The sequence below is a fragment of the Lissotriton helveticus genome, chromosome 11 (genome assembly GCF_964261635.1).
Source record: "Lissotriton helveticus chromosome 11, aLisHel1.1, whole genome shotgun sequence".
Classification (NCBI taxonomy): domain Eukaryota; kingdom Metazoa; phylum Chordata; class Amphibia; order Caudata; family Salamandridae; genus Lissotriton; species Lissotriton helveticus.
Genome location: NC_136072.1, coordinates 844,581,990 through 844,870,347, shown reverse-complemented (window position 1 = coordinate 844,870,347; position 288,358 = coordinate 844,581,990). Strand labels below are relative to the sequence as shown.

Below are 288,358 nucleotides of genomic sequence, written 5' to 3'. Positions count from 1 at the left end.
TGCTCACTTTGCCACTGGATTCAAGCACGCCGGGCTGAAGACGGCTGGAATGCCAGAAACCGGTCCTCGGAAGCTTGTTTCCGGTCCAGGGAAGGCATTGCTTGGCAGTTCGGGCTGGACTGTTCCCATGAGGCACAGGGTCAGACTGATTTGCATATAGCCATGTCTGAACTGGGGTGGCAGAGTGGGCTAAAGAACGGTGATGTATCAAACCCAGATCTTTTCACTGGGTGTGAGTGTTTGATTGGTTCTGATGCTCCGTCCATCACCACCCCCTTTTGTCCCGCTTTTGGCCGCCATAAGTGTGGCAGGGTATGCTCAGACGTGAGTCCCTTGCTCACTTTGCCACTGGATTCAAGCAAGCCGGGCTGAAGACGGCTGGAATGCCAGAAACCGGTCCTTGGAAGCTTGTTTCCGGTCCAGGGAAGGCATGGCTTGGCAGTTCGGGCTGGACTGTTCCCATGAGGCACAGGGTCAGACTGATTTGCATATAGCCATGTCTAAACTGGGGTGGCAGAGTGGGCTAAAGAACGGTGATGGATCAAACCCAGATCTTTTGACTGGGTGTGAGTGTTTGATTGGTTCTGATGTTCCGTCCATCACCACCCCCTTTTGCACCGCTTTTGTGCTGCCATAAGTGTGGCAGGGTATGCTCAGACGTGAGTCCCTTGCTCACTTTGCCACTGGATTCAAGCAAGCTGGGCTGAAGATGGCTGGAATGCCAGAAACCGGTCCTCGGAATCTTGTTTCCGGTCCAGGGACGGCATGGCTTGGCAGTTCGGGCTGGACTGTTCCCATGAGGCACAGGGTCAGACTGATTTGCATATAGCCATGTCTGAACTGGGGTGGCAGAGTGGGCTAAAGAACGGTGATGGATCAAACCCAGATCTTTTGACTGGGTGTGAGTGTTTGATTGGTTCTGATGCTCCGTCCATCACCACCCCCTTTTGTACCGCTTTTGGCCGCCATAAGTGTGGCAGGGTATGCTCAGACGTGAGTCCCTTGCTCACTTTGCCACTGGATTCAAGCAAGCCGGGCTGAAGACGGCTGGAATGCCAGAAACCGGTCCTCGGAATCTTGTTTCCGGTCCAGGGAAGGCATGGCTTGGCAGTTCGGGCTGGACTGTTCCCATGAGGCACAGGGTCAGACTGATTTGCATATAGCCTTGTCTGAACTGGGGTGGCAGAGTGGGCTAAAGAACGGTGATGGAAAAAACCCAGATCTTTTGACTGGGTGTGGGTGTTTGATTGGTTCTGATGCTCCGTCCATCACCACCCCCTTTTGTACCGCTTTTGGCCGCCATAAGTGTGGCAGGGTATGCTCAGACGTGAGTCCCTTGCTCACTTTGCCCCTGGATTCAAGCAAGCCGGGCTGAAGACGGCTGGAATGCCAGAAACCGGTCCTCGGAAGCTTGTTTCCGATCCAGGGAAGGCATGGGTTGGCAGTTCGGGCTGGACTCTTCCCATGAGGCACAGGGTCAGACTGATTTGCATATAGCCATGTCTGAACTGGGTTGGCAGAGTGGGCTAAAGAACGGTGATGGATCAAACCCAGATCCTTTGACTAGGTGTGAGTGTTTGATTGGTTCTGATGCTCCGTCCATCACCACCCCTTTTTGTACCGCTTTTGGCCGCATAAGTGTGGCAGGGTATGCTCAGACGTGAGTCCCTTGCTCACTTTGCCACAAGATTCAAGCAAGCTGGGCTGAAGACGGCTGGAATGCCAGAAACCGGTCCTCGGAATCTCGTTTCCGGTCCAGGGAAGGCATGGCTTGGCAGTTCGGGCTGGACTGTTCCCATGAGGCACAGGGTCAGACTGATTTGCATATAGCCATGTCTGAACTGGGGTGGCAGAGTGGGCTAAAGAACGGTGAGGGATCATACCCAGATGTTTTGACTGGGTGTGAGTGTTTGATTGGTTCTGATGCTCCGTCTATCACCACCCTCTTTTGTACCGCTTTTGGCCGCCATAAGTATGGCAGGGTATTCTCAGACGTGAGTCCCTTGCTCACTTTGCCACTGGATTCAAGCATGCCGGGCTGAAGACGGCTTGAATGCCAGAAACCGGTCCTCGGAAGCTTGTTTCCGGTCCAGGGAAGGCATGGCTTGGCAGTTCGGGCTGGACTGTTCCCATGAGGCACAGGGTCAGACTGATTTGCATATAGCCATGTCTGAACTGGGGTGGCAGAGTGGGCTAAAGAACGGTGATGTATCAAACCCAGATCTTTTGACTGGGTGTGAGTGTTTGATTGGTTCTGATGCTCCGTCCATCACCACCCCCTTTTGTACCGCTTTTGGCCTCCATAAGTGTGGCAGGGTATGCTCAGACGTGAGTCCCTTGCTCACTTTGCCACTGGATTCAAGCAAGCCGGGCTGAAGACGGCTGGAATGCCAGAAACCGGTCCTCGGAATCTTGTTTCCGGTCCAGGGAAGGCATGGCTTGGCAGTTCGGGCTGGACTGTTCCCATGAGGCACAGGGTCAGACTGATTTGCATATAGCCATGTCTGAACTGGGGTGGCAGAGTGGGCTAAAGAACGGTGATGGAACAAACCCAGATCTTTTGACTGGGTGTGGGTGATTGATTGGTTCTGATGCTCCGTCCATCACCACCCCCTTTTGTACCGCTTTTGGCCGGCATAAGTGTGGCAGGGTATGCTCAGACGTGAGTCCCTTGCTCACTTTGCCACTGGATTCAAGCAAGCCGGGCTGAAGACGGCTGGAATGCCAGAAACCGGTCCTCGGAAGCTTGTTTCCGGTCCAGGGAAGGCATGGCTTGGCAGTTCGGGCTGGACTGTTCCCATGAGGCACAGGGTCAGACTGATTTGCATATATCCATGTCTGAACTGGGGTGGCAGAGTGGGCTAAAGAACGGTGATGGATCAAACCCAGATGTTTTGACTGGGTGTGAGTGTTTGATTGGTTCTGATGCTCCGTCCATCACCACCCCCTTTTGTACCGCTTTTGGCCGCCATAAGTGTGGCAGGGTATGCTCAGACGTGAGTCCCTTGCTCACTTTGCCCCTGGATTCAAGCAAGCCGGGCTGAAGACGGCTGGAATGCCAGAAACCAGTCCTCGGAAGCTTGTTTCCGATCCAGGGAAGGCATGGGTTGGCAGTTCGGGCTGGACTCTTCCCATGAGGCACAGGGTCAGACTGATTTGCATATAGCCATGTCTGAACTGGGTTGGCAGAGTGGGCTAAAGAACGGTGATGGATCAAACCCAGATCTTTAAACTAGGTGTGAGTGTTTGATTGGTTCTGATGCTCCGTCCATCACCACCCCTTTTTGTACCGCTTTTGGCCGCATAAGTGTGGCAGGGTATGCTCAGACGTGAGTCCCTTGCTCACTTTGCCACAGGATTCGAGCAAGCTGGGCTGAAGACGGCTGGAATGCCAGAAACCGGTCCTCGGAAGATTGTTTCCGGTCCAGGGAAGGCATGGCTTGGCAGTTCGGGCTGGACTGTTCCCATGAGGAACAGGGCCAGACTGATTTGCATATAGCCGTGTCTGAACTGGGGTGGCAGAGTGGGCTAAAGAACGGTGATGTATCAAACCCAGATCTTTTGACTGGGTGTGTTTTTTTGATTGGTTATGATGCTCCGTCCATCACCACCCCCTTTTGTACCACTTTTGGCCGCCATAAGTGTGGCAGGGTATGCTCAGATGTGAGTCCCTTGCTCACTTTGCCACTGGATTCAAGCAAGCCGGGCTGAAGACGGCTGGCATGCCAGAAACCGGTCCTCGGAAGCTTGTTTCCGGTCCAGGGACGGCATGGCTTGGCAGTTCGGGCTGGACTGTTCCCATGAGGCACAGGGTCAGACTGATTTGCATATAGCCATGTCTGAACTGGGGTGGCAGAGTGGGCTAAAGAACGGTGATGGATCAAACCCAGATCTTTTGACTGGGTGTGAGTGTTTGATTGGTTCTGATGTTCCGTCCATCACCACCCCCTTTTGCACCGCTTTTGTGCTGCCATAAGTGTGGCAGGGTATGCTCAGACGTGAGTCCCTTGCTCACTTTGCCACTGGATTCAAGCAAGCTGGGCTGAAGATGGCTGGAATGCCAGAAACCGGTCCTCGGAATCTTGTTTCCGGTCCAGGGACGGCATGGCTTGGCAGTTCGGGCTGGACTGTTCCCATGAGGCACAGGGTCAGACTGATTTGCATATAGCCATGTCTGAACTGGGGTGGCAGAGTGGGCTAAAGAACGGTGATGGATCAAACCCAGATCTTTTGACTGGGTGTGAGTGTTTGATTGGTTCTGATGCTCCGTCCATCACCACCCCCTTTTGTACCGCTTTTGGCCGCCATAAGTGTGGCAGGGTATGCTCAGACGTGAGTCCCTTGCTCACTTTGCCACTGGATTCAAGCAAGCCGGGCTGAAGACGGCTGGAATGCCAGAAACCGGTCCTCGGAATCTTGTTTCCGGTCCAGGGAAGGCATGGCTTGGCAGTTCGGGTTGGACTGTTCCCATGAGGCACAGGGTCAGACTGATTTGCATATAGCCTTGTCTGAACTGGGGTGGCAGAGTGGGCTAAAGAACGGTGATGGAAAAAACCCAGATCTTTTGACTGGGTGTGGGTGTTTGATTGGTTCTGATGCTCCGTCCATCACCACCCCCTTTTGTACCGCTTTTGGCCGCCATAAGTGTGGCAGGGTATGCTCAGACGTGAGTCCCTTGCTCACTTTGCCCCTGGATTCAAGCAAGCCGGGCTGAAGACGGCTGGAATGCCAGAAACCGGTCCTCGGAAGCTTGTTTCCGATCCAGGGAAGGCATGGGTTGGCAGTTCGGGCTGGACTCTTCCCATGAGGCACAGGGTCAGACTGATTTGCATATAGCCATGTCTGAACTGGGTTGGCAGAGTGGGCTAAAGAACGGTGATGGATCAAACCCAGATCCTTTGACTAGGTGTGAGTGTTTGATTGGTTCTGATGCTCCGTCCATCACCACCCCTTTTTGTACCGCTTTTGGCCGCATAAGTGTGGCAGGGTATGCTCAGACGTGAGTCCCTTGCTCACTTTGCCACAAGATTCAAGCAAGCTGGGCTGAAGACGGCTGGAATGCCAGAAACCGGTCCTCGGAATCTCGTTTCCGGTCCAGGGAAGGCATGGCTTGGCAGTTCGGGCTGGACTGTTCCCATGAGGCACAGGGTCAGACTGATTTGCATATAGCCATGTCTGAACTGGGGTGGCAGAGTGGGCTAAAGAACGGTGAGGGATCATACCCAGATGTTTTGACTGGGTGTGAGTGTTTGATTGGTTCTGATGCTCCGTCTATCACCACCCTCTTTTGTACCGCTTTTGGCCGCCATAAGTATGGCAGGGTATTCTCAGACGTCAGTCCCTTGCTCACTTTGCCACTGGATTCAAGCATGCCGGGCTGAAGACGGCTTGAATGCCAGAAACCGGTCCTCGGAAGCTTGTTTCCGGTCCAGGGAAGGCATGGCTTGGCAGTTCGGGCTGGACTGTTCCCATGAGGCACAGGGTCAGACTGATTTGCATATAGCCATGTCTGAACTGGGGTGGCAGAGTGGGCTAAAGAACGGTGATGTATCAAACCCAGATCTTTTGACTGGGTGTGAGTGTTTGATTGGTTCTGATGCTCCGTCCATCACCACCCCCTTTTGTACCGCTTTTGGCCTCCATAAGTGTGGCAGGGTATGCTCAGACGTGAGTCCCTTGCTCACTTTGCCACTGGATTCAAGCAAGCCGGGCTGAAGACGGCTGGAATGCCAGAAACCGGTCCTCGGAATCTTGTTTCCGGTCCAGGGAAGGCATGGCTTGGCAGTTCGGGCTGGACTGTTCCCATGAGGCACAGGGTCAGACTGATTTGCATATAGCCATGTCTGAACTGGGGTGGCAGAGTGGGCTAAAGAACGGTGATGGAACAAACCCAGATCTTTTGACTGGGTGTGGGTGATTGATTGGTTCTGATGCTCCGTCCATCACCACCCCCTTTTGTACCGCTTTTGGCCGGCATAAGTGTGGCAGGGTATGCTCAGACGTGAGTCCCTTGCTCACTTTGCCACTGGATTCAAGCAAGCCGGGCTGAAGACGGCTGGAATGCCAGAAACCGGTCCTCGGAAGCTTGTTTCCGGTCCAGGGAAGGCATGGCTTGGCAGTTCGGGCTGGACTGTTCCCATGAGGCACAGGGTCAGACTGATTTGCATATATCCATGTCTGAACTGGGGTGGCAGAGTGGGCTAAAGAACGGTGATGGATCAAACCCAGATGTTTTGACTGGGTGTGAGTGTTTGATTGGTTCTGATGCTCCGTCCATCACCACCCCCTTTTGTACCGCTTTTGGCCGCCATAAGTGTGGCAGGGTATGCTCAGACGTGAGTCCCTTGCTCACTTTGCCCCTGGATTCAAGCAAGCCGGGCTGAAGACGGCTGGAATGCCAGAAACCAGTCCTCGGAAGCTTGTTTCCGATCCAGGGAAGGCATGGGTTGGCAGTTCGGGCTGGACTCTTCCCATGAGGCACAGGGTCAGACTGATTTGCATATAGCCATGTCTGAACTGGGTTGGCAGAGTGGGCTAAAGAACGGTGATGGATCAAACCCAGATCTTTAAACTAGGTGTGAGTGTTTGATTGGTTCTGATGCTCCGTCCATCAGCACCCCTTTTTGTACCGCTTTTGGCCGCATAAGTGTGGCAAGGTATGCTCAGACGTGAGTCCCTTGCTCACTTTGCCACAGGATTCGAGCAAGCTGGGCTGAAGACGGCTGGAATGCCAGAAACCGGTCCTCGGAAGATTGTTTCCGGTCCAGGGAAGGCATGGCTTGGCAGTTCGGGCTGGACTGTTCCCATGAGGAACAGGGCCAGACTGATTTGCATATAGCCGTGTCTGAACTGGGGTGGCAGAGTGGGCTAAAGAACGGTGATGTATCAAACCCAGATCTTTTGACTGGGTGTGTTTTTTTGATTGGTTATGATGCTCCGTCCATCACCACCCCCTTTTGTACCACTTTTGGCCGCCATAAGTGTGGCAGGGTATGCTCAGACGTGAGTCCCTTGCTCACTTTGCCACTGGATTCAAGCAAGCCGGGCTGAAGACGGCTGGCATGCCAGAAACCGGTCCTCGGAAGCTTGTTTCCGGTCCAGGGAAGGCATGGCTTGGCAGTTCGGGCTGGACTGTTCCCATGAGGGACAGGGTCAGACTGATTTGCATATAGCCATGTCTGAACTGGGGTGGCAGAGTGGGCTAAAGAACGGTGATGGATCAAACCCAGATCTTTTGACTGGGTGTGAGTGTTTGATTGGTTCTGATGCTCCGTTCATCACCTCCCCCTTTTGTACCGCTTTTGGCCGCCATAAGTGTGGCAGGGTATGCTCAGAAGGTGAGTCCCTTGCTCACTTTGCCACTGGATTCAAGCAAGCCGGGCTGAAGACGGCTGGAATGCCAGAAACCGGTCCTCGGAAGCTTGTTTCCGATCCAGGGAAGGCATGGGTTGGCAGTTCGGGCTGGACTCTTCCCATGAGGCACAGGGTCAGACTGATTTGCATATAGCCATGTCTGAACTGGGTTGGCAGAGTGGGCTAAAGAACGGTGATGGATCAAACCCAGATCTTTTGACTAGGTGTGAGTGTTTGATTGGTTCTGATACTCCGTCCATCACCACCCCTTTTTGTACCGCTTTTGGCCGCATAAGTGTGGCAGGGTATGCTCAGACGTGAGTCCCTTGCTCACTTTGCCACAGGATTCGAGCAAGCTGGGCTGAAGACGGCTGGAATGCCAGAAACCGGTCCTTGGAAGATTGTTTCCGGTCCAGGGAAGGCATGGCTTGGCAGTTCGGGCTGGACTGTTCCCATGAGGCACAGGGCCAGACTGATTTGCATATAGCCATGTCTGAACTGGGGTGGCAGAGTGGGCTAAAGAACGGTGATGTATCAAACCCAGATCTTTTGACTGGGTGTGTTTTTTTGATTGGTTCTGATGCTCCGTCCATCACCACCCCCTTTTGTACCGCTTTTGGCCGCCATAAGTGTGGCAGGGTATGCTCAGACGTGAGTCCCTTGCTCACTTTGCCACTGGATTCAAGCAAGCCGGGCTGAAGACGGCTGGAATGCCAGAAACCGGTCCTCGGAAGCTTGTTTCCGGTCCAGGGAAGGCATAACTTAGCAGTTCGGGCTGGACTGTTCCCATGAGGCACAGGGTCAGACTGATTTGCATATAGCCATGTCTGAACTGGGGTGGCAGAGTGGGCTAAAGAACGGTGATGGATCAAACCCAGATCTTTTGACTGGGTGTGAGTGTTTGATTGGTTCTGATGCTCCGTCCATCACCACCCCCTTTTGTACCGCTTTTGGCCGCCATAAGTGTGGCAGGGTATGCTCAGACGTGAGTCCCTTGCTCACTTTGCCACTGGATTCAAGCAAGCCGGGCCGAAGACGGCTGGAATGCCAGAAACCGGTCCTCGGAAGTTTGTTTCCGGTCCAGGGAAGGCATGGCTTGGCAGTTCGGGCTGGACTGTTCCCATGAGGCACAGGGTCAGACTGATTTGCATATAGCCATGTCTGAACTGGGGTGGCAGAGTGGGCTAAAGAACGGTGATGTATCAAACCCAGATCTTTTGACTGGGTGTGAGTGTTTGATTGGTTCTGATGCTCCGTTCATCACCTCCCCCTTTCGTACCACTTTTGGCCGCCATAGGTGTGGCAGGGTATGCTCAGAAGGTGAGTCCCTTGCTCACTTTGCCACTGGATTCAAGCAAGCCGGGCTGAAGAAGGCTGGAATGCCAGAAACCGGTCCTCGGAAGCTTGTTTCCGGTCCCGGGAAGGCATAGCTTGGCAGGTCGGGCTGGACTGTTCCCATGAGGCACAGGGTCAGACTGATTTGCATATAGCCATGTCTGAACTGGGGTGGCAGAGTGGGCTAAAGAACGGTGATGGATCAAACCCAGATCTTTTGACTGGGTGTGAGTGTTTGATTGGTTCTGATGCTCCGTTCATCACCTCCCCCTTTTGTACCGCTTTTGGCCGCCATAAGTGTGGCAGGGTATGCTCAGAAGGTGAGTCCCTTGCTCACTTTGCCACTGGATTCAAGCAAGCCGGGCTGAAGACGGCTGGAATGCCAGAAACCGGTCCTCGGAAGCTTGTTTCCGATCCAGGGAAGGCATGGGTTGGCAGTTCGGGCTGGACTCTTCCCATGAGGCACAGGGTCAGACTGATTTGCATATAGCCATGTCTGAACTGGGTTGGCAGAGTGGGCTAAAGAACGGTGATGGATCAAACCCAGATCTTTTGACTAGGTGTGAGTGTTTGATTGGTTCTGATACTCCGTCCATCACCACCCCTTTTTGTACCGCTTTTGGCCGCATAAGTGTGGCAGGGTATGCTCAGACGTGAGTCCCTTGCTCACTTTGCCACAGGATTCGAGCAAGCTGGGCTGAAGACGGCTGGAATGCCAGAAACCGGTCCTTGGAAGATTGTTTCCGGTCCAGGGAAGGCATGGCTTGGCAGTTCGGGCTGGACTGTTCCCATGAGGCACAGGGCCAGACTGATTTGCATATAGCCATGTCTGAACTGGGGTGGCAGAGTGGGCTAAAGAACGGTGATGTATCAAACCCAGATCTTTTGACTGGGTGTGTTTTTTTGATTGGTTCTGATGCTCCGTCCATCACCAACCCCTTTTGTACCGCTTTTGGCCGCCATAAGTGTGGCAGGGTATGCTCAGACGTGAGTCCCTTGCTCACTTTGCCACTGGATTCAAGCAAGCCGGGCTGAAGATGGCTGGAATGCCAGAAACCGGTCCTCGGAAGCTTGTTTCCGGTCCAGGGAAGGCATGGCTTGGCAGTTCGGGCTGGACTGTTCCCATGAGGCACAGGGTCAGACTGATTTGCATATATCCATGTCTGAACTGGGGTGGCAGAGTGGGCTAAAGAACGGTTATGGATCAAACCCAGATGTTTTGACTGGGTTTGAGTGTTTGATTGGTTCTGATGCTCCATCCATCACCACCCCCTTTTGTACCGCTTTTGGCCGCCATAAGTGTGGCAGGGTATGCTCAGACGTGAGTCCCTTGCTCACTTTGCCCCTGGATTCAAGCAAGCCGGGCTGAAGACGGCTGGAATGCCAGAAACCGGTCCTCGGAAGCTTGTTTCCGATCCAGGGAAGGCATGGGTTGGCAGTTCGGGCTGGACTCTTCCCATGAGGCACAGGGTCAGACTGATTTGCATATAGCCATGTCTGAACTGGGTTGGCAGAGTGGGCTAAAGAATGGTGATGGATCAAACCCAGATCCTTTGACTAGGTGTGAGTGTTTGATTGGTTCTGATGCTCCGTCCATCACGACCCCTTTTTGTACCGCTTTTGGCCGCATAAGTGTGGCAGGGTATGCTCAGACGTGAGTCCCTTGCTCACTTTGCCACTGGATTCAAGCAAGCCGGGCTGAAGACGGCTGGAATGCCAGAAACCGGTCCTCGGAATCTTGTTTCCGGTCCAGGGAAGGCATGGCTTGGCAGTTCGGGCTGGACTGTTCCCATGAGGCACAGGGTCAGACTGATTTGCATATAGCCTTGTCTGAACTGGGGTGGCAGAGTGGGCTAAAGAACGGTGATGGAACAAACCCAGATCTTTTGACTGGGTGTGGGTGTTTGATTGGTTCTGATGCTCCGTCCATCACCACCCCCTTTTGTACCGCTTTTGGCCGCCATAAGTGTGGCAGGGTATGCTCAGACGTGAGTCCCTTGCTCACTTTGCCACTGGATTCAAGCAAGCCGGGCTGAAGATGGCTGGAATGCCAGAAACCGGTCCTCGGAAGCTTGTTTCCGGTCCAGGGAAGGCATGGCTTGGCAGTTCGGGCTGGACTGTTCCCATGAGGCACAGGGTCAGACTGATTTGCATATATCCATGTCTGAACTGGGGTGGCAGAGTGGGCTAAAGAACGGTTATGGATCAAACCCAGATGTTTTGACTGGGTTTGAGTGTTTGATTGGTTCTGATGCTCCATCCATCACCACCCCCTTTTGTACCGCTTTTGGCCGCCATAAGTGTGGCAGGGTATGCTCAGACGTGAGTCCCTTGCTCACTTTGCCCCTGGATTCAAGCAAGCCGGGCTGAAGACGGCTGGAATGCCAGAAACCGGTCCTCGGAAGCTTGTTTCCGATCCAGGGAAGGCATGGGTTGGCAGTTCGGGCTGGACTCTTCCCATGAGGCACAGGGTCAGACTGATTTGCATATAGCCATGTCTGAACTGGGTTGGCAGAGTGGGCTAAAGAACGGTGATGGATCAAACCCAGATCCTTTGACTAGGTGTGAGTGTTTGATTGGTTCTGATGCTCCGTCCATCACCACACCTTTTTGTACCGCTTTTGGCCGCATAAGTGTGGCAGGGTATGCTCAGACGTGAGTCCCATGCTCACTTTGCCACAGGATTCGAGCAAGCTGGGCTGAAGACGGCTGGAATGCCAGAAACCGGTCCTCGGAAGATTGTTTCCGGTCCAGGGAAGGCATGGCTTGGCAGTTCGGGCTGGACTGTTCCCATGAGGCACAGGGCCAGACTGATTTGCATATAGCCATGTCTGAACTGGGGTGGCAGAGTGGGCTAAAGAACGGTGATGTATCAAACCCAGATCTTTTGACTGGGTGTGTTTTTTTGATTGGTTCTGATGCTCCGTCCATCACCACCCCCTTTTGTACCGCTTTTGGCCGCCATAAGTGTGGCAGGGTATGCTCAGACGTGAGTCCCTTGCTCACTTTGCCACTGGATTCAAGCAAGCCGGGCTGAAGATGGCTGGAATGCCAGAAACCGGTCCTCGGAAGCTTGTTTCCGGTCCAGGGAAGGCATGGCTTGGCAGTGCGGGCTGGACTGTTCCCATGAGGCACAGGGTCAGACTGATTTGCATATATCCATGTCTGAACTGGGGTGGCAGAGTGGGCTAAAGAACGGTTATGGATCAAACCCAGATGTTTTGACTGGGTTTGAGTGTTTGATTGGTTCTGATGCTCCATCCATCACCACCCCCTTTTGTACCGCTTTTGGCCGCCATAAGTGTGGCAGGGTATGCTCAGACGTGAGTCCCTTGCTCACTTTGCCCCTGGATTCAAGCAAGCCGGGCGGAAGACGGCTGGAATGCCAGAAACCGGTCCTCGGAAGCTTGTTTCCGATCCAGGGAAGGCATGGGTTGGCAGTTCGGGCTGGACTCTTCCCATGAGGCACAGGGTCAGACTGATTTTCATATAGCCATGTCTGAACTGGGTTGGCAGAGTGGGCTAAAGAATGGTGATGGATCAAACCCAGATCCTTTGACTAGGTGTGAGTGTTTGATTGGTTCTGATGCTCCGTCCATCACCACCCCTTTTTGTACCGCTTTTGGCCGCATAAGTGTGGCAGGGTATGCTCAGACGTGAGTCCCTTGCTCACTTTGCCACTGGATTCAAGCAAGCCGGGCTGAAGACGGCTGGAATGCCAGAAACCGGTCCTCGGAAGCTTGTTTCCGGTCCAGGGAAGGCATGGCTTGGCAGTTCGGGCTGGACTGTTCCCATGAGGCACAGGGTCAGACTGATTTGCATATATCCATGTCTGAACTGGGGTGGCAGAGTGGGCTAAAGAACGGTTATGGATCAAACCCAGATGTTTTGACTGGGTTTGAGTGTTTGATTGGTTCTGATGCTCCATCCATCACCACCCCCTTTTGTACCGCTTTTGGCCGCCATAAGTGTGGCAGGGTATGCTCAGACGTGAGTCCCTTGCTCACTTTGCCCCTGGATTCAAGCAAGCCGGGCTGAAGACGGCTGGAATGCCAGAAACCGGTCCTCGGAAGCTTGTTTCCGATCCAGGGAAGGCATGGGTTGGCAGTTCGGGCTGGACTCTTCCCATGAGGCACAGGGTCAGACTGATTTGCATATAGCCATGTCTGAACTGGGTTGGCAGAGTGGGCTAAAGAATGGTGATGGATCAAACCCAGATCCTTTGACTAGGTGTGAGTGTTTGATTGGTTCTGATGCTCCGTCCATCACCACCCCTTTTTGTACCGCTTTTGGCCGCATAAGTGTGGCAGGGTATGCTCAGACGTGAGTCCCTTGCTCACTTTGCCACTGGATTCAAGCAAGCCGGGCTGAAGACGGCTGGAATGCCAGAAACCGGTCCTCGGAATCTTGTTTCCGGTCCAGGGAAGGCATGGCTTGGCAGTTCGGGCTGGACTGTTCCCATGAGGCACAGGGTCAGACTGATTTGCATATAGCCTTGTCTGAACTGGGGTGGCAGAGTGGGCTAAAGAACGGTGATGGAACAAACCCAGATCTTTTGACTGGGTGTGGGTGTTTGATTGGTTCTGATGCTCCGTCCATCACCACCCCCTTTTGTACCGCTTTTGGCCGCCATAAGTGTGGCAGGGTATGCTCAGACGTGAGTCCCTTGCTCACTTTGCCACTGGATTCAAGCAAGCCGGGCTGTAGATGGCTGGAATGCCAGAAACCGGTCCTCGGAAGCTTGTTTCCGGTCCAGGGAAGGCATGGCTTGGCAGTTCGGGCTGGACTGTTCCCATGAGGCACAGGGTCAGACTGATTTTCATATAGCCATGTCTGAACTGGGTTGGCAGAGTGGGCTAAAGAATGGTGATGGATCAAACCCAGATCCTTTGACTAGGTGTGAGTGTTTGATTGGTTCTGATGCTCCGTCCATCACCACCCCTTTTTGTACCGCTTTTGGCCGCATAAGTGTGGCAGGGTATGCTCAGACGTGAGTCCCTTGCTCACTTTGCCACTGGATTCAAGCAAGCCGGGCTGAAGACGGCTGGAATGCCAGAAACCGGTCCTCGGAAGCTTGTTTCCGGTCCAGGGAAGGCATGGCTTGGCAGTTCGGGCTGGACTGTTCCCATGAGGCACAGGGTCAGACTGATTTGCATATATCCATGTCTGAACTGGGGTGGCAGAGTGGGCTAAAGAACGGTTATGGATCAAACCCAGATGTTTTGACTGGGTTTGAGTGTTTGATTGGTTCTGATGCTCCATCCATCACCACCCCCTTTTGTACCGCTTTTGGCCGCCATAAGTGTGGCAGGGTATGCTCAGACGTGAGTCCCTTGCTCACTTTGCCCCTGGATTCAAGCAAGCCGGGCTGAAGACGGCTGGAATGCCAGAAACCGGTCCTCGGAAGCTTGTTTCCGATCCAGGGAAGGCATGGGTTGGCAGTTCGGGCTGGACTCTTCCCATGAGGCACAGGGTCAGACTGATTTGCATATAGCCATGTCTGAACTGGGTTGGCAGAGTGGGCTAAAGAATGGTGATGGATCAAACCCAGATCCTTTGACTAGGTGTGAGTGTTTGATTGGTTCTGATGCTCCGTCCATCACCACCCCTTTTTGTACCGCTTTTGGCCGCATAAGTGTGGCAGGGTATGCTCAGACGTGAGTCCCTTGCTCACTTTGCCACTGGATTCAAGCAAGCCGGGCTGAAGACGGCTGGAATGCCAGAAACCGGTCCTCGGAATCTTGTTTCCGGTCCAGGGAAGGCATGGCTTGGCAGTTCGGGCTGGACTGTTCCCATGAGGCACAGGGTCAGACTGATTTGCATATAGCCTTGTCTGAACTGGGGTGGCAGAGTGGGCTAAAGAACGGTGATGGAACAAACCCAGATCTTTTGACTGGGTGTGGGTGTTTGATTGGTTCTGATGCTCCGTCCATCACCACCCCCTTTTGTACCGCTTTTGGCCGCCATAAGTGTGGCAGGGTATGCTCAGACGTGAGTCCCTTGCTCACTTTGCCACTGGATTCAAGCAAGCCGGGCTGTAGATGGCTGGAATGCCAGAAACCGGTCCTCGGAAGCTTGTTTCCGGTCCAGGGAAGGCATGGCTTGGCAGTTCGGGCTGGACTGTTCCCATGAGGCACAGGGTCAGACTGATTTGCATATATCCATGTCTGAACTGGGGTGGCAGAGTGGGCTAAAGAACGGTTATGGATCAAACCCAGATGTTTTGACTGGGTTTGAGTGTTTGATTGGTTCTGATGCTCCATCCATCACCACCCCCTTTTGTACCGCTTTTGGCCGCCATAAGTGTGGCAGGGTATGCTCAGACGTGAGTCCCTTGCTCACTTTGCCCCTGGATTCAAGCAAGCCGGGCTGAAGACGGCTGGAATGCCAGAAACCGGTCCTCGGAAGCTTGTTTCCGATCCAGGGAAGGCATGGGTTGGCAGTTCGGGCTGGACTCTTCCCATGAGGCACAGGGTCAGACTGATTTGCATATAGCCATGTCTGAACTGGGTTGGCAGAGTGGGCTAAAGAACGGTGATGGATCAAACCCAGATCCTTTGACTAGGTGTGAGTGTTTGATTGGTTCTGATGCTCCGTCCATCACCACACCTTTTTGTACCGCTTTTGGCCGCATAAGTGTGGCAGGGTATGCTCAGACGTGAGTCCCTTGCTCACTTTGCCACAGGATTCGAGCAAGCTGGGCTGAAGACGGCTGGAATGCCAGAAACCGGTCATCGGAAGATTGTTTCCGGTCCAGGGAAGGCATGGCTTGGCAGTTCGGGCTGGACTGTTCCCATGAGGCACAGGGCCAGACTGATTTGCATATAGCCATGTCTGAACTGGGGTGGCAGAGTGGGCTAAAGAACGGTGATGTATCAAACCCAGATCTTTTGACTGGGTGTGTTTTTTTGATTGGTTCTGATGCTCCGTCCATCACCACCCCCTTTTGTACCGCTTTTGGCCGCCATAAGTGTGGCAGGGTATGCTCAGACGTGAGTCCCTTGCTCACTTTGCCACTGGATTCAAGCAAGCCGGGCTGAAGATGGCTGGAATGCCAGAAACCGGTCCTCGGAAGCTTGTTTCCGGTCCAGGGAAGGCATGGCTTGGCAGTGCGGGCTGGACTGTTCCCATGAGGCACAGGGTCAGACTGATTTGCATATATCCATGTCTGAACTGGGGTGGCAGAGTGGGCTAAAGAACGGTTATGGATCAAACCCAGATGTTTTGACTGGGTTTGAGTGTTTGATTGGTTCTGATGCTCCATCCATCACCACCCCCTTTTGTACCGCTTTTGGCCGCCATAAGTGTGGCAGGGTATGCTCAGACGTGAGTCCCTTGCTCACTTTGCCCCTGGATTCAAGCAAGCCGGGCGGAAGACGGCTGGAATGCCACAAACCGGTCCTCGGAAGCTTGTTTCCGATCCAGGGAAGGCATGGGTTGGCAGTTCGGGCTGGACTCTTCCCATGAGGCACAGGGTCAGACTGATTTGCATATAGCCATGTCTGAACTGGGTTGGCAGAGTGGGCTAAAAAATGGTGATGGATCAAACCCAGATCCTTTGACTAGGTGTGAGTGTTTGATTGGTTCTGATGCTCCGTCCATCACCACCCCCTTTTGTAACGCTTTTGGCCGCCATAAGTGTGGCAGGGTAGGCGCAGACGTGAGTCCCTTGCTCACTTTGCCACTGGATTCAAGCAAGCCGGGCGGAAGACAGCTGGAATGCCAGAAACCAGTCCCCTGAAGCTTGTTTCCGGTCCAGGGAAGGCATGGCTTGGCAGTTCGGGCTGGACTGTTCCCATGAGGCACAGGGTCAGACTGATTTGCATATAGCCATGTCTGAACTGGGGTGGCAGAGTGGGCTAAAGAACGGTGATGGATCAAACCCAGATCTTTTGACTGGGTGTGGGTGTTTGATTGGTTCTGATGCTCCGTCCATCACCACCCCCTTTTGTACCGCTTTTGGCCGCCATAAGTGTGGCAGGCTATGCTCAGATGTGAGTCCCTTGCTCACTTTGCCACTGGATTCAAGCACGCCGGGCTGAAGACGGCTGGAATGCCAGAAACCGGTCCTCGGAAGCTTGTTTCCGGTCCAGGGAAGGCATTGCTTGGCAGTTCGGGCTGGACTGTTCCCATGAGGCACAGGGTCAGACTGATTTGCATATAGCCATGTCTGAACTGGGGTGGCAGAGTGGGCTAAAGAACGGTGATGTATCAAACCCAGATCTTTTCACTGGGTGTGAGTGTTTGATTGGTTCTGATGCTCCGTTCATCACCTCCCCCTTTCGTACCACTTTTGGCCGCCATAGGTGTGGCAGGGTATGCTCAGAAGGTGAGTCCCTTGCTCACTTTGCCACTGGATTCAAGCAAGCCGGGCTGAAGAAGGCTGGAATGCCAGAAACCGGTCCTCGGAAGCTTGTTTCCGGTCCAGGGAAGGCATGGCTTGGCAGGTCGGGATGGACTGTTCCCATGAGGCACAGGGTCAGACTGATTTGCATATAGCCATGTCTGAACTGGGGTGGCAGAGTGGGCTAAAGAACGGTGATGGATCAAACCCAGATCTTTTGACTGGGTGTGAGTGTTTGATTGGTTCTGATGCTCCGTCCATCACCACCCCCTTTTGTCCCGCTTTTGGCCGCCATAAGTGTGGCAGGGTAGGCGCAGACGTGAGTCCCTTGCTCACTTTGCCACTGGATTCAAGCAAGCCGGGCGGAAGACAGCTGGAATGCCAGAAACCAGTCCCCTGAAGCTTGTTTCCGGTCCAGGGAAGGCATGGCTTGGCAGTTCGGGCTGGACTGTTCCCATGAGGCACAGGGTCAGACTGATTTGCATATAGCCATGTCTGAACTGGGGTGGCAGAGTGGGCTAAAGAACGGTGATGGATCAAACCCAGATCTTTTGACTGGGTGTGGGTGTTTGATTGGTTCTGATGCTCCGTCCATCACCACCCCCTTTTGTACCGCTTTTGGCCGCCATAAGTGTGGCAGGCTATGCTCAGATGTGAGTCCCTTGCTCACTTTGCCACTGGATTCAAGCACGCCGGGCTGAAGACGGCTGGAATGCCAGAAACCGGTCCTCGGAAGCTTGTTTCCGGTCCAGGGAAGGCATGGCTTGGCAGTTCGGGCTGGACTGTTCCCATGAGGCACAGGGTCAGACTGATTTGCATATAGCCATGTCTGAACTGGGGTGGCAGAGTGGGCTAAAGAACGGTGATGTATCAAACCCAGATCTTTTCACTGGGTGTGAGTGTTTGATTGGTTCTGATGCTCCGTTCATCACCTCCCCCTTTCGTACCACTTTTGGCCGCCATAGGTGTGGCAGGGTATGCTCAGAAGGTGAGTCCCTTGCTCACTTTGCCACTGGATTCAAGCAAGCCGGGCTGAAGAAGGCTGGAATGCCAGAAACCGGTCCTCGGAAGCTTGTTTCCGGTCCAGGGAAGGCATGGCTTGGCAGGTCGGGATGGACTGTTCCCATGAGGCACAGGGTCAGACTGATTTGCATATAGCCATGTCTGAACTGGGGTGGCAGAGTGGGCTAAAGAACGGTGATGGATCAAACCCAGATCTTTTGACTGGGTGTGAGTGTTTGATTGGTTCTGATGCTCCGTCCATCACCACCCCCTTTTGTCCCGCTTTTGGCCGCCATAAGTGTGGCAGGGTATGCTCAGACGTGAGTCCCTTGCTCACTTTGCCACTGGATTCAAGCATGCCGGGCTGAAGACGGCTTGAATGCCAGAAACCGGTCCTCGGAAGCTTGTTTCCGGTCCAGGGAAGGCATGGCTTGGCAGTTCGGGCTGGACTGTTCCCATGAGGCACAGGGTCAGACTGATTTGCATATAGCCATGTCTGAACTGGGGTGGCAGAGTGGGCTAAAGAACAGTGATGTATCAAACCCAGATCTTTTGACTGGGTGTGAGTGTTTGATTGGTTCTGATACTCCGTCCATCACCACCCCCTTTTGTACCGCTTTTGGCCGCCATAAGTGTGGCAGGGTATGCTCAGACGTGAGTCCCTTGCTCACTTTGCCACTGGATTCAAGCAAGCCGGGCTGAAGACGGCTGGAATGCCAGAAACCGGTCCTCGGAATCTTGTTTCCGGTCCAGGGAAGGCATGGCTTGGCAGTTCGGGCTGGACTGTTCCCATGAGGCACAGGGTCAGACTGATTTGCATATAGCCATGTCTGAACTGGGGTGGCAGAGTGGGCTAAAGAACGGTGATGGAACAAACCCAGATCTTTTGACTGGGTGTGGGTGATTGATTGGTTCTGATGCTCTGTCCATCACCACCCCCTTTTGTACCGCTTTTGGCCGGCATAAGTGTGGCAGGGTATGCTCAGACGTGAGTCCCTTGCTCACTTTGCCACTGGATTCAAGCAAGCCGGGCTGAAGACGGCTGGAATGCCAGAAACCAGTCCTCGGAAGCTTGTTTCCGATCCAGGGAAGGCATGGGTTGGCAGTTCAGGCTGGACTCTTCCCATGAGGCACAGGGTCAGACTGATTTGCATATAGCCATGTCTGAACTGGGGTGGCAGAGTGGGCTAAAGAACGGTGATGGATCAAACCCAGATCTTTTGACTAGGTGTGAGTGTTTGATTGGTTCTGATGCTCCGTCCATCACCACCCCTTTTTGTACCGCTTTTGGCCGCATAAGTGTGGCAGGGTATGCTCAGACGTGAGTCCCTTGCTCACTTTGCCACAGGATTCGAGCAAGCTGGGCTGAAGACGGCTGGAATGCCAGAAACCGGTCCTCGGAAGATTGTTTCCGGTCCAGGGAAGGCATGGCTTGGCAGTTCGGGCTGGACTGTTCCCATGAGGAACAGGGCCAGACTGATTTGCATATAGCCGTGTCTGAACTGGGGTGGCAGAGTGGGCTAAAGAAATGTGATGTATCAAACCCAGATCTTTTGACTGGGTGTGTTTTTTTGATTGGTTCTGATGCTCCGTCCATCACTACCCCCTTTTGTACCACTTTTGGCCGCCACAAGTGTGGCAGGGTATGCTCAGACGTGAGTCCCTTGCTCACTTTGCCACTGGATTCAAGCAAGCCGGGCTGAAGACGGCTGGCATGCCAGAAACCGGTCCTCGGAAGCTTGTTTCCGGTCCAGGGAAGGCATGGCTTGGCAGTTCGGGCTGGACTGTTCCCATGAGGGACAGGGTCAGACTGATTTGCATATAGCCATGTCTGAACTGGGGTGGCAGAGTGGGCTAAAGAACGGTGATGGATCAAACCCAGATCTTTTGACTGGGTGTGAGTGTTTGATTGGTTCTGATGCTCCGTTCATCACCTCCCCCTTTTGTACCGCTTTTGGCCGCCATAAGTGTGGCAGGGTATGCTCAGAAGGTGAGTCCCTTGCTCACTTTGCCACTGGATTCAAGCAAGCCGGGCTGAAGACGGCTGGAATGCCAGAAACCGGTCCTCGGAAGCTTGTTTTCGATCCAGGGAAGGCATGGGTTGGCAGTTCGGGCTGGACTCTTCCCATGAGGCACAGGGTCAGACTGATTTGCATATAGCCATGTCCGAACTGGGTTGGCAGAGTGGGCTAAAGAACGGTGATGGATCAAACCCAGATCTTTTGACTAGGTGTGAGTGTTTGATTGGTTCTGATACTCCGTCCATCACCACCCCTTTTTGTACCGCTTTTGGCCGCATAAGTGTGGCAGGGTATGCTCAGACGTGAGTCCCTTGCTCACTTTGCCACTGGATTCAAGCAAGCTGGGCTGAAGACGGCTGGAATGCCAGAAACCGGTCCTCGGAATCTCGTTTCCGGTCCAGGGAAGGCATGGCTTGGCAGTTCGGGCTGGACTGTTCCCATGAGGCACAGGGTCAGACTGATTTGCATATAGCCATGTCTGAACTGGGGTGGCAGAGTGGGCTAAAGAACGGTGAGGGATCATACCCAGATGTTTTGACTGGGTGTGAGTGTTTGATTGGTTCTGATGCTCCGTCTATCACCACCCTCTTTTGTACCGCTTTTGGCCGCCATAAGTATGGCAGGGTATTCTCAGACGTGAGTCCCTTGCTCACTTTGCCACTGGATTCAAGCATGCCGGGCTGAAGACGGCTTGAATGCCAGAAACCGGTCCTCGGAAGCTTGTTTCCGGTCCAGGGAAGGCATGGCTTGGCAGTTCGGGCTGGACTGTTCCCATGAGGCACAGGGTCAGACTGATTTGCATATAGCCATGTCTGAACTGGGGTGGCAGAGTGGGCTAAAGAACGGTGATGTATCAAACCCAGATCTTTTGACTGGGTGTGAGTGTTTGATTGGTTCTGATGCTCCGTCCATCACCACCCCCTTTTGTACCGCTTTTGGCCGCCATAAGTGTGGCAGGGTATGCTCAGACGTGAGTCCCTTGCTCACTTTGCCACTGGATTCAAGCAAGCCGGGCTGAAGACGGCTGGAATGCCAGAAACCGGTCCTCGGAATCTTGTTTCCGGTCCAGGGAAGGCATGGCTTGGCAGTTCGGGCTGGACTGTTCCCATGAGGCACAGGGTCAGACTGATTTGCATATAGCCATGTCTGAACTGGGGTGGCAGAGTGGGCTAAAGAACGGTGATGGAACAAACCCAGATCTTTTGACTGGGTGTGGGTGATTGATTGGTTCTGATGCTCCGTCCATCACCACCCCCTTTTGTACCGCTTTTGGCCGGCATAAGTGTGGCAGGGTATGCTCAGACGTGAGTCCCTTGCTCACTTTGCCACTGGATTCAAGCAAGCCGGGCTGAAGACGGCTGGAATGCCAGAAACCGGTCCTCGGAAGCTTGTTTCCGGTCCAGGGAAGGCATGGCTTGGCAGTTCGGGCTGGACTGTTCCCATGAGGCACAGGGTCAGACTGATTTGCATATATCCATGTCTGAACTGGGGTGGCAGAGTGGGCTAAAGAACGGTGATGGATCAAACCCAGATGTTTTGACTGGGTGTGAGTGTTTGATTGGTTCTGATGCTCCGTCCATCACCACCCCCTTTTGTACCGCTTTTGGCCGCCATAAGTGTGGCAGGGTATGCTCAGATGTGAGTCCCTTGCTCACTTTGCCCCTGGATTCAAGCAAGCCGGGCTGAAGACGGCTGGAATGCCAGAAACCAGTCCTCGGAAGCTTGTTTCCGATCCAGGGAAGGCATGGGTTGGCAGTTCAGGCTGGACTCTTCCCATGAGGCACAGGGTAAGACTGATTTGCATATAGCCATGTCTGAACTGGGTTGGCAGAGTGGGCTAAAGAACGGTGATGGATCAAACCCAGATCTTTTGACTAGGTGTGAGTGTTTGATTGGTTCTGATGCTCCGTCCATCACCACCCCTTTTTGTACCGCTTTTGGCCGCATAAGTGTGGCAGGGTATGCTCAGACGTGAGTCCGTTGCTCACTTTGCCACAGGATTCGAGCAAGCTGGGCTGAAGACGGCTGGAATGCCAGAAACCGGTCCTTGGAAGATTGTTTCCGGTCCAGGGAAGGCATGGCTTGGCAGTTCGGGCTGGACTGTTCCCATGAGGAACAGGGCCAGACTGATTTGCATATAGCCGTGTCTGAACTGGGGTGGCAGAGTGGGCTAAAGAACGGTGATGTATCAAACCCAGATCTTTTGACTGGGTCTGTTTTTTTGATTGGTTCTGATGCTCCGTCCATCACCACCCCCTTTTGTACCACTTTTGGCCGCCATAAGTGTGGCAGGGTATGCTCAGACGTGAGTCCCTTGCTCACTTTGCCACTGGATTCAAGCAAGCCGGGCTGAAGACGGCTGGCATGCCAGAAACCGGTCCTCGGAAGCTTGTTTCCGGTCCAGGGAAGGCATGGCTTGGCAGTTCGGGCTGGACTGTTCCCATGAGGGACAGGGTCAGACTGATTTGCATATAGCCATGTCTGAACTGGGGTGGCAGAGTGGGCTAAAGAACGGTGATGGATCAAACCCAGATCTTTTGACTGGGTGTGAGTGTTTGATTGGTTCTGATGCTCCGTTCATCACCTCCCCCTTTTGTACCGCTTTTGGCCGCCATAAGTGTGGCAGGGTATGCTCAGACGTGAGTCCCTTGCTCACTTTGCCCCTGGATTCAAGCAAGCCGGGCGGAAGACGGCTGGAATGCCAGAAACCGGTCCTCGGAAGCTTGTTTCCGATCCAGGGAAGGCATGGGTTGGCAGTTCGGGCTGGACTCTTCCCATGAGGCACAGGGTCAGACTGATTTGCATATAGCCATGTCTGAACTGGGTTGGCAGAGTGGGCTAAAAAATGGTGATGGATCAAACCCAGATCCTTTGACTAGGTGTGAGTGTTTGATTGGTTCTGATGCTCCGTCCATCACCACCCCCTTTTGTAACGCTTTTGGCCGCCATAAGTGTGGCAGGGTAGGCGCAGACGTGAGTCCCTTGCTCACTTTGCCACTGGATTCAAGCAAGCCGGGCGGAAGACAGCTGGAATGCCAGAAACCAGTCCCCTGAAGCTTGTTTCCGGTCCAGGGAAGGCATGGCTTGGCAGTTCGGGCTGGACTGTTCCCATGAGGCACAGGGTCAGACTGATTTGCATATAGCCATGTCTGAACTGGGGTGGCAGAGTGGGCTAAAGAACGGTGATGGATCAAACCCAGATCTTTTGACTGGGTGTGGGTGTTTGATTGGTTCTGATGCTCCGTCCATCACCACCCCCTTTTGTACCGCTTTTGGCCGCCATAAGTGTGGCAGGCTATGCTCAGATGTGAGTCCCTTGCTCACTTTGCCACTGGATTCAAGCACGCCGGGCTGAAGACGGCTGGAATGCCAGAAACCGGTCCTCGGAAGCTTGTTTCCGGTCCAGGGAAGGCATTGCTTGGCAGTTCGGGCTGGACTGTTCCCATGAGGAACAGGGTCAGACTGATTTGCATATAGCCATGTCTGAACTGGGGTGGCAGAGTGGGCTAAAGAACGGTGATGTATCAAACCCAGATCTTTTCACTGGGTGTGAGTGTTTGATTGGTTCTGATGCTCCGTTCATCACCTCCCCCTTTCGTACCACTTTTGGCCGCCATAGGTGTGGCAGGGTATGCTCAGAAGGTGAGTCCCTTGCTCACTTTGCCACTGGATTCAAGCAAGCCGGGCTGAAGAAGGCTGGAATGCCAGAAACCGGTCCTCGGAAGCTTGTTTCCGGTCCAGGGAAGGCATGGCTTGGCAGGTCGGGATGGACTGTTCCCATGAGGCACAGGGTCAGACTGATTTGCATATAGCCATGTCTGAACTGGGGTGGCAGAGTGGGCTAAAGAACGGTGATGGATCAAACCCAGATCTTTTGACTGGGTGTGAGTGTTTGATTGGTTCTGATGCTCCGTCCATCACCACCCCCTTTTGTCCCGCTTTTGGCCGCCATAAGTGTGGCAGGGTAGGCGCAGACGTGAGTCCCTTGCTCACTTTGCCACTGGATTCAAGCAAGCCGGGCGGAAGACAGCTGGAATGCCAGAAACCAGTCCCCTGAAGCTTGTTTCCGGTCCAGGGAAGGCATGGCTTGGCAGTTCGGGCTGGACTGTTCCCATGAGGCACAGGGTCAGACTGATTTGCATATAGCCATGTCTGAACTGGGGTGGCAGAGTGGGCTAAAGAACGGTGATGGATCAAACCCAGATCTTTTGACTGGGTGTGGGTGTTTGATTGGTTCTGATGCTCCGTCCATCACCACCCCCTTTTGTACCGCTTTTGGCCGCCATAAGTGTGGCAGGCTATGCTCAGATGTGAGTCCCTTGCTCACTTTGCCACTGGATTCAAGCACGCCGGGCTGAAGACGGCTGGAATGCCAGAAACCGGTCCTCGGAAGCTTGTTTCCGGTCCAGGGAAGGCATTGCTTGGCAGTTCGGGCTGGACTGTTCCCATGAGGCACAGGGTCAGACTGATTTGCATATAGCCATGTCTGAACTGGGGTGGCAGAGTGGGCTAAAGAACGGTGATGTATCAAACCCAGATCTTTTCACTGGGTGTGAGTGTTTGATTGGTTCTGATGCTCCGTTCATCACCTCCCCCTTTCGTACCACTTTTGGCCGCCATAGGTGTGGCAGGGTATGCTCAGAAGGTGAGTCCCTTGCTCACTTTGCCACTGGATTCAAGCAAGCCGGGCTGAAGAAGGCTGGAATGCCAGAAACCGGTCCTCGGAAGCTTGTTTCCGGTCCAGGGAAGGCATGGCTTGGCAGGTCGGGATGGACTGTTCCCATGAGGCACAGGGTCAGACTGATTTGCATATAGCCATGTCTGAACTGGGGTGGCAGAGTGGGCTAAAGAACGGTGATGGATCAAACCCAGATCTTTTGACTGGGTGTGAGTGTTTGATTGGTTCTGATGCTCCGTCCATCACCACCCCCTTTTGTCCCGCTTTTGGCCGCCATAAGTGTGGCAGGGTATGCTCAGACGTGAGTCCCTTGCTCACTTTGCCACTGGATTCAAGCATGCCGGGCTGAAGACGGCTTGAATGCCAGAAACCGGTCCTCGGAAGCTTGTTTCCGGTCCAGGGAAGGCATGGCTTGGCAGTTCGGGCTGGACTGTTCCCATGAGGCACAGGGTCAGACTGATTTGCATATAGCCATGTCTGAACTGGGGTGGCAGAGTGGGCTAAAGAACAGTGATGTATCAAACCCAGATCTTTTGACTGGGTGTGAGTGTTTGATTGGTTCTGATACTCCGTCCATCACCACCCCCTTTTGTACCGCTTTTGGCCGCCATAAGTGTGGCAGGGTATGCTCAGACGTGAGTCCCTTGCTCACTTTGCCACTGGATTCAAGCAAGCCGGGCTGAAGACGGCTGGAATGCCAGAAACCGGTCCTCGGAATCTTGTTTCCGGTCCAGGGAAGGCATGGCTTGGCAGTTCGGGCTGGACTGTTCCCATGAGGCACAGGGTCAGACTGATTTGCATATAGCCATGTCTGAACTGGGGTGGCAGAGTGGGCTAAAGAACGGTGATGGAACAAACCCAGATCTTTTGACTGGGTGTGGGTGATTGATTGGTTCTGATGCTCTGTCCATCACCACCCCCTTTTGTACCGCTTTTGGCCGGCATAAGTGTGGCAGGGTATGCTCAGACGTGAGTCCCTTGCTCACTTTGCCACTGGATTCAAGCAAGCCGGGCTGAAGACGGCTGGAATGCCAGAAACCAGTCCTCGGAAGCTTGTTTCCGATCCAGGGAAGGCATGGGTTGGCAGTTCAGGCTGGACTCTTCCCATGAGGCACAGGGTCAGACTGATTTGCATATAGCCATGTCTGAACTGGGGTGGCAGAGTGGGCTAAAGAACGGTGATGGATCAAACCCAGATCTTTTGACTAGGTGTGAGTGTTTGATTGGTTCTGATGCTCCGTCCATCACCACCCCTTTTTGTACCGCTTTTGGCCGCATAAGTGTGGCAGGGTATGCTCAGACGTGAGTCCCTTGCTCACTTTGCCACAGGATTCGAGCAAGCTGGGCTGAAGACGGCTGGAATGCCAGAAACCGGTCCTCGGAAGATTGTTTCCGGTCCAGGGAAGGCATGGCTTGGCAGTTCGGGCTGGACTGTTCCCATGAGGAACAGGGCCAGACTGATTTGCATATAGCCGTGTCTGAACTGGGGTGGCAGAGTGGGCTAAAGAACGGTGATGTATCAAACCCAGATCTTTTGACTGGGTGTGTTTTTTTGATTGGTTCTGATGCTCCGTCCATCACTACCCCCTTTTGTACCACTTTTGGCCGCCACAAGTGTGGCAGGGTATGCTCAGACGTGAGTCCCTTGCTCACTTTGCCACTGGATTCAAGCAAGCCGGGCTGAAGACGGCTGGCATGCCAGAAACCGGTCCTCGGAAGCTTGTTTCCGGTCCAGGGAAGGCATGGCTTGGCAGTTCGGGCTGGACTGTTCCCATGAGGGACAGGGTCAGACTGATTTGCATATAGTCATGTCTGAACTGGGGTGGCAGAGTGGGCTAAAGAACGGTGATGGATCAAACCCAGATCTTTTGACTGGGTGTGAGTGTTTGATTGGTTCTGATGCTCCGTTCATCACCTCCCCCTTTTGTACCGCTTTTGGCCGCCATAAGTGTGGCAGGGTATGCTCAGAAGGTGAGTCCCTTGCTCACTTTGCCACTGGATTCAAGCAAGCCGGGCTGAAGACGGCTGGAATGCCAGAAACCGGTCCTCGGAAGCTTGTTTTCGATCCAGGGAAGGCATGGGTTGGCAGTTCGGGCTGGACTCTTCCCATGAGGCACAGGGTCAGACTGATTTGCATATAGCCATGTCTGAACTGGGTTGGCAGAGTGGGCTAAAGAACGGTGATGGATCAAACCCAGATCTTTTGACTAGGTGTGAGTGTTTGATTGGTTCTGATACTCCGTCCATCACCACCCCTTTTTGTACCGCTTTTGGCCGCATAAGTGTGGCAGGGTATGCTCAGACGTGAGTCCCTTGCTCACTTTGCCACTGGATTCAAGCAAGCTGGGCTGAAGACGGCTGGAATGCCAGAAACCGGTCCTCGGAATCTCGTTTCCGGTCCAGGGAAGGCATGGCTTGGCAGTTCGGGCTGGACTGTTCCCATGAGGCACAGGGTCAGACTGATTTGCATATAGCCATGTCTGAACTGGGGTGGCAGAGTGGGCTAAAGAACGGTGAGGGATCATACCCAGATGTTTTGACTGGGTGTGAGTGTTTGATTGGTTCTGATGCTCCGTCTATCACCACCCTCTTTTGTACCGCTTTTGGCCGCCATAAGTATGGCAGGGTATTCTCAGACGTGAGTCCCTTGCTCACTTTGCCACTGGATTCAAGCATGCCGGGCTGAAGACGGCTTGAATGCCAGAAACCGGTCCTCGGAAGCTTGTTTCCGGTCCAGGGAAGGCATGGCTTGGCAGTTCGGGCTGGACTGTTCCCATGAGGCACAGGGTCAGACTGATTTGCATATAGCCATGTCTGAACTGGGGTGGCAGAGTGGGCTAAAGAACGGTGATGTATCAAACCCAGATCTTTTGACTGGGTGTGAGTGTTTGATTGGTTCTGATGCTCCGTCCATCACCACCCCCTTTTGTACCGCTTTTGGCCGCCATAAGTGTGGCAGGGTATGCTCAGACGTGAGTCCCTTGCTCACTTTGCCACTGGATTCAAGCAAGCCGGGCTGAAGACGGCTGGAATGCCAGAAACCGGTCCTCGGAATCTTGTTTCCGGTCCAGGGAAGGCATGGCTTGGCAGTTCGGGCTGGACTGTTCCCATGAGGCACAGGGTCAGACTGATTTGCATATAGCCATGTCTGAACTGGGGTGGCAGAGTGGGCTAAAGAACGGTGATGGAACAAACCCAGATCTTTTGACTGGGTGTGGGTGATTGATTGGTTCTGATGCTCCGTCCATCACCACCCCCTTTTGTACCGCTTTTGGCCGGCATAAGTGTGGCAGGGTATGCTCAGACGTGAGTCCCTTGCTCACTTTGCCACTGGATTCAAGCAAGCCGGGCTGAAGACGGCTGGAATGCCAGAAACCGGTCCTCGGAAGCTTGTTTCCGGTCCAGGGAAGGCATGGCTTGGCAGTTCGGGCTGGACTGTTCCCATGAGGCACAGGGTCAGACTGATTTGCATATATCCATGTCTGAACTGGGGTGGCAGAGTGGGCTAAAGAACGGTGATGGATCAAACCCAGATGTTTTGACTGGGTGTGAGTGTTTGATTGGTTCTGATGCTCCGTCCATCACCACCCCCTTTTGTACCGCTTTTGGCCGCCATAAGTGTGGCAGGGTATGCTCAGATGTGAGTCCCTTGCTCACTTTGCCCCTGGATTCAAGCAAGCCGGGCTGAAGACGGCTGGAATGCCAGAAACCAGTCCTCGGAAGCTTGTTTCCGATCCAGGGAAGGCATGGGTTGGCAGTTCAGGCTGGACTCTTCCCATGAGGCACAGGGTAAGACTGATTTGCATATAGCCATGTCTGAACTGGGTTGGCAGAGTGGGCTAAAGAACGGTGATGGATCAAACCCAGATCTTTTGACTAGGTGTGAGTGTTTGATTGGTTCTGATGCTCCGTCCATCACCACCCCTTTTTGTACCGCTTTTGGCCGCATAAGTGTGGCAGGGTATGCTCAGACGTGAGTCCCTTGCTCACTTTGCCACAGGATTCGAGCAAGCTGGGCTGAAGACGGCTGGAATGCCAGAAACCGGTCCTCGGAAGATTGTTTCCGGTCCAGGGAAGGCATGGCTTGGCAGTTCGGGCTGGACTGTTCCCATGAGGAACAGGGCCAGACTGATTTGCATATAGCCGTGTCTGAACTGGGGTGGCAGAGTGGGCTAAAGAACGGTGATGTATCAAACCCAGATCTTTTGACTGGGTCTGTTTTTTTGATTGGTTCTGATGCTCCGTCCATCACCACCCCCTTTTGTACCACTTTTGGCCGCCATAAGTGTGGCAGGGTATGCTCAGACGTGAGTCCCTTGCTCACTTTGCCACTGGATTCAAGCAAGCCGGGCTGAAGACGGCTGGCATGCCAGAAACCGGTCCTCGGAAGCTTGTTTCCGGTCCAGGGAAGGCATGGCTTGGCAGTTCGGGCTGGACTGTTCCCATGAGGGACAGGGTCAGACTGATTTGCATATAGCCATGTCTGAACTGGGGTGGCAGAGTGGGCTAAAGAACGGTGATGGATCAAACCCAGATCTTTTGACTGGGTGTGAGTGTTTGATTGGTTCTGATGCTCCGTTCATCACCTCCCCCTTTTGTACCGCTTTTGGCCGCCATAAGTGTGGCAGGGTATGCTCAGAAGGTGAGTCCCTTGCTCACTTTGACACTGGATTCAAGCAAGCCGGGCTGAAGACGGCTGGAATGCCAGAAACCGGTCCTCGGAAGCTTGTTTTCGATCCAGGGAAGGCATGGGTTGGCAGTTCGGGCTGGACTCTTCCCATGAGGCACAGGGTCAGACTGATTTGCATATAGCCATGTCTGAACTGGGTTGGCAGAGTGGGCTAAAGAACGTTGATGGATCAAACCCAGATCTTTTGACTAGGTGTGAGTGTTTGATTGGTTCTGATACTCCGTCCATCACCACCCCTTTTTGTACCGCTTTTGGCCGCATAAGTGTGGCAGGGTATGCTCAGACGTGAGTCCCTTGCTCACTTTGCCACAGGATTCGAGCAAGCTGGGCTGAAGACGGCTGGAATGCCAGAAACCGGTCCTCGGAAGATTGTTTCGGGTCCAGGGAAGGCATGGCTTGGCAGTTCGGGCTGGACTGTTCCCATGAGGCACAGGGCCAGACTGATTTGCATATAGCCATGTCTGAACTGGGGTGGCAGAGTGGGCTAAAGAACGGTGATGGATCAAACCCAGATCTTTTGACTGGGTGTGTTTTTTTGATTGGTTCTGATGCTCCGTCCATCACCACCCCCTTTTGTACCGCTTTTGGCCGCCATAAGTGTGGCAGGGTATGCTCAGACGTGAGTCCCTTGCTCACTTTGCCACTGGATTCAAGCAAGCCGGGCTGAAGACGGCTGGAATGCCAGAAACCGGTCCTCGGAAGCTTGTTTCCGGTCCAGGGAAGGCATAACTTAGCAGTTCGGGCTGGACTGTTCCCATGAGGCACAGGGTCAGACTGATTTGCATATAGCCATGTCTGAACTGGGGTTGCAGAGTTGGCTAAAGAACGGTGATGGATCAAACCCAGATCTTTTGACTGGGTGTGAGTGTTTGATTGGTTCTGATGCTCCGTCCATCACCACCCCCTTTTGTACCGCTTTTGGCCGCCATAAGTGTGGCAGGGTATGCTCAGACGTGAGTCCCTTGCTCACTTTGCCACTGGATTCAAGCAAGCCGGGCCGAAGACGGCTGGAATGCCAGAAACCGGTCCTCGGAAATTTGTTTCCGGTCCAGGGAAGGCATGGCTTGGCAGTTCGGGCTGGACTGTTCCCATGAGGCACAGGGTCAGACTGATTTGCATATAGCCATGTCTGAACTGGGGTGGCAGAGTGGGCTAAAGAACGGTGATGTATCAAACCCAGATCTTTTGACTGGGTGTGAGTGTTTGATTGGTTCTGATGCTCCGTTCATCACCTCCCCCTTTCGTACCACTTTTGGCCGCCATAGGTGTGGCAGGGTATGCTCAGAAGGTGAGTCCCTTGCTCACTTTGCCACTGGATTCAAGCAGCCGGGCTGAAGACGGCTGGAATGCCAGAAACCGGTCCTTGGAAGCTTGTTTCCGGTCCAGGGAAGGCATGGCTTGGCAGTTCGGGCTGGACTGTTCCCATGAGGCACAGGGTCAGACTGATTTGCATATAGCCATGTCTAAACTGGGGTGGCAGAGTGGGCTAAAGAACGGTGATGGATCAATCCCAGATCTTTTGACTGGGTGTGAGTGTTAGATTGGTTCTGATGTTCCGTCCATCACCACCCCCTTTTGCACCGCTTTTGTGCTGCCATAAGTGTGGCAGGGTATGCTCAGACGTGAGTCCCTTGCTCACTTTGCCACTGGATTCAAGCAAGCTGGGCTGAAGATGGCTGGAATGCCAGAAACCGGTCCTCGGAATCTTGTTTCCGGTCCAGGGAAGGCATGGCTTGGCAGTTCGGGCTGGACTGTTCCCATGAGGCACAGGGTCAGACTGATTTGCATATAGCCATGTCTGAACTGGGGTGGCAGAGTGGGCTAAAGAACGGTGATGGATCAAACCCAGATCTTTTGACTGGGTGTGAGTGTTTGATTGGTTCTGATGCTCCGTCCATGACCACCCCCTTTTGTACCGCTTTTGGCCGCCATAAGTGTGGCAGGGTATGCTCAGACGTGAGTCCCTTGCTCACTTTGCCACTGGATTCAAGCAAGCCGGGCTGAAGACGGCTGGAATGCCAGAAACCGGTCCTCGGAATCTTGTTTCCGGTCCAGGGAAGGCATGGCTTGGCAGTTCGGGCTGGACTGTTCCCATGAGGCACAGGGTCAGACTGATTTGCATATAGCCTTGTCTGAACTGGGGTGGCAGAGTGGGCTAAAGAACGGTGATGGAACAAACCCAGATCTTTTGACTGGGTGTGGGTGTTTGATTGGTTCTGATGCTCCGTCCATCACCACCCCCTTTTGTACCGCTTTTGGCCGCCATAAGTGTGGCAGGGTATGCTCAGACGTGAGTCCCTTGCTCACTTTGCCACTGGATTCAAGCAAGCCGGGCTGAAGATGGCTGGAATGCCAGAAACCGGTCCTCGGAAGCTTGTTTCCGGTCCAGGGAAGGCATGGCTTGGCAGTTCGGGCTGGACTGTTCCCATGAGGCACAGGGTCAGACTGATTTGCATATATCCATGTCTGAACTGGGGTGGCAGAGTGGGCTAAAGAACGGTTATGGATCAAACCCAGATGTTTTGACTGGGTTTGAGTGTTTGATTGGTTCTGATGCTCCATCCATCACCACCTTTTTTGTACCGCTTTTGGCCGCCATAGTGTGGCAGGGTATGCTCAGACGTGAGTCCCTTGCTCACTTTGCCCCTGGATTCAAGCAAGCCGGGCTGAAGACGGCTGGAATGCCAGAAACCGGTCCTCGGAAGCTTTTTTCCGATCCAGGGAAGGCATGGGTTGGCAGTTCGGGCTGGACTCTTCCCATGAGGCACAGGGTCAGACTGATTTGCATATAGCCATGTCTGAACTGGGTTGGCAGAGTGGGCTAAAGAACGGTGATGGATCAAACCCAGATCCTTTGACTAGGTGTGAGTGTTTGATTGGTTCTGATGCTCCGTCCATCACCACCCCTTTTTGTACCGCTTTTGGCCGCATAAGTGTGGCAGGGTATGCTCAGACGTGAGTCCCTTGCTCACTTTGCCACAGGATTCGAGCAAGCTGGGCTGAAGACGGCTGGAATGCCAGAAACCGGTCCTCGGAAGATTGTTTCCGGTCCAGGGAAGGCATGGCTTGGCAGTTCGGGCTGGACTGTTCCCATGAGGCACAGGGTCAGACTGATTTGCATATAGCCATGTCTGAACTGGGGTGGCAGAGTGGGCTAAAGAACGGTGATGGATCAAACCCAGATCTTTTGACTGGGTGTGAGTGTTTGATTGGTTCTGATGCTCCGTTCATCACCTCCCCCTTTTGTACCGCTTTTGGCCGCCATAAGTGTGGCAGGGTATGCTTAGAAGGTGAGTCCCTTGCTCACTTTGCCACTGGATTCAAGCAAGCCGGGCTGAAGACTGCTGGAATGCCAGAAACCGGTCCTCGGAAGCTTGTTTCCGGTCCAGGGAAGGCATAACTTAGCAGTTGGGGCTGGACTATTCCCATGAGGCATTGGGTCAGACTGATTTGCATATAGCCATATCTGAACTGGGGTGGCAGAGTGGGCTAAAGAACGGTGATGGATCAAACCCAGATCTTTTGACTGGGTGTGAGTGTTTGATTGGTTCTGATGCTCCGTTCATCACCTCCCCCTTTTGTACCGCTTTTGGCCGCCATAAGTGTGGCAGGGTATGCTCAGAAGGTGAGTCCCTTGCTCACTTTGCCACTGGATTCAAGCAAGCCGGGCTGAAGACGGCTGGAATGCCAGAAACCGGTCCTCGGAAGCTTGTTTCCGGTCCAGGGAAGGCATGGCTTGGCAGTTCGGGCTGGACTGTTCCCATGAGGCACAGGGTCAGACTGATTTGCATATAGCCATGTCTGAACTGGGGTGGCAGAGTGGGCTAAAGAACGGTGATGTATCAAACCCAGATCTTTTGACTGGGTGTGAGTGTTTGATTGGTTCTGATGCTCCGTTCATCACCTCCCCCTTTCGTACCACTTTTGGCCGCCATAGGTGTGGCAGGGTATGCTCAGAAGGTGAGACCCTTGCTCACTTTGCCACTGGATTCAAGCAAGCCGGGCTGAAGAAGGCTGGAATGCCAGAAACCGGTCCTCGGAAGCTTGTTTCCGGTCCCGGGAAGGCATGGCTTGGCAGGTCGGGCTGGACTGTTCCCATGAGGCACAGGGTCAGACTGATTTGCATATAGCCATGTCTAAACTGGGGTGGCAGAGTGGGCTAAAGAACGGTGATGGATCAAACCCAGATCTTTTGACTGGGTGTGAGTGTTTGATTGGTTCTGATGTTCCGTCCATCACCACCCCCTTTTGCACCGCTTTTGTGCTGCCATAAGTGTGGCAGGGTATGCTCAGACGTGAGTCCCTTGCTCACTTTGCCACTGGATTCAAGCAAGCTGGGCTGAAGATGGCTGGAATGCCAGAAACCGGTCCTCGGAATCTTGTTTCCGGTCCAGGGAAGGCATGGCTTGGCAGTTCGGGCTGGACTGTTCCCATGAGGCACAGGGTCAGACTGATTTGCATATAGCCATGTCTGAACTGGGGTGGCAGAGTGGGCTAAAGAACGGTGATGGATCAAACCAGATCTTTTGACTGGGTGTGAGTGTTTGATTGGTTCTGATGCTCCGTCCATCACCACCCCCTTTTGTACCGCTTTTGGCCGCCATAAGTGTGGCAGGGTATGCTCAGACGTGAGTCCTGAGGTTCCGTGACGATTTTACCCGTGTTTGTAACATTGTCGCAAATGCATAATTTTGGTATCAGTGAACCGCAAATGATCCATTTAGTATATCCTGGTGTTTTCGCTATGCTACGAGCAAGAGCACTCCTGTTACAAACACATTTCTGTTCTACCCGTGGCATCCATCTTAGAACAAGGAAGCCATTTTGTATTCCTTGCCCGCACATAGTCAATGGACACGCAATGACCTCTTTTCATTTAAGGACACGTAGGCTTTAGCCGGCAATTCACCTTGCTAGTGACACGTGCACCTTAGGCCAGCAACGCTGTGGCAGCATGACTCGGCAAGAGCTGCCTCCCCAGCCTGAGGCCAGTCCTGCTATACTGGTTCTCGTGTTCGTTGGTCTGATCATGATTAGGCGGCCGAAGCTGGTAACCGTGCCCATTTACGACCCACAAACATCTCTTATCCTACTTTTCTATCTTCTGCACCTGGCTCTGCTCCTTTCCTTCTGGGCCTTTATTAGGGGGAGGTAACGAAATTTACGATGAGGCGGTCCGGGTCTTGAATGGAAAGTTGACATGGGATTATGATGGAATAGTGGGAACCCCTCGTTCGTAATGTTTTGACATCAGATATTGTTGACGATTCCTGTGCAACGCCAAATATTTATTGTTTAAGATACAAAGGTTTCGGAATGTGCTAACATGTAAAGAAATTTGCCTGAAGCCCAATATTCAGTATATAAGGAGCAACCCTCTTTGTACAAATTGAACAGGCTCCTAGATACTGCCCATGTGTAGTTTCTGTGACTTCTGTGTCCCTGCAGTAATAAACCTTTGGTCTTTGACGCCACCATCGAGAAGCCCGTGTTTCTGTTTGTTTGTGCACCGAGGCAGGTTGAACTCCGGGGTCTTCGGGTGTTATCCCTGACACCTCTGGACGGAACCAAAAAGTCCAGAACTCCAGTCCCTTGCTCACTTTGCCACTGGATTCAAGCAAGCCGGGATGAAGACGGCTGGAATGCCAGAAACCGGTCCTCGGAATCTTGTTTCCGGTCCAGGGAAGGCATGGCTTGGCAGTTCGGGCTGGACTGTTCCCATGAGGCACAGGGTCAGACTGATTTGCACATAGCCTTGTCTGAACTGGGGTGGCAGAGTGGGCTAAAGAACGGTGATGGAACAAACCCAGATCTTTTGACTGGGTGTGGGTGTTTGATTGGTTCTGATGCTCCGTCCATCACCACCCCCTTTTGTACCGCTTTTGGCCGCCATAAGTGTGGCAGGGTATGCTCAGACGTGAGTCCCTTGCTCACTTTGCCACTGGATTCAAGCAAGCCGGGCTGAAGATGGCTGGAATGCCAGAAACCGGTCCTCGGAAGCTTGTTTCCGGTCCAGGGAAGGCATGGCTTGGCAGCTCGGGCTGGACTGTTCCCATGAGGCACAGGGTCAGACTGATTTGCATATAGCCATGTCTGAACTGGGGTGGCAGAGTGGGCTAAAGAACGGTGATGGATCAAACCCAGATCTTTTGACTGGGTGTGAGTGTTTGATTGGTTCTGATGCTCCGTTCATCACCTCCCCCTTTTGTACCGCTTTTTGCCGCCATAAGTGTGGCAGGGTATGCTTAGAAGGTGAGTCCCTTGCTCACTTTGCCACTGGATTCAAGCAAGCCGGGCTGAAGACGGCTGGAATGCCAGAAACCGGTCCTCGGAAGCTTGTTTCCGGTCCAGGGAAGGCATAACTTAGCAGTTCGGGCTGGACTATTCCCATGAGGCATTGGGTCAGACTGATTTGCATATAGCCATATCTGAACTGGGGTGGCAGAGTGGGCTAAAGAACGGTGATGGATCAAACCCAGATCTTTTGACTGGGTGTGAGTGTTTGATTGGTTCTGATGCTCCGTCCATCACCACCCCCTTTTGTACCGCTTTTGGCCGCCATAAGTGTGGCAGGGTATGCTCAGACGTGAGTCCCTTGCTCACTTTGCCACTGGATTCAAGCAAGCCGGGCCGAAGACGGCTGGAATGCCTGAAACCGGTCCTCGGAAGTTTGTTTCCGGTCCAGGGAAGGCATGGCTTGGCAGTTCGGGCTGGACTGTTCCCATGAGGCACAGGGTCAGACTGATTTGCATATAGCCATGTCTGAACTGGGGTGGCAAAGTGGGCTAAAGAACGGTGATGGATCAAACCCAGATCTTTTGACTGGGTGTGAGTGTTTGATTGGTTCTGATGCTCCGTCCATCACCACCCCCTTTTGTACCGCTTTTGGCCGCCATAAGTGTGGCAGGGTATGCTCAGACGTGAGTCCCTTGCTCACTTTGCCACTGGATTCAAGCAAGCCGGGCTGAAGACGGCTGGAATGCCAGAAACCAGTCCCCGGAAGCTTGTTTCCGGTCCAGGTAAGGCATGGCTTGGCAGTTTGGGCTGGACTGTTCCCATGAGGCACAGAGTCAGACTGATTTGCATATAGCCATGTCTGAACTGGGGTGGTAGAGTGGGCTAAAGAACGGTGATGGATCAAACCCAGATCTTTTGACTGGGTGTGAGTGTTTGATTGGTTCTGATGCTCCGTCCATCACCACCCCCTTTTGTACCGCTTTTGGCCGCCATAAGTGTGGCAGGGTATGCTCAGATGCGAGTCCCTTGCTCACTTTGCCACTGGATTCAAGCAAGCCGGGCTGAAGACGGCTGGAATGCCAGAAACCGGTCCTCGGAAGCTTGTTTCCGGTCCAGGGAAGGCATGGCTTACAGTTCGGGCTGGAATGTTCCCATGAGGCACAGGGTCAGACTGATTTGCATATAGCCATGTCTGAACTGGGGTGGCAGAGTGGGCTAAAGAACGGTGATGGATCAAACCCAGATCTTTTGACTGGGTGTGAGTGTTTGATTCGTTCTGATGCTCCGTCCATCACCACCCCCTTTTGTACCGCTTTTGGCCTCCATAAGCGTGGCAGGGTATGCTCAGACGTGAGTCCCTTGCTCACTTTGCCACTGGATTCAAGCAAGCCGGGCCGAAGACGGCTGGAATGCCAGAAACCGGTCCTCGGAAGCTTGTTTCCGGTCCAGGGAAGGCATGGCTTGGCAGTTCGGGCTGGACTGTTCCCATGAGGCACAGGGTCAGACTGATTTGCATATAACCAAGTCTGAACTGGGGTGGCAGAGTGGGCTAAAGAACGGTGATGGATCAAACCCAGATCTTTTGACTGGGTGTGAGTGTTTGATTGGTTCTGATGCTCCATCCATCACCACCCCCTTTTGTACCGCTTTTGGCCGCCATAAGTGTGGCAGGGTATGCTCAAATGTGAGTCCCTTGCTCACTTTGCCACTGAATTCAAGCAAGGCGGGCTGAAGACGGCTGGAATGCCAGAAACCGGTCCTCGGAAGCTTGTTTCCGGTCCAGGGAAGGCATGGCTTGGCAGTTCGGGCTGGACTGTTCCCATGAGGCACAGGGTCAGACTGATTTGCATATAGCCATGTCTGAACTGGGGTGGCAGAGTGGGCTAAAGAATGGTGATGGATCAAACCCAGATCTTTTGACAGGGTGTGAGTGTTTGATTGGTTCTGATGCTCCGTCCATCACCACCCCCTTTTGTACCGCATTTGGCCGCCATAAGTGTGGCATGGTATGCTCAGACGTGAGTCCCTTGCTCACTTTGCCACTGGATTCAAGCAATCCGGCCTGAAGACGGCTGGAATGCCAGAAACCGGTCCTCGGAAGTTTGTTTCCGGTCCAGGGAAGGCATGGCTTGGCAGTTCGGGCTGGACTGTTCCCATGAGGCACAGGGTCAGACTGATTTGCATATAGCCATGTCTGAACTGGGGTTGCAGAGTGGGCTAAAGAACGGTGATGGATCAAACCCAGATCTTTTGACAGGGTGTGAGTGTTTGATTGGTTCTGATGCTCCGTCCATCACCACCCCCTTTTGTACCGCTTTTGGCCGCCATAAGTGTGGCACGGTATGCTCAGACGTGAGTCCCTTGCTCTCTTTGCCACTGGATTCAAGCAATCCGGCCTGAAGACGGCTGGAATGCCAGAAACCGGTCCTCGGAAGTTTGTTTCCGGTCCAGGGAAGGCATGGCTTGGCAGTTCGGGCTGGACTGTTCCCATGAGGCACAGGGTCAGACTGATTTGCATATAGCCATGTCTGAGCTGGGGTGGCAGAGTGGGCTAAAGAACGGTGATGGATCAAACCCAAATCTTTTGACTGGGTGTGAGTGTTTGATTGGTTCTGATGCTCCGTCCATCACCACCCCTTTTTGTACCGCTTTTGGCCGCCATAAGTGTGGCAGGGTATGCTCAGACGTGAGTCCCTTGCTCACTTTGCCACTGGATTCAAGCAAGCCGGGCTGTAGACGACTGGAATGCCAGAAACCAGTCCTCGGAAGCTTGTTTCCGGTCCAGGGAAGGCATGGCTTGGCAGTTCGTGCTGGACTGTTCCCATGAGGCACAGGGTCAGACTGATTTGCATATAGCCATGTCTGAACTGGGGTGGCAGAGTGGGCTAAAGAACAGTGATGGATCAAACCCAGATCTTTTGAGTGGGTGTGAGTGTTTGATTGGTTCTGATGCTCCGTCCATCACCACCCCCTTTTGTACCGCTTTTGGCCGCCATAAGTGTGGCAGGGTATGCTCAGACGTGAGTCCCTTGCTCACTTTGCCGCTGGATTCAAGCAAGCCGGGCTGAAGACGGCTGGAATGCCAGAAACCGGTCCTGGGAAGCTTGTTTCCGGTCCAGGGAAGGTATGGCTTGGCAGTTCGGGCTGGACTGTTCCCATGAGGCACAGGGTCAGACTGATTTGCATATAGCCATGTCTGAGCTGGGGTGGCAGAGTGGGCTAAAGAACAGTGATGGATCAATCCCAGATCTTTTGACTGGGTGTGAGTGTTTGATTGGTTCTGATGCTCCGTCCATCACCACCCTCTTTTGTACCGCTTTTGGCCACCAGAAGTGTGGCAGGGTATGCACAGACGTGAGTCCCTTGCTCACTTTGCCACTGGATTCAAGCAAGCTGGGCTGAAGACGGCTTGAATGCCAGAAACCGGTCCTCGGAAGCTTGTTTCCGGTCCAGGGAAGGCATGGCTTGGCAGTTCGGGCTGGACTGTTCCCATGAGGCACAGGGTCAGACTGATTTGCATATAGCCAAGTCTGAACTGGGGTGGCAGAGTGGGCTAAAAAACGGTGATGTATCAAACCCAGATCTTTTGACTGGGTGTGAGTGTTTGATTGGTTCTGATGCTCCGTCCATCACAACCCCCTTTTGTACCGCTTTTGGCCGCCATAAGTGTGGCAGGGTATGCTCAGACGTGAGTCCCTTGCTCACTTTTCCCCTGGATTCAAGCAAGCCGGGCTGAAGACGGCTGGAATGCCAGAAACCGGTCCTCGGAAGCTTGTTTCCGATCCAGGGAAGGCATGGCTTGGCAGTTCGGGCTGGACTATTCCCATGAGGCACAGGGTCAGACTGATTTGCATATAGTCATGTCTGAACTGGGTTGGCAGAGTGGGCTAAAGAACGGTGATGGATCAAACCCAGATCTTTTGACTAGGTGTGAGTGTTTGATTGGTTCTGATGCTCCGTCCATCACCACCCCCTTTTGTATCGCTTTTGGCCGCCATAAGTGTGGCAGGGTATGCTCAGACGTGAGTCCCTTGCTCACTTTGCCACTGGATTCAAGCAAGCTGGGCTGAAGATGGCTGGAATGCCAGAAACCGGTCCTCGGAAGCTTGTTTCCGGTCCAGGGAAGGCATGGCTTGGCAGTTCGGGCTGGACTGTTCCCATGAGGCACAGGGTCAGACTGATTTGCTTATAGCCATGTCTGAACTGGGGTGGCAGAGTGGGCTAAAGAACGGTGATGTATCAAACCCAGATCTTTTGACTGGGTGTGAGTGTGTGATTGGTTCTGATGCTCCGTCCATCACCACCCCCTTTTGTACCGCTTTTGGCCGCCATAAGTGTGGCAGGGTATGCTCAGACGTTAGTCCCTTTCTCACTTTGCCCTTGGATTCAAGCAAGCCGGGCTGAAGATGGCTGGAATGCCAGAAACCGGTCCTCGGAAGCTTGTTTCCGGTCCAGGGAAGGCATGACTTGGCAGTTCGGGCTGGACTGTTCCCATGAGGCACAGGGTCAGACTGATTTGCATATAGCCATGTCTGAACTGGGGTGGCAGAGTGGGCTAAAGAACGGTGATGTATCAAACCCAGATCTTTTGACTGGGTGTGAGTGTTTGATTGGTTCTGATGTTCCGTTCATCACCTCCCCCTTTTGTACTGCTTTTGGCCGCCATAAGTGTGGCAGGGTATGCTCAGAAGGTGAGTCCCTTGCTCACTTTGCCACTGGATTCAAGGAAGCCGGGCTGAAGATGGCTGGAATGCCAGAAACCGGTCCTCGGAAGCTTGTTTCCGGTCCAGGGAAGGCATGACTTGGCAGTTCGGGCTGGACTGTTCCCATGAGGCACAGGGTCAGACTGATTTGCATATAGCCATGTCTGAACTGGGGTGGCAGAGTGGGCTAAAGAACGGTGATGGATCAAAGCCAGATTTTTTGACTGGGTGTGAGTGTTTGATTGGTTCTGATGCTCCGTCCATCACCACCCCCTTTTGTACCGCTTTTGGCCGCCATATGCGTGGCAGGGTATGCTCAGACGTGAGTCCCTTGCTCACTTTGCCACTGGATTCAAGCAAGCCGGGCCGAAGACGGCTGGAATGCCAGAAACCGGTCCCCGGAAGCTTGTTTCCGGTCCAGGGAAGGCATGGCTTGGCAGTTCGGGCTGGACTGTTCCCATGAGGCATAGGGTCAGACTGATTTGCATATAACCCTGTCTGAACTGGGGTGGCAGAGTGGGCTAAAGTACGCTGATGGATCAAACCCAGATCTTTTGACAGGGTGTGAGTGTTTGATTGGTTCTGATGCTCCGTCCATCACCACCCCCTTTTGTACCGCTTTTGGCTGCCATAAGTGTGGCAGGGTATGCTCAGACGTGAGTCCCTTGCTCACTTTGTCACTGGATTCAAGCAAGCCGGGCTGAAGACGGCTGGAATGCCAAAAACCAGTCCCCGGAAGCTTGTTTCCGGTCCAGGTAAGGCATGGCTTGGCAGTCCGTCCTGAGTCCCTTGCTCACTTTGCCACTGGATTCAAGCAAGCCGGGCTGAAGACGGCTGGAATGCCAGAAACCGGTCCTCGGAAGCTTGTTTCCGGTCCAGGGAAGGCATGGCTTGGCAGTTCGGGCTGGACTGTTCCCATGAGGCACAGGGTCAGACTGATTTGAATATAGCCATGTCTGAACTGGGGTGGCAGAGTGGGCTAAAGAACGGTGATGGATCAAACCCAGATCTTTTGACTGGGTGTGAGTGTTTGATTGGTTCTGATGCTCCGTTCATCACCTCCCCCACAGGATTCGAGCAAGCTGGGCTGAAGACGGCTGGAATGCCAGAAACCGGTCCTCGGAAGCTTGTTTCCGGTCCAGGGACGGCATGGCTTGGCAGTTCGGGCTGGACTGTTCCCATGAGGCACAGGGTCAGACTGATTTGCATATAGCCATGTCTGAACTGGGGTGGCAGAGTGGGCTAAAGAACGGTGATGGATCAAACCCAGATCTTTTGACTGGGTGTGAGTGTTTGATTGGTTCTGATGCTCCGTTCATCACCTCCCCCTTTTGTACCGCTTTTGGCCGCCATAAGTGTGGCAGGGTATGCTCAGAAGGTGAGTCCCTTGCTCACTTTGCCACTGGATTCAAGCAAGCCGGGCTGAAGACTGCTGGAATGCCAGAAACCGGTCCTCGGAAGCTTGTTTCCGGTCCAGGGAAGGCATGGCTTGGCAGTTCGGGCTGGACTGTTCCCATGAGGCACAGGGTCAGACTGATTTGCATATAGCCATGTCTGAGCTTGGGTGGCAGAGTGGGCTAAAGAACGGTGATGGATCAATCCCAGATCATTTGACTGGGTGTGAGTGTTTGATTGGTTCTGATGCTCCCTCCATCACCACCCTCTTTTGTACCGCTTTTGGCCACCATAAGTGTGGCAGGGTATGCACAGACGTGAGTCCCTTGCTCACTTTGCCACTGGATTCAAGCAAGCCGGGCTGAAGACGGCTTGAATGCCAGAAACCGGTCCTCGGAAGCTTGTTTCCGGTCCAGGGAAGGCATGGCTTGGCAGTTCGGGCTGGACTGTTCCCATGAGGCACAGGTTCAGACTGATTTGCATATAGCCAAGTCTGAACTGGGGTGGCAGAGTGGGCTAAAGAACGGTGATGTATCAAACCCAGATCTTTTGACTGGGTGTGAGTGTTTGATTGGTTCTGATGCTCCGTCCATCACCACCCCCTTTTGTACCGCTTTTGGCCGCCATAAGTGTGGCAGGGTATGCTCAGACGTGAGTCCCTTGCTCACTTTGCCCCTGGATTCAAGCAAGCCGGGCTGAAGATGGCTGGAATGCCAGAAACCGGTCCTCGGAAGCTTGTTTCCGATCCAGGGAAGGCATGGCTTGGCAGTCCGTCCTGAGTCCCTTGCTCACTTTGCCACTGGATTCAAGCAAGCCGGGCTGAAGACGGCTGGAATGCCAAAAACCAGTCCCCGGAAGCTTGTTTCCGGTCCAGGTAAGGCATGGCTTGGCAGTCCGTCCTGAGTCCCTTGCTCACTTTGCCACTGGATTCAAGCAAGCCGGGCTGAAGACGGCTGGAATGCCAGAAACCGGTCCTCGGAAGCTTGTTTCCGGTCCAGGGAAGGCATGGCTTGGCAGTTCGGGCTGGACTGTTCCCATGAGGCACAGGGTCAGACTGATTTGAATATAGCCATGTCTGAACTGGGGTGGCAGAGTGGGCTAAAGAACGGTGATGGATCAAACCCAGATCTTTTGACTGGGTGTGAGTGTTTGATTGGTTCTGATGCTCCGTTCATCACCTCCCCCACAGGATTCGAGCAAGCTGGGCTGAAGACGGCTGGAATGCCAGAAACCGGTCCTCGGAAGCTTGTTTCCGGTCCAGGGACGGCATGGCTTGGCAGTTCGGGCTGGACTGTTCCCATGAGGCACAGGGTCAGACTGATTTGCATATAGCCATGTCTGAACTGGGGTGGCAGAGTGGGCTAAAGAACGGTGATGGATCAAACCCAGATCTTTTGACTGGGTGTGAGTGTTTGATTGGTTCTGATGCTCCGTTCATCACCTCCCCCTTTTGTACCGCTTTTGGCCGCCATAAGTGTGGCAGGGTATGCTCAGAAGGTGAGTCCCTTGCTCACTTTGCCACTGGATTCAAGCAAGCCGGGCTGAAGACTGCTGGAATGCCAGAAACCGGTCCTCGGAAGCTTGTTTCCGGTCCAGGGAAGGCATGGCTTGGCAGTTCGGGCTGGACTGTTCCCATGAGGCACAGGGTCAGACTGATTTGCATATAGCCATGTCTGAGCTTGGGTGGCAGAGTGGGCTAAAGAACGGTGATGGATCAATCCCAGATCATTTGACTGGGTGTGAGTGTTTGATTGGTTCTGATGCTCCCTCCATCACCACCCTCTTTTGTACCGCTTTTGGCCACCATAAGTGTGGCAGGGTATGCACAGACGTGAGTCCCTTGCTCACTTTGCCACTGGATTCAAGCAAGCCGGGCTGAAGACGGCTTGAATGCCAGAAACCGGTCCTCGGAAGCTTGTTTCCGGTCCAGGGAAGGCATGGCTTGGCAGTTCGGGCTGGACTGTTCCCATGAGGCACAGGTTCAGACTGATTTGCATATAGCCAAGTCTGAACTGGGGTGGCAGAGTGGGCTAAAGAACGGTGATGTATCAAACCCAGATCTTTTGACTGGGTGTGAGTGTTTGATTGGTTCTGATGCTCCGTCCATCACCACCCCCTTTTGTACCGCTTTTGGCCGCCATAAGTGTGGCAGGGTATGCTCAGACGTGAGTCCCTTGCTCACTTTGCCCCTGGATTCAAGCAAGCCGGGCTGAAGATGGCTGGAATGCCAGAAACCGGTCCTCGGAAGCTTGTTTCCGATCCAGGGAAGGCATGGCTTGGCAGTTCGGGCTGGACTGTTCCCATGAGGCACAGGGTCAGACTGATTTGCATATAGCCATGTCTGAACTGGGTTGGCAGAGTGGGCTAAAGAACGGTGATGGATCAAACCCAGATCTTTTGACTGGGTGTGAGTGTTTGATTGGTTCTGATGCTCCGTCCATCACCACCCCCTTTTGTACCGCTTTTGGCCGCCATATGCGTGGCAGGGTATGCTCAGACGTGAGTCCCTTGCTCACTTTGCCACTGGATTCAAGCAAGCCGGGCCGAAGACGGCTGGAATGCCAGAAACCGGTCCCCGGAAGCTTGTTTCCGGTCCAGGGAAGGCATGGCTTGGCAGTTCGGGCTGGACTGTTCCCATGAGGCATAGGGTCAGACTGATTTGCATATAGCCCTGTCTGAACTGGGGTGGCAGAGTGGGCTAAAGTACGCTGATGGATCAAACCCAGATCTTTTGACAGGGTGTGAGTGTTTGATTGGTTCTGATGCTCCGTCCATCACCACCCCCTTTTGTACCGCTTTTGGCTGCCATAAGTGTGGCAGGGTATGCTCAGACGTGAGTCCCTTGCTCACTTTGTCACTGGATTCAAGCAAGCCGGGCTGAAGACGGCTGGAATGCCAAAAACCAGTCCCCGGAAGCTTGTTTCCGGTCCAGGTAAGGCATGGCTTGGCAGTCCGTCCTGAGTCCCTTGCTCACTTTGCCACTGGATTCAAGCAAGCCGGGCTGAAGACGGCTGGAATGCCAGAAACCGGTCCTCGGAAGCTTGTTTCCGGTCCAGGGAAGGCATGGCTTGGCAGTTCGGGCTGGACTGTTCCCATGAGGCACAGGGTCAGACTGATTTGAATATAGCCATGTCTGAACTGGGGTGGCAGAGTGGGCTAAAGAACGGTGATGGATCAAACCCAGATCTTTTGACTGGGTGTGAGTGTTTGATTGGTTCTGATGCTCCGTTCATCACCTCCCCCACAGGATTCGAGCAAGCTGGGCTGAAGACGGCTGGAATGCCAGAAACCGGTCCTCGGAAGCTTGTTTCCGGTCCAGGGACGGCATGGCTTGGCAGTTCGGGCTGGACTGTTCCCATGAGGCACAGGGTCAGACTGATTTGCATATAGCCATGTCTGAACTGGGGTGGCAGAGTGGGCTAAAGAACGGTGATGGATCAAACCCAGATCTTTTGACTGGGTGTGAGTGTTTGATTGGTTCTGATGCTCCGTTCATCACCTCCCCCTTTTGTACCGCTTTTGGCCGCCATAAGTGTGGCAGGGTATGCTCAGAAGGTGAGTCCCTTGCTCACTTTGCCACTGGATTCAAGCAAGCCGGGCTGAAGACTGCTGGAATGCCAGAAACCAGTCCTCGGAAGCTTGTTTCCGGTCCAGGGAAGGCATGGCTTGGCAGTTCGTGCTGGACTGTTCCCATGAGGCACAGGGTCAGACTGATTTGCATATAGCCATGTCTGAACTGGGGTGGCAGAGTGGGCTAAAGAACAGTGATGGATCAAACCCAGATCTTTTGAGTGGGTGTGAGTGTTTGATTGGTTCTGATGCTCCGTCCATCACCACCCCCTTTTGTACCGCTTTTGGCCGCCATAAGTGTGGCAGGGTATGCTCAGACGTGAGTCCCTTGCTCACTTTGCCGCTGGATTCAAGCAAGCCGGGCTGAAGACGGCTGGAATGCCAGAAACCGGTCCTGGGAAGCTTGTTTCCGGTCCAGGGAAGGTATGGCTTGGCAGTTCGGGCTGGACTGTTCCCATGAGGCACAGGGTCAGACTGATTTGCATATAGCCATGTCTGAGCTGGGGTGGCAGAGTGGGCTAAAGAACAGTGATGGATCAATCCCAGATCTTTTGACTGGGTGTGAGTGTTTGATTGGTTCTGATGCTCCGTCCATCACCACCCTCTTTTGTACCGCTTTTGGCCACCAGAAGTGTGGCAGGGTATGCACAGACGTGAGTCCCTTGCTCACTTTGCCACTGGATTCAAGCAAGCTGGGCTGAAGACGGCTTGAATGCCAGAAACCGGTCCTCGGAAGCTTGTTTCCGGTCCAGGGAAGGCATGGCTTGGCAGTTCGGGCTGGACTGTTCCCATGAGGCACAGGGTCAGACTGATTTGCATATAGCCAAGTCTGAACTGGGGTGGCAGAGTGGGCTAAAGAACGGTGATGTATCAAACCCAGATCTTTTGACTGGGTGTGAGTGTTTGATTGGTTCTGATGCTCCGTCCATCACAACCCCCTTTTGTACCGCTTTTGGCCGCCATAAGTGTGGCAGGGTATGCTCAGACGTGAGTCCCTTGCTCACTTTTCCCCTGGATTCAAGCAAGCCGGGCTGAAGACGGCTGGAATGCCAGAAACCGGTCCTCGGAAGCTTGTTTCCGATCCAGGGAAGGCATGGCTTGGCAGTTCGGGCTGGACTATTCCCATGAGGCACAGGGTCAGACTGATTTGCATATAGCCATGTCTGAACTGGGTTGGCAGAGTGGGCTAAAGAACGGTGATGGATCAAACCCAGATCTTTTGACTAGGTGTGAGTGTTTGATTGGTTCTGATGCTCCGTCCATCACCACCCCCTTTTGTATCGCTTTTGGCCGCCATAAGTGTGGCAGGGTATGCTCAGACGTGAGTCCCTTGCTCACTTTGCCACTGGATTCAAGCAAGCTGGGCTGAAGATGGCTGGAATGCCAGAAACCGGTCCTCGGAAGCTTGTTTCCGGTCCAGGGAAGGCATGGCTTGGCAGTTCGGGCTGGACTGTTCCCATGAGGCACAGGGTCAGACTGATTTGCTTATAGCCATGTCTGAACTGGGGTGGCAGAGTGGGCTAAAGAACGGTGATGTATCAAACCCAGATCTTTTGACTGGGTGTGAGTGTTTGATTGGTTCTGATGCTCCGTCCATCACCACCCCCTTTTGTACCGCTTTTGGCCGCCATAAGTGTGGCAGGGTATGCTCAGACGTTAGTCCCTTTCTCACTTTGCCCTTGGATTCAAGCAAGCCGGGCTGAAGATGGCTGGAATGCCAGAAACCGGTCCTCGGAAGCTTGTTTCCGGTCCAGGGAAGGCATGACTTGGCAGTTCGGGCTGGACTGTTCCCATGAGGCACAGGGTCAGACTGATTTGCATATAGCCATGTCTGAACTGGGGTGGCAGAGTGGGCTAAAGAACGGTGATGTATCAAACCCAGATCTTTTGACTGGGTGTGAGTGTTTGATTGGTTCTGATGTTCCGTTCATCACCTCCCCCTTTTGTACTGCTTTTGGCCGCCATAAGTGTGGCAGGGTATGCTCAGAAGGTGAGTCCCTTGCTCACTTTGCCACTGGATTCAAGGAAGCCGGGCTGAAGATGGCTGGAATGCCAGAAACCGGTCCTCGGAAGCTTGTTTCCGGTCCAGGGAAGGCATGACTTGCCAGTTCGGGCTGGACTGTTCCCATGAGGCACAGGGTCAGACTGATTTGCATATAGCCATGTCTGAACTGGGGTGGCAGAGTGGGCTAAAGAACGGTGATGGATCAAAGCCAGATTTTTTGACTGGGTGTGAGTGTTTGATTGGTTCTGATGCTCCGTCCATCACCACCCCCTTTTGTACCGCTTTTGGCCGCCATATGCGTGGCAGGGTATGCTCAGACGTGAGTCCCTTGCTCACTTTGCCACTGGATTCAAGCAAGCCGGGCCGAAGACGGCTGGAATGCCAGAAACCGGTCCCCGGAAGCTTGTTTCCGGTCCAGGGAAGGCATGGCTTGGCAGTTCGGGCTGGACTGTTCCCATGAGGCATAGGGTCAGACTGATTTGCATATAGCCCTGTCTGAACTGGGGTGGCAGAGTGGGCTAAAGTACGCTGATGGATCAAACCCAGATCTTTTGACAGGGTGTGAGTGTTTGATTGGTTCTGATGCTCCGTCCATCACCACCCCCTTTTGTACCGCTTTTGGCTGCCATAAGTGTGGCAGGGTATGCTCAGACGTGAGTCCCTTGCTCACTTTGTCACTGGATTCAAGCAAGCCGGGCTGAAGACGGCTGGAATGCCAAAAACCAGTCCCCGGAAGCTTGTTTCCGGTCCAGGTAAGGCATGGCTTGGCAGTCCGTCCTGAGTCCCTTGCTCACTTTGCCACTGGATTCAAGCAAGCCGGGCTGAAGACGGCTGGAATGCCAGAAACCGGTCCTCGGAAGCTTGTTTCCGGTCCAGGGAAGGCATGGCTTGGCAGTTCGGGCTGGACTGTTCCCATGAGGCACAGGGTCAGACTGATTTGAATATAGCCATGTCTGAACTGGGGTGGCAGAGTGGGCTAAAGAACGGTGATGGATCAAACCCAGATCTTTTGACTGGGTGTGAGTGTTTGATTGGTTCTGATGCTCCGTTCATCACCTCCCCCACAGGATTCGAGCAAGCTGGGCTGAAGACGGCTGGAATGCCAGAAACCGGTCCTCGGAAGCTTGTTTCCGGTCCAGGGACGGCATGGCTTGGCAGTTCGGGCTGGACTGTTCCCATGAGGCACAGGGTCAGACTGATTTGCATATAGCCATGTCTGAACTGGGGTGGCAGAGTGGGCTAAAGAACGGTGATGGATCAAACCCAGATCTTTTGACTGGGTGTGAGTGTTTGATTGGTTCTGATGCTCCGTTCATCACCTCCCCCTTTTGTACCGCTTTTGGCCGCCATAAGTGTGGCAGGGTATGCTCAGAAGGTGAGTCCCTTGCTCACTTTGCCACTGGATTCAAGCAAGCCGGGCTGAAGACTGCTGGAATGCCAGAAACCGGTCCTCGGAAGATTGTTTCCGGTCCAGGGAAGGCATGGCTTGGCAGTTCGGGCTGGACTGTTCCCATGAGGCACAGGGTCAGACTGATTTGCATATAGCCATGTCTGAGCTTGGGTGGCAGAGTGGGCTAAAGAACGGTGATGGATCAATCCCAGATCATTTGACTGGGTGTGAGTGTTTGATTGGTTCTGATGCTCCCTCCATCACCACCCTCTTTTGTACCGCTTTTGGCCACCATAAGTGTGGCAGGGTATGCACAGACGTGAGTCCCTTGCTCACTTTGCCACTGGATTCAAGCAAGCCGGGCTGAAGACGGCTTGAATGCCAGAAACCGGTCCTCGGAAGCTTGTTTCCGGTCCAGGGAAGGCATGGCTTGGCAGTTCGGGCTGGACTGTTCCCATGAGGCACAGGTTCAGACTGATTTGCATATAGCCAAGTCTGAACTGGGGTGGCAGAGTGGGCTAAAGAACGGTGATGTATCAAACCCAGATCTTTTGACTGGGTGTGAGTGTTTGATTGGTTCTGATGCTCCGTCCAACACCACCCCCTTTTGTACCGCTTTTGGCCGCCATAAGTGTGGCAGGGTATGCTCAGACGTGAGTCCCTTGCTCACTTTGCCCCTGGATTCAAGCAAGCCGGGCTGAAGATGGCTGGAATGCCAGAAACCGGTCCTCGGAAGCTTGTTTCCGATCCAGGGAAGGCATGGCTTGGCAGTCCGTCCTGAGTCCCTTGCTCACTTTGCCACTGGATTCAAGCAAGCCGGGCTGAAGACGGCTGGAATGCCAAAAACCAGTCCCCGGAAGCTTGTTTCCGGTCCAGGTAAGGCATGGCTTGGCAGTCCGTCCTGAGTCCCTTGCTCACTTTGCCACTGGATTCAAGCAAGCCGGGCTGAAGACGGCTGGAATGCCAGAAACCGGTCCTCGGAAGCTTGTTTCCGGTCCAGGGAAGGCATGGCTTGGCAGTTCGGGCTGGACTGTTCCCATGAGGCACAGGGTCAGACTGATTTGAATATAGCCATGTCTGAACTGGGGTGGCAGAGTGGGCTAAAGAACGGTGATGGATCAAACCCAGATCTTTTGACTGGGTGTGAGTGTTTGATTGGTTCTGATGCTCCGTTCATCACCTCCCCCACAGGATTCGAGCAAGCTGGGCTGAAGACGGCTGGAATGCCAGAAACCGGTCCTCGGAAGCTTGTTTCCGGTCCAGGGACGGCATGGCTTGGCAGTTCGGGCTGGACTGTTCCCATGAGGCACAGGGTCAGACTGATTTGCATATAGCCATGTCTGAACTGGGGTGGCAGAGTGGGCTAAAGAACGGTGATGGATCAAACCCAGATCTTTTGACTGGGTGTGAGTGTTTGATTGGTTCTGATGCTCCGTTCATCACCTCCCCCTTTTGTACCGCTTTTGGCCGCCATAAGTGTGGCAGGGTATGCTCAGAAGGTGAGTCCCTTGCTCACTTTGCCACTAGATTCAAGCAAGCCGGGCTGAAGACTGCTGGAATGCCAGAAACCGGTCCTCGGAAGCTTGTTTCCGGTCCAGGGAAGGCATGGCTTGGCAGTTCGGGCTGGACTGTTCCCATGAGGCACAGGGTCAGACTGATTTGCATATAGCCATGTCTGAGCTTGGGTGGCAGAGTGGGCTAAAGAACGGTGATGGATCAATCCCAGATCATTTGACTGGGTGTGAGTGTTTGATTGGTTCTGATGCTCCCTCCATCACCACCCTCTTTTGTACCGCTTTTGGCCACCATAAGTGTGGCAGGGTATGCACAGACGTGAGTCCCTTGCTCACTTTGCCACTGGATTCAAGCAAGCCGGGCTGAAGACGGCTTGAATGCCAGAAACCGGTCCTCGGAAGCTTGTTTCCGGTCCAGGGAAGGCATGGCTTGGCAGTTCGGGCTGGACTGTTCCCATGAGGCACAGGTTCAGACTGATTTGCATATAGCCAAGTCTGAACTGGGGTGGCAGAGTGGGCTAAAGAACGGTGATGTATCAAACCCAGATCTTTTGACTGGGTGTGAGTGTTTGATTGGTTCTGATGCTCCGTCCATCACCACCCCCTTTTGTACCGCTTTTGGCCGCCATAAGTGTGGCAGGGTATGCTCAGACGTGAGTCCCTTGCTCACTTTGCCCCTGGATTCAAGCAAGCTGGGCTGAAGATGGCTGGAATGCCAGAAACCGGTCCTCGGAAGCTTGTTTCCGATCCAGGGAAGGCATGGCTTGGCAGTTCGGGCTGGACTGTTCCCATGAGGCACAGGGTCAGACTGATTTGCATATAGCCATGTCTGAACTGGGTTGGCAGAGTGGGCTAAAGAACGGTGATGGATCAAACCCAGATCTTTTGACTGGGTGTGAGTGTTTGATTGGTTCTGATGCTCCGTCCATCACCACCCCCTTTTGTACCGCTTTTGGCCGCCATATGCGTGGCAGGGTATGCTCAGACGTGAGTCCCTTGCTCACTTTGCCACTGGATTCAAGCAAGCCGGGCCGAAGACGGCTGGAATGCCAGAAACCGGTCCCCGGAAGCTTGTTTCCGGTCCAGGGAAGGCATGGCTTGGCAGTTCGGGCTGGACTGTTCCCATGAGGCATAGGGTCAGACTGATTTGCATATAGCCCTGTCTGAACTGGGGTGGCAGAGTGGGCTAAAGTACGCTGATGGATCAAACCCAGATCTTTTGACAGGGTGTGAGTGTTTGATTGGTTCTGATGCTCCGTCCATCACCACCCCCTTTTGTACCGCTTTTGGCTGCCATAAGTGTGGCAGGGTATGCTCAGACGTGAGTCCCTTGCTCACTTTGTCACTGGATTCAAGCAAGCCGGGCTGAAGACGGCTGGAATGCCAAAAACCAGTCCCCGGAAGCTTGTTTCCGGTCCAGGTAAGGCATGGCTTGGCAGTCCGTCCTGAGTCCCTTGCTCACTTTGCCACTGGATTCAAGCAAGCCGGGCTGAAGACGGCTGGAATGCCAGAAACCGGTCCTCGGAAGCTTGTTTCCGGTCCAGGGAAGGCATGGCTTGGCAGTTCGGGCTGGACTGTTCCCATGAGGCACAGGGTCAGACTGATTTGAATATAGCCATGTCTGAACTGGGGTGGCAGAGTGGGCTAAAGAACGGTGATGGATCAAACCCAGATCTTTTGACTGGGTGTGAGTGTTTGATTGGTTCTGATGCTCCGTTCATCACCTCCCCCACAGGATTCGAGCAAGCTGGGCTGAAGACGGCTGGAATGCCAGAAACCGGTCCTCGGAAGCTTGTTTCCGGTCCAGGGACGGCATGGCTTGGCAGTTCGGGCTGGACTGTTCCCATGAGGCACAGGGTCAGACTGATTTGCATATAGCCATGTCTGAACTGGGGTGGCAGAGTGGGCTAAAGAACGGTGATGGATCAAACCCAGATCTTTTGACTGGGTGTGAGTGTTTGATTGGTTCTGATGCTCCGTTCATCACCTCCCCCTTTTGTACCGCTTTTGGCCGCCATAAGTGTGGCAGGGTATGCTCAGAAGGTGAGTCCCTTGCTCACTTTGCCACTGGATTCAAGCAAGCCGGGCTGAAGACTGCTGGAATGCCAGAAACCGGTCCTCGGAAGCTTGTTTCCGGTCCAGGGAAGGCATGGCTTGGCAGTTCGGGCTGGACTGTTCCCATGAGGCACAGGGTCAGACTGATTTGCATATAGCCATGTCTGAGCTTGGGTGGCAGAGTGGGCTAAAGAACGGTGATGGATCAATCCCAGATCATTTGACTGGGTGTGAGTGTTTGATTGGTTCTGATGCTCCCTCCATCACCACCCTCTTTTGTACCGCTTTTGGCCACCATAAGTGTGGCAGGGTATGCACAGACGTGAGTCCCTTGCTCACTTTGCCACTGGATTCAAGCAAGCCGGGCTGAAGACGGCTTGAATGCCAGAAACCGGTCCTCGGAAGCTTGTTTCCGGTCCAGGGAAGGCATGGCTTGGCAGTTCGGGCTGGACTGTTCCCATGAGGCACAGGTTCAGACTGATTTGCATATAGCCAAGTCTGAACTGGGGTGGCAGAGTGGGCTAAAGAACGGTGATGTATCAAACCCAGATCTTTTGACTGGGTGTGAGTGTTTGATTGGTTCTGATGCTCCGTCCATCACCACCCCCTTTTGTACCGCTTTTGGCCGCCATAAGTGTGGCAGGGTATGCTCAGACGTGAGTCCCTTGCTCACTTTGCCCCTGGATTCAAGCAAGCCGGGCTGAAGATGGCTGGAATGCCAGAAACCGGTCCTCGGAAGCTTGTTTCCGATCCAGGGAAGGCATGGCTTGGCAGTCCGTCCTGAGTCCCTTGCTCACTTTGCCACTGGATTCAAGCAAGCCGGGCTGAAGACGGCTGGAATGCCAAAAACCAGTCCCCGGAAGCTTGTTTCCGGTCCAGGTAAGGCATGGCTTGGCAGTCCGTCCTGAGTCCCTTGCTCACTTTGCCACTGGATTCAAGCAAGCCGGGCTGAAGACGGCTGGAATGCCAGAAACCGGTCCTCGGAAGCTTGTTTCCGGTCCAGGGAAGGCATGGCTTGGCAGTTCGGGCTGGACTGTTCCCATGAGGCACAGGGTCAGACTGATTTGAATATAGCCATGTCTGAACTGGGGTGGCAGAGTGGGCTAAAGAACGGTGATGGATCAAACCCAGATCTTTTGACTGGGTGTGAGTGTTTGATTGGTTCTGATGCTCCGTTCATCACCTCCCCCACAGGATTCGAGCAAGCTGGGCTGAAGACGGCTGGAATGCCAGAAACCGGTCCTCGGAAGCTTGTTTCCGGTCCAGGGACGGCATGGCTTGGCAGTTCGGGCTGGACTGTTCCCATGAGGCACAGGGTCAGACTGATTTGCATATAGCCATGTCTGAACTGGGGTGGCAGAGTGGGCTAAAGAACGGTGATGGATCAAACCCAGATCTTTTGACTGGGTGTGAGTGTTTGATTGGTTCTGATGCTCCGTTCATCACCTCCCCCTTTTGTACCGCTTTTGGCCGCCATAAGTGTGGCAGGGTATGCTCAGAAGGTGAGTCCCTTGCTCACTTTGCCACTGGATTCAAGCAAGCCGGGCTGAAGACTGCTGGAATGCCAGAAACCGGTCCTCGGAAGCTTGTTTCCGGTCCAGGGAAGGCATGGCTTGGCAGTTCGGGCTGGACTGTTCCCATGAGGCACAGGGTCAGACTGATTTGCATATAGCCATGTCTGAGCTTGGGTGGCAGAGTGGGCTAAAGAACGGTGATGGATCAATCCCAGATCATTTGACTGGGTGTGAGTGTTTGATTGGTTCTGATGCTCCCTCCATCACCACCCTCTTTTGTACCGCTTTTGGCCACCATAAGTGTGGCAGGGTATGCACAGACGTGAGTCCCTTGCTCACTTTGCCACTGGATTCAAGCAAGCCGGGCTGAAGACGGCTTGAATGCCAGAAACCGGTCCTCGGAAGCTTGTTTCCGGTCCAGGGAAGGCATGGCTTGGCAGTTCGGGCTGGACTGTTCCCATGAGGCACAGGTTCAGACTGATTTGCATATAGCCAAGTCTGAACTGGGGTGGCAGAGTGGGCTAAAGAACGGTGATGTATCAAACCCAGATCTTTTGACTGGGTGTGAGTGTTTGATTGGTTCTGATGCTCCGTCCATCACCACCCCCTTTTGTACCGCTTTTGGCCGCCATAAGTGTGGCAGGGTATGCTCAGACGTGAGTCCCTTGCTCACTTTGCCCCTGGATTCAAGCAAGCCGGGCTGAAGATGGCTGGAATGCCAGAAACCGGTCCTCGGAAGCTTGTTTCCGATCCAGGGAAGGCATGGCTTGGCAGTTCGGGCTGGACTGTTCCCATGAGGCACAGGGTCAGACTGATTTGCATATAGCCATGTCTGAACTGGGTTGGCAGAGTGGGCTAAAGAACGGTGATGGATCAAACCCAGATCTTTTGACTAGGTGTGAGTGTTTGATTGGTTCTGATGCTCCGTCCATCACCACCCCCTTTTGTATCGCTTTTGGCCGCCATAAGTGTGGCAGGGTATGCTCAGACGTGAGTCCCTTGCTCACTTTGCCACTGGATTCAAGCAAGCTGGGCTGAAGATGGCTGGAATGCCAGAAACCGGTCCTCGGAAGTTTGTTTCCGGTCCAGGAAAGGCATGGCTTGGCAGTTCGGGCTGGACTGTTCCCATGAGGCACAGGGTCAGACTGATTTGCATATAGCCATGTCTGAACTGGGGTGGCAGAGTGTGCTAAAGAACGGTGATGTATCAAACCCAGATCTTTTGACTGGGTGTGAGTGTTTGATTGGTTCTGATGCTCCGTCCATCACCACCCCCTTTTGTACCGCTTTTGGCCGCCATAAGTGTGGCAGGGTATGCTCAGACGTGAGTCCCTTGCTCACTTTGCCCTTGGATTCAAGCAAGCCGGGCTGAAGACGGCTGGAATGCCAGAAACCGGTCCTCGGAAGCTTGTTTCCGATCCAGGGAAGGCATGGCTTGGCAGTTCGGGCTGGACTGTTCCCATGAGGCACAGGGTCAGACTGATTTGCATATAGCCATGTCTGAACTGGGGTGGCAGAGTGGGCTAAAGAACGGTGATGGATCAAACCCAGATCTTTTGACTGGGTGTGAGTGTTTGATTGGTTCTGATGTTCCGTTCATCACCTCCCCCTTTTGTACCGCTTTTGGCCGCCATAAGTGTGGCAGGGTATGCTCAGAAGGTGAGTCCCTTGCTCACTTTGCCACTGGATTCAAGCAAGCCGGGCTGAAGATGGCTGGAATGCCAGAAACCGGTCCTCGGAAGCTTGTTTCCGGTCCAGGGAAGGCATGACTTGGCAGTTCGGGCTGGACTGTTCCCATGAGGCAAAGGGTCAGACTGATTTGCATATAGCCATGTCTGAACTGGGGTGGCAGAGTGGGCTAAAGAACGGTGATGGATCAAAGCCAGATCTTTTCACTGGGTGTGAGTGTTTGATTGGTTCTGATGCTCCGTCCATCACCACCCCCTTTTGTACAGCTTTTGGCCGCCATAAGCGTGGCAGGGTATGCTCAGACGTGAGTCCCTTGCTCACTTTGCCACTGGATTCAAGCAAGCCGGGCCGAAGACGGCTGGAATGCCAGAAACCGGTCCGCGGAAGCTTGTTTCCGGTCCAGGGAAGGCATGGCTTGGCAGTTCGGGCTGGACTGTTCCCATGAGGCACAGGGTCAGACTGATTTGCATATAGCCATGTCTGAACTGGGGTGGCAGAGTGGGCTAAAGAACGGTGATGGATCAAACCCAGATGTTTTGACTGGGTGTGAGTGTTTGATTGGTTCTGATGCTCCGTCCATCACCACCCCCTTTTGTACCGCTTTTGGCCACCATAAGTGTGGCAGGGTATGCTCAGACGTGAGTCCCTTGCTCACTTTGCCACTGGATTCAAGCAAGCCGGGCTGAAGATGGCTGGAATGCCAGAAACCTGTCCTCGGAAGCTTGTTTCCGGTCCAGGGAAGGCATGGCTTGGCAGTTCGGGCTGGACTGTTCCCATGAGGCACAGGGTCAGACTGATTTGCATATAGCCATGTCTGAACTGGGGTGGCAGAGTGGGCTAAAGAACGGTGATGGATCAAACCCAGATCTTTTGACAGGGTGTGAGTGTTTGATTGGTTCTGATGCTCCGTCTATCACCACCCCCTTTTGTACCGCCTATGCTTTTCCAGCACAGCCCACCTCTTCAGTTTGGAGTGATGGCGGTGTGTGAAACTAAGTTGTAGCTTCAACGGGGTAGGGTGGCCCGTCAAATCATCCACTGAATCTAGGTAGGCCACAGCCACTCCTGGAAGGAAAAGTCTACGCCTGCTGCCTAATGAAATAGATACATTTCTGTTCCTGATGTGACCCTGCCAGCTTGCAGGGTCCAGCCTAGCAGCAGCAGCTGCAAATTGTTTTATATATTAACTTTGTAATACATAATACAGGATGAGAAGGGCCCCTCTAGGTGACCTATCCCCTTCCCCCCACCCCGCAATGCGTGGCTGTGGAGTCTTATGTTAAGCCCCTGCATCCAAAAGATGCTTACGTAACGGAGCAATGCTTTCTTCTCTTCCCCACCAGCTCGGGCCAAATATGCACAGTGTTTAAGTCGTAGATCTTCCTTTTCCCTCTCAGTCGCACTGCAAGTTACCACTCAGCTTCCGCTTCCATACCCAGGCGGAGACATTACTGTGGGATGCAGAGATAGAAAAAGGACCGTGATAACATACAGTTAGGACCAAGTTTCCAAAGGAAGAGCATTTTTTTCTTTTGCTTATAACTTTAGCGTCATTTGATGAATCTTCATGAAATTTTCAAAACTAATTCTTTGTTCATATCAGCTCCTATGTTAAAAGCTTGAGGGTGATTCGTCAAGGGGGGGCTGAGAAAAAAGGGGGGTCCCAAAACGTGTTTTCTCCATGTTAATTTTCATAGGAAACTTTAGACAAGGCTACAGGCCGAACGGGTGAACAGAATTACCCCAAATTTGGCTGAGGCGTTGCGAGCACGAGTTTGCTGCATATTGGCTGCGAGTGGTGCGAGCGGTTGCAACTAGGAAGTGTTGGCAGCTATTTTGTGATTCCGTTAAAGCGAGTAAGAGGAAAAAAGGGCAAAAAGAGTAGGAAAGAGGAAGGTAGGAGCACTGTGAGCTCTGTAGGATGGTTAGGGTGTGCTATAGAGAGAGTGTGAAGCAAAGTATTTACCCATACCGGTGTGAAAGTGGTGTTTTGCCCAGAGTGAGATGGTGGTGAGGTGGGGTGCCGGTAAACTCTGGGATGAAAGCGTGCACCTAAACCGTGAGCTGAGTGCTGTAAACTGATGTGCTCTGAGTGCTGTAGCATACTGGCCGAAGCAAAGTATTTACCCGTACCGGTGTGAAAGTGCTGTTTTGCCTAGAGGGAGATGGTGCTGAGGTGAAGTACCGGTAAACTCGGGGATGAAACCGTGCGCCTAAACTGTGATCTGAGTGCTGTAAAGTGATGTGCTATGGGCGCTGTGGGATACTGGCAGCTGTAGCATACCTGTTAAAATAGTGTTAGTATGCGTTTATACTATACAGGGAGTGGGAAGCGAACTACTCACCCCTACCGGTCTGAAAACTCGAATGCAGTGTTTTAGCTGTCAGGAATAAAGAAATAATCGTGAAGAATATAATGCAGAATGTTGAAATGCCACAGAAGACAAATGGTGAAATGAGGTGTGTCTAAGAAAGTAGCTGTGTGTAATAAAGCAATGGAGTTTGAAAGTTATATAGAAAGTGTCTTTATTTAAGAGCCATAAATGGACCCACTGGTGCAAGAGCTAGGGCATCCAGCTGATGCAAACTTGAACCGCTTCTGCTGTATTCAAACCGAAGCTCCTGCAGCAGTGAATTCCACATTACATGTTACAGTTCTATGTGACATAAACAATAGCTATTAGACAAGAATGACTAAATCTATACTAATATAATAAAGAGAGAGCCCAAACCTTTGAGGCGGGTAATCTCAGGAACCACAGCACCAATCACAACACCCAATACAGCATTGGAAAGGACAGTTGCAGCAGAAGGACATAGGCTATGCAGATGCCCACCATATACATTTAAAAGGTAAAAGAACCAAGCCAGCAAAGTAGTCCCCTGTGGGTGTGTCTGCGTTGTGCTGTGGGCGTGTGCTGGGGGGCGTGACAAATGCTGGGGGCGTGTGGTACGTTCCGCCCTTCATGCCATGTCTCATATCGTGTGCTAATCCCACCCTGCTCCCTTTAAATACCCCTGCACCCCATAATCATAACCCACCATTACTCCTTAAAATACCCCAACACCCTTAAACAGTAACCCATCTTAACCCTATAAATATACCCTGTACCCCAAAACCCAAAACTATCCCTAAACCCTAAAATACCCCTGTACCCCAAAACCCAAACCTACCCTGAACACTATAAATACCCCTGTACCTCAAAACCCAAACCTACCCCTGAACCCTAAAAATACTCCTGTACCCCAAAACCCAAACCTAGCCCTGAACCCTAAAAATACCACTGTACCCCAAAACCCAAACCTACCCATGAACCCTAAATACCCCTGTACCCCAAAACCCAAACCCAGCCCTGAACCCTTCAAATACCCCTGTACCCCAAAACCCAAACCTATCCCTGAACCATAAAAATACCCCTGTACCCCAAAACCCAAAACTATATCTGAACCCTTAAAATACCCAAACATCCCAAAACATATACCTCAGTACCCCAAAACATATACCCCTATACCCATACTTACCTTATCCAAACATTAAAAAACATGCTTTTTTTCCATTCATGCATTTACAACGAATTTCGTTGTAAATGTATGCGTAGTAAAAGCATATAAAATGTAATGCCAAGCGTTATGATGGTATGCGGAAAGAAAGTTGCGGAATAATGGGTGTTTACCCTCCCCAGGTAAGTACATTGATGGCACGGCAGCCCACATCTCCAGCAACATACTCATATTTTTTCACCACCCATTTGAAAAATGCACAGGTCTCTCTCATTGATGGCCAGCACCGACATACACTTTTAGACACACCTCCCGCCACAAGTTCTAGAATTGCGAACTTTAGAGCTGGGGAGCTACGTTCGAATCTCGGCATCTACCCTGAACACTATAAATACCCCTGTACCTCAAAACCCAAACCTACCCCTGAACTCTAAAAATACCCCTATACCCCAAAACCCAAACCTAGCCCTGAACCCTAAAAATACCACTATACCCCAAAACCCAAACCTACCCATGAACCCTAAAATACCCCTGTACCCCAAACCCAAACCTAGCCCTGAACCCTTAAAATACCCCTGCACCCCAAAACCCAAACCTACCCCTGAATCATAAAAATACCCCTGTACCCCAAAACCCAAACCTAGCCCTGAACCCTAAAAATAACCCTGTACCCCAAAACCCAAACCTACCCCTGAACCCTAAAATACCCCTGTACCCCAAAACCCAAACCTAGCCCTGAACCCTAAAAATATACCTGTACCCCAAAACCCAAACCTAGCCCTGAACCCTTAAAATACCCCTGTTCCCCAAAACCCAAACCTACCCCATAACCCTAAAAATACCCCAATACCCCAAAACTCAAACCTAGCCCTGAACCCTAAAAATACCCCTATACCCCAAAACCCATACCTATCCCTAAACCCTAAAATTACCCCTGTACCCCATGAACCCAAAACTATATCTGAACCCTTAAAATACCCAAACATCCCAAAACATATACCTCAGTACCCCAAAACATGTTCCCCTATACCCATACTTACCTTATCCAAACATTAAAAAACATGCTTTTACCATTCATGCATTTACAACGAATTTCGTTGTAAATGTATGCGTAGTAAAAGCATATAAAATGTAATGCCAAGCGTTATGATGGTATGCGGAAAGAAAATTGCGGAATAATGGGTGTTTACCCTCCCCTGGTAAGTACATTGGTGGCAAGGCAGCCCACATCTCCAGCAACATACTCATATTTTTTCACCACCCATTTGAAAAATGCACAGGTCTCTCTCATTGATGGCCAGCACCGACATACACTTTTAGACACACCTCCCGCCACAAGTTCTAGAATTGCGAACTTTAGAGCTGGGGAGCTACGTTCGAATCTCGGCATCAGCTCAACATCCTGTGATTCCAGGCAAATCGCTTTGTCTCCCCCGTGCCTACCACAAATTAATGTGTTCTTCTATAATGTAAATTGTGCTCATGCCATGTTGTCGAGTTTGCGCTATATAATATTGCAAGGAAAAATAAAGTAGGGAAACTCGAGTTCACACACTACTGAACGCGCACTCTTAAGTGCATCAGCAGTGCACTGTCAATCGGAGCGTTTCACAGGCCTGTCACAGATAAGAAACGCTATCAAAACGAAATCGTACAAAACAATATACTACTGGCCGGCAGCAATTCATACCCGGACAATGTCGGGACGGGCTGCTAGTCTATACTGATATAATAAAGAGAGAGCCCAAACCTTTGAGGCGGGTAATCTCAGGAACCACAGCACCAATCACAACACCCAATACAGCGTTGGAAAGGGCAGTTGCAGCAGTAGGACATAGGCTATGCAGACGCCCACCATATACATTTAAAAGGTAAAAGAACCAAGCCAGCAAAGTAGTCCCCTGTGGGTGTGTCTGCGTTGTGCTGTGGGCGTGTGCTGGGGGCGTGACAAATGCTGGGGGCATGTGGTACGTTCCGCCCTTCATGCCATGTCTCATATCGTGTGCTAATCCCACCCTGCTCCCTTTAAATACCCCTGCACCCCACAATCATAACCCACCCTTACTCCTTAAAATACCCCAACACCCTTAAACAGTAACCCATCTTAACCCTATAAATAAACCCTGTACCCCAAAACCCAAACCTATCCCTAAACCCTAAAAATACCCTGCACCCCAAAACCCACACCTACCCTGAACACTATAAATACCCCTGTACCTCAAAACCCAAACCTACCCCTGAACCCTAAAAATACCCCTGTACCCCAAAACCGAAACCTAGCCCTGAACCCTAAAAATACCACTATACCCCAAAACCCAAACCTACCCATGAACCCTAAAATACCCCTGTACCCCAAAACCCAAACCTAGCCCTGAACCCTTAAAATATCCCTGACCCCAAAACCCAAACCTACCCCTGAACCATAAAAATACCCCTGTACCCCAAAACCCAAACCTAGCCCTGAACCCTAAAAATAACCCTGTACCCCAAAACCCAAACCTACCCCTGAACCCTAAAATACCCCTGTACCCCAAAACCCAAACCTAGCCCTGAAACCTAAAAATACCCCTGTACCCCAAAACCCAAACCTAGCCCTGAACCCTTAAAATACCCCAATACCCCAAAACCCAAACCTACCCCTGAACCCTAAAAATACCCCAATACCCCAAAACCCAAACCTAGCCCTGAACCCTAAAAATACCCCTGTACCCCAAAACCCATACCTATCCCTAAACCCTAAAACTACCGCTGTACCCCATAACCCAAAACTATATCTGAATCCTTAAAATACCCAAACATCCCAAAACATATACCTCAGTACCCCAAAACATATACCCCTATACCCATACTTACCTTATCCAAACATTAAAAAACATGCTTTTACCATTCATGCATTTACAACGAATTTCGTTGTAAATGTATGCGTAGTAAAAGCATATAAAATGTAATGCCAAGCGTTATGATGGTATGCGGAAAGAAAGTTGCGGAATAATGGCTGTTTACCCTCCCCCGGTAAGTACATTGGTGGCACGGCAGCCCACATCTCCAGCAACATACTCATATTTTTTCACCACCCATTTGAAAAATGCACAGGTCTCTCTCATTGATGGCCAGCACCGACATACACTTTTAGACACACCTTCCGCCACAAGTTCTAGAATTGCGAACTTTAGAGCGGGGGAGCTACGTTCGAATATCAGCATCAGCTCAACATTCTGTGATTCCAGGCAAATCGCTTTGTCTCCCCGTGCCTACCACAAATGAATGTGTTCTTCTATAATGTAAATTGTGCTCATGCCAGGTTGTCGAGTTCGCGCTATATAATATTGCAAGGAAAAATAAAGTAGGGAAACTCGAGTTCACACATTACTGAACGCGCACTCTTAAGTGCATCAGCAGTGCACTGTGAATCGGAGCGTTTCACAGGCCTGTCACAGATAAGAAACGCTATCAAAACGAAATCCTACAAAACAATATACTACTGGCCGGCAGCAATTCATACCCGGACAACGTCGGGACGGGCTGCTAGTCTATACTGATATAATAAAGAGAGAGCCCAAACCTTTGAGGCGGGTAATCTCAGGAACCACAGCAAGAAATCACAACACCCAATACAGCGTTGGAAACGGCAGTTGCAGCAGAAGGACATAGGCTATGCAGACGCCCACCATATACATTTAAAAGGTAAAAGAACCAAGCCAGCAAAGTAGTCCCCTGTGGGTGTGTCTGCGTTGTGCTGTAGGCGTGTGCTGGGGGGTGTGACAAATGCTGGGGGCGTGTGGTACGTTCCGCCCTTCATGCCATGTCTCATATCGTGTGCTAATCCCACCCTGCTCCCTTTAAATACCCCTGCACCCCACAATCATAACCCACCCTTACTCCTTAAAATACCCCAACACCCATAAACAGTAACCCATCTTAACCCTATAAATATACCCTGTACCCCAAAACCCAAACCTATCCCTAAACCCTAAAAATACCCCTGTACCCCAAAACCCAAACCTACCCTGAACACTATAAATACCCCTGTACCTCAAAACCCAAACCTACCCCTGAACCCTAAAAATACTCCTGTACCCCAAAACCCAAACCTAGCCCTGAACCCTAAAAATACCACTGTACCCCAAAACCCAAACCTACCCATGAACCCTAAATTACCCCTGTACCCCAAAACCCAAACCCAGCCCTGAACCCTTAAAATACCCCTGTACCCCAAAACCCAAACCTACCCCTGAACCATAAAAATACCCCTGTACCCCAAAACCCAAACCTAGCCCTGAACCCTAAAAATAACCCTGTACCCCAAAACCCAAACCTACCCCTGAACCCTAAAATACCCCTGTACCCCAAAACCCAAACCTAGCCCTGAAACCTAAAAATACCCCTGTACCCCAAAACCCAAACCTAGCCCTGAACCCTAAAAATACCACTGTTCCCCAAAACCCAAACCTACCCCATAACCCTAAAAATACCCCAATACCCCAAAACTCAAACCTAGCCCTGAACCCTAAAAATACCCCTGTACCCCAAAACCCATACCTATCCCTAAACCCTAAAACTACCCCTGTACCCCATGAACCCAAAACTATATCTGAACCCTTAAAATACCCAAACATCCCAAAACATATACCTCAGTACCCCAAAACATATACCCCTATACCCATACTTACCTTATCCAAACATTAAAAAACATGCTTTTACCATTCATGCATTTACAACGAATTTCGTTGTAAATGTATGCGTAGTAAAAGCATATAAAATGTAATGCCAAGCGTTATGATGGTATGCGGAAAGAAAGTTGCGGAATAATGGGTGTTTACCCTCCCCTGGTAAGTACATTGGTGGCAAGGCAGCCCACATCTCCAGCAACATACTCATATTTTTTCACCACCCATTTGAAAAATGCACAGGTCTCTCTCATTAATGGCCAGCACCGACATACACTTTTAGACACACCTCCCGCCACAAGTTCTAGAATTGCGAACTTTAGAGCTGGGGAGCTACGTTCGAATCTCGGCATCAGCTCAACATCCTGTGATTCCAGGCAAATCGCTTTGTCTCCCCGTGCCTACCACAAATGAATGTGTTCTTCTATAATGTAAATTGTGCTCATGCCATGTTGTCGAGTTTGCGCTATATAATATTGCAAGGAAAAATAAAGTAGGGAAACTCGAGTTCACACACTTCTGAACGCGCACTCTTAAGTGCATCAGCAGTGCACTGTGAATCGGAGCGTTTCACAGGCCTGTCACAGATAAGAAACGCTATCAAAACGAAATCCTACAAAACAATATACTACTGGCCGGCAGCAATTCATACCCAGACAACGTCGGGACGGGCTGCTAGTCTATACTAATATAATAAAGAGAGAGCCCAAACCTTTGAGGCGGGTAATCTCAGGAACCACAGCACCAAACACAACACCCAATACAGCGTTGGAAAGGGCAGTTGCAGCAGTAGGACATAGGCTATGCAGACGCCCACCATATACATTTAAAAGGTAAAAGAACCAAGCCAGCAAAGTAGTCCCCTGTGGGTGTGTCTGAGTTGTGCTGTAGGCGTGTGCTGGGGGGCGTGACAAATGCTGGGGGCGTGTGGTACGTTCCGCCCTTCATGCCATGTCTCATATCGTGTGCTAATCCCACCCTGATCCCTTTAAATACCCCTGCACCCCATAATCATAACCCACCCTTACTCCTTAAAATACCCCAACACCCATAAACAGTAACCCATCTTAACCCTATAAATATACCCTGTACCCCAAAACCCAAACCTATCCCTAAACCCTAAAAATACCCCTGTACCCCAAAACCCAAACCTACCCTGAACACTATAAATACCCCTGTACCTCAAAACCCAAACCTACCCCTGAACCCTAAAAATACTCCTGTACCCCAAAACCCAAACCTAGCCCTGAACCCTAAAAATACCACTGTACCCCAAAACCCAAACCTACCCATGAACCCTCAAGTACCCCTGTACCCCAAAACCCAAACCCAGCCCTGAACCCTTAAAATACCCCTGTACCCCAAAACCCAAACCTACCCCTGAACCATAAAAATACCCCTGTACCCCAAAACCCAAACCTAGCCCTGAACCCTAAAAATAACCCTGTACCCCAAAACCCAAACCTACCCCTGAACCCTAAAATACCCCTGTACCCCAAAACCCAAACCTAGCCCTGAAACCTAAAAATACCCCTGTACCCCAAAACCCAAACCTAGCCCTGAACCCTTAAAATACCCCTGTACCCCAAAACCCAAACCTACCCCTGAACCCTAAAAATACCCCAATACCCCAAAACCCAAACCTAGCCCTGAACCCTAAAAATACCCCTGTACCCCAAAACCCATACCTATCCCTAAACCCTAAAACTACCGCTGTACCCCATAACCCAAAACTATATCTGAATCCTTAAAATACCCAAACATCCCAAAACATATACCTCAGTACCCCAAAACATATACCCCTATACCCATACTTACCTTATCCAAACATTAAAAAACATGCTTTTACCATTCATGCATTTACAACGAATTTCGTTGTAAATGTATGCGTAGTAAAAGCATATAAAATGTAATGCCAAGCGTTATGATGGTATGCGGAAAGAAAGTTGCGGAATAATGGCTGTTTACCCTCCCCCGGTAAGTACATTGGTGGCACGGCAGCCCACATCTCCAGCAACACTCATATTTTTTCACCACCCATTTGAAAAATGCACAGGTCTCTCTCATTGATGGCCAGCACCGACATACACTTTTAGACACACCTTCCGCCACAAGTTCTAGAATTGCGAACTTTAGAGCGGGGGAGCTACGTTCGAATATCAGCATCAGCTCAACATTCTGTGATTCCAGGCAAATCGCTTTGTCTCCCCGTGCCTACCACAAATGAATGTGTTCTTCTATAATGTAAATTGTGCTCATGCCAGGTTGTCGAGTTCGCGCTATATAATATTGCAAGGAAAAATAAAGTAGGGAAACTCGAGTTCACACACTACTGAACGCGCACTCTTAAGTGCATCAGCAGTGCACTGTGAATCGGAGCGTTTCACAGGCCTGTCACAGATAAGAAACGCTATCAAAACGAAATCCTACAAAACAATATACTACTGGCCGGCAGCAATTCATACCCGGACAACGTCGGGACGGGCTGCTAGTCTATACTGATATAATAAAGAGAGAGCCCAAACCTTTGAGGCGGGTAATCTCAGGAACCACAGCAAGAAATCACAACACCCAATACAGCGTTGGAAACGGCAGTTGCAGCAGAAGGACATAGGCTATGCAGACGCCCACCATATACATTTAAAAGGTAAAAGAACCAAGCCAGCAAAGTAGTCCCCTGTGGGTGTGTCTGCGTTGTGCTGTAGGCGTGTGCTGGGGGGTGTGACAAATGCTGGGGGCGTGTGGTACGTTCCGCCCTTCATGCCATGTCTCATATCGTGTGCTAATCCCACCCTGCTCCCTTTAAATACCCCTGCACCCCATAATCATAACCCACCCTTACTCCTTAAAATACCCCAACACCCATAAACAGTAACCCATCTTAACCCTATAAATATACCCTGTACCCCAAAACCCAAACCTATCCCTAAACCCTAAAAATACCCCTGTACCCCAAAACCCAAACCTACCCTGAACACTATAAATACCCCTGTACCTCAAAACCCAAACCTACCCCTGAACCCTAAAAATACTCCTGTACCCCAAAACCCAAACCTAGCCCTGAACCCTAAAAATACCACTGTACCCCAAAACCCAAACCTACCCATGAACCCTAAATTACCCCTGTACCCCAAAACCCAAACCCAGCCCTGAACCCTTAAAATACCCCTGTACCCCAAAACCCAAACCTACCCCTGAACCATAAAAATACCCCTGTACCCCAAAACCCAAACCTAGCCCTGAACCCTAAAAATAACCCTGTACCCCAAAACCCAAACCTACCCCTGAACCCTAAAATACCCCTGTACCCCAAAACCCAAACCTAGCCCTGAAACCTAAAAATACCCCTGTACCCCAAAACCCAAACCTAGCCCTGAACCCTAAAATACCCCTGTACCCCAAAACCCAAACCTACCCTGAACACTATAAATACCCCTGTACCTCAAAACCCAAACCTACCCCTGAACCCTAAAAATACTCCTGTACCCCAAAACCCAAACCTAGCCCTGAACCCTAAAAATACCACTGTACCCCAAAACCCAAACCTACCCATGAACCCTAAATTACCCCTGTACCCCAAAACCCAAACCCAGCCCTGAACCCTTAAAATACCCCTGTACCCCAAAACCCAAACCTACCCCTGAACCATAAAAATACCCCTGTACCCCAAAACCCAAACCTAGCCCTGAACCCTAAAAATAACCCTGTACCCCAAAACCCAAACCTACCCCTGAACCCTAAAATACCCCTGTACCCCAAAACCCAAACCTAGCCCTGAAACCTAAAAATACCCCTGTACCCCAAAACCCAAACCTAGCCCTGAACCCTAAAAATACCACTGTACCCCAAAACCCAAACCTACCCATGAACCCTAAATTACCCCTGTACCCCAAAACCCAAACCCAGCCCTGAACCCTTAAAATACCCCTGTACCCCAAAACCCAAACCTACCCCTGAACCCTAAAAATACCCCAATACCCCAAAACCCAAACCTAGCCCTGAACCCTAAAAATACCACTGTACCCCAAAACCCATACCTATCCCTAAACCCTAAACCTACCCCTGTACCCCATAACCCAAAACTATATCTGAATCCTTAAAATACCCAAACATCCCAAAACATATACCTCAGTACCCCAAAACATATACCCCTATACCCATACTTACCTTATCCAAACATTAAAAAACATGCTTTTACCATTCATGCATTTACAACGAATTTCGTTGTAAATGTATGCGTAGTAAAAGCATATAAAATGTAATGCCAAGTGTTATGATGGTATGCGGAAAGAAAGTTGCGGAATAATGGCTGTTTACCCTCCCCCGGTAAGTACATTGGTGGCACGGCAGCCCACATCTCCAGCAACATACTCATATTTTTTCACCACCCATTTGAAAAATGCACAGGTCTCTCTCATTGATGGCCAGCACCGACATACACTTTTAGACACACCTTCCGCCACAAGTTCTAGAATTGCGAACTTTAGAGCTGGGGAGCTACGTTCGAATATCAGCATCAGCTCAACATCCTGTGATTCCAGGCAAATCGCTTTGTCTCCCCGTGCCTACCACAAATGAATGTGTTCTTCTATAATGTAAATTGTGCTCATGCCATGTTGTCGAGTTCGCGCTATATAATATTGCAAGGAAAAATAAAGTAGGGAAACTCGAGTTTACACACTACTGAACGCGCACTCTTAAGTGCATCAGCAGTGCACTGTGAATCGGAGCGTTTCACAGGCCTGTCACAGATAAGAAACGCTATCAAAACTAAATCCTACAAAACAATATACTACTGGCCGGCAGCAATTCATACCCGGACAACGTCGGGACGGGCTGCTAGTCTATACTGATATAATAAAGAGAGAGCCCAAACCTTTGAGGCGGGTAATCTCAGGAACCACAGCACCAATCACAACACCCAATACAGCGTTGGAAACGGCAGTTGCAGCAGAAGGACATAGGCTATGCAGACGCCCACCATATACATTTAAAAGGTAAAAGAACCAAGCCAGCAAAGTAGTCCCCTGTGGGTGTGTCTGCGTTGTGCTGTGGGCGTGTGTTCGGGGCGTGACAAATGCTGGGGGCGTGTGGTACGTTCCGCCCTTCATGCCATGTCTCATATCGTGTGCTAATCCCACACTGCTCCCTTTAAATACCCCTGCACCCCACAATCATAACCCACCCTTACTCCTTAAAATACCCCAACACCCTTAAACAGTAACCCATCTTAACACTATCAATAAACCCTGTACCCCAAAACCCAAACCTATCCCTAAACCCTAAAAATACCCCTGTACCCCAAAACCCAAACCTACCCTGAACACTATAAATACCCCTGTACCTCAAAACCCAAACCTACAATTGAACTCTAAAAATATCCCTGTACCCCAAAACCCAAACCTAGCCCTGAACCCTAAAAATACCACTATACCCCAAAACCCAAACCTACCCATGAACCCTAAAATACCCCTGTACCCCAAACCCAAACCTAGCCCTGAACCCTTAAAATACCCCTGTAACCCAAAACCCAAACCTACCCCTGAATCATAAAAATACCCCTGTACCCCAAAACCCAAACCTAGCCCTGAACCCTAAAAATAACCCTGTACCCCAAAACCCAAACCTACCCCTGAACCCTAAAATACCCCTGTACCCCAAAACCCAAACCTAGCCCTGAACCCTAAAAATATACCTGTACCCCAAAACCCAAACCTAGCCCTGAACCCTTAAAATACCCCTGTTCCCCAAAACCCAAACCTACCCCATAACCCTAAAAATACCCCAATACCCCAAAACTCAAACCTACCCCTGAACCCTAAAAATACCCCTGTACCCCAAAACCCATACCTATCCCTAAACCCTAAAACTACCCCTGTACCCCATGAACCCAAAACTATATCTGAACCCTTAAAATACCCAAACATCCCAAAACATATACCTCAGTACCCCAAAACATATACCCCTATACCCATACTTACCTTATCCAAACATTAAAAAACATGCTTTTACCATTCATGCATTTACAACGAATTTCGTTGTAAATGTATGCGTAGTAAAAGCATATAAAATGTAATGCCAAGCGTTATGATGGTATGCGGAAAGAAAGTTGCGGAATAATGGGTGTTTACCCTCCCCTGGTAAGTACATTGGTGGCAAGGCAGCCCACATCTCCAGCAACATACTCATATTTTTTCACCACCCATTTGAAAAATGCACAGGTCTCTCTCATTAATGGCCAGCACCGACATACACTTTTAGACACACCTCCCGCCACAAGTTCTAGAATTGCGAACTTTAGAGCTGGGGAGCTACGTTCGAATCTCGGCATCAGCTCAACATCCAGTGATTCCAGGCAAATCGCTTTGTCTCCCCGTGCCTACCACAAATGAATGTGTTCTTCTGTAATGTAAATTGTGCTCATGCAATGTTGTCGAGTTTGCGCTATATAATATTGCAAGGAAAAATAAAGTAGGGAAACTCGAGTTCACACACTACTGAACGCGCACTCTTAAGTGCATCAGCAGTGCACTGTGAATCGGAGCGTTTCACAGGCCTGTCACAGATAAGAAACGCTATCAAAACGAAATCCTACAAAACAATATACTACTGGCCGGCAGCAATTCATACCCAGACAACGTCGGGACGGGCTGCTAGTCTATACTAATATAATAAAGAGAGAGCCCAAACCTTTGAGGCGGGTAATCTCAGGAACCACAGCACCAATCACAACACCCAATACAGCGTTGGAAACGGCAGTTGCAGCAGAAGGACATAGGCTATGCAGACGCCCACCATATACATTTAAAAGGTAAAAGAACCAAGCCAGCAAAGTAGTCCCCTGTGGGTGTGTCTGCGTTGTGCTGTGGGCGTGTGCTCGGGGCGTGACAAATGCTGGGGGCGTGTGGTACGTTCCGCCCTTCATGCCATGTCTCATATCGTGTGCTAATCCCACCCTGCTCCCTTTAAATACCCCTGCACCCCACAATCATAACCCACCCTTACTCCTTAAAATACCCCAACACCCTTAAACAGTAACCCATCTTAACCCTATCAATAAACCCTGTACCCCAAAACCCAAACCTATCCCTAAACCCTAAAAATACCCCTGTACCCCAAAACCCAAACCTACCCTGAACACTATAAATACCCCTGTACCTCAAAACCCAAACCTACCCCTGAACTCTAAAAATACCCCTGTACCCCAAAACCCAAACCTAGCCCTGAACCCTAAAAATACCACTATACCCCAAAACCCAAACCTACCCATGAACCCTAAAATACCCCTGTACCCCAAACCCAAACCTAGCCCTGAACTCTTAAAATACCCCTGTACCCCAAAACCCAAACCTACCCCTGAATCATAAAAATACCCCTGTACCCCAAAACCCAAACCTAGCCCTGAACCCTAAAAATAACCCTGTACCCCAAAACCCAAACCTACCCCTGAACCCTAAAATACCCCTGTACCCCAAAACCCAAACCTAGCCCTGAACCCTAAAAATATACCTGTACCCCAAAACCCAAACCTAGCCCTGAACCCTTAAAATACCCCTGTTCCCCAAAACCCAAACCTACCCCATAACCCTAAAAATACCCCAATACCCCAAAACTCAAACCTAGCCCTGAACCCTAAAAATACCCCTGTACCCCAAAACCCATACCTATCCCTAAACCCTAAAACTACCCCTGTACCCCATGAACCCAAAACTATATCTGAACCCTTAAAATACCCAAACATCCCAAAACATATACCTCAGTACCCCAAAACATATACCCCTATACCCATACTTACCTTATCCAAACATTAAAAAACATGCTTTTACCATTCATGCATTTACAACGAATTTCGTTGTAAATGTATGCGTAGTAAAAGCATATAAAATGTAATGCCAAGCGTTATGATGGTATGCGGAAAGAAAGTTGCGGAATAATGGGTGTTTACCCTCCCCTGGTAAGTACATTGGTGGCAAGGCAGCCCACATCTCCAGCAACATACTCATATTTTTTCACCACCCATTTGAAAAATGCACAGGTCTCTCTCATTAATGGCCAGCACCGACATACACTTTTAGACACACCTCCCGCCACAAGTTCTAGAATTGCGAACTTTAGAGTTGGGGAGCTACGTTCGAATCTCGGCATCAGCTCAACATCCTGTGATTCCAGGCAAATCGCTTTGTCTCCCCGTGCCTACCACAAATGAATGTGTTCTTCTATAATGTAAATTGTGCTCATGCCATGTTGTCGAGTTTGCGCTATATAATATTGCAAGGAAAAATAAAGTAGGGAAACTCGAGTTCACACACTTCTGAACGCGCACTCTTAAGTGCATCAGCAGTGCACTGTGAATCGGAGCCTTTCACAGGCCTGTCACAGATAAGAAACGCTATCAAAACGAAATCCTACAAAACAATATACTACTGGCCGGCAGCAATTCATACCCAGACAACGTCGGGACGGGCTGCTAGTCTATACTAATATAATAAAGAGAGAGCCCAAACCTTTGAGGCGGGTAATCTCAGGAACCACAGCACCAAACACAACACCCAATACAGCGTTGGAAAGGGCAGTTGCAGCAGTAGGACATAGGCTATGCAGACGCCCACCATATACATTTAAAAGGTAAAAGAACCAAGCCAGCAAAGTAGTCCCCTGTGGGTGTGTCTGAGTTGTGCTGTAGGCGTGTGCTGGGGGGCGTGACAAATGCTGGGGGCGTGTGGTACGTTCCGCCCTTCATGCCATGTCTCATATCGTGTGCTAATCCCACCCTGATCCCTTTAAATACCCCTGCACCCCATAATCATAACCCACCCGTACTCCTTAAAATACCCCAACACCCATAAACAGTAACCCATCTTAACCCTATAAATATACCCTGTACCCCAAAACCCAAACCTATCCCTAAACCCTAAAAATACCCCTGTACCCCAAAACCCAAACCTACCCTGAACACTATAAATACCCCTGTACCTCAAACCCAAACCTACCCCTGAACCCTAAAAATACTCCTGTACCCCAAAACCCAAACCTAGCCCTGAACCCTAAAAATACCACTGTACCCCAAAACCCAAACCTACCCATGAACCCTAAAGTACCCCTGTACCCCAAAACCCAAACCCAGCCCTGAACCCTTAAAATACCCCTGTACCCCAAAACCCAAACCTACCCCTGAACCATAAAAATACCCCTGTACCCCAAAACCCAAACCTAGCCCTGAACCCTAAAAATAACCCTGTACCCCAAAACCCAAACCTACCCCTGAACCCTAAAATACCCCTGTACCCCAAAACCCAAACCTAGCCCTGAAACCTAAAAATACCCCTGTACCCCAAAACCCAAACCTAGCCCTGAACCCTTAAAATACCCCTGTACCCCAAAACCCAAACCTACCCCTGAACCCTAAAAATACCCCAATACCCCAAAACCCAAACCTAGCCCTGAACCCTAAAAATACCCCTGTACCCCAAAACCCATACCTATCCCTAAACCCTAAAACTACCCCTGTACCCCATAACCCAAAACTATATCTGAATCCTTAAAATACCCAAACATCCCAAAACATATACCTCAGTACCCCAAAACATATACCCCTATACCCATACTTACCTTATCCAAACATTAAAAAACATGCTTTTACCATTCATGCATTTACAACGAATTTCGTTGTAAATGTATGCGTAGTAAAAGCATATAAAATGTAATGCCAAGCGTTATGATGGTATGCGGAAAGAAAGTTGCGGAATAATGGGTGTTTACCCTCCCCCGGTAAGTACATTGGTGGCACGGCAGCCCACATCTCCAGCAACATACTCATATTTTTTCAACACCCATTTGAAAAATGCACAGGTCTCTCTCATTGATGGCCAGCACCGACATACACTTTTAGACACACCTCCCGCCACAAGTTCTAGAATTGCGAACGTTAGAGCTGGGAAGCTACGTTCGAATATCGGCATCAGCTCAACATCCTGTGATTCCAGGCAAATCGCTTTGTCTCCCCGTGCCTACCACAAATGAATGTGTTCTTCTATAATGTAAATTGTGCTCATACCATGTTGTCGAGTTCGCGCTATATAATATTGCAAGGAAAAATAAAGTAGGGAAACTCGAGTTCACACACTACTGAACGCGCACTCTTAAGTGCATCAGCAGTGCACTGTGAATCGGAGCGTTTCACAGGCCTGTCACAGATAAGAAACGCTATCAAAACGAAATCCTACAAAACAATATACTACTGGCCGGCAGCAATTCATACCCGGACAATGTCGGGACGGGCTGCTAGTCTATACTGATATAATAAAGAGAGAGCCCAAACCTTTGAGGCGGGTAATCTCAGGAACCACAGCACCAATCACAACACCCAATACAGCGTTGGAAAGGGCAGTTGCAGCAGAAGGACATAGGCTATGCAGACGCCCACCATATACATTTAAAAGGTAAAAGAACCAAGCCAGCAAAGTAGTCCCCTGTGGGTGTGTCTGCGTTGTGCTGTGGGCATGTGCTGGGGGCGTGACAAATGCTGGGGGCGTGTGGTACGTTCCGCCCTTCATGCCATGTCTCATATCGTGTGCTAATCCCACCCTGCTCCCTTTAAATACCCCTGCACCCCACAATCATAACCCACCCTTACTCCTTAAAATACCCCAACACCCTTAAACAGTAACCCATCTTAACCCTATAAATAAACCCTGTACCCCAAAACCCAAACCTATCCCTAAACCCTAAAAATACCCCTGTACCCCAAAACCCACACCTACCCTGAACACTATAAATACCCCTGTACCTCAAAACCCAAACCTACCCCTGAACCCTAAAAATACCCCTGTACCCCAAAACCCAAACCTAGCCCTGAACCCTAAAAATACCACTATACCCCAAAACCCAAACCTACCCATGAACCCTAAAATACCCCTGTACCCCAAAACCCAAACCTAGCCCTGAACCCTTAAAATACCCCTGTACCCCAAAACCCAAACCTACCCCTGAATCATACAAATACCCCTGTACCCCAAAACCCAAACCTAGCCCTGAACCCTAAAAATAACCCTGTACCCCAAAACCCAAACCTACCCCTGAACCCTAAAATACCCCTGTACCCCAAAACCCAAACCTAGCCCTGAACCCTAAAAATATACCTGTACCCCAAAACCCAAACCTAGCCCTGAACCCTTAAAATACCCCTGTACCCCAAAACCCAAACCTACCCCATAACCCTAAAAATACCCCAATACCACAAAACCCAAACCTAGCCCTGAACCCTAAATATACCCCTGTACCCCAAAACCCATACCTATCCCTAACCCTAAAACTACCCCTGTACCCCATAACCCAAAACTATATCTGAACCCTTAAAATACCCAAACATCCCAAAACATATAGCTCAGTACCCCAAAACATATACCCCTATACCCATACTTACCTTATCCAAACATTAAACATGCTTTTACCATTCATGCATTTACAACGAATTTCGTTGTAAATGTATGCGTAGTAAAAGCATATAAAATGTAATGCCAAGCATTATGATGGTATGCGGAAAGAAAGTTGCGGAATAATGGGTGTTTACCCTCCCCTGGTAAGTACATTGGTGGCAAGGCAGCCCACATCTCCAGCAACATACTCATATTTTTTCACCACCCATTTGAAAAATGCACAGGTCTCTCTCATTGATGACCAGCACCGACATACACTTTTAGACACACCTCCCGCCACAAGTTCTAGAATTGCGAACATTAGAGCTGGGGAGCTACGTTCGAATCTCGGCATCAGCTCAACATCCTGTGATTCCAGGCAAATCGCTTTGTCTCCCCGTGCCTACCACAAATGAATGTGTTCTTCTATAATGTAAATTGTGCTCATGCCATGTTGTCGAGTTCGCACTATATAATATTGCAAGGAAAAATAAAGTAGGGAAACTCGAGTTCACACACTACTGAACGCGCACTCTTAAGTGCATCAGCAGTGCACTGTGAATCGGAGCGTTTCACAGGCCTGTCACAGATAAGAAACGCTATCAAAACGAAATCCTACAAAACAATATACTACTGGCCGGCAGCAATTCATACCCGGACAACGTCGGGACGGGCTGCTAGTTGTATAATGAAAATAAAGGTAGGATACGATTACCACACTGTGCCAACCAGTTCCTAAAAAATGTGGTATTTTTTCATTTTGATCGCCAGGTTGTGAGCAGAGCCTGAGGATGAGTAAATTTGTGTGAAAGGGCTTCGTGGATAAGAGGCAGGCAGAGAGATGTGTGCACAAAGAATATACGTGGTTTCTAAATGGGTGTCAGGTTTAGGCTACTTTAGCTAATAAATTGCGTATTTGCATAGGCCATACATCACCGATCCCTGGTTAGAGTGGAGATGTAAGGGGCAGTAATGAAGACAGAGTTCAAATGTCTGAGTATACTTACAAAGCTATTATATCGAAGTAGTACAGTTGAAGTTTATTAAAAAAAATTAAAGGAAAAATCAATCCAAGAATAACGTGAATTTCTTACAAGTCTTGGAGATTCCAGTCTAGAAGTTCTTCAGCGGCTTGAGATGCGTAATGTTCCAAAAGGCTATTGTTGCCATTGTGTGAGAAAAGCTAAGCGATCCAATTCATATCCTCCAAGGGACAGTAATGTTCCTCGAATGTTAGAGCGGCAATTTGAATTGGCAGGCAATCTGCGATGTTGTGAAAGGTTGCAAGTTGCAGGAGATCTTTCGCAGCTGCGCAGAGATCCCACTCCGCCACGATACCTTTTTGCATTGCATTCGCCATTGCTCCACTGCCTGAACAATCAAGTTCATGGTTTTCAAGATACTGCATTATCTGCTGGATAAAAAGATGGTGGTACGCAGATTGCATATGTGTAAATAAATGTTATGTTATAGCTGTCTCCGATAATATATAGTGGCAGGCAGCCGAAAAGTTTTCCATTTTTTTACAGTATTGATGTAGCTTCACGTAGAGGGGGATTCTGTCGGACATGGTTGTTACCACAGAGAGCGCAGCCATTTTTTTACAAGCAAAATTAGTAGTAAGATGGCCACAAAGAGAGTGAGAATTATGGGCACTGTTCCTGTTATTACAGAGATGATCGAATGAATGAAGTCTGGTATTAAAAGAAAACCAGTTTGAAATTGTGTGAGAAGCCCGGAGGAGACCGTGTTAAAAAAGTGTGCATGACCTTGAGTGTGAGATGTGTTGAAAATTGTGTAACAATTCACAAAGTGTAATGGGAGGTTCGTATTTAAAAGGGAGTGTATTTTACTTGAAGTTTGTGGTATCTGCAGTCGATACATTTCTTTTGCAGAAGTGAGGGACACTTCTGTTGTGAACAAAAGCGCTTTCAGTTTGGTTTGTTTAATGAAATCTGTTTTCAAAGTAGGGATTGAAGGCCAAGTTGAAGTTTTAGAGTTAGTTTGTGTGGGCGGGAATAGACATTGCCACAGAAAGTTACTCGGTTTGAAACATTAAGGACATACGGTATGCCAGCTCACACTCCATAGGAGTGCATGCTGTTGAGAAGCAGATAACTGCCTTTTAAGAAAGGACTCAAGATTGGGGGCTGTAAGCTTAGAAGCGCTGTGTAGTTGGACATTCTTGGATAGTAAAGAATGACTGCCATTGTAGTCGCACTTTTCACCTGTGACAAAAACTTCTGTATGCTCTTTAAAACAGTGATATGTAAATGGGAGAAACCACTGCTCGTGAATAAACACGCTACTTTATATAATCACATACAACATGACAAACAACATGTACACCTAGCAGACACAACAACACTACGTAGTGTGGGAACCGTGGCTAGCCATGTATACAAAACACACATAGCATGGTAGCTCTGCCACACAATGAAGAATGCGGGGAGAGATGGGAGCAAAGAATGTGCAAAGGTGGCAAGTAATTGATTGAGGATGTCAGAAGTTAAAGTCTGTGATGATTTCTGTGTACCCCCTCCGATCAGGTGCAACCAACTCTAGGTCCCAACAGTGGAACGGTGTCTTGATCCCACAATGGACGATGTTAGAACTGCATCTGAGAGTGGAGATAAAGGTACTCCCTTCGACCAGATGCAACCAACTCTAGGTTCCAACAGTGGAACGGTGTCTTGATCCCACAATGGACGATGTTAGAACTCCATCTGAGAGTGGAGATGAAGGTACTCCCTTCGAACAGGTGCAACTAACTCTAGGTCCCAAAAGTGGAACGGTGTCTTGATCCCACAATGGACGATGTTAGAACTGCATCTGAGAGTGGAGATGAAGGTACTTCCTTCCTCCAGGTGCAACCAACTCTATGTCCCAACAGTGGAAAGGTGTCTTGATCCCACAATGGAAGATGTCCGATATTACCTTCTGCTTGGTTTTCACAGAACTCCCTCCGTTGAGGTGCATCAGACTCTGTGCTTGCGTAGCTAACTGCTGCATGTGATTATTGTGTTTGGTTGGCACCAGTCAGTGGAGTACACCACGGTACAGCACATCCGAACAGTGAAACAGGGTCTTGATTGTATGATTGAGGATGTCAGAAGTTAAAGTCTGTGTTGATTTCTGTGTACCCCTCCGATCAGGTGCAACCAAGTCCGTGCTTTCGAATCCAACGGTATGTGGCTGTGAGGCATTAATGACCACTGCTTCTGGCCTACACTGCAGCTAGCAGGGTTCACAATGTAGATCGAGTGGTGATTGTTTAATTTCAGAATCCAGTAGTCAAGTAACTACAACCTCTATTGAAATATACACAATATTGTTTTAGTATACTTGCTTGACTTTTTTAGATGAGTTATAGGTTTAGTAAAGTGACCAAATTAATCTTGTAAGTCAAAAGTAACAGTGAATATTGTAGACTGTGGACAGATGAAATCGCAATTCGAATTGTTTTGATTTATTCATTGCAGAGTTTTCTCTAATTTATGTTGTTGTATTTGGTGAAGCGGCAGTGAGAAAAAGTATTCATGGTCGCGTGTGTGAGTACTGCCTTCAATTAACACTGCAGATAGCAGTGTTCACAATTCAGATTGAGTTGCTATTGTAGATGACGCAGTTCTGTAGGAAAAGACATTGCTCTAGTGCGCTGTGTCTGCACCACACCACTCATTGCAAGTGCCGCAAATGGTCTTTGTGGCTTCGCGGATTATTGTGAAGCTGTGTTGGCCCGCCTGTCTTCCAGTACTGTAAGGGAAGTTTAGTTGGTAGAGAATATATATATTCACTGATATTCACCAGTTATAGTTAGCATAGCTAACTATAACTTGCACTCCCGCCATGCACTGCTTATGACTTCACTAATCACCTCACTCATTACATATTCTATGGCCATTTATGACATCAATGATGCCATCTGCTAACTGTAAGTGGTGCACTTTTTGTGTTTTTTTTGGTTTTGTTTTTTAAATTCAAAACATTGTTTTAATGTCACTGACAAATTCACCTAACTATAACATTACTTTACCCTTTGGCTTTTCCAGTGAAATTCTAAGGTTTTGTTTTAAAGAAAAACATTTTTTTTGTCATGCTTATCTATAACAGCGCTTTAACCTTTGTTTTTTTATCAGTGAATTTCTAGTTTTTTTTTTATTAACGTAACGTGATATTTTATTACCATGCATAAAACCAACCCACAAGGCCGTGCACAGCAGGGGGCTGGGTTAGGAGTTTTTGAGAAATTAAGGTTAAAAAAGAATTCTATATAATCTGGACGGTTCGGTCCGCGAGAGTTTCAAGATACTCTCTCTGGAGCTGCAGGTTAAAAATAGATATTCTGATTCCTTTGGGCCATCTCCCTCCCACGTGATTCATACTACAGCGAGATCGAGCAGTCAGATTAGCAGTCAGCAACATGCCATTACAGGACTCGAAACATATATATAAGGGGGCAGGGTAGGGATACCCGACCCCTAACCCCTTGGGGGGACCCAGAGGGACCACCCTGGGCTAAAAACAAACACCCTCAAACAATAACTTGCGCCCTTGCCATGCACTGCTAATTATCCCACATATTACATCACTTATGACGTCTTCTATGACATTATTAATAATATCAGTGCAACATTTGTTGTAAAATTATTGATGAGATAACTGTGCATGGCTTTTTCAGTGAATATATTAATAAGTAGAACTCACATTAATATAGCACATATTATTGATGAAGTTTGAGAAATGTACAATGTTTAGGATTGTGCCTATTACATACCACCCCAAAACATAGTATACATTATTTAGATGTTACACAATGCTGAAACAGCTCTGGGCCTTTCAATGTAATCTCTTAGTCAAATTGTTAAAGATGTTTCCCAATTGGTGACATGGAACTTTGTTGGTTGACCAGAAGCATTTCAGCAATTTATATTGTTTAATATTAATAATATTAATGAACATTTCGAATTAATTAAACATTTTTATAGCACTGTTATGTTTTTTCAGCACCTTATCTGATGTATTTCAGTACATTTGTGATATGTTTTATGGTCAATAGTGTGCACTTATTGTACACTTAACTCATGTTGAAATATTTGTATTTAAATGAGTGGCTAAACAGAGCTATGTAGCGCACAGTGTGGTGTTGTGTAGTCTGAGCATATCTGCTTTCTATGTTTGTTTAGTCTAGTAGCTCAATGGGTGTTGCGTGTCTGAGTATATGTAATATATGAACTGAGTTTAATGACTGGACATTTGCCTTAATGAAAGTACATTCTGAAAAACTATCATGTATTTATTATAGACAATCTGTTTGCATACAATGTATGTGGACCCTAACAATGTACAATTGCCAGAGCTATACCGGCCTTTCTGCCAAGCTGGAATTTTCCCAGTAGGCTGCAGGATTGAAGACTGCTTACAAAGTGGAATGAAATGACTCAAGCATGCACTTATGGCTTAACTAGCAGCCCGTCCCGACGTTGTCCGTGTATGAATTGCTGCCGGCCAGTAGTATATTGTTTTGTAGGATTTCGTTTTGATAGCGTTTCTTATCTGTGACAGGCCTGTGAAATGCTCCGATTCACAGTGCACTGCTGATGCACTTAAGAGTGGGCGTTCAGTAGTGTGTGAACTCGAGTTTCCCTACTTTATTTTTCCTTGCAATATTATACAGCGCGAACTCGACAACATGGCATGAGCACAATTTACATTATAGAAGAACACATTCATTTGTGGTAGGCACGGGGAGACAAAGCGATTTGCCTGGAATCACAGGATGTTGAGCTGATGCCGAGATTCGAATGTAGCTCCCCAGCTCTAAAGTTCGCAATTCTAGAACTTGTGGCGGGAGGTGTGTCTAAAAGTGTATGTCGGTGCTGGCCATCAATGAGAGAGACCTGTGCATTTTTCAAATGGGCGGTGAAAAAATATGAGTATGTTGCTGGAGATGTGGGCTGCCGTGCCACCAATGTACTTACCGGGGGAGGGTAAACACCCATTATTCCGCAACTTTCTTTCCACATACCATCATAACAATTGGCATTACATTTTAAATGCTTTTACTACGCATACATTTACAACGAAATTCATTGTAAATGCATGAATGGTAAAAGCATGTTTTTTAATGTTTGGATAAGGTAAGTATGGGTATAGGGGTATATGTTTTGGGGTACTGAGGTATATGTTTTGGGATGTTTGGGTATTTTAAGGGTTCAGATATAGTTTTGGGTTAATGGGGTATAGGGGTAGTTTTAGGGTTTAGGGATAGGTATGGGTTTTGGGGTACAGGGGTATTTTTAGGGTTCAGGGCTAGGTTTGGGTTTTGGGGTATTGGGGTATTTTTAGGGTTCAGGGGTAGGTTTGGGTTTTGGAGTAAAGGGGTATTTTAAGGGTTTAGGGCTAGGTTTGGGTTTTGGGGTACAGGGGTATTTTTAGGGTTCAGGGCTAGGTTTGGGTTTTGGGGTACAGGGGTATTTTAGGGTTCAGGGGTAGGTTTGGGTTTTGGGGTACAGGGTTATTTTTAGGGTTAAGGGCTAGGTTTGGGTTTTGGGGTACAGGGGTATTTTTATGGTTCAGGGGTAGGTTTGGGTTTTGGGGTACAGGGGTATTTTAAGGGTTCAGGGCTGGGTTTGGGTTTTGGGGTACAGGGATATTTTTAGGGTTCAGGGTAGGTTTGGGTTTTGGGGTACAGGGGTATTTTTAGGGTTTAGGGATAGGTTTGGGTTTTGGGGTACAGGGTATATTTATTGGGTTAAGATGGGTAAGTGTTTAAGGGTGTTGGGGTATTTTAAGGAGTAAGGGTGGGTTATGATTATGAGGTGCAGGGGTATTTAAAGGGAGCAGGGTGGGATTAGCACACGATATGAGACATGGCATGAAGGGCCGAATGTACCACACGCCCCCAGCATTTGTCACGCCCCCAGCACACGCCCACAGCACAACGCAGACACACCCACAGGGGACTACTTTGCTGGCTTGGTTCTTTTACCTTTTAAATGTATATGGTGGGCGTCTGCATAGCCTATATCCTTCTGCTGCAACTGCCCTTTCCAACGCTGTATTGGGTGTTGTGATTGGTGCTGTGGTTCCTGAGATTACCCGCCTCAAAGGTTTGGGCTCTCTCTTTATTATATTAGTATAGATTGTTGTTGCAGCCTCCTGCAGGCTATCACTGGTTTGATCATGTTTACCACTGTTTGTTTTCAAATCTGGCTCTGACAATAGCAATAAATAATGCACATTAAGACTTGGTTTGTACATTTACAGAAATAATTGTACGTCTATGCAATGCCCACACACCATATTTAAACAAGCATTTGCAATGCAATGGGTCTCACATTCATGCAAGTTTGAGCTATTGGCATTGTATATGAGAATGTTTTTTATTTATGTTTGGGGTTTGAAAACATAAATAAAAGGCATTGTCATTTAACAATACTAATAGCTTAAACTCTCGCAAATGCAAGACCTATTGCATTGCAATAAAGGGCCTTCTCAATCGCTTGTTAGATTGTAAATTTCAGACGAAGAGACCGGCCTGCCACGTCTTCAAGTAGTGATAAATAGTGCAGTGAAGAAGATGTGTAAGCGTTGTAAATTACACAGACACTTAGGGGCCGATTAGGATGGCGGTTTTTCCGCATCCTCCGGGCCGGCGGAAGTGTCCGCCGGCCTGGAGGATGCGGAAAAACTGTGGCGGAGACTCCAAAGACCCACCGCCAAATTAGGATGGCTGGTGGGTCTGGAATTCCGTCCGCCGCTTTTCCGCCGCGGTCGGCTTCCGACCGCGGCGGAAAAGCTATAACATGGCAGGCGGTGTCTATGAGACACCGTCCGCCATATTATGATGTTGGTGTAAATATGCTTTTCCACGGCGGCTTTTACGCCATGGAAAAGCATACGGACATTCACTTTGGGGGCCCGTTGCGGGCCCCCTGGGTGAATGGGGGGTGGGGGGTGCACATGGGGGGTACCTATGGTACCCCCCTGCATTTGCGTACACAAAGCAGCAGGCACCGTGCGGTGCCTGCCGCTTTGTGCATGTAAATGCAACACATGCATTTTTAACATTGCGGCGGGTGCAGCTTGAAGCTGCACCCGCCGCAATGTTAAAAATAGAGGATGTGACCGCCACCCTGGCGGTCACATCCTAATTGCCATGGAGGGACCGCCACTGCCCATGCGGACGGTCCCTCCTACTCAGGGGTGGCGGACGGACGCCATCCTAATCGGCCCCAAAGTGTGAAGTGAGAGTTACATATTATCCGAGCTATAAACACTAACAAAGCGCTCCAACACATTTCGTTCTGTGATTACACTGTCGTGGCTCAGGAGGAAGAGCAGGAGGGGGGGGCTATTTCCTGCCCTCTCCATAATTTGAGTGTGCAGTGTCGCATTGCGTAATGTCATTACTATCTGTTGCCTAATAAAAACACTCCAGCTGTAGTAGGGCCCTGGCTTCACCTCCTGGTGCACGGCGGGCTGTGCTTTATGGTAGGCATGGAGATAGTGAGGGATGGACTCGGCTGCAGCTCCAGACTCATACAGTGCCCCTGCTATTACTAATGAGTGAGAGGCGCATTGGTGGTGGTATTTGTGGTGGTGGTGGCGGCATTGGTGGTGTCGGTGGTGGTGGCATCGGTGGTGGTGGTATCGGTGGTAGTGGTATTGTTGGTGGTAGTGGTATTGGTGGTGATATTGGTGGGGGTATTGGTGGTCGTATTGATATTGGTGGCAGTATTGGTATTGGTGGTGGTGGCATTGGTGGTGGTATTGGTATTGGTGATGGTATTGGTGATGGTATTGCTGGTGGTATTGCTGGTGGTGGTGGTAGTATTAGTGGTGGTGGTATTGGTGGTGGTATTATTGGCAGTGGTGGTATTGGTATTGGTGGTGGTGGTATTGGTGGTGGTATTGGTATTGGTGGTGGTGTTGGTATTGGTGGGGGTACTTGTAGTAGTGGTATTGGTGGTGGTGGTGTTATTGGTGGTGTTGGTATTGGTTGTGGTGGTATTGTTGTGGTGGTATTGTTGTGGTGGTATTGTTGTGGTGGTGGTATTGGTGGTGGTGGTGTTGGTTGGGGTATTAGTGGTGGTGGTATTGGTATCAATGGTGGTGGTACTGGTATTGGTGGTGGTATTACTGCTGCTATTACTAGTGAGTGAGAGGCGCTGAAGTGGTGGTATTGGTGGTGCTGGTGGCATGGGTGGTGGCAGCATTGGTATTGGTGGTGGTGGTATTGGTTGTGGTGGTATGGGTATTAGTGGTGGTATTTGTGGTGGTGGTGATGGTTGTATTGGTGGTGGTATTGGTATAGGTGGTGGTATTGATATTGGTGGTGATATTGGTAGTGGGGGTATTGGTGGTGGTGGTGGTGGTATTGGCGGTGGTGGCATTAGTGGTATTGGTGGAGGTTGTATTGGTGGAGGTGGTATTGGTGGTGGTGATATTGGTGGTGGTTGTATTGAAGGTAGTGGCATTGGTTGTATTGGTGCTGTAATTTGGTGGCAGTGTTGGTATTGGTGGTGGCAGTATTGATATTGGTGGTGGTGGTACTGGTATTAGATGTGGCAGTGGTGGTGGTATTGGTGGTGGTATTGGTGGTGGTGGTATTGGTGGTGGTATTGTTGGTGGTAGTGGTATTGGGGGTGGTATTAGTAGTGGTGGTATTGGTATTGGTAGTGGTATTGGTGGTATTGATGATGTGGTATTGGTGGTGGTGGCATTGGTTGTATTGGTGTTATTGGTGGCGGTAGTGGTATTAGTGGTGGTATTGGTGGTGGTAGTATTGATATTGGTGGTGGTATTGGTATTGGTGGTGGTGGTGATGGTATTGGTGGTGGTACTGGTACTGGTATTGGTGTTGTTGGTATTGGTGGAGGATGTATTGGTGGTGGTTTTGGTGGTGGTAGTATTGGTGGTGGTGGTGGTATTGGTGATGGTATTGGTGATGGTATTGGTGGTGGTATTGGTGGTGGTGGTGGTATTGGTGGTGGTGGTGGTGGTGGTACTTGTATTGGTGGTGGTACTGGTATTGGTGGTACTGGTATTGGTGGTGGTATTGGTGGTGGTGGTCAGGGCCGGACTGGCCGTAGAGGTCATCAGGCATTTTCCTGGTGGCTTGCCAGGGTGGGGGCCAGTTTTGGGCCCCTGGGGGCTGTTTTGTTACAGTGCCTCTGTCGATGCTGGTTATAGCTTTTTAAATTCCATACGTGCACAGAGAAACCTAGTCGTACAGCTCTTCACTGAAGACTTTCAGGGTTCACAAATTTGGATTTTAATTGTGTGGAGTGATATCAAGCCATATGGCTTCTGGTTCATTAAAAAGATATCACACTGGGAATAGCCATGAAACTGAGGAGCTTGTCTTCTTGGATGCCCTGAAGAAGCTCAGATATGAGCGAAACTCGTTGGCTGTATTCAAACTCTCCAAGGAATATGAAATAAAGGATCTAATATTCAAAGATAATCTCTCGTTTCATCGGTTTATGCCTGGCAATTTTGCCGTTATCTTAGTGTATGTTGGTATGGTTGCCTCTCAGATCTTTGTGATTTAAGCTGTAAAATATGTTTGTATATAGGGTCCGAACAACTATGAGTGCCTGAAGGACATGCAGTAATAAAATAGAGCCTATTGTTTAACATTTCCAAATTTAGGTTGTTTTGAAAAAAGAAAAAAAGGCCAAATTTTTCCCAGCACACAATGAGCCAAATGTTTATGTGTCCTGACTGGGAGACGCAACATCACTGTTGCTTGCCAACACAGACGATGATCCCTGCAATACCTCACATATCAGGTCAATCAAGCACAGATGATCTTCTACAGTGCTCACAGCCGATGCTGGGGAATCCTGTTTAGTCTTCTTAACTGGTGTGCCTATAGAGGAGCCGTTCTCCGTTCCAACAGGAGCTGAAGCGTCCTGTGGTGGCTCTAAGAATGCCGGCATCAACATCGGAATGCGTTGAGGACACCGCAATACGTTGGCCGTTAACGGGTCCAGTAAAGCATCAATTTCCGGTGGCGCAGCCGATGAAACTGTTGGACAGAGGTCCAACACGCATTCTTGTCTGCAGAATTTGCAGCGGAGAACATGCAGAACACAGTCAATCCAGACTGGTTGAAATGATAGGATCCAAGACTCGCTTAGTTCCCAAAGGTGAGGTGTGCCCGGATGGAGGACCATGCGATCAAAGTATTGGCGCTCCAAGAGCGTTTTTTCCATCTCGTTGGTGACTGGGACATCCATTGCGCAACAGAAAAAGTACAATCAGGATACCTGCTATTAGGAAAAGGTTCAGCGTAAGCCCTCCAAAAATGCTTCTAAGCAATGAGTGTATGAAGTTGGGAATAACTCTGTGGATGGTCTGAAAGGTGCTTAACAGTCCAGAACATATGGTCTAAAATAGGTGGACTATACCTGTTGTATCAGACATGTTAAAGATAAGTTGTACCATTTCTGTGAAATGGAAAGGGCAGTTTGTTCATACCAGTGCCTGTATCTCAGCCGAGGACCTTGCAACCTGGAGCTCATACGTTTCCCGGGCGGAGGTTAAGGGCACATTTGCTGTAAAAGCATGGCTTTCATTCAGCTCTGAGTATCAAACCGTATAAAGGAAACATTCAACGAAGGCCATAACGGTGCCTCCCTGATTGTATGTGTCAGTGGAAACAATACTTGCATACAGCAAGCAATGATTGCAGCGTCCAATCCTTTGAACTCCAAACTGATTTTGTGTCTATTGTGTCCTTCCATGAGTCAAAATCATGTTCAGAAAGTTGGGAAATAAAGAATGCAGAATAGATCTGTTTGGTGTTAGTCAGCATGTTCTTTCGTGCAGGTGTAGGTGCAACCTTATAGTAAAAAGAGGCCGGTTCTGAAGTGTTAAACCCTGAAAAATATGAAAATTTCTGTGCAAAAGTTTTTGAGGTAACTTTCAGCAGTATTGGGCAATGTTCCCACTGGTGGTATGTGAAAACATTTCTTGGGATACTGGATTTGTGGAAAAAGTGATGACCATAATGTTGGTAAAAGTACATGCTATTAAAGTCAGATGTGTCCTCTAACATTTCATTGTTTGAAAATGCAGTAGATTGTTCCAAATCAGACAACATATTATTTACAATTTCAAAATCCCAATCATCAGAAAATGTACTGGAGTTAATGATATCATTTAGAGAAATGTTAAACAAAAGTGGAATTTCGAAAAGTTCAGTAAGGCCAAATACATCATAATCTGTCTTGTCCCAAACAATACCATCAGGAATTAGAACAGCTGTAATGTTCACGGAAAACAAGTCTCTTTGTTCACAATGAGATGATGTATGAGGTTTCAGGACAAAGTTCACATTGGCTACTGCAGAGCTTTCTGGGAGATATTTTCCGTTTATGAGTAAGCAAAACCCAGTTACTAGGCCAATCCAGAACAGAAAAAACAATATTCCAGTTATGATCTAGAGTTGGAGCCATGGTGACACTAAGGAAGTCTTGTTCAGAAAAGTGTAGAATTCACAAATGTTTTGTTTAAAGGGCAACTGGAGCTGGCGTTGTCTCAGGTTCACTGGGATCAAGAGAAAAGGTATCAAAATCGATAAAGTAGCTGGATGCAGTTCGATCTATCTTTGGTAGCTCAGAAGGTTTTGTTGAATGGGCACACGTCTCTTGTAGAGGCATATTGACGTAGACATCAGTTGTAGACCAAATTGATATTTGTCTTTCATTTGTGTTGTTATGTTCTGTTTCAAGAGGAATGAGTTCCATTTCAATGGTGACTCTTCAAATGTTATGAATCTTTCAGTCTGAACTTCCTGTATAGTAGCGAGAGGAGAGCGTCAGCTACCCAGGAGTCTATGAGGCCTACTATTCAGTATCGGCCACATAGTGTGATTTGATCAGATCAATGGAGACAAATCTCTCATTTTTGCTGGCAAGAGGCTGAAGAACTATTGTTCTTTTTCCTTCAACAGCCAGGACAGGCATTCTGTATGATGGCTCAAATTCTTTCTTGTCCAATGATCTTTTCTCTGACCAGATCCCAGATTTTAGGGGTCCAGACAAGTCTTGCCATGACTGATTTGACTTCCCCAGTGGTGGTGCGTTTTACTTGCACGTTGCTTAGTAGTGCCCGGGATTTATTGAGAGCCTGTAAAACAGCCAAACATTTTTTGATGTCAAATGGTTTTTCATCTGCCACTGTGCTTTCACAATCTAGTTCAGGTACCAACATTTACATCCCAAATATGACCTCGTAAGGAGTGACCCCCATAGAGAACTTCTTGGCGTATTATTAAGGCCTCGTTGTACCCCATATAAGTGATTGACCAAACTACCATCCGAACCTAATACTCTTGCTGTTAAAGATTGCTTTATGTCTCTGTTTTTCCTCTACACAGTTGAATTTCCCTCGGGATGGTATGGAGAGGAGTACCACAATGCTGTACCCAGACTTACCATGGCTTCCTTGTAAGCCCTAGAGCTAAACGTGGGGCCACAGTCAGAATGTAATGTGCCAACTGCGTATGTCCCTATAAAGACTCACAAGTCTTTTATAACAGTTTGAGCGTCAGCCAAGCGCTGAGGACATACCCAAAGGAATCTAAAGCATGAATCCACTGCCCTATCTGAGTGTAAGGGGCAGCAGTGGTCCAAATAGACACAAGAGAGTGGTGTGTCTGATATTAGTAAAGGTGTCTGCGCTGGACGGGCTACGTGGAACCCTTCATCTGCTGGCAGATGTCGCAATTTAGGACAAAATTCTTTGCCTGTTTAGTTAACCCTGGCCACCAATATCGCTGTTTTAATAATGAAACTGTCGTGGTAATCCATGTGTGTGCAGAACCTGTACCCTCGTGTGCAGCTAGTATTTAACCTAATCTGTGATCCATGTTTGATATTACTCTATTCCCCACTCCTGGAATTAGAGCGTACAGAATGTTATTTGCATCTAACTTGTAGGAGTACTTGAGTGGAAAACTTTTCGGTAAGGCTGTGCTGTTTTTGCATGAAGCAATGACAGCTACCATTATCTGTCCGTCTATTTTCGTTTTTGAACCAGTGATTGCAGCTATGGCAGCAGTACGTACTACCCCCTTCGCAGTTTCATCAGCCAATGAATTCCCTTTAACGTGCACGTCATCAAGTTGATGACTCAGCATGTGTATCCTGTGAGCTCTTGGTAGTTCGTTTTTCAACTCAGCTACCTATTCCCATAGCATTTTATGCTTGATTGTGCCACCTTTTGAGTCTTTAAACCCATTCTGACCCCAGTAGTGAAGATATTTGTTGTATGACTGGACAAAATAAAAAGAATTGCATACAATGAATGTGGGGAATTCTCGTTCCGTTTTTATTAGTGCCACTAACAGGGCTTTTAGTTCTGCCAGCTGTGCCGTGCAGTTGCCTAGAGACTGTGTCTTCATACTGCTGGGATGGAACTTGCCATTCTGAATACAACCTTTTACAATCGCACAAGGGGCGCTGTATTGTTGTTTACTTCCTATGGCTGGCTGAGCAGATCTGTCAGTGTAAATAATGTATTCATACTGATATAGAGGCATTATGTCATTTGGTAGAGGATATTCTTGTTCATTATACAGTAATGCTTGTGTTTGTAGACTTGGGTCATATCTGTATTCTACATCTGTTGCAGTGAGAGAATTAGCCCATTGTATCTTTCCTGGATGTACGGCTTTAGCATTTGGAATTCTTGCATTTGTAGCAGCCTCTAAGGCTGGTACTGGAGCTACGACAATTATTTGTTTCCCCTGCGCTAGTGCTCTTTCTCTTACCACAGCGGGCTGTAATGCTGTCAGGATTTTTTCTGTAGAAACAAAGCATTTTTCAGTGTTTGTGTACAAATGTGATTTGTATGCTAGGGGTACTGTTTTTCCTTCATTGAGGGTTAGGTAAGTGTAACCAGAATGACCCGTTATAACACGGATCACCAGGTTGCGGACATTTACGCGTGTCTGCAAGTGTTTTGAAGCTATCATGTCAGCTTGTAGGGAACAAAAGATATCTGTGTTCCTGTGTTCAATTCCTAACTGAAAAATCAGGTCTGATTAAGTTGTAGAAAGGTTTTACTTTCCATAAGTAATATAAAATGTAAATTGTGCCAAAATTTAAAAATCCCCATATGGATTGGAATTTTTTCAGTGATTTAGGAGGTTAGAGTAGCACACACTTTTCTAAAAAGTTAGCTACCAGGCTTTTCCTTTGATTTGATAACTCGTATCCTAAAGATAAGACACGAGGTGGGCTATTTTCTTTTATTTTTTTGTATTAAATTTGTAGCCCTCAGAGGCGATCCCCAAAATGATGTTGCTCACCCTGGTCAAGTGATCCCTTAAATCATCATCCGTCAGATAAATATCATCTACATAGGACAATGCCTCTTCATCCAAATTCTGAAGTAATTCTGTTACCCTCGCAGAGAACAACCCAGGGCTGTTCTTGTACTCTTGGGGGAGTCGACAAAATTGATTCTGGGAACCTAGCACTGAAAATGCTGTCAAATATCTCCTTTCAAGCGCTATATTTTGGCAGAAAAATCCATTTGAGATATCTAGTGTTGTTTTGTATTTTTTTCCGCATAATGTTATTCATTGATGCAGCACTGTGTGCATTCTGTACTGCAAATGTTTTAGGGAATGTGTTCAGATGATGGTAGTCTGTCTAAAACTAGACGGTATGAATTATTGGGTTTCATTACCGTAAATAAAGGATTATTAATTGAGGAGGTGCAAGTTTCTATTATACCCTGGTATTTAAGTTGATCTAAGATCTCCCTGACAACCTGTTGTTTCACTTCTTGTTTTATTGGGTACTGTCTCTGTGGAGTTGGAATAGTTTTTACTGGGATTGGATGGTGAGATGGCTCAGCATCCCACCCAACATGGTTGCAATAAAGTGCTGGAGCAAGGGCTACCGCCCACTTCTGTGCATATGTGTGTTTTAAGTATATTGAAACAAGGTCAGAAAAGACCAGTATAATAACCATTTCTCCCTTCGGGCAATCCATAACAATTTCAGGCAGCCAACCTTTTTAAGTTAAAAGGATGTCATAGCCATAAGTCAGGTACTCCCAAAAGAGGCCTTTAACTTTCCTGGGATTGTCCCCTTCCATTTGGAGTGTTATTTCATGTAACCTATGTGGGACACTTACCCTAGTCTCGTTTGACTCTGCTGTCACCAGAAATTCCATCAGGTTCTGGCGAGCTATTCTTACTTCTGCTGCGCTGTCTAGCATCGTCAGAGACCATTCTCCGTTCAGAAGTTGAGTCCTCGGAATTCTGGGCATGTCTAACTTTGAGACCTCCAACTTTCTTCTTTTTTAAATTGGAGTGTGGATTTTGGCTTGTCCTCTTTTTTGGAAGTATAGCTTGAAGAGCGTTGAGTGTCTCTGGAATTAGTACGCTCTTCTTGTCTGTGTTCTGACCGTCCTTCTATCTCTTCCAGAGTTTCTTGGTGAACCCTGAAAGGAACGAGAGGAACGTGTATCAGTATCCTGATACCTGTCAGGTTTTTTTAATGTTAGCTCTATTCCTAAGGTTATACCTCCTTTCGGAGGGCTCCTGTTGAGGAGACCCACCCGTGGATTGAGATCTATTTTCTCTAGTCTTTTTTTTTATTTTTTATTATCCCATTTCTTCTTGGAAGAATCAGGCGCTTGCTTGGTGTTATTCTTTTCAGGACTGCCCTAGCTCCCAAACTATCTCTACCTAATTTAGCATTGGTGTCTACAATAATTTTAGGTAATTCACGTTCCTATTGTAAAGGAATAAAATCCCTTAGGCAATGGTGTATTGCCACTGCTGCTGCATCCCCTTAAATGCTAGCTAATATAATAGCTGATACCTGGGCAAAATTTCCTAATAATTTCATCCCTAAGTTCAGAGCTAGTTCAGTTCCATACTCATTCTGTATTTGTCTTAATACATTTGGTATAACTGCTAAGGACGGAATACCATGAACTCTGGTATATATGGCAGTGAAAACTGTACTCCAAGTGGTACAATCCTCTGTCTGGGGAGCTAACCCCATTGGCAGTTACAAAAAATGGGTATGACCCAGAAGTGTCAATAAGACCCAGGTAAATAGCGGTACAGGAGAGATTGGTCCTACTGGAACACGATTTAAAACAAACAATGATTTGTGGTAGTGTCCTTTAAATTACTCATAAACAATTCATATTCAACATTATTTAATCTTATTTTAGCATGTTCACAACACAGCATGTTTTTTAAAAAATACATTATGCAGTCGTGCCCCAAGAAAAGTAAGAGGGGTTGGTGCCGCAAAGTGCTGAAGTGAGGGTTTAGTGAAAAAAAAGATGTTTTGTCCCAGTGAAAGTGTAGGGTGACAGGTGGACATCAGTGCCCCCACAGTCCTGATGAAGACCCTACTGGGTTGAAACGTGACAGCTCTATATTTTACACCAATGTGGACAACAGTGCTTTTTTCGCTGTGCCAAACCTAACATAATGGCTTTGTAAATGTATTTGCAGACCTGTGTCAGGCTGGACAGGCTTCATATATAATCTTTGATGAAAATATTGTCACTGCCCTCCTTTTTTCACTAAACCCTCACTTCAGCACTTTGCTGCACCAACCCCTCTTTTACTTTTCTTGGCGCACCACTGCATAATTCTTTTTCAACATGCTGGTGTGTGGAAATACTGCCTCTAGCTGTGGTATTTTCTGAGCTATCCAGAATGGCATCTGCGCATGTTTAGTGTGCATTTTACCCATAACAGTGTGTAGCGTTTGTGGTATAATTTTAGTTGTAGAAACCTGATTTGGTCCTGTCTGTGTAGCTCTTGTTGGCTGAAGTGTGAGTGTTCTCATCACGAACTAAGTCAGGTTTCAGTAAAGTTTTATTTTTTTCTTTATGAAGTGGACATACGTCTGCTACTGGAATTGAGTCAATCTCTGGATGCGCTGTGTAAGCAGCTAGGACTGACCAAGTGGCTCTGTGTCTTCTTAACGGACCTAGTCTTTTGTGTGGGGGAGGGCGCCTTTAAACCATTTTATGTGCTCGTGGTAGGTGAGTGGAACTTCAATGTCCTCATCCGGACAGTATTCATCTGGTGTTTCATCTTCAGTGTAAGAATGAAATGTCTTTGATAGTGCATCTGCTAGTGGGAATTTAACCCAGGAATAGAATACCTCTATTCTATATGATTTGTGAGCCTCAATCACGAATACGACTGTCCCACCCCTAGCTGAGACTCTATAGTCTGCTAGTTTTATGGTAAGTGCAGTTCTAACATTTTCTGAAATGTTAATTTCCCCTTCTGATTCTTCCTCAACTACCGCACGTTGTGCTCGCACATCAGCATCTTCTTCAGTCATTCTTGAAAAACTTTCAAGGAAGAGTTTCAAGGAAACTGAGAAAAGGTTTTATGCACAATAGGAACTGTTTGTCCTTCAAGCTGGATAAACCTCCAGTCAATACATAGGATATGCCTACTCAGCTGTGGTGGATTGTTCCCTTCCCACTCCAGACGGCTCTGGGGAAATGTGAGCAGGGGTTTCTGAGAAAAACAGAACTGAAATACTCAGATTTGACTGTTAAATAAGTATCAAACCAACGTTGGCGGCGCCATGTCATGTAGTTCCTATAAACCAATATAGGATCTGTGCGTTTAGACAACATGCACTGTAGGACTGGTGTCCAGACTGATTCTAGACACCCCCACTGGGTATGTTAGCCTGTATACCAGCTAGCTCACAGTGCCACTAGAAACCCCTCTTACCAAGGAGAGAATAGTTTTTAGCAACTATCGAACATGACAACCCTGATCCCGCAGGATTGTGGAAATAGTGCAATACTTTTCTCTCAGTCACTCGTGCTCACTTTGTCTCAGAGAGATACACAGAATAAACAGTGGGGATTTTTCTCAATAAGCATTTATTGAACCAGCGTCATTCTAATGTAAAATAGGTGAGCTGAAACAACCATTAGACAGTAACAGATATAAATGATAATAAGCACTAACAGAGTAAAAGGGTGGTAGATGTCTACCATTGTGCTAAAACAATTAATACAGGCAAGTATATAAAATACATGCCAGTAATAAATGCGTACTCCTACGATGCAACCCTAACTAGATGTACCTATGTGCCCCTAGCATGTATGTATGTATGTGGGTGTAGCCGCCAAGAATCCCTCTAGGATGGGGCAGTTGGGGGTGGGGGTGGGCAAGGGAAGCAAAGGATAGGAGGTGAATGGGAAGGGGAGGAAAGTGAGCAGAGGGGGAAAGAGAACACGGTGGAATAGGAGTAAAAAAAAAGGAAGAGAAGGCAGGGCAGAGTGAAGGGAGGAGGGGAAAGGAAAGGAAAAGGAAAGGCACAGATAAATAGATGAAGTTGGTGATAGAAGGGGAAAGGATAGAAGAAGTAGGGAAGAAAGTAATGGAAGAAAAGGGAAATGGAAAGAAAGGGGGAGAAGAGATAGGAACTTAAAGAAGAGAAGAAAAAAACGGATAGGAAAACAAGAGGGAAGTGAATAGAAAAGAAGAGGGAAGGGAAAGGGCAGTAAATTAAGGGAAGAGGAGGAAAGGGAAAGGGGGAGGGCAGGGAGGAGAGGGGAGGCAGGGAAGTTAATCATAAGGAAATGGAAGGGAATTGAAGTTTCAATCCAGTTTCAAGTTAGTTTTAAGTTAGTTTTCAGTTTGGTTTCAAGTTCGATTTTCAGTTCACTTTTCATTTGGTTTACTCACCTTCTGTCCCTACAGCCACCCCCGCCTTTTTAGTGACTGATAGGCTCCCTGCAACTTCGTACTCTCACTGGCCTCAGCTTCAACCGCCAGCAGTGGTCCTCCCCGTCTGGTGTCCATGCGTGCAATGCTGCAGCTGCCTAGGTACCGGCCTTATATACCATGGACACGTCACAATGGAGACTCTCAACGTGTCATCGTCATATGTCATCGGATTATGGGTGATTACATTGGTTTCTGTTAAATGAGGGGTGCAGGCAAGGCACTGGTTTAATTAAAATTCCTGTAAACAATCAACTATTTAATCACAAAAATGATCCCTCGATTAACCTAAAAGACGATTCAGCCTACCGGACATTCTTCACCATGAAGGGCCTCTCCTTTTCTCTCTGCTGCGGCGTAACTCTCTTCACCCCTACCCTGCACGTGCTCTGGCCCTTGTGACATCATATTGGAGGGCTTGGCAATGTCATGTTCTAGATGTTCATTTCACAGGATTCTGCTTATGGTGCTGCTGCTGGGAAGGCGCAGATCTTTTATTTTAATTTAAAATGTGGCTTTTTCTCAGTCTTCGTTTAAAATTAATTATATTTTCAACATTTGACTCTGGGAAGATCAAAAGGGGGATGCAAACCAGGAGATGGCACAGAGAAAATATGAAGCTAGGTCAGCAAAGTAAGCAAAAGAGAGAAAGGTGAACAAAAGAAAGAGACAAACTAGAAGAGAGAGTTGGGCACTAATGGAGGGACAACCGGGAAAGAATGGGAAGTGGTGGATACAATGAAAGAAGCACAAAGATTGGGGGTGAACACACAAAACAGGAAGGGTGCCAAGAGACGGGTGTACAAAGTGAGATGGGCGCTGCAGAAGGAGTTCAGTTAAACAGGCATAGAGAAGGGCGAGTGTCAGTGCGGAGGGACGCAGTCAAAAGGGTACTGAGGTAGATGTGGACTAATCGACAGACTGGGATATAGAAAAAACAAACAGAAAAACGAAATCTGGAGAATATCTCATAATGAGAACTGAATCTGGAAAGTTGGACACAGGCGCATATATATTATTGGAGAGACATGGGCAGCTAAAGGCATGAGAAAGGGGAAGATGGAAGCAGGCATGGAGGGAAAAGAACTAGATGAACATAAAGATGGAGACTGGGCAAGATAGACACATCCAGAGGGAGAAACACATGTGGGAGATGTGCACAGAGGTGTGGCTCAATGGTTAGAGCGGTAGACCCTGATGGGAGAAGTGTGGCTCAATGGTTAGAGCGTCAGACCCTGAGGCAGAGGTCTAGCCCGGGTTCAATTCCCCACCTCGGCGGGTCTTGGGTTAAAAATTCCACGGACCTGATAATTCTCGCCTCAGTGCCTATTCCAATCATGGAGTCCCACTCTGCAACTCTGGGCAATAGCTTGCTTAATCTCCACAACGGCCCCCACAACGCTAAGGATGCCTGGCCTCCACCTTGGGGGTGCCCAGGAGTGGACACCTCACAGGGAAAGCCAGGATGGGTTCCACAGCAGTATTCGTACAAGCGCCTTGAGACCCTTGCGGATGAGTAGTGCGCTATACAAGTATCAATTTACATTTACATTACAGATGGGCGGGGCAGAGACAGAGGCACAGAAAATAGGTGAGTGGGCATTTACACTTGGAAGAATTTGGCAGAAATTGAGATTCTGATAAATGGAGATAACCTGGTAATTCAGCAAAGGGGTAGAGCCAAACCTCGACAGAGAGTCGGGAATGGGTAGTTGCTGGGGAGACAAGCGTGGCCAGACCTCGGCAGAGAGTCAAGGCGTGAGTGGAGGCTGAGGGGGTCAGGTGAAGGGAGACTTCAGCAGTGAGTCTGGAATGGGCACAGGCTGGGGAGCCAGATGATGGGAGTCCTCGTCAGAGTCAGGAATGGGTGAAGGCTGGGGAGTCAGATGGAGGGAGACCTCAGCATAGAGTGGGGAATGGGTGAAGCTGAGGAGTCAGATGAAACGATACCTCGGCGGAGAGTCAAAAGGATGGGTAGAGGCTGAGGAGTCAGATGTGGCTAGATCTTGGCCCAGAGTCAAAGGGGTTGGTAGAGGCTAGGGAGTCAGATGATGGGAGACCTCAGCGGAGAGTCAGGAATTGGTGGAGGCTGGGGAGTCAAACGAAGCAAGACCTCAGCAGAGAGTCAAGGGGATGGGTAGCCGCTGGGGAGTCAGATGAAGGAGTTGTGGGTATAGGGAGAGAGTCCTGGCAGGCCTTGTTAGTGAGAGTGGAAGAGAAAGGCAGTTTGGGACTCATGGGACCACAAGAGGCTGTAGTGTCAAGCAAAGGATGAGCTGCTATGGTGAAGATGTGGTCACGGGTAGAGGCTGGGGTAGAGGGATAGCTTTGGGGGAGATGAGATGCAGTGCTTAGTTTGTAAAATAATAATTGCCAGGGCCCTGACCAGGAGGCCACTGCAGCTTGCACCACCCATTGCCCCGTCATTGCTGCCAATGACGGTACCAAAACAACTACTAACCATCTCTCTCACCTGCAAGTGCGACAGTTCAGATTATTCCAGGTCCCCAAAGCTAAAGGTATGGCTGGGAAGGCAGGTATTAGTATTTTTTAATGTATATTATATTCACAAACAACCATTATTCTGCTCATCTCTAATTTAGATGAGCAGCGACACCATGTGGCAGACTGTCATAAGTGTGGTGATGACAATTAAGTGTCGGTGCCGAGCACCAGAAACCAATTAATTGCCGGTGCGGAGCCCCGTAAACCAACCGGCTCTAATTAAGTACTGGATGAGAGAGGCAATAAAGTCATAAGATGTGATCAGTTTGGTGAGTGTGAAGGAAATAGAGGCTGTGGTGCAGGGGGAGAATAATTGGAGGCTGGAGTAGAGGGCCATGGAACCAGGAGAGGCAGTTGCCAAGGGAGGCACAGACTGGCTTTTTCACTCAATGCTAGATTAACAGGCCAGCTTGGGTCATTTCTAACTGGCTGCATTGACAGCAGTGCTGGCTGTCACATTTGGGTCTGTCGTACATGAAGGAGAAACTCAGTGGGGCAACCAGGTTCAAGCCCCCAAAACACAAGTACGAACACATCCAGTGGGTGGGCTCACTTAGGAAAAAGCTTTCCCATTGTGTTGCATAGAAGAAAGCTAATTTTCTCAACCCTTTTCCTGCCAACCAGCCCGTGCAGATAAGTGCAGTGGTGCCGGATGAGGGGGGATTTCGACAGACGAACATAAGGAGAAATTAATTATTTATTTCATTTTCCCTCATGGTTGTCTGTCAAATCTCCCCCCAAACCTGCCCCACCACAAACCGCCCACCGCTCTTACCTGCACGGGCCGCTCCTGCTGCCAGCCTCTGTCTGCCCACCACATATCTAGCTACACATCTGCTAATGCCCCAGCATCTCGGTATGGGATGCATTTATCTGCCTGCACACCCCTGGCTGTGTCTATGTGTCAGGAAACACACTGGTTAGTGGCTAGGTAGGTGGCTTGCCAGAGACTGTGCTTTTGTACTATGTTTCCCTGATTTTGTGCACCTGCCTGTGTTTTACTGTGTACCTGTTTGCAGGTGTTTGCTCAATGAAATTGCCTAAGCCTCTGTATATGTGTGCATGTCTGTTACACATGCACTTAAACAATGTGTCAATGAATTGTGGTACATTGTGGTAGTAGTAGGTAAGCTTTATTCGATTGTTCAGGTAAAATCATAAAAGCACTACAAAAACATTTATATATATACAACAATTAAAAGTATCATGTACATGATTGGTATAACGAAGGAGCTTACTTTATCATAGTTTTATGAAAAAAGTTTTATATATCAAATTTCATTTCATGGGGTACAGTTTTGTTAAAAAAACAATAATGAATAATCAGCAATGTACAAGTGGATAAGACATTTATAAATTGTTCTTTCAAGTCCACTTGCGTTGTAGTCCACTCTTGTTATAAATTATCACACAACGAAACAATGTCAAAGTAACCAAAGATAACGTTGTATAGAACTTAATCCAACATAAAACAAGAAGAAGAAAAGATGTGGACTGATGTCAGCCTCTGTATATGTGTGCATGTCTGTTCACATGCACTTAAACAATGTGTCAATGAATTGTGGTACATTGTGGTAAATATGTACATTATTGTGGCCTTGTGAAAACAGGGTTAATGAGTACATTATTATTGGATTATGGAAACTGGACATATATTTGCAATGCCGAGTTATAAGTGTATGCCATGGGGCATTAGAATGAGCAGTAAACGGTAAGTGTGTGGGTATTATGTTTTCTAACATGATGTTATGTTGTCATGTTATCTGTTCTGTATAGGCTTGTACCATTATGGCAGTGTAGTGCTTTCATAATATGTGTGCCCTTTCATAGATTAAGAAAATTCTATCAATCATTTGTATATGGTTGTTTGGTTTGTGTTTGGTAGTGATGGTTAGTAGTGAGTTCTTAAAGGTCTTGTATAGAAGTGTTATTGTTAGTTAACATGAAACTGAAATGAGCTGATTCTACTACAATCATTTCTAGTGATCATCAAGCAGATTATTGGTTCCTTACAGGCCCTTTTGTTGGTGTCCCACACTTGGGGGTGGGGGAGTACTTGGAGACAAATACCAGGTTTCCGTACGGGAGCATGTTGGGGCTTTAACAGGGGATTTTGTAATAAAAATCCATGCAAATATAAACATGAACGCTCCAAATGTGGGGGAATCAGTGGTGGTGACTGATGTCAGTCCACATCTTTTCTTCTTCTTGTTTTATGTTGGATTAAGTTCTATACAACGTTATCTTTGGTTACTTTGACATTGTTTCGTTGTGTGATAATTTATAACAAGAGTGGACTACAACGCAAGTGGACTTGAAAGAACAATTTATAAATGTCTTATCCACTTGTACATTGCTGATTATTCATTATTGCTTTTTTAACAACACTGTACCCCATGAAATGAAATTTGATATATAAAACTTTTTTCATAAAACTACTCCCCGTGTAGCATTTTCTATAGTGAGTTGTTACTCCTTTGTCAAAGTAACGAATGTGGAATCAGATTAAAAACAGGTTCTTTAATTAATTTAAGTTGATCATAAAATCAAAGTCAGTCAAGCTTGATCAATTTCCTGTTAATAATGTTAAGCAGCATGAGAGAAGCACCAGGATAGGTAAGAGTGGACTGGTTTGACGCTCCCTCAGGTACAGGGAGCCTGTGCCTGCTCTCGACCCAGCTTTCTAAGACAGCTCAGGTTGGGGAGGTTTGAACTATGCATGTTCAAGCCTCCCAAGTGTGAGCCGTGTGTGAAGGTGGCCAATAGGTCAATGGGCCATTGCTGGTGATTGGGAGGGAGGAGTGGTGGCAACTCCAGTTTGAATTGCCCATATTGGTTTGACCTAGCTGGCTGTTGCAAGACAGTCGGTCATACCCATTGACCCTTTGGCCCGCCCTCACACTTTGCTCGGGCTGAAGGGTGAAATATAAAATTGCAACAAAATAATGGTATTGGCATTTTATTTTTCACTCTTTCTGCGCTTGCCGCTGTGGCGGGGACGCTCCTCGCCCTTATGGGGGAACACACGCTGGGGGGAAAGTATACCATTATGCAGTGTAGTGGCTAGGTAGACATATGGGGTGGGGGCAATGGATACAAGGGAGTAGTAAGGGGCACCATCAGCAGAAGCAATCTGGTAAAAACATGTTCTACTCTAAATAAGGATAACAATTTGGTGGGGCAAAACAGAAAAATGTGGTAGTTACGCGTAAGTTAATGAAGGATGCAGCAGAAGGCACGAGGGCTGGCCCCTTCCATTACTGCCCACTACAGGATTTGATCATTTCACCATTGAGAGTTGTGCCAAAGAAAATAGCAGTGGAATTCAGAATGATTCACCATTTATCATGGTCAGAGGGTTCTTCTGTGAACAGGGCCGGACTGGGAACCGAAACCGGCCCTGGCAAAGTGCTCGGCCGGCCCCCCCCTCTCCCAGGGAGGGTTGGGGGTGCGACCGCGCTCTCTGCCAGGGCCGGTTTTCGGCCGTTTTAGTTACAGGGCCGTATGCTGCAAAAAACGGCGCTGTACCAAAAACGGCCCCCTGGGGCCCAAAACCGGCCCCCACCCATGCAGCCGACCGGGGGATTGCCCGGTGCCCGCAACGGCCAGTCCGGGCCTGTCTGTGAATGATTTCACGGTAAAGGAGATTGGTTCAATTTGTGTCAATGGGTGTTGCTGTCGGTTTGGCAAAGGCTTGCAGGACAGGACCAGAACTCAAAAAACGTGACATCAAATCAGTCTTTAGATTGTTACCGGCCCACCAACTAGATATGAAGGATATGTTTTTGTGAACAAGGTTCTACCAATGGTTTGTGCTGCTTCAAGAAGTTGTTTGAGATGTTCAGCGCTCTAAAAGCGGTGTGGACTATATCATTAAGGGTTTGGTTTAAACACTGAAACTTTATTTTCTCTGATGCCCTATAGTGTACCCCTCTATTGGCATTTTGGTGCAAAGGTAAAACACGTGAAATACAAACAGGCACCAAATAATACCTGATAAGGATTACCTTCACGTTTTTTTACATTCATTGTTCAGAAATCGGTCCGTTTTATTTGACAGTAAAATTCAGGACATGAATTTGGGCACACGTTTCAATGTAAGCTTTGAATTACTAAGGGTACCAGACCCGAAGAGACCCGGCCCACTTAAAGCCCTCCTTTCACCAGCTCCCCCGACTGAAACCTGTGCCTTTTCAGCCAATTCATTTGAAAACCGCTGCAAAGTCCACCTTTCACTCTTCTTGAACCGGAATGATTTTTTCTGGGTGAGCTAAGGGTGGGTAGTAAATCACATCTCTCCTAACGTCCGCACTCACCTCATACGCGCCTCCTCCCTGGTCGCCACGATCGGCAGCGCGTACCCTTTAAACTGCGGTCCTAAAGAAATGCTGACTAAAGTGGGCGGGGCTTGATGGTAATGAGGAAAGTCACGTGCACAAAGCAGAAGACACCAAAACAAAGTCCGACTTTCCGTTCGTTCTCCAGATACCGGCGGGTAAAGCTTACTGCTCCGAGGGCGGGTGTGCAATTACAGGTAAGGAGTAGGCGGGAGGGCAGTTCGGGGGGCTTTAGCAGGGATATTGTTTAATGCCTAGGTCTTCTGCCTAAATGTAAATTAAAAATACAAAAAAGATAGAACTGCGTCCACAGCAGCCATGCTCGCACAGGGTTCAGATAGTTCTTAAAGTTAAGGCCCGCGGGTGTCTTGAGTGAAAGTGTGTATGTGTTTTCTTCCCACGTTTGGGACGTGAATTTGTGAGGTAGCCCCCTGGCAAAATGTAATCATGATAAATGTTTAAATCCTGACTTTCGCATGACTTTTTTATGCACTGTGTGTGTAGCATTGTTTTGTTTAGGTTAAAATTAGATTAATGTATGTAATGTCGTCCTCATACGGTGGGGGTCATGCTCTTTTTGCTGCAACCCACAACCTCATAGAAAGCAACGTGCTCCACAGAATTCATGAGGTCACCTTTGCGAACCTGCAGCACCCTTTTTTCCAATGAATTGAATGGGATCCCCCTCTGAATCATATGGTCTCGCCCTCAATCGAGAGCCATTTGATGACAGGTATGGACGTAACATGCCTGATAACAATGATTTGTGGGTTCAGAGTCCACAGCGGAATCACGGTCCTTGCTCAGGTGGAGAGAAGTGCCCTCTGCCGGCTTCTGTAACTGGTCGAAAGCAAGTCTCTTATGACTAGTCAAAGGTGTGAGATGAGTCCTCGGTGACTGAGATAGTGTACCCTAGGTTAGGGATATCTGATTACTTGGTGACACGAGGATACCTTGTTGATAGTTTAGGATTTTATAACAAACAAACAACATCACACACACAAATGGGTTAATTCTGGGAGCTGTATTCTTGATTCACCTCAGATGGACACATTTAAAACTCCATAAGGCTATGGTTTTTTTTTTTTACAAATAGTTTTTATTTAAATGTTTTGAAAAATGTAAACCAAAAGGCAAGAAGATAATGACCATAAGGAACATAAGTACCAAACATAAAATAAGTGAAATAAGCTGTAAGAAAAGCAGGTGGGTATTGGCGAAGATTTTTGTCGTTCTTGTAGGATTGTGACATCAAGATGCATGTTAAACATTCCTGTTTCAATAAAGAGAAAAATAAAGAGAATAATAAAGACAATAATATGTTGAATGGCATGAATTTCAACACAGGGTTTCGCCTTCCAGGATAGGAGTTTCTCAGATCAATCTGCTTAATGGAAGGTCTGTTACACAAGCTATGTTATTTACAGGCTTTGTTTTTTTACAGAGAATATTCAGAGTTAAGCAGTACCAGCAAATCCAGAGATTTAAGTCACGGAAGCCAATTTTAATTTTGACTGTCTAATTTAGTGTTAGGGCTAATAGAAAATGTGCAAACATACAGACAGATACCATGTCCCATGTTTTATGTTGTGACTGCCCTATTAATTGTGTCCCAGAATGAGTGACGTGCTGTTTGGTGGAGACACCTACTGCTGTCCTAACAGTGAGGATGGCTCCAGACAGTGGAACAGCCCCCACGCTAGTGTGACTGAACTGGCTCTATTTTTGGAAAATCGCCATTAAAATGGCAGCTGGTTTTCAAGGAAATTAGTCTCGAGCACGCTAGGTGTGAACAACCCTGAGAAAGCATGTACAAGTGAGCAAGTCACCTGCATGGTCCCTCCGACGGCCCTGCCATGTTGTGCCATTTATTACTGCTTTGCGACTCCTGTCCTCCCAAAGGGACACAGGTTGACCTGCTGGAATGTGAACACTGACATAAGGTCTACTGTCCCGTGCGGCCCTCCGTCCCTGCATTCACTTTTTTGTGCACAAAGACGTGCACAGTTGAGTCATGCCTCTTTGATATTTGAGGCAACCCAGAGCTGCAAGGAAGCGAACACTGGGCTTGCAATGCTGTGCATTGGTAAATTAGCGCTGCGAGGCCTACGGGGAGCACTCGCAACCCTTTAATGTAGGACCATTAAGTCTGATTATCACTAAGACCCCACTCATTCTGAGGGGCTTGCGAAACCTGCAGTTTATCTTATGATACATATGAAACTAACTGATGTCTGACGAATAATAAAAGAAGATAATATGCTAAGCCATAAATTGCTTCCATTTTGCACTTTCCAGCTCCTTAGCCTCTGCATGATGCTCATTCATGCATCTTCACCCATCTCTTCTCTTTGACCTCATTAGAGGTGTCGCCCTCATCTGCCCTATTTTGTAGATCCCTGCTGCCCCCGGAGAGGTCGGCCTTGGTGGGTTAGGTCTGGCTAACGAAGCGATTTCTTATTCTGCTTACGTGGTTTCCCTTTTACTCCCTCGGCTGCTTGCCCTGCTGATTCGGCACATGAGACGAGCAGGGATTGCAACACTTGTTTATGAGTTCACAGTGAGGTCCCTTTAACTGCTGAGTGATACTGTCAGGAGTTACCTTTGAACCCAGATCTTTGAATGGTCCAACCGGACCATTGCTGACCTTTGGCCTGTAGAGCATGCGTCTTCTGTCCGTTTTGCTGCTCCTATATGTGCTTACAAGACCTACAAATAACAAGTCACACAAAATACCTTCAGCTGTAGCACGAATAAATAGTCATCTTAATTTTATTATATATGAATTATTAGTCACGATAGCGCGGAAGGTAAAGTTAATGAGTTTTTTAAGCCATCAATTCTGTGTCTCTAACTGTTGCCCTGGGGTAGCACTGTTGCTTAAAAAACCACTGCAGCAGTAGGCATGCCCCGAATATTGTGATAATGTGGTGTGCTCAACTTGTATGACTTAATTAAACAAGCATTTACAATGCAACGGTTTCGCCTTTGCAAAAGTTAGAGCTATTGGCATTGTAAATGAAAACATTTGTATTTATGTGTTGGTTTTGAAAACAGATAAATAAATGGCATAGCACTCTGCACTCCCTAGCCCTCCCTAGTCACTCTGCACTCCCTAGCACTCTGCACTCCCTAGCCACTCTGCACTCCTAGCCACTCTGCACCCCCTAGCCACTCTGCACTCCCTAGCCACTCTGCACTCCCTAGCCACTCTGCACTCCCTAGCACTCCCTAGTCACTCTGCACTCCCTAGCACTCCCTTGCACTCCCTCGCACTCCCTTGCACTCCCTAGTCACTCTGCACTCCCTAGTCACTCTGCACTCCCTAGCACTCCCTGACATTCTGCAGTCACTCTGGACTCCCTAGCACTCCCTAGCACTCCTAGCACTCTGCAGTCACTCTCCACTCCCTAGTCACTCTGCACTCCCTAGACACTATGCACTCCCTAGTCACTATGAACTCCCTTGCACTCCCTAGCACTCTGCAGTCACTCTGCACTCCCTAGCACTCTGCAGTCACTCTGCACTATTTCTCACGACAGAGTATTCCCGAGACCGCTTTGGTAAATTCAACCAAGAACATAACCTAACACTAGTTGACTTAGGTTTTCAATTCTGTATGCGTTTCTACACAAACACTAAATTACTGAATCCAATAGTATTTTCTTCGCATGAAAAGTGCAATTCCATAGTAGTAATTTGTCCCCAAATCTCACAATTTTTGGGAGCAGCTTGATAACATAAGGAAATCTAAAATAATTCCCAAAACATTGTCCAATACTGTGCACATCACGCTACAAGTGACACTTGGTAAGAACTTACACAAGAGCAGTGCAACATGATTTATGCTGTGCAAACCAAGTTTACAATAAGTAAGAAAGGTTTGCTAGTCATGTATGGATTAATTACAATACAAATTGATATTACCAACCACTGCTTATGAGTATTTTTGTGGGACTTCTATTTTTTTTACTTGCCTCTACATACCCTACGTCATTCTGCTATATGTGATAACACGGTTTTAAACCCTTTTCCTCCACTGTCCACGCTATCAACCTCAGAAGGATGAAAGGCGGAATGCACCCGCTGGGAGCTCTAACACGTAACCATAAGTGCAAACACAGGGTCTTACAGTGGGAGCATTAGCACACAAAGCCACCAGAACCGGTATTACGTCGCCGCTCACCAAAACACCAACATGCACACCAAAAATAGACAAAGCAACCAGCAGGTAAGAACTGCAACAAAAGCAGTACGCAGAAGCCCAACAAACAGAAAGCATAAACACGCAATCCGCCAGGACCGAAAACAATAGGGCAAAATGGGGGAAATCAACCAATGAAAGCTGCCAGGCAAATACCAGAGCAACAGGTGCCTGAAACCCCACCAGGAATGGAAATATGTACAGAAACATAACACTCACCCAGAGCACGCAGGTCCCGTGGGACAGCACGACGAGATGGCAGAGTCGAAAAAGTGACAGGCAGCAGAAGAGCAGAGATCACCAAACACACACACAGCTGTAAAGCACTTTGTGTTGTAGCGTGAGATAGAATGGAGCGCGCATGCGTGCAAGACACCGCCAACAAACAAACACGGCCAGAAAGCGATGTGTGGAAAAGTGACTACAACCCACGTTGACCAGAAATTAGACAAAGAATCCCACAAGGACATGAGCCACTCAATGGACACAAATAGTGTACAGACCGAGCACCCCCGAACTGAGGAACGGCCGAGCGTGCAGCAACACTGGGACCGGGAACATTAACAAACTTGAAAACCTTGACCTGAAAAAGAAAACCACGGACTTCAATGCGGTGGTAGCTAGAATAGCAGGGTGTCATCCAATTCTTCCTGCACTACTGCTTGCCTAGGACTGCCTTGAAACCGAAGCCGCATCTGTGTACAAATCTGTTAAACTTTTGTTCCTGCAGGTTTTTCCTTAGACAATTTCATAAACTGTGTGGACACAAGTCCCTCAATTTTTGTCGGCTGAGTACCAGGAAGCTGGCACAAAACCCTATATATCAACCCTGTTCTTTTTTGCCCATCAAGAATTCCCTGTGTGTTCACTGAGCGGTGGACATTGGCTACAGTAACAGCATCGCAAACAGTCAGTCTCTGCTCTTTGCATCCAGTGAATACGGTAAAACCGTTTGTTTTTCAGACGGGATTGTGTATTTCAGCGAGGGACCAATCAGCTTGCGAGATGTGGTGGAAATCCTCGCAGCGCTACAATTGTAAACACAAAGCGCCTAGTCAGCACTTTAGCCCCGCCGGCTGTTATCACACGGCACGCCGTGTGTAGAGAGGCAAACACCGGCCTTGGCCTCCGGGCTCTGCTGCGCGCAGCACTATCCGGCGCTGCTTGAAGGAGGGGGAAATCCTCGCAGCGCTAATAAACTCCAGATGTCACTGACAGAGCGGATATGTCCGTCAACCTAAAAATTAGCTTCTGACCGAGGGGCCATATGAGCCCCGGACAGCGAACAGCTTCAGTGAGTTGCAAACATAATGAAGCCTGCAGATGGCGCACCATGGGTTACTCAACAGGAGGCGCTGTTTTCAACATGGCTCCCTGACAGAAGGAAATCCCAGCGCCGATAAGCTTGGGCGGGCTTGAAACGCACCCGGCAAGGCCGTGTGACCAAGAGGACAGGACTCGGTGGACCCGGAAGAGAAAGCGCCTGCACAGCGGGCGCCCCGCAGCGCTACAACTGTAAAGACAAAGCGCCTCGCCAGCACTTGAGCCCCGCCGGCTGTTATCACACGGCACGCAGTGTGTAGAAAGGCAAACACCGACCCTGACGTCCGAGCTCTGCTGCCGCAGCACTATCCGGCGCTGCTTGAAGGAGGGGGAAACCCTCGCAGCGCTAATAAACTCCAGATGTCACTGACAGAGCGGATATGTCCGTAGCATATGAGAAGTCAAACACACACATTCTGTTAAAGAAACCACTCTGAGCTGCTAGTCTGGAGTGCTGCGTTGATAGGCTATTGCCGATGTTTCTCTCGATCAGAAGACAAAGACACATGATAATAAGCAGTTAAAAATTGCCGCTCTCAACTGCTGACCTAGAGGGCTGTGTACGAGGTAAACGTTCCACAATGGCTACATGGGGACCAAAGTTCTGTACTCACGATTCCAAGGTCCTGAAACCGCCGTAAACCTACTTGGTCCCAAACGGCCTGGCTCGCCAAACTAAACAAGTCAGGTCCCGGGCCGCGCTGTGATTGGCTGCCGGCCCGACGTCACGGGGGTGTCCCGGGCCGGCAGCCAATCACAGCGCGGCCCGGGAATGACGTCACGGGGGTGTCCCGGGCCGGCAGCCAATGGCAGCGCGGCCCGGGACAAAGGGGCGGGGCTTAAAAAAAGCACCAGAAACGCCCCCGAATCGCGTTTTCGAGAGAAAACGCGATTGACAGCCTCTGCCTCCCAATGGCTAGCCTCCATTTATGGAGCTAGCCAATTGGAAACAGAGGCTGTCCTAACCTCACTATTAGAAACAACAGATTTCGATCTGGGAGTGGCTTCGCCCCTCGCCAGGTTACGGAACCTAAAAAGTATGGGCAAAGCCAATAGGGTTGGCTTGCATTTTGAGTCCGGGCTACAACATCTTAAAAAAAAATTCTTCAGTGCAAATACGGAAGGAATTGCTTTCTAAATATTGTGCATTTTTGCGATAAAAATGTGATATGTCATGATTGAGAGTACTTCTGAGATGTAAAATAGTTCCTGGTGCATTGGAATGCAAGCGTTTCCTAGCAGGCGGTGTGGTATACTACTAAACAGCCAAAGGCAAGTTGTGAGAGAACACCTCCTGGGTAGAGCCAAAGCCCACTCCATGTACAGGTTAAAGAATTGGTAACAATAGTTCTTGCACACTGCTGGCAGGGAAAGGTAACCCATCAGTGATAGGAAATTTCTTGCTCCTCTCTCGTTTACAACCAAGGAAAGGATTTTCTGAGGTGGAAAGTTGAGATAACCCTTCCCATCACAAGGTTATCACACTGACCAAACCAGAGAGGGGGGTCTTTTTGCTCCTCAGCTGCCGCTTCAATGGTGGTAGCTTGTAGGCTCACTAAAATTCAAAACTAGCTCACCAAATGCGGATCCCGTAAAGACTCCTATTGGTTATTTATCCCATGCCACCCTCCCTTGCCTTCCTCATGCAACAGGTTGGATTCATTTTGGTCCACTGTAGATGCAACTGGTAAAGTCGTCTACCAGTGGCCTCCATACTCTGCTTCAACATAGGCGACACTGTCGGCAAAGTACTGCTGAAACAATGTCAGACTTCCAAAATCACCTGTCCGTCACTGGTAGGCAAAAGACCTGCAGCCAGTGACCAGCCAAACGTCCTTCAGCTCCTGTTCCTCTCCATCAAATACTGGGCAGGTGTAGACTCCTGTCGCTGCCAACTTTGCATCAAGGTAAGCTCTGCACCACAACAGGTGGGCCTAGTACAGGATTTCTGGTACCAGTCCTAACATCACAAACAGTTGACTGCTCCAGAGACAGGCCTGGCTGGATCAGTACTGTTGCAGAAGGACCATGCTCCCCTAGCTCCAAGTCAGACCCCAATTCATGTGAGGTCTGGTGAAGACTGTCAGCACTGTCTGTAGTTTGGTGCAGTGAGCATTGGCTTTCCCAACTGCTAGGGTGACCAACCGTCCGTAAATTTCACGGACAGTCCGTAATTTTGGCCATCTGTCCGTTGTCCGTGAAGGATTCTTTAACGGACGCCATTTGTCCGTCATTTTAGCCGGGCCCTGGTCGCCCCACCCTAAAGCCGGCACAGCTTGCCCACACCTCCCTTCTTGACTCCCATGCAGTAGCAAAGCTCAGATACCCAGCAGCATTGGAGAGGCACAGCGGGATGGCAGCCCTGACACCTCCAGCCCTTGATGAGCTGTTAAGAGGTGCTCGAAGGTGACTGAGAGGAGGGGCTGCAACTTCAGGAGCAGGGGCATCTATTCAGATGCAAACAGCCCTGAATGACTCATGTCTCTGCAATTTAGAGGGGCTTTACACATTCCATTTTTACCCAGAGTCCCAAACATCCTAGACTCCGCTCAGCCAGATTACACGGAGGCAGCACGTGGTTCTCTTCACAGAGCTTAATTACTGTCACTAAATTGTAAGCAAACCTCGGTTCTTTGAACATGCAGTCTATAATGTAATACAATAAAGAAAAGGCACAATCGCACCCACACTGATTAACAAAGTATAGAGGACAATCAGTTCAATCAGTTCTCTTAGAGTATCTCCTGTAAGTACTGTACATCACAGTGGGGGTTGGCATTTTGGACAGAGAGCCTCTTGTGCAGGAGGGGGCGAGGAGCCCAAGATGATACTAAAATACCGCATGCCCACCCCTGTGCCCACCCTTGTGGATCCTGTTCCCCCTCCTGTGATGGCTCTTGTCCCCCCTGTGGTGGATCATGTCTCTGCCCTGGGTGGCTTCTGTCCCAGTCGTGAAGTTCTTGATGGGCCTCTTCTCAAAAGGGCTCGGCTCAAAATTAATATGGAAAGGTGGGCGAGTAAGTAAGTGAAGGGATGGGTGGATGGCTGGATGAATTAGTGAAAGGGTAAATGGATGAATGAAAGAGTGAATAAATGGATAATGAGAGAGGATGGATGGATTGATGAATGAGGGGAAGGATGGATGAGAGAAAATGTAAATAGCTGGATGTATCGGTGGAAGGGTAGCTCGGTGATGGATGAGGGGAAAGATGGATGATGGGAAGGATAAATGGATGGGAAGGATGGATGGATGAGGGGAAGGATGGATGATGGATGAAAGGAAGGATGGATGGGGGAAGGATGGATGGATGAGGGGAAGGAAGGATGGATGGATGAGGGGATGGATGGATGAGGGGATGGATGGAGGGGAAGGATGGATGGATGGATGAGTGGGTGAAAGGATGGATGGATGATGAGGGGAAGGATGGATGGGAAGGATGGATGGATGGATGGAGGGGAAGGATGGATGGATGGAGGGGAAGGATGGATGGATGGAGGGGAAGGATGGATGGATGGATGGAGGGGAAGGATGGATGGATGACGGGATGGATGGAGGGGAAGGATGGGTGGATGATGAGGGGAAGGATGTATGGATGGAGGGGAAGGATGGATGGATGAGGGGAAGGATAAATGGATGGGAAGGATGGATGGATGAGGGGAAGGATGGATGGATGAGGGGAAGGATGGATGGATGAGGGGAAGGAAGGATGGATGGATTGATAATGAGTGGGTGGGTGGAAGGATGGATGGATGATGAGGGAAAGGATGGATGGATGATGAGGGGAAGGATGTTTGGATGGATGATGAGGGGAAGGATGGATGGATGATGAGGGGAAGGATGGATGGATGATGAGTGGGTGGGTGAAAGGATGGATGGATGGGTGAGGGGAAGGATAGATGGATGAGGGGAAGGATGGATGGATGAGGGGAAGGATGGATGAAGGGATGGATGAGTGAAATGATAGATGGAAGGATACATGATGGATAGGTTTGCAAATGGTTGAATATGTTTGGAAATGGCTGGGCTTACTTATATACTATTGCGCGACCTCTGAGGTGTCTGTAAAACGTACCTATTGTCCTGAATTTTGACCTCCTGTCCTGAATTTGTGTCCTGAATTTTGACCCTTTGTCCTGAATTTTTACACTCACCATCCTGAATTTGCACCAATGCCAGTTGGTCACCCTAAACTGCACCTGAGTAGAGAGCAGCAGTGAGCAGAGAGCTGCAATCGCCACAAGCCACAGACCGCCGACCACTGGTCACGAGTAGCCGAGCAGCAGATAGGTGGTGGTTTGGCTCCGGAGGCTTTGGAGCCTAAGCGCCGTAACCGTACCCGGGCTTGTGCGGGAGTGTGGAAGCCTCCTGAAAACCAGCTCCAAGCATCGCGGGTGGTAGCCACGACATCGGCTCCCCCGAGTACGGGGTGAAAGCAGCGGCCCTGGTGACCCGAGCACCTGTGAAAAGCAGGGATCAACCTGTGCTACGGGGGTGCAACTGCAACTGCCGAGCCGTGCCGCTTGTGGGACTCTCGACGGTCGCAGGCCCAGCAGGAGCCTAAACCAGAGCTGAATCAGCTGATCCGGAGAATCTGCCGCAGGAAGTAACGGCGCGGAGTAGAGCTCGGAAGCAGAGCTCGGAGTAGGAGTGGCGGTGGAGCGGAGCAGAGGTGCCAGCAGCATTGGCGAGGCGTGGGAAGGTGAGCCGCCGTGACCCCTGCCGCGACCCCTGACTCGCGAGTAGTGAGACTCGTGACTCGTGTCCCTGGAGCAGCAGAGAGCCACTAGACCCACCAGAGTGACACTAAAATGCCGGCCACTAGCGGTAAAGCATAGGCTCGTGGAGCGAGGGTCGCTCCCTGCCCCTCACCACATTACTGCCCTCCTATCTGCTCAACAGTCAGCATTTAACAACCACAACAGCTATAACAGCTACATTGGACATCAAATCAAATCAAACCAAATAGTGGATCCAGCCAGCCTGCCGTACTAGTCAGCAAGCTCAGCTCAGTTAGCTTGTTTGTAGCCCCGCGGGGAGCGGAGAGACTGCGGTAAGGGTGTGGTGGCACTACGAAGGAAGGGGAGTGGAAGTGGAAGTGGAGAAGGAAGAGAGGAAAAGGCAAAAGGATTGACAGGAATAGGAGCACCACAAACACTGTGACCTTTTCATTCTCTCTGTGAACGGTGCGTGAGCACCCTCATTAACCCTGTCAAAATCAACCCAAAAGTTTTGCAGCCGCTGTTCCAACTGAGCTGATCAGAGTAGAGCGGAGCAGAGCGGATCGGAAGATCTGAAGAGAGAGGGCCAGTGGCCCTGAGGCTTGAGGGCAGTGGGGGGAGGTGATACCTAGAGACTGGTGCATTGCGAGAGTGCGTCCCTTCCCCTGCACCTCGCCCCCGCGATACCCCACTGAATATGCCTTTTGGAGCAAAGCCTGCACAGCCAAGCGCGTTTCCCAATTTACTGGCTTAACCTATTGGCTAATTCCAACATGTGATCAGGTAAGAAAAGGGTCCACCTCGAGAACAAGCCTAAAACAAAGGCAAAGGCAAAGCAGAATGCCGCAGTAATCGCCAACAAAAAGGAAAATGTAAACGAAGCCAGCGGGAGCTGGGATTCATCTCTAGGAGAAACCGGAGCATCTAGCGATCAAGCCCCACTAGCTGTGATCTCTCGCCCCAACCTTCGACAACCAAAAATCACTTCACAATTCAACTTTCTGAAGGATCCACTCTCCACAATCTTTTCGTCCAGCGGAAAAATCCTGGGCCTCCAGGACTCACTTCTTCCACTATCCCCTTGTGAACTGCAAAAAGACCAATCCTTGGGTCAAGAAAGCGGTATCATGAACCGCTCTTCCACAGCAGACACCCTACCTGCAGCGTGTCCACCTGCAGAGGAGAAAACAGGGCCCGCGGGTGAAGGTGAGCTTACAAACACGGCTATTTGTGGCCCACCAGCCCTGCGGTCAGGCGACAGGGGTGTTACGTCTGTCCCACACTTATCTTCCTCTCTCATGCACACCAACTACCCACCGGCTCCAACTACTTTACCTTCACTTGATACCAGTCAGAAACAAAAGCATTCCTCACACAACCTCATTACCTGCAGTGGCAAGGACTTCTCTCAATGGCAAGAAGCACTAAGCAGCGATGACCTAGACAATCCAAACTACTCGCTGATCACGGATAAAAGCCTTCTGGACCAACTGGATAGCTTAAAATCTCACCTACAGCCAACTGAAGAAACAGCAAAAGACCAGAGCTCCGATGATCATCGGAAGGAGGACGTGGTAAACATGCCAAATCTTGGGAGCGACGGCCCTGCCAACTTAACCTACTTGGGTTCACAGGAGTGGGCCGAACTAGTTGCTTCATACATTCCGACCACACTGGCTAAACCATCTTCGCCTATAGAGGAAACAATCAACAAAACCCAGCCTACCATAAGGGGCACTGACCGGGAGGGCATCTTCTCAAATTCAACCACGTTACCGAATTCTTCTGTCGTCAACACCCAACAAATTGACATCACAAAAAAGGTCCCTACCCAGGTCTCAAGCATCAGACGTGTCAAACACGCGGGACATCCTTTTAAACACCATGCAACGAACTGTAGACACTCTCCACTTCCAATCTGACAAAATGGACCTACAGCTGACTCTACTTGAAACCTTGGCTGTCTTTGTTGGGCAGATAGATGAGAAACTTGGCCAATTAAACTCTCTAATTAGAAGAGCCCAGGAAGAGGTAAAGCTGGTATGCAGCTGCGGTCCAATCGTCGACAAACTGGCAGCACTTCCAGAAATAGTATCCTCTCTGATAGAAGGGTTCCCAAAAGGGCTCAACGCAAGGACCCAGCACATCAATCTAGGCGAAACAGCCTTCCTTGTACCACAAACAGGAGGGCCTATCACAACCAGCACCGCAGACAGGGCTGCATTGGTGCCGCCATCGGGTTGTCAGGTGCCGCCATTGGGCCATCTGACAACATGCTCCTCTCCACCTCCAAAGGTTATCACGCCGCCCCTGAACGCGAAAGGGCGACGGCAGCAAAGGAGGAAAGGCCGCAAAAAACTAACAACTATAAGCACGCCAGAAGTTTACCCACTTTTTAAGCCAGGAAAAAGACAGGAGCAGTTAGACCTGGGCCCAATTACAGTAAACAACGCCAGCGGAGAATCAATCTCTACAGGGCTTAGATCTTCCTCTAATGGAGTACACGCAGAAGCTACCATAGGGGCACCCACGCAGGAGGATAGGAGGGCTCCGCCTGGCAGCGACACCGTAAACCAAAACACGACGGAAAGCCGTGGCCCTGATAAAGAGAACAATGCTAGCCCCGTCAAACTACTATCAACATTCGAACCAAGGGGGGTACAGCCACAGCATAGTACGGACACGGCACAAGAAGTTTCCATCATCACCCACTGTGAAAGATTCCAAGCTCAAGAACAGAGGGGAATAGGGCTCCCGTGCCCCCAAACTCAGCGATATTCCACCATAGTGAGTGTCCCTACAGTTCCCTCTGCCCTGCTTCCAAAAACCTTTCTTCCAGGGACACTCTCATAGGAATGTTACCTCATTCAGACAACAGCGTCCTAAGGTCCCAAGCCTTTACCAACTTGCCAACAGCTCAGTTGAATGATCCAAATAGGAACTCTACTATTATCCTCTTCACTCCAGAGTACAAATCAAAGGGCCGATTCGATATCCTGAACAGAGGCAACTTACTACGGCTACTTAGCTCCATACCAGCGTTAAAAGACTTATCCTCAGCCAACCTTCTTTCTATAGAATTCATAAAAACTGATAGGACATACGGCAACGAAGCAACAAAAGCAACATGGATTTCGTCCGAAATTGCAAATAAAATCTTAGAAGAGCAAAATCTCCTTAAAACATGGGGGGATCAAATCCGCCTTACACCACAATATAGGATACCCGCTGCCCTTGCTCGAGAGATCTAAGCAGCGACTACCTACAACAAAGACATGGTCGGTGCTGAGGGGCGCACTGGGTCGATCACCCACAATCGCTCAGGAGACACAGATTAAAAACAGCCCAATTCGTACAGCGCCGTCGAACACCGGCTCTTCAGAATAAGCAACATACCAAGCAATCCTCAATGACAAGGAAATCAAACGGAGTCTGGCCTGCGCTCGGCCGCACCACACCTGGAACTATGTTTGTGGGACTTAAATGGGCTTAACAACAAAGCAGCAGACATTGATTTCCTACAATATGTGAAATCATTTGACATCATCCTCCTCCAGGAAACATGGCTGGAGGAGCCGGTTCACATAGAGGGCTACACCTGCTACCACTCCCCAGCCACAAGGAAAAGCAAGTTCGGACGGCTGGCAGGCAGCCTAGCAACCTACATCAAAATCTCAACCGTTGGGAAAGTGCAGGCACTCACCACCAACTCCCCGGCTATAAACACAGTTGGGTTTCATTAAACTTTGGGGGAAAGAAGAAAGAGGTTCAGCTGATTAACACCTACATAAATCCAAAAAAGAAGAAACAAGGTGAAACTCCTAAAGGACCACCTATATTATATTATGTCATGTCTACGCGGACCTCATCCAATTTAATTCTTTCCGGAGACTTCAATCAATGTATCTTAGGGTCATCCTTAAACAGTGACATTCAGGCCCAGTCTTACCACTGGAATATTCCAATCCAATCATTCAGCAGCCATGGTAAAATCCCAAAGCTTGCAAAGGAGCTGCTGGAAGATTTGGAACACATGGGCCTGAGGGTTCTAAACGGAAGATTTCCTGAAGATTCCCCATCTGTGGCCTCGTTCAACTCAGGCAACGCAACCTCTACAATAGACTTTACGTTAGTCTCTCTTCCACTCTTTCATCACGTACTGGGCTTCAACCTAGGGTACCAGGGTGATGGTGACCACCTCCCCCAAGAAGTCTCTATTTGTGCCCTTCCGGACCTAATCATCTCAAACCCAACAGGACCGCACGCCAGTTACACCATAAACCTTAAGCGAATCAAAACCTCAGTCGCAAACACGGTGGAAGTACTTCAAGCAGCAAAATTTCAATTAAACAGCTTAAACTATCTTTCGGGCAACCCAGTAGCAGGATGGCAAAAATTCACGGCCGATTTGCAAACAAATACTCAACAACTGTACAGCATTTTCCATTTTCCGGCTCTGGTGTCGCAAGGAAGACCTCAAGCACCCAGAAACTAGCCTTAAAAATCCACAAAAAAGCGATCAATAAATCCTTAAGACTGTTGAGAAAAAGCCCGGGGATGGTGTTCTTCTTGCACAGCTTCACAAGCACCGGGCGGACCTTAAAAAACTGAAATGGGCAGTCAAAAGATCCAATGATGATGACCTCTGGGCCAAACTTCATTACGATTCAAAGGGAAACAACAGCGCCCAGTTCTGGTCCACAATAAACAAAATGTTAAATCCGAAAAACAGCGGAATAACATCCCACAATAAACAAAATGTTAAATCCGAAAAACAGCGGAATAACATCCCACACAACCAAATCTTCATGGGAATCTTTCTTAGACACACACTTTAACCAACAGGTCGCTAAAACAAGTAAGCCCCAGGTTGCTCTAGAGGGCCAACCCCCTCAAATAACAACACCACGGGAAGAAGTTAATTTTGGAACTACTGCGACTTTACTCAGGAAACTAATCTCCAAAGGAAGAAAAGACGGCGCAGCAGGGCCAAACGGAATTCCCCCGGCCCTCTTTAAACTTGATCCGGAATACTGGGCAGAAACGCTGACCCCCCCTCTACATGTCTGTTAGCCACTCCGGGAGCCTTCCTGCCTCATGGAGAGGCTCAATCTTTTCACCAATATATAAGGCGGGGGACAGATCATTACCAAAAAACTACCGTCTGATAGCACTTTTGGATGTCGAGGCTAAGTACTTCCCGGGGCTCTTACGGATCCAGCTGCGCGAATGGGCAACAAACCGCAATTTAATTCCATCTAGCCAAACGGGATTCTGCAGAGACACGGGAACAACAACAAATCTGCTGGCAATTTCGCTACTTATCAACAAGGCAAGGGTAAATAAACAGGCTCTCCACCTTTGCTTTGTGGACTTCAAGGCGGCTTTTGACAATGTCAACAGGGGCAATCTTTGGAGGAAATTGGCCTCTTGGGGGATCCCCGCGCCGCTACTAAACCTTTTGATCGAATTGCACACCAACACCTGGGTTCAGGTAAAGCATGGGAATGGCACACACCTCTCTAGGCGCATTTTGACCACAAAAGGCCTAAAGCAAGGGTGCGTTTTAGCGCCCACCCTTTTGAATTTATTTACAGCCGATCTGCCACCTGCTCTAGAGGCTTGCAACTCGCATACACCCCGTTTGGGGGGCAAAACGCTGCCTAGCATATCCTATGCAGACAATGTGGTCCTGGTTAGCCACACGAAAATAGGTCTCCAGAATCTTATCAACACGCTGCACGGATATGCCGAAGAAAATCTACTAGAAGTAAACATCGACAAGACAAAAGTTTTGTCTATAACTGGGAATAAAAAGCTGCACACTTGGTTCCTCGGAACAAAGGTACTCGCAAACTCCTCGGAATACAAATATCTTGGAATCTTGGTCGACAAAGGAGGGCGCTATTCAAACCAACTAGATGCCATCAAGAGGAAAGGTATGCTGATAGCTATGACACTTAAACAACTAAAGTCAAACTTGAATGGTCCCACTCTTCTGCCACTGCTCCGCGTGGCTCAAGTCAAAATAGAAAAAAAAAAAAACAACAAAGGTGGTGATGGACGGAGCGTTGACAATACAAACACTCACCCCCAGTCAACTGATCTGGGTTTAATCCATCACCGTTCTTTAGCTCACTCCGCCACCCCAGTTCAGACATGGATATATGCAAATCAGTCTGACCCTGTGCCTCGTGGGAACAGTCCAGCCCGAACTGCCAAGCCATGTCTTCCCTGGACTGGAATCAAGCTTCCCAGGACCGGTTTCTGGCATTACAGCCGTCTTCAGCCGGGCTTGCTTGACTCTAGTGGCAAAGTGAGCAAGGGACTCACGTCTGAGCATACCCTGCCAACTTAGGGCGAACAAAGAAAAACCAAAGGTGGTGATGGACGGAGCGTTGACAATACAAACACTCACCCCCAGTCAACTGATCTGGGTTTAATCCATCACCGTTCTTTAGCTCACTCCGCCACCCCAGTTCAGACATGGCCATATGCAAATCAGTCTGACCCTGTGCCTCATGGGAACAGTCCAGCCCGAACTGCCAAGCCATGTCTTCCCTGGACCGGAATCACTTGGGTTGGAATGGGGTGGACTGGACGGGGTGGATTAGATTGGGTTGAGGTGGATTGGAGTGGGGTTATTGGAGTGGGTAGATTGAGTAGGGTGGATTGAGTTGGGTAGAGTGGGGTGGATTGGATTGGCATGAGGTGGGGTGGGGTGTATTGGAGCGAAGTAGATTGGATTGCAATGGGGTGAATTGGATTGAATTTAGGTGAACTGGATTGGGGTAGGGTGGAGTGGATTCGGTTGAGGTGGATTGGATTCAGGTGGATTGGATTGGGGTGGGGTAGATTGAATTTGGCTGGATTGGATTGTGTCAGGGGATTTGGACTGGGGTGAGGTTGATTGAACTGGGGTGAGGTGGATTGGATTTGAACGAGATGGATTGGACTGGGGTGCAGCGGATTGGAGTAAGGCGGATTGTTTTTGATTGGAATTGGGAAGATTGTTTTGGGCTGGAGTGGGGCGGATTGTTTTGGGCTGGAGTGGGGCGGATTGTTTTGGCCTGGAGTGGGGCGGATTGTTTTGGACTGGAGTGGGGCGGATTGTTTTGGACTGGAGTGGGGCGGATTGTTTTGGACTGGAGTGGGGCGGATTGTTTTGGACTGGAGTGGGGCGGATTGTTTTGGACTGGACTGGAGTGGGGCGAATTGTTTTGGACTGGAGTGGGGCGGATTGTTTTGGACTGGAGTGTCTCACAAGCGAGACGTATGCGCTAGCGCATGCTCTCGCAGGCTCGCCCCTTAAAACATAGGGGAACAAAAGAGGGATTTTGTGTTGGGGCAGTAACTTACCTCATCAAATATTCTCTTGCAGATGCGTTTCAGGTATTGAGCCAGGGTCTTAAACTGCTTCATACAACCGCGTTCATGTAGTTGACTTCAGTCCAGCCAGGAGCGATTCAATTGCTTCCACACTCAAAACCATGCAGGTCTTATTGTTGTGCCATGCTCTCTCTTGTTGAGGATCACACAGCAGCCCATCCATCTCAGAAAGACCATTACGGATCACTTGGCGATGCTATCTCTTTTATAATGTCAGTGTAGTGGGGTCAGGGAAGAGAAAAACACGTCTAAGAACGTCCCTGATGGAAACCGCCGTCCGTTGGAAGCATCTCTGAGGCTGCATGGGCGTAGTTAGGTACCCACTATACTAGCTTAAACTGGGTGCTACTTGGGCAGATTAAATTGTTTTATGGCCCTTTTTTAATTTCACCTCTGGCACGCAGGCTATTGCAAGTCAGAAGCAGAAATGGATAGATATTGTATAAATAAACTACAATAACAGTGCTGTGAGGTGGGGTTCAAAAGGTGCCAGAAAGTATAAAACGCTGACGAAAAGAAAGAAAAGTTATTAAAACGGCAAAAAACAAGTTGGAGGTAAATGGAGTGAAAAGCGTAAAGGAAAGAAAGTAGATTGAAAATAATGAATAAAAGATAAAATGAAGCAGGATAGAAAGAAAATACAAAAGAAGAATGGGAATTTGGAACGAAAGCTGTAAAGTAAGTAAAGAAGAAATATTGAAAAGAGAGAATAAACTGTGGAAAGAAGAAACTATGGAACTAATAAAGAAATACAAAAAGAACAGTGAAAGGCAAGAAAGAAAACACGTGTAGGAGTACAGATCATATAGGTGCCAAAGAATCAAGAAGATGTTGACTACATATAAAGACAAACAAACTAAATTTTATATGCATACCTTAGTATGCATATATTATTTTGTTTGTATTTTGCGCTGTTATTTTACTTAACTGGGAGTATAAAAAAACCAGACCAAAGCAGCTTACCTGACAAAAAACAAACAGTAATGAAAGTGTTGATGTGCTTGCCCAGGAGGCCAGATCAGAATCAGACAGTGGTGCTATTTCCCTCATTTGAATTGTCACTTATCTTCACAAACTGTGAAAGATGTGATCATGTGTGACTTCTGTTCCCAGTGTCACCCATCTTTTCAGAATACCTCACTGTACACTCACTCTCTAGTTTCACTTTGTATTCTTTGTAGAGATGGGCTACGTTTCCATCACTCCTGCGAAATAAATAATCCTCTCGTGGGGCTGATACAAAAGGTGCAAAATTCTAGAGAACCGCAATGGCTGAAGGGCGCTGAACCACAGGACGCTCCCTCTGTTTGTGTGTGTGTTGAGGCTACAAGCTCCATTTACTGTAAGACACCAGCTCCGCAAGCCGGCTAAACAAGTCTAAAACCAACATGAAACCATTGGAGGCACTTTGTTACCTGGAAAGAGCGGGACATTGTGATTGTACAGGACATTGTGATTGAACAAGTAATAGGTCTTTCTGATTAACATGCGCCATGAAAGAGATGCATGCATCAAAGATAGTATTACAGATTAGTAAGATTTGGAGCTCGGTGTAAGAACGTGAAGAGGCCCATAATCCCACATTAGTGCTAAAGATAATGGTAAATGGAGGAGAGAATCACATACACCACCCTAGGATCACCCATGAATCTGCTTAAGCACCAGTAGCTCAATGAGTTGACACATAGCCAATAGGGCTAGCTAACTTGCATATCTAGGCCTTAGTATAGAAAAATGCAACTTGCATGACATATGCAGTACATGGTAATATTGTAATAAGACACCCAAAATGTTTTGTTACACCTTTATTTAATTGCTCTTTGTAATTCAACATAAAGGAAAAGTAGCCTGTTGCATTTATGAAACCTAGTTTAATTGTGTAACACAAAACGTGTATATTGCTAGGGGGAAGTTTTAAGTTGTTTGTGGTAGTATTTATGTGCAAGTCAGTGGAAAGTGCATTTGTTAAGTTAAAGTGAAATGAATATGTTGACATAGATATTGAAAGGGGACTTGAAGCTTTTGAAGGGTGAGGTAGCACAAGTGTAGCAGCAGCCAATATTTATTTCTCACACTTCGGAAATATTTCACTATTGCTGCATGTTTTGTGTGTAAGTCTTTTCTTCTGCCGGCTGGCCTGTGACAGTTCGTGGTGTTAAGGAAGTTGCTGTCCTTGTAGTTTTTGATAATGAAAACATTTGGAGCCCCAGTTACATAAAAAAAGTCAAAATGATTCGATTGGTGCATTGAAAGGTTAGAGGGGAGTCTGCTGGTGAAGATTTCATTGGGGTATAAACTCCCTTAATACACACACAACAGGTACAGCACAGTCAGAAGAAGTGTTCTCTCTCTCTCTCTCTCACTCTCACTCTCACTCTCACTCTCACTCTCTCTCTCTCTCTCTCACACTCTCTCTCACTCTCACTCTCACACTCACTCTCACTCTCACTCTCTCTCGCTCTCTTTTTCTCGTTCGCACGCCTCATCTCTCTCACTTTCTCCCCTCACCTTTTGCTCTCACCACCTTTCTCTCTCGCTCCTCACCTTTCTCTGTCTCGCTCCTCACCTTTCTCTTTTCCTAGTACTGCACATACCATTACCATTGCCTTGTTTTCTGTTACATTGGGCATCATCAACTCATTTAAGGGACAATTGCATTTTATATTATTTATTTTGGCATTTAACGTTTGCGTAGGTATAGCCTAACGGGTCGCGTTTAACTTTATTTAATTAGTATTCATTATTTCACATTTGTGAATGTCAAGCAAGTTCACCAGGGCATGCGTGACGGAGGCAATTAGGTAGTATCTCTGAGAAGTTTGCAGGTTGACTTGGAAAGGTACAACTCTGAGCTCACTAATTTTCTAAGTATCTCTTCTTTAACGTTTGACTTTGTTTGTAGTGAAAAGGAACTGTCTATATTTAGTCTTGTAGGGTGGTGTGGGTCAGAATGTCTAGTTTGCTCAAAATGTGTTGCAATAAAAGCAATGCCATTCTTTTGAAAGGTAAAATACTCTTATTATGGTATTGTAATATTTATTTAGCGTTGTAATATTTATTTAGTGTTTACTACCTCTGTGTGGTGTGCTGAAGCACTTGCCTACAGTGCTATCAGGCTGAACCGTATATGGTGTGTGGCTGGAAGCAGTGCTCACTTTGTAAACAAAAAAATACGCTCCAGAGCCTTCTCGGGAGACCACTGCAGCATCCTCCACCCATTTCCCCTTTCAGGGCTGCCAAGGTCAGTACAAACACAACTATGAATCATCATACTCCTAAAAGTGTGATAATTCAGACTTTTCCAGGCCACCCAAAGCTATAATAATGACACTAGCGGCAGGTTTTATTGTTTTTGAATGAGTATTGACTTATTAAACACTGTTGTTGTGCTCATCCCAAATTGGGCAGATAGCACCACCCTGTGGTTGACTACCACTAGAGCCAGTGCTAACAGTTAAGTGCCGGTGCCAAGCATGTGAAGCCACTGGCTTAAATTAAGCACTGCTGTCTTGTTTTAATTCTGTGTGAGAAGTGTTTTCGAGTCATGCTTGAAGACCACAGCAGTGCAGTTATCATGTTATGGGATGGGTCGCATAGCAGTGTGATGGATGAAGAACAGTAAGATAGGCGCGCAGCTTATGGTTTTCAGAAAGCTGGCAGTTTTGAGCGGCTCTGCAGGTCCCTTTATGATGTTTGTTATGTTCATAGTTCATAGTTCAAGGAGTTGTCCATTCTGAGATATTTTGTTTAAGCTTACAAGCTTAGTATCTTTCGGTTCTATAGAATTATCAATTCATTCAATTCAATTCAAAGAACTTTATTCGGTTAAAAACAGGTAACCATAAAAGTAACAGACATAAAAAAACAGGTTACAGTGATTACAACTCTCAATGGGTGTTCAGTGAGGGAATTCAATAGACAGTTATTCAGTAGGAAAAAGGTTTATACCATTTCCAATACTGTTTCTTTCCGTAATTTAGAAACACTTTTTAAAAATTTTAAAACCACAGTTACAGTTAAAACCGTATCCATTCTCTGGATCTCTGAGAAAGCTGGGCGGCATCTGGTTAAGTTCATATTTTTTAAAAAAGGGACGATAGTTTCACGACGAGAGGCACTGTAAAATCTGCAAAAGAAGAGGATGTGGATATCTGATTGTTGTGAACTGCCATCACATGGGCAAGTGGGCAATATACGTTTCCATGAATTCATACTGGGAAAGGACACCAATCTAAAAAATATACAAAATCTAAAACGAGTTAAAAGAAAGCGGTCATAGTTTGTCATGGGCAGAGATAGGTATGGCTGTACAGACTTAGTCTCACATAGAGTAAGGAGATGTGAGTGGACTGAATGTTTCAGGGTTTCAACTCTCCTCCTCTTATCCTCCAGGTGGTCCAGGCAGAGGGCTTTCAATGTGCTCCTTGAGATGCTGTCCATTGTCGGTGGATCCGAAAAATAGGAATAGCACCCAATGTCAGTCAGGAAGCACTTAACGTATCCCAGCCACTGTGATCTCTCCACGTGGTCCAGGCTGAGGGTATCTTGTAAAATGGCCCGGTTCATGACACATTCATTTGTGTTCCATACCCTGTGCCACAGCAGGATAGGTTGAATTTTAATAGTGTCTGTTATGTGAGATTGGGCAAGTTCAGCGTGACAGTTATATGTGGCAACACACTGTGGTACTGCAAGGACTTCCCTCATAAATTTATTTTCCACCACCTGGATTGGATCGACATTTGCATACCCCCACAAGCCTGAGCCATACATAGCCACAGATAAGCATGTTGCTTTATAGATGGTTAACATTTCTTTTATCGGCTTTCTGCCCAATTTTCTAACAAAGTTCTTTAAGGCCATGATCGTTTTCATAAATAAAAGAGTTCTGGCCTTAATTGCACTTGTCCAGGAACCTGACTCATGGAATAAAATGCCCAAATAAGAAAAGGTTGAGGTGTTGTCTAAAGGGACAATATTTAGAAACATCAGTTTCATCGGTTTACCTGATTTAGGACCACAGTTCATTGTAAAAGTTTTACTACAATTTACTTGCAAATCTAGATTCAGCATGAAGTTCTCAAAACTTACTACTAGTTTTTGCAGAGCTTGAGGTGTACGTGCCATAAGCACAGCATCATCCGCATACATGAGCGCAGGGATTGCCCTCCTCCCCACCCTGGGCATATCCCTGCAATCATGCAGCAGATGGTGCTCAAGCCCATTAATGTAGAGGAGGAAGAGAAAAGGTGCTAAAACACAACCTTGACGCACTCCACGACCCACACTAAATTGTCTGGAGCATTCACCCCTTCTACCGTAGCGAACAGAAGCTGTGGCTCCGCTATAAAGTTCCCTCAGGAAAGAGATGATGGTGTTGTCCACTCCCAAACTTTTCATTACTGCCCACAATTTGGCGTGTGACACGCAGTCGAACGCAGATGAAAGATCCACAAAGGTAAAATACAAGCGTTCCGACTTAATCCTTGTGTATTTATGTTGTAATAGCATCAGATTTAGGCCTTGCTCGATTGTGCCAATCCCTTTTTGAAAACCATATTGCAAGTCGCTCATAACTTCGTTTTCCTCCGCCCAGCTTTGGAGTCTTGCCAGCACTATTCGACCCAGGATTTTTATTGAGGAATCAAGAAGGGAGATTGGCCTATAACAGGCACAGCTGTTTCTGTCCCCCTTCTTGTAGATAGGGACAATGACAGAGGTGAACCAAGAATCTGTTAAACCCCTCAATAGCGCCAACAACTCAACTGAAAGTAGTAGTGGACGATGTGGCCTTCCTCCCTGAGCTGTGTACTTTGGAACTGGGGAACCACGTTCCAGTCCTGGCGTCGGCTCAACATCATGTGATTCTGGGGAAATCACTTATTCTCCCAATGCCTTTATAAATGAATCTGACCTTGTTTAATGAACTGGTGCACATGTAAATCACTCCATTGCCCGTTGGCCTGACCGAGTTCGTGCTATATAGAACTGCAAAAAAGAATAATCTGAAAGTAGTATCTGTGTTACACTGCAACTTCTCTCCTGCATGCATGGTGCTGTGGAGATATATTAGTAGACCGAATTCCTTTTTGAGAGCCAAGTACAAGGATCTACAAGCGTTCTTACTGGCACAGTTCCATACCTATTTTCAGTTCCTCCATATCATGCCCAGCATAGCTGCACAGGGGTTGATTGCAAAGCCTGGGCTGCTCGACCCGTCCTCATCAGCAGAGGTCACGTAGTCTGGGGCTCCTGGCTGCTCTGAGAAGGCTCATTAGCCTGAGAGTAGAGTAGAAGTTTGTGGGCAGAAGCCGCACACGAACTGGTGTGCCCAGTGACCACTCAACAGGTTTTATAGTGGGGATTTCACGGCTGGCTTTAGCGCTGGTGGCACCCAGTGCGAAAACAATTTTTGGCGCCTGCACACCCAAGACCGCCTCCTCGGATTCTCTCACTACCACCAGTCAAAAGTACCCCTCATCTCCCCAGTAATAAGTTATTGCTAAACACAGCGCCCCCACATGAGGTCAGCGCCCCTCTACAGGTCAGCATCCTGTGCGGCTGCACCAGTCGCACTGCCCTAAAGCCGGCCCTGGTGGGGACACAGGTGGTGCGGCACACCGGCCTCACATGAACATTAACGTTTTCTGAAGAAAAGATGTAGGCACACAGGCCTCATGCAGTCATCATGCAATACAATGCAATAGAATCGATAAAGCGCACGGCTGCCTCCGAAGAGTCGTCCTGGCGCTAGCAATTGTAACGTGCACTAAACGAATAAGCCAACAATACAGGGAGCCTAATTATCAAACAGATTGATATGTTTTCAGTAGTCTACGAAAAACGGATTCACAGGGCACCAGACGGAGGATTTGAGGCAGCTAGTTCCAAAGTTTGGCAGTTAAATAAGAGGAAGAGCGCCTGCCTCTTCTGGCCTTACTAATCCTCAGGACACTTAATAGTTTCTGCCCATTGGATCGAAGCATTCTTGCCTGATTGTAGGGGAGCAATCTTTTCCTCCGGTAACCAGTGCCTTTATGCTCGCCAACTCTATAGGCGAGTATTAAGGCTTTGAATTGTATACGACCAGCCGTAGGTAGCCAGTGAAAACTGCACAGGTGGGCGAAACTGGGACGCAAGCAGGTAACTTCAAAATCAGCTGAGCTGCTAAACTTTGAAAGATCTGCAAGTGGTGCAGCAGGGAGGATGGTAAACCAAAGTACAAGAAGCTATTTGCATAGACCAGGTATGAAGTTATCAGAGCATGGATGACCGATTTACGTCACTCCTCTGGGATCTGGTGTATTAGTAGTTACATAGTGGCCAACATGATCATTAACACCTAACTGTCTAAGATGCACCGAAATGGAGGGTAAAAACACAAGGGCCTTTTGTGATCATCAGCACATTTGTCTTGGGTCTAACACATAGACTACAGAGGGAAGCTCACAGCTTTGATGGCTCTTAGGGTCAGTTTCGACAGCAGTTGCAAGTTTACGGGTTTAAGCGGCTCGACTTCACTGATTTCCAATTTCCTCACAGTAAGGAACTGAACTTGTGCTCTTGCTGACCAGCGCAGATTTCCTGCATGTAGGGCACGCCTCCTCCTTGAATCCTTCAGGAGAAACAGCAGTGTTTCTTCCTTAGCTAAGGATATATTCATTACCCCTAGAAAGGAGCCCGCCAAACCAAAAATATGGTCTCTGATTATCAACTTCCTCTTCGGAGGTGGGCAGCGCCCAATGAATGAAATGTGAATGCTGGATATTCTGCGAGAATCAACATATTTCCAGTTCTCATGCAGTTGGCTTAACCAATCAGGTCAAATTCAAAGTAAGCCCCAAAGATTTGATGGAAACTATTAGCCTGAGGTCCTTTTCTTTTCAATGCACCACATCTCCTTGGCAATCCGTTTCAGGCGCTTCTCACACTTTGTGACTTGCTCTCAAAGAGCTCCCATCCAGCATCCCAGAGTACGGGCTCAATGGTCATTTATGCCAGTGGTTACCAGTAGGCAAAACTAGCACTTATTTTTGATGACACAGACTCATGTTTGTCACTCACATGGGTGATGGCCATGGGCCAATGAGTTGAAACCATTCAGGGCTGGGTGAATTCTGTGTATTCTTCAAAGTCTAAGAATTCAGAGGGTGCTTATTGTGCCATGGCAGCATGACGCACAGTTGTGGTATCAAGTTTTCGATGCATCCAATCCAATCCCTTGAAAAGATATTCTGGTGCAACCACATGTCCTAAACCTTACTCACCTTTGTCTGCGTCCCATTGGTTAACTTCTATTGGGGTAGCTCTGCTGGAGTCTGTACAGACTGTGCTGTGGGCCAGGTTCAGTACGGCCTTCAGTACTATATGTGCCTAGCAGACGATGTGCCGTGCTGTGACACCCAGAAATTGTACTCCACATTGGCAATCTTTTCTACCCACATTTTTTAATGCCTGGCAGGGTCCACCACCAGCACCCAGCTGCAGCCTCCGCCTGTCTCTGATAACCGAGATTGAGAGCCTAGACCTTGGTGTTAAATTGGTACTAATGAGGTGCACCCAAGGCTCGGACTGGTACAGCAGGCTGTCACGGCCTCTTCTAGTGGGGTTCTCCCATCGACAGTAGGGTCTATCCTACTGCCTTATGATCTGACCGAGTACAGGGCACTCAAGCTGAATGCAGTACGGGGTGAGAGACTCCTAGGCTGGTTCACTGAGTCCCTCTTTGACTGCTCTCATCGCTCCCCTTCCTACTGCTAATACTAACTTGTCCCTCTGTGTATGAGCATGCACCTACTGTACCCGTCTGTATGTGAACATGCACCAGTCCTCCCCTGTTTGTAAGGCTGCACCAGTTCCAGTATCTCTATATGTGAGCATCTGTGAGTGACAGACATCTCTCTGAGAGCCTCCTTAGAAGACGCATCCTGATGGTATGATAATCCTGCAGGCCAGTGTCCTGCATCAACTGCCTTGTCCACTCAATGTTCAACTCTTGATGGCACTGAAGACATACGGCATGTGCCAAAATACAGAAAGTGTGACCCCACCTCAAATCACTGATGCTGCCTTTGTCAGAAAGGCACCTTCCTAGAAGAAAACATAGTCACAAATACATATGTAGGGGGGCTACTGGTCCCTCATTTACTTAAGTTTATTTGTATTGCAGTTACCTAAAACCATTGCAATAAATATCAGCAGCGATAAAAACAGTTTAAAAATAGTATGTAGTCCAGTTAAATTTTTCATTTGAAAGGTCCAATAAAATATCCTTAAAGGAGTTTTGAGTTTGTTGTACTAAAATAAAAGGGAAAGAAAAATGTTTCGAAAGTTAAGTGCCGTGTGCAAAGGCAAGACTGAGGAGCAGGGGTGATCTGGTTTACAGACAGCTATAAAAAATATAAGAACCAGGAACCCTTTCCTGGTTATGATCCAGGACCCATGTGCAACAGGAGCAAGAGATTACAAAAGTGCTGTGTGCAGAAGAGCCACAGACAATTTGATACCCATGAGGAGGAAGTGCGGGAGAAAAGGAGGAGATAAATGCAGAAAGCCAGTTCTTAGTCTTTAGACAGTGCTGCCACACCTGGAATGGAGGGTATCATACCCATGACCACGATTCCGGCTCCGAGTAGGAAAGCTTGGAGTCTCTTCTTTTGGTTATGTCTTTTGGCAGCATCCTGTGTACCTGTGCGATGTCCTTCGGCAGCTTCCTGTGTACCTGTGCGAGGAATTTTACCTGTCTACAGTTCAGCTGTGGATCGTCGGGAGCAAAGCCGGCCATCTTGGTCTGTCTTCGTGAGCGAATCCCTCGTTGGCTGAACGGTGCTTTCAGCAAACGTCTTCTTTTCCCCAGCAGCTCTTCACATGGTTTTGGGTCATGCGATATGTAAATGAGAGAAATCATTTTGCCCATGTATTACGTATGCACGGCCACAAGCTTGAAGGCCCTTGAGGAACAATGAACAACTGTCATCGAGAGGGGGCAGACATTGATTCTCTACTCCCTGCCCCAATAGGGTGGGACCACTGCTCCCGTTTTTGGACCTGCGTTTTTGTTTTGTGTTCAAGCACTCCTTATTTTTCAGGTACTTTAACATATGTTGCTTCTTTAACTTCCTGCCCATGTCCATTACTTCAACTGGGGGTGAATGTAGATTAGTTCAGCATTCCGTTCATCATCTATTCTTTTTCGTTTGTCACCCTAAGTGGGAAGGTATGCTCAGACGTGGTCCTGTGCTTGCTACACCACCAGATTCAAGCTAGCCTGGCTGAAGAGGTGAAATTCCGAAACTGGTCCCAGGGTGCTGGTTTCTGTTCCAGGGAGGACCTGACCTTGCAGTTCGGGCTGGACTGTTGCCATGATGAACAGGGGCAAGACTGATTTGCAATTGGGTGGTTCTAAACTGGAGTGGCGTGGCGTGCAAACAAACAGTGGATTTAATCCAGATCTGTGACTGGGGGTGAATGTTTGATTGGTTCAGCATGCCGTCCATCATCTGTTCTTTTTGCATTTGTCACCCTAAGGGGGAAGTGTTTGCCCAGATGTGAGTCCGTGCTCGCTAAGCCACCAGATTCAAACTAGCCTGGCTGATGAGGGGTGAAACCCCAAAATTGGTCTCAGGATGCTTGTTTTCTGGTCCAGGAAGGACCTGGCCTGACAGTTCAGGCTGAACTGTTCCCATGGGGAACAGGTTCAAGACTGATTTGCAATTGGCTGGGTCTCAACTGGAATGGTGTGTCATGCAAAAAAAAGGGATTTAACCCAGATCTGTGACTGGGGGTGAACGTATGATTGGTTCAGCATTCCGTCCATCATCTGTTCTGTTTGCATTACTTGAAGTCCCTCACCTGTCCATTCCTGTTTCATCTTGCTCCTCACTTGCCCGTTTAATCTCCCTTCTCCCACCCTCATGTCTGTTTCTTCTCTCCCCCACCCAGCCAAGGCCTAAACATATCAGGTGTCACTCACTTCTGAATACAGTGTAAGATATGTGCATTTCTGTGCAAAGTTTTTTTTTAAATATATTTTTATTTTGCATCAACTGTAAACATTGACATAACTGCAACAACACATTGCACTTATACCTTATACAATCACTTAGTATTTCCCAATTCTGGTAACCCTCTGTGTGATACAAAATAAAGTACAGGCATAATTACATTCATGACCCCGGTATATATTATGGTTAGGCAGTATCAACCTAGTCACTCCCGACCCGCCTCTCCTGGATTCAGCAGATTTCTTTTGAACCGCTATCCCAGTTGTAGTGGTTTGGCTATAAACAGCACTCAGGCTTAGGCCTTAATATCTCATCCAACTACCCCAGATTTTCTTGAACTTTTTGGGGCATCCTCTGCTTATGTATGTCACCCTCTCTGCTGCCATATCCAAATCCATTCTTGAAGTCCCAGTGACATGCAATGCCTTGCTTGGCCACCACCAGGCCCAGTCCACTAAAAAGAAGTTAGGTCTGGGGAACATCTACATCACCTGGGATGCCCAGGAGGATGAATTTAGGGTCTAGTGGAAGGGAGATTCCCTGAATTGTGTTCAGTTCAGTAATTATCGTCTGCCAGTAGGCCCCTATATGTGGACTCTCCCAGAACATGTGGAGAAAACTGCCTAGACCTGCCCGACAACGCAGACACTGAGGAGACTCCGTGTGACCCATTTTGTGCAACTTGTCACAGAATTTTGAATTGGATAAGGCGGAGCCTGCTTTTATCGCAACATCTCTGGGGTGCATCAGGGCCTCCCAGTCTTTGTCCTCCACTTCCCTTAGATCTGTCTCCCATGCCCCCCTCAATTTGCCCACAGTGTCAGGTATATTATTGTTTATAATTTTGTAAGTGAAGGAGACTGCCTTCATCCTCAGTTCTTCCCGGAGTATTCTCCCTTCAAGTGGTGCAAACTCAGGGAATTCAGAGGCCTCTATCCCTTCTGCACCCCAAGCATGACGCTGCTGGGCATATTTAAAAAGTTGGAAGGTGTGAAGTTGTAATTCTGCCTGAAGGGCGGAAAAGGGTTTGAGTGTGCCTCTGGCCGTGATATCTCCCACTGTGGAGATCCCAAGCAGGTCCCATGCTTTGAATCCCTGGAGCTTATTCAATTGTTTAAACCAGGTTCCCTTCCACAGAGGGGTGGACCTGGGTATTTTGTGTGCTCACCCCAACAGCCTGTTGGCTCTAGTCCAACCCTCTATGGCGACTCTAGTTGCAGGAAGTAATATGTAGATTCCCTTCCCTCCATATAGTGTATGAATGTTTTATGAGTGAGTGTTTCCTTTTCAGTCTGTAGGTGGGTTGGTCCCCAGGTGCATGTATCCAGTCATTTATGGGAGTACGGTGGGCTGCCCAGTAGTATGCCTCTATGTCTGGAAGTACTAGTCCCCCATTATACGCATTACGTTGTAGAGACTTTACTGCAATTCTTGGGTGGCCTTTCAACCAGAGGAGTGCATGGAGTTCAGAATCAACTTCCCCGAATATCAATCGAGGGAGGGCTTGACATGTATTCTGTAGAGAAATTGGGGTAGTGAGATAATTTTGTACATGGCTGCCCAGCCCATTGTGATGAGTGGTAGTTCCCTCCATCTATCCACATCCTGCTTGAAGTTTGAGAGAACCTGGTGTATGTTATGCGTGCAGCATGTCATAGGGTTGGGGGTGAGAAAGATCCCAAGGTACTGAGATCCCTCCGTGGCAATACATAGTTCTCCAGGTATCGGTGGCCAGTCCATATCTTACATTGGGCTGTATAGTATGGATTTCTGGTAATTGATTTTATATCCCGAGAACCTGCCATACTCCCCAAGGATCAAAAACACAGTGGGGATCGTACTTGCAATGTTTGTGATAAACAGAAGGATGTCATCCGGAATATAGCAAGATTCTTTCATCTTCCTGGTCGTCCGGTGTAGTCCGGAAACCCTCTACCTTCGAGTGGAGTCTGAATATGCAGGCTAGGGGTTCTGTCACCATTGCAAATCGCAGTGGGGTTAGGGCTCATCCCTGTCTAGTCCTGCAAGAGATTGGGAATGTGGGTGAAAGCCTACAATTGACCCTCACTGCTGCTCTTGGTTCCGTGTACAAAAGTACAACCCACTTCCTAAATTTCGTCCCGAAGCTGAACTTAACTAGGACGTCCTCCAGGAAAGGACAGTGCACCGCACTGAAGGCCTTCTCTGCGTCCAATGCCATAAAGGCATGCGGGGTAGTGCGGTTCCTGATGGCCTTCGGAGGTTCCACCTAGTCACCCGGCCTGGCATAAAACCAGATTGGCCGCAGTGAATGAGGGTCGTTACGACTTTCAGTAGCCACGTGACTAGTATTGTCGCAAGGATTTTGGCCTCCATATTCAAGAGGGATATTGGACGGTATGAATCGCATTTGTCCCTAGGTTTGCCCTTCTTGTGGATGACCACTATTGTGGCAGTGCGGAGATCAGCTGGGAGAATCCCCTCTGTGTAGGTGTCCCAATATAAAGCTAAGAGATGGGGGCCGAGGAGATTAATGCATTAAAAAAATATTCAGCGGGGAGTCCGTTCGGGCCAGGAGTTTTACCAGGTCTTAGGCTATTTATCTTGAAATCATCTTCATCTAGCCTAGGGTGTTGGTACTTGTAAGGTAGTTGTTTATTTTGTCAGGTGGTACCAAGCGTTTTCCAGTCATAAAAGTCTGCATGGTGTTGGGCAAATGCAGACAGTATCTGTACGTCTGTGTTTTGAGTCACCCCCGATCATCCACAATGAAATCAACCCCTCTGGCATCAGTTTCTTTTTTTATGAGCCAGGCCAATAATTTTCTGGCCGTGCCCCCCACCTCAGTAGTGTCGCTATCCTCTGCTTCCGTGCTTCTTCTTGAGCCCCTTCACAATACTCAACCCTTAAAGCTTCTATTTGTCAGGCAATCAGTAGGTACGGCCTATCTAAAACCTTTCTCTCTAGGGTAAGTAGTTGACATTCTATCTGTTCTTTATGCTCTTGTTCTTTCTTCTTCTCCCATGATATCCAGTTTTGGGCCCTGTCCCGCAATACCGTTTTGTATGCCTAACAGAGCATAGCCCCGGAGTCTACAGTGCCCTGGTTTTCCTGAAAGAAAATTTCTGTATCGGTCCGAAGCCCTTTTAAAATTACTTCCTTTTGTAAATCCCACGTGTTGAGTTTCCAGGTGGGATTAGAGGTTCGGGTCCTCTACCCTAACAAAACCAGTAGTGGCGATTGGTCTGACACACCCCTAGCAAGATAATTTGTCCGACCAACTACCCCCAACTCCTGACTGGGGACGAAGATGTGGTCCAGTCTGGAGTATACACCATGGGCCCCAGAGAAGTAGGAGTATTGTTGGATGTTCAGATGTTGGGACTTCCATATGTTGGTAAGCCCCAGGGTGCCTGCAAAGCGGGACATGGGTGTGGTGTCAATATTCCTATCTGACTTTCCGGACCGGTCCCTCTTAATACTAATGACATCATTAAAATCCCCCATAAGATGTGGAAGGACATGGGAGTCTTTTGAAAGATATCGACTATCTTGAGGAGCACAGGGGATTGCAATCGAGGAGGTGAGTAGGCACTGACAATGGTGATATTGTGTCTGCCCCATATTCTCGTTGCCCCTACGAACCTGCCATCCGGGTCTATCCACTCGCGTGTTATTTCGAAGGGGGGTGATTTCCTAATCAAAATAGCGATACCCCTTGAGTCAGATGTAAACCCGGCATGTGCCACAACCGTATATTGTGTCCTCCTAAGGAACTTGCATTGGTAGCCCATTAAGTGTGTTTCTTGTAGTAGAACTACATTTGGGCGTAGACATTTGATATATTGAGTGACCAGCCCTCGTTAAATCCTGTCCCCTAGGCCATTAACATTCCAGGTTAGGACCGAAACGGTTTGATCTTTGATGTTTGGGAACATGGATGTCACAGTGTCGGAGGGGCAGCCCCATATATATGTGTCCTTATCCGGGTATAGGTCCCCCAGGGTAGACAAGTGACAGTTCTCGGTCCAGTACAAACAATATAAACACATGTATTAACAATCCCTTCCTCCCTCCCAGCCCCCCACCCGACACCCCTTCCCCTTTCAACTACACTCAAAGCCATAGCAAAACAACAACTTCATGTAGGAAAAGACAAACCGGTTTGTCGCCCACCCCACAAAAATGAGGAAACAGTACCCTACAACCACCCACTATACTAGACTTTTGTGAAAAAAAGCCCTTGGCAGGCCCTGCTTCAGCTCTGCTCTACTACCAGGCTGGGTGGGCTACGGGTCGCAGCGTCTTACTGTTGGGGCTTGCTAGCCCCGACCAGTGATCAAGTCAGATTGAAACATTTAGGCGAGTAGGATCTGGAGAGTCATTTCTCTCCTGTTGGCGAAGGTTGGCCTCCCTCCGCTCCACCCTCCAGGCCTATCTCTGCCTCTATACTCTCGTCTCCTGAGGAGTCGCTCTGGTCCTCCGAGTCCACCTGTGTGTCTCGTTGGCTGGACCTCCCCGTTTCTCCACCATCTGTGACCTCAATGCGTGCCGGCTCATCCGCCTGTTCTTCAGTTTTTTTGTTGGGTCTCCTGAGTGCTTATGGCATATGGAGTATGCTTGTTTCCGGTTCAGGGAAGACTTGGCTTGATAGCTGCACAGTTCCCATGAGGCACAGGGGCAAGAGTGATTTGCGTATAGCCGGGTTTTCACTGATGTGGTGAAGTGAGCTGAAGAATGATGATGGATTCAACCCGGATCTGTGACTGGGGGTGAGTGTCTGAAAGGTTTCAGCACTCCGCCCATCATCTCCTTGTGTTCGCTTTTTTCACTGGCACACTCTCTTTGAGCCGAATTTACTTCTCCTGGTCCTACGCTGTTTATTTATTGATCCGAAATCCCTAGGTCGACCATCTCCCCTAGTCTGCATCACCGGAGGGCTGAGAATCGGCCTTTCCTCGATCCATATCCACACCTCCTCCGGGGTCTGGAAGAACTGCACCTTGCCCTTGTATATAACCTTAGTTTTGCAGGGAATAACAGCATGTATTGAATTTGCATTGACCTTAGTTTGGCCTTGGTGGAATCGAAAGTCTTTCTCTGCCTATGTACACCTCTGCTGTAGTCTGGGAAAATCATTATCTTAAAGTTCTCATATCGGATTCCCCACATCCTGCATGCCTCACGCAGGATCATGCCCCGATGCATGAAATTGAGGATTTTTGCAATGATAGGCCTTGGGGGAGCACCAGGAGGCGGCTTGGCATTCAGAGCGCTGTGTGCCCGTTCGAGCACAAAGCAGGTAGAGAAGTGTTCAGGTAGAACAATGTTTTTCAGCCCGGTGGTCAAAAACGGAGGCAGGTCCGATCCCTCCACCCCCTCCAGAAACTCCACAAAGCGGAGACTATTTCTGTGTACCATGTTTTCTGCGTAATTGACACACCACTGCAGGTCACCGTTTGAGCTTCGGAGCTCCACCACTGCTTTTTTCAAGTCTTTGACCTCGTCCTCCACCTCCGAGACCGGGGACTCTGTCTCCGTAACTCGCTCCAAGACGTTCCGGAGGTCCTGCCTCAGTAATGTGACCTCTGTGCGCACCTCGCTAATTTTGTTTTCAAGTGCTTCCCTAGATAACTGTGTAGCGTGGAGTATGATGGCGGCCTCTGATATGGGCTGGGTAGCATCGTGTGGGATGACAACCCGGGTGTATTTATCCATTTCCCTCTGTCTGGGGGGCTTTAGGTCCTTCTCCTTAGTCATCATGGGCAAGAAAGGGGAGCGCCACGCACTGTCGCAAGCAGTATCTAATGGTGTAGGCAGATCTCATCAGACTCCAGGGTGCAATCCATCCCCAGCCCTTCCGACCAGGTGTGGGAAGGGGGCGGGGGAAGCAGCATACACCCAGTGTCTCTCAGAAGCCACTTTAGTCTCAGACCCTCAGCATAGGGGGTCTCCGTCCTGTAGGGTGCACTCAACAACTCGCTGAATTCCCTCTGGTTTGGCATGGGGCATGCACAGGGACTCCACCACAGCGCCACAGACGCTGCTATTCAAGGCCAGGTCCCCATCTCATTCCATTCGGGGCCCAGCAAGAACATAGGCAGTGGAAATGGGGGAAGGTGTACAAACAGCAGGGCAGCACCTCCACCTATGTGAGACCTATTGGCTATGCAAATACTTACATTTACTCTACAACATATTTGGAATGAATAGAGCAAATGAGATTCTGTGCCTGTAATGGCTTAGTTTTAAAAAAAAAAATTTTTTTTATTTATTTTTGATTATCAAGTACAAAGTGAAAACAGTGGTACAGTTACAGCAAGGCACAGTCTGGCATATTAAACCGATTCAAAGTCTGAGTTTGTCGCAAATTTCAGTAGCACTTCAAAGTACACAACCATTTAGCCAACATCCCGAGTCAGGCAGGCGGCGTACAGCACCATAATGTAGAATAGTATAATTGGATCTGACCCCTGGCATATACCGCAGTCTCTAACCATGGAGCTCGTGAGGGCGTCTTAGCCTATCCCAGTCCGGTCTGCCCTGCTTCCTTCCCTCGTGTCTGCAGTTTCCCCAGCCCTCTGCCCAACATCACCTTGCGCTCTTCGTGTTTATGTGGTGTACAATTCCCAAAAGTTCTTAGGCCTGCTTCTGGGAGGTAGCAGCTCACTATAGAGTTCCGACTGAGTGGAGCAGTATAGCATGTCCCTGGACCACTGCTGCAGAGACGGGACCGGACCCCTCATCCAACTCATGGCTACCCTCCTCCTAGCCATCAGGAGCCCCATGTCAACCAGTCTGCGAATCGACTTTGGTAGCTTTTTGGTATAACCTAGTAGAGCCATGAGTGGGTCCGGGGCCATTGGTACCTCTACAATCCTACTTAACTCTTCGAAAATCTCCTCCCAAAAAGCGCTCACCCCCGGGCACAGCCACGCCAGGTGAATAAAGTCCGCCACTTCCATTCTGCATCTCTCACATTCCGTGCTCTCGCATAGGCCATATCTGCACAACCGTTCCGGGTGTAGTACACTCTATTTAGAAATTTAAAATGTGTGAGCCGGTGTCTACCATGTAGGGAGACCTTTTTGGTATTAAGGCAACAATAGGACCATACCGCGTCATCAATCTGAATTTCCAAATCGCGTTGCCACGCCAACCTAGCCGTGGTATACTTGTGTGCCCTATGTGACATTGCAATCTTATATAGAGCAGTGACCATCTTACAAGGTGCCTCTGCCTTTATCACATGTGTAAGTTTGCGCACCTCCGGAGGCTCCAACATGTCCTCTCCTAGCTGCGCTCATAGTGCCTATTCTGACTCTATCAAAAGTGGAATCTGTTTATTTGTTTATCACTTTCCGGCGCTCCTTGCAGCTGCGCGCAATACCCTCATGAAAGAGGTCACCCGCAACTTCTATTTTCATCGTTTTCAGTGCCAGCACACCCCCCCCTTTCCGTGCAAGGTCCCGGCCATCTCATCCATTCTATTGGGAATATAGCAAAGCCCCCCCTTGGTTGTGCAGGAGCATGTCTTGTCATATTTAGGGAGTCTAGGATACCAGTCCTACGATCCACTCGCTCCATTACGACAGCCGGCAGAGCCACTGGGGCTGCGAACAGGCATTCCATCCGAAGGTGGGGAACCCCCTCCCCTCCGTGAATCCAAGAGTGTAGGTGCGCTCCCTGAGATACCCTGTAATAGAGTTCAAAATCTGGCGCAGCCAGGCCCCCTAGGTGATATGGCAGCGTGAGCACTCCCCACTGAACCCTGGCCTCTTTTCCAGCCCAAGCAAGTTTAATCATCAATTGCCTCAAGCGTTGGAAGAAGGTGCATGGCAGGACCAGTGGAATATTAAAAAAAGAAAAAGGAATCGGGGCAACACTACCATCTTCATTATTGATATACGCCCCATCAAAGACAACGGAAGCCGAATCCATAACTCCACTTCGTCCTCAAGCTTAGAAATGGCCGTGCTATAATTTTCCCTGAATACAATATCTGTATCCGTATGTAGCCGGATGCCCAGAATCCTAACCGAGTCCTCTGTCCATCGAAGAGGGTAATTCATTGTAAATTCAACAGTGGCCGGGGTGAGCGGGAACACCAAGGAGTTCTCCCAGTTAACTTTGAGACCGGACAATGCGCCAAATCTAACAACTTCTCTAAGCACTGCCGTCAAGTTCGTCTCAGGTTCTCTTACATAAAGCAACGTGTCGTCTGGGTATGTGGACACTACAATCCGATAAAGGGGGAATCCGATCCCTTCATTTCCGTGATACTCCCGTAAAGCGCATGCTAGTGGTTCTGCCACCAGTGCATAAAGCAGCGGCGATAGTGGACAGCCTTGTCTTGTGCCCCTGGTGATATTGAACGAAGCTGTGACCAAATCGCTAATGCGTACTCGTGCCGTCGGTTCATAGTACAAGATACCTAGCATATGTAGAAACGCCCCTCCAAGGCGCATTCGTGCAGTACTTGTCTCAGGAACCCCCATACCACAGAATCAAAAGCTTTATCCATGTCCAGGAATATCGCCACCGCTTTATTGTCTTGTTTGACATGCTGCATGGTGCCAAATACTGTCCTTATATTATATGTTATATTTCTGGTGGGAACGAAGCCCGCCTGTTCGGGCGCCACAAGAATATGTGCCATTAGTGCTAGTCTAGTGGCAAGGATTTTCGCGAACAGCTTTACATCCACATTGAGTAAAGATAGCGGACGGTAAGAACCGCATTCTTGCGACGGTCTGCCTGGCTTGGGTATGGCGACCAAGATCGCCTCCCCCATGGACGGGGCATTGTACCCGTTTCTAGCATATCATCAAACAGGGCAGCAAGGTGTGGAAGCAGTTGCTCTGAGAAAGCTTTGTAGAAAGTTACTGTTAAGCCATCGGACCCCGGGGCACTCCCTGCTTTCATGCCACTCAGAGCCTCTATCATTTCGTCTTTCTCTATCGGGTGTCTCAGCAGCTCTCTATGTGCCTCCGGCAGAAACGGTATTTGTATATATTCCAAGTATTCCCTGATTTGGTCATCCATCTCACCTGATCTTGTTCCGTACAAGTCAGCATAGTATTGTCGAAAGCGCTCAGCAACTTCGCTCTCCTCAGACAGGAGGTCTCCGTTGTCAGCCCTGATCTCGGTCACTTGCGTCTTACCTCGCCTGGCCTTCATGAGCCTAGCTAGAACTGACCCTGGCCTCACCCCCTCCCCGTAGACCCACGCCGTGGCATACTTGCCCTAGTGTTTGACCTCCCGATCCGCCTCTTCTTGGTATTCCGCCAGGAGCACCTTTATGTCCTCTTCCACTCTCACCCCTCTACCCGCAACCGCATCTTGTTCTAATGTGCGCAAGTTCCTTTCTATTGCAGTTAGCCTTTCCCGTATGGCACGCAGCACCCTGGAGTGTTTTGTCATCGCCATGCCCCTAATGTACACTTTAAAAGTTTCCCAGATTGTCTGGAAGCTATCTACTGAGCCTACATTAGTGTCAAAGAAGACGTCTATCGCTTCAGCCAGCTTTGCTTTAAATAGTGGCTCCAACAGCGAATATGGGGGAAACCTCCAGGTAAACGGTGGAATCGCTCTCTGGGGAGGTTTGAGATGAAGTAGTAAAGGAGAGTGGTCTGAGAGGGTGCCGGCAACACAATACAATGTCTAATCTGGTTGAGCAGCGAGGAAGATGCAAACCAATAGTCAATTCTTGTGTGTACGTTGTGATATGCTGAATAGTGCGTATACCCTCCCCTTTCCACATTACGCATTCGCCACACATCACACACATCCAGACTCAGCATTATGTCCTCCAACTTCTTGGCAGCCGCTGCAGGTTGCCTGGGTGGGCCCCCCGAGCGATCTAATTCCGAGTTTCTAATCACGTTAAGGTCCCCACCCCACAGTATCCGAGTATCTGCATACTGTGAGAGCAGTCTAGCGAGAGCTCCCAAAAACTCTGGATTATCATAATTGGGCCCATAGACATTCACCAGTAAGTAGTCCACTCCCCGACCACTACATTTAGATATGACAAAGCGTCCTTCCAGATCCTCTTGGAGTAATGTCAGAGACAGAGACGATCTAGGGTTAGCCCAACTCAACACTCCTCGTGCGTGTGTAGTGAACCCTGCCACATTAATATTGCCTTCTAGTGCCCTCAGTTTAAGCATAGGACTGGTGGTGGGAAGGTGTGTTTCTTGTAAGATAGCCAGGTCAATCTTGTGCCTGTAGAGGTAGTTAAGCACCTTACGCATTTTTCGATAATCATTCAGCCCCCTGACATTCCATGAAAGTACTCGCAACCCGCCCTCGCTATTCATTGAGTCTTGCGATTCACGTGACATTAGCCATGGCTAGAAAACTATTGCAACATATCAATCTGATACTGCCCACTGTACCCATCGCAACTGCACATCTATTGTACCCCTTCAGAAACATCCCCCCTTGCAAGGACCACCCCCCCTCCCCCCCCCCACCTCCCACAGCAGACCGCCCCCAACATGGCCGCATGTGAACCCCTAACAACCCCACTACCCCTCATCCCCTTAGTTACCTCCCACAAACGTATAACGACTTCAGTGCACAAACATTTTCTATTTCAAAATGTGTAAACTCCCCTACGCCAGCCCCCCCCCCCCAGCAACCGCATCCAGGTATGCCAACTAGCGCCGTGGTTGCAGCGTTCCCGACCTGCTTCTCCATTGGTTTCCACGTCCCTGGCACAAAGACAGTGAACCCCGCCACAACTAATCATGATTTATGGGCCTATGACTCAGTAAAGCTGATCACAACTCTGTTTCCAACCCCTCAGACTCCAGTCTCCACAAAGTCTTCATCCTGTCTGTACTTTAGATCTGTAGCACAAGGATTACCTTCTCACCCCTCCACCTCAAGTGCTTGCATACCCCACCCTGCCATAGCTACCAACACGGAGTATTCAGTCCTGCTCTTTCAGCGCCGACCCTTCCAGTGTCTCCTGGTGCTGCTGTTCCGGCCTCTGCACTCGTTCCTTCGACCAGGTCTTTATAGTTTTCTGCAGTGCGATGGGGTCGACAAAAATATGGGATCTACCCTGTCTATTGACCCGAAGTTTCGCCGGGTACATCGCATAATCCACTCCCATATCTCTCAGTTGCCGCTTGAGTGGAACGAAGTGCCTGCTTGCTTAGTGAACTTTTGCTGTAAAGTCTGGGTACAAAGCCAGTTCCGAGCCCTCGTATTTTAGCACCTTCTTCTCTCGGGCCACTCTCAATGCTGCGTCACGGTCTCTATAGTTCAGTAATTTTGCAATGATCGGACGCGCCGTCAAGCTTACCGGAGGCCGAGGTCCCAACGCCCTGTGTGCTCTCTCCACAACAAACATAGGTGAGAATACCTGGTCACCCAGCAATGTCACCAGCAGCTTTTCCATGAATTGTTCCATATTGCCTGTGGCCGTCGTCTCTGGCAGGCCAACTAGGCGCAGGTTACAGCGCCAAGAGCGTGCTTCCAGATCCTCTGTCTTGTCTTGGAGCACCTTAAGGACCTTCCCCAACTGTTTGTTGTCTGCATCCAAAGTAGTGTGCGCTTCCTCCACCTCCGTCAAGCGTCTTTCTGACATGTCCAAGCACTCCGCGTGCTTGTCCAGGCGCTCACCCATCCTGTCCATACGATATGACAGAGCGTCCATTTTCGCGCCTAGCGCCGTGATGCCGCATTGCAAGGATTTCTCCATAGCTCTGAGCATGCTTCTGATATCAGGTTCCTCTTCGTCCGGAGCATGCAACGGCTCTCTATAGTCTCTATCCTGTTTGGGCTCTTGCGTTTTAGCCTTTTTTTGTTCAAAGGTCAGCTTGGGCTGTGTTCTGTCCCCCTTGCCCATGATGATGGACCTAGGCCTGAGCTGCAACTGCTCGGCCTGACCACAGGGCCCCGGTCTGTGACGTGACTGTATTGTTTGTCCCTTGTTAGGGATAGTAATCCAGTCGTGGACTTCGCAAGTGGTGTACTGCTTGCGGATAGGTGTAGTCACGCCACTCGACTGGCCTCTCCAGATGCTGCAGGCTACCTCGAGGGATTTCTGTGCCTCTCCCGTCTATGGGCCCCCGTGGCTGCAACATTCTAGACCCCCGTCGCTGCCAGCAGCAGAGGACTCAGGGCCTGGGTTCATGACTTAGGAGCCTTTCTGATGCCCGTGTGCCTCGCCAGCAAGTGTATGGCCACCTATCCAGGAATTGCGCACTTCTCGACAAACCACCGATCATGGCCCTCGCCTCTTCCTCAGACTGTGTCCCCCGGCCCCCTGGCGTGTCTCTGTCGGTCCGTGCAATCTTCCGTTGGTTCAGGCGTTAGACTGCTTCGTTCTCCCCTCGCGCTACTTCCGATCGGCTCATCCGCAGCCCGCCAGTCCACACGCAGAGTGACGCCGCACTGCTTCCCATGCCACTCCAGGCCGTGGATCTGCGGCCTGGTCACCGCGCCACTCGCAACCGTCGGGTCTACTTCCAATCGGTCACCAGACCCCCGCAATCTGTACCGCTAATGCAGATCTCACATAGGCGTCACTTTGTTGGGGAAACCACAGCGTTGTCAGCAAGATAATTTTAATATATTGCGATTACTGGGGAGAGCCCCGCGCTCAGGCAGCCATATCGTATCCGAGCAAGCTCCGCCCCCCCCCTGTAATGGCTTAGTTAACTGGTTTCTCTCAACAGCTGTCTGTTGAAGAGGACACTCTGGGATCTCTTGCTTCATAAATAGGGCCTACTATTTCCCCTGTTATTTGACTATCTTATATTGCAGTGGTTCTTAACCTTTTGACTTAAGCACACCCCTTCGAATCGCATCTGGAAGCCGAAGATCTTCACACTATTTCAAAGATTTGTACCTCAACATTAATAATAGCAGCGGCTCCTCCATTAAGGTGGGGGAGCGTTTCCCCACTGTTCTGTGAGCAGTGCAAAAAGGAAAAATAAAATGATAATGGCAGAATGTTATTATAATTTTATTTTTCAGTGCTGAGCCATGGCGGGGCTTTGCTAGCCTGACGGACAACAGCAGCCAGCAGGTAGGAGGAGTGGTGGGCACCATAAGTGCGTATGACGGTTGGGAGACATACCCGTAGATATTAGGGGGCGATTGTAATGCGGTCACGGATGTCGCTATGGATTGATCGCATCCCCCCTTGAGGGACACAGTAGCTAGTAAAAAGGTAGAAGCTCTCTGTGAGTGGGTGATGGGATGATCACTATGTGACACATGGAGGCTTAGGAACCCGCTACACAAAGAATACTCTTTCTTCTCCCCAGTACATCAACTACATACCAGGATAGATAGGATTTTATGCTCCGACTCCATAGCAGGTCAAGTCACCCACACCACTTACCTAGCAAAGACATTCTCTGACCACAATACCCTAGAGACTGTCTTGAGTTTGGGAAGAATACCCACCCCGGTCCCCATATGGAGGTTATGACCCCAATCATTGTTTTGTTGCACACTCTCCACGACACTCCAGAATTATTTCACAGAAACCGCAACACTGTCTCCACAGTATTGGTCGAGTGGGATGCAGTGAAGGCTGTTATAGGGGGGACAGCCATTAATGCCACAGTCGGAGCCAGACAAGAGACCCATAGGAGCCTGAAAGACATCGTGAACAAAATGTCAAAACTAGAGCAGGAGGCAGCGCGACCCCAAGAAGCAGGCATCGCTGCAGGAAGAGCAAATTCAACATGCAGAGTTTCTCAAAGCTCTAAGATTAATAGACTATAGGTCCTATACTCAAATGCACCACTCCAACGCGGATAAATCGGGCACTCTTTTAGCAAAGCTAATAAGAAATGATCCTCCTACCACAGTTATTAGCCACATTAATCTCCCTGGGGGAGGCACTGCGACCACACAATATGACATCAATGACGCTTTTAATATATATTACGAGGGACTGTACAGTGCACACCCGTCTTGGAAGAATCCCATATAGATGAGTTCTTAACAAATCTACCATATCCACAAACCCCAGAAGGTATGCGGGAGGCCCTGGCGGGACCCATCACCAAGGCAGAGATCAAGGCAGCCATAGGTCGGCTCCCGCGTAATAAGACACCGGGCCCAAACGGACTGCTGGTGAAAATCTTTGATACATACTCTGAAATATTAATGCCACAACTGGAAGAGTTATGTAATAGGTCACTCGAGCTAGGACATCGTCCGTTTACTACTGTCCAAGTGTTGGTAGCATCATTGCCCAAACCATGCAGGGACTTGTCAGATATGTCGGGTTATCGTCCTATCCACTGTATATAAAATCCTGAGCAAAGTGTTGGCAAATAGAATTCAACCATACCTTAATAAATCAATACACACAGATCAATGTGGATTTAAACCAGCTAGAAGTAAATCACTAAACATGCACAGATTACACCAGATCATGTCCACAGATCTTACACAATACCAACATGCCGGCTGCATTTCACCGGACATGAAACAGGCATTCTACACATTGTCATGGGAATACATGTTTAAAGTTATCGCATTCTTTGGTTTACCTCCTGAGTATCTTAAATGGATAAAACTGTTGTACACCGCGCCCATGGCAAGAGTTCGAACTGGGAAACGTATTTCTAGAGAATACTGTGTCCATAGGGGCACACGACAAGGTTGTCCCCTTTCCCCGATATTATTTGTCCTGGCGTTAGAGCCATTGCCAATTCATCTGCGATAAGAAGCTACACACTGCGGTATACCCATGGGCACAATGACACACCTGGTGTCGGCATATGTAGACGATCTAATTGTATATATGGCAGACATATTGGAGGGACAGGGCTCAATTCGTCGTAACTTCGCCGATTTTGAGTTAGTATCAGGAGTGTCCATTAACTAATCCAAGTCAAATGCTTTTTTCTTCCATGACCAAATACACCCAGCTAGCATTGTTTTTGGGAGACTCAAGTTACCAACGGCCCCACACACCTTAAGGCCATTGGCAGTATACGATCTCAGGTGGCTTTCTGGATCACGCTACCCTTATCGGTTATAGGCCCCGTGGCTCTATCTAAGATGGTAGTGCTTCCTCGTCTCTTATAATATTTTACGAACCTGCCATTGCTGATACCCACCACCATTTTTATTACGCTGGATACTATCCTGATATATCTAATCTGGGGTACAGGCCGGCGTAGGATAAGCCTTAAGAAACTACAGATAGGTACACCGGGGCAGCCTAGGAGCGCCTGATTTTAGAGCTTTTTATTATGCATGCCAATTACAGTGGCTATCCTACTGGACGGCAGGACCCAATTTGCAAGAGATCGACTATAATACCAGACACATTGAGCAGGGAATACTCCACGCTCTGTCATTACCGCATGGCAAACCACCCCCAACGCTACCACCCCTCCTATACACTGTGCTGCAACGTTGGAAAAAATCCCTGAAATACACCTCTAGCAGTGGACCTTACGCTGCTACTATCCGACTAGTGGAAATACCACTGACAAGTGGTAGATGGATGCAACAAGCACTTGGACCCTGGATGGAAGCGGGTGTGGAGACTATTGGGGCACTTTTTGGGGATGGAACACTTATGAATCATGACACCTTCAGACATACTACGGGAGCACCTAACACGCTATATATGACACATGTAGCTGTACTGCACTACATTAAAAGACAGTGGTCTCCACAGTGAGGGTAACCCCAATCGAACTTGTTAAATCCCTTTATTATATGGGACAGGGCGGCCACCTCATCAAATGGTTATACATTAGTATCTGTACACATGCCACAATGCCCCTAGACACCACTAGAGCAAAGTCGGCAATAGATGTGGGACGGGACTTAACAGACTGGTAATGGATGGATGTATTGGAATACCCAAGGAAAATACCACGCAATGCCAAGTCCAGGTTTATTCAATGTATGATTATACACAGAGCTTACCTGACCCCATATAGGTTACAGAGAATGTACCCGGCTGCGGCCCATCAATGCCCCTTATGTAAATGACCAGAAGCAGATTTACTTCATATGTTGTGGGCGTGCCCATGCCTTGATGAGTTCTGGGGAGGGGTTAAGACACTCATGGAAGATACCACTCACTTCTCCATGGGGGGCACGGCACTGGAGTACTTATTAGGTATTCATAGACTGAAGAAAACACACCAAGTCCAGTTACTCTGTTTAGACTTGGCGCTCAAAGTTGCTAGGAGGTCAATCACTATGTGCTGGAAATCAACCAGAGCCCCTACTTTACGCATGTGGCATAGCGAACGAACCAGATGGGCAGGGGCTGAAATGCGGGGCTGCGTAGGGAGGAGGCCCGTGGATTACGGAAAAATCCAATCTCCCTAAATTTGGATGCAATAGTAGAAGCCTATAAAAATACCAACCCGGATGATACCTCTGACGTTCCATGTACTCAATAGCGGATGTAGCACTGCTGGTTATGAACGGAGCAGTGCGACAAGAGATTAGAATCAAGGAAACGTATTTGATCAAAATGTAGAGGTCATTTCATATCGAAAGGGGTCATTTCATATGGAAAGGGGTTACGAACAGCGGCATAAATTATGCACCCCTATCCAATATAGATGATTAATTATGCTAATCAGTGCTGCTCTACTTGAGTTGATAAAAATATCTGAACTGCTTGAAGCTCCACGCATGTTGCTAAAAAGGGGCACTTGGATACATCTTTTTCTGTTCCATCACTGTTGGATATTTTGTTTTTCATTCACCCTGGTTTTTAGGTCTCGGCATCGAGACCTATTGTCGCCGAGTTCGCTCTCAAGGGAGACAGAGCGGTGCACGAGCCTACCAGGGTCTGTGAACGCGCTTACGCAGGCCGGCCGAAGGCACGCACACACACACATACACACACAGACAGACGTGCAAACAGACACACACACACACACACACACATAGACACACACACACACACACACACAGTCACACAGACACGCAGACACACATACACACACCCCCATGACTAAGCCCCACTTACTGCATCAGCGGCCTCAGCCGCCACTCCTGACTTCTGCTGCCACCGCTCTTCTGGGCCGGCCATCCACTCCGTGGGCGCATAAGACGGAAGTCCCGCCCCAAGACAGCCGTGAGCGTGCACATCCCGACACCGGAAGTTCAGGAGAGTGCACGCTCACAGCTTGTTTTAGAGTGAGAGCCGCTTACCTGTGATCACTTGAAAGTGAACAATTGCCATGAGATGAATGGCCTTGGGGCAGAGAGAGAGAATAATCCACGGGGGTCGCACCACGGGGGCGCTGAGAGGGAAGACCCCTTTGAAGATTGGACACAATGACTTTCAGCTACACCCCCCCCACACACACACACACACACCTTCCTGTGGAGCTCGGAGGGGGTGCAGTGTGTAAATACTGAAGAGGCCGAAGGGTGGAAGCACTGTGACCAGACGCACCCGATGCTGCCCTTAGTCGCGAGGGTCTTCCTACATGAATTTCACCTTGAGCGGCAGAGTGCACAGACCACTGACGGGCCCGGACAGTCCTTAACTAGAGACCCCATCCTGGCGAGGAGACCGCGCGGCCGAGGAGTACTGGGGCCGTCCGTTCCTGAGGCAGGACCGCCGAGCACAGTCCCCTCTCCACGGTGACTTGTCTCCCGGACCGCCCTTCTCCGACCGTGGGGCTCTCCACAACTCCTCGGGGTGGGGAGTGAGGGACGCAGGTGGGTGCTGTGGTCGTTGAGCGTTTTAGAAACACAGTTGACATTTTGTGTCTACACTTCCCATATTCCAGTGGTTTACAGGAGCCCCAGAGGTCAAAACGCCACCTTGACAGCTGGATTGTTGAAATGCTCTTACACCCAGGGAGAACTCACACCGTCACTCGTCGAACATTGGGTTCCTATCAAGTCCCGATGCATTTTGCTGCTGATAGTTTCTCCTTACGAAGGGGTGACATCCAAACTACAGGTGCCAGAATGCAAAGAGAAACTCCTGCGGCAATCATTTTTAAAAAAGCGACTATTCGTTTTCGAGAATACTAGTACTCACCAGACCTCCATAAAGGGATAGCAGCGTCGCGTTTTCCTTACATTAGACCATGTTATTACCAATATCGGTTTTCTCAAGCAGATTCTATAGGCTTTCCTTGTACATCGACATCCCAGGGAAGCATCTGAGTCTGTCAGAAGAGGGCCCCCCAGAGGGCGACGACAGGTTTCCAAGAGACGCAGGGAGTCTCCCAGTTTGCTAACAATGGTGGGGGCTGGAGACACTTTAAGGCCCAGGCGCTCGAGTGGGGTACACCGAGGAGGCTTTGCCCCAGAACGCTATCCCACCTAGGTTGTCCCGTGCCGGAGAGCTGGGCTTCCTGTGGGCAGTGGGTCTTTTGCCCCAGTGGGGACGGTTGCCCTGCCTCTTTCTCTTGAGGCGAAAGGGGGCGAAGTTAAGTTACTGCCCAATGTTCCCAGACTGCTCTGGTAGGTCACGGAGATATTATTTAGAATCGCCTTGCCTTAGGCCACAACTAAAAGAATGCAGCACCACGGAATACCAGCGTTGTAACAGAAAAGGACATCTAAGAAACAAATCTGTTAATGCCAGTTACCTCAGTGGAAGACGTGCGGCCGTACTAGGCGCCATGACCTGAGCAGTGTGGGGGTCCGTGAAGGGACAGTGCGACTCATACATGCTCCCTCCTTATGCTTTTTTTGGTGAGGGAATGGTGAGAGTCGCGAAAATACTTTTAAAATGTAGCCTGCGGAAGGGGTCGGGGTGGGTGACCGTGCCTGGGCACACATCCTAATCAAATTCCAAACTTTCCCTTCTTTTAAAGCCTCCCCTCCCCTACGTTTGTCAGTCTGTCTGAGACACCTGTAATGCCTGCTGCTTCTGATAGTAGTGTTTGTGTGGGAGGTCACCCCTGTGATTGCCCTGATGCCTCGGGTATCTGCTCTGGAGACACCCCCTCAACATAGGAAGCCTGTGAACGCGTGTTGCGCACTTAGTTATTTCGGTCTCATCAGGTATATAGATTTCTTTCGCTCTTTCCTATTCCAGATCCCCTTTAAACGTTCTGATTCTAGTTATGAAATGCCTTGCACCATTACAAAACGCACAGCTGCCCAGAGACGTTTTGTTTTACCTTCACTCATTCTGGCCATAATGTATCTAAACTTTTTAAACTATGAGGCTCGGAGCAGTGAGAATTCACTTCATCACGTGAAAACATCTGTCACATTATGGAAAGCTTCAAGCTTACTATTTCCTTCCCGGAAATTCAAGATTGGGGGCGGGGGTGGGTGGTCAAGAGAGCCCCTCCCCATTATTTGTCTGAGTCTAGGTGTAGGGGAGGATGGATTAGGAACCTGCATTTCACATTTATGGGGTACGTTACACTTCTTAATATTGTTGGCAAAAAAAAAAAGGTTATAAGTCTGCTTTCAAATCTTCCCTTTCCACATAAATGTCTCAGCGCTCTATGTACAGGAATGCACTGTTTAATCAAGCAGTTTCTGCACTAGTAGATACAAATGCTGTAAATTGTACATAACTTGGCATGTAGACTTTTCTTTGAACTTCCACTTATTTATTCACACATACATGCTGGTACAGTAGCATGCATGCAGTTCTCCAATACATTGTGATATTGAATATCATATGTCTGTGACGGCAATATATTATTCTTATGGACGTAATGTGTATATACACGTGTTTACATTTTGTGTGTGTATGTATACATGTATAAATACACACACGCAATCACAAAAAACAATTATTTGATGTCAGCAGTCATTCGTGCAATCTTGTCATGCGAGATCAAATCAGACGCTATGCTGATGAAAACGCTTGCATATGGTGGGTGGATTAAGGGCCAAAGACTCCTTTTTGTCATGGAAATGTTTTTGTTTACTTCATCTCATAGCATTTCTCACACGTGGCTAGTTTTGTGTCGCCTCTCAATGGCTACACGATCAAATGAATGGATTTATTTTTGCCGAATGAGGGGGGCAGCCCTCCCCTCAAAGACGCGACTCTGCGTCCCCGCGAGGAATGTTAACGCGGGTTTTATTGTGGGGCGCTGAATGGGGAGCACCTTTCACGGCATAGCACCCCGAAATGCAACAATTGAAATAAATGCTGGGACCCCAGAAGGCCACGGTCAACACGGGTCGCATTCCTGGTCCGTGAAAACACACTTAGTTGATAGTTATGTAAAACGTATACCAAGACAGTAATTTAGTGTGAAGACATAAGTTTTATTTTGTAACACTTTTTTTGTCGGGCATGGAATGCAAGAAATTGCAGTGGTGCAAACTCTATGTAAAGCCGCAAATAAAATACTTGTTGTTTCTAGGGTCACATGGCTTAGCTGTTTTAGGGGGCGGGATTTCGCGCAAGATTTTATTCGGACAGTACGGTGCGCTCTCGCCTTGTGTGCAGAAGAAGATCGGTAAAATGTCGCACCAGCAATTTGTCAAGGAGGGCATTACTTCGAAGGGCAGCGCACAGATCGTGGCCGAATTCTTCTGTGAGTAGGGCCTCGTCCCCCTCACGGGGGCAGTACCCCACACGCTGCTTCATCTAGTACCGCTGTCCTTCAGAGCTGTTCTAGATTTCAAGTTGCTGTGCTCCTTTCCACTGCAGTTGGTATGAAAGGTGATCATTCAGGTCTTTCCCAGTTGGGGGACAGGCAACAGCACCCTAGCTCTCAAGACAAGGGGCGGCGTTCTTTTAGGCATGTGCTTGATGCTGCATTGTTTTTAAACGTCATTTAAAGCTCTAGGTACAGGCCTTCCAAACTGCCTATCTCACCCCCAACTCCCTGCATGTGCGGGCCTGTGTGATGTAAGTTACAACTGCTTGCTTCCTCAGCTTGAGGCGTTTTTAGGTCTAGGCTAGCGAAGGGGGTGACAGCAGCACCGGCGTTGCACGCTATATGACTCCGCGAGCGCCTCCTGCCTCTCTTGAGACCCCCCCCCTCTCTCGCTCGCTCTCTCTTTTGGACCCTTACCCACCCACTCACTCTTCTCATACTCGCTCGCCCTCCTTCCCTCGCCCCGCTCTGTCACCCCATATCATATGACTTTGCATCTCGAGTCATCGATCGAGCACTCCAAAAAGAAAAAACAATTCTTAGATAATAAGAGAGTCTACATCATCAATGAAGTCAGTGGTTGTGCATACACATACTTTGAGCAGTTTCTCTGGATTAAGAACCTACCCAATATTAGTAAAAGCTGTGCTACACTATCTAACAACAGTGCAGAGAAAAGGAAAGTCAGGGTTTAAATGATGTGTGAAGACAAACACTGTGTTTGATCGAAGTGTGGGTTAAAGTACCAGTGTCTTCACTCCTTGCTGCTACAAATCAGTGCTTAAGTGGGACACTGTTATTATAGTTGTGTGTCAGTCACATGCAAATCACGAAAAAACAATTCTGTTGATGCTGACGTTTTTCACTGAATGTAATTGAACATCAGTTATGTCAATACAACATTTTAAAATAGTCCAACGTGTTTGAAGTAGCTATAACAGGTTTATTGGCTTTGAAGTTGCTGTGTGTGTGTGGCTCTGTGTGTGTGTGTGGCTGTATGCGTGTGTGTGTGTGTGTGGCTCTGTGTGTGTGTGTGGCTCTGTGTGTGTGTGTGGCTCTGTGTGTGTGTGTGTGGCTGTGTGTGTGTGTGTGGCTCTGTGTGTGTGTGTGTGGCTCTGTGTGTGTGTGTGTGGCTCTGTGTGTGTGTGTGTGGCTCTGTGTGTGTGTGTGTGGCTCTGTGTGTGTGTGTGTGTGTGGCTCTGTGTGTGTGTGTGGCTCTGTGTGTGGGTGGCTCTGTGTGTGGGTGGCTCTGTGTGTGGGTGGCTCTGTGTGTGGGTGGCTCTGTGTGTGGGTGGCTCTGTGTGTGGGTGGCTTTGTGTGGGTGGCTCTCTGTGTGGGTGGCTCTCTGTGTGGGTGGCTCTGTGTGTGGGTGCAAATGCAATATATCTCGCATTTGCGAGAGATTAAGCTATTAGCATTGTAAATGACAATGCCATTTATTTATATGTTTTAAAAACATAAATAAAAATAATGTCATGAGCAATGCCAATAGCTCTAACTTTAACAATGCCGAGACCATTGCATTGTAAATGCTTGTTATTCACTATGTTGTCTTTGTTTCTTCTTGAATCTGCAGTATGGCGTCATGGATGCTGTTTGCACTGTTCTTCTTGGTTCCGGTAGAGCTTTGTGGTGAGTTCGGTACTTATGTGTTTTTTTTCCAGTGACACGGACGCCGCTGATGCGTGGCAAACATTAGCCCCGGCTCGTAGATTTTACGTGACTCTTGGTTCATGTAGACATCCTTTGCCCCCACGGAGCTAGTAATAACGGGTGTCACTGACAACACATGGGCTATCTCACACTTAAGGGCCGATTTGTAGTTCAGTTGCGAGGCGACATCAAGTGTCCCAAAGACTTCCAGGATCCACGAAAAGGGAGAAGGAGATTGCTGCTGGGGTCTTCGACCCCCTCCCCCCCCCGCCCCCCCGCCAGTCCCCTCCGCGGTGTGGGCAATCTGAAGACTTCATCTACAGGTGTTTCTTCCCTCTTAAAAATCAGGAGTTTTTGTGGTGTGGTGAGCATACCCACCTCTCCATGTCTGTGTGCTGCTCACTCTCCCAAAGCCTGGATTGGATTACCATCCATAAAAGGGACAATTATGATTAAACGATTATCCTTGTTTAATGAAAATGTGTTATGATGTCCAATAAATGTAACCGACAGGCTTCCCTGTAATAGCTATGATATATGTATGAGGTCCTTTTCCTCTTTTCGTTTTCTAAGAGAAATTTTACACACAAGCATTTTCTTTCAGCACCTTCTTTCTCTTATCTCTTTATCTGGAGCGACCATATGTAAATAATGTAAATTACACTGTCAAGTTGCATATATATATATATACAAAAAAATCAAATGCATTGACTTCTTTGTGTGTGATAAGTACTGATATCATTTAATTTTCTCTTCCATATTGTTGAAAGTAATACCTTACACCCTAGCTCTAGGTTGAGTAGTCTGGTTTGGACATATACAATTCAGGATAAGTTCATTTGTTTAATCTTGTCTTCCCGTTGGCCTCTCCGCTAGGACCATTGTTGTTGCCCTTATTATGAGTGGCACAGAAATTGGTGTTATATTTATTGCCTAAAACTACTCGGTGCCTGTCCCTATACAGTCTGGGGGTGAAAACCCCGATTCTTTCGATACATCAGTATAGTTAAACAAAGGGTACACTACAACCTTATGTCTACTGGTGCTACTATTAGTGACTAATAGTAGCACCAGTAGACATAAGGTTGTAGTGTAACCTTTGTTTAACTATACTGATGTATCGAAAGAATCGGGGTTTTCACCCCCAGACTGTATAGGGACAGGCACCGAGTAGTTTTAGGTGTAGTGAGTGGGGGGCTGCCTGTATAAATCCCTGTCCTATCCCCCTGAGGCCCCTTATTGTTTGGAGTTATATTTATTGCACCTGATAAAATCCGACTTCTCCGAGTTTGAATTTATCCGGTTGGGTGTGCCGGTTTCCACATTCTGATGCATAACCTAGTGCTTTGTATCTGATCTACAGTAAGTCATCTGGTGGGCACAGTTTTTGTCAAATATAAATGCCTTTGATCAGCCATTTGCAAACGACAAAGGAGTACACTTTTAACACCTTTCCATAATGCTTTTCTAGTGATGTGATATAATAGACCAACCTCATGACCTCTTTGTCTGATCCTTATTAGAATTGTCTTTGCTGATGGACATGATGTCTTCACAGAAAAGCCAAGAAAGGTGTATGCTTTCTCTCCATATCCACAGTATCGGTGGATCTTTTCACCCTCGCTCGTCCTCGACGATGATTTTCAGGGGCTAGGTCATAAATTGGGTTCCTTTAAAAGACGCAGGGTGCCCATATCTGTTAGTAAATAGGAGGAACAAAATACTCCCAAATCTTAAACTAATACATTTACTTATTAGAACCACTTGGGGTATGGCCAGGGACTGCCGGAGGACCCCCCCCCCTTCCGTTAACCAACTTATAACCAACATTATTAACAAGGACATGAGAGGGATTTCTTTGGAGGCGGGGGTCGTACAACCCCCGGCCGTATTTATTAAAACGTACAAATAAATCAAAAATTGAAATAAACAATATTTACACAATTACGCAGAAAGCGTTCCATGACTTTTGATTACAATTGATATATAGATGGCTAACCTTAACATAATTCTAGTACAAGGTATTTCTTATCCGAATCTAACGTATCCATCTTACAATACTTAATTTTCTGCTTATCCTATTTGGGCCTACGGCAAGGTCACTAACTGGTGTCAGAGCCTTATCACTCAAACCACCCCCTCCTGTCGGAGAGCGCATGCGTTGAGGGCCCGTTTACCGAGAGGGCTCCCCCCCAGTTACCCCCGTGTGCCCTATTAACCACGCCCTTCCGTCAAAGTGCGCATGGCAGAGGGCCAGTTTCCCATGAGGGTACTCCCTCCCCCCCCCCCCCGGTTACCCCCGTACACTCCATTAACTCCATTTAAGGGGGCCCTTGCATCTCTGCGCCGTTTACTGGCGTCATTGTGCACGTGTGGGGTGGCCAACCAGCCTAGACAAAGCGTGACTCCCCTGCACCGAGGTAGCCAACAGGCTGTACCTGCCCCTGGAGTTCTAGGAGAGACCACTTGTCCCTCTCCTTGGGTGACCCCATTCAAGAATGGCGCCTCCCTCTAAGGACCTTAAATTTACTGCTCACCAATCATGACCTTACCACCACAGGCCAGCGTAGTTGACCGACTATCTGCCCCCCCCTACCCTCCTACTGCACAAGAAAGAGTCCACCCAAACGAATTAAAGATTGGCCCACAAGGAATCCACTAATTTAAATGCACCACATAGAGCTCACCAATAGGTGACAGGCCACAGGGTAAATAACACTTGAATTGTTAAAAATACAAAATCTTTATTTTCATTTTCATATTTTCTTTGCACACCTTACTGGCGTACCGTCAGTTGGGGTCCTGCCACATCGATCTAGACTCTCTGGCATCTTGCCAAGAAGACTCCGCAGGATCCTATTCATGTGCCACTCTGGGGATTACGTTGAGGAATTTGTAGATAGTGTCTGATGTTGAAATGGATGTTTGTGTGTGACTGGATGAGAAGATGGAAGTTGTATGATGAGAGGTTGATGTGGGGTCGTTATATTATATGTATTTATTGATCTATGTTTTATGAACCGATGAATCTATGTATGGTGTTGTTAATTATCTTGGATTCAATGTGTGCAAAGAAAATATGAAAATGAAAATAAAGATTTTGTATTTTTAACAATTCAAGTGTTATTTACCCTGTGGCCTGTTCGTCGCCTATTGGTGAGCTCTATGTGGTGCATTTAAATTAGTGGACCCACCCTTCTACCCAGGCGTACCCAGTCCTTCCAGAACCACTCCTAAGTGCGGGAGAGATATGCTAGGGCTGTCTGACTCAGGGAAAGTAACCCGCCGCCATGGGGCCACTAGATGGGCTCAACTGATGGCATCACGCTGTGCCCGATAAGCTACGGCACCCCAGACACTGTGTTGGTGCAATTGGAAGGCTACCCAGGAAACCACAGGCACCAAGAACTCCTACGAGCATATCATGAAGTCTGTGAACCACCTACACTGACCACTATGTTCTGGGACATGCTCTGTGTAATCCTACCCCCTTACTCTGGAATATCCCCCCTACGTAGTGTTTGCTACAATGGCATCTGGGAGCACAGGGGCCATAAAGGCAGAGTACTGTTTCCCGCAAGGGGTGCTGAAGTGTTGCATACACCCATGACTCCTGGGTTTGGCCAAGCTGGCACGGCACACACCTGTGTAGCAGCGTACTGCTACCGTACTATGGCTGGCACAACCAATTAGTAACATACTATACACAACCAATATAGTGCTGGTACCTCCTGATCTCTCTCATAAGCGGATCATGTACACCGTGCACTATCAACCCCTGATCATTATTTTTATGGGATAAGCTCCGTGCTAGCCTATCCTCCTACCACGTAGCATCTCCAACACAGTAGTGTCCGCTACGACAGGCGCCCGCGAGCACAGGTGCTTGGAATGGCAGATCGCCGTTCCACGACAAGGGTGTTGATGTGTCGCATCCGCCCGCAATACCTGTGTTCTGGTCGAGCTAGCAAGGTGTACACCTACAAGGCAGTGTATTGCCAACTTACCACAAATCGTGAACCCCAATGGTTGACACACTTATACACATCAACTATAATGCATGGGCCACACCCTATCATGCTGGCACCGCTTGAGCCTTTAAATTGATCACCCATCACACTTGATGCCGTCGCTGGCCACTCACGTTCCGGGTCTACCGGTCCCCATGGATATCCACCTTTTTGCAACCATAGCGATGTGGAGCCGTTGTGGATCTACTGGTCCCCTTGGTTGTCCATCTCTTGCGGCCTGGCGGTGAGGAGCACTCCTCAGGCAACAGGCGTGGATCCAGACACACATAAATGAAAGTAAAAACATCAATGATTAGTGCCTTTTTTGCATTTAGATGACCAAACACAATTCGCAAAGTTAGCGCTACTAGATGAGACTGCACCCCTCCCCCCCCTTTTTACACCCACCCAGCTTAGGGTGCTTAGATACTGTCCGCACTCAATAGTTCACAGGTACCATCTGACATAAGCAACCAAATGCCCCAGATCCAGCCCCAGGGGGAGTTGGTCCCGTGTGACAACACAGGAATAGCTTGACAGGCACCAGGGTGCTGAGATACCGCATGACCAACCCTAAGCTTCTCATGCCACCCTGTACACCCACAGGGGTGTCCCGGTACTGTGTAACGTCACACGGGTGCATCAATACTGCGTGATGCTACGCCTGAATCCAGTCTGTTCTGACAACATAGGCACCCAAATGTGCCGCAAGCCCCAGGAGGAGTTGGTCCCATGCGACACAACACAGGAATAACCTGCTTAATCGTACAGGCCCGAGGATGTCAGTAATGTGTGACCCCACATGTACATCACATTATGTAGGTGTACAGGCACAAGAGTGCCGAGATACAGCGTGACAAACCCCCCGGCAACTAATGCCCTATTGTACATGCACAGGGGGTGCGATGCCACAAGGACATTGATGGTACAAGTGCACAGGCACCTGGGTGCTGTGGTACTGTGCGATACAATACATATTATGCACCATGCGCAGGGATTTCCTTGAGGTTGAGACAACAAGGCCTGAGGTGTTCTGTTTGACGCCATAAGTGTTGAAAGGATACTTGAGGGACCCTCCCCGATGCCAGTGCCAAGTAGGCCTGACCTCAAAACCCTGCAAATAACTTGCTGTAATATGCTAAGCATAACTCCCTCAGTAAGTAATTTCACCCAATGTGGAATCCTGTAGCCTACCTTGGAGGTAACATATGTAAAGAAAAGAAGGCTTGGGCCAACATGGCAATTTACCAATTGTGTGCACAGACCCTACAGACAGTGATAGGTCTGACATATTTTCCTGGCTACCCCAGCGGTGGCACAACCGGTGATGCCAGCCCACTAGCAGCATTTAGCTTACAGGCCATGACACACACCCATGTAGTTACAAGAGATTTACCAGTAAATTAGCTAAGTGAATTATAAAACACTTAGTCACCCCCACAATTTCTACAGAAGGCATACGCATTAATGCAACTGATCAATTGCAGCGAAGTGCCCAAAACCTATAACCAACCGAGACCAGGTCAGCAAATTATGAGTCAAAAGCAATCGCTTCAAAATCATCCTCACCCAGGTTCTGTTTTCTGGCTAGTCCGCATCACTTTAAACATTTGCCACAACGTAGGCCCGTCACACTCTGAACAGACCCTTAACATAAACCACCCATAGGAGCAACGCAACAGTTGTACTGCATGAGGAACATTTTTCATCAGACTTTCCATTGTAATAGCCTATCATAGCACTAATTACCAGGTTGTTTCTTTCTTGTAGGGATGCTCTGCCTGACACCCCAGAAACAAAGACTATAGGATTCCATGTAGTGGGCGCAATGCACTCACTATCAGCATCACTCTGGGTGATTTCAATCTCCGTCTACCTGGAGCCGTAAAACACAGTGGCAAATAACTTCCATTCAGGACCATATCTTAAGGGAATGGCTTCTGTTAAGCAGCTACCTGGAGTCCTAAATGCAGTGTGTGTAATGCAAGCTTGCTATCTGACTGGAAAGCCAGTTGCTGTGCCCTCTGAAGTTGACTCCACAACCTCCCTTGTCCGCTGCCGCTCGTTCTGACAAAACAAAAAACACCCATTTGTTCTCTCGCTGCTACCTGGATATGATACCGGTCAGGAAAAATCCCTATAAACCTATTTGCCGTGAAATGTTTACAGGAAGTAACCCCATACAGCATGAAGCACTAACAAGCTCTAAAAGCCATAAAACAGTCATTATTGCTATAAAATAGAAGTGGCACTGTTCAAAATGAAGATGATTGCTCACAACTGCCAACATCAACCTACATGTGTGTTTCCTTCTTCCTACCGCCCCTTTCATTAAACCTTAAAAAGGTTTTCTCCCATTGCTGAATGTACCTGAGTCAATTAAACAGCGGGGTGACATATATGGGCAATAAATGTACATAAACCGCTGTGGTAGAAAGATATGACCTACAAAACCAATGAATGGATGTACGCCCTGAAGTGAAAGGATGGTAAATCCCTACAAGTGACATTTCCTCTGAATCGTAAGACTGGCCTCCAACCCCTATGTGTGGGTTCAGAAGAGACAGTGCCGGTTCCCAACTTGAAACGGAAAGGCTTCCCATGAATAGAAAGAAGATTTTGATTCGTATGGTTAAAGGTATTCCACTATACAGCGCTTGGGCTGGTCAATCCTTGCGCTTAGGGCTTCAATTAAGCATCCTACGATGTAGAACCAGGATTAGTTTTCATTTTTCGTTGGTTAATAAATGCACCAACAAGAGCATGAGAAGAGTGTTAACAATCCCCCCCCCCGATAATATTTCAAAAGAATCTACTGGGTATCATTCAAAAAGCAATTCTAATTCTACTCTTTCCAGGCAGGCCCTCCGCCTTCCCCATGGACAGAGTGGCCGGGGAGACACACATCCAACCTGACACTCCAGTGTCCGTGCGCAGGTGGCCGACATGGTTGAAGAACCTGCCTGTGTGGCACTATGTAAACTCTAGCATGGCCCAGAATTCGAGCTAAGAGGGCAGTCGAAGCAAGCAAATGTCTTGTACCTGTTTATTCAGGGAAAAAACCTTGTACGGCCTTTCGCTAAAAATAATACTATGCCCATTTTCTCAGGCCCTTCGGGGCAGAGCCGAAAGAGAGACAACCACAAAGAATCAGTGACTGTATTACTCCCCGCGAGCATGGAGTTCTCAAGATAAACAAATTACCACTGCAGTTCCTTCGAGCAAAATTATACAAACATGTGCTAGCCATCTACCCTAGACATACTCACAACATAGCTGGAACTTGTTTCCCCCTTTATCTATTAACAATCAACAACATCCGCTTAAAGGGAAAGCTTTCGCTTGCGTCTCGGATCCTTTAAAAGGAATACAGCACAGCACCTGCTTCCCCTCCCACCCTTTCCGAAAGGGAAAACTCCCACCTTTCCGTCAAATTATCAATACACCGACAGCATTGAGGAGGCGGGTAAAATGGGACCGGAATCGATCAGAACAAGGGGAATGTCGGGGAGAAACCAAACAGGGTATAAAAAATGGCACCTTCCCATCATGAAACATGACGACATATGCAATAAATGCGCTCTATTTGTCCAATACAAGTAAGGAATAATAAACCCCATAATAAAAGGTAACGGAGGCGCAATGTATATCCAAGTTTAGGATTCCTGTCTATGCTAATCTCACATTTAGCAGCCGGTGTATGCCCCCCAAGTTAGCCTTTAGATTATTCGCACACTGCTAGAAAAGTGCTTGACACCCTTAGTTAAGATCAAACTGGTGAATTCAAACAATGCCCTGGCCTCCGCACAGTGCCCCGACCCCCTCTTACCGTTGGCGGGTTTAAAAATTCCAACCTGGCGAAAATTCAAAACAATGCACAAGCTTCCGCAGAAAGTGCAGACCCGCTCTTACAATTAGTGGGTTTACTAAATGCCTCCGCTATTTTCACAACTGGTCAATGACAGCTCGTTCTACTCCCACAGCCCACCAATGCCACTGGGATACATAAATTAGTTATTAACTCTTGGCCTCTCAGTAAGATTTCCCAAAGTGCTCCCCCAACCAGGCCTCGCCCCTATGCTAATGCCCCCACACACTCACGCGTCTCCACAGGATACCGTATACACACGCGCTGTCCGCCAGGTTGACTCAGCGTGAAGCTGTCTCTGTCCTACGGCTCCCGGGCCCATACCTACGCTGCTCCGCGCTGGGTTCGCTCGACACTGCAGCCACTCGTTTACCGCTCCTCCGCCCTGACAAAGAGAATGTCCACCGGTGCTGCTACCCGCTTTCAGACGCCAAAAAGATCCCACACCGTCAACAGCTGCACCTGTAAAACAAAACAGAGAAAGAGTTACGGGCCGCTGGTGGCCCGGGTGCGTTCTGCAGGGGAGCGAAGGAACAAGAGGAAAAATAATTACAGCCTCCTAGAGGCTGGAAGGGCAGGTGTGGAGCGCGGAGTCTAAGAGGAAAAATAATTACAGCCTCCTAGAGGCTGGAAGGGCAGGTGTGGAGCGCGGAGCCAAAGAGGCAGACTCCCGCGCTCCCCGGCCTTTTAACCCCTCACTGGCCAGGCCGGATCTAACCGGCCTGGCCTTCGTTCCACAGTGACCCGGAAGTGATTGAATCACTTCCGGGTCACTATGAGACCCGGGGTCCAATCGATATGGAGGCGCACCTACCGCGTCATGGTGACGCGATGGGCGCGAGCCCCACCACCGAGAGCGGGTGGGGCCGGTGCGCCCGCCATACTTGCGGCGGGGGCAGATGCCGGCCCCGCCTTTCTCAAACTACTGCATCAGTGAGAAATTGGACAGATAGTGACCAAATGCTTCCAGACTTTTCCCAACAGCTGAGAGTACATCCATTTGCATTGCTTTGCTTCATACAATAGTGTACAGTGGTGCAAGCTTGGCACACCAATCCTTTTTTATGCAAAATAAGGATTCACAAATGGTTCACCGAAGAAGCAAACATTCAGGTAGTGTTTGTAAATACATTTCACCTTATCTTTGTTTCACAAGGTATTGATAAAGATCAATTTACAATGGTCAGGCGATTACAGTAGTTGTTTCCTAAGTTGAATTTGCCCGGCGTAAAACGCCTCTAATACCATACGAAATTACTCAATAAAGAGGCAGGCGCTGGAGACTGGAAGACAGGAAACAAGTTTTATTCCGACGGAGTGGAACACATCAGATCGGACAACAAGGTATCGTCTCGAGGTGCTCTCTCAACTTCTCTGAGAGCTGGTCTTTTATACACTGGTTTTAGACATGTGAACGTCCTTTATTACAACAGGGACATTGTAGAGCATGAGAATGACATCAGAACGATATCCCTGTCACCCCCCAGTTCCGGCCCATTCCAACACATGACAACAGTAGAGACCCTTTCCCCTCATATGATTGGGAGGGGCTATCACGCAGCTGAGTGTTCTGCCGATCTCTCTGGAATGTGTGCGCCTGATCGAATCTCTGGGGGTGGAGGGTCGTGATCAATAGTGGCCTCTTTCAGGAGAGGCGAGTGCATACAGTAGGGGGCAATAAACTGTAACCTCGGGCTAAAGGATGACCAGCGATCAGTGCTGACGTCAGGCTCAGAGGAAGGGTCATCAAAGGAGGGGTATTCATGGACGGAAAGGAGGTGTTGGTCAGGCGCGGGGTGCGATTCTCTGGGACAGAATCATGCGGGAGGGGAGGGCTCCTGACTTGTGCATGAGAGAGCGGGGGCAGTCAGGGTGCATGGGGGATGCTCGCAGGGTCAGGGAAGTGTGCTGATGAGCGATCGTGAACAGGGAGACCATGGTACCTAAAATGGCTGTCGTGTATGCTCGTACGTGAGTCTGCAAGATGGCGTAGATAATGTTCAGTACACGAACTAAATTTCCACAGTCCTCCCTTTAACATGTCTCGCCAGCTTGTCAGTTCGGATCAATCCCCATGAGACCACGCACCTCTATTTCGTATAGGGGACTCATGTGCTCTGGTTTAAGGTTCAAAGTCTTAGAGCACATACAGTTGGAAATAAGTGCACATAAAGGTGGTAAACATTGAATACCTAAACAACATCCACATAGTATCGTGATCGGTATCAATAAAAACGTGAACAGTCTCCATCCCCAGTTCTTTAAAGTGTCCCAGAACCAGCCTCCAAGCGACCATCCTTCCTGTTCCTGGTGAACCTCCGAGGACAGTCTGTGGAGGTGTTCGATTGCTTTATAGACTGAAGGTGAGTTATCTGGCACGTAGGTGCAACAGCTGGAGCCGATGACACGGCATGCACCTCCACGGTCGGCCAGAATCACATCTAAAACAAGACGGTTTTGAAGAGCCACCAGGCGGACTGCCTGAAGCTCAGCCGTGTTGTTGGCGAGGACGCCAGCGGTGATGTTGATGGTTGTTTCTAATGCCTGAGTTAGATGTCGGATTGCGCGGCTATTGGCCATTGGTCCCCACAGAGGAACTAGTCCCTTTGCTGCATCCAGGAACTGTGCTCCGGTGGAGTCGGCTTGTTCAACATCTCCAGCGCGCTTTTGCCGGTGGTGGTTGGCTGGGGCCACATACGTGGGAGGAAGAATGAAGGCGATGTAGCACGTACCCTTCCAGCCTTTTGGGAGCCACGTGTAAGCTTTGGTGCCACAAACAAAGTACATATTCGGGGAAGCAACAAAGGAAGGGGGGTCAGCTGAGGCCAATGGTTTGGTGATGCGGCAAGAACTGTGACCCACCAGCTGTGTTCCTTGCCCTTCGAGGCATACGAGTCCTGTGACATTTTATTTTATTTTATTTTGGATTTTATAGAGCGCACGGCTACCCCCGAGGGGGTGTCCCGGCGCTAACAACTAATGAGCCCAGGGAAAAGAAGAGTAAAGACAGAGAATTAAGAGGGGAACAACCAGGTCTTAAGTTTGCGGCGAAAAATGGATTCAGTGGGGACAAATCTTAGCTCCAAGGGGAGATTGTTCCACAGTCTGGCTGCTGATACTCCAAATGCTCTACCGCCTACTCTAGAGAGGCGGAAGCGTGGGACAACCAGGAGACGAAGACTATTAGATCGTAAGGATCTAACGGATTGTGATAAAACAAGCCGTTTTTTCAGATAGCCTGGGCCGAGGTTGTTCAAGGCTCGAAAGGCAAGTATCAGAATCTTAAAATGGATACGTTTTGTGATAGGAAGCCAGTGCAATTTTTTGCGATAGGATGCTACAGATTGTCGATAAGGAATATTACCAATCAGTCTAGCCGCAGCATTCTGCACGATTTGTAGACGTTCAATCTGATACAAAGGGGCACCTGCGTAGAGACTGTTGGCATAGTCTAAGTGTGACGTGATTAATGACTGGACCACAGTTCTACGAGCATTTAATGGAAGGTATGGAAGAATCTTTTTGATCATACACAATTTCGCAAAACAAGCAGAGGTTGTTTTGTTAATGTGAGGCGCGCAGGAGAGGGTGTTATCAAACTGGAAACCCAGATTGCGAACTGTGAGAGCTGGCATAGGGGGAGGGTCAAGAACCGTTGGCCACCACAGGCTAGAGGGAATAGTCGTTTTCTGGTTAAAAAACATTACCTCCGTTTTATCAGTATTAAGCCTGAGGTGGTTGGTGGTCATCCAGTTACAAATGTTATTCAAACACTGGCGAAAGTTGGTAAAGGAGGAGTCAGAGTGATCCCTAAAAGAAAACACCAGCTGGGTATCATCAGCATAGGAGATCACTCTGACTCCCCAAGATTCTACCACCTTGGCCAGTGGGGCAAGGTACACATTAAATAACAGAGGACTCAAGGCCGAGCCCTGGGGGACACCACAGAGGAGGGGTTTCCCAGCAGATTTAAAAGGCCTCAGAAAAACCCTCTGAGAACGATGTTTCAGAAAGGAGCTGATCCAGGTCAACACAGTACCTCCTATGCCCACCTGGCTCAAGCGATCCAATAAGATCGTATGGGAAACTGTATCAAAGGCGGCGGATAGGTCGAGGAGGACCAACATGGCCTCCTCGCCCCTATCCACACACTCTCTGATAGTCTCGGAGACTTCAAGAAGTGCCGTCTCCGTACTGAAGCCTGCTCTAAATCCCGACTGGGAATCGTGTAGGAGCATATTAGTCTCCAAAAATTCAGCCAATTGCAGTTGAACTGCTTTCTCCAAGATCTTAGCTGACTGAGGGAGAAGGGAGATGGGCCGATAGTTTGAAAATTGGCCAGGGTCTGAATTCGCCTTTTTCAGGATAGGGACTAACATAGCCTCCTTCCAGATGGAGGGGAACTGGCCTAAGCCAAGAGAGCAGTTCCAAATAGAAAGGAGGGGCTCAATCAGTATAGGGACTAGAATACCCATCATTTTAGCCGGAATCAGGTCGAGAGGGGAACCAGATTTACATTGGGTGATTAATCTCTGAGAGGACTCAATAGTCATCTCTTTGAAGGACTCAAGGAAGGGACTGTCCCCGTCTATCTCACTAGGGGCCGGTAAAATTCCCTCCACGGGGAAGGAAGATCTGATGGTCACGATCTTCTCCTGAAGGTATTCAGATAGACCATTACATAATGCCTGGCTAGCCAGTATCTGGGAAGATAAAGCAACAGGATGCGAAAAGTCCTTTACAATTTTATTGATGACGGACAGGGCCGTAGTCAGGGTGGCAGCTGTTTGTTTCCGCAGGTGAGAGAAGGTGGATCTGGCTGGATTGTGGAGCACTTGCATTTCGACCCTTTCTTTGGCAGGGATGTTCGTAAGGAAGGTTGAACCTGAAATTGCAGGACAAAAGGGCTTTCCTGTATTGTTCAACAAAAACCCATAGTAGAAGTGCGACACTGTCTGACCAGAAGCAGCATTGTCCTTGTGGCTTTCTTGCATGAGGATCAACCAGGCGAGGCAAGAGCCGTGAACTGAGAAAGGTGAAGGAATAAAGGGGATGGAGTGTCCGGTAGCATGTGGGAGCAACCCACAGATCCAACAGTTTGTGGCATTTGTAGCAAGGTTGTGCTGGTGCAACAGTTGTACAAAGGAATTGTTCCAGAATTCCCTACGCCTTTCTCGAAGCTGAGGTGAAAGGGTGATCAGGTGGTGCTCTTTCACGGTGGTCGGCTGGACAGTGGTCGGCAACATTTGGTGAGCGGGCGTGCTTTCCTCCAGGATCCAGAAGGAAGTCATGAGGAGGAGGCAGAACAGGGAGATAACGAAGAAAGCGATTGTCTTTGAGCTGTGCAATTTGTCAGTTTTTGGATTCCTATAGTGGGTATTTCCTGTTGCTTTCGATGTCTTCTTATCTGGCGCTTCCATCATCTTCTTATCTGGCGCTTCCATCATCTTCATCTTCAAGGTGCTCGGTAGTGGGCAGAACCCCAGACTTAGTTTAGCTTCTCTCCAGGTAGCCCTTGATTGCTTTGGGTCACCGTTCTGAGACTTTTAACTTAGTCAGTGGTCTACTTAGCCGAAGCTCCCTCCTTTCGACGTAGGAAATACCCTTCTCGAGATGGCACAGTGGGATCAGAGTGTTTTGAAAGTTCAAGTGCCTCCGTATCAGGATAACAGTTCAGTGATGGTCGGTCTTTGTTCAGGAGCTCTTCTTGGGTGTTGACGTTGTCTGTCGTGGCCAGGGTTGAGGAGACCCTTTTGCAGTGATGGGCGTGCAGCCAGTGCTTCTTCCCCTCCACTCGAAGAGCCGTCCGAGTGGTGATCAGTACTTGCCAGGGGCCCGTCCACCGGGGTTCCAGACTCTTCGCTCGTTGGAAATTCCGGATCAAGACGTAGTCACCCGGTTGGATATCGTGACCGGGACCCCTGGAAGTATCGGGGATGGCCTGCTGCACCTGTTGATGAATGACAGACAATGTCTTAGTTAACTTGTACAAATAATCTGACAGCAGGACGTCGGGGACGTCATGAATGGAGGTTGGTTTGGGGGCAGTCCAGAGGTTCATAGGCCGCCCAAACACAACTTCGTAGGGGGTCAAGTGATGCTTAGTGGGGGTGGAGCGCATTGATAGTAGTGCCAGTGGAAGGGCATCTCGCCACTTAAGCCCTGTGGTGGCCACTATTTTTGACAGTTTCAGTTTCAGTGTAGCGTTGTGTCGCTCAACCAGGCCAGCGGATTGGGGGTGGAAGACCGCATGGAACCTTTGTTTGACCCCCAACCCCTTCAGGATAAGTTGGATAACTTCAGCTATGAAGTGGGGGCCATTGTCGCTCTATAAAATTTGACAAAGGCCGTAGCGAGGGAAAAACTCCTTCAGTAGTACTTTGGCAGTAGTCATGGCAGTGTTATCACGGGTCGGATAGGCTTCCACCCATTTGCTGAAGGCACATACAATGACTAATACGTACTTCAAGCCTTGGCACCTCTCTAGCTGGATGTAATCCATCTGGAGGACCTCAAAGGGGTGGTCGGGGATCCCAAACCCTCCCCGGGGTACCACAGTTCCTTTCCCGGGGTTGTGTTGTAAGCAGATAAGGCACTGTTGGACTAGGCGTTTGGCTGAGTCGGGGATCTTGCCGTTGTGCCAGACTTTGGAAATGAGTTCGATCATGGGGGCAGAACCTATGTGTGCAGGGGAGTGTGCCATTGTCAGTATGGGGATCAAGTATGCATCAGGCAGCAACCATTTGTTTGTGTCCTTTGTCCGCCAGCAGCCTTTATCGTCCCTTAGACCCATCCGTGCCCACTCAGTCAGTTCGTGTGGTGTGCTGGTCGATTGGATATCCCTGATCGTTTCCCTAGCGTCGGTCCATTGTTCTGCCTGTGACCTGGTCACATATATGCGCGTCGTGGCCCTATTCTCAGCTGTGGTTCGGGCAGTGATGTCGGCTAGTGCGTTTCCCTGTCCAACTAAATCTGTCACCTTCTTGTGTGCCTGACATTTGATCACTGCTAATCGTGTGGGGAGAAGGACTGCTTCAATCAGGGCGGAGACTAGATCTCCGTGAAGGATGGGTGTACCATGGGACGTCAGGAATCCCCTTTCCCTCCACAGGATCCCAAAATGATGAACTACTCCGAAGGCGTACTGGCTGTCCGTGTAAATGTTCGCCGTGGTTCCTTCTGCTATGATACATGCTCGTGTGAGGGCAATTAGTTCTGCTGCCTGTGCTGATCGTTGTATGATGCAAGCTGTTTCAACTACTGTTCGAGCAGTCGTTACCGCATAGGCAGCAGAAGTGGTGCCGTCTGGGAGTTTGATGCAAGAGCCATCTACCCATAGTTCTCCGTCAGGGTCTGTGAGAGCAACGTCTCGGAGGTCAATTCTACTCCTAGTCTGTTCGTCTGTGAGAGTCACGCAGTCGTGTATAGGGGGCACATCGGGGTCATTTTCGGGCAAGGGTAGCAGTGTAGCAGGGTTCAATGTCGTGCATCTCTTCAGAGTGATGTGGGGCGCAAGCAAAGTCAATTCGTATCCTGTCAGTCGTGCACTAGTCAGATGTTGAGTCTTTGTCTGGTTCAAAAGTGTGTCAACTGCATGGGGTACTAGTACTGTGAGAGGGTTAGAAAGTACAATTCCCTCACTCTGTCGGATAGAGACAGCAGCAGCGGCTACTGCTCGAAGACAGGCTGGTAGAGCTCTGGCGACTGGATCAAGAGCGGCAGAGAAGTAGGCACAAGGGCGCTGTTTGGCGCCGATGGACTGGGTCAGAACGGACAATGCGCATCCCTCCCTTTCGTGAGTGTAGAGGGAGAAGGGCTTGGAGTAATCTGGTGTTCCTAGAACGGGTGCCGAGCAAAGGGCATCTCGCAACTCCTTAAAGGATGCTTGGCATTCGGGAGTCCACAGGAGTGGGAACAGAACATCTTTGGCCAACAGGAAAAGTAGGGGTTTTATAATGAGACTGAAATTTGGTAGCCATTGTCGGCAGAAAGAAGTAAGGCCTACTAATGAACGGACTTGCTTCTGTGTTTTTGGAATATGGGTGTCTAGGATGGTTTGGATTCGGTCGGGTGTAAGTTTTCTCCCTTCTTTGGACAGGAGATGACCTAGGTATGTTACTTGGGACTGACAGAACTGCAGTTTCTTTTTGGAGACTTTGTGGCCATTCTCCGCAAGAAAGTGCAAGAGTTGGATAGTGGCTGTGATTGCAAGTGGAGTGGTGTCGGCCGCCAAAAGGATATCGTCGACATATTGGATCAACACCACTCCATCTGGTAGCTGGACAGCGTCCAGCTGCCTTTTCAGGGCTTGGCTGTAAATGCTGGGACTTTCAGTATAGCCCTGGGGAGCTCTACAAAATCGGTATGAACGGTTTTTTAAAGTGAAGCCGAAGAGATAACGGCTGTCTGGATGGATGGGGATAGAGAAAAATGCATTTTTAAGATCAATAACGGTGAAGGTGGTGGCAGTGGACGGGATGAGAGTCAGAATGGCGGCGATGTCTGAGACTACAGGGTACTGTGGCACCACCACTTTGTTGACTTCTCGTAGATCGATGATGAAGCGATACGCTTTCTCATCCCCCTCACCTTGCTTCTTAACAATGGGTAGGATAGGACTATTGCAGACATTACTAACCACTTCCTCTACCACTCCTGCATCTACCAAGGACTGAATAATCGCCACCAATGCCTTCTCGCCTTCGGGCGATATCCGGTACTGTGGGAGTTTCGGGAGTATTGCATCTGGTCGAACAGTTATGTGTACAGGATCGATCATCATTCGTCCCACATCTGAGTCGTTTCTGGCCCATAGGTGCGGGGGTAGCGAATCGAGCAAGGATAGGTCAGCATCTGTCAAAATGTACATGTGTCGTGCGGGGTAGGGTCCGGACATGTTCGGGTTGTCGTACAGGATGACTCGGACTCCTTCCGGGGAACACCTAATAGTAGTTCGGAAATGTTTCAGTAAATCAATACCCATAATAGCATCAGGGGAGTTGGAGGAGAGTAGAAACGTCGTGTCAGTGGGATTGTTTCCTAGGTCAAAGGAGATAGGTACAGACAGGGGGTTAGTGGAGGGCGTCCCATCGAAACCTATCGAGGTAATGTGTGAGCCAGACAAGGGTGCCCTTGGAATCAGTCGTTTTGATAATACACTACGTGTCGCTCCGGTGTCTACCAAAAATGGAGTCTTTGTACCCAGGACCTTAGCGGTGACATAAGGACCTTGCTGGTCTACACAGAGCTCGACTGGATCCCTCCCTTGCCCCTGGCAGTCCTATGCAGAGTCGTGATCATTGTAGCCATCGGACTGTTGGCACTGATTCTGTCGGGGGCGGTCAAATGTGTTTGGTCTACCAGATCGGTCATTGGTGGTGTCGTGGGTCTGTCCTCGTCCCTGCCCTCCAGTTTTGGGGCCATTTGCCATGTCCCTCGTCTCTTTATTTCTAATCAGTTCCCGAAGGGCTGGGCACTGAGACTTCCAATGTCCAAATTCTTTACAGAATGCACATTGATTCTCATCAAGGTCGGTTCGTGGAGCGCCAGGGGCGGGGTTGCGGTCTCTAGGGGTCGAATTCCTAGGGGCATTCGACTGGTAGTTCCCCCTATACCGTTCCCTCCCTGTGGTCACTCCCTGTAGTTGTGCAATCATTACTCGTTCCTTTAGGTCCTTTTTCTTTTTCTCAGTTGCCCTTTCGTTCTCATTCTTTTGGTGTTCGTAATACTGAGCCATCTGAAGGATAGCTGCAGGTTTGGAGGCTCCCCAACTACTTTCGCTAGTCTGTAACTTTTGGGAGACCTCTTGCGATAGCCCCTTTACGTAGTTCTGCACGAATAGGTGTTGTCCGGTTGCGGTGGTCATGTCTTGGCCACTGTAGTCGGAGAACACTGTTTCAAATCGTGAGAAGTATTCTGATACGTCCTCCTGAGGTTTCTGGCGGCAGGCCGTGACTATCGACCAGTCTACCTTCTTTTCTGGGATCAACGTTTTTAGCTTCTGCACTATTTTGTCGGGGAGTTCCAATATGTCTTTTAAAGGTTTCTTTCCGGGCTCTCGCTGCCTATCTAGTTCATCGAGTTTTGTCCAGGTGTGTCCGAACAGCTCCGTGTGGTCAGTTCTCCGGATTTGCTTCCACACATCAGCCGGCAGACACAACCCGAAAAATAAATCCATGTCCGCTAAAGTCATTATAGTTGAGCCCAAAGCTGTGCCTAATTTGGTATAGAACGCTGTAGGGTTTTTTCTTAAATCGGGCAGGGTTTGTCTAAAAGTTAAAATATCTTGCCGATCCCATGGTTGGTAAACCCAGTTGTACACAACCCTCCCTTTGGCGTCTGCATGGTTGATATCATCGTTTGTTCCCTGACCTCTCGGGGGAACCCAATAGGGGGCGGCTTCTCTGATAGGCATCATAGTGTTGGCTGCTCCTAGTGAGGGTTCAATCGTCTCAGGGACTGTGAGTTTGACCTCTGGTTTCTGCTCCGCGAGGTGGCGGAAGACCTCAAGCATTTGCATGAAGAGATCCGTCATATCGCTTTCAGCCCCATCTCCGACATCAACCTTTCTATATAGGGCCGTCAATTTAGCAGGACCCTTAGTCTGGTACCTATCCTCATACGCGTTCAGGGTGTGGTAGCTGAACCGTAAAATAAAATGCCGTCTGTGACTACCGGCATGCGAGTTGTGCATATTCATCGTATATTCTTCACTCTCCCTCCGTTCTACCAGGGTTTTTGCTATTTGGTCGATTCCATCCCGCTCATCTTTGCTCAACCTATTTGGTCTGGCTGTTAATTGTTTGCCAGTCTCAAGTTCATCTGGTGTTGTTACCGATGCGGCTGGTGCGAAGACCGTAAGAGTCGGGGCACTAGCGCTAGGGTTACCCTCGACTGCACTCTGGACTGGTGAGTGTTGTGCTAGAGGCTGGCAGGGAGCATAAGGAGGGGCATGTAGATCATTGGAGGACCGAGCAGTAACTCGTCATTTGCCCGTTGTTTGGAGGGTACCTCCGGGTAGAGCGTAGGAGTGGTCCTGACAGGGCATTGACCTGTCAGTCCTGATTCTTGTGATTGTTTAACTTCCTCTCTTCTTCTTATTTCTTCATCTAGTTCTTTTGCGGCCAGATGGGCTGCTTTTCGTAATTCTTTCACTGTTTTTGCTTCCTCTTTTTTCCTGCGATGCTCTGCTTCTCGGCGCCACATGCCGATACTATCGAGCATAGTGGATGTTACCTTATTTATTTTTACAGCTGCTTCTAGTGTTTTTATTTTATTTTCATCAAAAGAACCTATCAGTGGCCACTGGTTTTTAGGATCCCTTTTTGTATATTTATGCCATAACTTACTATAAGCTATAGCGACTAGTCCTTGCTTAGTAAACATGTCCTTATTAGGGGTGCCCTCCAGTGGAGCTGGATGGTTCATCTCTAATAAGCGGTCCGGGTTGACCCAACTATGAACCAATGGGGAGAAGATAGGCATGACGAATTACCATAGGGGGCAAAAGCCTGCACTACCTATCTTTTCACTGTTTGCAAAGGCTGGACAGAATATTCTATTTTACACTATTTGCAAACAGAGAATACCTCCCGAAAGACCCAATTTCCAAACAGTCAATGTTTGGTCAAACAATCAATCAATGAGGAACGTAATAGGTACGATGTGTTAAAGGTTTGCGTTACCTACCCTTCACTTTCTGCAAAGGGAGAGAGAATATTCCTATTCTTCCCCGTTTGCAGGCAGAGAAGATCCCTAAGAGAACCAACTTCGAACAATTCAATGCTCGATTCAATCAATCAATCAATGGGGAGAAAAAAAGAATAAGCACGACGTGTTAAAGTTTTGCGTTGCCTACTCTCCCCTATCTGCAAAGACTAAACAGAGTATGGCGATTCTGTGTTTGTTTGCAAATAGAGAATTTCTCAGAGACAAATAAGTAATACTAGTATTATCAAACAATCAACCAATCAATTTTGCAATTTTGTCGTGTGTCACGACCTTACCCGGACCGCATGGACAGTTTCTCGTCTTCCGCTTCCAGCGCCCGATCGTCCTCTACTCTCTGTTGCTATCGCGGCACTCCTGGTGGTTCCCAGTCAGGACCGTAGATCACTCGGGAGAGGTCTGCTCGGAATCAGTGAAGTTCAGATGATCGGCTGTCAGACGAGGGTCTATCGGACAGGAGCTCTTCCGATTGTTGCAGTCGTTCACTCTGTCGTCGGGACCTCTCCCACTGGATCCACGTGTCGCTGATGGGCCCCGCGTTTGGGACGCCAATTGATAAAGTTCAATTTACAATGGTCAGGCGATTACAGTAGTTGTTTCCTAAGTTGAATTTGCCCGGCGTAAAACGCCTCTAATACCATACGAAATTACTCAATAAAGAGGCAGGCGCTGGAGACTGGAAGACAGGAAACAAGTTTTATTCCGACGGAGTGGAACACATCAGATTGGACAACAAGGTATCGTCTCGAGGTGCTCTCTCAACTTCTCTGAAAGCTGGTCTTTTATACACTGGTTTTAGACATGTGAACGTCCTTTATTACAACAGGGACATTGTAGAGCATGAGAATGACATCAGAACGATATCCCTGTCACCCCCCAGTTCCGGCCCATTCCAACACATGACAACAGTAGAGACCCTTTCCCCTCATATGATTGGGAGGGGCTATCACGCAGCTGAGTGTTCTGCCGATCTCTCTGGAATGTGTGGGGGTGGAGGGTCGTGATCAATAGTGGCCTCTTTCAGGAGAGGCGAGTGCATACAGTAGGGGGCAATAAACTGTAACCTCGGGCTAAAGGATGACCAGCGGTCAGTGCTGACGTTAGGCTCAGAGGAAGGGTCATCAAAGGAGGGGTATTCATGGACGGAAAGGAGGTGTTGGTCAGGCGCGGGGTGCGATTCTCTGGGACAGAATCATGCGGGAGGGGAGGGCTCCTGACTTGTGCATGAGAGAGCGGGGGCAGTCAGGGTGCATGGGGGATGCTCGCAGGGTCAGGGAAGTGTGCTGATGAGCGATCGTGAACAGGGAGACCATGGTACCTAAAATGGCTGCCGTGTATGCTCGTACGTGAGTCTGCAAGATGGCGTAGATAATGTTCAGTACACAAACTAAATTTCCACAGTATAGTGATGAAAGCTGAGCTGACCTCTCCCCCTCTGGTAAAGTGTAAAGGTGTGTAATTAGCACTCTTCCATTATCTGGCGCAGAGTGAAATAATTGGTGTAGTGTTCCAACTCTACTGTAGGTAAAGTATTCAGAATAATAATTTTCTCCAATCTAATAATGTGTAGTGCATTCTAAAGTAACATCGGACAGTAATACAGTGGATGGTAAAGTAATCTGAGTGTGCAATATAATGCTGGGTGAAGATATTAAAATACTTTTCTGTTATGAGGCCGGGAAAGATAAACGGAATGATCTAATTCTGTAGTCCAGTGCGGAGTAAAGAAATCAGGAAAACTTCTGTAAACTAGCAACAAGAAACACAATCAGAATAATCTGTTCATAATACATGGGAGCCTGCAACCACAGTATAAAAGCCTGTTTCTAATTTTCTTCTTGTAGTCTAGTTGTGAGGTCTTAGCTACTTGTAATAAGACCAAGCATTGAAAAAGCCAACAGATCTCGCCTATGGCTTTGGCAATGTGTCTTAGCCATGTTGTACACCAGTGTGACTTCTGGTCAGCATGGCTAGAAGTTATTAGGACGGGGTGGAGTGGGGTAGTCTTCGAGTGGGGTAGATTTGGAGTGTACATTGGGGTAGAGTGGAGTGGGGTACATTTGAGTGGGGTACATTGGGTAGAGTGAAGTTGGGTACATTGGGGTAGAGTGGAGTGAAAAACATTTGTTTATAGTGAAGTAGTTTGGAGTAGGGTGGAGTGGGGTAGATTGAAGTGGAGTGGGATGGAGTGAGATGGGGTGGAGTACAGTGCAGTATACTAGGGTGGAGTAGGGTAGATTGGGGTGAGTGGAGTTGGGTCAATTGGGCTAGATTGGAATATAGTGGATTGGAGTGGCGTAGATTGGAGTGGAGTGGGGGAGAGTGAACTTTAGTATATTGGGGTAGATTGGAGGGGATTGGGGTAGAATGGGGTTGATTAAGGTAGTTGGAAGTGGAGTGGGGCAGATTGGACTACAGTGGAATAGATTGGAGTAGATTGGTTTGGAGCTTGTTACAGCTAGCCAGTACAACATCCAGTTGGGAAATCACAGAAAAGTATTAAAAAAAATAGGTCAAATCACTCGGATGACCCCATCGCTTGCCTTAAACAAAGGCAGACAGCTGGAAAGCAGTTAATAGCATATACAGTTAACATGAATAAGAACTGCTTTAAAAAGCCTCTACCAAGCAAGGTTAGTACAGGTGCCTATTTACTCTCCAAGCGCCATATAAGTATGACGAGACTTTATTAATAATTTGGTCAGGAATCTGTGCGTTTACACAATGTCATTGCATCCTTACAATTTCTCGTGGCATAGGTAATAAAAAGCAGGCGGAGATGCTCTCTTCTGGATTTCAACGTAAAAGTACAACCCAACATAAAGTGCATTACAGACTATATTTCCCCAAATTCAATCCACAATTAGATGGGTTACTCCTGTCCTATTTCCATAAGCTTGTGTACTGCTTCACCGGTAAAGTACATCGTCTAAAATTAATATACAATGATCTTTTTAAAGTTGGGCTTGAGCAGAGGCCCACTCCTTGGCTTATGTATGTTTTACTGATTCTGAAAGGAGGTCGGAAAAAGCTGGTAATATTACTGTTTCTCCTATAGGGCAATCTCTAACAAATTCAGGTGGCCAATCTTTTTCAGCCAAGAGAATGTTGTTACCGAATGACAATTTATCCCAGAAGAGAATATAAATGGTACACAGTATATCTCCCTCCATCTGGAGTTGTAATTCATATAATTGACTGGGGACTAAGTCTCTGGTGTGATGTTTCCCCCTAGACATTCATTTGTTGCTTCTGCTGCCAGGCACTCCATAAGATTCTGGCAAACTATCGTGACTTCTGCTGCATTGTCAGCATGTTCAGAGTCCACACCCCATTCAGAAGCAGAGTCCTCAATATTCGCGACATGCTTTACTTTAATTTCAACCACTCTCTTTTCTTAAATTAAGGTTTTTGCTGTGGAAGTTTTTCTTTCTTTCTTATTTTGAAGTCTTGAAGCGAGTTGTGAGCTCTTCGGTTGCACATACTCCTCTGATCTGTGCTCTGTTTGCCCTCCTCGCTCCCAACATTTTTCGGGTGATTCCTGAATGGAACAAGAAGTATGTGTATCTGTATCATGATACAATTAAACAGTCTGCTAGGTATCATGGTTGCACAAGTTATAGTATTTTTCAGAGGACTCTTTTTGTGGAGATCCACCCTGTGTTTTAGTCTTTTCTCATCATCCCACCATTTTTTAGAAGACTGGGGTGCCTGTTTTGAGTTTTCCTTTTCAGAATTACCCTTAAGATGTAGTTTATTAAGTCAGGCTCCCAAATTATTTCTACCTATGGATGCATAGGTTTCTGAAATAATGTTTGGTAGTTTGCGCCCTTGATTTGCCGGAGCAACCTGCGCGAACAGCTGGCGCACTGCCAATGCTGCAGTTTCCCCTTTCATATTACTTAGTATGAATGAGGATACTGTAGCAAAGTTGCCCATTAGTTTCATCCCCAACTCCAGGGCAGGGGATTCCCCATATAACATTTTGGATCTGTTTAGGCACTTCTGGTAAAACAGATAATGATGGTGTATCATGTGTTCTGGTATCTACTGCAGCAAAGACTGTGTCCCAAGTAGTGCACCCTTCGACTGAGGGAGCCATCCCCATTTTCAGGCATATTGTGAGAATTCTATGTTTTTCTTGGGGTCCCATATGTGGAAACACTCCTTTAAGCTGGTTTGTTTTTTGTGCAATCCCGGCAGCAATCTGATTACGCCTGATGAGAACCTTACCCATTATTAATGGTCCTAGACTAATTCGAGGCAAAGCCAGTTGTGGTTGTGCAGCTTAAACAGCCCTTTGTGGGATTGCCGTCGTGGTTCACATACCAAATTGAACTAGATGTGTATAGAGCGCAACTAGATCTGTGTATAGTGTTCGTAGCTCTACATCTGTAATATTTGCTATGTCTGGATAAGATGTATACCCAGCTAAGACTGTCCATTACGCTCCGTCAATACTGAGGGGACCTACTCTGATGTTTCCTAGGTGCACTCCCTCATGCAGTAGAAAACAATTCATGTGTTCCTGATACGTCAATGGAATTTCGAAATCCACATATGCTCTGTGTTGGTTTAGTACTGCTCCTTCAGTGTATGTGTGAAAGTGTCTTGTGTTTGTATTTGCTGCCAGGAATGTGACCAATGAATAAAATACCTCTTTTATGTTCGCTTCGTGGGGCTCTACCATGAAGGTAATTTCCCCACATGTCTGAGTTGCCCATATTGCAACAACATTTGTTTTAATGTATGTTTGATATTAAGTGGTAAAACCACTTGTGCTGGATTCACCATTGAAGTATTGGGAATTTAGGGAGAGTACTGCTGTGGGGTTATCCTTTTTAAAGGTTCAATCTTGAACAACCTACAGCCAGAAAAAGGGGTTCCATGTTTAACTGAGAAGGGTTTTTCCCTAACACCATGGATGTCTCCGGTTAATTGGTGAGCAGGGTATTTGGGCACACAAAAGTAAACTACTCTGGAGACCCATTACATAAGTACCCAAACTAAAACGTTGGTGGTGTAATGCCGTATAGTTCATACTTTATCTGTGCGTTTGGACAACATAAACCTCACAACTGTGCGAGACTGACTCCACACACACGCACACCATCAGGATATGTTGGCTTTACTCCTAGGTAGCTCACAGTGCACCTTCTGGATCTCTAAACCTACAAGGTACCGGAAGGCATATGCTACCTCAGAACATGACAACTGTGACTCCCAAGAAAATTGTGGAAACAGACGAGTCCTTTATTGAAGCATTATTATTCTTGTGTAAAATGGGTGTGCTGCATTGATCAATAGAAGGAAATAGAACATCGTAATCAGCATTACTAGAATCGTAAAGAAGATGAACAATTGAACCATTGTACTGTTTCATTGATTATAAGGATACATGTATAATCGTATCTGCACTCCTACCTAGCTTTTCCTAACCTAGTGTGCCTAGGGTTGGTTCATCTGCCAGAATCCCTTGGGGTGATCTAACTCCCCAGTTATCTGTGAGTATGCTTCATCGGAGGGCCTGTCTTGGTGTAGGGCTGGGCACCATCTTTTTCAGGAGGTGAACAGGATGGAGCTGGGCGGGATTTCTGGCAAGGAGGGACCTCAACGGTGTCAACGAAATGCTCCTCTGTCTAAACAAAGGAGTGATGTTGTTAATATAATAAACTTTACCCATGTTACCGTGCCGAAGCCCCAGTCAGGCGACCATTATTGATTCTATTTTTACAGAGCTGTCGCCGCGCAGACAATAACAAACATCAACATTTTGTATAGTGAACTTAGCCCTCATACAGAATGTTCATGGCTCTCATAATATGCCTACGAAGAAATGTAAATGTAAGCAAAGCCACTTCAAAGAATGTTATTATCCGATACAGGAATGCAAACCTATGTGAGTCAAGAGTCAGCGTTCAAGAAATATGTCAACTTTAGACTTGAACATGTAAAATGTTGGTTTTCTTGCCCAGGCCTACATGACTACATAACAAGTTCATGCCTCAATACATCCATTGAGGTCTCAGGACCTAGCAGAAGTAGGAGACCAACGATTTAGTTCTGTGCTGTAGCCAAACCTTTAGCATTTGTATAGCTCCTTAACTCTGCCCCATATAGTCCTGTAGAACGGGCTTGTGCTCTGTAGGCTTCAAGAGCAGGGCCAATCAGTCTGTTCCCCTGACTTTTAGCAAAGGTGAGTACCCTGCAAGCATATTGACTCGTGTCGCCTCTCCTTTGAGATAGGGGTAGATTGGAGGATAGTGGGATAGATTGAAGTGGAGTAGATTGAAGTGAAGTAGGGTAGATCGGTGTAGATTGGAATGGAGATTGGAATGGAGAAGAGTGGAGTGGGATAAGTGTTGTAGAGTAGGAGGGTGTATGGTGGAGGGGTGTAGAGTATAGTGGAGTGATGTGTCATAGAGTGCCTTGGAATGGAACGACGCACAGCGGTGGTTCTCTGATGATCTAAAGACTAAGAAGTTGGGGCTGAGACAAGCAGAACGCAGATGGCGACTTCAACTCAACTACCAACTCAGACACCTCCAGCTAGTCCAGAATCAGGCTGCTAAACTGATCTTTTCCCAACCTAAATGGCATCACGTCAGACCACTGATGAAAAGCCTCCATTGGCTCCCAGTTGCTATGCGTTGTGTATTTAAGTTGGGATGCAGTATTTTCAAAGCTCTTCACGGTAACAGTCCAGCCTTCATCTCTTCCAAGATTCTACGCTATGTTCCCACTCGTAACCTATGATCCTCCTATCTGAATCTGTCAGTCACCCCCACTTTTAAACGCAAGAAATATGGTGGCTCTCGAGTTGCAGTCTTAGGCCCTCAGTTCTGGAACTCGCTTCCTGTAGAGCTGAGGTCGGTCACCTCCTGTGCACTAATCAGAAAACAGCTGAAGACCTGGTTGTTTTCCCAGGCATATGACAACTAGGCTCTTTCCTCTGCTGCTGCCTAACTTCCACTCCAGCGCCAAGAAACCGTCCGGTGAACATGCGCTTGAAAAATATCTTTAACATAACAGGTGCATGAAGTGGTGTGAATTGGAGTGCCGTAGAGTGGAGTAGCATAGAGTGGAGGGGCAGAGAGTGAAATAGAGTGTTGTAGAGTATGCATGATGTGGTAGCGCACTGCCTTTACAGAGAACACATTTTCAATCGAAATGACCATTATATTTGCACAGACATACAGTTTCACAGAGTGCAAATGATAATATGTGGAACTGTCATCACAGAGTGTATAGATGTGTTTTGATCATATTCAAATATTTGTTTCCAGTACACTTTCGAATTACAAAAAAGTGCTTCATTTGTACTTTCTTAAATCCTGATATATTCTGAAATATCAACACAGTTCATTTACAGACATTTAAATGTTGTGTGCTAGAAAAAAGCCTTTTTTCACACCAGGATTGTCACCTAAATTCTCTCACTTTGAAGTCAGAGGAGGAAATGAAACACCTACTTTCCTCTAACGACAGAGCCTGACATTTGACCTATGTTTTTGAATACGCAGCAAATGTGACCAGATGAGAACACAATTTAAGGTCTGTTTACAGAAATGGAATTTGTGGAAGAATACAGTAAACAGGGTCTGGGCCAGGGAGGGGTGAACTCAAATAAAGCCACCAAATAGAATGCAATCAACTGTGAGTTACAAACTACAAAGCCAATAGCGACCAATGGGCAGAATTCCCACAGGACGTTGTTGGCAAACTAGCCCGCTGTGCTGTCTGTTAGGCTTTGACCTAAATATGTGTAGAGCTCAACTTCAGTAGCTTATTGCAATTTAGTTGTGACATCATAATGTAAAGTTTATCTGCTTCTTACTAACCTTTCTGGGCTACAGTCTTTTTTTTAATCTGACGTACATTAAGCTGAATCTAATTTGTTTTACACCATATTACCAGCTGGTTTTTGGTATTTTTAATTTAAGACTATAGATTTGCGTACTTATTCTTCATGCTTGCAACAATACTGTCTTCTAATATGAAAGAGCAAGACCTCAAGTATTTAAGCCTCTGCCTGCTGTATGATCACAAAACTGCTTGGTGACTTGCAGAATCCTTATAGCTTATGGCAGAGGGCACTTTATCCCACATATAGATAATGGAATACAAGGAAAAGTGAATGAAGTAATTTCCTTCCTTAATGATATCACTCTCCAATATTCAAACACATGCAGAAAAAAACGGATAAAGTTAATGCGTGTAAAAATAATCAGAATAGCCTACTTTTAAAATTACATGCAAAGTAAAGCAGTTAAAGTAATTCTTTTTAATCCAGTAAAGTGGAAAGTAAAACTTTCTTTCTGTAACTGAATGAATAGTAATCAGAGTAGTTCCCTTCAGTATTCTGCTTCTGGGTAAAGAAATAATTAACCTGCTGTTATTCAGTGACGGGTAAATTAATCTTCTATAATCTCATACAGGTTGGAGTAAAGAGTGGCATTTATAATATAATGCAGAGTAAAGTAATCTGAGAAATATATGTTCGAGGCATATGAGCTGCAGATTGTACATTTAGCATTAGATCGCCACCTGGTGTTGGGCTCGGATGATTGCAGGTTGCTGTTGTCTTCTTGGAAGAAGTCTTTGTAGTCACGAGATAGGTGACTCCTCCCTTGGACAATACTGCACATGGTCATTGACTCCATCCTCAGATTGTTTTTTTCCGCCACTGTGTTCGGATGAAAGTTTTCCGCTCCAGCTAGAAAAGACTCTTTTCGGCATTTTCGAAGCGTGAAACTTTAGACAAACAACTTTCGACATCGAAGACACTTTTCGACATCACCAGCTACATCCTGGTGCGTCGACACGGGCCGTTGGGCCTATCGGCGCCGTACGGCCTACGCCTCATGGACAGAACTCTATTCAAGAGATGCCCGATATGTCGAGCAAAATTCCCTCATAGCGACCATCACGAGGTTTGCAACCTCTGTCTCTCGCCAGAACACGACGAGTCGACCTGCACAGCCTGTGCCTCCTTCCGATCGAAAAAGCCAATTCGGGATCGGAGGGCCCGTCGACACGAGATGAGGAGATCAGCACCAGCACTGGAGGCCATCTTTGAGGAGGAGATCGTCGAAGAAGACGTCTCCGAGGACGAGAACCCACTCGAAGATATCTCCGAGGACGAGGCTCCACTCGTCGCCGAGGAAGACTCGCCTGATCTCCAGATCATATCGGGAGCAGAGGACTCGGACGATTCGATTCCATCTCGACAACCCGTGAGTACCTCTGCCCCTGCACAACAGACACTGCCCAAACCAAAGGCAACGGTCAGCACTCCGCCCATGGGGCCCAGTCGAGACCGAAATTTACCCTCCAACGCCCCGCCTTCGGGCTCGGCTCCGAGGAAAAAGACTACGCCTTCCGGTGCCTCGGCACCGAAAAAAACACATGTGCCAATTCCACCTCCTACATTGGCACGGAAAAATCCTTCGACACCGAAGGACTCTTCGGCACCGAAGCTAACACACCCTTCGGCGCCCAAAGATTCTTCGGCACCCAAACCTAAACAAGCATCGGTGCCGAAACCAAAAACAGCAACGGAACCGAAAGCTTCGACTCCGAAACAATCCGGCTCCAAAAACAAAGACGGGAAGATAGACTCCGGCGCAACAGGCCAAACAAAACCTGTCTCCACGCCGAAATCTTCGATAACGGTACCAAAGACCACAAGGCCTGATACACACAAGCCTAAAACACCTTCGGCACCGAAGAAATTGCCACAGGACTCAATAACTCCTCCTAAAAAAAACAATAAAGAACCACTATCGACACCGAAGAAATCGGCGCCGAAGAGGATTATACAAGAGGAAGAACTATTTAGACCAGATCCAAAGCAGAAAAAGGTCTTTATCAATCCAAAAACTGGACATGTGGAAGCAATTCCACACAAAAAGAGACCAGCAGACACACCACTTCCAACTGTGGTTCCTGCCAAAAAGGATTGTGCAACATCTCCAATGCACCCTTCCTCTCCTTCACCTTCTTCCTCTCCTATCACTCCATATATCGAGCCTATAACTCCTCCTGCTCAATCTCCTGCATCATCACACCACACTGACGAAGAGTATGACTTAGGTGGGGGGATGATGTACCAGAGACACATACATACCCCTTAGATGAGGATGAAGATGTCAATCCAGAATATACCAAGGAAGATGATGCATATAATTTCCAACCAAATAATGCACCAGACATCCCTGAGCCTCAGTACAACCCAACAAAACCTTCCCCTCCAGAAGATAGTATTGGGTTCAATCATCTACTAAACAGAGCTGCACTTTATCACGGAGTTCCAATGCACTCTGATGCCATTGAGGAGGATTTCCTATTAGACACTTTTGAGCAGTCCACAAAGATCTACTCAAATACTACCTATGATCAAAGGGGTCATTAAACATGCTCCAGAGATTTTTAAAGATCCAGTAAGGTGTAGGGTACTAAATCCAAGAATAGAGAAAAAGTATAGACCAGCACCAGCAGATCCTATCTACATTAAGGGACATCTACCATTGGACTTTTTAGTAGTGTCAAACGCACGTAAAAGAGCCAATTCCCAGACTTCTGGTGACACCCCCCCGCCTGACAAAGAATCAAAATTCATTGATGCGTCAGGGAAATGGATTTCTGCACAAGCAACAAACATATGGCGCATAGCAAACACACAAGCCTTACTCTCACGCTACAATAGGGCTCACTACGACCAACTACAAAAGTTAATGGAACATCTACCAGATCAATACAAAGATCAGGCAGCAGAGCTCTTACAGGAAGGCAAACTAATATCTAATGCCTCCATTAAATGCGCACTAGATGTAGCTGACGCAGCATCTAGGGCAGTTAACACCAGTGTTATCCTCAGACGTCATGTATGGTTACGCATTTCCAGTTTCAAACCAGAGGTACAAACTACCATCCTCAACCAGCCCTTCAATCAGAACCAGTTGTTCGGGCCAGAGGTTGATAATACACTAGAAAAAATGAAAAAGGACACAGACACTGCTAAGTCTATGGGTGCATTACAATCTACCCAGACTAGAGGTGCTTTTCGTCGCTCCTCTTATAGAGGAGGCTCCAAGCAGACCGGCGCAGATAACACGTCATCTTTTAAAACCCATACACAAACCCCCTCTAATAAGGGTTATTTTAGAGGAGGGTACAGAGGCAACAACAATAAGGGAAGAGGTAGAGGTAACAACAACAACCGCTCCTCTTCCACTCCCAAACAGTGACTTCCCTCTGCCTCCCCTACAACATTCCACCCCTGTAGGGGGGAGATTATCACAGTTCCTACCTGTCTGGGATTCCATCACAACAGACAGGTGGGTAAGACAAATTATCCAACATGGCTACTGCCTAGAACTCACAGCAACCCCCCCAAACATACCACCCAGGCAGCGTCCTATGTCCACAGAACACATAACACTGCTTCAACAGGAAGTTCTAGCACTTCTACAAAAAGACGCTATTCAAGAGGTCCCCTTACAGGAACAAGGAACAGGAGTCTACTCCGTGTATTTCCTAATACCCAAAAAGGATGGGACATTAAGACCGATCCTTGACCTCAGGCCCCTAAACCACTACATTCAATCAGATCATTTTCACATGATCACTTTACAACAAGTACTCCCATTACTACAGCAGGGAGACTTTCTGACAACACTAGAACTAAAGGACGCCTATTTTCATATTCCTATACATCCTGCGCACAGGAAGTATCTAAGATTTGTCATACAAGGACAACATTATCAGTTCAAAGTCCTTCCATTCGGAGTCACAACAGCACCACGAGTGTTTACAAAGTGCTTAGCAGTAGTAGCAGCACATCTCAGAAGACAACAGATACATGTCTTCCCTTACCTCGACGACTGGCTCATAAAAGCAAGATCGTTCAACCAGTGTGTACAACACACAAAACAAACGATTCAAACATTACACGACTTAGGGTTTACAATAAACTACACCAAGTCGCACCTAGAGCCTTCGCACGTTCACCAATATCTAGGAGCTACCATAGACACATCATCAGCTCCAGCCTATCCCAGTCAAGCCAGGATTCAAAGCATTCAGAGCTTGGTCTCCCTTTTTCAATGCCAACACTCTCTTCAAGCCAGAGTGTTCATGAAACTAATAGGCATGATGGCGTCTTGCATCTTCATAGTTCCTCACGCAAGACTGCAAATGCGCCCACTACAAGAATGTCTAGCACAACAGTGGAATCCGGCTCAAGGTCAGCTCACAGACCTGGTGTTGGTAGACAGCCATACCTATCGCTCTCTGCAAAGGTGGAACACCAAAAACTTGACAAAGGGACGGCCGTTCCTAGAACCTATTCCACAAATAGTGCTGACAACAGATGCATCCCTCACAGGATGGGGAGCCCATCTCCTGCACTATACCACTCAAGGCCAATGGAACAGCCAACAAATACTGCTCCACATCAATCATTTAGAGCTGCTAGCGTTTTACCTAGCACTCAAGACTTTTCAAGTACAAGTACTAAACAAAGCTGTTCTAATCCGGACGGACAATATGACAGGTATGTATTACATACAAAAATAGGGAGGGGGGGGCACTCTCTGCAACTTTCCCAGCTTGCCCAGAACATTTGGAGATGGGCCATCCCTCAAAACATACACCTGACTGTAGAACACCTTCCAGGAATTCACAATCAGATAGCAGATGTGTTGAGTCGTCAATCACAACAGATTCACGAATGGGAGTTGCACCCACAGGTTCTACAACCATTCTTCCAAATGTGGGGGCACCCACAGATAGATCTGTTTGCCACCCACCAAAACGCAAAATGCCCAACCTTCGCCTCCAGGATTCCACACCCGCGGTCGGAGGGGAATGCAATATGGATGAATTGGTCAGGCAGATTTGCGTACGCTTTTCCGCCTCTCCCACTCATTCCACTAGTAGTACGCAAGCTCAGACAACAGTCTCTCAAACTAATACTAGTGGCCCCCACATGGGCACGCCAGCCAGGGTCCACCACACTACTAGACCTCTCACTGGTTCCACATCAGAAATTACGGCTCCCGCCATCCCTGTTAACACAGAACCATGGAGGAATAAGGCACCCAGAACCAAGCCAACTGAATTTGGTGATCTGGCTCCTGAGGTCTTAGAGTTTGGCTACTTAAATTTACCACCAGAATGTATGAATATAATTAAAGAAGCTAGAAGACCCACCACTAGAGCATGTTATGCTGCTAAGTGGAAAAGATTTGCAATATACTGTAACAACAATCACATTGATCCATTGGATGTTTCCATCCAAAATATTATTTGTTCCCTTCTACACCTACAAAGGTCCAACTTGGCTTATTCTTCCATACGACTGCATCTAGCAGCAATTGCAGCCTATTTATAAAATAGACAGCACCTATCTCTTTTTAGAGTACCTGCGATAAAAGCATTTATGGAAGGATTAAAACGAATAATCCCACCTAGGTTACCACCTGCACCAGTATGGAACCTGAACATTGTCCTTACAAGACTCATGGGACCCCCTTTTGAGCCTTTACACAAGTGTGAATTGCAATTCCTAACATGGAAGACTGCCTTCCTTGTTGCCATCACCTCTCTCAGAAGAGTCAGTGAAATACAAGCATTCACAATAGAAGAACAATTTTTTCAGATACACCCTAACAAAGTGGTTCTTAGACCTAATCCAAAATTCCTGCCAAAAGTGATTACTCCTTTTCACCTTAACCAATCAGTAGAGTTACCAGTGTTTTTCCAAAAACCAGACTCTGTTGCGGAAAGGGCTTTACACACCCTAGATGTTAGAAGAGCTCTTTTATATTACACAGACAGGACTAAATCCTTCAGCAAGACAAAACAACTATTTGTATCTTTCTCTTCCCCACACAAAGGCAATCCCATATCTAAAGGAGGAATTGCCAGATGGTTTGTAAAGTGTATTCAAATATTCTATCAAAAAGCTAAACGTACACTAACAGTTCCTCCTAGAGCGCACTCCACTCGCAAACTAGGAGCCTCTATGGCTTTCTTAGGAAACATACCACTAGAGGACATATGTATGGCAGCAACATGGTCTACCATACACACCTTCACTAAACACTATTGTGTTGACGTGCAAGCCAAGCAGCAAGCTGCAGTAGGCCAAGCTGTCCTTAAAACACTATTTCAGTATGCTGCAACGGATACAAGTGACCACCGCTAGGGGAGACACTGCTGCACAATCGTTGCTAAATGTACAATCTGCAGCTCATATGCCTCGAACGGAATATGCTACTTACCAGTATGCATCTGTTCTTGGCATGTAGACCTGCAGAGTTGTACATGCCCTCCAGTTGTACATGCCCTCCCGCCTCCCCTGGACTTGTATCCGTTCCAGTACTCATCTTACTTAGATGCACACGCATGGACATCCTTTCTCTTTACTTCTACTAACTCCATCATTTCCCATCATGGCGAAAAACAATCTGAGGATGGAGTCGATGACCATGCGCAGTATTGTCCAAGGGAGGAATCACCTATCTTGTGACTACAAAGACTTCTTCCAAGAAGACAACAACAACCTGCAATCATCCGAGCCCAACACCAGGTGGCGATCTATTGCTAAATGTACAACTCTGCAGCTCTACATGCCAAAAACAGATGCATACTGGTAAGTAGCATATTCCTTTTGTAATGAAGTAAAGGATAACAGTTATTTTGAAAATCTATTTCCTCAATAGTGAGTAAGGTGATTAAAGTATTGTGGCCATCAATTAAAAAACCTGGGCTGTTTTACCTTATTTGCTTTTTCTTGCTTGCCATGTGTTGTGCCTCTAGGGACAATCTACAAGTACATTGGTGGTGCTTCACGTTTTACTGTCCTGTCCATTAGCACAACTAGGCACTGCTAATATGGAGTTAACTCCAGTGAATACTCCACTTTATTGAGCGTGGTTACTGCTACCGTCATAGTCTAAATTTCTTAGGGTTGCGTCGACTGAATTATTTTCAATGTTAAATGACTTTTTACAATTGGGGAGACTCCCTACAGCTCTCCCTGGTAAAGGTCTACTTAGGTACCCATAACAGTAGTCCCATCCCAGTTTTCACATGTGACTGATCTGTGTCTGTTTTACTGTAATTGTGTGAATGGTGGTTTCTATTTGGTTGCAAACGATGGTGGTTATCCTCTAGGGTGCCTTTGTCCACAATGAACATGGTGGCTTGCAAGTCCATCTGCTCGAAACACCCACCTGCCAAAACTCTCTTCCTATTGAGTGTGGGAAGATGACACCCATGTACTTTCTTTGGTGTGGGGTAACCATGATACAGTAAAGTATATATTTTATGTTGCTGGGATAGCGATGATGGCCGTATGCTGGGCTGGGACAGGAGAAAATCCACATTGGCAACTTGACCAGTTCTAACTGGACAGACCTTGGCTGTCTTTCTCCTGAAGGCCATGAATACAGGAGACAAAGGAGTTGGATGCTATCCTCCCTAATTGAAAGAAGAACTTCAGTTTTGAAAAAGGCAGCATTTTCGTTGGCCGTGGCTTCATTTGTTTATCCAAAGTCTCATAAATTAAACATTTGCAAACTATAGTGGAGTATAACTTCGTACCCCATTGATGACAGAATGATGTAGATCAATTGGACATCAAGGAGAACCAACACATCAGTTGTTCTGATTATCAGGAGAAGAACCTTGGTGTTTCTTCCTCCAAGATTGTCTAACAACTTGTACAGAGGGCCTGCACAGTTGTTTTTACGAAAATATTTAAACTATTGTTATTAACAAGGCATAGTGCTGTAGCCTTTATATAGAGCCCCATACCACCTTTTGCTGTGCCAAAAGGACCTGATTAACAAAGTTGATTTGGAGAAAGTCCACTCTGGATACAAATCAAGTCTTACCTGGTCTGACCTGGTGTACACCTGAGGATTTCATTTTGGAATGGTTATTTACCTCTTTTGGCTGCATATTTACATATTTTCATTCTTAAATTCCGGACTTTGTTTCAATGTATAAAACATTTGGTAAAATAAGCAAATATTCAGAATAGATTGTATAACGAAAATGTATAGGCAGAAAGTTTTGGGGAAGTCGCTCTTTTTGAATTTCAAGTTAACCTTGCCATTCCATCTAGGAATATGGACATTTGAGCATCGTTTTTTTTTTATTCACCAACACCCCCTCCCGCCCCCCCAGTGCCCATACAAAATGTCTTCCTTTTCTTACGTTTAGTTTTTTTCACTTTGAGACATAAGCTTACTCATACTTTTTTTAGCAGTATCTTGTTTGCTTGTTTTCTGTCTCTTAACTACTTTCTCACGCATTTGTATCCTGAATATATAAATGCAAACTAAACAGTTAACCCAGAAGCACCCAACATTATTTCTTCCATACTTTCCCAAATGCGGTGTACCTTGATTTATGATGGCTTGTAGTATTATTTATTCTTTCTCTTTTCTCTTCCTTCTTTCGCTTGAAGAAATCCCAGCAATACATAACCGTTTGATCAAGTCGCTGAACTTAAAGCTACTGAGGGCAACTGAAGATGTTTCCAAAAGTCCAAATCCAAGTGTCCATGTTGGTCTGCGCCTGTCTAAGGAGCACAACCTGGAGAAAGAGAGCCAGTACTTGGAAAGGCTCAAGTTGGCCTTCCACCCCAGTGAAAGCAGGTATGGTGCCAAACTATACTCAAAAATATTTGTGCAGGGTGTATATTTCAGAGATTTCCTTGTCGTAGTTGTTGCATACACAGATACACAATTGGCATTCGTAGAGAAAGTTGCACCGTAGATAGGACATTTCTAATACATTCACCAATAGGGGTAGTAGCTGATGAGGCACCTCACACCTTGTTTCACCATAGCCCTCTCTAGTGGTACCTTCCCTTTCCCAAATGCCTTGAAGTACATCACGTATAGTGAATATGTCTCACGAAGTCAGTTAGCCAAGATCATTGGAGACAGCTGTGAAGTTAGCTCCTAAGACAGAAAGGCTTTAGATCACTACTGATTTGGATCAGGTTTAATCCTTTGAAAAGAGAGTGATAAAAGTCTTAGCTTTAAGATGCTCAGTTAAATTTAATGAAGTGCATTTTGTAGAACTGTAAATGTGTGTACTGGACATTTATGGTTACATTACGTTTTCTATATTTTTTATGATCTTCTCTTTAAATCAGATATGTTGCATCAGTTAGGAGTGTCACCATGCCCTTCCTTCACTGATATAGCAGAGAAACAATATAATGGAGATTTCTAGACAGCATGTATGTTGCTAAACATTGTCACTCATGTTGAAGGTTTGTCTGTTTTTTCCTCTGCTTACAGCAGAGACATGGAGCCCAAGACAGAAGCCAGTACAGGCCAGCTTGCCCTCTATCTCCTTGCTCTCAGAGCCTCTTGCGAGGACCTCAAAACCGAGGAAGCAAGAAAACTGATCACCCGTCTGAAGCACCAGCTGCATGAGGAAAAGAAGCAAATAGGTATAGTGTTTGAGGTGAAAACAGTACAGAAAGGGATGTGTGCTTGGTAAAGCTGAATAAGTTTAATGCTAGATGAAAGGTGTGCAATGTGTAGTGAATGAAGGCAGTGCATAATGTGCACATTGTACAGGGAAAAAGTACTGTCGGAATCTTTTTCAGAGGCCCTCGGGGCACACAGGGGCTATTGGGCCCAGCTGTGGCAGTCAAGGCCTTTTACTCCTGATGTCCCGAGGCTAGACCTGCTATGGATCCTGAGCAACTGCTCCAAGTACCCCCTCTTCACTTAACTCTCTGTGGTAGCTGTAGTCAAGCCATCAAGGCTACCGCAGGAGGAGGGTGTTCGGGGTGGGGGCTATAGATACAGGTTAGTGAACATGACACGTAAATCAAAATACAAACAGTATGAGCAATAAAATCAATATCTAGGCAAAAACTTGGTTTTGTATGAAAAAATAAGTCTTTTATTTCTAAAACAATGCATGCAAAATATACGACATTCAAAACCAACACCACAATTCCCCTTGAGGTCAGGGCTCTAATTATTGTCAGGATAATCACTGTTCCACCCTACATGTAACATGTTCGGTGTTATTCCACATCCAAGGAATGCATATTATTAGCCTGTACTCAAGAGTTCCTCTTTGACTCTTCAGAATGTAGTCAAAAGTGTCTCTGGTCCTGCAGCACAATTAGCAACGAGTTCCCCAGGGTCCAACTGTCCCAGTTCATCTCTTACCCACTCTCTCAGCTTGGAGGAGTTCAGCAGTACAGTGGGTGTCCTCTTTGTGGGCACCCTCGAGTCCTGCTCTGCTCTGTCAGAATTTCTGAGTTTAAGGTTTAGCTTTGCCCAGTGGGGGGAGGAAATACATTCTTCCGCTCCCGGCTGGAGCTCGGTGAGGGTGCGACGTCATCCTTGGCAATCCTCAATCAGTCAGCTGCTGTTCTCTTGCATTGCAGATCTAACCCGCCGCATGTAACCTCAATCTCTCCCTTGGGCGGCCGCCTGAATCCCTCTGCAGCATTGATACTGGCAGTCCCCCCTGACGTATATGGTTTGCTGCAGTACTGGATATCATGGGCGCAGTCTCTGTAGATGCAAGTGCACTCACCAAGACCGTTATGAGTCTTGGCGCTTCTCACAGTAGCAACTTTACCGTTTACCCAACCCCTGGCATACAGGGTCAGAGCTGCGTGACGGTATGGATTCATTCAGGTCCGCCTGGCACTTCACTCACGGCAGCCCTCTCGTGGCATCCGGAGTTGCTGAACTGACACTCCTGCACATGGGCAGTGACTCAATCGGTGAACAGCCATTCCCTCACTCCTCACTCAGGGAATCCTCTTGCATGCTCCCACTGGTCCGCGCTCCCTCCGACACTCTCCTCTCTTCCTCACAGGGCACACTGATTCTGGCAAGATGGCAGGTGCAGTTGTTTCAGGGCTGGTGATATTAGTATCCTGTACCTGTGGAAAACTCAAAAGAATGAATGCTGTGGTGCTCTCCTGCAAGAAGGACAGCTGCTCTGCTGCCCAGCTGCCTGAGTGGAAAGGACTTGACTTGCATCTTTCATGGTCAGCGGGAGTGCACATTGGACTGGTATCCTGACAACGTCTATCTGGGAATTCCTGATTTATGAAAAACATTGTAATTATTTTCTGCTGTCCATCTTTGGACTTTACAGCCCCCACGGCTCAAGGGTGATTCGCCTGAATTCCTGTTTTTCATTGCTAGAGTGAGCCTTAACATTTAAATACAGTAGTGAACAGTTATGCACAATCACCTTATACATCGGGTGCAAGCTGAAATATAATTATTTAAAGACTGTAGTTCCACTTATTCATGCCACCAATTCAGTGCTTTCCTTGACGAAAAGACTGTATCTATGTTATGGCCTCTTCGCTTTCCTCCCTCCTTTCTTAGTTTTTAATGGCTACTTATTTATAAACCATCAGTGTGTGCCCTGAAGAATGTGGGTGGTCGGCTGATCACCGGCACTGAAACTCATGTCTGCACCAGTGCTAGAGCCATTGGCACACCACTCAAAAATGACAGTTTGTATAAGATTTACCATATATGCCAAATAAGAAAAATAGACACTATGTCTTATATGTAATAAGATACTAGAATAGATGGGATTTTGATATTCCTTTGAAATTGTTTATTTTTGTTAACAGGTCTCTTTGACCACTGTTGGATAGGTTGGAAAGGATGTTCTCTGCTATGGCACTACACACGATTTGCGTTTATCATTTGAATGATAGATTGCATTGTCTTGGTACGCATGGCATGTGGGATATGTGATTGTTTATGATATTCATATTTTGAAGGGTGGGAGGTTCAAGACTGTCTGGAAAAATGTATGCTTTTTTCTATGTATGTTTATTGAGTATCTTTGTGATATACATGGTAAAAGAAAAAAAAAGAAGAAAATTTAAATGTAAATAAAACATATTTGAGAATTTTCTAATACTTTGAAATGTTTTGTGTGCTGAAATATATATTGCTGACTCTATCTTGGAGCGTGCCTAGGAGGTGGGTTTCTTTTTTGTGTGTTTTGGCCTGCATCTTGAACCCAGGGCCACCAATGTGACTCCAAGGGCTTGTTGGCTGGCCTCCTGATCAGTACTCAAGGACAGAAAAGGCTCCATCCCTCTAGAACTCTGCATCTAGACTGCACCTGACGTGAGTCTTGCTCCCCAAGTGATATCATCAGAGTCCTGGACCCTTGTAAGTGGCCTAAAGGTGCTCTGCCAGGACCGAGACAGCGTGACACATCTCCTCACAGCCCTGCATCAGAACTGCTGCTGCACGAAGCACCAGAGGGGAGTCTCTTAAGTCGCATCAGTGTTAAGTGATGCTTCGCCAGCAAAAGTGATAGCCCCACAAACTGTGTCTACATTACTGGTAAATTCATGATACTGTCTTAGGGTCACGGGGCACAAGGACTTCCGTCATGGGACACTCAACGTAAGACCTTAGACCAAAAAGATCCCAATATGGATTAGACCTTGTGAAAAAAAAATGTCTCTGGTGCACAGTAGTGTGCACACTGAGAAGTGCTCTTTTAAGAGATCTTTATATGATGAGAGGGGTAAGGTGTCATAATGCATTAATGGATTATTTGAAATCTAGTGTTAATGGGAACATTGTTAAAATGATAGCTTATGGTGATCTCTATGGATCAGACAATAGTTTACACTTCAAATACCATGTCTAATTAAATTTAGCTGTTAAAGGGGTACAGTCCCCTAAATTCTGACAACACAGCAGTTAACGAGTGGGATTAAACATCCGCCATCAACAAGTAATGCAGGAGAGGATCAGTTGGTGGCTCTTGCGGAGTCATGTCTCAAAGAGCCTTCAGTTGAGTCGCGCATCTAAGTGCCTGTCGAAACACCCATGGCCTGATCCAATTTCTACTTTGACCTAAAAAACTCTTTTACAAATCCCTCACAGTGGAAACAATACCCCAGGCAATTTCTCCACAGCTAGTAGGGTCACTAGCTCTTGTAATGTGGATAAAAGATGCAATGAGTACTGCGTGGTACAGGTGATGGACAGCGCAGTTATGCTTTCAGACAAAATAATACGATGGCTTATGCTATAAGGTTCGCACATCAAATACATGGACAAAGTAAGCGGATACGAAGGCCTGTAATGGTAAAGACGGTCCCTATGATGGTACTCTCTTGGTACCATTCACCCTGCCACTAAGGGTGAAGAATCTGTCCTGGAGCAAGGTCCCAGCCTGGTGAGCTTTAGAAAGAAAGGATACCGAAGCACACCCCAGTCACAAATCATTTATTCCATCGTTTTTCTGCTCACAATGCCACCCCGGTTTGGACTCTAGCCATATTCAAATCAGTCTTGTTCCTGCTTATGGGAACAGTCTATCCCGAAATGCCAAGCCAGGTCCTTCCTGGTCCGGAAACAAGCACCAATGTGTCCTGTGGTCACTGTGCCACTGGATTCAAGCTTGCTTGGCTGATGAGGGGTGATATGCCGAAACGGTCCCAGGATGCTTGTTTCTGGTCCAGGGACGACCCAGCCTAGCAATTCGGGCTGGAATGTTCCCATGAGGAGCAGGGTCAAGACTTATTTGCATATAGCTGGGTCCAAACTGGGGTTACGTGGTTGGCAAAGAAACAATGGATTAAACCCAGATCTTTGTGACTGGGGGTGAATGTTTGCATTATTCAGTATTCTGTCCATCATCTGTTCTTTTTGCATGCTTTAATGGCAGCAGCACTGCTATCTCTATCTGATCCAATCCCTACCAACCATATGTCATTCACATGATAAATGCATACATCAAACACAATGATATATTTGATCATCAACATAATTGCAGCATCTATTTTAGTTATGGCTTGACAAGAGTTTGCCTTTGGTATTAGTCAGTTGTGCAGACCGTGCTTGACTTCCCTAGGCATGAAGCAGAAGAAAGAATGCGCTTTGCGCATGATTTAAGGGTGTACAGGTTTTAAAGATAGAACGTGGCACAGATTTTCTGGTAGGGTCAAGGTATTTCCTAATGATGCCAATAAGGCTTAGCTGATTCCCTATTAAATTGTCTTTACTTTACACAGTTTATTGGCATGTGACATGTAAAGTAGTTGTCTCTGGCGAAGATGGCCACCCATGAAAATTATGATTGGTAGTGGTACTTTATTATTTTCAAAAGGAGGGGGTGTGCGCATAGTTTAACACAGACCAAAAAAACAAGTTTGTAACTCTAGGAAGGCATTCTCCAGCAGTTTGGCAATGGTATTCTGGTTGTTAATCTCTTACCCCATTCTATAATACCAGACCATATTTAGTTTTATACTAAAGCTCTCAGTTGTATCTCTAGGTTTTATGTCTTCATCTTAAACAAGAAGCTAGAGAGTCAGATTTAGTGGTCACATAGCACACTCTAGTCTCCTCCAGTTGACTCTGATGTTTCTGAAGCTCAGTCTCACACTTAAAGATATATGCCAGGTTGCGAGCATGTAGACCAGCTGAAAACACCTAGTGTCCTTGAGTAAGTACACCAGTAAGCAGAAATTATTGGACTGCCGATGATGGTAATCTGGGAAGAGACCGTGAAAGGGAGAAAGAGAAACACTGAACTGGAGCTCACTCCCAGATACATTTCTTTCAGTCAAGGTACAGCACAATGTAACCCTGATGTTACAAAAATAGTTTACTCTCATCGGTTGTAAAACAGAGGAGGATAGAAGAGCATATTGAACCAGCCGGAGAAAATATGTAATTCCATAAAAAGATGGAAACCTACCAGTTGCAGAGGTTGCTGTGTTGAGCATCAGGACAACTAGGAATCCAACCGTAAGCCCAGGATGCGGCCACAAATACACTGGGCAGTATAGCATTACAAGAGGCAAGCACATCAACAAATGTTGAGAGGAAAAAGAAAATAAAGAACCAAGAAAAAACTGTGACCAGGGGAACTGAAAACGGAAAAAAAACAAACGTGAGGGACAGATGCGAGTGTGAACTGGTACATAAAAGGAGAGAGCATGCAATCAGTGACACATTACCAGGCGACAACTCTGAGCCTTGAATGATCCTAAATAAGAGTCTACCATTGTTTATCTGGACTTGACCTTAACACCAGGAAGTGAGTATGGGAATTTGTATACAGTTAACATTTTAGTGTTACCGATTTAATGAGTTCCACTGATGTTTCTTCCGCTGTTTCCAGCATGCAAGCATGCTACGTTGTCTGTGCTTGCCTCAAATTTTCACAGTACATCAGAATTCTGAACCTCAACTCAATCTATCTTTTGATGTAGATAGATGATCCTCAACATTGCAAATGTTGTTCATCTATCTTTGCATGACTAATTTGCTAGTAGACACCTGGAACTACAGTTGAGATTGAATTTTAGAAATGCACTTGATGCTGCTCTCCATACCAGAGTTAAGCAGTTACTGGCAAGCCCGAATACTTTACTTTGAGATACTTTGTGAAGAAGCTATATTAGCAGAAGCAGGCTCTGCATTGGATATTAGTTGTACATCACATTCTGCCATGGTGACTCTTTTAACCATGGATGCCTGTCCTCCAGATGAACAAGAGGTCAGCTGTGTCTACTTAAAAGCTTTAGCAAACTGTTAGGTTGTGTCTCTCTCTTCAGGAGTGGCTGATTAACTGATTTTTCTTAAACAGTCTGATAATAGGGTCAAAATGTGATCCCTGAAGCAATGAAGTATGTTTGTCAGCCAAAGTAAGACTGATAATCTGATCTTTGAAATTCTGAGGATAATCTAGTGTCAGGAGCCTCAAGATTTGTTCCAGATAATCTGATTTGGAAGGTTACGCATCACCCAGAAAAGAAAATGTCAGCTGAAAGTGGTAGCTTCTCTCGCCTTCTGCTTCTGTGCCTTATGTCAACCCTCTAATGCTTCGTACAACATGCCATATGTATTGCCTGCATCACAGAGGTCTGGTCTCTGACCCATCTCCATTCCTTTCCAACACCTTGAGAGTCAAGCTTAGTTTAGTCATAATATTAAACTGTATACAGGACCAGCTACTTCCAACTCTGTGATGCAGCCGATGTATGAACATCTCATCAGAGGCAACTTCTTACGGGAGACTATGACAGCAGTACCACATCATATGCTCATAACCATTAACAATGGAGCAGACCCATATCTGGGTATGTAGAAAAAAGCAGAACTGCTGAAGAGTCTGAGGTGAAAATGAACCAGTCAAAATCCTGAGAGCCCTATTTAGAGTTTGGCGGATGGGATACCACTTCATAAATGTGACTCATATCACATCTGCCATATTACAAATGTCATAGGCTATAATGCTCTTGTTATGTAGAGAATAGGCCATTTGCCATGTTTGTAACAGAGTATCCATCCTACAAAATAAAGCCATGAAACAGAAGTTTCTGCCTAGTCTTCTGGCACTAAGTGATTTCCACCTACTGTTTAAGTTACTTCAAGGAAGCATTGCAAATGTTTGTTATATTGCTAGATTTCTTCTTTGAATCAACTTCTCCAAGATTATGATGGGTTTCCAGCAATCTATCTCCTTGAATTTATTCACATTCATCTGCAGCCAGTTGCTTTGTATCTGCTTATAAATGACCGTTAAACAATACTTAATTTTTTTAATTCACATATTTTTTTGCATGTGAAATATTCAAATGTAACCGAGTAATTGGCTTCACACTCCAGATATTGTATACGGAGTACAATTCTTTCTCTAAATCCAGCAGTAGGGATCTCATTTAACCTTATCGCATGTGTCATTTTGCAGTTGAAATGGACTCCCCCATAACCAGCTACTTCCAGTATAGCCTGGGGATCTTGGCACTGTGTGTGAACCACAAAGCAGTTGACGTTCATGTAATACAGAAGCTTCTCCGTGCTGAAGAGCAGAAGAAATTCCTTCTTGAAGGCGAGCACTCAGTAGGTGAGTGAAGTTTATTAGCAGGCTGCCGGCGGTGGGAAATACATAGGGAGCAAAACAGTGTTGGGGCATCTGAAAATCTGCTGGGACAAGACCAGTGGCAACCGGCACTGATCGGGGGGTGAGTCGGGTTGGAGATGGGGGAGGCAGGGGAATGTAAAAAACAAAGCAAAAAAACGACTTATCTTATTGCCGCGTCCTGCATCTCTGCTTCGTCTCTCCTTCATTGGACACAGACTGAACAGCAACCAGGTAGCACACCCAGACTCCCCTGATCTCAAGCGCCTTGAGACCCTCTGGGTATGTAGTGCGCTATATAAATTATCTGACTTGACTTGACCAATCACAACACTGCAATGCAGTGTTGTGATTGGTCTGAGTGCCGCGGTTCGGTGCTCAGATGGAGACTTGGGGCCTGGGCATGTTCTCCACGCCGACTGTAATTCAGCCTGCACGGAGAATATGCAAAGGGTGCATGAATGTTTGGCCGGCCCCGGAGGGCATGGCAAGCATTTATGCGCACTTGGAGTGCACAAACCACTTCTCCCCTGCCCTGCTCTAAGAGTAGAGCAGCCTGGAAAGAATAAAACGATAATAAAAACAAGTTATTATCATTTTATTTTTCCTTTTGCCACACTGCTTGGGGCGACACTCCCCCGCCTTAGCAGAGGAGCTGCCCCTAATCAAGATATGGAAACGATATATGGCTCTCTGCATTAAATGTCTGGTACACACCTGAGAATTTGTTGGTTTGTGTCAGAGCACAAGTGGTTAAGGTACCATTTTGGCTCTGTAGTGATGTTTTTCTTAAGATTACCACCACTTCTTCACACAAAGATTCTGTTACAATGGATTTCCAGATTACATTTTGTTGTATCATTTTGAATATCAAAAGGAGTGACAAATTGTATTCTTGAATTAATCTCTACCACTGGTAATTATTCGCATTCTAGTACATCTGGTTTAAATTTTTTTTTTTTTTTTTTTTTTTTTTTTACACCTCTTACAGGAACCTGCCATTTACAAATCAGTCTTGGTCCTACACCAGAGCTGCCAGTCCACACTGGCAACCACTGTCAGGTTTCAGCCTTTTTGGGCCATGCCAGTAGAGTGCAGCGCGAGTACTAAGACTAAGTGAACAGAGGACTGACATCTATTTGTACCCATCACACGTAGGGCTTCACATTAAGTAAATTAAAAAAGTGGGTGGGTGGAAAGCATGAATTAATCTCAGCCATCACCTTGTTGTTTGTTGAAGTAGACATACTAACTGCATTGAGTTACAGGGGTTCTGTGCTCACTGTGCCACAGGTCTCAAGCTATAGCTCACTGATATTAATGAAGTAGATTGAAATCAATCTGGGGTTGGTTGTGTTCCCATCTGAAGAGGATCTGGCCTAGTAGTTTGGAATGGACTGGTCCTCTCGAACACTGATTTGGATATTACAGGTCTTTTTTTTTTAGAGTGACATGGTGGTTGGAAAACAGGGGTCTGAAATGTGGCCTCACGTGATCGCCATTGGCAAAGATTAATTCAAGCATTCCTTCCATCACCTTGTTTGTCACACAGTGAAATGCACACTGGCTGCTGCAAACAGGTAATGCGCACGTCTCCGTGCAGGCACAGGTTTAGATCTACACTGGGAACAGCACATATATTGTTATAGAGTGCACTCCTCTGGTCTAAGCCCATCATGCACAGTTGAGGTACCCAGTGGCACAGACCAGGACCATTCAACCTGTCTGTAATATGGCCCTATATGTCACCAAGTCTGTAATATGACCCCATATGCGTAGCACACACGTGTGGTCCAGTTGACTCCAGCACTCACCAATCCATTTTTTTAAAAATATACAACCGGCAGCCTTCATGTATGTCTGAACCATTTAATTGAAAAGGATTTGTGTCATGGTTCCTAAACAAATATGTTATGGGTAGAGATGATAAACAACCACCCCATAGTGGATACAGCTAAAAAGTTAATTGCCCATAACTAGAATCTTGCTGCCACCACAGTTGGGGACCATGTAGCTTGGGTTGAGATGGTGGTAGCAGCTCTTACTTTAAATAGGGTACACTTTGGGTATCTCTCAGACATCAAAGCTCAACTCAAGTGTTGACCAGTGTTCCCTCGAACCTGCGCGCCTGCGCACCTCTTTGACCCCCAGCGTGCATTGTCCTATGTGAAGCGCGCACATAGCCGATCCCTCGAACAGCTTGCAGCAGGGGGCTGACTCACTCAACTCGATCTGGGCTGTCAACAAACTTAAACATTCACTCTGCGACATCCCGGCGTGGCACATTCAAATTCACTAGCACCGACGTGACAGTCAATTAAGCAGCATAATATGATGGCCAGACAGGTTTGTTCATGGGGCGTGCAAATGCGTGCACATTCAGCCCTTCAATGCCCCCTCAAATACAGATGTCTGTGCGACAGGTAGGCCGTAAGAAAACAGGGTAGCCTGGACTGCGCGAAATGCCCTCAAAACTCCCGCCCCCCACCACCTCCCCCATCGTGTGTGTCAACCTAGGCTGAGAGCTTCCCCGGGCACACACAGACAGTTTTTCATCTGCCAGCTGCACCGAGTACTTTACGAGTCTTTAAAGCCCATTGACTTGTTAACAAGGCTTTTTCTCACCCCTTTTAGTGCCCCTACATCTCCACTCTGCATATTATTACTGGAAGAATTACCCCCCCCCCCCACACACTCACACCCCAGAATTGTAATCGCCTCCCCCTCCCTGAAATTTGGCTCTAGTTGCACCTCTGCCTGTCACATTACAGTGTAATGCAGGGTACTCGCGCTGCAGTGAAGCACACAACAGAAAGTGAGCACAGCCTCTGTCATGCCATAACAAAAGAGAAGGACTCCTTTAATGTCCTTGACAACAGCATTTGAAATGTGGTTCTAGTTTGAACTTTAAATTGAAGTATTTACTGGGATGAATGAGAACTTTGCATCTCTGCCCCAGAGGTCTGTTTGACTTTCGTGAGTCAAAAGTGCAAATAGCTCCTCTGTGTATCCCGCAGACTGTAGGTTTCAATCCTAACATTATACCCTGGTGTGTTTTATGCTGCAGAGAGAAGTGTACGTTTATATTCAGTGATGGACAGGGTAAGTGCTGCAAATAATGGTGATTCTCTGTCAGATATTCTTGTCAACTTGTAGGATCTAAGTGCCTGAAACATGCCTCCTGCAACAACTAGGCATTGGTTAGCAACCGAGAAACAAGGCTACTTAGGCTTATTCTTGGCCAAACCACATTCTAATTGCTCTTGGCAGCCAGTACACCTCGCTTTGCAAAAGCTCAGGAAGGAGGGAATTGAAGTGACTGAATCTTAAACAACGTGTGCATTATTTGGCTCTCGATTTGCTAACATGAGCCCAAAGTAGGACACATTTTGCCATCTTGAGTCAGTAACATGCATTTTGTCTGGAGTTCAAGAATCTGTGATGTGCAGCATGGCTTTGCAACCCACCTTAGAGTAAAAGGAATATATTGTGTATGGGTGTGACGCCCTGACCAGGATGGACAAAGAGGAAAGGCCTTGAGAAGGTAATTTTCAAGAAATTAGCCACCAAGACCTTGCAGTCCAGTTGCGACAACCAAACTGGAGGACATCCCTTTAACCAAAGTGCCAAGGACCTACAAAGAGCATTTCATGACGAGTGTCGTGAACCTGCATCATCTCCAATCATCCTCATACCCTCTCTGTGTGATCCAATACTTTTCAAGTTGAGCAACATCAAGGTTTTTTCTGTTTCGCCATAGGCTGTAGGATACTATCCTCTTGACTGCCGCCAGTTTATCTGATTCTGAAATTGTTACCTGCTGGACTTTACTGTGCTAGAGGTATTTGTTTTTGAAGGTTTGGTTCAACTCTAATCCTAGTTTGTCGGTTCTATGTGGTTGGTCCAACATTTGTCTAATGAAAATCTTTACCATGTGTAGTCAGGTCAAATAAGGGCTTTTTAGTCTTTAGTTCCTTGGGGTCATGCTGCGGGCGCTAGCTTAATATCAGAATCAGTAGTCCTGCTACATTCTTTTTTTATATCCCGTTTTACCCCTCACACACCTCGCCCTGAACTATTAACCTTTTCCTGCACACTGTGTCAGATGCCCATTATTCCACTGGCTGTCACTGAGACACTGTAGTGTAGTTCCTATATTCCCAATAGGCTCTGCGCATTGGAATAATATATACTGCAGTTTAGACGTAGGACTAAGGTCAACTAGGTCTCTGCCGAATATATTACACTTAATTATGTGTGTACCAGCTAGCTCAGAGGTCACTAGAAACTTTCTCGAAAATACAAGAAGGGATTAGTTTCTGACAACCATATAACATGACAACTTTGTTTCCCAAGAATAAGAAATCAATCTTCAGAGTCGTGGAAACAATAGATAACTATTTTACTCAGTCAATCGTGTATACTTAGTTTCACCAGAGTTGCTGAGAAATTAGAGAGACGGGCGTTTTCAATAAAAGGTATTTATTGAACAGTCCTCTATCTCAAGCATGAGAAATGTACTGCTACAATAGTAATGCTGGTTATAAAGTACAAGGCATATAATACAAACAGTATTATAAAGTAGTACTGTAAAAGCATGATATGGTTTCTAAGCCATAAGTTGCTTTAAATGGATAAAATGCATAAAATACATACAATGATAAAAGAGATGGCTAAAAGTACTCAACTGGTGCTTCTAAAATACGCCTACCCCGATGTACCTGACCTAAGCCTAGCACAAGGGAAGAAATAAGTTTAGGAGTAGTTTTAAGTTTAGTATTCTTTTCCTAGAATCTGCCAAGAGTCTAATCAAGAATTCTCTAAGGGTCTAATCAGCTCCGTACCTTGGTTTAGAATGAAGGAGGTCTTGTATCTCTCCCTCAGGACTCGATCTCCCAGATACCCGCAAGGGTAAGCTGGAAACACTGGAGCTGGATTTCTCGGCAAGAGAAGAAACAGCGTCTCTCAGTGCGTCTGCTGGAGGGTCGGCTTCCTTCGGCACTTGCTGCTGCAGGGCGTCGGGCAAGTAGTTAGTCGATCTGCTCCAAGAACCACCGTGTGTTAGTTTGGGCAAATGTAGGCATATTTATACCATGAAGGTGCCGAGTTTGATGCATGATTGGACTTAATAACGTCACTCAAAGGTTCAATTCCTAGAAAACTCCAGGATTTCTTGGATAACTTAATATTCAAGCAGAGGGAAGATCCTAGCTGCTGAAGGCGGGTTTCTCCAAGAAATCGTTGTGAATTCTCTGAACTTAGTGGAAGTAGCCTTGCCGTATTTGGGCTGTAAGGCTCAGGCCAAATATGGTAATGATTTCTATGCCTATATAAGGATAGGGTAAAGTATACCTATATAAGGGCATGAATCGGGAAAAGTTTCACTAGGGTCCTAGATTCGTTTACAACACCCACTCCACGATCTTAAGTTCAATAAGACTAGACCTATAAGCACTGATCAAATCTAAAGTAAAGTAAGGCTTGTTTACATGAAAAACCAAAAGTGAAAGCACACTGTATGAGCTAATAAGAAAGCATACCTTCAAATATTTACAAAGCAAAACGAAAATATACATTCATGAAATGTCTCTTAAGTCTGTACAGAAAAGAAAAATGAAATCGAGACCATTCCATAGCATAATATTTGAAACCATCGTGTTATGACGGCTTGGCCAAAATATTGTCAGTAGGAAGTTCTATAAAGAAATCTTGTTCTCTATGAATAGTTCTACTTTAAGCAAAATACTCTGTGCCCAAAAAAATAAATTCAAATTTTTGGAAAAAGTTCAAAAGTTGCATTTGTAGAAAAGTTTGTAAGCCGGAGGGTTTGTTTTGAAAAATGAAGGACGAATTTTCAGAGTTCAGGGAACGCCGTGTCAATATTATCAAAAGTTATTCTCAGAGTCAGGAGAAAACATCAGATCATCGAGGCTGGCAAAGAAGCCGTCTACCATAGTAGGCGAACGTGGAACTACTTGATCAAGCAGATCAAATGCGCATAGGTGTTGATCATTGCCGTCAGCGTTGGAAGCATTAGCAATGTCAGCAGTCGATGTTACCTATATGCCTGTAGTTTCTCATACCTCACCCGCAGTTAAACTTGCCGGTGAGACCTCAATGAATGCCGTCATCAGAATTGGCAGCCGTTGGGGGCAACACGATGCATGAGCCGTTACAGGACCTAGCAAAGCGTCAACATCCGATGGCAGTACTGATGGAAGTGTAAGACAGATGTCTAACACGCATTCTTCTCCGCAAAGCAGGCATCGCAGAACAGGTAAGATGCAATCTTGCCAGATTGGTCTGAACGAAAGAAACCAAGTGGTGTTCAGGTCTCTTAAACGAGCCAAGCCGAGAATCTGTGTTATCCGCTCACGATACCTCATTGCACAGAGGGCTTCTTCCATGGATATCTGGGTATCGTTGTTTGCCGGACTTGCCATATCGAAGCAGGAGAAATAAAAATAGTATCCCAGCTACGAGTCCCAAGATGAGAGGTAGTCCACCGAACACAGAGTGTACGAAATTTGGAAAAATGCCGAGGACCGCTTCAAAAGGTGCTAACAGTCCCGAAAAAATTGTCTTAAATACATGTGCGATTCCGCTGGTATCAGACATGTTTAAGATTTGGCTCAACATTTCTACAAAATGCGTAGGACAATTTGTTGATAATAGGGCATGTATCTCTGCCGAAGTCCTTGCGACTTGCAGATCATACATTTCTCTAGACGAGGTCAGTGGCACAGTTTTTTGCAAAAGAATGGCTTTCATTCTGCTTAAAGTATCAATCCGTATAGAAGAGATATTCAGTGAAGGCCATAATGCCGTCCCTCTGTCTGACTTGCTCCTCGGATACAATACTTGCATACAGCAAGTAACCCTGGAGGACACACTAACGAGATAAAGTTTTCCTGGCAACATGCCACAGCAGCTGTGATCATTCAGTAAAACGTAGCTGCCATTGGATAGCTGTCTGAAAATTGGTTCTATTACTGTGGAGGGAGTTCCGTGCAGATGGCATGAGAGGTTATTTGCAGAACCATCGCAGGCTCCATGTAAATTAATACCTTGGCACAAAAGTGTACCACTTAGTGAATTTTTACAATTATTACCACTAAGGAATACCGCTGTTCCCCTATTCCAACATTTGTGTGTGTAAGGTAAAGTCCAGGTTGACTTAATGTATTCTTTACCGAACCTTTCATACAGGCCTGCTGGTATATGCTGTAGACAATACTGAAATTGGAAAATCGTCACCGGTATTGGTATTGTTATGGTGTCATGAATTATCCATTCAGTGACAGGTTTCTCAGAAACTGTCAATGGCAACCTTTCCAGTTTTTTCAATGTTCAGCACCGTATAGTCTGCTCCTTTTTGTGCCAAAGAGATTTGTTTATCTGTAAGGTTAAATACAGAAAACAATGACGTTGTGTTGATTAGAGGCCAAGGCACGTAGCCTGAATGCAGATTTTGCAACGTCCAGCCTAACTGCATGATAGAACGTAATTGGGACTGGCCATGTTGTAGCATTAGCAAGTCCTGCTCTATTATGTCAATGGCAGAAGACACAATGGTTGTCCAAAGAATAAATTCTGGAGGACAGTCGTTAACCCATTGTCCACTACAGAGAGACTTTTCTCTAAGTTAATACGTTCAATTTCTCGTATCTTTTCTGCAGTTTCCATTTGCGTTACTTTCCAAGCTTCTTTGTACCCAGCGTAAATACCGGCGTATATGAAACGTTTTTGATGTGGTTTGCGAGGTCCCAGTAAGAAATCTTGCAAATCATTGCCTTCTTTAAGTAAAGATAAGTGTTGTTTAATCTCTGAGAGTGTAGATGTCTGTAGCCATTCAAGGCATAGCTTCCCTACACTATAAGTAGTTACTATCCCTGGATGTTGTCTCTGGGAGTATCTCGGATCTGGCCTGTTTATTTTGAACCCCTGTGTTTTGTTCAGGAATCTATCTTGACAGTTATTAGTGTCTGTGGGCCAGATTAACCATTTTTTCCAGTCAGGATCAGTTCTGTTTTGTTTTAAAATGTGGGATACGTCTAAGTCCTTATCAGTATTGTTATTACTGTCAGGTATGGGATTAGGTATAGACGGTTTGTTTAAATCTTTTATCTTAGCAATGCCAAGACAAGATGTTTGTTGAACAGTGTCATTTAAGAACATTATTTGTTCTGGTGTTATGCAGGCTCTGAATGATGCTTCTAAACCTTGCACCTGCCAATCTTTTGTACCCCAGAAGGTCTTCGTCTCAATGTTGTCGTTCCAAAAGTCAAAACCCAATGTAGACATTTGAGCATAAAAGTTTCAGAATAAATTTGTTTAGTGTTGGTCAACATTGTTTTCATTCCGTTCTTATTTTCATTTCTAAAATAAAACGTTTCTGGATTGGTAACATTATACCCTGAGAAGTATTGAAATTTCACATAAAATGTTCTCAAGCTGCCTTTTGCTGGCGTTGAACAATGTTCCCATTGATTTATAAGTAAAAACATTTCTAGGGTTAGCAGTTTTATGCAAATAATGATGACCATAGTGATTAAAACAATACATTTGTTCATAATCTGATGAACCTTGTAAGTATTCATGTTCTGTGAATTTTGCTGACATTTCTAAATCAGACATCATGTTATTAACAGCTTCAAAGTCCCAATCATCACTAAATGTGCTGGGTGATGCAAAGTCACTTAAAGAAACCTTAAATTGGTGTGGAATCTTCAGCAGTTCCACCGGGCAATGAATGTCATAGTCAGTAGTGTCCCATGCTATACCACCAGGTATAGGTACGGCTGTGATTTTCACTGATGACAGGTCTCTTTTTTCACGATGAGATGATTTGTGAGGTGTCAGGACCAAGTTGATTTTCTGACTTGCTGTGTCCATAGAACTATATTTTCCATATATCATCCTTCCCAAGCTTAACACAAGTATGAGCCAGAGCAGGAGAAAAAATGCACCTAACCCAATCCAAAATTCAACCCATGGTGAAACCAGATATGTTTTTCCAAGTTGATGAAAGAGTTCTGTTAACTTTTCTTTGTTTGTGTTTATGTTTCCTGGCGTTTCTTCAATTTCACTGGGATCTTCTGAAAAGGTATCAAAGTTTATGAAATAGCCAAAAGCAGTTCTGTCAATTGTTGGGATAGCTTCAGGATTATTCGAAGTCACTGGAGCCTTTTCTCTTTTTACCATATCTATGTAGTCAGATGTCACATCATTGTAGATAAGTGTGTCTTGATGAACTGTTATTTGGGTATCCAGAGGCATAAGTTCCATCACTTTGTTGCATAGTCCTTCTTTTCTCACTGCAGGTTTATCCAATGTGATCAGTCTTTCAGTTTCAACCTCTTGGATTTTAGCAAGATTTGGATGCCTGCTACTTCTCGGGAGTCCACTGGGCCTACTACTTATTATTGGCCACATGATTGTGGTTTGACCAGGTCGATTGACACAACTCTGTTCTCCCTTTTACCAGCAAGGGGCGGTAGTACTACTGATCTTGTTCCGTGGATTGCCAAGACAGGTACGACTTTTCTGTAAGAAGGCCCAAATTCCTTCTTTACCGCAATTTTCTCTCTGACTAGATCCCTAATCTTTGGAATCCAGACAGGTCTTGCTGGGACAGGTGGTTTTCCTTCAGCGGTCGTTTGTTTCTGTATTGTATTACTCAGACTTCTTCTTGTTTCATTTAAGTCCTGTAAAACAGCCAAACGATCTTTGATATCAAAGGGTTTTTGTTCTACCACTGAAGTCTGACTATCGAGGTCCCCGATAATCATTCTAGTACCAAACATTAGTTCATACGGAGTGACTCCACCCAGAGAATTTCTTGGCAGATTATTAAGACTATGTTGGACACTTATTAGATGTTTGACCCACCCGTCACCCGAACCTAATACCTTGGCTGTTATGGATTGCTTTATGTCACGGTTTTTTCTTTCCACTACCGCATTACCCTCGGGATGGAAGGGACTAGAATACCGCAATGCAACACCCAAGCTGACCATGGCCTCCTTGTAAGCCCTAGAGCTAAATGCAGGACCCTGGTCAGAATGTAGCGTGCCAATTGCGTATGTGCCGATAAAGACTCACAAATCCTTTGTAACAGTTCTGGCATCAGCCGAGCGCTGGGGCCACATCCAAATGAATCTTGTGCAGGAGTCCACTGCGACCATAATATATTTATAGTTGCCATCCCTAGTTAAGGGACCACAGTTGTCCAGGTAAACACAAGCTAGTGGTTTGTCTGAAATCAGAAGGGGTGTCTGTGCAGGACGTTTCACTGTAGAAACTTTTATTTTCTGGCAGATTTCACATTCTAGAACATAATTTCTAGTTTGTTTACTCATGCGCGGCCACCAGTATCTCTGTTTTAATAATGACACCGTGGCGGAAATTCCCGCATGTGTAGATGCTAGCCCTTCATGTGCTGCTACAATTAGTCCTAACCTATGTTCCATGTTTGGGATTGCCCTATCCCCCACTCCAGGGATTCGAGCAAAAGGAACGGAGTTTACATCAGTTATATAAGAGTACTTTACTGGAAAGCCTTTCAGGAGTGTCTTACCACTGTCTTTGTCTGTAGCAGTGACAGCTTGCATTATTTTGCTGTCTATTTTTGTTTTTGACTGGGTGATTGCAGCTACGGAAGCCGTTTGTACAGCTGCCTTTGCGGCTTCATCAGCCAATGAATTCCCTGCAACGTGAACGTCATCAAGCTGATGACTCAGTGTATGAATCATGCAAGTCTTTTGTAGTTCTTTCTGCAAAAGAACTACTTGTTCCCAAAGCATTTTATGCTTTATTGTGCCACCTTTTGCGTCTTTGAAATCGTTCTGAACACAGTTCTGCAGATACTCATTGGAAGATTGTACGCAGTAATACGAATCGCACACTATTAGTGTGGGGAATACGCGATCGGTATTCTCAAGTGCCATCTTGAAAGCCTGTAGTTCAGCTCGCTGAGCTGTACAGTCCCCGAGTGATTGAGTTTTAGTGACCATAGGTCTGAATTTGCCTTCGTGCCAGCGACCTTTAACAATCGCGCACGCATCACTATAGGCTTGTTTACCCCCAATAGCGGGCTGTGCTGATCCGTCTGTATAGATTATACATCCGTAATGTTCCAGAGGCAGAATTTCAGTTTGCAGAGGACATTCATATTCGTATTGGAGAAATTCTTGTGTCTTTAAATTAGTGTCAAAATGATATTCAACGTCTGTTGCAGCAAGAGAGTTAACCCATTGAATCCATCTCGGATGTAAAGCTTTTGCATTGGGAATGCTAGCTCTTGTCACTGCTTCCAAGGCAGGTACAGTTGTAACGATCATTATACGTTTACCCGTGCAAGAGCTCTCTCTTTTGCTACTGCAGTTTAAACCGCTGTCAGAATTTTTCCTGTTGATGAGAATTTCATCTCAGCTTGTGTGTACAAGTGTGATTTGTAAGCGATTGGTACCTTTTCACCTTCATTAAAGGTCAGGTATGTGAATTCTCATTTTCCTGGGATGACACGGATCACTAGATTGCGAACGTTTTCGCTTGTCTGTAACTGTTTTTTAGCTAACATGTCTGTTTGGACTGAACGCAGAATTTCTGTGTGTGCTTGAGTCCAATTAGTTGGTTTGAAATCTGGTTTGATTAGTTCATAGAGAGGTTTAACCCTCTCTGCATAATTCAAAACGTAAGCTCTACTGAAATTCAGGAAACCTAGAATTGACTGTAGGTTTTTCAGTGTTTTTGGAGGTTGAAGCAGCGCACACTTCCCAAGAAAGTTTGCTGCCAGGCTTTTGCCTTCACTTGATAACTCGTACCCTAAAAATAGGACATTGAGGTGGGAAATTCGTGATTTCTTAAAATTGAATTTATACCCTTCAGAAGCAAACCCAAGTATTATGGTGTTCACTCTTTTCAAGTGTACATCCAAGTCGACATCTGTAAGATAGATATCATCGACATAAGATAATGCCTCATTGTCGTACATTTGTAGTAACTCTGTCACTCTGGCTGAAAATAACCCAGGGCTATTCTTGAATCCCTGGGGGAGACGACAAAATTGTCCCTGTGTCCCCAAGATTGAGAAAGCGGTCAGGTGTCTGCTTTCTGGTGCAATGTTTTGACAGAAAAACCCATTTGAAATGTCCAATGGGGTTTTATATTTCTTGCGCACAATGTTATTCATCAGTGCAGCACTATGTGCATTTTGTACTGCGAATGTTTTACAACAGGAGTTTAGGTGTCTGTAATCCAAAACTAGACGATATGAATTGTCTGGTTTGGAGACAGGAAACTAAGGATTGTTCATAGATGAGGTGCATGTTTCAATCACCCCTTGATATTCAAGTTGATTTAAAATCTCCCTGACTTGTTTTTTAGCTTCCTGTTTAACAGGGTACTGTCTCTGAGCAGTAGGTTGGTTTTTTAACTGTATTTTGTGGTGAGGAGAGTCCTCATCCCATCATACGTGATTTTTATATAATGCTGGTGCTTGAGCTACCGCCCATTTCCTTGCATATGTATATTTTTTATGAATTGGAATGTGATTTGAGAAGGCTGGCATAATCATTTCTTCGCTGTGCGGGCACTCCCTAACAACAACAGGTGGCCAGTCTTTTTCAGCTAGAAGTATGTCATAACCCTTGGAAAGCTTGTCCCAAAAGAGAGCTTTTATCTTTCTAGTTATGTACCCCTGCATCCGGAGTGTTATTTCATATAACTTGTGGAGTGTCCTAACCCTGGTGTCGGCAGTTTCAACTTGAATGTATTCATTCAAGTCCACTGTCTCAAGATCTTGCGAGCTATGGTCACTTCTGCTGTGCTGTCTAGCATTGTCTGAGCCCATTCCCCGTTCTTGAGTTGTGTCCTCAGAATCCTCGGCATGTTTAAGTTTTATGCTTGCTACCTTCTTTTTTGAAAATTTAGCTTTTTTTCTTTGTCTTTGGACTTGACGCGTTCTTCTTTGTGTTCTGACCGTCCTCTTCTTTCTGATTTCTGCGAAGAAGTCTGAAAAGATCGAGAGGGACGTGTGTCATTATCTTGATATCTATCAGGTTTTCTTAAAGTATCCCTAGTTCTAAGGTTATATCTTTTTTCAGAGGGCTCCCATTTGGGAGATCTTCCTCCCCGTTCAGGAGATCTAACTCTCCGTTGGGGAGACCTTCCTCTGGACTGAGAACGCTTCTCTCTAGGAAGTGTCTGTTTATTATTTTCCCACTTCTTTCTAGGAGTAGTGAGATTGTTTTTAATAAGAACTTTTTCAGGATTTTCCATTAATTGTGGTTTTAGTGGTTTCCCACCCAAACTATCTCTACCTAATTCTTCATAGGATTTCTCAATGATTCTGGCAAGCTCATATGGTTGCTCAGTAATGTCTGTTTCTTTTAATTTCTGGCAGATTGCCACTGATGCTGCTTCACCTCTAATGTTGGCTGGTAGTATAGCCGATACCTGTTTGAAATCTTTCAGTAATTTCATACCTAGATTTAAAGCTGGTTCTGGACCGTATTCATTTTGAATCTGCCTTAAAACATCTGGTATTACCGCCATGGACGGAACACCATGTGTTTTTGTGTAGATTGAAGCAAAGACTGTGCCCCAAGTGTCACAATCCTCTACGTGTGGTGCAATCCCCATAGGTAAACAGATTGTCAGAATCCTGTGTTTCTCATGAGGTGTACTATCAGGAAATACTGCCTCTATTTGAGTAATTTTTTGTGCTAACCAAAACGGAATTTGTTCCCTTTTGGCAGGCAACTTTCCAATGACCGATTGTATAGTCTGTGGAGTTATTTTATTTGTGTTCCCCTGGTGAGGGGTGTGCTGTGGAATTTTTACAGCTGGTTGGACTGTTAATGTCTGCATGACATATTGGACCAATTGTCTATGTATTTTAATTAACTGTTTTAGCTGTGCTAACAATTCTACATCTGACATCCTTTCAATGTCTGGATGTGGTGTATAGCTGGCTAGTACCGGCCATGTAGCTCCAGGTCTACCTAGTGAACCGAGCCTGGTAATGTGATTTTCATGTTTTAGGGCGCCTTTAAACCAGAGCTGATGCTCTTGGTAAGTTAATGAAATTTCAATGTCCTCGATAGGAACGTATTCCGTTGGAGGTTCCTCTGCTTTGTAGTAGTGGAACTCTTGTGTTCCTGCATTTGCTCCTGGAAACTGAATCCATGAATAGAATACCTCTGTCTGCCGATATTCATGTGCCTCTATGACAAAGATTACTCTGCCTCCTCTTGCTGATACTCCATTATTTATCAGTTTGTAAGTTATACTTTTTCTTACATTTATCGAGAGCAGTATAGCATCCCTGTCATTTTCTAGTATTTCAGCGTCATCTAAGATCGCTTGAGCTGCTGCTGCAGCTAATTCTTCGTCAGTAACCATTATTTTTTACTTATTGAAGAGTTTGCTGAATAAGTTTCAAGGAAACAAAGATTAGGTGCACAATATTTTGGAACACTGTATCCTTCAACGTTGAACAAACCTAAAACTAATACATTGGATTTTTTGTCCTACTCAGTTTTGGCGGATGTTATCCTTTCACCCACTACAGACTTCTTTTGGAGTTTTTACGGGAGAAAGGGGTCTGTGTGAAAAGCACGACTGAGTTACTCTAGTATCTAGCGTTAAATTATCGCCTTACCAAACGTTGGGCGCCATGTACTGTAGTTCCTATATTCCCAATAGGCTCTGCGCATTGGAATAATATATACTGCAGTTTAGACGTAGGACTAAGGTCAACTAGGTCTCTGCCGAATATATTGGACTTAATTATGTGTGTGCCAGCTAGCTCGGAGGTCACTAGAAACTTTCTCGAAAATACAAGAAGGGATTCGTTCTGACAACCATATAACATGACAACTTTGTTTCCCAAGAATAAGAAATCGATCTTCAGAGTCGTGGAAACAATAGATAACTTTTTTACTCAGTCAATCGTGTATACTTAGTTTCACCAGAGTTGCTGAGAAATTAGAGAGACGGGCGTTTTCAATAAAAGGTATTTATTGAACAGTCTTCTATCTCAAGCATGAGAAATGTACTGCTACAATAGTAATGCTGGTTATAAAGTACAAGGCATATAATACAAACAGTATTATAAAGTAGTACTGTAAAAGCATGATATGGTTTCTAAGCCATAAGTTGCTTTAAATGGATAAAATGCATAAAATACATACAATAATAAAAGAGATGGCTAAAAGTACTCAACTGGTGCTTCTAAAATACGCCTACCCCGATGTACCTGACCTAAGCCTAGCACAAGGGAAGAAATAAGTTTAGGAGTAGTTTTAAGTTTAGTATTCTTTGCCTAGAATCTGCCAAGAGTCTAATCAAGAATTCTCTAAGGGTCTGATCAGCTCCGTACCTTGGTTTAGAATGAAGGAGGTCTTGTATCTCTCTCTCAGGACTCGATCTCCCAGATACCCGCAAGGGTAAGCTGGAAACACTGGAGCTGGATTTCTCGGCAAGAGAAGAAACAGTGTCTCTCAGTGCGTCTGCTGGAGGGTCGGCTTCCTTCGGCACTTGCTGCTGCAGGGCGTCGGGCAAGTAGTTAGTCGATCTACTCCAAGAACCACCGTGTGTTAGTTTGGGCAAATGTAGGCATATTTATACCATGAAGGTGCCGAGTTTGATGCATGATTGGACTTAATAACGTCACTCAAAGGTTCAATTCCTAGAAAACTCCAGGATTTCTTGGATAACTTAATATTCAAGCAGGGGGAAGATCCTAGCTGCTGAAGGCGGGTTTCTCCAAGAAATCGTTGTGAATTCTCGGAACTTAGTGGAAGTAGCCTTGCCGTATTTGGGCTGTAAGGCTCAGGCCAAATATGGTAATGATTTCTATGCCTATATAAGAATAGGGTAAAGTATACCTATATAAGGGCATGCATCGAGAAAAGTTACACTAGGGTCCTAGATTCGTTTACAACAACACCGTGACTCTGAGATCTACTCTCTGGCACAAACATTACCTATGCGAATATGTTTAGGCATGTCAGATTATGGGTCACCTTTTTTGACTCGTTTTTTTTCCTTCATATTCTCAGCCACCTACCAGTAGACCTAATGTATTGTTCAGCCTTGCTTCAAGGATGACTTTGAAAACTTGAGCAAAAAGCAGATGTACCATAGCAAGCTGGATATTTGGGAGCATTCGCCTACTGTTTTTGCCATGTTGACTAAACATTGTAAGCACAACTTATGGTAAAAGAGTTGAGAGAGGAGGGTTTCCAATGACCGCATAGGTCACTAGAACCGTGTGATTTTAGGAAATGAACTTCCTTGGACTAAAGACTCTCACTAACAAGAAAGATGGTAGGCAAAGCAATCTGTTACAAATATGAGCTCCTAACCATGTTCAACCTCCTGTAGTAAGCCTTGATTGTTCTCCCTGTAGTAAGCCTTGATTGCTCTCCCTGGCTAACATAGACCAGATGAGCACGTAAAGGAAGTAACTTGGTTATACAAGTGGAGTGCAGTAGTAGCTGCGAATAGGAGAATCCATTGGTAAATGATCGTACTGAAGAAATATTCTTTGGGCAAAACAAGGCATTTGAACCTTAGAAATGGTGGTTATTTTTATTACACTTTGTGTAAAAGCTCCCCATAGGCACTTTCACTTTAATGTTGGCCGCGCCATTTTCTTTAGACGCTGCACACACATACGCGGTCTGGTTCCTGGCGCACATAACCTTAGCTGCAGTGCACAGAGACCTTACACTGCCGCACACAGAGGAAAAAAATTAGAGGGAACATTGGTGTTGACCAATACATAGAACTTAGTGGGCTTGTATGACTGTGGAGCTTATTGGGCGAAAACACAGGACTGTACAGAAAAGGTACAAGAACATAGCAGCACAGCTTCACAAGACCATTCAGAGAATTTTTGTTCCAACAAGTAGTGAGTGGTACATCTAGGTGGGTGTGGTCCCCCTTTATGTATGTGGTTACTTAGTAGGTTGTTGGCTGCTTTTTAAGTTGTAGTGAAAGTCAGAGCTCTGTTTTCCATTCTTATTCCTTTCCACCTGTGTAGAGCTTCACCCCTCACCCATTTCAGAAACTGTATACCTTTGGATGGAACAGGAAAGATTCTTTGTGTGTCCACCTCCCCTCCAAAATGCCAGTTACACCAGGTTAGCCTGTGTCCCGGGACAAGCAACGCTGGGCAGAAAACCTGTAGCCAGTAGCACGTTCAGAGCTACACCGCTGCACAAAAATATATGCTGCTTGTTTATCTCCCTCATCCAGTGTTGTGGACTGCCAGAGAAACAAACGACTATTAGTAGCCACTTATTGGACAAAATATAGTCTGGTGCCATTCTACAATACCAATGTGACAGTTCACCATGGCAGCTCGTGGCCGTGGTAGTGTATCTCCCCTGCAAGAAGTGCAATTTAAAATGACTGGTCCCCTCCAGACGTTTACTAACAGCTTAAAATCTGGGGCATCAAATTTATAGTAGACCCAACGCAGACATATATGAATATAAGCTGACCTCATTGGCTTATTCTGAGTTCACCTTTTGACTTGAACAATTTCTGTACACCAGTGCAGAGAAAGAATGATACCACAGGCAGACCGCTTTCACTGTCTGCCCAGAAGGGGTAGGCAGTTTTCTCCTGAACTGAGGAAAAGACTTTGGTGCAGCTGCATCCTGAAGAGGAAAGGAAGCAGATTACATTGCAACATAACAGGTCTGCCTTAGATTTAGTCAAGATCCGGAGTACAGTTACCCGGTGCTCTGCTGTTAGGATCATTTTTTGTGCGAGACTGCCTACTGCAAAGTTCTGCAAATGCTCCCTAACCTCAGTGAAGCTGGGCACCAATTGAGTTGTAGGATGCATGTTGAGAGGGAAGTTGCCACTATTGATACAACTAGGGGAGTACTGTTGGTCAAGCGTGTGTTCTTTTCACTCTCCCACCCTTCCTCGTTTGGGGTTCCCCAATGCTCTCATTCTAAATCGAGTGTGCCTTGTCACAATGTTGCCCTGCTACCGTGGTGTGCCAGCCTCTACATGAGGCCCCATGAGCTTCCTATCAGCACCAACCAATCTATTGCCCTTGCCGTGGTGCCAGGCTAAGTGTTAGGGGCTTCCATTCCAGGATTCACTCAGATTCTGCTACCCAAAAAACCTTGCAGCAGACTGCCAGAGAAACTACATGACCCTGATTTCACATCCAGTGTGGACAATTTTGGGTCATTAGTCCGTTGGGCTTTGGAATTTGTGTGACTCTCTCCTTTCTATTTCTGTATTTTCTTTGACCTTTTACGTAAAAAAGCTTGTTTTCTTGTATACGCCAGAGTGATGAATTATTTTCTTTATCACTTTGATGCTCAGTGCTAAGAGATATCTCTATGTATATATTGTTGATCAAATCTATTTATGTTTTGCGAGTTAAGGTTTGAATGATCCCCTTGTCAGCCTTTTGTTATTTGATTTAGAAGCTATTACCCGGCAACTCAGACCTAATGCTAGAAGTTATCATTATCCTCACCATATCTGAGACATCCACCACGGCCTCCTGTACACATCCCATTGTGGCATTTTAGTGTCAGATACGTATAGAGCCATAATTGACTTGCAGGGGTTCAAACCTTGCATTTCTGAACACAGAAGCAACATGTTCCTTAGCCTTTCTCATTCGTCATCTGGAATTTCCCTGCCCAGCTCATGCTCTCATTTTGTCTGACCTTCACAACAGTTGTGCTTCGCAGTGTCACCTATTGCGAATCATAACATTACTTTCATTATCTAATAACACAATTGTCTGGAGGACCTCATTGACAGGATGCGCCATTTTTCACAACCCTAAGTGATCTGAAAAAATCTAATAAATTGGCCATGCATTATAAATTGTCCCAGGGAAGGTCACGCGTGTATCTAAATGCTCACATGTGATTAAAGAGCCAGCTGGTTACAAGTCCCTAGTGTTCCAAATGCATGCTCTAGACCAGTGTAATTCGCAAGTTCTCTTAGACTGAATCCCAGGAAATGCCACTAGGAAAGCATTCAGTGCTTCATTTTAGCCAGTGGTTTCCGGTGCTCAGCACTGGCACTTAATTGGCAGCACCAGCACTTATGACAGTCTGCCACACGTTAGGCTGTTTACCTGATTTAGAGTGAGCACAACAACAGTTGTTTACTAATTCAATATATTTTAAAAATGAAAAATACCTGCCACCCTTGCTAACCTTATAGCGTTGGGTCCTGGAATAGTCTGAACTGTCACACTTGTAAGAGTGTGATGGTTAGTAGCTGGTTTGGTACTGTCATTGGTAGCACTAGCAGGGGCAATGGGTGGTGTAGGCTGCAGTGACCTCCTGATGAGTGCTCTGGCACTTAATTTTTTACAAATTAGGCACTGAAAGTACCAGGCCATATGCAGTGCCTCTAACCCCATGGGTGATACTCATCTGCTCCAGAAGTAACATGTTGACTGTACGAGTTTGGAAAATGTTTTTGTTTAATAGCTTTTGCCCTAAATTGAGAAATCTATGGAGTTCAGTGACAGTACCCACCCTCAGTATGTCGTCTCACCTCTCTTGGCTTGTGCCAGCCATCATGCTATCCTCTGTAGCTGTATTTCCAAGTAGTAATGTTTAAAATCTGGGATACCCCCACATATGACCCTGCGTTTTTTAAATTTTTTTAATGCGACCCTTTGTCTTCCACTGCACTATATTAAATCCACCATTGAGTGTTGTATAAAGATGGTCTTGTTAACTGTGGGTAAATCTATCCACTTTAGAACGACTTTTTCCTTTATAGAAACTTACAAATATTAATGTCTAGCTGCCTAGCCAAAGTGATTTGTTCTCGTTTGTATAGCCTGAAGTTTTCCTCATAATTTGACTCCCAGTTAGCCTTAAGAAGATATCCTAAGGTTAGATCTTGGAGTAAGACCCTCAAAATACTTGGTGTCTAGCTTTGTGCGAAATCCTGCCTGCCTCCTGGAGTTTGATATCATCTGAAGTCTGGTTATCTGACTGATTGCTAGGGTTATTCCGCCTTCGAAAGTTTTGGTGGTTTGCATTGGTTAGTTTTATGTATTTCTTTATGGTTCTAAATTTTCTGATCGTGTTTTTGCATTGCATGTGAGGCTTATGTCCCACCTTGAAGCTGGAGTTTATGGTAATCTACTGAACACTACAGACAAAAACAGAACATGCCCTACTGTCTATTTTAGCTCAATATAAAGTTGACACCATGCCCTCATCCCTCATCCTTGGATTGACGAGGGTAGGGAGTCTACTCTTTAAAAATAAAGTAAGGGGACTCTCGCTACTTGTGTCCATCGTGTACTCGTGTCCATCCTGCACTCGTGTTCATCCTGTACTCGTGCTTTGCTTAATGACCTCCAAAAAGGGCTTACGTGATGCTTCTTGTAGGACATTATGGAAACAGTCTGTATAGTATATTGGGTCCCCCGTAAAGGTCTTGTGGACTGCTAACTGATGGAGTGATACCTTAGGCATAAAAGAAGGGGTTTTATGCAGATGAAGATACATCATTAACTTCAGGCACCTGACACACCCTCTTTGTTTCTGTTTTTGACAGATACGGAGGCCATGGCAGGCCTGGCCTTCCAGTGCTTGATGCGTTCTGGTCTTTACACATCGCACCTGACAGAAAAACTCACAAAAGCCTTTGGGGATATAAAGGAAAACATACTGAAGTCACAAAGAGATGATGGTACTTTTGGAAACATTTACAGCACAGCACTTGGTGTTCAGGTAGGTACAGCTGGTGCCTCTTTATCACTTTTGTGTTAGCGAATGGAAGAAAGTGGCTTAAGTGTAAAAGAACAATCAATGGGACTCGGGTTTTAGGTATGATGCAGAGATTTAAAAAAAATTCTTAGAAGTGCATCGTCTATCTTCACTCTAGAGAATAGTTTAGTGAGTTGAACACCCATTGTAGTGCTCTTGTTTGTTTTTTCTAATATCCAGTACATTTTTATTTACCTTTTTTTGGCAAACATTTTATCTTTTCGGAAAGCTGATACCTAGCTTTTTCTCTGACCCATACCCTTGAAGGGACTAACCAGGAGATTGGGTTCTCAGTCAGTGATGGAAGTCTTCACCCACCTTGACTCTTTGGTAGCTTAATTGAGTGAATGGGGGTAAGGTGAAGGTTGAGTCCAGGTACAGTACAAGTTTATCACAGTTGTAAAAAAAAATGATGTCCAGCTTTGGCTGGACACATTAACACCTCCATATACCTATTCTAAAAAAGGTCACAAAAGTTAGAAGCACACAATCAATAAAACACCGATAACTCACTGAAAAATAGAATGCTATATAGGGCACCTAAATCTTGTACAACGCATGAGGTTCTGCATCTCTAAATTAGTAGAAATACCGGCATGTTCTTAAAAATATCTTTTGTAACAAAATATCACAAAGAAATGTAGATGCAACATTTATCATCCAAGTTACACTTAATAGTATATGTTGTGATGAGTAAATTAACTATACACTGTTCATAAACAAAGACAAAACAAAGACATGTTTATGATTAATAACCAATCGCAAACACCAGAAATCTCATGAAAAATCACAATTTAGTTGGTGCAACCTGAAAAGAAAATAAGTGGAAGCTACCATAGCACACTCTTGTGGTTTAGGATCAAGTGCTGAGTTGTGAAACCGGGAAATATGATTACCTCCCAGTTTATTATGAGCCATAGGAGTGATTTAGTAGATTATTTAATGTGGTTGTGTTTGTGAAGGTTCAAATATGCCCTAACTGCTTTCATTTGTAGCATTTTTAATATATCGATGAGGATCCTTGGAAGCCGTGTGATGATGTTGCAGTGTTCAAAAAGCCGACTTCCTAGTAGAAGAAAGTAATCATCTTAAAATAACTCTTTTGTTAAAATCATGGGCATCTTGTCCCCTCGGGTGTTTGAGAGCTCCCGCCACTGCACATTGTATGTTCCTGGTGACTGTCCATTGCCACCACTAAGCTCCATCATGCAGCACATACCCGGCTCCCAAATGACCTTAGAGTTGTTTTCTTGTTGGACTGGTCTGATCATTGGTGTTTGGAGTCACGTTTGCCCATGGCATCCTTAATGTTTCACATACACTTTTGCTTGACTCAGTGGCTGCCTTTTCACTGCTTGATTGGGTGTGTATTGCCTGACTTAGGGTGTGCGCCTGCCTGACTTCCAGTTACATCTATTGCTCCTACAATGTCTACCCGCAGTCTGGCAGGACTTCTGTTCCTTGCAGCGTGCATGTGTCATACCGTGTGCACTATCACTAGAGGATGATTTTTATGTAGTTTAATCTTTGGAAAGGATTTAGTGTTCATCTGGACCTGTACCATGTGGCTTTCCAACTCAGGAAGGTCAGAGTTTGTATCCTTCCGGTAGATCTTCTGGTAACGATATGTGGCCTGATCCACAGCGCTTACATGCCCTTGTGGATCTGTGAATGGGTTTTCATGATGATGCACCATGCAAGGAAAAATAAATGATACTGTCATTTTTTTATATGTCTATTTTATTTAACACACGTTTTATTTTTATGTTGTTAACTCTTTATATGAATATCATGGGTTTATCCTTAGCCAAAGGCTTTGGTGGGTATCTTGTGCCACAATAGTTTTTCAGAAGCTTTGACATACTATGTTTGCTACAAGAAAGTGCATTGTGTTACTGAGGAGTATGTAATATTATTCCACTGGGAAAGAAAGGTAAAGGTGGGTGTAGATTTTTCTGTGGGATACATTATGTTTTACTTGTATTGCTGTGGCTGTGCTATAATTTTTAATTATGCTTATGCTCTACTTATGTCTGGGCATCTTCATGACCCTCTGGTGCACGTGCATGTGGTTTTTGTGGCTGGTGCTGTTTGCATTGGTATTGTGTCCACGTGGTGGCATTAGATGGCTTTTCCAGCCTTTCATTGTTAAGTATGCTTCACCAGTGTTTCCTCGTTATTTATGCTTACTTCCGTGCGTTTTGTGTGTGGATGTTGCATCCACATGCTATTTCTGGGTAGGATGCCAATGTAAATGAATGTTGGTTTAGTGTTCTGCTTCTGAACGGTATGCTTGTGTGTGCATTGAGGAATGATGGCTTCACCAGCATTATAACTAAGGCCAGTTTAGTAGCAATGATAATGTAACGTATGCCTAGTATTGTGTGTATGCCTAGTATTGTGTGCATCCTGCAAAATAGTTCAATAGGAACTTGGCTGTTGACGGGATCCTATTGGAACTTGCAAGTAACAGTTGCCGATCCTGGAAAACAGTTCAGTGTTGATGCCTCTGCTGTAAACATGTGCATGTTACATGCTTAGGATACGTTTTAATCTTTGCAGACCTTTATGTTTTTGAATGTTAAATAAAATGAAAGTCATAAAGTTGGGTAGTGATATTAGTAAATGCCACAAAACAATTCAGATTGTATTGTGTTTTATGTAAGCTCATAGACACTTTTATACGTGGTAAATTACATTCTATTGAAAAACATACTTCTGACGAAGACCGGATGACACATCTCCTTGGTTGTTTTACTGGCATCACATAGACATTGTCTTCACTTTCTTGAGTTATCTCTTGGCCTGCTTGTGAAGTGAATAGACCTGGTGGCCTGCTGGGTCTGGTGGCCCAGTGTGTGTGTCAATCCTTGCTGCCTTTGACTTCTGACACATTCTCCATAAAGGCATTCACAAATCACAGTTAAAAAGTAGGTAGGAGTGTGGCCATTAGCCCTCTTCTTTTCACTAGTCTCAGACCGGTCTTACATCCCAAATAGAGTCTGTTACACAGTGGACCAGGTGCTGGGCACTCAGATTCACCATACCCCGCATCCACACCCACAACATGCTGCCATAGTTTTGTAGAGAGGGGGGACACCTTTACATTTGAAGTCCACTGGGTTAGGGTATTATTAGGGCACGGGAAAAGTTATGTTGTGTTGATGTACGGCTTGGCTTTTCTGTGGAACTTTTTCAGGGAAGTACTCTGTGAGGATACACAGGATTGAACAGAGATCCAGCTGCAGAATTAGGCATCTACAGGTAGAAATGTTTTGACAATATTGAACAACTCATTTTTTTTAAATTACTTTTCAGGTAAGGTTTGATACATTTTTGTTCAGAATTGAAAGGTTCTTTGTAATAAATGTGTTGCACCATAATAAATATGTAGAAACGTTTGGATAATTTGTCTTTTCATCCTGTGCATTCAGATGTATGGCAAGATTGTTTTGGTGTGATGATGTGGTCAGTGATCCATCCTTGTTTCTAAAGAGAATGGTTAAGTGACTTTTTTGGAGGAACCTTGCTGAGCTGATGTGACAGGATGCTGTTGTAGGATCCAGGAGATGGATCTATTAGCATGCCATTTAGCAAGAGTGAATGATTAGTATGAATCAAAATATGTTTGGGTGTTGATCCAATTTGGATTGGATTTTATTGAGCTATAAGAATTCATGATAGTTGAGAGGGTAATGAGTTGGCTAGTCTGTAATGTTTGTAGGGCTCATTGGGTGTCTGCTGAGTTATGAAATATAGGATCAAGGTTGAGGGCAAAATCGAGTAGCTGTAATTCGCCTACTATATATTTTATTTTGCAGATCAGTCTGAAAGTGAGCTTGGGGATTGGTCCCTTTCATCCAGTAATAGCACTATACTAGGAGACCACGAGTCAGAGTGCATTAGAAAGGTAGAAATGAATGCAAGTAGATAACCTGGTCGTTGGTTGTATAAAATAAAATGGAGCACTCTCTGAAACCTACAGCTGTCATAATTTTCAAGTGTACTTGTGCAGCTTCTCCATCTACTCATCGTCCCTCTTTTATCAGGCATTGTGTTTTCAGGGCAGATGGTCCTATGAGTTTCTTTCTTTCTTTCCTCCTCAAGGAAAATGTTGTACCTTTTTCGAGAAGCTCCTTCTATGCCCCAATGAAATTTAGAGATGTCCCCATCCAATCGCCACCAAGTAACCTCATTGTTAGTAAAATCACAAATGTTTCCATAGTGGGAATGGCCATGCAAGATAATGCACCTATACGTTTATGGATGTCTTGATCATTTTGCCTCTACAGCAGCTCTCCCCCTTAAGCTTTCCTACCACTTTATGAACATGGTAGAAAATCACTGTTGCGGATTTTCCACCCGCTTAGGGGCACTCTTAAGATTCTAAAATTCTACCGATCCCAGTGATGTGATTAAGAATGTAGAATGTATAATCATAAATCCCTTTTCAAATCCTGCTGCGCTCATTTGTGAATCAGGCCCACAGTGAAGAAGCATGCTATTAGAATAGATATGAAGTGGGTGAAGGAAAGGGAATGAAGTGGAACTATTTCTAGAGTTAATAAATTAAATCTTCATGCCATGATGCTGAGTGGTGCACCACTTTGCACTCAATTCTGCTCTTCTTCGGGAGCTGACAAGTCAGTGAAAGACATTGTTGGAAGTCAGCTACCTCCAGATGTCTTGAGTGGGTACCAACCCCTAGCCAGTAAACGTTTTGTAACCACTGGCCAAAACAGGAAAATGTTTACTTCTTATCATATGTCATTTCAGTTGCTCTGACTTTCACTACTTCATCCTCTTCTCCACCGCACTTTAGGTCCTAATTGCCAGCAAATCCACCAGTGACACTGAATGTTCTAAAGCAGTTGAAATCTTGATTGAGAGTTTGAAGCAGGGACTCTTCAGTAACCCGATGATGATGTCTCAGCTAATGCCAGTGTTGCATCAAAAGACCTACCTTGATATTTCTACGATGGACTGCAGTAATGAGGAAGGTAAGTGTATGCACTGTGCCTAAGGTTTCATTGACAGTGTGTTATCAGGAAAAAATATCTTTTTTGGGCAAATAATAAGGTGTCGGTTTTCTTTCCAGTAGTTTCATGAGTAAGATGGCAAAGCTCAGCAGCAGCCCGTTCTTAACAGGGGAGGGACCACCCCCACACCTCCTTTTGGCCGACATGAAGAGTGACTGTTCGACTGTGCAAAGGTCAGCCTAACAAACACTCTTTATGTTCAGGTCAGGCAGACAGGTGCTTTATTGCACTAGATGAGCAGGCACTTGACTGCCTGAGCTGAACTTTGCTGGACTAAAGATGTCCAGCTCCTGTGGGCGTGACCTCTTCAGCCTGACCTCCCCCTCATGACGAGGGGGAGCGTCACTGAAAACCTCAGATCTGGGTGCTTCAGTTCAAGCCACTGAAGTGCCCAGGGCTGAGTGTATATCACTGATGCCTCGTCACAGAGTGTGCTGGGGTCAGAAGTCTCATTGACCCCATCCCATTCTGTGACGAGTGAGGGACTTCCGCCTCCTCTCATTGGCTGATCTAAAGTGAGCCAGTGAGAGCAGGCAGCAATCCCAATCCTGCAGGAACCTGAAGGCCAAGATCTGTGCTGCAGCTGTAATTTATGTTAATATTTCATGCATGAATGCACATGTGTATGAATGAATGTATGTCTATTTGTGAGTGCGTGCTGTAAATCGGTGTGTGTATGCGTGTGTGCTTTTGAAGGGTGGGTGTATGTGTGCACATGTGGACTTCCCACCACCCTCCTGCTTGATGGACCCGCCACCACTGGTATAGTTTTCAATGAAGTACCTTTTAACAAGTACCAGAAAGCTGTAGATCATTAGTCATTGTTGTACTCTGAATGAATCTGATCATCTCCACTTTAAGAGTAAATCCAATTAGCTGAAAACTGGCTGATCTCCCTACCTGATGGGTGCTTCTTATACAAGGTTTGTCTATGCACAGTGACGCTATCACCATTCTTTCTCACTAAGATAGTCTTCAGAGCGGATTATAAGAAAACAATACGGGGAAACACATCAATAACAGTTCCTGTGGAAATAAAAAAATATATATAATTGTGATGTGTAAGCAAGTTTTACTACATCTGTTTCACTGGAAGCGAAAAACGAATTTGGGCAAGTATATCAAAGATAAAACATCACCCTGTAGAGTAGGGTGCTAAGGTTGCCTGCCCAGAAGCATCTCGCTTAGAGGGCAACCTGAACTAACCATCTCAGCATGACCTTTACTAAAGAGGCTCCATCAGGATGGCAATGTTCGAAAGTAAAATACTTCTGATCAGTGAAAATCATTGTGAGCTACTAAAGGTCAAGCAAGTTGTGCATTGTTACTAGACACCCCCAATACCAGCTCCATTGACTTTAAGCCTCCTGTCGCTAGAGCCAGATACTGTAGTTTAAGCAAAATACTTAGACTGGGGCACTATGACAGTACAGTCACAAAGTCTTTGTAGATATATTAACATGTGTATGGATGACTGTAAGACTGTGCCATATGTACTTATGGTACAGGATATACCTTTTACCATATGTGGCACTGTTACATGTATTTCTGATAGATAATCTGCCGTGTGGATTCCTCACCTTGTGAATATCCCCTTGCGTCAGCAACATTCGGAAATTATTTTCGTAGCCTTGCGCCGACTTGGACGTCATAGAGACACGGCATCGCACGCGACTCCGCTGACGTCGCCGACGCCTATAATAGGCCCACGCCGGCGTGATGACATCAGTTCCCTTTTTTCCGCGTCGTCGATGCTAACGGTTATCGGGAATCTCAGTAGCCAACTGGTACTTTGTTGCCTTTTTGTTACCATTTTCTGCTTCTTTGTATCTTGTCTCTTCGACTATGTCAACAAAGAAGACCGGCTTCAAGCCCTGCAGGGAGTGCACGATGACTGCATCTGGTGTTTAATCTCCGACCACGATGTGGATGGTTGTTCCTCTTGTCAAAAGATGAACCCGAAGGCCCTGAGGGAAAGAGAGACCAAACTCCTGGTGGCAAAGCTGAAAGCTGGAAAAGGAAAATCGTCGAGGTCTCGTTCTCGAAGGGCGAGGTCAAAGTCAAGGTCTAGATCTCGAGAGGAGTCATCTTCGAGGTCCACTTCAGATCATACTTCAAAGTCGAAGAAGAAGCATAAGAAGAGGAGACATGAGTCCCGACGTCGTTCCATTAAGGAGTCGGGCTTGAGGTCGAGGTCACCGAAGAAGGTACGTTCTAAGGTGGTTACTCTGGATGTCTCTGAACCTGAAGGTGAGGCCTCACCTTCGGAGTCGCGTGTTCAGTCACCGACTCCGGCTTCGACTCCATCTCCGGCTCCATCTCCGGCGCCGTCTCCGGCCCGAGAAGAGGAAGAGGTTCAAGTGGATGTGGATTCCGCGCCTACCGAAGAGCCGAATCCGAACCCTCCACAAGACCAACCTGAGGGTTTCCAGCCACCCTTTCCAACCCCAGGCCAGGACCCATCAGCGTTTCTGAACGCTATGTATGGAGTCTTTTCAAGGGCGTGGTACCCCTCTGGCGCACCTTTGTGTCCCATGGGTCCTCTGGCTTTCAATCTAGGAGTCCCTCACTCCTATACTCCTGCTCCATTTATGCCTTGTATGCCGGCCCCGACGCCGCCTTGGCAGTTTCCGGCTCCACCGAGGCCGTCGACGTCGGTTCCGGCGTCTCCCGCTCCAGAACGACCTCGAGAGCATCCGGCTGGGCCTTCGGATGCAATACCGACGTCGATCCCGACTCCGTCGGAGCCGTTTGTGGATCCGGCTGAGAGGCGTGTGAAGGAGAGGTCCAGAAGGGAGGCTCAACGCCTTCTGGAAGAACGAAGGTATATGGAATCTCATCCTGATATGGAGGAAGGTGAATTGCATGAGGACTGTTTTGATGATCTAGCTGACGCTGGTAGCCTGGATTTCTCTCCGGAGTGGGATTTGCCTTCAGGCTCTGATACACCTTCTAAAGATGTCCAGCCTTACCATATGATTATGAGGAAGGCTGCAGATCTTCTTCAGTTAACTTTACCAACAGTGGAATTTAAATCCAATCTTCTCACTGAGGTTTTACATTCTCCTAGTTCTGTAGTAGAGCCGTTGCTTCCATTTAATGATGCCTTGACGGAGCCCATTTTGGAAGTGTGGAAGAAACCACTATCAGCTCCTGCAGTATCTAAGAGTGTGGCAAGAAGATACAGGGTTGCACCTGAAGACCCTGCTTTTTTGACTTCTCATCCTTCACCAGAGAGCCTAGTCATTCAAGCGGCCTGCTCTAAAAAGAATGTAAGTGCCTTTCCCCAGGTTCCTTGTGAAAAAGAGGCAAAGAAACAGGATCAGGTTGCTAAAAAGACCTTCTCCTCTGCAAGCATGGCGTTGAAGTCGACTAATGCCACTTGTCTGATGGGGAGATATGTGCATGCCCTTATGGATTCTTTGCATGTTCTAACTCCTAAGGTTCCAGATGCCAACAGGAAGGATTTTGAGGAGGTGATTTTGGATGCACAGGCAGCGGCTCGCCAAGTGATACAGAGTGGTCTGGACACTGCGGACTCTGTGGCGCGTATCATGGGCACTGCTGTCGCCACTAGAAGATCAGCTTGGCTGAAATCCTCAGACTTTTCGGCGGATGTTCAGGCAACTTTACTGGATCTTCCGTATGATGGATCTGGCCTCTTTGGGAAGAAGGCTGATACGGCCCTTGAGAGATTTAAAGACAGTAGGGCGACTGCTAAATCTTTTTGTCTCCAGATCAGGGGCTCTTCGACCAACAAGAGATTCAGGGGTTTCGGTCGCTCTTCCTTTCGGAATTACCGACAAGGTCAGCAGCAGCAGCAACAGCAGCAGCAGCAGCAAAATTCCATGTACAGGTCGTACAGGGGAAAGCAAAGAGCGCGTCCTCGTGGACGTCCGGCCTCTTCCTCCTCCACTTCCTCTAACCCCCCTGCCTCAGAAAAGACGTCCTAGATCCGCCATTTAGGATCATGTGGGTCCTGTGGGGGGTTGGCTTACCCATTTTCTACAGGATTGGGAATCGGTTACATCAGATCTTTGGGTTCTCAATCTTGTAGAAAATGGGTATGCCCTTCCCTTTCGGGAATTTCCTCCCAATTACCCCCCTTGTCAAGGTTTTTGCACCGAGGAACATCTGTTACTTCTGCAGGAGGAAGTGCTGACTTTGTTAGGAAAGGGTGCGATAGAGGTGGTCCCAGAGCAGGAAAGGGGTCAGGGATGCTACTCCCGGTATTTCCTGATACCCAAGAAGGATGGCAGACTTCGTCCAATCCTGGATCTCAGGATCTTGAATCTCTCTCTGAAACAGGAGAAATTCAAGATGCTCACCCTTGCTCAGGTTCTTCAAGCTCTGCTAGAAGAAGACTGGATGGTGTCACTCGACTTACAGGATGCGTACTTTCACATCCCAATCCTGAAGTCGCACAGGAGGTATCTCCGTTTTACGGTGGGATCACAACACTATCAGTTTGTGGTCCTTCCGTTTGGACTTACTACTGCGCCTCGAGTCTTCACCAAGGTGATGGCAGTGGTGGCGGCGCATCTCAGAAGGTCGGGGATTCCGGTAATCCCTTATTTGGACGACTGGCTGATCAAAGCAGAGTCGTCAGTGAGAGTGCTCCATCATCTGCGAGAGACAACCCAGTTGTTGTACAGGTTGGGTTTTTCGATAAATGTACCCAAGTCTCACCTGGTGCCCTCCCAGCGCAACCTGTTCATAGGTGCTGTACTGGACACAACTGTATGTCGCGCATTCCCTCCTCCTCAAAGGATTCGCGACATACAGGAGATGATTCCTTTATTCTACAATGGAGCGGTCGTTCCAGTCCTGAAGGTCCTTCGTCTGCTCGGTCTGATGGCTTCTTGCATTCTGTTGGTCAACCATGCACGCTGGCACATGAGGGCACTCCAGTGGTGCCTCCGCAGGCAGTGGTATCAACACAACGGAGATCTCAGGGGGTCAGTGAGGATCTCCAGAGAAACTGCAGCGGATCTGTCATGGTGGAGCGTGGAAGGCAATCTGTCTCAGGGAAAGCCTTTCCAACTACCTCCATCAGTTGCCACAGTGATAACGGATGCATCCACTCTCGGGTGGGGTGCTCATCTGGGGGATCTGGAGGTCAAGGGTCTTTGGTCTCCAGAGGAAAGGTTGCTTCACATCAACCTTCTAGAGTTGCGGGCGATACGTCTGGCGCTCAAGGCCTTCCTCCCTTCCCTTCGCGGTCAGTCGGTTCAAGTCCTGACGGACAACACGACCGCGATGTGGTATATCAACAAGCAGGGAGGGGTAGGGTCGCGGTGTCTCTGCAGAGAGGCTCTGCGACTCTGGTCCTGGGTTCAGGACCATCAGATTTGTCTGATGGCAAATCACCTGGCCGGAGTTCTGAACGTACGTGCAGACGTTCTCAGTCGGCAGTTCTCTGCCGACCACGAGTGGAGGCTCCATCCGGAGGTTGTTCACAACATCTTTCAGATGTGGGGGACTCCTCAGGTGGACCTGTTCGCCACTCGCGAGAATGCTCACTGCCTGTCATTCTGCAGTCTCCAGTATCCGATGCAAGGAGCACTGGGGGACGCGTTTCAGTTGAGTTGGGGAAGTCAACTCCTTTACGCGTTTCCTCCCATACCTTTGATTTTTATTTATTGATTTATTTATTTTTTTGGTGTAAAACGTTTATTGAGTACTGTCAGGGTTACACAGCGTCATGCCTACAACCCGGAGGCCGGCCGCCATTAGTGGAGACCATCAGGATGAAAAGTGAAAGTCAACAGTCGGCATATGTAGTATTGCATAATGAGCGCATCAATTCAGTGACAAGTACAAACGTAACTTAGACATATCAATTCGTCTTACATTTTCTGTAAATATTGTAAGTAACTTTAACATGTGCGATAACTCAGTCACGAAGATGGAGAGGCATGTGCCCCGGTGTGATGGCATGTCTACATTCAAAGGTGGTATGAGACCTTACAGCATCTTAACATGTCCCCACATCCTCCAAGTGTAAGGGGGGTAGCAAATCATATTCCCAGTATACCAACCTCAATCCTCGGCATCTACTGGAGAATCTGTGATTAAATAGCAGTGCAGCGGGGCCCAAATATTAGCGGGTCTGGAAGCGGGAGGTAGCAGTTCAGTGTAAGTGTGCAATTGTTCTTGGCAGTACACCATGTCTCGCATCCACTCCTTAAATTTAGGGGCCCTCCCCCTTCCCCACTTGCAGGCTACTCTGCGCTTAGCTAATAACATGGCAATCGCCACATACTTGCGGTGGGCAGCTTGGAGAGGTTCAACGTAGCCTAATAGTGCCAATAATGGAGTGGGCGCTACCGGCTCATCAATCATTTTGGAAAGTGCCTGGAAGATCTGTTCCCAATAGTGGTATACCTGAGCGCATTCCCATTCAAGGTGCAGGAAGTCAGCCCCCGGGGCCCCGCATCTGTCACACGCGTCACTAGGCCTTAGCTGGAATCTGTGTAGTCGCGCAGGTGTATAGTATAATCTGTGAATGAATTTATTGTGAATGATTCTATATCTGCTGCTGGATGAAATGCGTTCTGTTTTCTGTAGGCAAAATGTCCATTGTTTATCAGTAAGGGCTACGGCTAATTCCTGGTTCCATTTCTCCCTAGCAGGCACCTCAGTGTATTCCATATTAACACACACCGACCTATATAACGTGGACACCAGTTTGCTGGGGCTATCAAGTTGAAGCATATGCTGCAGAGGGAGAAGCACAGGAGGTTCGCGTGGGAAATCAGGTGTAACCGCCTGCAGACCGTGCCTAAGCCTGATATAGTAAAATATCTCCAGTGGCGTCGGCTGTATCCCGGCATATAGTTGGTCTTTAGTTTGAAAAGTGCCATCTTTATACAAATCTCCCCACGTTTGAACATGAAGTTTTGTCAATAATCTACGAAAGCCAGCCTCCTGTAGGAGCGGCAGCTGCGGGTGGTATGTCAAGGGGAGTAGTGGGGCATACATCAGTTGTAGGTCCAATTTCGAAGTAATACGATTCCATGCCGTCACTGTGCTGAGGACCGTGTTTGGGGTTTTATCTCTACCTTCAACTGGGGAGTAGAGTGCTCCTTCGATCGGTGTCGGGTGTGCTAGCCAATGTTCGGCCGCCAATTGGGGCATGTATCGAGGCTGTCGTATCCAAAAATAGGCGAAGTGGGCTTGGGCAGTCTGGTAATAGAGTTCGAAATCCGGGATCCCAAAACCCCCCTGCGAGTACGGCCTAACCAGTATCTCCCATTTAAGTCTGGCCGTCTTCCCTCCCCAGACCAATCTGAGTAATTCTGAGCGCAGCTGTTTAAAAAAATATGTCCCGGGATCAAATGGTATGTTCATAAATAAGTACAGGAGCTGGGGGAGTATCACCATCTTAACCAGTGAAGCTCTCCCCGCCATGGACAAGGGGAGGGTTATCCACCTGGAAACATTGTCACTGATTTTGTTCATCACCTTCCCATAATTGGCACGCATAAGGGCCTCCCTATCCTTTTCTATATGAATACCCAGGTATTTGAAATCTCCCTCGCACCAGGCAAGGGGATATTCCAGCTGAAACTCACGTGTCGAGGCAGTAAGTGGAAAAATGCAGGACTTGCTCCAGTTAATTTGCACACCTGAGAGAACTCCAAAACGGACGAACTCCCTAAGTATGGGGTGCAGATTCTCGCCGGGGTGGCGTACATAGAGTGTAATATCGTCTGCGTACATTGAGATGAGGATTTGCCTTTGATAGCACCTCAGCGCACTATCCTGATGATGTTGACGTAATTTAGCTGCAAGGGGTTCAGTGGCTATGGCGAACAGGAGCGGGGACAAGGGGCATCCCTGCCTAGTCCCCCGTGAGACAGGGAATTCCGAGGACAACTGCCCGTTAATGAGTACTCTAGCCACAGGACGCGTATACAGCAGCTTGATCCAGGATATAAAAATAGCAGGGAAGCCCATCCGCTCAAGCACCTGGAATACATAATCCCACTCAAGCGAGTCAAACGCTTTAGTGGCGTCTAAAAAAATGGCCGCCATTGGCAAGTCCTCATGGATAGAATCATTTACTGAGAAAAAGGTGCGAAGATTGTGCGAGGTCGCCCTGCCGGGGACAAACCCAGCCTGATCAGGAAGTATAAGGTTTGGCAGCAGGAGACTAATGCGCGTCGCAATTAGTTTGGCGAGTATCTTCACGTCACAAGTAAGTAAGGAGAGGGGCCTATAGGAATCGCAGCGTGAAGCAGGCTTCCCAGGCTTCAGCAGGGATGTGATAAGGGCAGTTCTCATGGAAGCAGGGAGGTACCCAACCTCTAGTGCATCTTCGTACACCTCCCGCAGGACCGGTGCCATGAAGTCGATGTATGTCTTGTAAAACTCTATGGGGATGCCGTCATGCCCAGTGGCTTTGCCCGATTTCATGTGCATGATAGCTTCCCTGACCTCATCAAGTTCAAACGGGGCACTTAAAAAGGCCCTTTGTGAGTCGCTCAGCCATCCCAAGGAGACATCCGCCAGGTAGTCCTCAAGGGTCAGTTCCCCCGTTCTGGTGGAGGTGTAAAGCGCACTATAATGACTTACAAATTCATTCAGTATTTGTGTGGTATCCCTAAGGAACATCCCCCCAGCAGTTTCTAATTCCAGTATGATGGTGGGCGAACGCATAAGCCGAACCGTAGTAGCCAGAGCTTTCCCAGGCCTCTCGCCCTCTCCATATCGTCGCGCCACCCAGTATTTGTTCCTGAATTTCACCTCGCGGGCAGCCTCATCGGTGTAGTCCGATAGCTTTTCCCGTATCACAGCGAGCGCTTCGCCCCCAGGGGTTGCTCTAAGTTCCCTTTCAGCTCGCCCTAAGTCAGCTTCCAGGGATCTCAATCAATCCAGTATGCTCTTTAGGACCCCCGAGCCCTTTGAGATGCAAATGCCTCTAAGCGTGACTTTAAATGCATCCCAGATAGTTTCAACATCCCTAACTGAGTCCTTATTACGTTGAAAGAAGTCTAAACATTCCTCGCGAAGCTCCTCCTGGAATACCATATCTAGGAGCATCGAGGGCTGCATGCGCCATGCCGTGACAGGGGGCCCCATGTCGGCACCTTTCAATGTGATCCGAACCGGAGAGTGGCCTGAATACGTTCTGGGGAGGTGTGTTGCGTGTACCAGTGCTGTGTAGAGATGGGACGTTAGGAATATGTAGTCAAGTCTAGCCCACGATTTCGCCTGTGCGGTAAAGTGAGTACCTTCCTCCAGCGCCCCACAATGTGAACGCCATGCATCTATAAGATGGTTGTCATCAATAGTCGCACGAATGACCTCCCTCCCTTTAGTGTAGTGATGCGGGGTGGGATGTGATCTGTCCAAAGTGAGGTTCAAGGCTACGTTAAAATCACCCCCCCATATAATGTGTTAGGACCCCATCTCAACTATCGCTGCCCATAAGGCAGTGAAGTACTGCGGATCATCTACGTTAGGTCCATAACAACAGGCCAGCGTCACTGATATACGCCCCAACCTGCCCCACATTAAGCAGTATCTCCCCTGTGGGTCTGTCCTTGAGCCTGCCAGAAAGAAGGGTGTATTCCGTTTGACAAGTATAGCCGTACCACGTGCATATGATGAATATGAAGAGAAGGCAGTGCATGAGGCCCACCTGCTGCCATAGGTGTGTGGTCCATTAGGTGCAAAGTGCGTTTCCTGTAAAAAAGCAATGTGTATTTTATGGCGATCTAGATATCACAGTATCTGTCTCCTCTTTCTGTGATCCCCCAGCCCCCTCACATTCCAAGTGAGTACATTCAGGTGTGTGTCCCCCATGGGTGTAAATGGATACATACAGTAGGAATCAAGGCATCCAACAAGGCGTAGACACAATCAGGGAGACTTACAACCCTCAGATCGCCCCTCAAGACAGTGTTACCCGGGGGGGAATGGAAATCGTCGCCCAGGAGCTCCTCCCTTAGCTGCAGTACTGCGTCTCAGCCCCTCATTTTGCACACATAACAAAGTAGACCCATCCTTCTCCCGGCCACCTGCTAGCCATCTCCAAACGTGACTTCGAAGCCATTTTACGAGAACTAGTGCACATGTTCTAAACCAAAACCAAACAGGTGTCGCTAAGTAAACCCCTACCCACCTCCCACCCATATGTAGAAGCAGTTTTCCGTCACTGGACCTCCATGTTACGGGCCAACAACAAAAGCAAACACATCTCCCTACACAATACCTCCCCCTCCCCCCCCAACACCCTCCAACAATAGTACCAGGCATGCAGATTGAACAGTAGCATTCAGCAATCCACCGAAGAGTCTCCACCCACCCAGCGCTGCTAAAGTAAGCCACCCTGTATCATCAGCAGTCATACCATGCAAGGTCCCCCCCCCCTCCACCCTCCTCCCACTGAAGCGTCCCCAACTCGCCAGCATCCCTTGCCCACCCCCCACCCACATAGTAACCAGAACAGGTAAACAATATAAGAGCAAAAGTCAAGGTCCTTGGGGCACACCCAATAGGGGCCATCAGAGGCGCACGGTCACCCACCCCTGTTCCTCCCGCTCCGTGCATGTCCACCCTCATCGTCCTTCTCCGGGAGGGAGAGGGAGTTTGGGGGGTGGGGGCCTGGCATACATTACCACCTGTTGTCCGGCACCCGTCCACGGTACCTCAGAAGTAATTCGAACCACCGCACATCGTGATGCCCTTTGCTTCACAACAAGCCAGCAATGGCAATGCAGAAGACCGGTGTCTCAGATCAGTACAGGGCCCTCGCCCATTCATTCAGGACCGGAGTCCTGGTGTCTGTCAGCATCCGCAGGGCGCCTACCACGTTTAGGCAAAGTTTTAATATAGTCTTCAACTTGCTGAGGGTTAAGAAAAAAATGCTGTGTGCCTTGATGGGTTATTCGCAGTTTGGCCGGGTATAAAAGTGCATAGTCAATGTTCAGATCCCGAAGTTTTCTCTTAACCGGAAGGAACTTCCGCCGTTGCTCCTGGACCATCGGGGTAAAATCAGGATATATAGAGAAGGGCACTCCATCATAAGTGAGGTTCTGGTTCGTCCTGGCTGCTCGTAGTGCCGCATCTCGATAGTTGAGCAGGCGTGCAATAATGGGCCGTGGCGGTGCGCCAGGTTTGGGCTGGGGACCTAGCGAACGGTGGGCGCGTTCCACAATAAACTGGTTCGAGAGAGCCTCCGCCCCCACTGCTGCTGTTAGTAGCTTCTCAACGTAGAGCTCCATTTTCCCCGTGTTGGTCGATTCCGGAATGCCCGTGACGCGTACGTTGTTCCGTCTACTTCTCGCTTCCAATTCTTCATTCTTGGCGGCAATTACTCTTAATAGATTATCCATTCTGGAGAGTCGAGAAGTATGTGCCGCCGCGGTGTCATCATGTTCAGATATCCGGCGCTCTGCCTCCACTATGCGCTCTTCATGGACATCCATTTTCTGGACTATGCTATCCATTCTGGCGGACAGCCTGTCCACCTTGTCCACAACAGTAGCAAAGCCCTGGCGGATCTCCTGCATCATCAAGGCAATGTCAGGGGCTGCGTGGGCCTGGGTAGAAACCTCCGCTGCTGGGCTCCGAGGTTGTCCGGTGTCACCTACGTGTTTGGTCACTTTCTTTTGCGTCGCAGGTTCAAACTGCAGCTTGGGCTGTCTAGTATCCGGCTTCCCCATGGTCGCCTGGCAATGGGGGGGGAGCTGCAGCGCCACTCACACTCTGGCTAGCGGTATGGGAGGCAAAGAGGCACGCACACAGTGACCTTGGCGACTTCACACAGGTTCAACACCTTTCTCCTATCACTTAGAGCCAGGGATATATGCAGCCGGGGAGTTCCTCGGGGGCCCGAGGGTAGCGAAGCGTGCAGCAGGCCAATATTGTCCAACGGGCCTCAGGCACGGGAGGCCAGCGCATCCCCCTCAGTCTCTCAAACTGGGCAACAGGCAGCGCCCCGGGGGGGGGGGGGGAGTCCTCACAGGATCTCCGGCGCCGTGGGCGCGTCTGACCGATGTCACTTCCCACACCAGATGATAGCGGTCCGCAGCGGCCCTCAGTCCCCTTCCTCAAATAGCCTCACCGTGTCCCACAATTATGAATGGTCCGTTGTGCCAGTCGCACCTATATGCCACATCCCATTTCAGGCTACACTGGTCCCAATGCAGTGAGGAGTAATGTCCAAGAGGCCTGCCTCCACCTGTTCGCGCCCAGTTATAGGCAGGGTAAGGCAGCCAGCATTGCCCCACGACGTGGCCCTCCAATAATCACCGCAATCTCTGCAAGCATAGGCAGCCTTACATGTCCCCAGGATACTCTGCCCGTGAAGGGAAGCGTGGGTCACTCCTCCAGGGTCGGTCTCCCGCCTTGGTGACTGGCAAAAACAGAGGCCCCGAGGGTCCAACTCCTAGAGCAGTCCGCCTGTCCTCCCCCCCCAGGAGGCGTAGATAGTGGTTCCTCCCCCCGCCAGGGCGGCGGGTGCTGGTAGTGCGGGCAACGATAGAGGGGGGGTGGGGGGGAGTGCGCCGTACCTTTCCGCGGTCCGCTGCTCTCCGGGTGGCCGCCGCCGTTCCGCAACACCTCGGGCGCCTTCCTGGCCTTCTCCCTCGTGGCGCGCCCCGGCCTTGCGTGGAGAGCCGTCCGGCCGGGCTCAGCAGCAGGCTCCAGCAGTAGGACACGGCCAAACTTCAAACAGCTCCAGGTCCGCCGTATTTCAGCGCAGCGGCACCAAACTTTCACCGAGTCTTTCTCCCACCTTTGTATGCATTCGAGCCAAGTTTGGGACGGGTGTCAGCAGGTTAACAGGATAATTGCAGGATATCTGTAGCCAGGCAGCTGGAGCCTCACAGAAGTGCGGCCATTCAACTAGTGCGCCACCTAGCGCCCCTTCCTCCCATACCTTTGATTCCTCGGGTTCTGAGGAAGATTCGCAAAGACCGGGCCCAAGTCATATTGGTCGCCCCGGATTGGCCAAGAAGGCTGTGGTATACATATCTTCTCCACCTCTCCTCTCACCCGCCGCTCCGTCTCCCTCTAAGGGTAGACCTCCTCTCTCAAATGGAGGGGCAGGTTCTACACCTCCCACCTCCAGACATTGCACCTTCATGCCTGGAGATTGAACGGGGCAACCTGAGTTCTTTTTCTCTCCTGCCTGACGTGGTGGATGTCATCTTGTCTGCCAGGCGTGACTCCACTAAGTCCATCTAATCTTATAGATGGTCAAAATTTGTCACTTGGTGTGGAGGGAAATCCATTGACCCTTTGAGAGCCCATTTGTCTGATGTTCTCCAGTTTGCCCTTTCTATGGCGCAGCAAGGGCTTGCTGTTGCCACAGTTAAGGGCTATCTTTCTGCGCTGTCTGCATTTCTGTTTGCCTGATCAGCCATCTCTTTTCAAATCTCCTGTAGTTTTAAGGTTTCTAAAGGGCCTCACAAATAAGTTCCCTCCTGCTCCTTTTATTGTGCCTCAGTGGGATTTAAATCTTGTCTTGACTTTTTTGATGGGTGCTCCCTTTGAGCCTTTTCACAAATGTCCTTTGAGGCTTTTGACTATTAAGACAGTCTTCCTCGTTGCAATAACCTCTGCAAGGAGGGTAAGTGAGCTTCCAGCTCTTAGTTCCAAGCCCCCATTCTTGACCATTCATGCTGATCGAATGGTTCTTAGGACCAGGGCTGCTTTTCTTCCAAAGGTGGTTACTCCTTTCCACCTTGGTCAATCCATTACCCTCTCTACCTTTTATCCTCCCCCACACCCTTCCAAGGAAGAGGAGAGGTTACACCGTCTGGACCCTAAGAGGGCGGTGTCTTTTAATTTGGACAGATCTAAAGACTGTCGTTTGGATGACCAGCTCTTCATTGGGTTTGCTGGCTGCAAAAGAGGAAGAGCGGTCCATAAAAGAACCTTGTCAAGATGGATCGTACTTTGTATAAAGATCTGCTACTCTTTGGCCGTTAAGGAACCACCAGAGGGCATATGGGCTCATTCTACAAGAGCTAAATCATCATCCTCAGCGTTAGCTAGAGGTGTTCCTGTAGAGGACATTTGTAGGGCGGCAACTTGGTCTTCCCTCCACACTTTCGCGAAGCATTACTGCTTGGATTCCGAGGTGAGGAGGGACGGCCACTTTGTGCGCTCTGTCCTTCAGGATTTCCTGGTTTAGAAGAGTAGACACCCTCCTCCGGGAGTGGGGACTGCTGTGGGACTCTTTTCACAAGGTGAGGAATCCACACGGCAGATGTATCTATCAGAAGAACAAGTTACTTACCTTCGGTAACGCTTTTTCTGGTAGATACAATATCTGCCTGTGGATTCCTCACTGACCCACCCGCCTCCCCGTTGTCCACTCTTCTATACCAGAATATCTGTTTTGTATTTATTTTATGGTCAAGATAATGTGTTATTTCAAATGTTTGTTTGCATTTGCTTCACACTGTGTGTGTTATTTTGACTATTGTGTACTGTGTATACTATGTACATTTCTACTGTCATTGGTCCATCCGTGTGCCTCGAAGGCACGGAAAAAAGGGCGGAACTGATGTCATCACGCCGGCGTGGGCCTATTATAGGCGTCGTTGACGTTAGTGGAGTCGCGTGCGAAGCCGTGTCTCTATGATGTTCAAGTCCACGTCGGCGCAAAGCTACGAAAAGAATTTCCGAATGTTGCTGACGCAAGGGGATATTCACAAGGTGAGGAATCCACAGGGAGATATTGTATCCACCAGAAAAAGCGTTACCGAAGGTAAGTAACTTGTTCAACACAAACATACCATCTTTTTAAAAGGAAGAAAAGTTTAGAAAAATATTCCATAACCCAGAACAGTTTTTTGCACTTTAAGTTTCTCAAACTTAAAAAATAGCTAACTTTTTCAGTTAAAAGTATGCGGTGTCTTGCATCAAGATGCCTGCTGTGTGTACGGTCAACACTTTGAATTGGAAGAAAATTCAAATGAAGCGTTAACTCAATCATTGTCAACTCTTCATTCTAATTTTCTACTATTTAAATGCATTGTGAAACATTTTGTTCATATGCTCTAATATTGAGTTAACATCAACTTTTATGCAAGAGTTAAATACAACAGGCCTTCAATTCTTCACCTCTGTGCTCCACCATGTGTTATAAAGCAGAATCAAGCACTGAACATAATCAGGCCCTGCTGAAGAGGCCTGACTAAAATAAGCACAGCCTTTCTTACCTTTTAAAAAAAAAACAACACTTAGGTAAAATAAACTTTATTGACCCGGCCTTATTTAACAAGCATTATCAATGACAATAGGTCTGGTTTAAAATTAATGTTCTATGGTAATGCTAAGTATCACAAGTATCTATCAAAGAAATGGATATGTATTTGTGTAGAAGCAAAGAACTGGAGACTTATATGGGTGTAAGTTACAATGTCAGGTGACAGTTGCACTGTCAAGTCGGACCTACAAATCTGAATGTAGGTTAATGAATGGTTGCCTCCCATCTGTGCTTCTGCTAGAGAAAAGCACCATAAATTATCTAGTTATCTAAGACAATTTAGTAGCATGTGTGCCCTTGAATGTTCAACCTCAGGCAGCTGGATAAATTAGCAAAATGATCACAGCGGTGTGGAGAGCCTGCACTTTTTTGTTGAAGCACACAACTTCCACCCAATCAAAGCATCTACTCCTGGCTCACAACATTTGATCAGAGCCAAACCCCTCTCCTGGTGTTCTCACATAATTGTCTGGTGACAGCTGCACCTTCAAGCCAGAAGCCAGACCATAACAAGCATTGGTAAATGCAATAAGTTTCAGCCATGTGATTAACAATAAACTGTTTTTTGTTGTAAGTTGCAGCTTGGTGAACAGTTGTGCAGTATAATTAACTGTAACTTAAAAGCTCTTTGACGATGTTTACTGCATCTCCAGTTGTTTGTAACTGTGACTTTTTTTAATGCGCTGTGCATCTTTGTTTATCCCTTTAACATAAAGAATTGCAAGATTTTAGGTTAGTGGAAGTCACATCATACACCAATAAACTGTCCATGACATCACAAAAATGAACTCGTACCCCACCCTTATTTCCCAAAAATCTCCTACTGCAGGGGTACCAAAGGTCGTGCCAGGGTACTAAACTTCAGGCCAGGGGTATCATAGTGCAGGGCATCCCTTTAAATTTAAACATTCAAACCAACATGCTGCCGCCTTGCACTGCTTGGCTCTCTACAAAACGTACAGTGGTCCTGCTTGATACATACTTAGTTTAAGTGCAGTTAATTTAAGTAAACGAGTCTCCCTGCGTAAGAACTAATATACATAAAGGGACCAGCTTACTGAAAACCAAAAACTTCGCGTTTATCTGTCTCATCTCTTCAGCACCAACATAGTTCTAATTACGAAACAAAAATAGCAAATCAGCATATCAAAAGTTCAGTGTATGTGAACAATGAGGGAAACAATTAACATTATTAGTTTATTGTATTGTTGACGATATAAAAAAAGAGCTTTTCCTTCTACATTGCTTTGAACGTACACTGATGAAGATGTGATAGCCCAAAGATTGCCATTGTGTTTCTGTTGCAGAGCTTTGAATACATGGTCCTTCTTCTGTTTCTAATATCACAGTAAGCCGTGGTCCTCAGATGCGTCTCACATGCACATCTATGGTTTATTCTTGCAAGTCGTTTTATTATCGGCGAATAAGAGATTGACCCAACAACAATAAATATTCATTTTAAAAAAAATTCGACCCTATTAACCTTTTTGCAATCGTTTGCAGAAATTTTGGTTCATTTCCAACTGCAGCTCATTTTAGCGCTTCTAAAACATATTTTTTAAAGAATGAGCTATAGAGCATGTGTCTGGAAACACTCTTCACAAAATTCCAGCTCCGGGGGTACTGGTGCGTGCGCTGCTCAAAAGAGACCACTAAAGTGGGTCCCTGCTTCTGCCACGGGGGACTGGTGAGTGTGCATTGCAATCGGAGCAGTTGGCTTCCCACAAAGCACACAGAGGTGCCTAAAAGAAGTTCGTTCAAAGCAGATGAAAACAGTACTTAGGCCATGGGATACTTATAAGTGAAAGACACAAGGAACAGCAGGAAATAGTATGATACAGCCAATACAAATGGAGGAAAAGTAAGTAGGACGTACACAAACCAATTAAAAGCAAGGGGGGGGGATATAACCCCTTTTAAGATTTATACTAAATACAATAAATTTCACAAGCACAGCGCAAGTGCTGTGCAAGAGAAACCTAAAAAGGAAATCAAGACTGTGAACTACTCTGAAAGTATTAGGGAACTACCAGTAGCTCGCATTCGACTGGTTGGAGATACCAAGTATAATGTGTCTGGTTGTGTGTCTATCTCTGTTTACACTCCTTTTTCTGACTCATCTCAATGCAGTCATCAAGAAATTCCATTTATTGAAAAAGTAACTATAACAGAGGCTGCTTGTAATAATCAAGCATTACCACATGCATTAACTTGTTCTCTTAGTCATCTTGTTTTATGTACTTTTCATTTTTACGTATCTGCTGTATCTGAGTGCCTCCTTAGTGATTTTCCTGTGGAGTTGCAGAAAAATGTTTGCTGGTAATTTCCGCTTTGGTGATGACTGGATAGTCAATCTTGCCATCCTCCCAGGACCAGCGATGGCTAGGCAGCTGAGTTAGTGAACTGGGATAAAGTGTGCTAGAGGTAACATCCAAGGGAGTTTGGATATGGACATTGCCACCCTAAGTTTGCAGTGAAACCCACATCCCACCCCACCTCAGGCCAAGCTGCTGACCCACACACACATGGTTCTACACAACCAAAGTCCTGCTTACATTAACCACTGCCTGAACTTCTACCAACCATCGAGAAGACTCCGCTCCACCTCCCTCTCACTTGTCCATACTCCCCGCATCCACCGAAGCAGATGTGGAGGGCACCTCTTCTCCCACACCACAGCAAAAACCTGGAACAGCCTCCCCATGCAACTCTGGACCATCACCTCACTTCCAGAATTCCAGGTAGCCCTCAAGACCTGGCTGTTTGAATAAGCCTCTGGGACCTGCAAGCACCTAGATACCCTATCTGGTGATTAGCTGCGCTATATGAATCCTGATTGATTGATGAATGTGTCTTACCAAACTTAACAAAGTTAAAAAAACATGTATAATGCAGGGCAGCCCAACAATAACAGTTCCTGGAAAGAGGAATAATGTTGAATGACAAGCCATTTTGTACTGCCCTTACTAGAAAAGAGAACTAGACTAGGAATGCGTACAAGAATAAATATGACTGTGCATAGCAGTAGTGGTGCAGTGGCCTTCTTCTATAATCGGAGTGCATTCACGGTGTGTGTTGGTGTTGTCAGTTTCTTGATGTTCTTGGGTAAGCCCTATTCTTTGGGACTTTGGGCCGATGCTGATTACTGGCAGTAGAGTGCATTCACGGTGTGTGTTGGTGTTGTCAGTTTCTTGATGTTCTTGGGTAAGCCCTATTCTTTGGGACTTTGGGTCGATGCTGATTACTGGCAGTATCCTTGTAGGGGCCTAAGGTATAATTGGACTCCAATTGGATTTACTAAGTATTGCATTTATACTCTTGGTAGCTTGATTAAGCAGTGAAGGCAGATTAAAAGTTCAAAAGCAGTAGGCACAGCAATAAATTACATTAAAATTTAATATCTAGTATTTATAAACAATAATATGTTTTTATTTAACCCCTTCGCTGCTAGGCCTTTTCCCCTCCTGTGCTAAGCCTTTTTTTGGCGATTTGGGGTAGTGCGGGCTTAGGCCCCTGTAACTTTTTGACCACATAAGGTATCCACGCCAAATTTGCGTCCTTTTCTTCCAACATAATGTGAATTCTAAAGGTGCCCAGGGTTTGTAGATTCCCTTGGAGGGGTCCCAGAAATTAACCAAAATATAGTGAAATTTTTGTTTTTTTCAGAAAAATGGGAAAAACGGGCTGCAAATGAAAGCCTCTGAGTTTTTCCCTAAAAATGTTATCAAAAAAGGGTTTGTGGGGCTGAAATCTCCATTTTATCAGCTTTTAGGGAATGACAGTCTTTTGTCAGAGAACTAACATTTTTCACACAGTTTTGGCATTTTTCTGGGACATAGCCTATTTTTGCTATTTTTAGAGCTTTCCACCTTCTTCCAGTTATTGGTAGAAATGAGCTTGAAAGCAATAATGGATCCTGGAAAGCTGTACATTTTCGAGAAGTAGACACAATTTTGAATTCAGAAAGGGGTCATTTGTCTAAATCCATGAAGGTTTCTTTATAGAAACTAACAGTTAAATATTGGAATAATTGAAAATTTGTTGAAAAAAACAGCCTTTTGTCTCAACGTTTTCACCTATAACTTTTTGTAATTTTGACAGCTTTTGGAAAGCAATGTTCGAGGCATATAGGCTGCAGATGGTACATTTATGAATAGATCGCCATCTGGTGTTGGGCTCGGATGATTGCACTTGTTTTTCTCTTGGAGAAGTCTTTTGTCGTCACGAGACCGATGACTCCTCCTTTGGGTGCTAGTGCGCATGGGCATCAGCTCCGTCCTTAGATTGTTTTTTACCGCCATCGGGTTCGGATGAGGATCGAAGCGCTCCGGATCGACTTCGACAAAAGAGTTATATTTCGGCGCGTATTCCCTTTCCAATTCAACGGTATTGTTATCGAGCGCGAGTACATTTCCATTTCGACGCGCTTCGACGTCAACAACAAGATTTCCAACTTCTACGTCGACGAGACCGGGAGGCCCATCTCGACGTAGTCCAGCCCGGAGTCCATGGAAAGGACTCCATTCAAAAAATGTCCAACGTGTGGTGCTAAGTTCCCACACAAGGACCTCCACGATGGTGTGCAACCTCTGCTTATCCCCCGAACACGAATCCAGGGACTGTGAAGCCTGCGCAGCATTCTCCTCCAAGTCGACGATTAGAAACCGTCGAGCCCAAAGACACGAGGCGTCGAGAATGCAGTCAGAGCCAATCCCGGAGCTGTTCGAGGCCCAGCACCCCGAAGAAGAAGAAGAAGATGAGGACGAGTCGGGGTTGGAAGCGGACGAGTCTGATGTCGAAGAAATCAACGTTCATCAAACCGTGAGTGACGACGTCCCTTTACCAAAAAACCGACCCCGCTCGGTGTCGACCCCGCCTTCGAGCCCGGTCAGACAACCGAAAAAAGTTTCCGACGCCCCGCCTTCAGGCTCGGCAACGAAACCGAAACACTCGGCTTCCCACCATGTTGGATCTGAGAAACGGCCTACCTCGACATCGACACCGAAGCTCCATACAAAGGATAGCTCGAAGTCGAAACATTCCATGTCGAAACCGAAACATGCTTTGACGTCGAAGAATTCCTCGACACCGAAAATATCGGATTCGAATAAACTCTTGGTGCCGAAAACACAAGTGGACAGTCAGAAGCAAAAGCACCTTTCGAAACCAAAAACTTTGGTACCGACACAGGAGCATCAAACAGATCCCAAACAAAAGACTTTGTTTATTGATCCACAAACTGGCATGGTAGAGACAAAACTACCTAAAAAGAGGAAGAATGAACAGTTGGACGACAAGACTCCTCCTCCTAAGAAGAGAACAATGGGGACGAATACAACTCCTCCCCTTTCTCCACAACCTAGAGACACACCCTCTTCTCCTCTTCCTCACACTCTGTCAACTATTCCTGTTACACCACGCCCATCTACACCTCTAACAGATTTAGAAAGTGACATAGGAGAGGGGGAACATCCTAGGGATGATGAAGATACTGTCCCAGAGGATGCAGACCCATGGGAAGATTATAATGTAGTGTCAGATAATGATAATGACCCTGAACTGTATCCCTCAAAACCTTCACCACCTGATGATAATACAGGTTTTGCACAGTTAATTAATAGGGCAGCTAAATACCACAAGGTAGAATTACATGCAGAACCTCAAATAGAGGATTTCCTTTTAGAAACACTGCCTGCTGCACAAAGAACATCAGGAACACTACCAATGCTTAAGGGTCTCCTCAATCATACATCAGAAATATTCAAAGACCCGGTGAGGGCTAGGGTATTAAACCCAAGAATTGATAAAAAATATAAGGCAGCCCCAAAGGACCCAATATTTATCAAGGGACAAATACCTCTAGACTCGCTAGTGGTCACAAACGCTCGTAAGAGAGCAAACTCACTAACTACAGGAGAAGCTCCTCCTCCTGACAAGGAGTCTAAGTTAATAGATGCCTCTGGCAAAAGAGTACCATCCAAAGCGGCAAACAGCTGGCGCATAGCTAATACACAAGCGCTACTGGCACATTATGACAGAGCTCATTACGATGAGTTAGAAAAACTCATTACGCATCTCCCTAAAGAACATCAAAAGAAGGCAGATCAGCTCATACAAGAAGGGAAGATAATAACTAATACTTCCATTAAGTGCGCACTAGACGCAGCAGACACTGCAGCAAGATCCATAAACACAAGCATCATGCTAAGAAGACATGCATGGCTCAGAATCTCAGGGTTCAAACAAGAGGTACAAAAATCCTTATTGAACCAGCCTTTTGATGAGAAAACACTTTTCGGCTCAGGGACAGATGAGGCCTTAGAAAAGATGAAAAAAGACACAGAAACGGCTAAATCAATGGGAGCATTGCAGCAGCCAACTCAAAGAGGTTCCTTTCGTAGGTCCACCTATAGAGGCGGATCCAAGAATACAGTTACAAGCCAGCAATCAACCTCTTTTACACCAACATCACCCAGAGGTAATTCTAGAGGCAGTTACAGAGGTAACAACAACAAGGGTAGAGGTCGCGGAAACAACAACCGCAACTCTCCAACCCCAAATATAACACCGGTCGGGGGACGCCTATCACAGTTCCTAACTGTCTGGGAAAACATCACATCAGACAGGTGGGTGTGACAAATTATCCAACATGGTTATTGCCTGGAACTCACAGCTACCCCACCAAACATCCCCCCCAAACAGCGTCCAATGAGTCAAGATCACCTAACACTGTTAAAACAGGAAGTACTATCACTACTACAAAAGCATGCCATAGAGAAGGTTCCAAAACACCAACAAGGAACAGGAGTATACTCTCTATACTTCCTAATTCCCAAGAAAGACGGGTCTCTAAGGCCAATACTAGACCTCAGACCTCAGACCTCTCAATGCATACATAAATTCGGAGCATTTCCACATGGTCACGCTCCAACAAGTACTTCCTTTACTGAAGAAAGGGGACTTTCTTTCTACACTGGATCTAAAAGACGTTTACTTTCATATCCCAATTCACATAGCCCACAGGAAATACCTCAGGTTTGTTGTAGAAGGACAACATTATCAATTCAAAGTCCTTCCATTTGGGGTTACAACAGTGCCAAGAGTGTTCCCAAAATGCCTAGCAGTGGTTGCAGCTCACCTAAGAAGACAACAAATACATGTCTTCCCTTACTTGGACGACTGGCTAATAAAGGCCAAGTCACAAGAAGAATGTCTTCAAAACACACAAAACACAATTCAGTTGCTGCACCAGCTAGGGTTTACGGTGAACTACACAAAATCCCACCTGCAACCAAACAAAGTTCAACAATATCTAGGGGCTACTATAGACACAGAGAAAGCCAAAGTATACCCCAATCCAGTCAGGATTCAAACAATGCTTACATTGATTCAAAGATTTCAACCACAACACTCACTAACAGCGCGAGTGTTCATGCAGCTATTAGGGATGATGTCATCCTGCATACTGCTACTACCATATGCCAGACTACAAATGCGTCCGCTGCAAGAATGCTTAGCGACACAGTGGAATCAGGCTCAAGGACAGATTACAGATCTGGTGTTGGTAGACGACCGCACACACCGCTCTCTGAAGTGGTGGAACACAACAAACATTTCCAAAGGGCGGTCGTTCCTAGAACCAATTCCACAAGTGATACTAACAGCGGATGCATCGCTCACCGGATAGGGAGTGCATATGGAGAAATATACAGTACAGGGAAGATGGAGTGTACAGGAAAAAAGACTGCACATCAACCATCTAGAACTACTAGCAGTGTTCCTAGCATTAAAAGCCTTTCAAATGCACATTCTCAACAAAGCAGTCCTGATCAAAACGGACAACATGACAGCAATGTATTATATTCAGAAACAGGGGGGGACGCACTCTCTTCAACTATCCAGACTAGCGCAGGAAATTTGGAGATGGGCCATTCCTCAAAACATCTATCTATTAGCCGAACATCTACCAGGAGTTCAAAATCAGATAGCAGACATCCTAAGCAGACAGTCAGAACAAATACACGAATGGGAACTGCACGACCAAATACTGCAGCCATTGTTCCAAAGATGGGGACAACCAGAGATAGATCTCTTTGCCACTCATCAGAACGCAAAATGCCAAAGCTTCGCATCCAGGTACCCACACCACCTGTCGCAGGGCAATGCGTTATGGATAAATTGGTCCAACAAATTTGCATACGCTTTTCCTCCTCTCTCACTAATTCCATTAGTGGTTCGAAAACTGCAACAACACTCAATGACCATGATACTAGTAGCAGCCACGTGGGCACGGCAGCCGTGGTTCACCACGCTCCTGCAACTCTCACAAGTGCCACACCAAAAACTAAGAATTTCACCCATGCACCTTACACAGAACCATGGTGAAATAATGCACCCAAATCCCAAACAACTGAACCTAGCGATCTGGCTCCTGAGATCTTAGAATTTGGATACTTAGAGCTACCTCCAAACTGTATGGAGATCATTAAGCAGGCAAGACGTCCTACCACCAGAGCATGCTATGCAGCAAAGTGGCAAAGGTTTGCTGTATACTGTACCAGTAACAACATCAACCCTCTAGACGCATCAACAAAAAATATTATTTGCTACTTACTACACTTGCAGCAATGTAACCTTGCTTACACATCTATTAGAGTACATCTGGCAGCTATAGCAGCGTACCTACAAAACAGGCAACATCTATCCCTGTTTAGAGTGCCAGCAATCAAAGCCTTCATGGAAGGCCTCAAAAGAGTCATTCCACCAAGATTGCCACCTTCCCCGGTCTGGAATCTTAACATAGTACTCACCAGACTAATGGGACCACCTTTCGAACCTATGCATAGGTGTGAAATACAATTCCTTACATGGAAGGTGGCCTTTCTTATAGCCATTACCTCACTCAGGAGAGTGAGTGAATTACAGGCATTAACAATACAAGAACCATTACTACAGTTACACCAGAATAAAGTGGTTCTTAGAACAAACCCAAAGTTCTTGCCTAAAGTAATTTCAGCATTTCACATCAATCAACCAGTGGAACTACCAGTCTTTTTCCCAAATCCACAGACGGTAGCAGAAAGGGCCCTACATACATTAGATGTCAAAAGGGCAATATTGTACTACATAGAAAGAACACAAAATTTCAGGAAAACTAAACAACTATTTGTAGCGTTTTCCCCAACACATAAGGGCAATCCAATCTCTAAAGCAGGAATTGCCAGATGGATTGTAAAATGTATACAAATATGTTACATAACAGCAAAGAGAACATTAACTGTTCCTCCAAGAGCTCATTCTACACGTAAACTAGGGGCATCTATGGCATTCTTAGGAAACATTTCCCTAGATGACATATGCAAAGCAGCAACTTGGTCTACACCACATACCTTCACAAAACACTACTGTGTTGATGTGCAGGCAACACAACAATCCAGAGTGGGCCAAGCTGTATTAAAAACTTTATTTCAAACGGTTGCAACAGACACGGGTGACCACCGCTAGGGAGGTAACTGCTGTATAATCTATTCATAAATGTACCATCTGCAGCCCATATGCCTCGAACGGAATATGCTACTTACCAGTATGCATCTGTTCTTGGCATAGAGGGCTGCAGAGTGGTACATGCCCTCCCTGCCTCCCCGGAAACCTGTGTCTGTTCCAACACTATCTTATTTAGATACATTTACATGGGCATCTCTTTCTGTATTCTATTACACTACTCCATCTAACCCTACTATGGCAAAACAATCTAAGGATGGAGCCGATGCCCATGCGCACTAGCACCCAAAGGAGGAGTCATCGGTCTCGTGGCGACAAAAGACTTCTCCAAGAGAAAAACAAGTGCAATCATCCGAGCCCAACACCAGATGGCGATCTATTTATAAATGTACCACTCTGCAGCCCTCTAGGGCAAGAACAGATGCATACTGGTAAGTAGCATATTCCATACCGTTACATCCGTTAGACCTTTCTGGTTGTGGGGATATATAAGACTTGTAGTTTCACCAAGAACCCGACGAGCCCAGATCTAAAAACTGAGCAGCAACTTGCAATGGTATTTTTTTATTTACTGGGTATAGAGCACTTTGTCTTGGAAAATGTATACATGGAAAAAACTGTATGAAAGACACCTATGTATTTCTGAATTGGGTACAAATTATAGAGTTTAGAAACAATATATAATTGCACATTTTCAAAATTTGGAATACTCATACTAGCATGAGAATTATTTGGTCATTTTTTAAAAAGATTTTTTTTTTTACACAATGTCTTTCATTGGGAAGGGAGAAATGCATGAAAACTTAATTGGTAATAGTTGATTTACAAATCTGAATTACCCTAAGTCTCCCGATAAAAACGGAACCTCACTTGTGTGGGTCGGCCTTGTGCCTGCGACAGGAAACTGCGCAAAATGCAACGGGGTCACACCTCAATTTTGCAGTTACGAATTTACCCTTTTATGGCAAAGTGCCTAGCTGTAGTTTTTGCACCCTAGCTCTGCCGGCACCTAGGGAAACCTAGCAAACCTATACATTTTTTAAAACTAGACACCCAGGGGAATTCAGGATGGGGTGACTCGACTGCCTACCACCAGGTTCTTTTACCCAGAATCCCTTGCAAAGCTAAGAAATTGACAAAAAAACGCATTTCCCTCACATTTCTGTGGTGGAAAGTTCTGGAATCTGCGTGGATCAACAAATTTCCACCCACCCAGCGTTCCCACGGGTCTCCCGAAAAAAATGGTACCTCACTTGCCTGGGTCTGCCTAGTGCCTGCGACAGGAAACAGCGCAAAACGCAACGTGGTCGCACCTCAATTTCGCAGTGAAATCATGCCCTTTTTGGGGAAAGAGACTACCTTTTGTTTTTGAACCCTAGCTCCGCCGGCACCTAGGGAAACCTAGCAAACCTATACATTTTTGAAAAGTAGACACCCAAGGGAATTCAGGATGGGGTGACTCGACTGCCTACCACCAGGTTCTGTTACCCAGAATCCCTTGCAAAGCTAAGAAATTGACAAAAAAACGCATTTTTTTTACATTTCTGTGGTGGAAAGTTCTGGAATCTGCGTGGATCAACAAATTTCCACCCACCCAGCGTTCCCCCGGGTCTCCCGAAAAAAATGGTACCTCACTTGCCTGGGTCTGCCTAGTGCCTGCGACAGGAAACAGCGCAAAACGCAACGTGGTCGCACCTCAATTTCCCAGTGAAATCCTGCCCTTTTTGGGCAAAGAGACTACCTTTTGTTTTTGAACCCTAGCTCTGCCGGCACCTAGGGAAACCTTGCAAACCTATACATTTTTGAAAAGTAGACACCCAGGGGAATTCAGGATGGGGTGACTCGATTGTCTACCACCAGGTTCTGTTACCCAGAATCCCTTGCAAAGCTAAGAAATTGACAAAAAAAATGCATTTTCCTCATATTTCTGTGGTGGAAAGTTCTGGAATCTGTGTGGATCAACAAATTTCCACCCACCCAGCGTTCCCACGGGTCTCTCGAAAAAAATGGTACCTCACTTGCCTGGGTCTGCCTAGTGCCTGCGACAGGAAACAGCGCAAAACGCAACGTGGTCGCACCTCAATTTCGCAGTGAAATCATGCCCTTTTTGGGGAAAGAGACTACCTTTTGTTTTTGAACCCTAGCTCTGCCGGCACCTAGGGAAACCTAGCAAACCTATACATTTTTGAAAACTAGACACCCAGGGGAATTCAAGATGGGGTGACTCGACTGCCTACCACCAGGTTCTTTTACCCAAAATCCCTTGCAAAGCTAAGAAATTGACAAAATAAACGCATTTCTTTCACATTTCTGTGGTGGAAAGTTCTGGAATCTGCATGGATCAACAAATTTCCACCCACCCAGCGTTCCCCCGGGTCTCCCGAAAAAAATGGTACCTCACTTGCCTGGGTCTGCCTAGTGCCTGTGACAGGAAACCGCGCAAAACGCAACGCAACGTGGTCGCACCTCAATTTCCCAGTGAAATCCTGCCCTTTTTGGGCAAAGAGACTACCTTTTGTTTTTTAACCCTAGCTCTGCCGGCACCTAGGGAAACCTTGCAAACCTATACATTTTTGAAAAGTAGACACCCAGGGGAATTCAGGATGGGGTGATTCGATTGTCTTCCACCAGGTTCTGTTACCCAGAATCCCTTGCAAAGCTAAGAAATTGACAAAAAAAACGCATTTTCCTCATATTTCTGTGGTGGAAAGTTCTGGAATCTGCGTGGATCAACAAATTTCCACCCACCCAGCGTTCCCACGGGTCTCTCGAAAAAAATGGTACCTCACTTGCCTGGGTCTGCCTAGTGCCTGCGACAGGAAACAGCGCAAAACGCAACATGGTCGCACCTCAATTTCCCTGTGAAATCCTGCCCTTTTTGGGCAAAGAGACTACCTTTTGTTTTTGAACCCTAGCTCTGCCGGCACCTAGGGAAACCTTGCAAACCTATACATTTTTGAAAAGTAGACACCCAGGGGAATTCAGGATGGGGTGACTCGATTGTCTACCACCAGGTTCTGTTACCCAGAATCCCTTGCAAAGCTAAGAAATTGACAAAAAAAACGCATTTTCCTCATATTTCTGTGGTGGAAAGTTCTGGAATCTGCGTGGATCAACAAATTTCCACGCACCCAGCGTTCCCACGGGTCTCTCGAAAAAAATGGTACCTCACTTGCCTGGGTCTGCATAGTGCCTGCGACAGGAAACAGCGCAAAACGCAACGTGGTCGCACCTCAATTTCGCAGTGAAATCATGCCCTTTTTGGGGAAAGAGACTACCTTTTGTTTTTGAACCCTAGCTCTGCCGGCACCTAGGGAAACCTAGCAAACCTATACATTTTTGAAAACTAGACACCCAGGGGAATTCAGGATGGGGTGACTCGACTGCCTACCACCAGGTTCTTTTACCCAGAATCCCTTGCAAAGCTAAGAAATTGACAAAAAAACGCATTTTTTTCACATTTCTGTGGTGGAAAGTTCTGGAATCTGCATGGATCAACAAATTTCCACCCACCCAGCGTTCCCCCGGGTCTCCCGAAAAAAATGGTACCTCACTTGCCTGGGTCTGCCTAGTGCCTGCGACAGGAAACTGCGCAAAACGCAACGTGGTCGCACCTCAATTTCCCAGTGAAATCCTGCCCTTTTTGGGCAAAGAGACTACCTTTTGTTTTTGAACCCTAGTTCTGCCGGCACCTAGGGAAACCTAGCAAACCTATAAATTTTTGAAAACTAGACACCGAGGGGAATTCAGGATGGGGTGACTCGACTGCCTACCACCAGGTTCTTTTACCCAGAATCACTTGCAAAGCTAAGAAATTGACAAAAAAAACGCATTTCCCTCACATTTCTGTGGTGGAAAGTTCTGGAATCTGCGTGGATCAACAAATTTCCACCCACCCAGCGTTCCTACGGGTCTCCCGAAAAAAATGGTACCTCACTTGCCTTGGTCTGCCTAGTGCCTGCGACAGGAAACAGCGCAAAACGCAACGTGGTCGCTCCTCAATTTCGCAGTGAAATCATGCCCTTTTTGGGGAAAGAGACTACCTTTTGTTTTTGAACCCTAGCTCTGCCGGCACCTAGGGAAACCTTGCAAACCTATACATTTTTGAAAAGTAGACACCCAGGGGAATTCAGGATGGGGTGACTCGATTGTCTACCACCAGGTTCTGTTACCCAGAATCCCTTGCAAAGCTAAGAAATTGACAAAAAAAATGCATTTTCCTCATATTTCTGTGGTGGAAAGTTCTGGAATCTGCGTGGATCAAGAAATTTCCACCCACCCAGCGTTCCCACGGGTCTCTCGAAAAAAATGGTACCTCACTTGCCTGGGTCTGCCTAGTGCCTGCGACAGGAAACAGCGCAAAACGCAACGTGGTCGCACCTCAATTTCCTAGTGAAATCCTGCCCTTTTTGGGGAAAGAGACTACCTTTTGTTTTTGAACCCTAGGTCTGCCGGCACCTAGGGAAACCTAGCAAACCTATACATTTTTTAAAACTAGACACCGAGGGGAATTTAGGATGGGGTGACTCGACTGCCTATCACTAGGTTCTTTTACCCAGAATCACTTGCAAAGCTAAGAAATTGACAAAAAAAACGCATTTCCCTCACATTTCTGTGGTGGAAAGTTCTGGAATCTGCGTGGATCAACAAATTTCCAGCCACCCAGCGTTCCCACGGGTCTCCCGAAAAAAATGGTACCTCACTTGCCTGGGTCTGCCTAGTGCCTGCGACAGGAAACAGCGCAAAACGCAACGTGGTCGCACCTCAATTTCGCAGTGAAATCATGCCCTTTTTGGGGAAAGAGACTACCTTTTGTTTTTGAACCCTAGCTCTGCCGGCACCTAGGGAAACCTAGCAAACCTATACATTTTTGAAAACTAGACACCCAGGGGAATTCAGGATGGGGTGACTCGACTGCCTACCACCAGGTTCTTTTACCCAGAATCCCTTGCAAAGCTAAGAAATTGACAAAAAAAAAGCATTTTTTTCACATTTCTGTGGTGGAAAGTTCTGGAATCTGCATGGATCAACAAATTTCCACCCACCCAGCGTTCCCCCGGGTCTCCCGAAAAAAATGGTACCTCACTTGCCTGGGTCTGCCTAGTGCCTGCGACAGGAAACAGCGCAAAACGCAACGTGGTCGCACCTCAATTTCCCAGTGAAATCCTGCCCTTTTTGGGCAAAGAGACTACCTTTTTGTTTTTGAACCCTAGCTCTGCCGGCACCTAGGGAAACCTTGCAAACCTATACATTTTTGAAAAGTAGACACCCAGGGGAATTCAGGATGGGGTGACTCGACTGCCTACCACCAGGTTCTGTTACCCAGAATCCCTTGCAAAGCTAAGAAATTGACAAAAAAAACGCATTTTCCTCACATTTCTGTGGTGGAAAGTTCTGGAATCTGCGTGGATCAACAAATTTCCAGCCACCCAGCGTTCCCCCGGGTCTCCCGAAAAAAATGGTACCTCACTTGCCTGGGTCTGCCTAGTGCCTGCGACAGGAAACAGCGCAAAACGCAACGTGGTCGCACCTCAATTTCCCAGTGAAATCCTGCCCTTTTTGGGGAAAGAGACTACCTTTTGTTTTTGAACCCTAGGTCTGCCGGCACCTAGGGAAACCTAGCAAACCTATACATTTTTTAAAACTAGACACCGAGGGGAATTTAGGATGGGGTGACTCGACTGCCTATCACTAGGTTCTTTTACCCAGAATCACTTGCAAAGCTAAGAAATTGACAAAAAAAACGCATTTCCCTCACATTTCTGTGGTGGAAAGTTCTGGAATCTGCGTGGATCAACAAATTTCCAGCCACCCAGCGTTCCCACGGGTCTCCCGAAAAAAATGGTACCTCACTTGCCTGGGTCTGCCTAGTGCCTGCGACAGGAAACAGCGCAAAACGCAACGTGGTCGCACCTCAATTTCGCAGTGAAATCATGCCCTTTTTGGGGAAAGAGACTACCTTTTGTTTTTGAACCCTAGCTCTGCCGGCACCTAGGGAAACCTAGCAAACCTATACATTTTTGAAAACTAGACACCCAGGGGAATTCAGGATGGGGTGACTCGACTGCCTACCACCAGGTTCTTTTACCCAGAATCCCTTGCAAAGCTAAGAAATTGACAAAAAAAAAGCATTTTTTTCACATTTCTGTGGTGGAAAGTTCTGGAATCTGCATGGATCAACAAATTTCCACCCACCCAGCGTTCCCCCGGGTCTCCCGAAAAAAATGGTACCTCACTTGCCTGGGTCTGCCTAGTGCCTGCGACAGGAAACAGCGCAAAACGCAACGTGGTCGCACCTCAATTTCCCAGTGAAATCCTGCCCTTTTTGGGCAAAGAGACTACCTTTTTGTTTTTGAACCCTAGCTCTGCCGGCACCTAGGGAAACCTTGCAAACCTATACATTTTTGAAAAGTAGACACCCAGGGGAATTCAGGATGGGGTGACTCGACTGCCTACCACCAGGTTCTGTTACCCAGAATCCCTTGCAAAGCTAAGAAATTGACAAAAAAAACGCATTTTCCTCACATTTCTGTGGTGGAAAGTTCTGGAATCTGCGTGGATCAACAAATTTCCAGCCACCCAGCGTTCCCCCGGGTCTCCCGAAAAAAATGGTACCTCACTTGCCTGGGTCTGCCTAGTGCCTGCGACAGGAAACAGCGCAAAACGCAACGTGGTCGCACCTCAATTTCCCAGTGAAATCCTGCCCTTTTTGGGCAAAGAGACTACCTTTTGTTTTTGAACCCTAGTTCTGCCGGCACCTAGGGAAACCTAGCAAACCTATAAATTTTTGAAAACTAGACACCGAGGGGAATTCAGGATGGGGTGATTCGACTGCCTACCACCAGGTTCTTTTACCCAGAATCACTTGCAAAGCTAAGAAATTGACAAAAAAAACGCATTTCCCTCACATTTCTGTGGTGGAAAGTTCTGGAATCTGCGTGGATCAACAAATTTCCACCCACCCAGCGTTCCCACGGGTCTCCCGAAAAAAATGGTACCTCACTTGCCTTGGTCTGCCTAGTGCCTGCGACAGGAAACAGCGCAAAACGCAACGTGGTCGCTCCTCAATTTCGCAGTGAAATCATGCCCTTTTTGGGGAAAGAGACTACCTTTTGTTTTTTAACCCTAGCTCCGCCGGCACCTAGGGAAACCTAGCAAACCTATACATTTTTGAAAAGTAGACACCCAGGGGAATTCAGGATGGGGTGACTCGACTGCCTACCACCAGGTTCTGTTACCCAGAATCCCTTGCAAAGCTGAGAAATTGACAAAAAAAACGCATTTTCCTCACATTTCTGTGGTGGAAAGTTCTGGAATCTGCGTGGATCAACAAATTTCCAGCCACCCAGCGTTCCCCCGGGTCTCCCGAAAAAAATGGTACCTCATTTGCCTGGGTCTGCCTACTGCCTGCGACAGGAAACAGCGCAAAACGCAACGTGGTCGCACCTCAATTTCGCAGTGAAATCATGCCCTTTTTGGGGAAAGAGACTACCTTTTGTTTTTGAACCCTAGCTCTGCCGGCACCTAGGGAAACTGAGCAAACCTATACATTTTTGAAAACTAGACACCCAGGGGAATTCAGGATGGGGTGACTCGACTGCCTACCACCAGGTTATTTTACCCAGAATCCCTTGCAAAGCTAAGAAATTGACTAAAAAAACGCATTTTCCTCATATTTCTGTGGTGGAAAGTTCTGGAATCTGCGTGGATCAACAATTTTCCACCCACCCAGCGTTCCCCCGGGTCTCCCGAAAAAAATGGTACCTCACTTGCCTGGGTCTGCCTAGTGCCTGCGACAGGAAACAGCGCAAAACGCAACGTGGTCGCACCTCAATTTCCCAGTGAAATCCTGCCCTTTTTGGGCAAAGAGACTACCTTTTGTTTTTGAACCCTAGCTCTGCCGGCACCTAGGGAAACCTTGCAAACCTATACATTTTTGAAAAGTAGACACCCAGGGGAATTCAGGATGGGGTGACTCGATTGTCTACCACCAGGTTCTGTTACCCAGAATCCCTTGCAAAGCTAAGAAATTGACAAAAAAAACGCATTTTCCTCATATTTCTGTGGTGGAAAGTTCTGGAATCTGCGTGGATCAAGAAATTTCCACCCACCCAGCGTTCCCACGGGTCTCTCGAAAAAAATGGTACCTCACTTGCCTGGGTCTGCCTAGTGCCTGCGACAGGAAACAGCGCAAAACGCAACGTGGTCGCACCTCAATTTCCTAGTGAAATCCTGCCCTTTTTGGGGAAAGAGACTACCTTTTGTTTTTGAACCCTAGGTCTGCCGGCACCTAGGGAAACCTAGCAAACCTATACATTTTTTAAAACTAGACACCGAGGGGAATTTAGGATGGGGTGACTCGACTGCCTATCACTAGGTTCTTTTACCCAGAATCACTTGCAAAGCTAAGAAATTGACAAAAAAAACGCATTTCCCTCACATTTCTGTGGTGGAAAGTTCTGGAATCTGCGTGGATCAACAAATTTCCAGCCACCCAGCGTTCCCACGGGTCTCCCGAAAAAAATGGTACCTCACTTGCCTGGGTCTGCCTAGTGCCTGCGACAGGAAACAGCGCAAAACGCAACGTGGTCGCACCTCAATTTCGCAGTGAAATCATGCCCTTTTTGGGGAAAGAGACTACCTTTTGTTTTTTAACCCTAGCTCTGCCGGCACCTAGGGAAACCTAGCAAACCTATACATTTTTGAAAACTAGACACCCAGGGGAATTCAGGATGGGGTGACTCGACTGCCTACCACCAGGTTCTTTTACCCAGAATCCCTTGCAAAGCTAAGAAATTGACCAAAAAAAAGCATTTTTTTCACATTTCTGTGGTGGAAAGTTCTGGAATCTGCATGGATCAACAAATTTCCACCCACCCAGCGTTCCCCCGGGTCTCCCGAAAAAAATGGTACCTCACTTGCCTGGGTCTGCCTAGTGCCTGCGACAGGAAACTGCGCAAAACGCAACGTGGTCGCACCTCAATTTCCCAGTGAAATCCTGCCCTTTTTGGGCAAAGAGACTACCTTTTGTTTTTGAACCCTAGTTCTGCCGGCACCTAGGGAAACCTAGCAAACCTATAAATTTTTGAAAACTAGACACCGAGGGGAATTCAGGATGGGGTGACTCGACTGCCTACCACCAGGTTCTTTTACCCAGAATCACTTGCAAAGCTAAGAAATTGACAAAAAAAACGCATTTCCCTCACATTTCTGTGGTGGAAAGTTCTGGAATCTGCGTGGATCAACAAATTTCCACCCACCCAGCGTTCCCACGGGTCTCCCGAAAAAAATGGTACCTCACTTGCCTTGGTCTGCCTAGTGCCTGCGACAGGAAACAGCGCAAAACGCAACGTGGTCGCTCCTCAATTTCGCAGTGAAATCATGCCCTTTTTGGGGAAAGAGACTACCTTTTGTTTTTTAACCCTAGCTCCGCCGGCACCTAGGGAAACCTAGCAAACCTATACATTTTTGAAAAGTAGACACCCAGGGGAATTCAGGATGGGGTGACTCGACTGCCTACCACCAGGTTCTGTTACCCAGAATCCCTTGCAAAGCTAAGAAATTGACAAAAAAAACGCATTTTCCTCACATTTCTGTGGTGGAAAGTTCTGGAATCTGCGTGGATCAACAAATTTCCAGCCACCCAGCGTTCCCCCGGGTCTCCCGAAAAAAATGGTACCTCATTTGCCTGGGTCTGCCTACTGCCTGCGACAGGAAACAGCGCAAAACGCAACGTGGTCGCACCTCAATTTCGCAGTGAAATCATGCCCTTTTTGGGGAAAGAGACTACCTTTTGTTTTTGAACCCTAGCTCTGCCGGCACCTAGGGAAACTGAGCAAACCTATACATTTTTGAAAACTAGACACCCAGGGGAATTCAGGATGGGGTGACTCGACTGCCTACCACCAGGTTATTTTACCCAGAATCCCTTGCAAAGCTAAGAAATTGACTAAAAAAACGCATTTTCCTCATATTTCTGTGGTGGAAAGTTCTGGAATCTGCGTGGATCAACAATTTTCCACCCACCCAGCGTTCCCCCGGGTCTCCCGAAAAAAATGGTACCTCACTTGCCTGGGTCTGCCTAGTGCCTGCGACAGGAAACAGCGCAAAACGCAACGTGGTCGCACCTCAATTTCCCAGTGAAATCCTGCCCTTTTTGGGCAAAGAGACTACCTTTTGTTTTTGAACCCTAGCTCTGCCGGCACCTAGGGAAACCTTGCAAACCTATACATTTTTGAAAAGTAGACACCCAGGGGAATTCAGGATGGGGTGACTCGATTGTCTACCACCAGGTTCTGTTACCCAGAATCCCTTGCAAAGCTAAGAAATTGACAAAAAAAACGCATTTTCCTCATATTTCTGTGGTGGAAAGTTCTGGAATCTGCGTGGATCAAGAAATTTCCACCCACCCAGCGTTCCCCCGGGTCTCCCGAAAAAAATGGTACCTCACTTGCCTGGGTCTGCCTAGTGCCTGCGACAGGAAACAGCGCAAAACGCAACGTGGTCGCACCTCAATTTCCTAGTGAAATCCTGCCCTTTTTGGGGAAAGAGACTACCTTTTGTTTTTGAACCCTAGGTCTGCCGGCACCTAGGGAAACCTAGCAAACCTATACATTTTTTAAAACTAGACACCGAGGGGAATTTAGGATGGGGTGACTCGACTGCCTATCACTAGGTTCTTTTACCCAGAATCACTTGCAAAGCTAAGAAATTGACAAAAAAAACGCATTTCCCTCACATTTCTGTGGTGGAAAGTTCTGGAATCTGCGTGGATCAACAAATTTCCAGCCACCCAGCGTTCCCACGGGTCTCCCGAAAAAAATGGTACCTCACTTGCCTGGGTCTGCCTAGTGCCTGCGACAGGAAACAGCGCAAAACGCAACGTGGTCGCATCTCAATTTCGCAGTGAAATCATGCCCTTTTTGGGGAAAGAGACTACCTTTTGTTTTTGAACCCTAGCTCTGCCGGCACCTAGGGAAACTGAGCAAACCTATACATTTTTGAAAACTAGACACCCAGGGGAATTCAGGATGGGGTGACTCGACTGCCTACCACCAGGTTATTTTACCCAGAATCCCTTGCAAAGCTAAGAAATTGACTAAATAAACGCATTTTCCTCATATTTCTGTGGTGGAAAGTTCTGGAATCTGCGTGGATCAACAATTTTCCACCCACCCAGCGTTCCCCCGGGTCTCCCGAAAAAAATGGTACCTCACTTGCCTGGGTCTGCCTAGTGCCTGCGACAGGAAACAGCGCAAAACGCAACGTGGTTGCACCTCAATTTCCCAGTGAAATCCTGCCCTTTTTGGGCAAAGAGACTACCTTTTGTTTTTGAACCCTAGCTCTGCCGGCACCTAGGGAAACCTTGCAAACCTATACATTTTTGAAAAGTAGACACCCAGGGGAATTCAGGATGGGGTGACTCGATTGTCTACCACCAGGTTCTGTTACCCAGAATCCCTTGCAAAGCTAAGAAATTGACAAAAAAAACGCATTTTCCTCATATTTCTGTGGTGGAAAGTTCTGGAATCTGCGTGGATCAAGAAATTTCCACCCACCCAGCGTTCCCACGGGTCTCTCGAAAAAAATGGTACCTCACTTGCCTGGGTCTGCCTAGTGCCTGCGACAGGAAACAGCGCAAAACGCAACGTGGTCGCACCTCAATTTCCTAGTGAAATCCTGCCCTTTTTGGGGAAAGAGACTACCTTTTGTTTTTGAACCCTAGGTCTGCCGGCACCTAGGGAAACATAGCAAACCTATACATTTTTTAAAACTAGACACCGAGGGGAATTTAGGATGGGGTGACTCGACTGCCTATCACTAGGTTCTTTTACCCAGAATCACTTGCAAAGCTAAGAAATTGACAAAAAAAACGCATTTCCCTCACATTTCTGTGGTGGAAAGTTCTGGAATCTGCGTGGATCAACAAATTTCCAGCCACCCAGCGTTCCCACTGGTCTCCCGAAAAAAATGGTACCTCACTTGCCTGGGTCTGCCTAGTGCCTGCGACAGGAAACAGCGCAAAACGCAACGTGGTCGCACCTCAATTTCGCAGTGAAATCATGCCCTTTTTGGGGAAAGAGACTACCTTTTGTTTTTGAACCCTAGCTCTGCCGGCACCTAGGGAAACCTAGCAAACCTATACATTTTTGAAAACTAGACACCCAGGGGAATTCAGGATGGGGTGACTCGACTGCCTACCACCAGGTTCTTTTACCCAGAATCCCTTGCAAAGCTAAGAAATTGACAAAAAAAAAGCATTTTTTTCACATTTCTGTGGTGGAAAGTTCTGGAATCTGCATGGATCAACAAATTTCCACCCACCCAGCGTTCCCCCGGGTCTCCCGAAAAAAATGGTACCTCACTTGCCTGGGTCTGCCTAGTGCCTGCGACAGGAAACAGCGCAAAACGCAACGTGGTCGCACCTCAATTTCCCAGTGAAATCCTGCCCTTTTTGGGCAAAGAGACTACCTTTTTGTTTTTGAACCCTAGCTCTGCCGGCACCTAGGGAAACCTTGCAAACCTATACATTTTTGAAAAGTAGACACCCAGGGGAATTCAGGATGGGGTGACTCGACTGCCTACCACCAGGTTCTGTTACCCAGAATCCCTTGCAAAGCTAAGAAATTGACAAAAAAAACGCATTTTCCTCACATTTCTGTGGTGGAAAGTTCTGGAATCTGCGTGGATCAACAAATTTCCAGCCACCCAGCGTTCCCCCGGGTCTCCCGAAAAAAATGGTACCTCACTTGCCTGGGTCTGCCTAGTGCCTGCGACAGGAAACAGCGCAAAACGCAACGTGGTCGCACCTCAATTTCCCAGTGAAATCCTGCCCTTTTTGGGGAAAGAGACTACCTTTTGTTTTTGAACCCTAGGTCTGCCGGCACCTAGGGAAACCTAGCAAACCTATACATTTTTTAAAACTAGACACCCAGGGGAATTCAGGATGGGGTGACTCGACTGCCTACCACCAGGTTCTGTTACCCAGAATCCCTTGCAAAGCTAAGAAATTGACAAAAAAAACGCATTTTCCTCACATTTCTGTGGTGGAAAGTTCTGGAATCTGCGTGGATCAACAAATTTCCAGCCACCCAGCGTTCCCCCGGGTCTCCCGAAAAAAATGGTACCTCACTTGCCTGGGTCTGCCTAGTGCCTGCGACAGGAAACAGCGCAAAACGCAACGTGGTCGCACCTCAATTTCCCAGTGAAATCCTGCCCTTTTTGGGGAAAGAGACTACCTTTTGTTTTTGAACCCTAGGTCTGCCGGCACCTAGGGAAACCTAGCAAACCTATACATTTTTTAAAACTAGACACCGAGGGGAATTTAGGATGGGGTGACTCGACTGCCTATCACTAGGTTCTTTTACCCAGAATCACTTGCAAAGCTAAGAAATTGACAAAAAAAACGCATTTCCCTCACATTTCTGTGGTGGAAAGTTCTGGAATCTGCGTGGATCAACAAATTTCCAGCCACCCAGCGTTCCCACGGGTCTCCCGAAAAAAATGGTACCTCACTTGCCTGGGTCTGCCTAGTGCCTGCGACAGGAAACAGCGCAAAACGCAACGTGGTCGCACCTCAATTTCGCAGTGAAATCATGCCCTTTTTGGGGAAAGAGACTACCTTTTGTTTTTGAACCCTAGCTCTGCCGGCACCTAGGGAAACCTAGCAAACCTATACATTTTTGAAAACTAGACACCCAGGGGAATTTAGGATGGGGTGACTCGACTGCCTATCACTAGGTTCTTTTACCCAGAATCACTTGCAAAGCTAAGAAATTGACAAAAAAAACGCATTTCCCTCACATTTCTGTGGTGGAAAGTTCTGGAATCTGCGTGGATCAACAAATTTCCAGCCACCCAGCGTTCCCACGGGTCTCCCGAAAAAAATGGTACCTCACTTGCCTGGGTCTGCCTAGTGCCTGCGACAGGAAACAGCGCAAAACGCAACGTGGTCGCATCTCAATTTCGCAGTGAAATCATGCCCTTTTTGGGGAAAGAGACTACCTTTTGTTTTTGAACCCTAGCTCTGCCGGCACCTAGGGAAACTGAGCAAACCTATACATTTTTGAAAACTAGACACCCAGGGGAATTCAGGATGGGGTGACTCGACTGCCTACCACCAGGTTATTTTACCCAGAATCCCTTGCAAAGCTAAGAAATTGACTAAATAAACGCATTTTCCTCATATTTCTGTGGTGGAAAGTTCTGGAATCTGCGTGGATCAACAATTTTCCACCCACCCAGCGTTCCCCCGGGTCTCCCGAAAAAAATGGTACCTCACTTGCCTGGGTCTGCCTAGTGCCTGCGACAGGAAACAGCGCAAAACGCAACGTGGTCGCACCTCAATTTCCCAGTGAAATCCTGCCCTTTTTGGGCAAAGAGACTACCTTTTGTTTTTGAACCCTAGCTCTGCCGGCACCTAGGGAAACCTTGCAAACCTATACATTTTTGAAAAGTAGACACCCAGGGGAATTCAGGATGGGGTGACTCGATTGTCTACCACCAGGTTCTGTTACCCAGAATCCCTTGCAAAGCTAAGAAATTGACAAAAAAAACGCATTTTCCTCATATTTCTGTGGTGGAAAGTTCTGGAATCTGCGTGGATCAAGAAATTTCCACCCACCCAGCGTTCCCACGGGTCTCTCGAAAAAAATGGTACCTCACTTGCCTGGGTCTGCCTAGTGCCTGCGACAGGAAACAGCGCAAAACGCAACGTGGTCGCACCTCAATTTCCTAGTGAAATCCTGCCCTTTTTGGGGAAAGAGACTACCTTTTGTTTTTGAACCCTAGGTCTGCCGGCACCTAGGGAAACCTAGCAAACCTATACATTTTTTAAAACTAGACACCGAGGGGAATTTAGGATGGGGTGACTCGACTGCCTATCACTAGGTTCTTTTACCCAGAATCACTTGCAAAGCTAAGAAATTGACAAAAAAAACGCATTTCCCTCACATTTCTGTGGTGGAAAGTTCTGGAATCTGCGTGGATCAACAAATTTCCAGCCACCCAGCGTTCCCACGGGTCTCCCGAAAAAAATGGTACCTCACTTGCCTGGGTCTGCCTAGTGCCTGCGACAGGAAACAGCGCAAAACGCAACGTGGTCGCACCTCAATTTCGCAGTGAAATCATGCCCTTTTTGGGGAAAGAGACTACCTTTTGTTTTTGAACCCTAGCTCTGCCGGCACCTAGGGAAACCTAGCAAACCTATACATTTTTGAAAACTAGACACCCAGGGGAATTCAGGATGGGGTGACTCGACTGCCTACCACCAGGTTCTTTTACCCAGAATCCCTTGCAAAGCTAAGAAATGGACAAAAAAAAAGCATTTTTTTCACATTTCTGTGGTGGAAAGTTCTGGAATCTGCATGGATCAACAAATTTCCACCCACCCAGCGTTCCCCCGGGTCTCCCGAAAAAAATGGTACCTCACTTGCCTGGGTCTGCCTAGTGCCTGCGACAGGAAACAGCGCAAAACGCAACGTGGTCGCACCTCAATTTCCCAGTGAAATCCTGCCCTTTTTGGGCAAAGAGACTACCTTTTTGTTTTTGAACCCTAGCTCTGCCGGCACCTAGGGAAACCTTGCAAACCTATACATTTTTGAAAAGTAGACACCCAGGGGAATTCAGGATGGGGTGACTCGACTGCCTACCACCAGGTTCTGTTACCCAGAATCCCTTGCAAAGCTAAGAAATTGACAAAAAAAACGCATTTTCCTCACATTTCTGTGGTGGAAAGTTCTGGAATCTGCGTGGATCAACAAATTTCCAGCCACCCAGCGTTCCCCCGGGTCTCCCGAAAAAAATGGTACCTCACTTGCCTGGGTCTGCCTAGTGCCTGCGACAGGAAACAGCGCAAAACGCAACGTGGTCGCACCTCAATTTCCCAGTGAAATCCTGCCCTTTTTGGGCAAAGAGACTACCTTTTGTTTTTGAACCCTAGTTCTGCCGGCACCTAGGGAAACCTAGCAAACCTATAAATTTTTGAAAACTAGACACCGAGGGGAATTCAGGATGGGGTGATTCGACTGCCTACCACCAGGTTCTTTTACCCAGAATCACTTGCAAAGCTAAGAAATTGACAAAAAAAACGCATTTCCCTCACATTTCTGTGGTGGAAAGTTCTGGAATCTGCGTGGATCAACAAATTTCCACCCACCCAGCGTTCCCACGGGTCTCCCGAAAAAAATGGTCCCTCACTTGCCTTGGTCTGCCTAGTGCCTGCGACAGGAAACAGCGCAAAACGCAACGTGGTCGCTCCTCAATTTCGCAGTGAAATCATGCCCTTTTTGGGGAAAGAGACTACCTTTTGTTTTTTAACCCTAGCTCCGCCGGCACCTAGGGAAACCTAGCAAACCTATACATTTTTGAAAAGTAGACACCCAGGGGAATTCAGGATGGGGTGACTCGACTGCCTACCACCAGGTTCTGTTACCCAGAATCCCTTGCAAAGCTAAGAAATTGACAAAAAAAACGCATTTTCCTCACATTTCTGTGGTGGAAAGTTCTGGAATCTGCGTGGATCAACAAATTTCCAGCCACCCAGCGTTTCCCCGGGTCTCCCGAAAAAAATGGTACCTCATTTGCCTGGGTCTGCCTACTGCCTGCGACAGGAAACAGCGCAAAACGCAACGTGGTCGCACCTCAATTTCGCAGTGAAATCATGCCCTTTTTGGGGAAAGAGACTACCTTTTGTTTTTGAACCCTAGCTCTGCCGGCACCTAGGGAAACTGAGCAAACCTATACATTTTTGAAAACTAGACACCCAGGGGAATTCAGGATGGGGTGACTCGACTGCCTACCACCAGGTTATTTTACCCAGAATCCCTTGCAAAGCTAAGAAATTGACTAAAAAAACGCATTTTCCTCATATTTCTGTGGTGGAAAGTTCTGGAATCTGCGTGGATCAACAATTTTCCACCCACCCAGCGTTCCCCCGGGTCTCCCGAAAAAAATGGTACCTCACTTGCCTGGGTCTGCCTAGTGCCTGCGACAGGAAACAGCGCAAAACGCAACGTGGTCGCACCTCAATTTCCCAGTGAAATCCTGCCCTTTTTGGGCAAAGAGACTACCTTTTGTTTTTGAACCCTAGCTCTGCCGGCACCTAGGGAAACCTTGCAAACCTATACATTTTTGAAAAGTAGACACCCAGGGGAATTCAGGATGGGGTGACTCGATTGTCTACCACCAGGTTCTGTTACCCAGAATCCCTTGCAAAGCTAAGAAATTGACAAAAAAAACGCATTTTCCTCATATTTCTGTGGTGGAAAGTTCTGGAATCTGCGTGGATCAAGAAATTTCCACCCACCCAGCGTTCCCACGGGTCTCTCGAAAAAAATGGTACCTCACTTGCCTGGGTCTGCCTAGTGCCTGCGACAGGAAACAGCGCAAAACGCAACGTGGTCGCACCTCAATTTCGCAGTGAAATCATGCCCTTTTTGGGGAAAGAGACTACCTTTTGTTTTTTAACCCTAGCTCTGCCGGCACCTAGGGAAACCTAGCAAACCTATACATTTTTGAAAACTAGACACCCAGGGGAATTCAGGATGGGGTGACTCGACTGCCTACCACCAGGTTCTGTTACCCAGAATCCCTTGCAAAGCTAAGAAATTGACAAAAAAAACGCATTTTCCTCACATTTCTGTGGTGGAAAGTTCTGGAATCTGCGTGGATCAACAAATTTCCAGCCACCCAGCGTTCCCCCGGGTCTCCCGAAAAAAATGGTACCTCATTTGCCTGGGTCTGCCTACTGCCTGCGACAGGAAACAGCGCAAAACGCAACGTGGTCGCACCTCAATTTCGCAGTGAAATCATGCCCTTTTTGGGGAAAGAGACTACCTTTTGTTTTTGAACCCTAGCTCTGCCGGCACCTAGGGAAACTGAGCAAACCTATACATTTTTGAAAACTAGACACCCAGGGGAATTCAGGATGGGGTGACTCGACTGCCTACCACCAGGTTATTTTACCCAGAATCCCTTGCAAAGCTAAGAAATTGACTAAAAAAACGCATTTTCCTCATATTTCTGTGGTGGAAAGTTCTGGAATCTGCGTGGATCAACAATTTTCCACCCACCCAGCGTTCCCCCGGGTCTCCCGAAAAAAATGGTACCTCACTTGCCTGGGTCTGCCTAGTGCCTGCGACAGGAAACAGCGCAAAACGCAACGTGGTCGCACCTCAATTTCCCAGTGAAATCCTGCCCTTTTTGGGCAAAGAGACTACCTTTTGTTTTTGAACCCTAGCTCTGCCGGCACCTAGGGAAACCTTGCAAACCTATACATTTTTGAAAAGTAGACACCCAGGGGAATTCAGGATGGGGTGACTCGATTGTCTACCACCAGGTTCTGTTACCCAGAATCCCTTGCAAAGCTAAGAAATTGACAAAAAAAACGCATTTTCCTCATATTTCTGTGGTGGAAAGTTCTGGAATCTGCGTGGATCAAGAAATTTCCACCCACCCAGCGTTCCCACGGGTCTCTCGAAAAAAATGGTACCTCACTTGCCTGGGTCTGCCTAGTGCCTGCGACAGGAAACAGCGCAAAACGCAACGTGGTCGCACCTCAATTTCCTAGTGAAATCCTGCCCTTTTTGGGGAAAGAGACTACCTTTTGTTTTTGAACCCTAGGTCTGCCGGCACCTAGGGAAACCTAGCAAACCTATACATTTTTTAAAACTAGACACCGAGGGGAATTTAGGATGGGGTGACTCGACTGCCTATCACTAGGTTCTTTTACCCAGAATCACTTGCAAAGCTAAGAAATTGACAAACAAAACGCATTTCCCTCACATTTCTGTGGTGGAAAGTTCTGGAATCTGCGTGGATCAACAAATTTCCAGCCACCCAGCGTTCCCACGGGTCTCCCGAAAAAAATGGTACCTCACTTGCCTGGGTCTGCCTAGTGCCTGCGACAGGAAACAGCGCAAAACGCAACGTGGTCGCACCTCAATTTCGCAGTGAAATCATGCCCTTTTTGGGGAAAGAGACTACCTTTTGTTTTTTAACCCTAGCTCTGCCGGCACCTAGGGAAACCTAGCAAACCTATACATTTTTGAAAACTAGACACCCAGGGGAATTCAGGATGGGGTGACTCGACTGCCTACCACCAGGTTCTTTTACCCAGAATCCCTTGCAAAGCTAAGAAATTGACAAAAAAAAAGCATTTTTTTCACATTTCTGTGGTGGAAAGTTCTGGAATCTGCATAGATCAACAAATTTCCACCCACCCAGCGTTCCCCCGGGTCTCCCGAAAAAAATGGTACCTCACTTGCCTGGGTCTGCCTAGTGCCTGCGACAGGAAACTGCGCAAAACGCAACGTGGTCGCACCTCAATTTCCCAGTGAAATCCTGCCCTTTTTGGGCAAAGAGACTACCTTTTGTTTTTGAACCCTAGTTCTGCCGGCACCTAGGGAAACCTAGCAAACCTATAAATTTTTGAAAACTAGACACCGAGGGGAATTCAGGATGGGGTGACTCGACTGCCTACCACCAGGTTCTTTTACCCAGAATCACTTGCAAAGCTAAGAAATTGACAAAAAAAACGCATTTCCCTCACATTTCTGTGGTGGAAAGTTCTGGAATCTGCGTGGATCAACAAATTTCCACCCACCCAGCGTTCCCACGGGTCTCCCGAAAAAAATGGTACCTCACTTGCCTTGGTCTGCCTAGTGCCTGCGACAGGAAACAGCGCAAAACGCAACGTGGTCGCTCCTCAATTTCGCAGTGAAATCATGCCCTTTTTGGGGAAAGAGACTACCTTTTGTTTTTTAACCCTAGCTCCGCCGGCACCTAGGGAAACTGAGCAAACCTATACATTTTTGAAAACTAGACACCCAGGGGAATTCAGGATGGGGTGACTCGACTGCCTACCACCAGGTTATTTTACCCAGAATCCCTTGCAAAGCTAAGAAATTGACTAAAAAAACGCATTTTCCTCATATTTCTGTGGTGGAAAGTTCTGGAATCTGCGTGGATCGACAATTTTCCACCCACCCAGCGTTCCCCCGGGTCTCCCGAAAAAAATGGTACCTCACTTGCCTGGGTCTGCCTAGTGCCTGCGACAGGAAACAGCGCAAAACGCAACGTGGTCGCACCTCAATTTCCCAGTGAAATCCTGCCCTTTTTGGGCAAAGAGACTACCTTTTGTTTTTGAACCCTAGCTCTGCCGGCACCTAGGGAAACCTTGCAAACCTATACATTTTTGAAAAGTAGACACCCAGGGGAATTCAGGATGGGGTGACTCGATTGTCTACCACCAGGTTCTGTTACCCAGAATCCCTTGCAAAGCTAAGAAATTGACAAAAAAAACGCATTTTCCTCATATTTCTGTGGTGGAAAGTTCTGGAATCTGCGTGGATCAACAAATTTCCACCCACCCAGCGTTCCCACGGGTCTCTCGAAAAAAATGGTTCCTCACTTGCCTGGGTCTGCCTAGTGCCTGCGACAGGAAACAGCGCAAAACGCAACGTGGTCGCACCTCAATTTCCCTGTGAAATCCTGCCCTTTTTGGGCAAAGAGACTACCTTTTGTTTTTGAACCCTAGCTCTGCCGGCACCTAGGGAAACCTTGCAAACCTATACATTTTTGAAAAGTAGACACCCAGGGGAATTCAGGATGGGGTGACTCGATTGTCTACCACCAGGTTCTGTTACCCAGAATCCCTTGCAAAGCTAAGAAATTGACAAAAAAAACGCATTTTCCTCATATTTCTGTGGTGGAAAGTTCTGGAATCTGCGTGGATCAACAAATTTCCACCCACCCAGCGTTCCCACGGGTCTCTAAAAAAAAATGGTACCTCACTTGCCTGGGTCTGCCTAGTGCCTGCGACAGGAAACAGCGCAAAACGCAACGTGGTCGCACCTCAATTTCGCAGTGAAATCATGCCCTTTTTGGGGAAAGAGACTACCTTTTGTTTTTGAACCCTAGCTCTGCCGGCACCTAGGGAAACCTAGCAAACCTATACATTTTTGAAAACTAGACACCCTGGGGAATTCAGGATGGGGTGACTCGACTGCCTACCACCAGGTTCTTTTACCCAGAATCCCTTGCAAAGCTAAGAAATTGACAAAAAAACGCATTTTTTTCACATTTCTGTGGTGGAAAGTTCTGGAATCTGCATGGATCAACAAATTTCCACCCACCCAGCCTTCCCCCGGGTCTCCCGAAAAAAATGGTACCTCACTTGCCTGGGTCTGCCTAGTGCCTGCGACAGGAAACAGCGCAAAACGCAACGTGGTCGCACCTCAATTTCCCAGTGAAATCCTGCCCTTTTTGGGCAAAGAGACTACCTTTTGTTTTTGAACCCTAGCTCTGCCGGCACCTAGGGAAACCTTGCAAACCTATACATTTTTGAAAAGTAGACACCCAGGGTAATTCAGGATGGGGTGACTCGACTGCCTACCACCAGGTTCTTTTACCCAGAATCCCTTGCAAAGCTAAGAAATTGACAAAAAAACAAATTTTTTTCACATTTCTGTGGTGGAAAGTTCTGGAATCTGCATGGATCAACAAATTTCCACCCACCCAGCGTTCCCCCGGGTCTCCCGAAAAAAATGGTACCTCACTTGCCTGGGTCTGCCTAGTGCCTGTGACAGGAAACAGCGCAAAACGCAACGTGGTCGCACCTCAATTTCCCAGTGAAATCCTGCCCTTTTTGGGCAAAGAGACTACCTTTTGTTTTTGAACCCTAGTTCTGCCGGCACCTAGGGAAACCTAGCAAACCTATACATTTTTGAAAACTAGACACCGAGGGGAATTCAGGATGGGGTGACTCGACTGCCTACCACCAGGTTCTTTTACCCAGAATCACTTGCAAAGCTAAGAAATTGACAAAAAAACGCATTTCCCTCACATTTCTGTGGTGGAAAGTTCTGGAATCTGCGTGGATCAACAAATTTCCACCCACCCAGCGTTCCCACGGGTCTCCCGAAAAAAATGGTACCTCACTTGCCTTGGTCTGCCTAGTGCCTGCGACAGGAAACAGCGCAAAACGCAACGTGGTCGCTCCTCAATTTCGCAGTGAAATCATGCCCTTTTTGGGGAAAGAGATTACCTTTTGTTTTTGAACCCTAGCTCTGCCGGCACCTAGGGAAACTGAGCAAACCTATACATTTTTGAAAACTAGACACCCAGGGGAATTCAGGATGGGGTGACTCGACTGCCTACCACCAGGTTCTTTTACCCAGAATCCCTTGCAAAGCTAAGAAATTGACTAAAAAAACGCATTTTCCTCATATTTCTGTGGTGGAAAGTTCTGGAATCTGCGTGGATCAACAATTTTCCACCCACCCAGCGTTCCCCCGGGTCTCCCGAAAAAAATGGTACCTCACTTGCCTGGGTCTGCCTAGTGCCTGCGACAGGAAACAGCGCAAAACGCAACGTGGTCGCACCTCAATTTCCCAGTGAAATCCTGCCCTTTTTGGGCAAAGAGACTACCTTTTGTTTTTGAACCCTAGCTCTGCCGGCACCTAGGGAAACCTTGCAAACCTATACATTTTTGAAAAGTAGACACCCAGGGGAATTCAGGATGGGGTGACTCGATTGTCTACCACCAGGTTCTGTTACCCAGAATCCCTTGCAAACTAAGAAATTGACAATAAAAACGCATTTTCCTCATATTTCTGTGGTGGAAAGTTCTGGAATCTGCGTGGATCAACAAATTTCCACCCACCCAGCGTTCCCCCGGGTCTCCCGAAAAAAATGGTACCTCATTTGCCTGGGTCTGCCTACTGTCTGCGACAGGAAACAGCGCAAAACGCAACGTGGTCGCACCTCAATTTCGCAGTGAAATCATGCCCTTTTTGGGGAAAGAGACTACCTTTTGTTTTTGAACCCTAGCTCTGCCGGCACCTAGGGAAACTGAGCAAACCTATACATTTTTGAAAACTAGACACCCAGGGGAATTCAGGATGGGGTGACTCGACTGCCTACCACCAGGTTCTTTTACCCAGAATCCCTTGCAAAGCTAAGAAATTGACTAAAAAAACGCATTTTCCTCATATTTCTGTGGTGGAAAGTTCTGGAATCTGCGTGGATCAACAATTTTCCACCCACCCAGCGTTCCCCCGGGTCTCCCGAAAAAAATGGTACCTCACTTGCCTGGGTCTGCCTAGTGCCTGCGACAGGAAACAGCGCAAAACGCAACGTGGTCGCACCTCAATTTCCCAGTGAAATCCTGCCCTTTTTGGGCAAAGAGACTACCTTTTGTTTTTGAACCCTAGCTCTGCCGGCACCTAGGGAAACCTTGCAAACCTATACATTTTTGAAAAGTAGACACCCAGGGGAATTCAGGATGGGGTGACTCGATTGTCTACCACTAGGTTCTTTTACCCAGAATCACTTGCAAAGCTAAGAAATTGACAAAAAAAACGCATTTCCCTCACATTTCTGTGGTGGAAAGTTCTGGAATCTGCGTGGATCAACAAATTTCCAGCCACCCAGCGTTCCCACGGGTCTCCCGAAAAAAATGGTACCTCACTTGCCTGGGTCTGCCTAGTGCCTGCGACAGGAAACAGCGCAAAACGCAACGTGGTCGCACCTCAATTTCGCAGTGAAATCATGCCCTTTTTAGGGAAAGAGACTATCTTTTGTTTTTGAACCCTAGTTCCACCGGCACCTAGGGAAACCTAGCAAACCTATACATTTTTTAAAACTAGACACCCAGGGGCATTCAGGATGGGGTGACTCGACTGCCTACCACCAGGTTCTGTTACCCAGAATCCCTTGCAAAGCTAAGAAATTGACAAAAAAAACGCATTTTCCTCATATTTCTGTGGTGGAAAGTTCTGGAATCTGCGTGGATCAACAAATTTCCACCCACCCAGCGTTCCCACGGGTCTCTCAAAAAAAATGGTACCTCACTTGCCTGGGTCTGCCTAGTGCCTGCGACAGGAAACAGCGCAAAACGCAACGTGGTCGCACCTCAATTTCGCAGTGAAATCATGCCCTTTTTGGGGAAAGAGACTACCTTTTGTTTTTGAACCCTAGCTCTGCCGGCACCTAGGGAAACCTAGCAAACCTATACATTTTTGAAAACTAGACACCCTGGGGAATTCAGGATGGGGTGACTCGACTGCCTACCACCAGGTTCTTTTACCCAGAATCCCTTGCAAAGCTAAGAAATTGACAAAAAAAACGCATTTTTTTCACATTTCTGTGGTGGAAAGTTCTGGAATCTGCATGGATCAACAAATTTCCACCCACCCAGCCTTCCCCCGGGTCTCCCGAAAAAAATGGTACCTCACTTGCCTGGGTCTGCCTAGTGCCTGCGACAGGAAACAGCGCAAAACGCAACGTGGTCGCACCTCAATTTCCCAGTGAAATCCTGCCCTTTTTGGGCAAAGAGACTACCTTTTGTTTTTGAACCCTAGCTCTGCCGGCACCTAGGGAAACCTTGCAAACCTATACATTTTTGAAAAGTAGACACCCAGGGTAATTCAGGATGGGGTGACTCGACTGCCTACCACCAGGTTCTTTTACCCAGAATCCCTTGCAAAGCTAAGAAATTGACAAAAAAACAAATTTTTTTCACATTTCTGTGGTGGAAAGTTCTGGAATCTGCATGGATCAACAAATTTCCACCCACCCAGCGTTCCCCCGGGTCTCCCGAAAAAAATGGTACCTCACTTGCCTGGGTCTGCCTAGTGCCTGTGACAGGAAACAGCGCTAAACGCAACGTGGTCGCACCTCAATTTCCCAGTGAAATCCTGCCCTTTTTGGGCAAAGAGACTACCTTTTGTTTTTGAACCCTAGTTCTGCCGGCACCTAGGGAAACCTAGCAAACCTATACATTTTTGAAAACTAGACACCGAGGGGAATTCAGGATGGGGTGACTCGACTGCCTACCACCAGGTTCTTTTACCCAGAATCACTTGCAAAGCTAAGAAATTGACAAAAAAACGCATTTCCCTCACATTTCTGTGGTGGAAAGTTCTGGAATCTGCGTGGATCAACAAATTTCCACCCACCCAGCGTTCCCACGGGTCTCCCGAAAAAAATGGTACCTCACTTGCCTTGGTCTGCCTAGTGCCTGCGACAGGAAACAGCGCAAAACGCAACGTGGTCGCTCCTCAATTTCGCAGTGAAATCATGCCCTTTTTGGGGAAAGAGACTACCTTTTGTTTTTGAACCCTAGCTCTGCCGGCACCTAGGGAAACTGAGCAAACCTATACATTTTTGAAAACTAGACACCCAGGGGAATTCAGGATGGGGTGACTCGACTGCCTACCACCAGGTTCTTTTACCCAGAATCCCTTGCAAAGCTAAGAAATTGACTAAAAAAACGCATTTTCCTCATATTTCTGTGGTGGAAAGTTCTGGAATCTGCGTGGATCAACAATTTTCCACCCACCCAGCGTTCCCCCGGGTCTCCCGAAAAAAATGGTACCTCACTTGCCTGGGTCTGCCTAGTGCCTGCGACAGGAAACAGCGCAAAACGCAACGTGGTCGCACCTCAATTTCCCAGTGAAATCCTGCCCTTTTTGGGCAAAGAGACTACCTTTTGTTTTTGAACCCTAGCTCTGCCGGCACCTAGGGAAACCTTGCAAACCTATACATTTTTTAAAAGTAGACACCCAGGGGAATTCAGGATGGGGTGACTCGATTGTCTACCACCAGGTTCTGTTACCCAGAATCCCTTGCAAACTAAGAAATTGACAATAAAAACGCATTTTCCTCATATTTCTCTGGTGGAAAGTTCTGGAATCTGCGTGGATCAACAAATTTCCACCCACCCAGCGTTCCCCCGGGTCTCCCGAAAAAAATGGTACCTCATTTGCCTGGGTCTGCCTACTGTCTGCGACAGGAAACAGCGCAAAACGCAACGTGGTCGCACCTCAATTTCGCAGTGAAATCATGCCCTTTTTGGGGAAAGAGACTACCTTTTGTTTTTGAACCCTAGCTCTGCCGGCACCTAGGGAAACTGAGCAAACCTATACATTTTTGAATACTAGACACCCAGGGGAATTCAGGATGGGGTGACTCGACTGCCTACCACCAGGTTCTTTTACCCAGAATCCCTTGCAAAGCTAAGAAATTGACTAAAAAAACGCATTTTCCTCATATTTCTGTGGTGGAAAGTTCTGGAATCTGCGTGGATCAACAATTTTCCACCCACCCAGCGTTCCCCCGGGTCTCCCGAAAAAAATGGTACCTCACTTGCCTGGGTCTGCCTAGTGCCTGCGACAGGAAACAGCGCAAAACGCAACGTGGTCGCACCTCAATTTCCCAGTGAAATCCTGCCCTTTTTGGGCAAAGAGACTACCTTTTGTTTTTGAACCCTAGCTCTGCCGGCACCTAGGGAAACCTTGCAAACCTATACATTTTTGAAAAGTAGACACCCAGGGGAATTCAGGATGGGGTGACTCGATTGTCTACCACTAGGTTCTTTTACCCAGAATCACTTGCAAAGCTAAGAAATTGACAAAAAAAACGCATTTCCCTCACATTTCTGTGGTGGAAAGTTCTGGAATCTGCGTGGATCAACAAATTTCCAGCCACCCAGCGTTCCCACGGGTCTCCCGAAAAAAATGGTACCTCACTTGCCTGGGTCTGCCTAGTGCCTGCGACAGGAAACAGCGCAAAACGCAACGTGGTCGCACCTCAATTTCGCAGTGAAATCATGCCCTTTTTAGGGAAAGAGACTATCTTTTGTTTTTGAACCCTAGTTCCACCGGCACCTAGGGAAACCTAGCAAACCTATACATTTTTTAAAACTAGACACCCAGGGGCATTCAGGATGGGGTGACTCGACTGCCTACCACCAGGTTCTTTTACCCAGAATCCCTTGCAAAGCTAAGAAATTGACAAAAAAAAAGCATTTTTTTCACATTTCTGTGGTGGAAAGTTCTGGAATCTGCATGGATCAACAAATTTCCACCCACCCAGCGTTCCCCCGGGTCTCCCGAAAAAAATGGTACCTCACTTGCCTGGGTCTGCCTAGTGCCTGTGACAGGAAACAGCGCAAAACGCAACGTGGTCGCACCTCAATTTCCCTGTGAAATCCTGCCCTTTTTGGGCAAAGAGACTACCTTTTGTTTTTGAACCCTAGCTCTGCCGGCACCTAGGGAAACCTTGCAAACCTATACATTTTTGAAAAGTAGACACCCAGGGGAATTCAGGATGGGGTGACTCGATTGTCTACCACCAGGTTCTGTTACCCAGAATCCCTTGCAAAGCTAAGAAATTGACAATAAAAACGCATTTTCCTCATATTTCTGTGGTGGAAAGTTCTGGAATCTGCGTGGATCAACAAATTTCCACCCACCCAGCGTTCCCACGGGTCTCTCGAAAAAAATGGTACCTCACTTGCCTGGGTCTGCCTAGTGCCTGCGACAGGAAACAGCGCAAAACGCAACGTGGTCGCACCTCAATTTCGCAGTGAAATCATGCCTGAAATCATGCCCTTTTTGGGCAAAGAGACTACCTTTTGTTTTTGAACCCTAGCTCTGCCGGCACCTAGGGAAACCTTGCAAACCTATACATTTTTGAAAAGTAGACACCCAGGGGAATTCAGGATGGGGTGACTCGATTGTCTTCCACCAGGTTCTGTTACCCAGAATCCCTTGCAAAGCTAAGAAATTGACAAAAAAAACGCATTTTCCTCATATTTCTGTGGTGGAAAGTTCTGGAATCTGCATGGATCAACAAATTTCCACCCACCCAGCGTTCCCACGGGTCTCTCGAAAAAAATGGTACCTCACTTGCCTGGGTCTGCCTAGTGCCTGCGACAGGAAACAGCGCAAAACGCAACGTGGTCGCACAATTTCGCAGTGAAATCATGCCCTTTTTGGGGAAAGAGACTACCTTTTGTTTTTGAACCCTAGCTCTGCCGGCACCTAGGGAAACCTAGCAAACCTATACATTTTTTAAAACTAGACACCCAGGGTAATTCAGGATGGGGTGACTCGACTGCCTACCAACAGGTTCTTTTACCCAGAATCCCTTGCAAAGCTAAGAAATTGACGAAAAAAACGCATTTTCCTCACATTTCTGTGGTGGAAAGTTCTGGAATCTGCGTGGATCAACAAATTTCCACCCACCCAGCGTTCCCCCGGGTCTCCCGAAAAAAATGGTACCTCACTTGCCTGGGTCTGCCTAGTGCCTGTGACAGGAAACAGCGCAAAACGCAACGTGGTCGCACCTCAATTTCCCAGTGAAATCCTGCCCTTTTTGGGCAAAGAGACTACCTTTTGTTTTTGAACCCTAGCTCTGCCGGCACCTAGGGAAACCTTGCAAACCTATACATTTTTTAAAAGTAGACACCCAGGGGAATTCAGGATGGGGTGACTCGATTGTCTACCACCAGGTTCTGTTACCCAGAATCCCTTGCAAAGCTAAGAAATTGACTAAAAAAACGCATTTTCCTCATATTTCCGTGGTGGAAAGTTATGGAATCTGCGTGGATCAACAAATTTCCACCCACCCAGCGTTCCCCCGGGTCTCCCGAAAAAAATGGTACCTCACTTGCCTGGGTCTGCCTAGTGCCTGTGACAGGAAACAGCGCAAAACGCAACGTGGTCGCACCTCAATTTCCCAGTGAAATCCTGCCCTTTTTGGGCAAAGAGACTACCTTTTGTTTTTGAACCCTAGCTCTGCCGGCACCTAGGGAAACCTTGCAAACCTATACATTTTTTAAAAGTAGACACCCAGGGGAATTCAGGATGGGGTGACTCGATTGTCTACCACCAGGTTCTGTTACCCAGAATCCCTTGCAAAGCTAAGAAATTGACTAAAAAAACGCATTTTCCTCATATTTCCGTGGTGGAAAGTTATGGAATCTGCGTGGATCAACAAATTTCCACCCACCCAGCGTTCCCCCGGGTCTCCCGAAAAAAATGGTACCTCACTTGCCTGGGTCTGCCTAGTGCCTGCGACAGGAAACAGCGCAAAACGCAACGTGGTCGCACCTAAATTTCGCAGTGAAATCATGCCCTTTTTGGGGAAAGAGACTACCTTTTGTTTTTTAACCCTAGCTCCGCCGGCACCTAGGGAAACCTAGCAAACCTATACATTTTTGTAAACTAGACACCCAGGGGAATTTAGGATGGGGTGACTCGACTGCCTACCACCAGGTTCTGTTACCCAGAATCCCTTGCAAAGCTAAGAAAGTGACAAAAAAAACGCATTTCCCTCACATTTCTGTGGTGGAAAGTTCTGGAATCTGCGTGGATCAACACATTTTCACCCACCCAGCGTTCCCCCGGGTCTCCCGAAAAAAATGGTACCTCACTTGCCTGGGTCTGCCTAGTGCCTGCGACAGGAAACAGCGCAAAACGCAACGTGGTCGCACCTCAATTTCCCAGTGAAATCCTGCCCTTTTTGGGCAAAGAGACTACCTTTTGTTTTTGAACCCTAGCTCTGCCGGCACCTAGGGAAACCTTGCAAACCTATACATTTTTAAAAAGTAGACACCCAGGGGAATTCAGGATGGGGTGACTCGATTGTCTACCACCAGGTTCTGTTACCCAGAATCCCTTGCAAAGCTAAGAAATTGACTAAAGAAACGCATTTTCCTCATATTTCTGTGGTGGAAAGTTCTGGAATCTGCGTGGATCAACAAATTTTCACCCACCCAGCGTTCCCACGGGTCTCCCGAAAAAAATGGTACCTCACTTGCCTGGGTCTGCCTAGTGCCTGCGACAGGAAACAGCGCAAAACGCAACGTGGTCGCACCTCAATTTCGCAGTGAAATCATGCCCTTTTTGGGGAAAGAGACTACCTTTTGTTTTTGAACCCTAGCTCCGCCGGCACCTAGGGAAACCTAGCAAACCTATACATTTTTGAAAAGTAGACACCCAGGGGAATTCAGGATGGGGTGACTCGACTGCCTACCACCAGGTTCTGTTACCCAGAATCCCTTGCAAAGCTAAGAAATTTACAAAAAAAAACGCATTTTCCTCACATTTCTGTGGTGGAAAGTTCTGGAATCTGTGTGGATTAACAAATATCCAGCCACCCACCGTTCCCCCGGGTCTCCCGAAAAAAATGGTACCTCATTTGCCTGGGTCTGCCTAGTGCCTGCGACAGGAAACAGCGCAAAACGCAACGTGGTCGCACCTCAATTTCGCAGTGAAATCATGCCCTTTTTGGGGAAAGAGACTACCTTTTGTTTTTGAACCCTAGCTCCGCCGGCACCTAGGGAAACCTTGCAAACCTATACATTTTTGAAAAGTAGACACCCAGGGGAATTCAGGATGGGGTGACTCGATTGTCTACCACCAGGTTCTGTTACCCAGAATCCCTTGCAAAGCTAAGAAATTGACAAAAAAAACGCATTTTCCTCATATTTCTGTGGTGGAAAGTTCTGGAAACTGCGTGGATCAAGAAATTTCCACCCACCCACCCAGCGTTCCCACGGGTCTCTCGAAAAAAATGGTACCTCACTTGCCTGGGTCTGCCTAGTGCCTGCGACAGGAAACAGCGCAAAACGCAACGTAGTCGCACCTCAATTTCCCAGTGAAATCCTGCCCTTTTTGGACAAAGAGACTACCTTTTGTTTTTGAACCCTAGCTCTGCCGGCACCTAGGGAAACCTTGCATACTAATCAACCTTGCATACTAATCAAGGAGCTGACTACGAGCTCACATCACTCGGATTCCTCCCCTGCCTTCCGCGGGAGTTACAGCCTAGCCCTGAGTTTTAAAATACCTTTCCAGCACAGCGCTCGCTTAGCGCTTTTTTAACTTACTCACCCTGCTTCCAGGGACTTCCAGGGATTTCTCCTTCGCCTCAGCCCCTCCCGCGCAGCCGAGGTTAACGCTGCAGCGGCCATAGGACTCCCTGCTTGCCGCCTTCAGCGGCCGCTCCCCCGGCCACGCCCACTCTTCCTGGCCACGCCCCTAAGCGGCATTATAAATCATGTGCTTTCACCGTTCGCGCAGCGGACGGGCGCAGCGGGCACGCCGTTTGCGCGCCGAAGGCGCGCCTAAGGCAAGCCCGTCTGCGCCCGTCCGCGACCGGCCGGGACCAGGGGCCACAGACCCTGCCTGACCTGCGTCATACACCTCTGCACAACTACTCGCACTTATGGCTCCCATTCCCGTCTCTCCTGCGGTTGCTTCACGCCTTGATTCACTCGGTATATCTGCGCCTCCTTGTCCATCTTCACTCCCATCTTCCTTTCCCTCCACTTCCTCCCCTGTGGTTCATCAGGTAACCCCTTCTCCCACACCGTCACTCCCCGTAGCTTCTGCTTTACTGCTAAACACCCGGTCAGCTGTTAAGCACCAAATTGAACTTTTCAACCTGCTATCCTCAGACTGTCCTGATTATCTTTTCCTCATGGAGACTTGGTTTTCTGTTGATTCACTCCCTGACCTTTTAGCCATTCTTCCTGACACACATTATGCCCTCCGCATGGACCGCCCGGTCGGGAAAGCCGGCGGCGGCGTGGCAATGATTATCCGATCCACGCTGAAATTTCAGCTTCTCGACCATTCTCCAATCTCCAACGTGGATCTTTTGGTCGCTCGGTCCACCAATCTTATCGACCCCCTCACTTTTGTCCTTGTTTACCGGCCTCCTCTGCCCATGCCTCAATTTGTCCCCCTATTACAAGACATCCTTGCAACTTTGGCAGTCAACAACTCGTCAGTTGTCCTACTAGGGGACTTTAATTACTGGCCCGATGATCCTAGAGAAAGTCCAGCTTCCAAAGACTTCTCTGCGACTCTCCAATCACTAAACTTTATTCCCCACATTTTCTCCTCCACTCACGTTAAGGGTCACACCCTGGACCAAATTTGGTCTCTGCGTCGCCCCCTCTCCGTGCTTTGTACCCTTCCTTGTCTCTGGTCGGATCACTTTTTAATTTCCTTTAATATTCCTCTCCCTTCTTATGCTAAAACCCCTTTCTACAAAAATCTAACAGCTCGCTGCTGGAACAAGACAGATCTCTCTCTTCTTTCTTCTTCTCTGGCTTCCACAGTACCCGACATCTCGGATCTCCCCCTTGAAGTTCAAGCCGATGCTGTTCGTGCCTGGCTTTCTTCCTCCTGTGACCTGGTCGCCCCTCTTAAAAATATCAAATCCGTGCGGCCCCATGAGGCCCACAGATGGTTCTCTAGTGAACTCAAAGAGCTCAAGCTCAATCTTAGGCGATCGGAGCGTCACTGGAGGCGCAACTACTGTCCCCTCCTCCGAGTCAAATACAAATCACTGCTTAATAGCTACAAAAAAGCCATTATCTTGGCAAAAACAGAATATTTTTCTGAAAAGGTTGCCCGTTCCGCTAACAAACCTCGAGAGATATTTTCACTTACCACATCTGATCACACTAATATTAATTTTGCCCCATCCCTCCCGTTTTGTCTCTCACTAAACAACTACTTTATCGATAAGATCACTATCATTAAAACCAACATTCCTGCAGTCTCTCAAACTCAGATCATTCCCTCTTTCCCCCCGCCACCTTCTTTGTTAGATCACTTCCCCCCAATCTCTGCTGCACAATTCTCCGCTCTGCTTGTCAAGGTCAAGTCGGGCTCACCAGACGATTGCGCTCCGGCTCGGATTCTTCAAACCCTCTTTACCCACTGTCCTGGACCCCCGCTCACACTCCTCAATTCGTCCCTGGCTCTCGGATCTGTTCCCTCCTCTTTCAAAACCGCCACTGTTCTCCCTATAATAAAAAAAGCTGGCTTGGACCCTTCCTCCCCCTCCAATTTCAGGCCTATCTCTCTTCTCCCCTATTTGGGGAAGATCGTGGAAAGCCATGTCACATCTTGCCTGTCCTCACATATTGAGGAGTATGGCCTCTTAGCCTCCCATCAAGCGGGATTCCGCCCGGGCCACTCCACCGAGACTGTTGTTACCGCTGTCTTGGACGAGCTTAAGGAAAGGGCTGATTCCAATCTCCCCCAGGCGTTGGTGCTCCTCGACCTGTCGGCTGCGTTTGACACGGTTGACCATGCCATTCTTCTCGACCGTGTCAGCGCAGCCGGCATTAGGGGCATAGCACTTTCCTGGTTGCAGTCCTTCCTCCAGGATAGGTCCCAGGCAGTCCAGCTTGCTGGCTTTTCCGCCCCCCCCGCCCTCTTGCGTGTGGGGTTCCCCAAGGTTCTTCCCTTTCCCCTCTTCTCTTTAATCTCTATATCTATCCTCTCATTTTCTCTCTCCGCGAGCTGGGGGTCTCCGTGTACAATTACGCTGATGACCTCCAGCTCATCTTTGATCTCTCAATCCCTGACTCCTCCTCCTTTTTTAGTTCCACTTTAGTCTTTATTTCGGACTGGATGATCACGAACCACCTTAAGTTGAATCCTGACAAGACGGAGCTTGTCCTCACTGGTGGTCCCTCTAATCCCTGGTCCCCAACTTACTGGCCCCTCTCTCTTGGCACCCCCCCCTTCCTGTCCCTTCTGTTCGCACTTTAGGCATCAAGGTCAGCAATGACCTCTCTATGCACTCCCAAGTTAGTTCTGTAATCTCATCTTGTTTTCTATCCCTCCGTCTTATCCGAAAAATTTCCCGTTTCTTTTCCACCGACGCCCTCAAATCTATCATCACGGCCCTCATCACTTCCCGCCTTGATTACGGGAACGGCCTCTATGCCGGTATCCCTGCCTTTGAAATGCGCCGGCTTCAGGCTATCCAAAATCAAGCTGCCCGGCTCATCTTTCACCTCCCCAAATTCTCTCACATCACACCCGTCCTCAAGTCCCTTCACTGGCTTCCTGTCCGCTTTCGTTCTTCCTTTAAATTAGCATGCTTAGCCTTTTTAGCCTACACCCATTCTGCCCCTCTTTTTATTGCTTCTCTTATCACTCCCTACATTTCAGCTCGCACTCTTCGCTCATCCTCTCAACTCCTTCTTCAAGTCCCCCGCTTCCGCAAAGCCCGAATCGGCGGCACTCGCTTTTCGGTGTTGGCCCCCCAGTTTTGGAATAGTCTTCCACTATCCATCCGTTCGATTCCCACCTACCTTTCTTTCCGTAAAGCATTAAAAACTTTCCTTTTTCTCCAGGCCTTCCCTGGCTAGCCCCCCGGTTGCAGTGCAGAATCCGTTTTCCCCTCCCTCAGCGCCAGGAAGCCGCTTGGCCACAGAGCGCTTAATCAAGTTCCTTTTTTTTTTTCATTTCATTTCATACCTATACATTTTTGAAAAGTAGACACCAAGGGGAATTCAGGATGGGGTGACTCGATTGTCTACCACCAGGTTCTGTTACCCAGAATCCCTTGCAAAGCTAAGAAATTGACAAAAAAAACTCATTTTCCTCATATTTCTGTGGTGGAAAGTTCTGGAATCTGCGTGGATCAACAAATTTCCACCCACCCAGCGTTCCCACGGGTCTCTCGAAAAAAATGGTACCTCACTTGCCTGGGTCTGCCTAGTGCCTGCGACAGGAAACAGCACAAAACGCAACGTGGTCGCACCTCAATTTCGCAGTGAAATCATGCCCTTTTTGGGGAAAGAGACTACCTTTTGTTTTTGAACCCTAGGTCTGCCGGCACCTAGGGAAACCTAGCAAACCTATACATTTTTGAAAACTAGACACCGAGGGGAATTCAGGATGGGGTGACTCGACTGCCTACCACTAGGTTCTTTTACCCAGAATCACTTGCAAAGCTAAGAAATTGACAAAAAAAACGCATTTCCCTCACATTTCTGTGGTGGAAAGTTCTGGAATCTGCGTGGATCAACAAATTTCCAGCCACCCAGCGTTCCCCCGGGTCTCCCGAAAAAAATGGTACCTCACTTGCCTGGGTCTGCCTAGTGCCTGCGACAGGAAACAGCACAAAATGCAACGTGGTCGCACCTCAATTTCCCTGTGAAATCCTGCCCTTTTTGGGCAAAGAGACTACCTTTTGTTTTTGAACCCTAGCTCTGCCGGCACCTAGGGAAACCTTGCAAACCTATACATTTTTGAAAAGTAGACACCCAGGGGAATTCAGGATGGGGTGACTCGATTGTCTACCACCAGGTTCTGTTACCCAGAATCCCTTGCAAAGCTAAGAAATTGACAAAAAAAACGCATTTTCCTCATATTTCTGTGGTGGAAAGTTCTGGAATCTGCGTGGATCAACAAATTTCCACCCACCCAGCGTTCCCACGGGTCTCTCGAAAAAAATGGTACCTCACTTGCCTGGGTCTGCCTAGTGCCTGCGACAGGAAACAGCGCAAAACGCAACGTGGTCGCACCTCAATTTCGCAGTGAAATCATGCCCTTTTTGGGGAAAGAGACTACCTTTAGTTTTTGAACCCTAGCTCTGCCGGCACCTAGGGAAACCTAGCAAACCTATAAATTTTTGAAAACTAGACACCCAGGGGAATTCAGGATGGGGTGACTCGACTGCCTACAAACAGTTTTTTTTACCCAGAATCCCTTGCAAAGCTAAGAAATTGACAAAAGAAACGCATTTTTTTCACATTTCTGTGGTGGAAAGTTCTGGAATCTGCATGGATCAACAAATTTCCACCCACCCAGCGTTCCCCCGGGTCTCCCGAAAAAAATGGTACCTCACTTGCCTGGGTCTGCCTCGTGCCTGCGACAGGAAACAGCGCAAAACGCAACGTGGTCGCACCTAAATTTCGCAGTGAAATCATGCCCTTTTTGGGGAAAGAGACTACCTTTTGTTTTTTAACCCTAGCTCCGCCGGCACCTAGGGAAACCTAGCAAACCTATACATTTTTGAAAACTAGACACCCAGGGGAATTTAGGATGGGGTGACTCGACTGCCTACCACCAGGTTCTGTTACCCAGAATCCCTTGCAAAGCTAAGAAATTGACAAAAAAAACGCATTTCCCTCACATTTCTGTGGTGGAAAGTTCTGGAATCTGCGTGGATCAACAAATTTCCACCCACCCAGCGTTCCCACGGGTCTCCCGAAAAAAATGGTACCTCACTTGCCTGGGTCTGCCTAGTGCCTGCGACAGGAAACAGCGCAAAACGCAACGTGGTCGCACCTCAATTTCGCAGTGAAATCATGCCCTTTTTGGGGAAAGAGACTACCTTTTGTTTTTGAACCCTAGCTCCGCCGGCACCTAGGGAAACCTAGCAAACCTATACATTTTTGAAAAGTAGACACCCAGGGGAATTCAGGATGGGGTGACTCGACTGCCTACCACCAGGTTCTGTTACCCAGAATCCCTTGCAAAGCTAAGAAATTTACAACAAAAAAACGCATTTCCCTCACATTTCTGTGGTGGAAAGTTCTGGAATCTGTGTGGATCAACAAATATCCAGCCACCCAGCGTTCCCCCGGGTCTCCCGAAAGAAATGGTACCTCATTTGCCTGGGTCTGCCTACTGCCTTCGACAGGAAACAGCGCAAAACGCAACATGGTCGCACCTCAATTTCGCAGTGAAATCATGCCCTTTTTGGGGAAAGAGACTACCTTTTGTTTTTGAACCCTAGCTCTGCCGGCACCTAGGGAAACCTAGCAAACCTATACATTTTTGAAAACTAGACACCCAGGGGAATTCAGGATGGGGTGACTCGACTGCCTACAAACAGGTTCTTTTACCCAGAATCCCTTGCAAAGCTAAGAAATTGACAAAAGAAACGCATTTTTTTCACATTTCTGTGGTGGAAAGTTATGGAATCTGCATGGATCAACAAATTTCCACCCACCCAGCGTTCCCCCGGGTCTCCTGAAAAAAATGGTACCTCACTTGCCTGGGTCTGCCTAGTGCCTGCGACAGGAAACAGCGCAAAACGCAACGTGGTCGCACCTAAATTTCGCAGTGAAATCATGCCCTTTTTGGGGAAAGAGACTACCTTTTGTTTTTTAACCCTAGCTCCGCCGGCACCTAGGGAAACCTAGCAAACCTATACATTTTTGAAAACTAGACACCCAGGGGAATTTAGGATGGGGTGAATCGACTGCCTACCACCAGGTTCTGTTACCCAGAATCCCTTGCAAAGCTAAGAAATTGACAAAAAAAACGCATTTCACTCACATTTCTGTGGTGGAAAGTTCTGGAATCTGCGTGGATCAACAAATTTCCACCCACCCAGCGTTCCCACGGGTCTCCCGAAAAAAATGGTACCTCACTTGCCTGGGTCTGCCTAGTGCCTGCGACAGGAAACAGCGCAAAACGCAACGTGGTCGCACCTCAATTTTGCAGTGAAATCATGCCCTTTTTGGGGAAAGAGACTTCCTTTTGTTTTTGAACCCTAGCTCCGCCGGCACCTAGGGAAACCTAGCAAACCTATACATTTTTGAAAAGTAGACACCCAGGGGAATTCAGGATGGGGTGACTCGACTGCCTACCACCAGGTTCTGTTACCCAGAATCCCTTGCAAAGCTAAGAAATTTACACAAAAAAAACGCATTTCCCTCACATTTCTGTGGTGGAAAGTTCTGGAATCTGTGTGGATCAACAAATATCCAGCCACCCAGCGTTCCCCCGGGTCTCCCGAAAGAAATGGTACCTCATTTGCCTGGGTCTGCCTACTGCCTTCGACAGGAAACAGCGCAAAACGCAACATGGTCGCACCTCAATTTCGCAGTGAAATCATGCCCTTTTTGGGGAAAGAGACTACCTTTTGTTTTTGAACCCTAGCTCTGCCGGCACCTAGGGAAACCTAGCAAACCTCTACATTTTTGAAAACTAGACACCCAGGGGAATTCAGGATGGGGTGACTCGACTGCCTACCACCAGGTTCTTTTACCCAGAATCCCTTGCAAAGCTAAGAAATTGACAAAAAAAACGCAATTTTTTCACATTTCTGTGGTGGAAAGTTCTGGAATCTGCATGGATCAACAAATTTCCACCCACCCAGCGTTCCCCTGGGTCTCCCGAAAAAAATGGTACCTCACTTGCCTGGGTCTGCCTAGTGCCTGCGACAGGAAACAGCGCAAAACGCAACGTGGTCGCACCTCAATTTCCCAGTGAAATCCTGCCCTTTTTGGGCAAAGAGACTACCTTTTGTTTTTTAACCCTAGCTCTGCCGGCACCTAGGGAAACCTTGCAAACCTATACATTTTTGAAAAGTAGACACCCAGGGGAATTCAGGATGGGGTGACTCGATTGTCTACCACCAGGTTCTGTTACCCAAAATCCCTTGCAAAGCTAAGAAATTGACATAAAAAACGCATTTTCCTCATATTTCTGTGGTGGAAAGTTCTGGAATCTGCGTGGATCAACAAATTTCCACCCACCCAGCGTTCCCACGGGTCTCTCGAAAAAAATGGTACCTCACTTGCCTGGATCTGCCTAGTGCCTGCGACAGGAAACAGCGCAAAACGCAACGTGGTCGCACCTCAATTTCGCAGTGAAATCATGCCCTTTTTGGGGAGACTACCTTTTGTTTTTGAACCCTAGCTCTGCCGGCACCTAGGGAAACCTAGCAAACCTATACATTTTTGAAAACTAGACACCCAGGGGAATTCAGGATGGGGTGACTCGACTGCCTACAAACAGGTTCTTTTACCCAGAATCCCTTGCAAAGCTAAGAAATTGACAAAAAAAACGCATTTTTTTCACATTTCTGTGGTGGAAAGTTCTGGAATCTGCGTGGATCAACAAATTTCCACCCACCCAGCGTTCCCACGGGTCTCTCGAAAAAAATGGTACCTCACTTGCCTGGGTCTGCCTAGTGCCTGCGACAGGAAACAGCGCAAAACGCAACGTGGTCGCACCTCAATTTCGCAGTGAAATCATGCCCTTTTTGGGGAAAGAGACTACCTTTTGTTTTTGAACCCTAGCTCTGCCGGCACCTAGGGAAACCTAGCAAACCTATACATTTTTGAAAACTAGACACCCAGGGTAATTCAGGATGGGGTGACTCGACTGCCTACCACCAGGTTCTTTTACCCAGAATCCCTTGCAAAGCTAAGAAATTGACAAAAAACCACATTTTTTTCACATTTCTGTGGTGGAAAGTTCTGGAATCTGCATGGATCAACAAATTTCCACCCACCCAGCGTTTCCCCGGGTCTCCCGAAAAAAATGGTACCTCACTTGCCTGGGTCTGCCTAGTGCCTGTGACAGGAAACAGCGCAAAACGCAACGTGGTCGCACCTCAATTTCCCAGTGAAATCCTGCCCTTTTTGGGCAAAGAGACTACCTTTTGTTTTTGAACCCTAGCTCTGCCGGCACCTAGGGAAACCTAGCAAACCTATACATTTTTGAAAACTAGACACCGAGGGGAATTCAGGATGGGGTGACTCGACTGCCTACCACCAGGTTCTTTTACCCAGAATCACTTGCAAAGCTAAGAAATTGACAGAAAAAACGCATTTGCCTCACATTTCTGTGGTGGAAAGTTCTGGAATCTGCGTGGATCAACAAATTTCCACCCACCCAGCGTTCCCACCGGTCTCCCGAAAAAAATGGTACCTCACTTGCCTGGGTCTGCCTAGTGCCTGCGACAGGAAACAGCGCAAAACGCAACGTGGTCGCACCTCAATTTCCCAGTGAAATCCTGCCCTTTTTGGGCAAAGAGACTACCTTTTGTTTTTTAACCCTAGCTCTGCCGGCACCTAGGGAAACCTTGCAAACCTATACATTTTTTTTAAAGTAGACACCCAGGGGAATTCAGGATGGGGTGACTCGACTGCCTACCACCAGGTTCTGTTACCCAGAATCCCTTGCAAAGCTAAGAAAGTGACAAAAAAACGCATTGCCCTCACATTTCTGTGGTGGAAAGTTCTGGAATCTGCGTGGATCAACAAATTTCCACCCACCCAGCGTTCCCCCGGGTCTCCCGAAAAAAATGGTACCTCACTTGCCTGGGTCTGCCTAGTGCCTGCGACAGGAAACAGCGCAAATCGCAACGTGGTCGCACCTCAATTTCCCAGTGAAATCCTGCCCTTTTTGTGCAAAGAGACTACCTTTTGTTTTTGAACCCTAGCTCCGCCGGCACCTAGGGAAACCTTGCAAACCTATACATTTTTGAAAAGTAGACACCCAGGGGAATTCAGGATGGGGTGACTCGATTGTCTACCACCAGGTTCTGTTACCCAGAATCCCTTGCAAAGCTAAGAAAGTGACTAAAAAAATGCATTTTCCTCATATTTCTGTGGTGGAAAGTTCTGGAATCTGCGTGGATCAACAAATTTCCACCCACCCAGCGTTCCCCCGGGTCTCCCGAAAAAAATGGTACCTCACTTGCCTGGGTCTGCCTAGTGCCTGCGACAGGAAACAGCGCAAAACGCAACGTGGTCGCACCTAAATTTCGCAGTGAAATCATGCCCTTTTTGGGGAAAGAGACTACCTTTTGTTTTTTAACCCTAGCTCCGCCGGCACCTAGGGAAACCTAGCAAACCTATACATTTTTGAAAACTAGACACCCAGGGGAATTTAGGATGGGGTGACTCGACTGCCTACCACCAGGTTCTGTTACCCAGAATCTCTTGCAAAGCTAAGAAAGTGACAAAAAAAACGCATTTCCCTCACATTTCTGTGGTGGAAAGTTCTGGAATCTGCGTGGATCAACAAATTTCCACCCACCCAGCGTTCCCACGGGTCTCCCGAAAAAAATGGTACCTCACTTGCCTGGGTCTGCCTAGTGCCTGCGACAGGAAACAGCGCAAAACGCAACGTGGTCGCACCTCAATTTCGCAGTGAAATCATGCCCTTTTTGGGGAAAGAGACTACCTTTTGTTTTTGAACCCTAGCTCCGCTGGCACCTAGGGAAACCTAGTAAACCTATAAATTGTTGAAAAGTAGACACCCAGGGGAATTCAGGATGGGGTGACTCGACTGCCTACCACCAGGTTCTGTTACCCAGAATCCCTTGCAAAGCTAAGAAATTTACCAAAAAAAACGCATTTTCCTCACATTTCTGTGGTGGAAAGTTCTGG

General features: G+C 47.4%; 1 protein-coding gene across 1 annotated transcript; it reads left to right on the top strand.

Annotated features, from left to right (window-relative positions):
- The first annotated feature begins 101,772 nt into the window (after window positions 1-101,772).
- On the top strand, window positions 101,773-223,143 carry LOC144790903 (transcobalamin-2-like). The gene is made up of 8 exons (XM_078665545.1): window positions 101,773-101,878; window positions 152,439-152,494; window positions 188,604-188,793; window positions 189,448-189,602; window positions 196,880-197,035; window positions 217,631-217,806; window positions 222,665-222,842; window positions 223,085-223,143. Exons 2-8 carry the CDS (start codon window positions 152,440-152,442, stop codon window positions 223,141-223,143), a joined length of 969 nt encoding a protein of 322 aa, XP_078521671.1. The 5' UTR covers window positions 101,773-101,878; window position 152,439.
- Window positions 223,144-288,358: the final 65,215 nt, after the last annotated feature.

What these genes read in the sequence shown, in the direction of transcription:
- LOC144790903 (XM_078665545.1), top strand. Translation starts at nt 152,440, where the DNA reads ATGGCGTCATGGATGCTGTTTGCACTGTTCTTCTTGGTTCCGGTAGAG. An exon ending in GGTTCCGGTAGAGCTTTGTG is followed by an intron (nt 152,495 to 188,603) that starts GTGAGTTCGGTA and finishes TTTCGCTTGAAG; the next exon opens with AAATCCCAGCAATACATAAC. An exon ending in GCACAGCACTTGGTGTTCAG is followed by an intron (nt 217,807 to 222,664) that starts GTAGGTACAGCT and finishes ACCGCACTTTAG; the next exon opens with GTCCTAATTGCCAGCAAATC.